This window comes from Phaethon aethereus (assembly GCF_964289735.1).
Source record: "Phaethon aethereus genome assembly, chromosome: 6".
Classification (NCBI taxonomy): domain Eukaryota; kingdom Metazoa; phylum Chordata; class Aves; order Phaethontiformes; family Phaethontidae; genus Phaethon; species Phaethon aethereus.
In genome coordinates this window covers 13,870,177-14,158,534 of record NC_138580.1, presented here as the reverse complement: position 1 = coordinate 14,158,534, position 288,358 = coordinate 13,870,177, and the positions used below count along the sequence as shown (strand labels likewise).

At 45.8% G+C, this 288,358-nt stretch overlaps 1 protein-coding gene across 2 annotated transcripts; it reads left to right on the top strand.

The window, feature by feature from the left end:
• Window positions 1–53,764: 53,764 nt before the first annotated feature.
• GLI2 (GLI family zinc finger 2) lies at window positions 53,765–197,268 on the top strand (the record flags this gene model as incomplete). 2 transcript variants are annotated; one of them, XM_082001859.1, is made up of 13 exons in its annotated part: window positions 53,765–53,810; window positions 130,996–131,101; window positions 157,665–157,867; window positions 159,535–159,726; window positions 169,963–170,164; window positions 172,492–172,705; window positions 174,338–174,451; window positions 177,878–178,009; window positions 181,668–181,817; window positions 185,515–185,679; window positions 190,116–190,397; window positions 193,518–193,854; window positions 194,912–197,268. In XM_082001859.1, 13 exons carry the CDS (start codon window positions 53,765–53,767, stop codon window positions 197,266–197,268), a joined length of 4,500 nt encoding a protein of 1,499 aa, XP_081857985.1. The 2 variants fall into 2 exon arrangements, with proteins under 2 accessions (XP_081857985.1, XP_081857984.1); XM_082001858.1 differs by having other exon boundaries at window positions 53,765–53,897.
• Window positions 197,269–288,358: the final 91,090 nt, after the last annotated feature.

The window sequence follows — 288,358 nt, the reverse complement described above, 5'->3', positions numbered from 1 at the left end:
TTTTAGGCCTCTATCTCCTAGTGATCATCCCACATGTAATTATGTTCTTCATTCTAAAAGAGAAGCATATTTAAATGTGAATTTTTTCTGGTAGCTTCTACCCGTGAGTATCCTTTGGAATACTCAAATGAGCCTTTCAATTTATCTTGAGGTTCAATAAAGATTTATAGAAATAAATCCTATAGACACTAACAGAACAGAATGGAGCATCCCCCCTTGGTTTCTCAACCATTTTCTTTAAACATCGTCTTTAATAAAAAATTCCAGTCCCCTTTCAGAACTATATCAAACATTTTAACAGCCACATTTGTGCCTTTTGAGGCTACTCTAACTTCCTCTGTGGCTAATCAGATTTGTTCCGTTGACCTAACGGAAGTGGGACAGATCCCAGATTAGCAATCCTGGACCTGGTGATATGTCAATCTTTTATTGTTGTGAGAGTTCTTTTAAAAATTGTGATTAACTGACTTCCCTTAGTCCAGAACATTTTTTAATATATCTTCTCTATCTACACACTCATGCTACAGCAAGGTATAGTAAGTGTACATTGTCATATATCTTTATATCCCTACTTGGTTTCATCCCCATCGAGTTGTATCAGAGCAGGAGGGAAGACCAGAGGGAAGAGCTGCACTTTGACCCCTTGTTCATATTTTGGTTCTTTTATGTATACCAAATGTCAGTCATTCTGTCGCCTATTTAATCTCGGACACCTATGGAAGATTAAGAGAGGGCAGTTCAATGAGCAGAGCAGGAGAGGGAAGGATGGATGAGCTACAGCAGTCAGATAATGTAAAAACTGACTCAAAGTTCTCAAAAAACCTCCAGCCGTCGCCAGCCATCATCCTTCTGACAAAAACGAGGAGTTTCCGTTCAGGCTAAAAAATCACCATCTTCTAAAGGATGGACATGTATGAATTCTAGAAAGGAAAACTGTCCTTCTTAACTGCATAACTGCTCTGAATGAATCCTTTAATTCCTCCTTTTGATTATGAAAAATGTTGTTGGCCAACAGTCTGGATGCACACACGTTTGTAACTGTGCAGCAAGAGTTTAGAACATATCTAATGTTATTTTTTTGCCAGCTTCCCTTTTTTGGCCCATCCAAAAACCTCTTACTCTGACCCACCTCCCAAGCTGCCAGGTCATCTTTCCCCAGTAAAGTAACCTGGCAATACAACTGGGCTTTGTTTTCTGGAGATCAAAGACTTGGTTTGTTCCTACTATTGATAACCAAAGCCCCTCTCTCCATCGTGGAGTGCTCTTCAGTAGTGGATGCAGTGAAACTCCTCTCAGCCCAAAATTCTCCATCTGCATGGGGTGAGGTTGCACTGCTGTACCAGCATGGACTGCATGCGCAGCACGGCGAGAGGAGGGAATTTCTTTGGATGAGATAGAGGGTGCATGCTAGTTCTAGCCTTTGACAAAAAAAAAAGTTGCAGTGTTGGTGGTTGGCAAAAAACCTTTTTACCTCTGCTGTCCTCCCCAAGCTATCTGAATGGAATAAATGAGATTTGGGGGTGCATGGGGAGCCAGTTGTCTGTGCTCAAACATCGGCCTTCTAATGCCATCCAAAAAAAAAAATAAAAAAGAGGTGTGCAAACTTTCAGGCAGAAGGCACCCAAATTAGTAGCAAGTTTTTAGAATTAAAATTGTGGTATCGAGCCTGGGGTCCAGCCAGGTTGCTCTGCACAGGCTAGAAGAGGAAGGTTTCTGAATGGCATAAAGCTCATTCTCCACTTGCCCGGACCTGGGCTGCGTGTCGGGCAAATCCGTTGGCAAATGTTAACACTGCCCAAGGGACTGAAAGTGAAGCCGGGGGCTGATGTGGCATGCGGTTGCCATGGTACTGGCCATAATCCCGCCGGAGTCAGATACCCTGATGATACGGCGAGTTTCAGCTTGCTCTGGAGTACAGCACGGTGACCCTCCCCAGCAGCATCTGGTTGTGTTTTAAACTTTTGATAAATTCCATAGCCAAAGAAATCAAAACAAATCAAGTAACAAGCCCAGTCTGGCCAAAGTCCAAGGGAAAAACTGCTGCATTCCTCATCGGTATTACAGCTAACGCACCAGATCAGTGCAAAAGGGAAGGTATTTGGGGAGGGAACGGGGCACTTTTCGGAGGCTCTTCTTCCTCTTTTCGCGGTCTCGGTCCCAAAACACGAGGGTGAAAATAGATGGGCATGCTCCGGTTATGTTGGCCCCCGCGTTTAGGGGAACAGGCTTCAACGAACGCTTCTCTCAGCGAAGACGCTACCGACGGCTGCAGCCGCCGGCGCTGGCCCCGCCGGGCCGGCCGCGGAGATGCTCCGCGGGGCTTTGCTGCCTCCAACCCCGGCGGGGCGGGGGCTTGAAAAGCAGCGCAAACTCCCGCGGGGAACAACAAAACAAAACAAAAGAAACAAAAAACCTCCAAAAAACCTCCAAAAAACCACCAAATTTGGAGGACCACCACTCCCGCCACCCCCGCTCCACCCCCGCCTCTGCGCGAGTCAATCTGCACAAGGCCAAACTTTCGGTGTTTAGGGGAGGAGGGGGGCTACTTTCCCCGAAGAAGGGGGATTTTTGCGGTTTGGGCGCGGATGCCTCCAGCTGAGCCGGGTCGGGGGGGGCTGCGGCGGCCCCGCGGGGCCAGGCCGGGGGAGCGGGTCCCACCCCGGCTGCGAGGCAGCCCCGCACCCAAAATGGTGCGGATCTCTGAGGGAAAGGGTAATCCAGGATGAAAGGGGACGGGGGGAAGGAGCGAGAGGAGCCGGAGCGGCCCGCTGCTCCCGCGCCGAAGGGAGGGGAAGGTTCTGATTTCCTCCCCCTTTTTCTTTTCTTTTTTTTTTTTTTTTAAGAGAGGAGAAGGAAAGAGAAAACGGAGCCTGCAGCCAGCTTTCCTCTTGTGTCAGGGTTTGAAAGCGCTCCAGCGTCTTCCCTGCAGGCTGCTCAACTTCAGCCTCTGTGTATGTCTATGTGTGTGTGTATACATATATACACACATATAAAAGTATGTATATGCCCGTGCGCGCCGTGTCCCGCCGCCAGCCCGGGCTGGTGGGCAGCAGGAGCCGCGGCATCCCGCACCTCTCCAAATTGCCCCCGGCCCTCCCAGCTCTCCAGCCCTCCCTCCCTTCTCCAGCCCTCCCTCCCTCCCTCCCTCCCCGCCCGCCTCCGCGGAGCGGCTCCGCGGCAGCAGCCGGGGAAAAGGCCGCGCCGCCGCCGGGGTTCGCGGCAGCTTTTGGCGAGGAGCGGAGGGGAGGGGGGGAGAGGCACAAAAGGGAAGGACGGAGGGAAAGTCCCTCCCACGCCCCCCTCCCCCAAGTTTATGATGGGGGTCCGGAGGAGCAGCTCTGCTCCGCAGCAACCGCTCGCCTGCTGAAAACTTGCTGCTCCGCTTTTTGGGTAAAGTTGATGCTTATTGTGTCTTTTCATTATCCTTTTTATTATTTTTTTTTCCTTCTCTTCTCCTGCTTTTGTCGGAGATGCCCTGCGTCGGGGTGGGATGGGAGGGGGGTAGAAATCTTGGAGGGGCTCTCCTCCCAGCGGGTGCCCGGGGGGTCCCGTCCCGTGTGCGCCCCCCTCCCCCCCCAGGTGAGCGGGGCGGATGCGGCCACGCGTGTGCGTGTGTGTGCGTGTGTGTGCCCCCTCGTCCGGACCGGGCTTTGGGCCGTGCTTCCACGGCCATTGTTTTCCCGGGGGCTGCGGTGACAGTCCCAGCCTCGGGCCGCTGCCGGGACCGCCTTGCCCCGGGTCCCGGAGGACAGCCGGGCTCCTCAAAGCCAGCAGTTGAGTTTGCCTTTTAAAAAAAAAAAAAAAAACAGTTTGCCCCCCCCCGCTCCTTGTCACCCCTCCCGGGACGGACAATCTTTCGACAAGTATATTTGCTGAGGAATTTAAAAAATTCCCTGCTGCAACTTGATCCCTGTGTGATGAGGAGCGGCTTGGAGAGACCCGGACTCCAATCCTATTAAGGACTTAGAGAGTTGAGAGTTTTTCCCCCGGACTCAGTGGCTTTAAAACAATCAAAGAGGCGGGGAGGGAGATGGGCTCATCTAGATGCCTTTTCTGCCTGGAGTGATTGCCATCATTTCCTGGGAAACCTGACTTTTCCAGCGCGGGGGCTTGGGGTGGTTTATCAGCGGTCCTGCCGCTGGCCCTGCTGCCGGCTTTTCCGACGCTTACGGGATTAAAAAAAAAAAAAAAATTAAAAAAAAAATTTATTTATTTTGCCAACCTGCAGCCTGGGCTTCAAAACTTCCCGGGACGGGGCTGCGCCTGTGCCGCGGGTGCGGTGCGCGGTGCGCGCAAAGCCGCGCCCCCTCGGCGGGGCCGGGGTGAGCGGGGCCGGGTGAGCCGGGGCAGGGGCCAGGCTTGGCCTCCCGGTACGTGTGGGCGAGAGAGCAAACCCCCCGGCGGGGGTTACGGCGGCTGAGCCGGCGAAGCTTGTGCCTTGCCGGAGCTGCCCTCGTATTTCACCCAGCTCCAGGTGCTGGAAACCTGTGTGCCCACCTTTGTGCCTGTAGGAATTATCATTTTATTGGCGTATCGTGTTTATATTTTTACAGCCGTAGATTAAAGAGACTAGTTGTAAAACTCTGTCCACCCCCTGCCAATCCCTTTCACTTTCTTTTTTTCTTTTTTTTTTTTTTAAATTTTATCTTTTTTTTTTGCGACTGAGGCTCTTGGGATGCACAAGAATTTGAAAGTAAACGTTTGACTAGCGTGCTGCATAAAACAGCATTTAAACAAATATTGTATTGGCATGCACTGTGGAGTTGGTGCCAAAAAAGTAAAGTAAATAAACCATGAAATTCAAAATATACAGAAGTGGAATAGACTGATTTGTTATAAGACTTGCTGATTTAATCTGTTTGTTCTAGCTACCTTGCTTTAAAAAAAAAAAAAGTTTGGGTTTTTTCTAGTTCTAAACCTACTTCACTTAACTTCACTAGAAAAGTTACTACATTCACCTGGAAAAGAGGATACTGCTAAACAATTTTTATGCTCCTGGGATGTTTGAAATGCATGGTAAATTACCTCATATAGCAACTGCAGTTGGTGAATTGGTTTGGTTCAACTTTTCTGATGGGCGGATATGGTAATTCGTATTTTGGCTGGAACTTCAGGAAATGTTGACACCTGTCAAACTTTGAATTGCAATAAAAACGTCATGTTGAACGTTATTGCAAAACTGACAACTTTTAAGAAGTGAATGAAATTCATTATGGCTTTTCCACTGTAAACAATTCTTGGAAATTTGTCATTTGATTGAAAACATGACCTATCCGTAGCACTGAAAAGTGCCTGATCCACTGAAGATGAACCATTAATCTATGGGCATGTATATATCCAAGCCTCTGGTGTATGTTTGTAAAAAAGAGCTAATCTTTAAAGCAAGGTGAGGTAAGATTCACTTGATCTTGAACGTTGTTATTGCTTAAAGTATGTGACTTTGAAGTGCCCAGAAGTGCAACTGCTGTTCTTCAAAGAAAAACAGATCTCGATGACTGTTTCCAACTTCCTTTCAATGTCTTTTTTTCAGTGTGTCAAAGGGGATGTATACAGATGGACAAATACTGTTTGTGTTAGGTCATTGATTTAGAGAAAAATTAGAGCCATAGAAGAATTTGAGCTAGATGCATATGCCAGTATAAATCTAGTATAATTTCATTGAAGCTACTCCAGTTTATACTTGTAGAAAAGAAAACAGAACTTGACCTCAGATATCCAATACACAGCAGGCTGCATTCCCTGAAGTCACACTGAAGTCACATTTCAAAAAGACAGCCTTTTTGCAGCATATATATATAATGACCAGGATTTTTGGCATTGTTTTGAATACCAGTTTAAACTTTTATGGCAAAGAACCATTTTTGACTATGGTTTCTGTGATTCTAATGACCTTAAAGGTTTACACCACAACTTCCCTTTCAGTGGCACGTTTGTGTAGAAGCTGTGAAGGCTCTGGAGCTACGTGATCAGCTCCATTGGGGAAGGGCTATGTGATCACTACAACACTGTATAGCTTGAAAATAGGCTTTTTATGGTCCTGATACTTTACTTCTTTTGAGAGAGTCTGACTTTTTCTGATGAGTTTTCCAGTCCTTTGGCCCCCATCTTTTTTGTGTAAGGATGTGGTAGAGCATCTGACCTAATAGCAAGCGCATTATCCTCAGTCTGTGCTTGTAAGTACGGAGGACGCTCGGTTAACTGCCTGCCCCTGGTTTTGGTGGCCTACTGTAAGCCCGTTGTTTGCCCTGTAGTCTGAAAGGTACACAGATACTTCATGCTTTTGTACTCTGAGAAGTGCTCTGTTCATAGTGAAGTTTCCAGTGCAGATTAGCGAAGGCAGCAGATTCAGTAAGCGGTCACCAAAATCTGTACGTATTTGTGCAGCAAACACCTATCTATTGCTCCATCACAAAGCCGCCACTTAATAATCTGGGCAAGGATTTCAAGGCTGCGAGTTTTTTCAAAGAAGCTACTTAGGAACATTGGATGTGACTATAGCATCAAACTAATTAGTTGCCACTCCATTTCTATGAAGCTTCCAGGGCCTTACAGAAATGCGATATTTGCACTTCTTGCTTGCTGCTGAGGCATAGAGGTTAATCAGTCTCTGCTTTTTGTCTGCTTTTTTCACTGATGGGAAAGATTCCAGGGCATTGTTCGAGAGCTGCGCAACCCCCTTATATACCTGGGTAAATATTTTAAACAGTTGCGCATTTGGACAACTTGCCACAAAGCATTAAGTGGTATTTAGGGTTTGCTTTAGCTCTGTTCCCAGGGCCCTTTTAAAGAAAACCAAAACAACACTAGGTATTTGGGAATTAATTAAATCAACACTAAATAAAATAATAGCAAAGAATGAATCTTGGTATGAATGACACCGAGAAGGCACTGTGTTAGGAGGTAAATAACACGCGTGCCAGTGCGTCTCTAAGTACACGTACACACACGCATATGTGCGGATGCGTGTAATACATAAAATTCTTGACCCATGTATGCAGCAGATCCCATACGTGTGCATCTTCTAAAAATTCACTGGTATTTGGCGTAGAAGTAATTGTAATTGGAATGGAAATACTGGGTAATCAGGTCTAATTTTCTGCAGGCCAATTCCAGTTAGAAGCAAATACATGTTAGATGTGTATAGCCCAGGAGAAGCCACAGAACTTTTCTTCATTCACGCTTGCCTACTGTAAAACCGCACACCATAGCCTTTAACTTCTTGTAAACAAAACCAAACCAAATACACAAAAGCTAAAATGCTCTGCGTGAGGTGAACAGGAAAGCTGCTGTCCTGTAATTCAAAAGTTCAGAGCCATAAAAGTTATTTGGGATTTGTGAATACTCAGTACCACTGAAAAAGAGGCCTTGGTGCCTGGAAGTGGTCACCCAAATTGGAAAACACATTTGAAAATAGATTCCTTTGGGCCCCTGTTGTGATGAGTGGAAGTGTGTCTGGTACTGTCATGGGCATGACTGCCCAAATACATTAGTCACTGGTGAATCTTTTCTCATTGTTTCACAATTATTTGTGATTGGCTGTCACCTTTCTGCAATTATAAATATTCCAAGAGGAAACAATACAAATTAGAACTGTAGGTACCAGGATCTTTGTACTGGATGTATTTCTTTTTACTTTCTAAGTGTTCTTTTTCATATGAAAAGAGTTTAGCAGCTTTATCCTTATTCAAGTCTTTTCTTTGTGTATCTGCTGGGGAGAAAACCATTAATTTTGAGGAATGGTGAGAGTAAGCCTTAAGCTGTCTTTGACATTTTAGTTTAACTTGAATAGGTTAATTTTTTTTTTTTTTTAAGAAAACAAGTTGGTGGGAAGTGTGTTTTAACTGTGAGCGCCTGATTTCGACCATTAGCATAAGAAAAAAAGTTTTAGTGCATTTACTATTGTATTGAATGAAGAGTTCCAACAGTCAGGGAAAAGAAAGTAAAAGGCTGTAAAGAAATGATGGTCTATTCAGATTATTCAGCAGCCCAAAGCTCTGGTCATCTGCCTCTGAAATCTGTGATCGGGATATCACTTTTATCTTCCTGTGCCTTTCTCTCGCCTTTTTCACATGTTCACTTTTGTCAAGGTTTATTGATCACGTTTTCTTCTCTGCAAATCTGTGGAAAATTTAATGAACCAAAAACAACAGAGAAATAAAAGGAACTTTTTATTCATTAGCACTAGATTGAATTTGGTTCTATAGTCACTACCCTCTTGCCTCCCATGTGCGTCATTGTGTCACTCCTGCAGCACTTACAGTACATACAGTGGGGACGGCTGCATTATTAGTTCTCTTCCAGGGAAAAGTTTGTTTAATGTTGTGATCTCATGGCAGATCCAGCCCTGCTTCTCGCCTCTTCTTCTCTGCCCTCCTGACATTGAGATTCCTGACGGCGGTGCTTTCTGCCGCTAAATACCTTGAAGTGTGTATTCCGCAGAGCATTTACCTCTGCAAGAATGAAATGTATTTGCTGCCTAGCAATTAAAGCCAAATTTGAATGATTGCAGATTAGTAGTAGTTATTTACAATCCTGATTGTTTTGGTGCTATGATCCTGGTTCATTACACATCTGCTTTGCCATGGTGCTGCCCCAGAGCGCTTTGTGATGCAAATGCTTTTGTTAACTTACAAATAGTTTCAGTATCTAGATCATCTCAGGTGACATACTTAAGTTTCTTCTTTTTTCCCAGATGGACTTAAAAAGCTGTAATTAAATGTGGCTTCCAGTATGATTAAGCTTTGTTAACATTTTTCATGGAACGATTTACTTGAACTCTGGCACATTCTGATCGTGTCACTGGAAGATTTTTCAATAAAGGCCCTTTTTAACATTAATTTCATTTCATTTAGTGCAGCTTGTAAGTGTAGGGAAATGAGTTAAAACGGAGCAGGTATCTGCCTGAGAGATTTCTTGTGTGTTTCTTGATTCCAAAGAACTTCACTGCTACTCTGTGTTAAATGTTGAGGTGTAAACCCCGAGGGAAGGAAAACCACAGTTCTGCAGAATAGTCCCAAATACTCCCGTAATGAGTAGTACCATCAATGCTGATTCTTTTATGGGATGAGCGAAACGCGAGGAAAGGGCATCCTTACTTGTGCTTGTAATTTCAGCTACAGTGATGGCACATCTGTGACTGCATCTGTTTTTCTGTGCACTGAGTGACTCTCCGTCCTGTAGGCATACACACCTGCAATCTTAAACTGCGTCTAAATCTAGAGAAAGGACTTTGTGCCCAGCAGATTGAACCCTGCTGGGAAAATCTGGTCTCCTGTTTAAAAAAAAAAAAAAAAAAGTAATAAAAAAGTCTTCTATCCCCTGTGAAACGGGAGGTTTTACTGTAGATGATTCATTTAAATGAAACTGATGAAATCTCCCCAGAGGAACATGCCTTCTCTGGGATGCTCTGTTGCACAGAGGAAGCCAACGTGGGTCCAGCCCCTCGGTGATGAGCGCCCTGCGGTCCCCCCTGCCCTGAGGTGCCAGGTTCGCCCCGCCCGGCGCGGGGACCGGCTGGTCCTGCCCAGGGTCTGCACGGGAGGGTCTGCACGGGAGGGTCCGCACGGCTTTATTTCTGCAGTAGCCGTGGAAAAACTTCCAGTGTTACAAATGCAATTCAGATGAGTAGGAGACGCTGTAATATCGCAGCTCTGTGGTTTATAGTCATCATTGGGAGATTTATATATCCACTCTCTGAAAGTTAAATCCTCTTTTTCTTTAAATGTCCTATATATTTAGTGATTATATTCTCTTGGAGCAAGTGGATCACCTGGAAGTTGTCTAGCACTGTTTTAAGCGGTTTGGTTCAGTGACTAAAATTCATTGAAAACCCTTGAAAATATCCCACCAATTTTTTTTTCAGCTTGGAACACGGCATCCCTAGCTAAAGTCCATGTACTTCCCTCCACACTGACCTGGGGAGTCCTATTAGAGCCGCTTTTATCGCGCCTTCTTTAAAAGCAAGGTCTGTTGATTGCGGCGGTGTTAAAAGAGCATCAGTTCCCCACACCAAGATAGCTCCTTTTCAGAGCGATCCTCAGCAATGCCTCTTTGTGCAGTGGACAATTCAATAAGTCAGACAGGACTTTCTGAGCCACCTCTATAAGGAACTGTAAGGGCTGCTGAAGTACACTTGTGTTAAGTTGAATTGATTGAAATTTAATGACTGTTAGTAGCTATGAATGGTAATGATTTTCTAGAGTATCTTCACCATGCTTGACATTAATAACTGGAGAGTGTGTATGTGTGACGCTAGTGTGTTATTCATTTTTAAAGATGCTTTCTCCCAGCCCTCTTTCCCATAATTTAGTTGTTTTGGTGCTTCAGAAGAAAAAATCTTGGGCTTCGAAGAGCACGTACATCTTGTCAACATAATTTTGTGCTCATGATTTTTATTTTTTCCATTTCCAACATAAATCAGACTACAATATAGTGAGAGTGATGAATTTGTTTTACATGCCACCATGAATTAATGTTATGCAAATAGAAGCTTTGCAGGTGCCATGATTTACTTAATAATTTCAAGTTCTAATATTTAAGCTCATTCATTATGTTTGAGTAAAAAAAACCCACAGCACGTTCATATTTTTAAACGCGAAATGTGAGATTTGTGTGCATTTGCTGTGTGTAGTTGCTGTGTAAGCACATTTGATGGCTAAGAAAGAATCAATCAGTGTTTGCATTCGGCAACTTATTCCTGTAGATGTTACAGAGACATTTCAAAGAGAATAATCAAATATTTGTGTGTAAGGGTAGGAAGATGCTGGTAAAAGAGTCTTCAAGGATATAAAGAATCGGAAAACTGCCAAAGTAAAGTTTTTCAGCCTTTAAAAATTGAGCAGAGCGGCGCGGTTTTACTATGTAAAAAGTGGCCTTTATTTCATCCTGAACAGCTCACTGAGCTGCTCCCAGGCCTGCCGTCTTCGCCGTACAGTGAGGACTAGCCGAGGAGCTGGTGAGAGCTATAGGCATCCTGGGTCAAAGGTGAATGCGAATGTGATCGCAGGGTTTTCAGGCTTTGATATCGTTTTTAGTGTGCTTCCCAAAGGCTAAGGACAAGGGGGAGAAAGTTTGACACATAAATACATCTTGAATCTCTGAAGATATGAATAGATTTTGACTTTATTTCTCAAAAAATTGAGGTCACTGTGGTCTGATGACAGGCTGAAAGCCCATCACTCAATTTTTTTCTTTCTTTTTTTTTTTTTCCTCCAAATGAGGAAAACTCCTGAAGACAGGAGCTTATTTTTGATACATTGTACATGTTGAGTTAGTGACAGCATATTCAGGTTTTTTTGAAGTTTGTGGCCCCAAAGTCAAGGTTTAGCATCAACGTCTGGGCCTCGCTGCCCAGGTTGTAAGAATTTTACTGATTAAGCCACAAAAGACCCAAACATCCTAAATTTGGTAACATAGATGAATTGAAAGTGAAGCTTTACAAAATGCTTTTGCTCCACACAACAGGACTGTGTGTTTCCATGATTGCCACAGCCAGTAGTCTTGGGAACAGGCTCAAGTCTTGCTCCTTGACCTCTTCAAGCCCGGGAGACTATTGGCCAGGGAGCAGAGTGGTACTTGGCTTTTAGTAATTTTGACAACTTCTTCTTTTGCTGTGTGTGTTCTTGAAGAACTCAGAGGAGAAATTCATCCTGATGTGCCATTCAAGCCAAGGATTTAGTTGGGTGTTAAAGGGCCATTGGGGAAGTGGTGCATAGCGTATGTACCGTGATCAAGTTAATTATGTTGCTTTGGCAACCACAGCTTTGGTATTTCCTGACTAGGGCTTGTTGATGGAGTCATATTCCAATATCTGCCATCATCAACTCTAAAACCTCTTGCAAAATCAGATCAATTTTGTCAAAAAGTGGCAGAAAAAGAGAGACAGGAGATTTTTCTGGCAGTGTTAAAAAAACTTTATTTTCCAGGTTTTGTATTGAAGTAAGTTTCTATTTAAAATTTTAAAATATAACTCCATTGTAGGAAATACAGTAGCAATACAACTGATTTTCCTGTAGGGTCTGAGTGATTGTTTTAAGATTCCTTCTGCAGCCAATTTGAGCATTTTGGGGTTTTGTTCCAATTCATAAGAAGTAAGATTTGGAAATCTTAAATCCCTTTGTAAACTGCAGTAACTATATTCCTAACATTGCTCTTCCCTTCTCCGAACTGTAAGAGAATACAGAGTTAAGCATAGTACCTGTGTTACTGAACCATGCCCATGGCTAATATTTTTGCCTTTGATTTATTATGTGTGTTGTTGGGGTCTTTCCACACTTTTTTTTAAAGTAAAGGGCGGGAAACCATTGCACATACCTGGGTTGTGTTGTCTCAGCAAAGCCTGCATCTAATGACTGACCATGCTGCAGCACTCTCTATTTTCTATGCAAGAAAATGTTCTTACTTCTGCATTTTACTCCAAGGCCTCTGGCAGGGCTTCCTAAAATTTAAACTATGCATTGGACTTACCCTGAGAAACTCACTGGTGCTGGAGGTGAGTTCATCCCTCTGGGACAAAGCACACAGGGGGAGGTGGGCGGCAAAAGGCAGGTCTGGATCTGCATGGAGGGGACGGGGATGAAAAGGGGCAGCGCCAGCAGCCGCTGGAGGTTGCACCATTCTCCCAGGAGCATGCAAGGTGAGGGAGCCTCCTCCTTTACTTTCCAGAGGGCATTTCCAGCAGTGCAGATGGCAGGGGGATCTTTGCCAAGGCTTTCGTTTCCTTTAATCTCTTCTCAGGGCAGAGATACCCAAGAGCGAGACATCATCCAAGCTGTTGAAGGTGGGAGATGAGCAGGGCTTGCTTTCTTGATGAGGGGAACTTGCTGACAGTGACCTGGCATCGCTGCCTGCTGCCTGTTCCGGGCTGGGTCGTTTCAGGTCACCTTGGGTACCTCCACACCGCCTGATAGTTTGCCGGGGAAGGCACTGCCTCAGACTAGGCTGGAAATTTTTAGTGCGTCGGGTGCAGTCGGATGACAATGTGTTCCAGCTGTCAGGCTGAAGGAAGGGGGCACAAAATAACTTGGGAGCCCTAGACATGGTCATTTTGGTGTCTTCCCTCCTTTGCTGTTGAAGATGCAACTTTGTGGTGGAAGGAGACCTCCTGGCTTCACCGCAGTTCTCCCTCCTGTCGCTGCATGTGGAATAATCAGGATGCTCATGGGGTTTACGAGGAACAGATCTTCTCAGTGCAGTGTAGGACCCTCTGGTGCAGGTGAAGGCGGCAACCACTCAGGACATCCTCTTCAAAGCGGCTTTTCCCTCTTTTCCTCGGCTGCTCTCTTCTCCTGGCATGGTGTGGTTGAGGGGCTGCCACCCTGGGGCTGGCTGCATGTTGGTCCTCCTGTAGCGAAGGGAGAGCAGTTGAATTTTTGCTGTTTTGGGGTTTTTTTTCCCCTCTTGCTATGTGTTGTTAGTTGCTAGGATGAGGTCTGTGCTCCTTGCGTGCCAAACAGCGTGCCTTCTGGGTGTACGAAATCACGCATCCCCATGAACCTCCCGTGCAGGCTGGACCGTGGAGCTGTTGGTGCAGCAGTTCAAAGAAAGTGCAGTGCTGCAGGTGCTCTTCCACTGGCTGATCCCTTCAAATGTCACACCTCTCCTCCACTTAACCTCTACGCTATTTCAACATCCCATGTGAGCTAATGGAGTTTAAGCGTCACCCGTTTCTCCCTCTCTCCCTGGAGGTTACAGACTTCTGGACACCCTTGAGATGGAGTTTTGAGGTCATTGGTGGCATTTTTAGGTCACAGAACTGCAGCACCCTGTCACCTCATCAGTTAATCTAATGACTAATTAGTTCTTATATCGCCGCCGTTATCTTTTTCTCTAGCTTTGGTTCAGCTTTGCAGGATGAAGCCTGCTAGGACATGACATCTGACAACTGTTTGATTGGAAAGTTAGAGGCAGATGTGGTCAGGAGACTCCATACAAGCAATCATTTTTGCCTGTGTTCGCCCATGTACCTCAATTCATCCACGTATCCCTCAAAACATTTAGAAACAGCCTTCCTGTAAGGCTTTCGGTGATTATGGCAGTGAAGATACCAAGTACGCACCAGTTCTAATTCCATTGCAATTTGGGTTATTTCTGCACGTCTTTTTTTTTTTTTTTTTAAGAAAGGCAGCTGTTTACGTATATTTTAGCTTATTTTATTGTACGTGCAATTTTGCATAAGGGTACTTTATCATGCACCTTCTAAAATGTTCAGACGTAGGGACTTGGGCAGTGCAAGCCTTTGTGTGTATCACAGCTACATTAATGCACTTTATTTCCCACTTTTCTCAGGTGTTGATGGCATCTGGTTGCGACAGATGCTTTCTGATAAAGCCTTCAGATCAACAGGCCTTTGGAGACATCAGTGCTCTGTGTTGGTACTTGCAGACTGCTGTATCCAAATACTCTTCTTTAATTGTCTTATTAAGTAGAGAATTAAGCTCTGTGCTTTGACTGTTTTGGTGCCAGTGATTCTTATTGCAGGCTTTGGCACGGCACGGTGTTGTGCTTTAAAGAGACAGCATCCCTTTAACGATGTGGGAATTGAGTTGGAGGATAAAAATCCACTGAGAACAATGGCTGACTGAGAGTACGGTACGTAAAATCTGATTTTATGTTCTTCCCTTCAGACTATTAGGTGGGGGGTTTAGTTCAAATGCCTGCCATGATTTAAGAAATAAAAAGCAGAAATTTTCACTGCTGCCAGACCACAGGCTCCTCAGCGCCAGACTTGCAGACGAATGTCACATGTTGCTGTATGTTTTGAAAGCATACCATGTGTTATTCTTTAGCTCGGTCCTCCCCCCAGCTATATCATCTTCTCCCTAGCCAATCTCACAGAAAAACTTTTAATGAAATAAACTTTCCTCTTGCTCCCCTCCTGCACAGACCCTGGGGTACGTGCCCCCCATTCCACGTGAAGGTCTCTGCCCGCGAACTTGCAGAAGTGATTTTTAACTTGACTTCACGTACCTCTGCCTCTCATGCTTTAAATCAGGCACTTTTGACACTGATATTGCAGCTTATGTTGTGTGTTAGGATCAAGAGCTCACAAATGACTAAACATATGGTTAAAACTTTTTTTTTTTTTGCATGGAATATGTTTCAGTTTAACTCGGCTGTGGGTCTAGATAAAGAACGTTTGCCATTAGAATCATTGCGTTTCCAGAAACAATTTTTTACTCCTTCTTTTCTACTGTCTTGGATTAATGTTTCCTCCAGCTAATGACAGGACCGGACATGCAAACTAGATTAGAGCATAGTGTGAATAGTATGAGCTGAAAATGCTGGCATCTTGCTTTATTGCCTACAAGGTTAAGCAGTTTACTGCAAGGCTGCAAGAAGTAAACTGAAAGCAAGCAGGGAAATTAATCCAGATCTCTTGGGTCCCTCCCATGGTAAGAGCGGATCCCAGGGGATCTGCCTCTAAAACGTTCTTTGAACCCCCTCCTTGCCCATCCCCCTGACCCGCAGCACCGCAGAGCTTTCCCGCTGATGGCCGAATTGCGTACAGACGGGAGGCCAGAGCCCGGCCACCCATCAGCTACCCGGGTGTCCCTCCGGCAGCGCGGCAACGGGGTGCTGCTCCTCCTCCTCCGGGTCTGCGGTGCCAGGACGGATGTGGCAGAAGAAGAGGTGGCAACGGCAGCCCGGCGCTGCGGCTGCTACGGGTGGTAAAGGCTGCTTCGCGTGAGAGGTGCTCCCCCGGGCTGCCGTCCGCAGGAGGTCTGCTCCTCCCTCCTGCAGGGGCAGGCGGCAGCCGGAGCTTTCGCTCAACATCTCTATTAAGTTTGCCGCACCAAAAAAACCGTGGCTTGGGAAAGCCTGCTGCTTGGTTTCCGCAGAAAAGAGGGTTTGAGCTGGTCTGGGGGTAGGACTTCAGATCCCGCCTCTGATAGGCAAGAAACAGTTGGGAAGTTATATTAAAAGAAAGGAGAGGTGGTGAGGGCTGGGAAGACCAGAGCAGCCAGTATGAGGGATCATACATGCATACCTACATGTGCTAGCCACAGGTACATCCCAGACCTCTGCTAAAAATTCATCATGTTTCTTTTGTATTCCTTCAATTTTTCCTTTTTTGGGGTTTTTTGGGGGTTTTGTTTTGTTTCAACACTGCCATGAGTGGGATTTATACAAGCGCCTACACCCAGCTGTACCTTGTAACTGTAGGTGGTGCTCCCATCAGCCTGGGACCTTAGGTGCTGGGTGTGCCAACTGGTGTCCCAGTTTGCAACCATACTGGCCATACTGGGGACCGAATGTGTCTGCATATTTACTCTACTCGAAAGCTCAGATTTGAATCCACGTTGAAAGGCTGGATCCCAGCCTGCGTCTGGGTTGTTGGGCTTGGAGTTCTCTCTCCAGTAGGAATGAATGATTTATTGGTTTTCTATGAAAACCAGACAATAATAGAAAGTTTATGTTTCACGTTTAGGTGCAATCATGTATGCGATGCTTGAATGATGAGGTGTACAGTGCTCAGAAAAAAGCTGGCACGGTCCCATGCGAGTGCTGGGTTTCCACCAGGCCGTGTCTCTGACGGATCAGTCTGACAAGTCCCACTGTGACTGGGATCTCCTTCCTCACCAGTTCCTCATGTTTACTGGGGACATGCAGTGCTCAAACTGGCCACAGCAACCAGCTGTGTTGTAGTGGCAGCAATACTGCTGGGACACAGCAAGTGCCCGTGCTGGGCTCACCAGCCTAAGGGAGAGCAAGTGCTGTGTCCTGCCCAGCCGAAATACATATAGCTTGTGTTTATGGGGAGGAAGAGGAAGATCCTCATCTCCCACCAGGTGTGTCACAGAGGAGACTGATGGAGAACAGGGGACAGGTTGGGCTACAGAGGGGTGGGACCACATGGCATTGAGGTAAAAAGGCAACAGAAAACCATGAGAATGCAGGCGTAATGATGCTTCTGCTCACAAAACCACTTGTTAATTTTTAAGTGGTGTTTTTTTTTTTTCTGTTCAGGACTGGGTTGTGTTGATTGCAGCAAGGCTCTAACACTGCTTGATCTTAGGCTAGTGCTGCTCACTGAGACAAAGTAGGGGGGAATTTGGGCCATACTTGGAGCTGGGCCAGGTTTTGTCCCAGTACATGAAAGATGTATCTAAGGAGACATTTTAGCCTCTGTCAGGGTACAGTTTTCCAAATGAAAAGATTCCTGTCTGCTGCCATCCAGATGCATTCTTCCTCCTTTGGGAGAGCTTGCGGTGGAAGGCGGAGGGTACAATTCCCAGGCACCCAGAGTCCTCAGAGACGCAGTTTTGAGATGAGGAGTTGGAGCAGAAAAATCCGCTGCTCATAAGGATAGGTTACCTACACCTGGCAGCAGTTGGATGAGGAGTCAGTGCAGCTGCTGTTAATGATAATGTACTTTTAGCATCTCACAGGATGGTTTTGAGCTCTCTGGTGTCATTAACAGTGCTGGCTCTGACTCATCTTCTGGAGGAATCCCGGAGATGCAGTTTCCCAAACATTTCTGCTCCCTGAAGAGGCTCCAAGATGCAATGCTGTGGGTTGCCCTCTCCTCCCTGCTTCCCTGGGCTGCTGTGGGTAAGGGAGCTGCATAGGGCCATTTGGAGCACCTTTGCAACGCCAAAGGCGTGAAGCCCTCAATCAGTATCTAACGTGTCTTTCTAGAGGCAGGAGAATGGGTGACCAAGTGTTTTCACGTGATAGGCATATGTAAGAGGGTAGCTTGACTCAGTCCCTTGGAAATACTGGTAAATTTGCGCCCTTATGAAGGGAGTATGGCTGTTCTTTATAACACAGGTTCATAATAAAAAGCCCGTGAGTGATACCTGCTTTGTGACATTCAGTGTGACCAAGAGGGCTTCCTTCTAGCCTCATGTGTTACTGTTTCCCTCTCATGCGGACCCCTGTCACCTGCTTGTGCTGGGCATGGAGCTATGCCTTGAAACCATCCAGAGCTTGTGCTGGAGCAGAATGGACTCTTACCCTGCAGCCCACCACAGACAACAAGCGATACACGTGTTCTGCAGTGTGCCTTGTCTGCCTACAGGTATATGGGGGCTGTTCAAGATAGCTGCTGTAAACTAGAAATCTCCGCCAGGTTTGAGACTTGCATTGCTGTGACAGACCTTTCCTTTGTAATGTTGTCACAGTGGCGCATGAGAAGCTGCCCGAACTCTATTGCCTTGATTTATGAAAGAGGTGGTTGTAAGTTTGGTTATTTCCCATGGGGCTGCTCAGAAAGCAACGCTTTCCCTGCCCTTTTCCTATCTGAGAGAGCTTTTCAAGTGGCCTGCAAAGATCATCATCTCTTCGGGGCACTTGTGGGACATATATGTGTTATGGCTCCGGTTGGTAATGATGCCTGTGTGGATTATCACAGAAGGCAGAAGAACTATTGCATTATTATATGGGAAGTTTATAGACCTTTTACAGTCTGTTCTTCTTTTTTTAAAGGGAGATATTTGCCTTAAACTCATTGATCTGCAGTGGAAGAGCCAGTGTCCTACAGAGGAGAAGGCTGGAATGTGAAATTAGTAGCTCTCTGTTCTGCAAGACCTGCAGGCTAGTGCAAAAACACATTTGGCTCACAGCCAGCCATGGCATGTGCTGCCTCTTGGCTCACATGTACTTGAGGGATATGAAGGAGACCTGAAAAGACAGGTTCTCAGATAACCTGCCGGCAGCCGGGGTAAATACTACTGGGGAAAGAAGGGTTGTAAGACACCAAACCTGTAGGAAACTAGTCTTCATTAGTTCTGCAACCCGTCGGACAACTTGCGTTCTTTTATTAACTTTTTATTACGGCAAAAGTGACTAGAATAAAAATAGTCTAGGTGCCAAGGGGATAAACAGTGAATTAAAAGGATTAAGGTCTGAACGTTATATTGCTTTTAGAAAGATGTTATTAGATTTGCTAGCTTAACTTAAATTTACATGGCTGAATTACTTCTTAACTTAATAATGAGTTTTGTGGGGAAAAAAACATCTGCTTAGGTGTTTTAGAAGGACTTAATCCAGAATACATCGTAACTCTTTAGACCATTATGGAAGAGTAGAGCAGCTATCCTTTCTGCCATAAGCTAAACAGATGTTGACTGGGCATTTGAGTCTTTTTCTGGAAGTCAGCGTGACCCTTTGTGTAGGAATTGATAGCAACTCCAGCGGGTAAGATAGCAAGGGAACTATTCCCAATGCTAGGTTAGTTATGTTGCCAACCGTGGTATTTTAGATTATTTCAGTTTTCAAAAACTGTTGCGACACTTTAAGATAACTTGTGTTTTTTTGGGGGTTTTTTGAACATGTAAAAGCCTTTGTTTTCTGAAGATAGCTCATGACAAACTGATGACTGACAATGGCAATTCTGTTTGAGGCCACCTGCAACAAAGGTCTCTCTCAATACCTGGAGACATAGTCAAGTCCAGTAAATAACCGACATGCTCCTGCCCTCTGGAGGTTCAGGGCTGCTGGAGCTGTGTGTGTTGGCTTCCTCCGAATCCACACTGCTTGCGTGTGGCTCTTTTTCCCCCCACAGCTCCTCACGCAGCACACTTGCAGGTTGGACAGAGTCCAAATTTCCTCGCTCCTGGGGATTCCTTTGCTGTTAATTTAAGTGATGGCAAATGCAAACTTCTTGCCAGAGCTTGCTGTGTGTTTTTGGATGCTTTTTTTGGCTGTTCCCTGAGGGGTCAGCTTTTGTCCTTCCCCACTGTACTTTCTGCTGTAGGGAGAGAGGCCTTGAGCTGGAGCTGATAGGTCCCACCTGGCTTTGAATGCGTCCTTGACGTGACTTCAGTACCTAAGTGTCTGTTTTCGAAGATTTTTGCTTTGCTGTTGTCTGTACAAAGCTGGGCTTATAACAACATGAGTGTATATGTAATCTTTTTCTTAACAGCAGAATGAATCATTCATGCCTACAGTAGAGTGTGCCTAAGTTCCTGTTAGATGGTTGTCTGCAGCACTGTGACTTGATGACTTTAGATGTTGAATGGAAATTAAAATTAAAGGGGGAAAATGACTATTTTTAATACGTACGCAAAGTACCTTTTCTCTTCAAAACTCATGTGGTGAAGACATGGTGTTAATATGAGACAGAGTGAATGTGTTGAAGATAAGTGAGTGCCCATTTGCTGCAAGTCCAAACTGAAGTTTTACAGGGTATCTTCTCAAATTGGGGATGTGCAGATAGATCAGACCATGGTCTGGAAAAGTGCCCAGTGGCCACAAGCTCCTTCTAGGTAGACCAGCAGTAGCCAGGAGTGTGTGCTAGCCGGGAAAGCTGGAGGACAGCTCTTCTGTTTGAAGTCATCTGTGACTTTGCTCACCTCCCTTTGAGGGGTCTGCCTTTGTCACTGGGGGGGTCCTTCGATCCCTGCCCCAGTGCTGAGCCCTGCTGCCCAGGATTATTCTCCAGGGCCTTTGTCCTGCTGCGAGCCTTGTGCTTGCACAGCGCAGAGCCGGTTCAGTTGCGTGTCAGCTATATTCAGCAGTACTCTGCTTATTTGTCCATCCAGTTTCGCTGGAGGAACTGTGCAGCGGGACATGTTCACAGGATGGGGAAGAACAGCACTGGCTTTATGAAGACGCAGGTGTTGGAGGAATGTCATCTGTTTATGCTTCGTTTTGCACTGGGCTTCCGTGAGGCGCTGTGTTTTCTGTGACCATCCAGGCTGTTTTTAAAAGCAAGGTATTTGGCTTAGCACAGAGGTATGTAATCCAGGTCAGTGCATAGGTGGGAGGGCCCTGGTGTGGTCTCCCCTTTCCTGGTGGGTTGAAAGTCTCTGGTGGAAGTAGTGGATAGAAACGCTCTGTGACAGCATCTGGTAGGGAAGTGGAAATGATGGGGAGGGAGTGCTCCAGCATGGTCTCCTGGATGGAGGGATAAACCATTGTGTGAGGCTGGGAACAGCCTGGCAGGCAGACTCGGCATTTGGTGAAGTTACCAGGTGACTTGTGGAGACCATGCAAGCAGCAGCACAGCACTTCAAAATGGGATTCAAGTAAGAAAAACACCTAGACTATCTGGGGGAAAAAACAGAGGACTAGACGTCTACAGAGAAGCATCTACTGGGATAGCAGGGTCTTCGGGAATCAATGGCTGAATATGAGGAGGATGCAAATTTGCTGCTTTTGGTAACCTAAAAAGGCGCAAAGAGGGTTTGGGTGGCCGTCCGGCAGTGAGGAGGCAGCCGGGACTGAGGATGTAGCGCTGGTAACCACAGGAAGCGTAATGCATTCAGGTCTGCTTCACTCCATTACAACAGAGATTGACAAATTGGAGAGAGTTCAGGAGGGGGGAAAAAAAAGTAACAAGAGAGCTTGAGGGATTGACTTATGAGAGAAGACCAAAAGAGCTGAATATGGATAACTTGGCTAAAGGATGACAAATGGGGTGGTTGAGATATAAATCTACAAATATCTGAAGGGTGTAAACACCAAGGCTATGAAGAATTATTTAGAGTGGTACAATGGGGTGTAACTAGAAGTAATGGGATGAAATTTAAGAGAAGGCAAATTTCAGTTGAATAATGGGAGAAGCTTTTTGACAGTGTGATGTATTAGGCCATGGGATGCTGTTCCAGCAGTAGTCCGATTGCTCAGTACTTAGGGCACAACCCTGTTTATTAAGAAGCCATAGTTTTCCAGGGTTTTTATTAAGGACTGTTTCAAATCATGCCTTTTGGTTTTTGTGTATTTGATGTGGAGGCATGGAAGCCGTGCACCAAAACTGCCGTGTCCCTCAACACGTGCACCACCTCTGGGTGTGACGTAGTGGCTCTTGGTATTGCGGTGGTGGAGGAGAGGGCAAGGGTTCGAGCAGCCCCTCGAGCCGTAGCTCAGCCCAGACAGCCCCACAGGCATGGAAAGTTTGGCTGGGTTGGCAGTGTCCACTCTTTGATCAGGACCTCCTTCTACCTCCTGCACTTCTCTCCGTCCAGGCGTTGTGCTGTTACCGTTTGGGGTTAGTTCAGTTATGTTCTCTGGAATAGACGTCAAAGTTATACTGCAGCTCTGTGTAAAAACCAAGAAATCTCCCACTTTGCCTTAAAGAAATGAGGACAAACAAGATCCCATTGATGCACATGGTCTATGGTCTTTCATAAATCTACAACACTGTACCTTAACTTTTTCTTTAGAAACTCTCATTTCTTCTCCTGCTTTTCACTTCACTTGAAATGCAAACTAAGGTCAAAGGATCACTTTCCTACTGGCAGAACACACTGCATTGTCTGTCATTTTAAAACATCCTCCACAGTAACTGAGGAAAGGTTCATTTCTCTACTCCTTATGCCTAAGAGTGACTCTCTTGAATGCATTTTGCTTTTCCTTATCTTGAAGGGCTAAATTAGAAAATTAGGTAAACTAGCTGTGTAAATCAAGTTAGAGCATCTCAACTAAAATGGTAGTTTATCTTCTGCAGGGGGAAGATGGCAGTTTCATGTAATTAGAGAAACAAATGCAGCTGTAGCACTTAGCATACACTGGCAACTCAGCTATTCTGTTGAAGAGAGGGAGGACAGAAAACTTTAAAGCATTGGCATGCTCAGAGCATAAATGAGACAAGAGCTGAAAGTGTCTTTTATAATTGTTCTTAAATGTGTTTTGTATTGCTCATGCTGTCCCTGAAGAGGTCTGTGTCTGTATGCTTCAGGGAAATTTCTGAATTATATCCCTTCTCAGTCTGTGGGAAGAAAGAACTGCTGAAGGGTTGCATTCTCCTCTGGATGGAGATGAATATTTTCTTTGCTGAAAAATGCAGGTTTGGTCTCCTCAGAACTGGATTAATTTGGTGAATGCCTTTCATAAGGAACTTTGTATGTGGGGAAATGTCAAAACCATTGTGTCTTCACTGCAGCCCTTCCTGTCACTGAGGGCTGTGGTGAGAGCACACTTCTGGATAGGAGAGCTTTGCTTTGAACCACTTTTCATATCCAGATCAAGGGTGGATGTGTGCTCAGGCCCCCTCGTCTCAGGAGAGCAGCATAACCACTAAGCTACCTCAAGTTTGCCACCTTAATCTAAGTGGTTTCCATTCGGTAGAGATAAATAACTTCTGTCAGTATGATTCCGGAATTATTTTTAAAAAACTGTTGGTTTCACTACTGCGTGGGAGTCAATTATTCTCCCTACCTTACTTCTGAGGCCACTTTAAAAAAGAATTCTGATTATGCAGCATTTGCAGGAGACATAGTTGTTTTTTTTTTTCCTGGAGCTTGATTCATGATACTTTTGCACATCTGTTAGTAGACTGGGGCCCGACCCATTTACAAGGCAGACTTTCCAGCCATGCACAACTCACAAAGAGGAAGGGGCAAATGTGGTCAGGTTTCTTTCCGCTGCTGTTGCAAATTCCCCCAAATCCCATTAGTAAAGTACATCTTATAAAACCATGGCCTGGAGCACACCAAAGGAAATGTTTGGTGGTCGTGAAAGGAGGCCTGTGGGAAAAGGCACCTCAGAATGAACTGTAGAAAGTTTTGGGGACACCATAGAGGTCCAGGCCACTTTCTTTGGTGATGGAAGTCTTGGAACATCCCTGCAAAATGTTGATGTGTGCCTGCAGCTTCCTGTCCTTCCTCTACCCCCTTGCAGGTGTGTCTGTACCACCGGTTCCCAGGCTGGTATTTTAGAGCTAATCCTTCACAGCAGGCCTGGGTTATGACCTAGGGCATTTGGAGTATTTCCACCTTGTTGGGCAGGGTTGATAAGCTGCAGCTGAAGGGCTAGGGAGATGGGTGGGAGCCATGAAGTCCCAGCAGGAGCTGCAGAATTTCATCTCCCAGAGACCTGCCTTGCAAGAGCCAACCCATGCAGTGTGGCAGACAACAAGGCGCAGTAAGTATACTTTTATCAGTGTAAGAAAGGAAAAAAAGTTGCCCTCCATCCTTATCTGTTGAGGGCAATGAAAAATCTTGAGGCAGCTTGTGCAGTGAAAGGATTAATTTGCTAGCGGTGTTGGACCTGTGTGGATGTTTGATTAGTAAGTGGTAGTTTATCTTTTTACATTTCCCCATAGCAACTGCAAAAGGGTTTTGGATGTGCATGGCCTTTTCTGCTTGCCTTCTACTGTGAAACAGATGTTTTGCTGACTGCCTCTCAAAAGAACAGACCAGCACCCAAACCTGCCTCCTGGCAGGACATAAAGAGAAGCCCAAACTGAGGGAGTCAGCCTGAGTACGAGGAACACACCTTTCGCTCCCTTCTACTGTATGGGGAAACGGTGTGCATGAAAGCCTTCCTATGGAATCGGATTATTTTGACTCAAAATACCCTATTTGCTTTCTTTAGCAGTATGTAAAGGCTGGAGAGGTTTTAGCTAATTGTACTGGAGGGTTGTACAGTGTCTCTGCTGCCTTATGTCTTTTTTCTGTACTTTTATCCTCCATTTCTCCCATACTAGTGCCCTGCCTTTATCTCCTGCAATTCCTGCTCCTTGGCACAGCACTGAGGGCCTCTGAGAGTAAATGTTTATAATGTTCATTTAGCTTTCGGTGAAATCTCTTCCAGCTTTCAAAGAAAGCTCTTTAGTTTGGTCTGCACAGATGTAAACTTTCAATAGGAGAAATTCCCTGGATTCAATTAATGGCTTCAGGATTCCAAGTGTTGCTGATGTGCTATGGTTCAGAGTCCTTGTAACTGCATAAAAACTGTGTGCTACCTCTGATTTTGAGTTTAAGCACTCCACAAGAGTGGATTTAGGCCTTCTATACTCTCAGCATATACTAACAGTACCTATTTTTGTTTATGTATAAATAAGATGTCTCTCCACAAGCTCTGTCAGGGGCCAAGCTTGGGGTTTAAAAAGAAATAAATAAGCACTGGAAGAGTTATTCTGTTATAAGGTGCATTGTGTCAACAGAAGTTTATTTTATTTACCTGTTAGAGTAGGAAGTGCTCTGACTTGTTACAGTTTGTTATTGCTTTCTGTTTTCTTGGGTGCTAACATGGCTCCCGGTCACTTTTGTGTTCTTTTTTCCCAGGAAAAAAAATTATATCAGCTTCTTTTTGCAGTTTTTTTTCCTTGGCAAAAGTTAGTATTTTATTTATTGTTAGCTGCGATAGGCTGCAGACGATCTAGCTCATCCTTGGAGGTACATAATTCACTCATTTACTTTGCATGTTAATTAAAAAAAATTGAGGAGGTAGCACCAGCCATAGGTGATGGAAGTTTTTCCCTTGTTGCATTCTCATTTCACAGCAAATCCGGATCAGTAGTGGCTGAAGGATGTGATAGCTAAGGGCTGTTTGCTCTGCCCATCAATGTCCACACAAGTACTTTCCACCCACACCTCAAAGTGCTTTAAAAACATGCCTGAGCATTATTATGCCAGATGCACATGTTAAGAAGCTGAATCATGGATGGACAGTCAAGGGGATCAGGACACCTGATAATAGTGTCTGGGAATGGGGATCCTTGGCTCCCTGTTCTGGGAATTGGACCACTGCTTCATGGTGCTGTGTGCATTGAGTTTCCTTTGAGGACGGATTCTTGGTGAGTGATGGTCCCCACCTGTGTCCCACCACATCCTGCAGAACTTGGAGGCACATGTCTCTTAAGGTCTCGGCCACCTGCCAGCATCGCAGGATACTGTGTTCTAATGCAGAACAAATTTCCCAGGATTTATTGAGATGTCCAGAGAAATCAGCTGTCTTTGCAGCACGTCCACCCTGGATGAATAATTTCTTGTCACTTTTCTCCAACAAGATGGGAAACGGAACGGTCATGACTCTCAGCTGTGTCTTCAGCATCTCCTGTGAGGGCCAGGAGGAAAGGGCAGCGCTGGAGCTGGGCTCTGTCGGTCTCTGCTGCGTGGTGAAGTGCAACTCCAGCACCTCTAAGTTAGCATCGGATAAGTGAAGTGATAAAGCAGGTTTAGCCATGTCCTGGCAGCTCACTAAGGAGGTCGTGCTGCCTGGGGCTGGGGAGCCCCAGCCTGGGGGTGTCTAACACGCTCCATTCACAGCACAGACGTGTCTGCAAATGACTTCCAGAGCTGCCAGGCTGGGGACTTTCACCAGGGTAAACCTCCCTTGGAAATGTAGAAATGAAGGTGAAATAATTGGCAATGAACCAGTGCTCATCCCCTGAACCGGCCTTCCCCTGCGCGCTCTCAGAAGTTCTTCCCTTATATTTTACGCCTATAAATTCTGAAAGCTGTTGTAGGGGCGTGTGTGTATGAGAGCAGGGAGAGGAGGAGAGAACTGCCAGTATTGATCAAACGGGATCTTAAACTCTGGTTTGTGTTGAGCCAGAATGACTTAATCATATATATTTAACACGCGCTGAAAAGCCAGACAGGACTTGGGTAGACTGTGCATCTAAGTGCTGGTTGGGATGATTGAGAGCTGCCGAACCAGCCTTTAGGTTTTGGAGATGCAGTTCAGACACAGAATTGTGCTGGTGTCCCTAAACTTTCCCGGTTTTGAATAATGTTTTTCTAGCTGAGGTTTTGCAAGTATGAAGCTTGAAGCCAGCTTAAGGAAACTTTATGCTGTGAAAATTAAGTTTTCTTTAGTAAGCTGCAGTTTGTCAAAGCAACAGCACACATTCCAGTTGGGCTACAATTTGGCAGGATGCAAAGATTTCATCTCTCCCTTTGAATACCCGAAGAAAATGGAAACCTGGCATCTTAGTGCTGCATGGATTTCTACACATCCCTTTCAACAGCTGGGATAAGCTACTCTGCTTTATCATGCATTTCCGTTGTGTTACGAATCGCCACCTTCTCTCCAGGCAGTTCACATGCAGGATTCTTCAGTCCTTTGGAAGCTCATATGTTTGGCTAAGGGAAGAAAAAAAAAAGTTGTAAAAGGACTTGCCCAAGGATAAGATGGATCTCAAATTTGGTTGTCTGACAAGAAAGGAATTGTCGTATAATTGGAGCTGGTGCTAGCTGATATTTCTCCTTTTGGGGGAAATATTTTGGGAAAAATCACTCTGTTTCCCAACAAAGCTCTTAAAAGTGTCTCACGGAAAGGAAATTCCATACTTTTTTTTTTTTTTGCTCTGGAAGCAAAGAAAAGAACTGGTTTTAGCTGATTATTCCAAAATGAAAGAGAGTAGCTGTCTGCCTTGACTCCCAGAGCAGGGGGCTTGAAGCCCCCCTAAGCTCTGGTGGAGGGCTTGGACTCATGGAGTTCACAAGCTTTCGGCTCCTGCCAGCATGCTGGGATGGGTGTCCGGGCCCCCAGCTGCAGAAGGCAGCCCATGAGGTGGGGCTGCCTGGGAACAGCAGGAGCTGGAGACTTCAACTGTCTGCCCAGACAGCTGGTGAGGAATTAAGCAGTTTTCTGACCCACCCCACCAGCAGTTAGCTCAAACTGATGCACAGTCACAGATATTTCCAGTGTAGACAACCTGATGGTTTCCATTGGAAGCCTCTTGTGACAGGAGGCTCCTGTCCTCCGTTACGTGCGATGCGTAGCGTACTGCTAATAAGGTTGTGTAAAGCCATTAAGATTTGGAGTCTCACTGGAGCAGGTGTCATTTGGGGAAGCTGCTGGGAAGGTCGCCACTTGGATCGGAGCTAAACGGAGGTGCCCAAGCAGTTGTCAGCAGGTAGTCAATAAACCAGAAATGTCTGAGTTATTCCCTTTCTACTTTGTGACGTCAGTATTTTAGAGCTTTTCCGTTTATGAAACTCACTCCTGTGTGAATTTACTCACAGCTGTAAGAACGATTTAGTTCCACTCATTAGTGATGAAGCAAAGGTACATAATAAAAAAGAAAGGATAATACATCACCTAATGTATTTTGTTCCTGGGCTTGTTGCATGCAGGGCACTTTAAAGTATTAGTTGTTTCCAGATATAGTAGACGTACTGTTGTGTGTTTTGGAAAACGTGACTGTCTAAGTAATAGGAGACCTCGGCCATACGCTCCACTATTAAATCCTTGCTGAGAAGTATGGAGAAACTGGTTTGCTCTGTGTGTGTTTGCGTGAGTTATGGGCTGTGCAGATCAGCAAATTAGCAGTCCTCTACTGTTCCGTCATATCTTGACTCACAATAACGGAGTTCAGAAGTTCATTGCTTGGGGGAGGCGCAAAAAAAAAAATTAAGAAAGTTTGCTCTGAGTTACTTGTGCTTTTATGAAGACTGTCTGGAGCTGAATAACCCCTGGTGAACTTGCATCCTTCACCCCAGCTGCAGCCTTTCAGCTCCAACAAAGACCACTCACTAAATCCAGGAAATAGAGCGGCGCGTGGGTGAGCGAGTGACTCCACATTCACACCCTGCCCGCTGTCCGGGGGAAAAGCGGCTCCTCCTCGGCCCTTGCACTCGCAGCCTGCAAGCAAAACCCTCTGCATGTGTGCATGGAAAAAATAATTCTTTACCATCCACAGAAAACTGCATTTCCATTGAGTTTTTCCAGCAGTGCAGTATTTTAGAAACAACAATAAAAACTCCGGGCTGCAGGATTTTTATTCTTTGCATACCTCGCTGCACAAAAAAGGGGGTGCCAAATGTTTTTTCAGGAAGCAGGATTTCCAGCCGTGAGCAATGATTTAGGAGGGTGAGAATACCAGTTTTCAAGAATGTTTAATTTGGAAAACTTTGAGATTTACTTGAGACACCACCGATCTAGTTCCTCCGCTTTGATTACTCCGCTTCCACATACATTTAGCCACTGGCTGTTGTTCTTTTACCCTCCAAAAATCTGTTTTGATGCCCTAAACATCATCATCTTTGTTATGCTAACGCGGGAGATGGAGCGGTGTGCAGAGAGAGAGATAAAAGCAGTGTTGTTTTCTGGATCCTACGCGGTGTACTTTGAAGGAACTTTTAAAATACTTCGCACAGTGCTTCTTAATGGGATAAATGTTCTGTAAAACCATTTACAAAACATGAACAAAAGAATATTCACAAAGATGAGTAAGCACAGATTTCCTCATTTCACAGGTGAAGAAGCAAAGCTCTGTGAACTTGTTTGATGGCACAGGGTCTGGTCAGGAGTAAAAATGATGAGGCTCAACTTGCAGGGCCATTATGTCCATGTGTCACGGTAGGTGGTGGGAGATAGTAGTTTAAAGTGACTAAAGAAAGAGGTAGATATTTAGTCGTTAGACTTTGCTGCTTGTGTGACATGACAGGTTTAGGAGATGTGTTTAGGTGACATGGATTTCTATTATTGGGGTGTAAAAACAACCCAGAACCACAACTGCCCCTGCCAGAAGCTATAGCTTTTTGGATTAGGGAACTTTACCTTATAAACCAAATTTTAAATTTTGTGATTCTTAAAGACCAGAAGTTTCCTTGGGAACTTCCAGCACTACAGCCTGAAATGAAGCAGGTGGGCTGTTGGGCCAAGGGGGAGAAGGTCCCTGAAGGAGCAGCTATCGAGGAGGAGCGCCATACTGGCCCTATGAATATTCCCTGAGCGCGGCTCGGTGTGAGAGTCCCACTGCCTGCTTTGCAGTTTTTGTTAAAACCAGTGATTTAAACAATAATAAAGCTTATGAGGAGGGGTTAATGCAGACCTAAGTTAGTTAGAGCTTTGCACATCTCGTGCTGACTGCGCTGCTCTCCAGCCGCTGCCTGGTGGCCTCTCCTGGGAGGCAGAGGACTTTCAGACTTGCTGCAGTTGGAGATGCTCTTGGTCAGTGGCAGTTTCTCAGGGATGGTGTCAGGAGGGGACCCAGAGCCCACATGCCCTGGCTGGAAGCAATCACAAGTCCCCCAGTGCAAATGCCACCTTTTGAGAGGCTGAGAAGTTGTCCAAGGTGCCTCGTGGAGACACATTCATGGGCTTTTCTGGCCTGTCCTCTTGCTCCAGGATTCCCCAGTCTCTGCTGCTCATGTGAAAGGATGTATTTAGGATTTTTCCTCTGCAAGGTGTTGGTCACAGGCAACTTGAACTGATCCAGCTGTTACAGCCCTGTTTCCGTCTTTACCTCTCTGGCACTCATGTGGTCACACAATATGCACATTCAGATGTTGAAAACTGATCTCTTTTTTTTTTCTTTTTTTTTTTCTTTTTTTTTTCCCCAGAATCAGGTTTTTGGCTGGATCAGTTCCATGGACTGATTGACACTGTAATTGCATTAATGTGAGTGCAAGAGAAAGGGAGAGGAGATGGGAACAGGAGGGATGATGGGATCACAGCATCCCAGGCTCAGTTTTGTGTAAGCTGCCTCCTTGGTTGCTGGGACAGGCTGCATTTGTGATGGCCGGTGGGGCATAAATTTGAAGATAATGTGTGCAGGAGAGTACAGGAAAAAAATCCATTGATTAACCTCCCAGGCCACTGGAGGTAACCCTGTATGTCAGCTACCTTACAGCCTAAATAATACCATCTCTTGGACTTTTTTTTTTCTTTAATCAGTTGGCCTTGCAGTGGTTTCATTCTACGTCATCTGCACTGAGCCTTGCTTCTGCAGAGTGATACCGCTGCTATCAGCGACTGAGATTACGCTGCAGCTGGAGCTGAACCGCTCATCGAGCAGCTCCAGGAGGAGAGCTGGTCCCCAGGGGCTGGTCCAAGCAGATGTACACCAAGAGTTTTGCAGCCTGCAAATGTCAGGCTGATGGTTTTTTCCTCTTCTGACTGGACATTTCTATGTCATGTAACTGTAGGTACAGCTGCCTTTTCTTCAGTTGCCTACAACACCAGGGCACAAACTACTTTGGTCTTCAGTGCTTACAGCTGGGTGATTTTTCTCCCTACCATTTGTACTAGCGCCCAGGGACACAGACTGACTGTCCTGGTCTAGCCTACTTGTGAGCAGCTCCCTGCATGCTTGTAGCTGCGGTTCAAGTCATGTCTCCCAACGGGCTTGCCAGGAAACTGGAATCATCTGTCTTGCAAATGGTCTCATCTTTAATTAGAAAATCTTTAATGTCTGCAAAGTCACATGTGGGTGCCAGAGTTTGCAGCTCTGTAATGTAAGTTCTATTGCCTTGCTAGTTTTAGGTGTAAAGTTTTAAAAAATAATCTCTCAAGCCTCCGGATAACAGTACCCATTGAACCCTGCTAGCAGATGTTCCACAGGTTAACTCTAGCCAAAAAAAACTCTTATTGATAATTTTCCCCTAATAAATAGTGCAATGCTAAAAAAGGTTTTCAATTCACTTTCTCATCTTTATCCCCTATGGCCAGCTGTATGTGCAGGCTCTATTTTTGTTTTCACTCTCTCTGTGCAAGTGCTAATGTTGGGTTTTTTTGTTTTTGTTTTGTCCTGCAGTCCAGTGTCCTGAGCCTGTTTGCCCTGTGTCAAACCTTAGCTTATTTTTCTATTAATCGCATGTTCTTCCTGGCTATAGCTTGGCTGCTGCCACCAAGTTTCATATATATATAGTGTGCTGGGTAGCACTGAGAGAGGAATATGTGACTCTAGATTGCAACCCTATTTCTGATGAGAGTGCTCTACAGGAATGCTGTGACTGCAGCCAGCACAGAAACCATGTAGGCTTCTTGGTGTGCCCTCCAAACCTCCCTTTTCCATGTCAGTCCTGTGTTATGGGAACCTACCCTGCTCCAGACTTAGAAGGAGCCATGTCTAAGGGCAGGACCTTGAGCAAGTTTTTTACAAATAAAACCCTTGAACATTTTTCTGATGTTTGTAGGAACCAGAAAAGCATGACCACGATTCAGCTCACGGGGCTGTGGAGGAGGCAAAGTCTCTCCACTGAGATTAATGGGAGCTGCCCTGGAAGAGACACAGCCCAAGGCTAGATGGACCACAGGTCTCCCGTTTCCTATGACATTCCTGTATGTTGTAGCATCAGGAAAGGATGTTGCTTCTTTCCAAAGACTAAAACCCCCAACTCTGAGAAGTACAAAGATTGTTGAATTGTGCAGAGAAGACTATTAATGAAATAAAACAGCTTCATGCAAAGCAACACTTAGTGCTTTGTCTGTGAAGGAGTCGGTCTTTCATGAAAGACTTTGTGTTCCCCTGATTTATTTATTTATTTTTCCATTGAATGAGAGAGATTGTTTAAAAAGGGTGGTGGGGAAGGTCACTGGGGAAAAACCCCCTCCTCTACTCACTTATCAATTCTTATAACATTAAAAAAATTAATTTAAATTGCCACTTTCCTCAAAATGAAGTGTAAAGCTTTCATAGTTCTGTTGTTTAATTTCCCAACTGGCTATGAAATTAAGGAAATTGTAATTGTTTGACCTCTCGCATCAGGGAGTCTAGGTATTTTTTCTTCTGTTTCACAGGAGCACATCTATATGAGAATAATGGCTTCCCTAGAGGCTCCATTTCGTCTAAAATACCATCTAATGAATTAAAATATATCTCCTCTTGTTGGCGCTTTTGTGCGCTGTGACCTGTCTTGGGTTTGAGTTCGGGGTGGCTCCCGCTGAATTGTCTGAAGGCCCTCAGGACACTTCCTCTTGGTGAATTGTTCTTCCTGAAGCTTGTCCATTGATTACATCCTCTGGATTGGGTCAGTTGTCTTTCTTGCACGGTTCACTAATTTTTCCTCACTAAGCATTGCTAATGTGCCTTCCATAAACTTGCAGCTTTTTGAGCTTTGATCTAGGAACTTTTCCAAATTCAGCAAAAACAACTAAAGAAGCAGAGCCCCCCCTTCTCCCCCCCTTTCTTTGTGTCCTTTGTTACTGAAGTGGGCTGTAACTATCTAATACCATTTAAAGCTAGACAAAAACCCAACTTTCTTTTGGTGATTTCTCCAAAACACCAGTTGATTATTGTTGGCAAGGACATCACAGTGGAAAGGACTAGCTGTTCTGTGTGGTTTTGAGGCCAGAATATTGCTGGGATTGTCCCTGATGGCTGGGTGGAGCTCTCTGGGTACCTGCCCAAGAGCCATGGGGTCCCCATGTAGTAGATGGACCTATCTTTGGGGGGGAAATAGGTTGACACCAAAGAACAAAGCTCCTCTCCACCGAAGGCTGAAAAAAAATAAAATAAAATACATTGACTATTGCTGAGGAAACAGCAAACATTGGTCTTGAGATCTCTGTGCTCTGTATGTCTGATCAGATGTGTATGAGACTTTTCAGGGGATCTAATATACTGTCTTTTAGAGAATAGCTAGGTATATCAGAGTGGGGGGTAAGGATGCATTCACTGAGGGCTCTTGCAGAGAAGTTTTTGTCCTGAAGTCAGCACTTTGAGAGGTTTCCTATGTGGGAGGAATGGAGGCTGAGCTGACTTGCTGCCAAAGTAAAGATATTTTGCTCTTAAAGAGAAAAGGTGAGCAAACATCAACCTCAGTGATATATTTAGCCCTCGGTGATTGTAAGGATGAGTTCAACTGGATCCGTGATCTCTCGCTTAGCCCTTATTTCCCAAACAGGCCACACAAGCGGCCTTATGCATAGCCATAGCAGCTGGTAAAACAGGTCGGCTCGCGCGATGGGAAGAAGTTGGCAGGAGAGAACCGTCGGGAGGGTTTTGCTGGGAGTTCGTGGCAGAGGGAGGTGACTTTGTCAAGGCCAGAAGAGCTGGCGTACAGAAGCAGGGACCCGCTCTGTAGCGTTTTGGGTATTAGAAGTTCTGGTTTATGTAGCATCTGTACCTGGGTTTTCAATATGTAAAAATCCTCATATTCGTTTCCCTCACTCCAATCCCCATTGCTTTAAGAGGAGAGGACCTTCCCAGCTTGCCCCAGATAAGAAAGTGGCAGAAAGCGGAGGGTTCACCCTGCTTCAGGACAACCCCCTCCACCCGGGGCCGGCAGAGGAGGCTCCGCAGAGGCGGGCGCCCGTGGGAGCCGGGGGGAGGCGGCGGGGGCTGCTCCGCGCCGCGCTCCAGGCCGCGTCGGCGCGAGAGGAAGCGCTGCCTGCGGCGGGCAGGCAGCTGCGAGGCAGGCGGCGGCGGCCAGCTCGCTGACAGCACGGCTCTGGCACGGCGAAGAATCGAGCCCTTTGTATTTAACCATCCAGACCTAACGTACTGACATGGTCGTCATCAGATACAGTTGACACATGTTTAAATGGTGTATCTCGCCGCTTTGAACAAGTGGGAATGTGTTCTTGGACTGCTTTGCTCTCCGCATTTCTAGGGAGTTTCCCACTGTCCATTTTCCATAGTTACTTACAGCAATTAACTGGAATCCCGGGCTGCAGCGGCTGCACGCATAGTCTCTCAAACCACACCTGTGGCTTTTTTGTGTCGCGTATAATTCATTACTGAGTGACGCTTCCTGCCTTGTCATCTTTAGTCCTAGATGAATGAATGGTGTCGCTAAATCCGCTTAGCGCCTAGCTAAAGCGGTGGTTCACGTTTAGCTGCGGCTCTTGCACAAGTCGTGCAGAAACTTATTTGTGTTGGTATGGCTGGGTGTTCACGGGAGGCTCCAGCTCTTTTGATATCGGATCCACTCACAGCTTGCACGTCCTGCCTCAGCTTTATTTTCCCTTCCAGAGGCATAGATACCGCATGAATCACTGTGTCTTTGCAGAGGCTCCAACGGGCGAAGGTATTTGTGCTGAAACCTCAACAGGCTGTAATTAATCTGTAGACGAAAGGAAATGGTTTTGTGACAGCTAAATGAAGACCAAATAATGCAATGTGATGAAAGGTATGCTCAGCAGTCTGATTCAGGATCTGAAGTTTATATGCGTTTAGCTTTACGGTGAGCTGAAAAACGTTTGAAACAAGAATTGCCTCAAGCCCCAGTTAGCAGCAGACAAAAATAGACGGAGGAAAACTTGCGCATAATGATATATTAATATGCAGAAAACCGAACAGATTTAAAAAATTACACCCTGCTATTCCGTGTATTTGAAAACATTCAGGAAGCTTACATATAAATTGTGTGCGACTGCTGTACGCAGACGGGCACGTGCTTTATGCATTAGACCGTGAGATCAGGGTACGTTCCAGTGAACAGGCTGTCTCTTCTTTAGGGTTTAGTTATGCTGAGATAGAAAACATCTGATAACCTTTAAGAAAAATATTGCAAACTTTTGTAAATTAGGCTGAATCTTTTTCCAGGTTTGGATTGTTTTGTAGAAGGACAGAAGTTGCTGATTATTTTGTTTGAAAGTTAAACATTTCTCCAGTGAAATGTTTTGGTTTGGTTTTTTTGGGTTTTTTTGTTTTCTTTTTAAAGAAAGAAGTAATATTTTGAATTCATGTTTCAGCTTGTTCATCATCAGTTGCACCTTTGATGCAGGTTCTCTCAAGTTACTTCGTGTGCAGCCGAGATTTGTTTTTAGCGAAAAGACTTGGTGGTGAGTGTAGCAGCTTCCCTGTAGTTTGGTGACAGTGGCCTTTGGAATAGGCAATCTGTTTGATACTGAACATTTCCAGCAGCAACAGCAGTGGATCCTTAGCTACTGGATGATCTTTCAGAGTGTTGAGATTTCTGAACTCTACTTGTGTAGAATCACAGACTCTTAGAAATTTCAGGGTGTCGGAGACCTGCGGGGGACTCTAGTCTAGCCTCCAGCCCCAGTGGGGACTGTCATCGACACCAAGATCAAGTTAGCCATGGCTCATCTAGCAGAGTCTTGGAAACTTCCAAGGACAGAGGTGACAGAGCGTCTTGGTGTGTTATTATCAGAGTTATAACTGCAGACTCTCATATTAAATCACGTGTGCATGCCCATTTTTGCTTTTAATCTAGGCCTTTGATAACCACACAGCAGGTAGATTTCCTATGTTTAAGCTAAAACCAGATCAGGTATATACATTTTTTTTTAAAAATGAAATTTCTTAATTTCATTGTGGCTATATCATACCTATACCTTAGTAACGTTGTAAGACTGTACAGTAGTGTTGTTATTACTACTATTGTTATCATCATCACTATCTCTATACATAATATGAACATATCATTTCAGGTTGCTATCCCTATTTTTGACAGCAGAAAACAACCCCTTTTTTTTTTTAAATGGCTGGGCAGAGTCACATGCAGGTAGGAGAATGAGTTGGATTCTGTTATGACTTTAGCATCATCAACAAAATGATCAAGTGCTGTAAATTTACATTATAATTATGATGTCAGTCAGAAACAATATAACTTGATTTTCAGGTTGACAGAGAATGTGCCCTGGGAATTTGGAGGGAATATATTCATCTCATTTGGAAGCTGAATAAGTCCTAACAGAAGTATTTCAGGAATATATATGTAGCTCAGTGATGTTATATTCAGCAAGTATTTTCTAATTAGCCCAAGTTTTAAGGCCAGAACACTTCCTTTCTGGTTCCTGTTTTATTTACTTGTCATAAAGGAACTCAGGATTCTACACCTTTTTTGTCCCCCAGTATAAATTTCACCCTACACACCTACAGAATTACTTGATTTTTTTTTTTCCTTTTTGTCTGAGATGTGAATTATTCATTCAAGTAAGCAGGTTATAGATAACTTGCATCTTGAGAAATGAATGCTGGAGGAAAAGCTTTGTTTTCAGTACTTTGGTTAAGACATAGGTCTGTATTTTCAAAAGAGTGCAGTGAAGTGCAGAAGTCCTGCTGGACTTCTTAGGGACACTCTTGAACACCTCACATGTGCAGAGATGGGCTGGGTACCTAGCTCCTCCTGGCTGAATAATTTCTTTAAAAGATCTTGTCATGGATATCCAAAACCCTCCACATGTGAATGACGGCGATACCCACACCACACTTTGCCTCTGTTAGGGAAGGTACCCAAAGAAGGACCCCGGCTGCTTCTCAAAGTCACCTGGAGACTTTTCCTCTTAAAAACAAATCTTTGTACCACTAGCGACTTAGTGCTTCAGAGGAATTTCTCTTCAATATCTTTCTGCTTCTTCCTTAAGGAAAGCCCCTCTCGGTCCTGCTCAGGGCTTTAGGAGTTCTGCAGGATGACTTCAAGGAGGTGGTTAAAGCAAAGGGCGCAGTAAGGTGGGAGATGATGCTGTCTCTCACACCACAGCGGGTATGTGAGCCCATCCGCCGCCATATGAAGCGATAGCACTTCCAACAGCAGCTAGCTTTACTTCTGTTTGTGCTGGTGTCTGATACCAGTCAGCTGCTTTGTAAACAAACAGCACCCACTGGAGCTGAGCACCCTGGCTGCCAGCAGCATGGTTCTGGAATTTGTTTTCTTACCTTCCCGCCTCTCTCCTCCCGTTCCCCCCAGGTCTCTACTACGCTTTCTCTTGCAGACGGCAATATAGGATCAGGCTGCTTTTCATTTCCATCACTTTTCCCTGCTGTGACTGAATCTGTTGCAATTAAATTTTAATTGAGATGCACACTGCTTAAATAGACACAAGACAGCTACAGCTATTGCTAATTAATTTTCTTCCAAAATGACAACATTTAATAATTATATTCCATGTCACTTACATTATTTATACAACTTTAACTCTGGGAATTTTTTTTAAAGACATGTCAGCTGTGAAAGTGCTTTATGGTGTTAATCTCCTGTAAGGCAATTGTGATTAACTTAAGAAGTGAAAATATGTTTATGGTGCATTTAGTAAAATAGCATGTAGCTCTGCAACTTGCAAGAAAGCTTGAGATGTTTCTATGAAAAGGTAATAGCACTTCTGGTTACAGCATTCAAATCTAGAGAAGCTCCGATGATAATAATTTGTGCTTCTGTATTGTCTTTGATCTGAGGATCTCAAAGCACTTTCTGCCTACGAATGAACAAGCTCACGCCTTATGACAGCGATTCCTCCCCAGTTTCTCACTTCACCTTGCATAGCACAAAGAGATCATCTGCTGCCGCAGCTTGCAAAATTCCTTACCCTCTGCTACCTTGCTCTAATACCAGGCAATGAAAATGACCTTTTCGTATTTTAGTCTGAAGAATCCATCACTGGTTGCTGTCAGACAGGGTGTTGGATGAGCAGGGCCATTTGTCTGTTGCAGTGTGACAGTCCTTAGGCTGCACGGTGACAGTGCGGGGAGTTTGTCTGTGCGAGAATACACAATTGCTGCATCATGGCGTGACTTGGTGTTTGCAGAGAGGCGCGTTGTCAACCTCTGAACTTCAAATGTTCACCAAACAGGTAGAAACTTCTCGGGACAGCTGTGAGGGGAATTCTTCCAGCCTCTCTTGTGGGAGTGCACAATGGTGATGCTCCCTCCGCAGAACAAAGGAGCCAGCTATCGCAGGTGAGATGCATCAGCCTTGGGGATTTACTGACAGATCTGGAAGCTTTGGGAAGGACTGGAGAATCAGAGGGCATTTTTTTTTTTTCCTCAGCGAGGGTCCCCTCTAAGGTGAAAGTTAAAGCTGGAAGCTACAGTAGAGGGATTTTGTGGGTCAGTGAAATAAATGTGGGAGGGAGGGACAGGTAAGACTTCTTGATCCCTCTGAGGACCCAAGACCAGTAAAAGTCAAAACTAGGTGAGAAAGGTGACTGCAAGTACCTGGTTGTGCATATTTCCTCTGCTAGCAAAGAGTAACTCTTTAGAAATTTCCATACCTTTCTGGTTGTTGCTATCATGTACCAGTGCAAAGTTAAGCTGCTCTGGGAACAGAGCTCTGGAAAAGTGTGTGTTTGCATTTATTAAGGATGTTGGGGATTAGTGCTGATATTGCAGAGCAGAACTAGTTGGATGGTGCAACCCCTTTCCTAGAAGGCACAATAGAGAAATCTTCTGAGGATGGTGCGAAAGGAAATTGTGCTGTGATCAGTGGAGGTTAAGATGATGTGGATCTAGAGAGCTGATCAACAGGGCAATTGGAGTGTCTCAGCTGAAGGAAATTTGATTAAATGGGTGTATAGTGAAACTCTCTGATTGGATATATGGGACTATCATATACTATTCACCTCACATAAATTTCAGCGTCTTCTTGAAGCTAGTCATTTTGGTTCCTTTTGTAGTGAACATACAGCAAAAAAGTACCTCCAGAACCATTTCACTCTGTGTTAAGATGGATTTGAATGAAAGGCTGTCTGACTGGTCATCTGTCTGTCCTCACGTACTGTCATGGAAGCAAAATTGCATTTAAAAAAACCCTTTTCATTGTTACTTCACTTTATTTACCCTTCAACTTTGACAACAGCAAAACAAAATAGAACTAATTATTGCCCAGCCTGGTGTCTATTTGGTGTCTTGTGCGCTGTTGCAAAGTGGCAGGGTTAGGTACTTCAGGAAACTGCATCTTGGGTTTTTCAGAAATAATGGAAACATTTTGTGCCTTTATTGCTTCTCTCAGTAGGTTATAGCTTATTCTACTCTCCTCCTAAGCAGGTAGTTCAGTTAATTGTATACAGATTTTTGTGCTTATTAGTAATACAGTCACGATTCTTGGCAAAGACACAGTCCCTTGGTAGCACAGCAGGGTGGGACAGTGGTGCGTGCAGCCCCCTTTCTCCCCAGTGGCCCTGTCCTGGGAGCCAAAAGCTGCTCCAATGCACCTGATGAGACAGGAATCATTTATTCCTCTGACAAATAGACCTCTTCCTCCGTGTGTTTTCCCCGAAGTTATTTACACATGATGATGTTTGCTTTGAGGTCTAGCACGCACTGTAATTTGCATATGGTGCTGGAGTTACTGGCGGTTTGTTCCTTTGATTTGCTGATTCTCACGGTCCTGAAATATGCCTTTGGCTGCCAGTGCAGTTGTGTAGCTGTAGGGGCTGTAAGCCAAAAGGCCACAGCTCTGGTAAAAGCTGGAAGAATTTTCTCCAGGACGCACGGTATGAGTGGTCATGTCCAGGTCCCAACCAAAAGACAGGGCAGGAGCCATGTGGCTTCGGGTCTGTTTTGTATCATTACACTGACCAGCAAAAGGGAAGGCTTAAACATTAATGACTGTTCGCAGCTACCAGTTCTCTGCTCTAAAAATCTCAGTGGGGTGCAGTGATGAAAAGCCAACCCTGCGCGTCCTTCAGGTCCGTTTCTCTGAAGGCGCTTGCCTGGATATATTCACATAAACAAAAACTGACCTTCAGTTACAAGAGTGCTAAGGGAAGACATCTAATGTTTTCTCAGTATGCCACTAACGATTTGGGGATGAACAACAATTTTTGTTTTAAAAAGATACATTTTCTCTAACTGTTTTCTAATAAACATTTCATAAGTTAGCAATCAATCTGTCAAAATTTGAGTTTGCAGTGGAGATACGGGCTCCAAAACAGAAAGTGTGTTGAGCCCTCTTGCTTGTAATGCATGAAAGGCTGGGAAAAGCCCAAGGGGACAAAGCGGTACCAAATGTAGGGTAGCTGTGGACATGGTTTAAAGACAAGAAATTGTGCGGGCGTCTATAACTGGTGACATGTCCCCCATCCCTGTGCCTTCAGTTCTGTGAAAGTTTGGGCTCGAATGGATGGCTATAGAGATAGCATATGCTTAATATCTTCAGTAAAAAATATCCTAACTTTCAGCAAATCCTTACTTCTCACTCAAGTGCTAGGTTATGACAGCAATTAGGATGAATACTTGAAGAGGCGTTTCAGTATTTCTGGTGTATAATTTGAATGTTAGGTGCCCTGACACTGTGTTATGCAGAGAGCAAGGGGATATAAGAAGTCTGCTCTTTCTTTTAGTGAGGGACAAGCGAGTTATGATGAGTTAAGCAAAGATTTTTCCCTTACTTGAGGAAAAATACAGTGCAAAGACAGTTAACTGAAGAATCCTAGTATTTCTCCTAAAATCAGAACAATGGATCCTAACAGATATGTTCACTGGTTCCTGGTTTTCTAAGGGGATCTGATTCTCATCTTGGATACCTGTAATAGAAGAGAAGGCACTCCAAGTCGATAGTTTCATTGGTGAAAACTAGTTATGAATGAGACCGGGAGTGGACAGATCCCTCTGGTCTGTATGACCAAACCGACTCAAAGAACACATATTTAGGCCCTGATTGAAGAAAGTGCATATGCATTTACTGAAGTCTCCCTGAAGCCAATGAGTTTGAAAGCATAGTGTGGTAGGCTTTGAACAGCTTTGAAAGAGGAGACAATGGTTGAGGCAAAACAAAAAAGCATGCCATCAAAGGATGTAAAGCAAAGTGACAGGAACAAAGTGACAAGCTAGGAAAATGCTCTTTGCTCCCACATTCTGAATGGCTGTGAAATCAGCTTTGTACTCATTAGAGCCAACGTAAAGGAACTTGTTGTAAATGAAAATGAATGGCTTAGAGGCTGGTGTTTTGAGTTCAGATGTATAGGTGAGTGGCAGGAAGCCTAAGGAAGCGCCAAGCTCTGAGATATTGTGCGGAAGGAAGAAGCAGGAGTCAGAGGTGGCCTGGAGGCAAAATCTTAGAGTGAGGTTAGAGGAACCTGAGGACCACCCCAGGTTTCAGACTTGAGTAACAAACAAAATGCTTTCCACCTCTTCAGTATTTGGCATCCCTTGCCACCTTCTAACTACGGCCAGACTGCTGTGAGAAGATATTTGAGAGGCAAACTGAGGTTTCTATGTGGTTGGAGGGAATCAGGTCTGAACTAGGTCAATCTGTGAGTAAAATGAATGAAAGATTTAGTGGAGAGAAATCCCAGAGGCAACTGGGTACAGAAGATTGCATACAGCTTAGCTGTGAATGAGGAGGACGATGGAATGACAGTTACAGGCACAAGTGGGATTTTGTTTTTAGAGAGAGGCAGACCAAAGCAGTCTGGGTTTGTGAGGAAAAAGAGCAGAAAAAAGAGAGAAAGGGCCAGGAGAACAAGAAAAGTGGCTGTGACATGGTTTAGAAGATGGTTGTGGAGGAATGAGGAGATTAAAGGAGAAGAGCAGATGAAACTTTAGGAGCAGGGAGGGAGCTGTAGATGGTAGGTAAAAGGCCTACCTTGTTTTGGCTGTTTTTTCTAGAAGAACTGAACAAGCTTGTGTGCAGAAAACAGATACAGAAATAGAATAATATTATTGTATGCATTAATATACAATAGAAGTAATGTACAATAACGATGAGGTAAATAAGTAATAACTATTACTAGCAGTACTAAAGCAATATAAATGTGTCTCCATATGTGTATACATACACGCTCCTATAAAAGGATTCTGAAGAATTTGTATCAATCCTTTGCATTTTGTCTTAAATTAGATAGTATCAAGGAACAAAGAGGGAGTATTTACAGGGTCTTTTCAGGCTAGCCTTTAATGAATTGAGTCTTATGTAATGAAATAGTAAAAACATCTTTTTTTTGAGTTGTCTCAAAACTCAAGTTTTGAGTTTTTGTTGTCTGGTGGCCACAGCAGTCACTGTGGCCCAAAGTCTGGTATAGGCTCTCAATAGCTGTGGGGACCCAAAAGTGAATGCAGTTTCCAGTGCTCAGCCCCTGTCCTGGTTACCACCAAACACTTCTCTCGCTTCGCTTGCTTCAACTGCCCAGCTGCATGCACACAACGTGGTTCCTAAACCATTCCTCTGAGCCATAGCAACCTGCCGCATTTGCTGGAAGTTTGCTGCTAGCCTGGGTTTTGTTCCAGTAGGTTTTGTGGACATCAGATGTGCTGGCATGTCAGCCCAGCTTGTTTTGTATGTGAAACAGATACTGCAGGGCAGCGGAGGATCAGACGTCCTCATATTCCCAGTCTTCTGTAGGCTCTGGAGACACCACTGTTGGGGTTGAGAAGGGAGGTTTTTCCCTTAGCTTTTGTAACAAGAGAATGAAATAAATTACTGTTATTTCTTTTCTTTTTGATGTTGGCAGCTACTTGCCAGACCAAGAAACCAAGTCAGTTCTTGTAGGCTACCAACTAAAAACTGCATGATGCTCTGTTGGTGAACAGTTTTCTATCTGTCTCAGTCATCAAATACTTCTAGCACAGTAGACATAACTGCATAGTAAAGGAATGTATACTCGGCAACATTGCCATTGGCAGGACATAAACACCTTAGAGTTTATCAGTGTTCTGGGAGATGTTTATTACTTGAGTCTTACCAAGTCTTTATCACAAAAGAAAAAAGTAGAGAAGTTGGAAGGTAGAAGTCAGTTTTGCTTATCAGCAGAGACAGGCATGGTAAGATTCAATCATTATAAATGCAGATGTTTTGATCTGTGAAGGTGCTCATCTAGTCTGACCTTCTCTATAACAACATCAAAGGACTTTTCTGTACTTAAACCCATCCATGTCCAATGATGAGTCTTAGACTGAAGCAGATCACGTGGAAAAACAACTGAACAAAATGTTAGCTCTGCAGTGCTAGAGAGTCTGTCACCAGCCTGAATCCAGTGCTGTTCTATGAAACTGGGAGCCTTGTTTCTAATCTGAATTTCTCTAAGTTTAACTTCTAGCTCTTAGTCTTTGTAATTGGTATCAGGTAACTGTAATTGGTTTAGCCATAGGTTCTTGTAATGTCCCTTGCCTCTGGGTCAAAAAGCTTCTGTTATCAAATTTTTGTTGATTATATATGTATTACTATTACTGATCAAGTCATCCTGCAAGGACCTCTCTTGAGCTCTCTTTCATTTTTCTCATGGACAGCACTGGAGCCTTTGCAATTTTCATCTTTCTGTTTGAATTGCGGAATGTGTTCCGCACCAGAGCTGGGCATAGTGTTCCGTTAACAGTCAATCCAGGGTTAGGCAGACAGGTATTATAACCCCCCAAATTCTGCGTAGATAAACACATTTTGCTTTAGTTGTTTGGATACCAGCAGCCTCCATAGAGCTTGTCAGATGCTGTTTGCTCACCATAAACTTCAAGTTGTCTCCAGTCAGTGTTTCTCCGAACAGTCTTCATTTTAATCAATTGCTTTTGGGATATGTGACCTTGTATGTGGCTGCTTTAAAATAAATAATCTTTATATCTAGCCCATCTAGGGATAGAGAGCAGGTCACTGGTACAAAACAATCATCGTTATTTACCATGTCTGCAGTCATTTGTCACTGACAAACTTCATGACTCTGTATTTGTTTCCAGTCACTGATATGCAAAATGATTATACTTCTCCAATCATATGAATGTTTCCACTAGTTTCAGTAAAACTGGTCAGGACTAATTTGTGTATTAAATGAGCTATTCCACTTCTTGTTTATTACTCAGGTTCACAGCATTAGAGTCTACACAATTAAGGAAGCTCTTCTCTTTGAGTCCCTTGGTACCTTGATTAATTTTAATCTTGACATCTTGATTTCTGGCTAAATGAGCGCTCATTTTCACCCTTGTCTTTTGTCATTAGCTTAATACCCTCCTGAATACTTTAGCCTGTCTCCTGAAAGACTTATTCCCTTCCACTGAAATGACAGCTAGCCACACTGTGCAGTCTCTTGTCTCTGCAGAAGATGGACCTTCGCTGATGAAAACTGAGGGGCTCTGCCTTTTACCGCTTACTTAACCATTAATTTTTGGAATCATATATAGCCCTGTAACTTGAGTCACAGCTTGCAGAAATGAGCACTGCTCAGGCTGTTAATTTCGTCTTCCCTCATATAAAGTTCCTTCCTAAGGACTCGTGGTCGTTCTTGAGTCTTTCTTTACCGGTGTGCTTGGTGTCCTTGCAGACTAGGCTGCGTTGTAGTTCATGGGTATGTCCCATATAGCTCTGTCATCTCCTACTACATCGACTGATATTTCAACGGTTTTGGGACTTGCAAATGCTGGTGATTGACTCCTTGTTGCTTGTGAGCATGAGGCTGGACTCAATGACCTCCACAGGTCCCTTCCAACCCTGAATAGTTTATGATCCTGTCAGAAACTCTTCTTCCATTCCCATCTGGAGGAATTTTTCTCCATTCTCCGGTTTATGAACTGCCAACCATTTTATGTGGTCTGCATCCTGCCTTTAGCTGGCAACTGCAGTCTTATAAAGATAATATGTGTTTCTACCCAGTGTGGAATAGCAGCTTGTGTGGTGGATGTGTTCAGCAGAGGAAAACGAGCCAATTGAAGTGTTGCTTTTTTGTTTTTAATTACATTCTTGTTTCCTTCCCAGGCTTCTCTCTCCTACATACTTACACGTGTGCCTCCAGAGGGACGATTCAATAGGCTGATGAAGTGAATTGGAATGTTTAAAAATAAACCAAAATTTTGTAATGAAACATGATCTGAAAGAACCCAGTTGCTATAGGGATTTTTGCAAGGATGCAGTCCTTCATCTTTCATTGCTCAAAATAAAGGTTTTCCTTCCTTGAGCCACATGAGGATTTTCTTCTCCAAGCTTTGGAGCCTGTTCAATGTCATCTGGATGGACTAGTCACTACAAGACAATATTACTCATCCCACCCCTACATAAAGCAAACCCATTAAACTTCGCTGCATGTGGTTTGTATTTGGGGTTTCATTCATGAGAGTTGAAAGTGCCCGAACTACTGCAGCACGGAAGTGAAATCCTGAGAGGATTCTCCTTCAATCACCACCAGCCAGCAAAACATTAATTTCCACCTTCTCAAAAGCTCTCTCAAATCTGATTTCAAGGCAGCTCTTTTCCTCCTAGACAAATCTCTCTGTTGACCCTCGCCTGCTCCATGAAACCTGCGTGAACATCTCTGTTCAGAATCGAGCGTTTCTACTCCACTTGTAGTATGTGCAATTTACTTTATTAATAAACTTTTCCTCATAAACCTGCTGAAAAGTCAATAGGTTAATTATTACTGATTTGGAATTAGAGTCTAATTTTGCTGTAAACAGTTTAATGGCTGGTCCTCCACCCTGGTCTTAATACTGTATGTGTTTAGCTGTTACCCACCCTGGTATATCTGCCAAGCACCACAGATGTTTCATCTGACATGTTAGTTATTAACAGTTTCTGCTCTTGTTGGAGCACGAAGACTTGATGAAGGGGTTTTTTTGGTTTCTCCCCCCCCGTTCTGGTGTGCAAAGGTTTCCTAAAATGAAAACAATACTTTTTCATTAGATACACAAATATTACCTATATGCATGTGTTTTTTTTTTTTCTTTGTGGAAAAAAACCCAGAAAATTCTGTAACAGGAAATTGAAAACTTCTTTGGATTTACATCAAAAAAACAAACTCAGACAAGTCCTTTGCCAAACTTCTCTCTCCCTTACAACAAAAACAAACAAATAAACAAAAACCAAGTGAAGATTCATGGACAAGTTATTAATGGTGACGCATCACTTTTGAGCAATTTTTGTTTACCTGGTGGCATCCTCCCATATTTTTGTAGCATGTTAATACTAGAGTCTGAATGCAGGAGTGTCTTGATTATCTTCTTTGACGGTTTTTTGCACGTTGGAATTCGCATAGTAAAAATTTTCTCATGATAAGACACGTAGGATTTGCTTTGTAAAAGTACAAGCATGACTTTGTTTTCCTGTTCCACCACAAAAGGCTCTTCCCTCAAGCCCCTACTCCTCCATCTTCTCAGTTCTTCCAAAGTAAGAAACAAAGATAACTTCTGAGAGAGAGGAGGAAAAGTCATGTACCCCAGCCTGCATGTCTCAGCATGGACCAATGCCGAATCTGTGTCTGGCTTTGAGCTTTTATGTCTGCTTGTATGTTTTGATGATGTATTGTAATTGTTTATAACCCAGCATCTGAAAGATTATTTCTGTTCAAGCCTCTAAGGTTGGCAACTTTGAAAATATACTTGAAGTGGGGAAACAATTCAAATTTATCTGATATTTTAGAAAGTGGATTTATTTATAAGGAAGCAGCAACATTAAAGTGACATTAGTGTTCATGAAACACATGAACAACAGCCTAAACACAAAGAACGGGTGAAATGTGAGTTCCTTTGTTCAGTAACTACAGCCCAGAAAGTAAATGGCTTTAGAAAGGGAAAAAAACATTTATGTTTCAATTCAGAGGCCTCAGTGTTGTCACTTGATGTCATGGTGTCCTAGGATAGCCTGGCATCTGGTTGCTATTCCTGAAGGACACATATCTCCCATAGGTCCTGTGTCCCATCTGCCAGACCTGCCCAGGACCAGGAGCCCCAGGGTGGTGGGTGCCTGTGTGCAGACACCAGCATTGCACCCTCACTGTCCAGGGCCTGTTAGTGTCTGGTGCCTGCCGGAAGGTCTCCAAGGAGCATCCAGCTGCTGAATGCTAATTTTGGAGCAGGTAGATGAATACTTAAAGACCTTCAGGACGGTGATTTCTGATCACCGCCACCAACTCCACTGGACTTGTTTGATATAAGTGGGAGGTCAGTGTCAGTGCAAGGAGAGACAGTGCTTGTGACTATTTCTGAGGTGTATCTGATGTTGTTTCCCTTCGTGTGCCTGGAACCACACGAAGCAGTGGATTGCAACCTTGTGCCTAGGTACTCCAACTACAAAGGATGATGGGGCACACTGGAGGGCTGCATTCCTTGGTGCTGTTTGTAGAGCATATTTCTTCCATCAGAGACCCTTACATTTTTCGTTTTTGCTTCACTACAAGTTTCCTGAATGTTTTATACCTCTCTTCCCTCTGTGCCATTCCTCCCTGTCCTGTCCCTACCATGCTAGATGTCATGCTGTGCCCTCATCTGCCCCAGCCAGGGCTATGTGTCTCTATCTACCACGGTACCAGGTCTGTCTGCAGTCTCTTTCTTCCTCTTTCCCATGTCACTCTTTTCTCTCTCCACAGGATTTGCCATTGCCTGCCTTGTGCCTGTACCTCCATTCACTCATATTCTTCAGTAAGGTCTTGTCTACTGTAGTCTGTAAGGTCATCCCTCTTTCCTCTTGTTTCAGCATCTTCTTTGCCTTCCAGGCTCTTCTCTGTCTTCAGGAACCTCCTGCTCTTTTCACGTCCAATCAATCATCCTTGCGAACGTTCCTCCTTTCTCATGTCTCCTTCTCATTAAGCATTTTTCCATACTTTGCCTCCTTGCTTTACCTTTGTGGCAAGAGGTGCTCGTTGGCACCTGGAATATCCCCGGCTCTTCTGGAGCTGGTTGGAGGTGATGTTCTGAAGTTATCACATTACAGAGAAATACTGCCAAGCACCAGGCAGTCTGGGGTGCGCTTTGACCCCTCACAGTAAGGCAAGAGTGTCTTCTTCCTCGTGCTTTTGGTTTGCTGTTGCCATATGGAAATGGCAGATGGTGTTGATCAGGAAGTTAATCTAGAAGTGTATCCGTTTCATGCCTTACGCGAAAGATTTGTTCATTAAACTTAGAACTCTAATTTAAAGCCAATTAACAGAGTGATTTGAAGAGACTTGTTGTTTTTGAAGTTCAAAAGAGATGCTAAGTCTCTGATTTCAGCCTTTGTACATTCCAGAACCTGTATAACTATTGCAGTGTTGCCAACTCGCCCGGTTTTTTTAGTCTCTTCCCCCCCTCCCCCTCCTTTTTTTTTATTCCTCTTCATTTTTTTGAGTGATGCAACTTTGGCCACAGGCTGGAACTGTTTGTTAAAGCTTTATGAATGTCCAGCTTTCTCAGCAATTTTAGCCCTACATTTTGGGGTGGGTGGGCAGAAATTGTGTGTTTTGCTATCCTCTTTGCTGAAAGCCAGCACAGATCCCTCCTCCCTCCCTTTGGCAGCCCGGTATTGCTCTTTGTTAAGCAGGAGTTGGGGAAGGAGGTAGAAAAATGTAAGAAGACCTGACCAGCTCTGTGCCCTCCTAACACCGCTTCTGTCAGCATGGGGTCATCTCTGCTTCCTGTCCTCCCTCCCCATAACATCTCCCAGAAGCTGGTAGGGACCCACCACAGAAGCTTTCTCAAGTTTGGAAGGGGCAGCAGAGGTCTCCAGACAGACAGCTACTGCCCTACACATGAAAGCCCCAGACTACAGCACTGATTTCCATGTGTTATCAACCCTGTAGGATTTGCCCAAGCAGACCATTCCTACGAAATGTCAAGATTGGAAATCTTGTGTCAGGAGGACCCCAAAAGTGTTTAGTTCTGAATTAATATTTATGATGCTTTTACCTGCAATTGATATTCTATAAACACTTGTAGATCCTTCAGCAACAGACAGCGTGTTTGGATAGTCCCAACATTTAGTAGCGGCATGTGTACAGAAAAAACTTTATTTAGTAATTTGAAGCTGTTGCTGATATAAAAGAAAATAGAAGGGTCAAGTTTTGCTGTGGTATAGAGCCTATGACTTCACCGGGTTAACGGCTGCTACTTCCGTGTAATTGAGAACATAATTTGGCTCAAACCCTGGGAGACTGAAAAGGATCACAGCAGCCACTGTATTAACCCAATGTTCAAAACAGTTGGCTCACACTGAATTTCATAAGCAGATCATGTATTCAGAAGGCTTTAGCTGTATGACACAGTCCATTGCAAAAGAAGAGATGGTGGGAGCATCTCTTTTGTTCATCTTAACTAAAACAGCATGCCAGGAAAAGCTATCAAATGTGGTATTGCTGCGACAATTGTGACAAACTGTGACACGGGGGCGATGTGGCAGAATAGATAAAGAATTTCCCTGCGGGTGTGTGAGGACAAACCTGGCGAGAGCTGCGCCAAGGCTGCCCTCTGTTATCCCAGCTCCCATCGGCCACGCCAGGAGCCGGCAGCCGTGGAGCTTCGTCCTGGCCGTGCTGCAGCGGAGGTGGTGCTGGTGTCAGCAGACCTCCCTTGTGTCCCCTTGGGGGTGACGGCACCTTGCTGGTGCTGCCAGGGCCATGCGTGAGGAGCGCGGGTAGAGATGCACTTAAAATGGATAGGTTAGGCGTCGGTCTGAGAAAGCACAAAATATTCACAGAAGCAGAATGGCTGATGGAGGCTGCCGCTGGAAATCCCTTCCTGCTGCCCTGCGGGGCCACCGCGCGTGGAGGCGGCATTCAGTGACCGCGGTGGCTTCGGGAGGATTAGACCCGTGTCACGACGTCACTGCCGGCGCCTGCCCTCTGCCAGAGAAGCTTGCTTCCGCGCTGGTACTTAGTCTTTGAGGAGAGGTGGCCAAAAGTGGTGATTCATGTTTCAGAGAAAAACTTGGGGGGCATAAATCTGTGTTTTCTGCTCTGTCTAGGGGAGGAAAAAGGGGTTTCCTGATGAAAGAAAATTCCCAAAGAAGGAAATAATGCCTTTTCAAGAAAAGGGTGTGCAGGGACTATGGCTGATGAGTATCTGTTTCTTCCCAAGTCTGCTGGCAGTCCCGCTTGGGCTGATGCCCTCCAAAAAAGACAGGCATTTTGGGACAGCACTTTCAGCCGTTCCTCAAGCACTTAGCGGGAGGGATTGTTTTATTAGGAAAGTTTACGGCTTCTTGTTTTCCCTCAAAGGCAAATGTGACTTTGTTGTTTTTTAATTCTGTTGGGATTTCTCCCTTTTAATATACAACACAGCTGTTAAAATAGCTGGGGTTGTCTAGGGCAAATCATATAGCACTTTCCTTGTTCAGATCTCAGATGGCTGCCTTTTTAGTGTCGCTGCAGAATTATATTACAGGGCATATGAATAGTGCTGGTATTAGTGTCAAAATCAATTACCCAACCCTCCTCCTGCAGAGAAAGCTACAGACCTTAGGAACAATCTGAGTAATCCATTCTGGGTTTCTAATTCTGAGTAATGATGGAGGGCAGAGACTTGTGCTTGAATAAGTGCACAGGGTCTTTCTCCATATAGTCACTCCTAAATGCATGCTCTTTACAGGAAAAAGCAGGCTCCCTGTGAAACCCTTTTTCATGCCAAATGGCTCGCTGCTAAGATTAATCTGTCATTGAATTTATAAATTCTGTGTGGCACAGAGCAGCGGAAAAAGTTTAGCACTGAACAGAAAGCAAACTATGTATTGCTTAAAAAATGAGTGTTGTGCTCCTGGATGGTGTGGATTGACTGCCTCCATCAATATATCTTCTTATACTGCTAATAAAAATACTTCTATAGCCTTGTGCCTCTGAGGATCTCAAAGCACTCTGCAAATAGGGCAAAGTACTATTTCCTATTTTATGGCTGTGGAAACCGGTGCTGAGAGAGGTTAAGCTTTTTGCCCAGAGACACAGAGGAGACTGTAGCAGAGCCAAGATGGGAACCTAAATCTCCAGAGCTGTGTCCTGGTCACACACTGCACGAGAGCACAGCGGAGGAGTCTGCTGGTAACCGACCCTCGGCCATCGTCCATGAAACAGCAGAAGGTGGGACACGAAATCAGTGTCAGTGCTCCTTCGCTCCCTGGTCTCTGTCCCTGTCTGTGGGCGGAGGTGCTGAGCAGGGCAGGATGCTTGTGTCCTCCTGGGCTGGGATAGTCAGTGCTGGTTGTGGGTGGCTGTGGAAGGAGAATGACTTTTGATCAGTGCTGAATTGGGGAAAAGCTTGGAGCCTTGCATCCAGCCTGCTCTGCCCTGAGCACCTTTACAAAGCAAAAATAATTACAGACTTATTGCCCTAAATCCGGTAAAAGATTAGAGTAGTTGCATTTTTTTTTTTCTAAACTAGTATTTGAGAAGGATTTACCTGTTTAATACAACCATTTATTAGAAACATTTGAATTTTAAAAAAATTCGTAATTTGTTTGAAAAGAAAGCCTTACAGCTACAAAGGCCAGATTTTCAAATATGGGCCTGACGTCTTGTCGAATTCCTGTTGGATAAATGACACACCTTAAAAACTGGGTCCTGGCTGAGGTTTGTGTGACAGGGATTTGGAGATCTCACTTCAGGCGCCTCTCTAGAAAATAGCGTGACGCTAGCCTGCGCCTTTCACAGGAAAGCGGTTTCTGTTACCAGTTTCTTCCTTCCCCTCCATGGCTGCTGTGCCCTGCAGCCCCCCGAGGAAGGTCCCGCATGCACGAGGCTGGCCCGAGGGGCAGGGTAACCCGGGGAGGGGGCTGGCTGGGGGGAGCGCGAGGGCGAGCGTCTGGTTTCAAACAGAAGGGCAAAGCCTTGAAAGGAGGGACTAAGAAGAAACAGGTGGGGGGCTAGTAATACAGCCTCTGAAGTTTATTTGCTTAACGAACAGAAGCCCAGGCTGTCAGACCTAGGTCAAATACTCCTCCAGTTTGAGTGTATTTATGTCATACGTGGTCTGTAACCCAACCCCATTTCTGGATTGAACCGCTGTAAAGGCCTGGCCCCAGGAACCCATCCCCTGCTTGCCACCGAGCCCAGCCCAGGCCAGGGCAGGACCTGGGGGGCCACCTCGGTATTCACCAGAGCCTTGTGTCACCAGTACAGCCTGTCACTGTGGGTCCTGTCACTTCCAGTACAAGCTTCACTGTTTACGGCTGCAAATCGTGACCACGTGGTCCGTCACGTAGTGGTCCTATTAACGTGAGCCGTGCCTGAAGGCTCCTGGGGTAAACTGCTTGGGCAGCAGCCTGCAGCCGCCCGGTGGGCCGCCATCCTCCTGGAGGCCGGGCAATGGTGGCAATGCCGGAGGACCACATCCACCACGCGCCAGGTCCCTCTGGGGTGCCAGCAAGGGTGGCTTTGTATTTATAGGGAAGATTTAAAGTGGCCGTTGAGCGGAGGGGGAAGGGGTTTGGGACAGCCTGCCTTGAACAGCGAGCGGTGCAGCACAGAGGGTCTCCGAAGGCGGACGCGAGGGAGTCCGGGAGCATGGGGCTGTGTGCTAAGCTGCGGAGCCCATCACATGGCGGGGAAGGAGGGACTTCGCTTTCCTGCTTGTCTGACCCGAAGTTACAGCACAAAAACTGCTTGAAAACCAGCAAAATAGCGAGAGGGAAAACCACTGCAACACAAAGCGCTATGCCACGGTCACAAACAAGTAAGGGGTAAAAGTTACAGAATCCACATGGCAGTTCTTGAAATCTTCATGTGCTTTAAAGGTTTTAGGAGTGTTAATTTTTTAATCCAAGGTGCTCAGGAGTTGGTTAATCCCTCCAGAGGGAAGTTTGAGCTGGCACAGTGGCAGTAAAACTACCTGTACACAAAAAAGTTTTCTGGTTTCCCAGATGTTTTTTAGCTGATCGCATTAATTCCACGGAGGTAAACGACCAGTGTGCTTCAGAGTATCTCAGGAGCTGAAAAATTTGCATCTGAAAATTTGCATGTGAAAAATTGTAGATCTGCATTAAAATTAGAAGGAAAGGAGGAATTAGCAGTGGGTTTTCCCAAGACCAGCCTGAGGCTGGTAGGGCCAGGTAACTGTGTGGGTTCGGTGAAAACAGGAGTCATGTGGAAACATTTGAAATAAAATGAATTAAAATGGGATGAACAAAAGTATTTGCAGTCAGAAATGAAGCATGCCTCCCCATTTAAGAGAAACCCCATCTTTACATTAAATTTGGGATACGCATGTTTGCTTTTGGGAGACAAGATAAGTTTGAGTCACAGAACAAATGATCAAGCTAACAAAAAGCTCAGGAGCTGTTATTTTTCATGGACCTAAGTTTAAAAAAACAAGTTATTTGTTGTTTGGTATATTCTTGTTTTGTGGAACTTTGACTAGCGCTTAATTCACCATTTGTAATGGGCTTAAAGCTGTAGCTGATTTTCAGATGCGCCCAGTCAGACTAGAAGGACTCGCTTGGAAGAGTCTGGAGTTGGTGGATGTTAGTCCTCACCAGTGAGAGCTGGGTGGGCTCTGGCAGACGTGCCATGGCTTATCCATAATCGCCGTTGAAATGTTCTGGTCAGGGCACTGGTTCCGAATAAACACCAGCTGGGGAAAAAAAATCCCCACCTTAAATGTATTTCTATCTGTATTTTTATTGAAAGTTTTTATCACGCTCAGTTTTTTTGTTATGACCAGCTAGGTCATATATAGGATAGACAAGTTGGCTTTATATATGCTAAATCTTTGTGTCTCACCTGTGCTTTAATCCTGGAAAGCTCTTTGGACCCGTCAGCATTATTATACAGCCCAAGTTTAAGTGGGGAAAAAAATGTATTTTGGTCCTGATCTTTTTAGGTCTTCAACTGCCTGAAGCCAGGGGGGTGTGAGGATGCCCATCCCTTTGCAGGGCTGTGCCCTTTCTGCCTGTAACTGCTGTACTGGCTGTGCCGCTAGAGTTAGAAACCCGGGAAACCTTTGCTGCTCGACGTTTACTTTTGAGCTCTGCCGAACTGTCGGCTGCTTCCTCGTGGAGTTGCTTTCGCCTGTTTTGTGAGTGGTGACCAGAATCTGGTTTTGTTTTATGTCCTGTAGGGTTGCTGAGCTGGAAGATGCACATCTAAGATGGAAACTTCTGCTTCAACTGCTGCTGGGAAAAAAGAAGGGAAAGGTGCAGTTCTGGAGGGGAATGGCTTTACAGAGACGGGGAAGAAACCCACTCCTTTAGCAGCTGCAGGAGCAGCAGTGGCACAAGGAGGTACTTTATGTTTTCCACACTTTGAAAGCAGCAGGGGTGTTTTTCATTAGACTGTAAGAATTTAATAAGTACAGTGGCATCTGTCCTCCTGTGAACACGCTGAGTTTATTGGGGTTCTTGGCCGTCGGAGGTCACGGGACCGGGAAGCTGTGTCACCGTGCAGTCTCCAAACGTCACTGCACGGTGACGAGTCACCGCGGCTCCCTGGGCCAGGGTGAGGGAGAGGACGGGTGGTGAGAGCCGGCTGTCGCAAAGTTGAGGCATCCTATCTCTGCTTGCTGCCAGCGCTGCGTGGCATGGGCAGCGTGGTGCCTGCTGCTCCTCCACGGAGGAGTTAAAGGGCTCCTGCGGGAGCTGGGGGGACACCCTGTTATCGTGGTCGGGGAGGGGTGTTGTGTGCCGGCTGTGATCCCACTAACGAGCTAAACAGACTGCACTGTCTTCAGGCGTTGCTGCTGGGATTTCACGGTTAGGGAGAAATTTGGGGTTGTCCAGCCCCCACCAAGAAGGTCGTGAAAGAAACCCCCGCAATTTGCACCATTCCTGTTACGTCAGAAACAGCTCAGATCCTGATTTCTTCTTCTGTCTCTGTTTTCAGCAAGATTTTGGTCCTGCTGGTGTTGAACTCAATTAGGAAGCTCTTGTGGTCGCCTGAGGGTGCGGGGTCATTTTTGGTGGGTGTAACACCAGTGTGCAGGGGGACGTGCAAGTGCGTTGTTCCTGCTTCCTCCTGCCGCTGTGGAAAATGACCCTGGATGGAGCAGGCCAAATACAGCCCCAGAAAACACATCCCTCCCTGGCACATGCATGCTGGTGGATCTCCACGTTGGTGCCAGGGCCCTTCATGGTGGCTCCAGCTGTGGGCAAGGCTGTGCCCACCAGGGAGGCACAACACTGCCTTTCTGGGGGCCAGGACAGGGTGTAAGGAGACAAACTTAGAAGGGGCTGCACTGGCTTAGATGTGACAAGACATCCCAGCTGTGTAAACTTTGCAGGCAGCTTTTTTTTTTCTTCCTATTTAAAATATATCTTATTGCTAGCCAGAGTCTACCTCAAAATGAACCCTTCCCCTCCCCTTCCTTCACTGCAAGGCGGTTTCTCATTGCCCCAGGAGAGCAGCACGACTCCTCTGCGGGCTCCTCTGTTTCCTACACAGCTCGGCTGGAGAGTTTGTGTTTTCTGTTGGCTCAGTTTTGAAGACAGTTCCCAGCCCAAATTGCTTAAATCTGCTTTGTCTATCCTTCCTTTTCAACACATTTGTTACCCAGTTTTCATTTCCACATTGACCTAGGAAGATTCAGACGTACAGAATAAAGTAGCAGCTGCTAGGTTATAACCTGCCAGATTAGTTTATGTGTTTGATAAACTTTGTTAGCCTTTGTTACACAAAGGGAAGTTTTTTTTCTTAAAAAGAACTAGAAAATCTTTTACACGGAGTTGTTTAGAAAGAAACACAATTTCACACTGCTGAATGGGTTGGAGTCACCTTCCTTGTGGGCACTATGTAAAGTGGCAGAAAGGAAGGCTTGGTGGGCGGCAGAAATAAGGGGAAGACAGAGACAGCAACATGCAGAAATTTGCTGTCCCCCAGCAGATTTTGATCCCTGTTGAAGCAGCACAAGCTGTAGGAACCACGAGGCAGCCCACTTGAGGCATCATCTCAGTGACTGGCAGATCCAAAGGGCTGATTGGTGCCAACAAAGTCCAAGCGTGTGCTAAAATTCAAAACCCGCAGATGTGCTGTTGTGAATAAACACCTTCTCACTGCTTGGCACTTGCCTTGGGAGTGCCTCCACCAAGGAAGCAGTCACCGTGTTTCCAGAGATGTGATGGAAATGAGTACGCCCCTGAGGTGGAGTGTGCATTGGCCCATTTGGCACCTCCAGAGACTTGACTAGTTTTTAAGCATCCAGTATTACGTGTCCCGTTAGCAGCGTGCCCTCACCTTTGGAAAGAATGATTTACAGGCTCAGTATTTCTCCTTTTATTAAGAGGACGTGAAGAAGTAAGTGGAGGATTGTTTGAAGATGTCAGGAGAATCATGATGAAAGCATTGTGTAATGAGATGTAAAGAGTGAAATCTACGTCATGCTGTGAGGAGAAGTGCTCATAAATGACCTAAAATGACTAGCAGTAAAGCAGCGTGCGATCGGATGCCAGCCCCGGGACTCTGCAGGTGATGCACATGCTCTTGTGGTTCAGAGGGGCTTTCCTTTGAATTCTGGCTAGACATAATACGTGCTCCTGAAAAGGAGCAGCGCAGTGCGTGTGTTTATAAGTAGAAAAATTAATACAAAGTCGTCTTATAACGTCAGTTAATTGCAAGGTGTGATTTAGCAGATAACAAAAAGGCTGGGTAGCGAAGAGACTGTACTTACATGGTATTCATGCTTGTATAACATACATATTTGTTTCACTAAACTAGTGTAATTACTCATAACAGGCCAGAAATATACATATTTATGCTCATATTCTTACAGAAGAAAGCAAACGAGGCACAGAGATTAATTACGTTGTTCAGCTTGAGGAGGGGAACAGCTTGAAAGGGAGGGCCTCCGAGCTCCCCACCCTGCTTTGGGGCCATACGAACAAGTCTTTATTCTCATCCAAGACAAACTCTTGATTTTATTTATTGTAGAGGCTTTACTCTTTGTACTAGCATGTGAGAAAGTGGCAGCAAGGCTCAGCTAATGCTGCAGATCACCAAGCTGCTCTCCAGAGCCAAACAAATGTAATTTGCAACACATTTCTTCTCCTTTATTCTACCGAGTCACACAGATGGAGTGCCAACATAGCATGTTTCTCTGATCATAAGGTTTTCTTTTTCCCTTGTAGAAATGAATAGATTCATAAATTTTTATTTATAATTAAGGTAATTGAAGCAATAAACTGAATATTAGTTAAATAATTGAAGAATAGCTATTTTATTATAATATTATTTAGACTATTATAAGGTAATAACATCTCCAGTCTCCATTTCTAGTTCCCTTGCTTTGGCTATTTGTCCCACATGTTTGCAGCCTTGAACAAATTAAGTTATGGCTGTAGGCAAAGAGATTGGTATTGTTGATGCTGCAAGTGGAGAAGAGTCCTTTCATACTAACAATCTGCATCTCATATTTTTAGTCTACTGAAGCTGCCATTTTAGAGATCTTCTGTGACATTTTTTTACAGTAACTCATTGATCAGACGTTCAGAAATTGGCCTCACAGAAATGACATCAGGGAAGTCTCTCCTCATTTTCTATTTTTCCATAAATCATGCCAGCCAAGGAGTCAAAGCTCCTCTCTTCTGTTGCAATAGGCGCTCGTGTGTATGTGTGACAGAGATGGAAGCTGGTTTTAATGACAGTATGTAGGAGCTATAGACAAGTCAAACCTGCAGAAGAACCGCTCATTTTTGGTGCCTCCACTTCTGGAAGGGCAACTCATAATACTTTGTGTTTAGAAAACTCTTTTGCTGAGTGCAAAAGTGCATATTGCTGTGTAGGGTAAGACTTCGGAGCAGAGCACCATGTGAGTGAGAGTGGGTTGTGTCCTCCAGGCTAGCACTGCAGCATCCTCCTCCGTGCCAGCATGCACAAGGAAGCCCAGGCGTGTGGCTGGAGGAGAAATTTAAATGAGCCACTCTTGCAGAGGCAAAGATATTTAGGAAGATGGGTTTCTCATCTTGTAATAAAATTTAAATACAAATTCTCCTAAATGCTAACTGCCTGACTTTAACAAGGCCCAGAATGCACCTTTCCCTCTCCACCCCACCCTCGGCATGACACACACACCAAGTTCCCAAATTGATGGTGTTTATGTTTGAAACATTTTTCTGATGTCTGGCTCTGTCAAGACTAATTTTAGCATTTCTAAAGCTGGGTAAAAATACAGCCTCATTACTTTGATGTCAGAGCATAGTTTACTATTAGTATATTCTGGGGTTTATCATTTTAGTCATGTTTAACACGGCTGCAGCAGGCATGCACTATTAAATCTGGCTTATTTTACATTCCTGTCCGAGATTATTTATTTGGAACAATTTCCTCTCTATCAAAAGACACGGCTAATGCTGAGTTTTAATGTGTTATTTACACACAAAATAACCTATTTACAACTCAGTATCTGCCGCAGGGAGAATGAATGGGGCAGTGCTCCCTTCATCCTGTTGTATCTGAGTTTAACAATCTGGATTGCTAATAGAACCATTTATCATGGGGTGGTAATTTATTTTATGTTAGCTGCACAGGTCTCCCTGCCTCTGATCTATGGAAATACTTTGTATATAATGAAGTTCAACAAGTCATTTGGTGTAAACATGGGGAAACCAGGGTGCAGAACCAGTAAGATTCTGCCTACACTTTTTTTTCCAGGAGGTAACGACTCTCCTCTGATATTAAGGTTTCTGTTGATGAAATACAGCTCTTCGCTGCGTGTGTGCTGTAAGGGCAGAGCGTGGGGCTTTTCTGCAGTGGATCAGATATTGGGATGGAGTTTGGTCACTTGATTTATGGGCTGGCGGGAATGCTCAGTGCTGCAGAAGTAGCACACTCAGCCCTTTCATAGGCAGAGAAGGGCAGGGAGCACCTCCCATTGCTCTCCAGAGGTCTTCTGTAAGCAAGCCTCGAGTGGTGTTGGCAGGGAGTCCTTGTGCAGATCAGCTTGTCTCAGTGCTGGATTATGGGAAGACCATGTAAATGAGGAGGTGTAAATGCCAGCATCCCAGCAGACCTCAGCACTCTGAAAAAATATATAGTTTGTGTGGCCTGAGACTCAGACAAATTAGACAGAGAACAGGCCCAGTGAAGTCATCTCCTCTGTCTACCCTGGAGGGGCAGGGATCTTCTCCAAAGAATGTTTTTCATTCAGTTCTTCACATTTTCCAGGAAAAGAAATATAACCAGAACAAGCATGCTCTTAGCTTCTCAGCCCTGTATTGATTTGTTGTATACAACTTAAAATTTTGAGATATGCAGTTAACAAAAAAGTCTGGGTTCGCTGTGGGAGGGAAGGGGGCAAGTGGTTAAAACAGAATGATGGGACATTCGAACCGTTAAATTCTCCTGACAGTCACTGTGTGTCTACCACCTTGGGTAGGGCTTCAGTGTAACACCGCTGTAAGTGATAGCAATTAAGAATTGTATTTCTTCCCTGAACATTCCCATCAGTCTTCTATAAAAGTAATTCTGTTGGGTCTTAAAGTGGGTTTCTTTGTCACCATAGACCTTCTGGCTGGCCAGATTGCCTACAGGTGTCTCTTGTGTACCCACTCGTGTCCCTTTGAGCAGCTGGAGGTCTCGGATGCTCAGACTGGTGCAATGCTGAGACTGTTCCTCGGTCACAGGATATCAAGGCCTGTAAATAGCTGACAGCTTTGAGTCATGCTGGTTGCCTGGAACCTGCTCTTTGGGATAGTTTAGAGGAATTCATGGAGAGATGGATGAAGTTAAAGCCATGCTGTACCATTTTTATGTTCAATGAGCAGTATCTGGTATGCGGGCATGGTGGAGAGCACTCTGGGAACAGCAAGCTTATTTCTTCAGCTACATGCAACAGAGTTTTAGTAGCTAAAATTGCCACAAACTGTGCCACAAAAAGCACATCTTTTCTCCTGCCTGCCCTCTTTCCTTTATCCAGGGCTTGCAATGCTGAGTCTCTCTTGTATCTTCTTTAAAATAGTCAGCAATACATCTTTGTTGGGTGACCCTTTGCATTGCTTAATCAAGTGATTAGAGTCCTACTTTTTGGCCGCTTGTTTTTTTTTTTTTTCCTCTTGGGGGAAGCCTTCTTCCCCAGCCCTTATACCAGGTTTCTTGTGTGGTAGCCAGCCCTGTGGGCAAAGGTGCAACCTCAGAGTGGATAACTATTAATGTTTACAGTCTTCTTGGTTCACATTTGCATAGCCCTTGCAGATGATTCTAGAGTTCATATCACCAAAGCATTTGATGATGCAGCAACTTTATAATATCAGCCAGCATTCACTGATTGTATACAGCTCGCCCAAATTGTCATACCAAAAGTTCCTACGATTTCAGTCCGTTACAGATGCTGAGGTACTTTGAAGACAGAGTAATTTAATCTCATCCCTAACCCCATTGCAGGATTGCACACCAAAGGTATTCTTCACAGGCTGGTTCTGGCACTGGTGATCTAAGTACTGCCTGAAAGACCTTTGTATTCTGTGAGTGTATCATTATTATTACTATCATTGATAATAGTCAAAACAATAACAACTTCCACTTTTCCATGATTTTGTGAATTCCAAATGCTTATTCTGGCAAGTACCTATTTTCTTTCCTGTAGATCCAGTTTAGACTTCAGTAAAGTACCTCTCAGATGGTACCTAAATATAACCTTTCTGACTGACACTAAACTTACCTATTTGTTGGTTGGTTATTTATAGTCAAGTACGAAAATCCAATGGTGTTAACGGATTATATTTATCATGATGCTTTCCTGCACTGTCTCCTCTGTGCTGCCAGCATGTCCCTATAGTTTGAGTTTTTAGTCTCTTTGTCAGTTTTTTGCCTGAGCATCTGTGAATTTGCACTGGTTTTGTAAATTCATTCTCCCACCATCATCCATTAACTGTGGCATTTGAGCCACAGTTATGGATGGGAATTGTTTTGTCTGAGGTCAGCTGCCTATATGTTAGGTGTCTAGTTTGGGATCCTTTTGCATTAGAGTGGAGTGAATCACATTGTGGAGATGCAACGTTTGTTCTGTTTTGTTCCCTTGAGGGCTTCATGCCCAATTTAAGATGGCTAATGTGAGGTGGGCAAATCCCAGTATTCCTGATTCGGCCAAAATTACAGAGTGGGGTTAAAGCAAGGAACCAAGGTGCGAGCAGATTAATGCTTTAAAGCCCGTCATTCACGTTCATCAGCCTGTGGTCTGAGGAGCAGAGATCCCTGACAGCCAGCTCGGAACTGAAATCTCACCCCAAAGCTTCTCAAGTCAGAGGCAAACGTGACACCCAAGTGTCAACACAGGTGGGGTAGCTGCTTCCCAGAGCTGCTCCAGCTTTACACCAGCATTGACAAAACTAGTGTTTTAACAGCCCATTCAGAGAGATGGGCAATATAAAATCCCCACTAAAAAGACAAGGAAAAAAAAATAGTAAATTCCAAAAGCTACAAAAGGCTCCTAAAAATAACTGAAGTGAAGGAAGGCTATTAATGCAAAAGTAAATAATTACATTAAGGGCAGCAACTAGAGAGGCCAGTTGTGTAAATCACTTTAAGGGGAACAAGCGTTAGATAAAATCCATTCTTTTATCACACAGATTAAGTCTTCCTTTTGACGCTGAATAATTGATAGGGTTTGGCAGAGCGCTCCACGGCTGCCTGCATGGAGCAGTGGGACTGCTCCCAGGGTCAGACGAGTGGCAGAGAAAAATGTTCTTAGAAATGCTGTGCATCCAATACCAGCACCAAGAAATGGGGCTTGTATTCCCAGCACTTCCTAAAGAACTTCTGTGTGGCCTTGAGAAGACAGCCATGCCCCTTGGAGCAGGAGGAGGACTTGGCATTACTCATCTCCTCCTTAAACTGCCCTCCATTAAACCAGGCAGTCTGTTTTCATGGTTTCATGTGGTGAACAGTAAGGTGCAGAGGAGTGGGCTGTGTACTCTCTGCATTTTAGAGATAAGGAATTGTGCTGTCTGGTGGCTTCTGGGAGCCCAGGTCCTGGCGGGGGTGGTTCTCTTACTTTGATCAGCTCTGATAGTGCCTGAATAATTCAGCTACTTGCACTACTCTTCACACAAGAACATCCTGGTGAAACAGGGAGATGTCATTGCTCCCATTCTGCAGACACGGGATTTTCCAAGGCTAAAGTGACCGTAATGGGTTTGGCTGTTTCAGAGAGATGTCAAGAACTGGTTATCTCTGTGACTTTGGAAGTTCATAGGTGGTGTACATGGGACATATGGTGGTACAGAGGACTTAGGCAGATCCCTTGGGTCACCATATCCGCTAGCAAGTCTCTCCTCTTTCAGTGATATACCATGTAATCATGGTCAAATGACTTAAATTCTCGAGCCCATCTGCCAAATGGAGAAGTTGTTTCTTTCCCTTCAGGAGAGTTGAACACAAGTTGTCTAGGCATCGCATAGTGCCTTTGAGAACGTCGTGTTGCAGCAGTCGGTAACATTCCTTTTGGTTGCATAAGGGTATGAAAACGTTCAGTAGCACTAATAGGATTTTACTGAATTTAGATCCATTTTTAGCGGTGCCTTTGTCCAGTATGTAGCACAGTGGGCTCATAACAAGAGGGCTAAATTTTTTTCCAGAACCAAGTGGGACATAATTTACAGAAACCTTAAATTCTGAAATAAACCAATATCCCATGAATTTTGTGTAGATTCTATGTTTGGCAGGATGACTTCTCTGATCTTAATGGTAACAATGGAGACTAAACCTCAGCCAAAGTTGTAAGTCTAGCTCTTGAAGTAAAGAAGTGGATATAGTCTCCTCATGCTAACTGGTTTATGATTATGTTAAACTCGTGAGTTTGGAAGTGACCTGCACTGGCTGTTCTGCGAGTCCTGTAGTGGTGTTGGGCTGAAATCAGGCAAACCTCGGTGGAAAGAACTGAGCAAAAGTTTGGGCACATAGGCTGACTGAGTCCAAAATGAAAATAAATGAAAAAAACATGGAGTGTGATCCCACATAAACACAAATTAAAAAGATTTCACCCAAACTTGTCTGAAATCAATTCTGCCTTTTCTACAGTTTGTTAGAGAGCTCCAGGGGGTTTTTCTCCTTTTCTTTTTTATACCTCTTTCCTTCTTCTGGAATGCCAGATATTTTTAAGACTATTCCATTGAAAAATGCTTCCAATCGTACGTAAACTGTAAATAAGAACAGGAGTATTGCAAGCAAAATATTTATATTTACTGCCACTAATATCCGATTTTTAAAATACAGCGATATTTGCAGGAATTGAGTGGTGCCTTTTTGGCCAGAAAGCTGTTCCATTCCCTTCTCTTACATGGATCAGCTCCTGACTATGACAGATTTTCAAAAAAATCACAGCTTGCAACAGATGCATCCTTAAGTAAACAGTTAAAGTAGATGTTTTGATGACTTCAGTTGTATTGATATAAAAGATCAGTGTCTGAGCATTCCTGAAAACCATCCAATAGAGGAGGTATCTTCCTGTAAGCCCCTGGCCCCGTGTGCCCTGCTTCAACAATAGTTTAATCATTTAAACAAAATGGAGATAGTTCTGCACTTAGCAAGATGCTCTGAGCCTAAAGAGAGTGGTAAGAGCTCAGCACTTTTGACCCTGGGTACAAAGCGTCGGGAAATGTTTAGATTTTTCCCAAGTGAAATTTTTTGCTATGTTTGGCGGGGGCCAGGGGTGGGGGAAAGGATCTTTCTCTGCTCTGTTTTTCTATCTGGGGTTCACCTTGGTTTATGGCTGCTCTTTGTGGGGTGTGGGTCAGCAGTGATGGTGGGAACTAAGCAGCATCCTCTTCTGTATGCTAGCTTGTGAGAATACCAGTGTCCTGTGGGAATGCATGCAAGTGCTGCCTGCGTGAGGCTCGAGGTTAAGCTACATCTGTTCACATCAGTTTGCAGGTAGGCTGGTGATGTTCTTTCTGAGGCATTTACAACCACAGTTTAAAGTAAAAACAGAGAAATACAAAGGTGAGGACTTTAGGCATTGGTTCGCACGTCCCATTTTAACGAGAGGAATTATTATGTGTTGTGGGAAGCTGACCCGACTCCCAGAGGCTGCTTGCGTGAAGATACCCAATTTTTTGGTGGCTCCCTATGGTGAGGGCACAGAACTGAGCCTGGAGAAAATTAGTTTCAGTTCCTGATTTAGCCCCAAACTTCCTTCATGATTTTGGGAAAGCTGCTTGATTTCCCTTTGCTCCTGTGTTTATATAATGAACTTGTGTCGTTCTTTGGGCCTCCAGGCCCGTCTATCAGCATCCAGTTAGCATGTTTATGGCATTGGTCATACTGAAGCACTTAACAGGTCAGACTGCATGGAAGTTGCTGTTCCCCGCTCTCCGCTGCCTGCAAGAGGGTGCTGCTGCCCCGGGCACTGTGTTACGAGGGTGACCTTGTTCACATGGCTGAGGTGTCAACCTGCTGCTGTCAAACGGGTCCAGTAAAACAGATTTTCAGGGTTAGGGAAGCTAAGGCTAAGTTCTTATAGCAAAGATATTTTCCATATCTATAGTGGGGAGACTGTTTGGGGATGCATGGAGATTGACTGTATTCTGAGAGGTCACGTTGTGCTCTGGAGTAAGAAGGTTTTTCAGGCAATCTCACCTGGCAGGCTCAGTTGGAGAACATCAAGTTGTTAATAGTTGTGTAAATCTTTTGTCTTGAAACAAGAAAAAAAAAAATTTCCCAGTTTAAGAGGGTTTCCTTACCTACATAACCTATGGGTGAGGTTCATCAAATGGTTTGCTTGAGGTTCAAGCACCTGGACAGAGTTCTGGACAGACCTGGATGAATTTACAGAAAAGATGCAGAGCTTTGGGGTTTTACCCTGACCCAAAAAATAGACAGTTGTTTTTAGCAAAGCCTTTTGTTATTAGACCATTAGGAAAGGTGGTGTTCTGGGGACCAGGTGATGGAATGAGAAGAAAATCACTGACATGGGATGACAGCTTCAGAGAAAACCTTAGTTTCATCTTTGTTTCCTGTTAGCCTTCTGTGCATGTGCACACTCTAATACTGTAATCAGCTGCAGAGGAGCTGGCAATACTATTGTTTGGTGCAATTTTTTCCCTTTGGAAAACTCCAGAGGGACCTTTGCATACTGTTATAAAGATGTCCTTAAAACATCTTTACTGCAGGGTCCTGTATTTCAACTGCTGGAGCAGTGACTTTTAAAATAGATATGAGATGGCTGAATGTGTGAGAAACATTTGCATCTCTATCTGAGCTCTGTGCATGCTATATCATTTCTGTAAGCAAGCTAAAAGGGGTTGGGAGGAGAAAAAGTTTTGCAAATTTCTGTGCTGTTTTTAATTCCACTCGAAACAGTGTCTTAGCAGCTGAAGTAAGATCCAAGGCTATCTTTTGGCCACATACAGTCATTGACACTTGAAACAGGCTGGATTTATATGTAGTTACTAAAAAATATATAGCAAAATGAAAGTCTCAGACACTGCGTTCATGTGCATTGCCCATTGCAAAGATAAGTAACAGCTGTTATAAGATCACTTAAATGGTTACCTTTGGGACATAAAAGGGATCTTTGAAGACAGTAAGTCTTAATACAGAAATGTTTACTCATAAAAAATACATTTGGAATGGGGGAGTGGAACACATTTGCTATTAATGTGGTTTTTGCCTTTTATGGCAGGTTGTAGCAGGTCTTTAACCTCTGTGGCACTTGAGCCGGGATAGAAATGAGCTTCTCTAAGTATCAGCCCAAAGGGCCTTTCCTCACTGCCCATATCTGCAATGTTCCTTGTAAAGATGGTTTTAGTTTATTCTTCCTTTCTGTGACCCAAATGAAAAACAGTTCTTTTCCAACTTCAAAACCTTCCAGTAGTTCAGTCCTGAGGGCAGAATAGAAATGTCCTTCTGAATTTGGTTCACTTAACCTTGTGTTTTTTCAGGTATGGGGCTGGTGGCCTAAACCATGCTTAGACACAGTGGGTATTTGAAGGCTATGTCAGCTGACTAAGGCACAAGAACAGAAGAGGGAGTAGGCCCTTGAATGCCATGGTTGTGGATACCACTAAGGACGGATGATGTTTCTCTAGATGCTCGCAAAAGGTGCAGATGTGCAAGCCCAGCATTTCTGATTTGCACATGAAGTGGGTGGTGGCTCACGTTGCTTGTGAGTTTTCTGGTAACGGTTCTGCAGGTAATTTTGAAATACTTTTTCTAGACAATTGTTATCACAGAATCATTAAGGTTGGAAAAGACCTTTAAGATCATCACATCCAACCATCAACCCAACACTACCATGCCCTCTAAACCATGTCCTGAAGTGCCACGTCTACACTTTTTTTAATACTTGCAGTGATGGTGACTCCACCACCTCCCTGGGCAGCCTGTTCCAATGTTTTACCACTCTCTCAGTAAACAAATTTTTCGTAATATATAGTGTAAACGTCCCCTGGTTTGAGGACATTTCTTCTTGTCCTATCGCTAGTTACCTGGGAGGAGAGACCAACACCCACCTCACCACAACCCCTTTTCAGGTAGTTGTAGAGAGCGATGAGGTCTCCCCTCAGCCTCCTCTTCTCCAGACTAAACCACCCCAGTTCCCTCAGCCAGTCTTCATCAGACTAGTGCTCCAGACCTCTCACCAGCTTCATTGCCCTTCTCTGGACATGCTCCCACACCTCAATGCCCTTCTTGTAGTGAGGGGCCCAAAACTGAACACAGTATTCAAGGTGCGGCCTCACCAGTGCCAAGTACAGGGGCACAATCACTTCCCTATTCCTACTGGCCACACTATTTCTGATATAGGCCAGGACGCTGTTGGCCTTCTTGGCCACCTGGGCACACTGCTGGCTCATATCCAGCTGGCTGTCAACCAGCACCCCCAGGTCCTTTTCCCCTGGGCAGCTCTCCAGCCACTCCTCCCCAAGCCTGTAGCGTTGCATGGGGTGGTTGTGACCGAAGTGCAGGACCCGGCACTTGGCCTTGTTAAATCTCATACAGTTTCCCTCAGCCCATCGATCCAGCCTGTCCAGATCCTTCTGCAGAGCCTTATGCTCCTAGGCGAGGCAAAAGGTGGTGTCAGCAGGAGTTGATCAGTGCTGTGTGAACTCGTAGCTAGGGAAGACATGATTTCTGCTTTAAAGTTTTGCAGAATTATTACTAGATGGGGTAAGACACAAGGTGCTAGCAGTCTCAGAGTGGCAGGCAGAAGTTGAGAGTCCTTTATGGAAACCATGGCAGATTATGATCAAAGGTCTTTAATAGGATAAGATTTTTTTACAGAGCAGCAAAGGTAACCTGGACCAGAGGTGCAGGAGGAAGGCTGAGTTGTGGAGAGGTATTGGAAATCCTTTGACCAGCTGTTGTCTAGAGATGCGAGGAGCAAGACTGTAACAGCAGGGTTTGAGCAAAAAGACACCATTTTGTGGGATCTTCAAGAGGACAACTTGGTAGCAAAGGGAAAAGTTATGAAATATTTGAGCGGAAGAGTTACTCATAGAAGCGTAAGAAGGAATGGGATGGGTGCAGAAAAATACAAAAGGTAGAGAAGCTAGAAAAAAGTCCATGTTTGTTGTGAAGATGAGGTTACCAAGCTGAGACAACTGGATTTCTGATGAACCTTTTCTCTAAGCCCACAGTCCAGTGCAAAATTAGCTCTCTATATGCCAGGGACAGGGTAGGAGCATTGGTGGACTTTGCTATTGTTATTCCAAAACATGATGCTCATCCAGGCAGTAATCCTTTAGGTAAGTAACAGAAATTAGGTTTTGAGTCACATACTGACCTGTCTTTGTAGTTAGTACAGCATGTTCTGGTCTTGTAATGAGACAGAGGATAGATTAAACGAAAGACAGACAGGTTTTTCATTCAGGAAATTGGTATGGTAATGACAGATATGGGGTCTTGGCATGTTTCAGATAGGCTTCATCTAGCCTCTTCAGGTAGCAGATACAAGCACGGCTCTCACTTATATTGACCCAGTCAGGCATGAGGAGGTAACAAGTTCTCCAGGGAGGCTGGTATTTAATATCTGCCAGATGCCTGCTAGAGAATACTAATACAGATCCCCGGTTTAGTGTGCCCTGGGAATGCAGATGGTTGGTAGTAACATGCCTGGCCCAACAGTCACATCTCCCGTAGCTCCATGGCAGAGCTGCCTGGATTTTCATCCCCTGCTATTTGGATAGTAAAAGCAATGGCTTGGTCAAAGAAGCTTTTTGCTGACTTTCCTGGGAGATTTTCTGGAGGGTTAGTAGGCAAGAGAGGGAGGGACGTTGAGGTTTCCATCAAGGTATCTCACTGGTGGGTAAGGGGAACGGCAACCTTGCCCCTGATGACACTCTCAGGCAGGACAAGCCAAGTGCTGTGACATAGTGAAGGCCACGGGGAGGGTTTGTGCTTGAGGAGAAGCTTCAGCCAGCTCCTGCAGTGTGTGCATCCCTCTCCAAGACCACAGCCAGGGGAGAGGGAGGGTGGCATCCAAGCCTGCCGCAGCCCTTGTGGGAAGCCCTGGAGATCCCACAGCTTGTCCTCAGGCTGGAGCAGGGAAAGGACTTTTATGAATCTCACTTTCTTACCAAAAAAAAGGGAAGGGGGGGGGGGGGGGAAAAGCACCCCTGCAAGGCTCCATATAAATCAGGGCAATAAAACTGCCTGTGGTTGCCATCAAATTATACGGTCTAAATCTATATAAAAGAACTGGAGCAAGTTCAGTCCAGCACTAATGTCCTCATTGCTGTAAGCAGCGGACGGGGTGGTGAGGAGGAGGAGGGAGGGTAGGCAGGCACTGGGCTCCCGGCACCAATGCACCGGGGAAACAATTTGCTGAGGTGGTTGAAGTACATTTTCAAAATGTGTTTGTGTCCATAAGGGTTTAAGCAGAGGATGTCGCCTGCTTGCTCGGTAACGTGTGTGGCCTGCGAGTGGTTTCAGATGCTTAGCCAAAACCAAATAATCTCTCCTTTTAGGAAATTTGAAAAGTATGCGTGCATCCCAAAAAAGAACGGAGGTTTGCAGTGACGGCCCGTGCTCCTGCCGTGACGTGTTGTGTAATCGTGGCACTGTGTGTTGGCAAGGTGGGGAGAGAGGGATTGCTGAGCCCTCTCTGCAAGAAACAGAGACCAGGTAATATGATTTGGGCTTTCATGAGACTCCGAGTTAACAGATTGTTTTTAATTGGAGAAAAGACTACCAGGGTATGTCGTATATCTTCAGAATTCATCTGAATGCTGCAAAAATGTCCAAATTAGGACATGGTACTTACTGGAGGTGAAATAACAGAACTAGTGAACTTTCATAGTGAGAAGAACTTGCAGATAAAGTTTAAATTTATGATGGTGGAGGAGATTTTTTAAACTGAAGGTTTTGGCTTCTTTTCTGAGTACCCTGGCCACACTGACAAGTTTATAAATCTCTGGTGTTTGGCTAATATCCTGAGGATCCGCACTGTCCTACTCGGAAATGGTAGCTGCCTTCAGGATTAATTAAGGGCTGTATTAGGGAGAGCGGTGGGAGCAAGAGGGGTCTTTCAAGTCCGGCAGCCGCCGCTTTCAGAGGAAATGAGCGGGGAGGCTGCACACGCGCAGCGCGAGAGCCGGCAGGACTCCCCGCGTCTGCGCAGCAGCTGTGCGGGGCCAGCCAGAAGGTGTGAAAGACTCATCAGCTTGAAGGGGGAAATGTCAAATCTCCTGGGGCAAGGGGAAAAAAAAAAAGCCAGGAAGCTAAAAGCAGTAGCAGGTTTAGGCACAATCCATCGAAGACCACTGTAGACTTAGATGAAGGAAATGGCACCAAGAAATTCAATAACCTGTTATATTTATGTAGCACATTTCATCCTCAAAGCATTTTACGAACTTAATGGTGTGCAAACTATGCATGCACGTATCCTTTCATCTGCCAACAACTCTAGCTGCCTTTGGTAGGAAGCCTGATGATGGCTGCTTTGCAGCATCACAACAGCAAGTGGAAAATGCCTCAACTGACTGCACTGGGAGCAGAAAACTTTAGGGAGGCAAAACTTAACCTTTGTGTGAAACAGAGGGATTGAGAACAACTGTGTTGTCAAAGGGCACGTATGGCAATATCTTCTGCAACTACAATCAATCAGTGATAAATCTGTTAGAGATCCCACCAGATCCAGCTTTCCCTAAAGAAAGCTCTAAAGTTAACCTTAGCTGGCTAGAAATCTTGTATGAGATTTCTTCAGTGCCACTTGGCCACCCCCCACCTCAGAAAGTACTTGCTGACTCCAACTTGCATGAGCTGCTTTTCCACCTGAGGAATCAATAACAAGGTCCTATGAATGGTGGTGTGGTGATGTCCATTTCTTAAATTTTCCCACTTAATGGCATTCTTTTTCAAAGGAAGGGTGTTTATTTTTAAAAGGGTCAATTAGCAAGCATCAGAAATCCTAGGAGATGTACAAGTTGACAGCATTTCAAAGTTGTCAGGAAAGGGAGAAAAAAAAAAAGCCACACCAGCAACTTTCCGCTCTTCTCTTCCCAAGGAAGTTCTGCATTTTCAGGCATGATGGTTTTCAATGTCACCTGCCCTGTATGAGTTTTGGTGTGCTGTCTAATCCCCCAACTTAATGAGTTCTGCAGGGATGCACCATGATAGCTAAAGATCATTTACCTGAATTGCTTTTTAATTTCTGGAATGGGAAGCTGCTTGTGCAGCAGGATAATTACATTATAATTTACAGCAATCCAAAATCAATAAATTTAGTCATATTGGGATAGAGAAGGAGGGTGAAAAATCCCCTCGCCATTAAATTATTTCACACTCTGTACTTGATGTTCCAAGAACTCAACAATAAACTTTGGGGGATGGGAGAGAGGAGTGGAGAACCACTGGCTTCCTGAGACTGGTCAGTAAATCAGCTTTTCCCAGTGATTTCTATAGTGATAATACATGGGTGTGTTTGGAAAAGAGGGCAAATAGAGCAGATAATGCCCTCGTTCTGATTTATTTTAATTCCAGAGTATTAAAGGAAAGAAAATGCTTTGTACTCTCTGGCCCCTTATTCCAGTGGGGAAAGCTGATGAACCATTGCCAGCTGCCAGCTAAACCCAGGTGTCCACTCAGGCTTTGCTCCCTGCCTGGATGTAACAGTAGAATTTGAATAATTATTGGGGTAAACCACAATGGGAGCTGGTGGGTTTTCAAGCTCTTGATGTCTTCATCAAGTTGAGATTGGAAGATTTTCTCCGAGTTAGAATTTTTGCCGTGTACAAGGCTTATTGTAGGGAGAAATTAAGGAAAGCCCATGAAGTGTGTTGTGAGGAGAACAGGCTACGTGGCGTCAGTGTTTCCTGAGTTTCAGAGCCTCTGCTCCTCTCTACCCTGTACCCAGGAGGGACCACACAAGGGGTGGTCTTTATGGAGGGCCATCAAAACCCAGCAGTGCTCTGGCTGCTGGAATCACTAAGGGAGGAGGGGTGACCTTGCAACGAGAGGGTTGGTGTCAGGACCTTTATATCTGCTGCCAGCACCTCTTTGTTGCAAGCCAAGCCCTGGCAACACCAGCACTGATCTGGCTGACCCCTGGGCCACTGGGCCGGCGGCGTCCGCAGTGCTCCATGTTTTCCAGGGTCCACCCAGGAGTCAGGTTTGGTTCCTGCAGGCAGGAGGAAAGGCAAATAGACACAGGTAGCCCAAACACACCCTGCATGATTTAAGAGAAATATTATTTGAGTAGACAGTTCAAAGGGGTTCAGTTGGGCACATGGAGATTGGAGCTGTAGTTTTGGTTTGGGTTTTGGTTTTTGGGGTTTTTTTTTCCTTCTGTTTTCTTTAAAAAAAAAAGCTTCCTGGTTGTATTAAATCTCACCCATGTCTTCACTGAGGTATGGCCTGCTGAATTAATCTCACAGGAAGATGTATTAGGCGTTTCTGGACTTCCCTTACTCCGTCTGACTCGATTTTATTTTTCCTTCGAAACCACAGAAAATTTGTCGATGCTGCACCCAAAAAAGGATGTTGTATGGAAGGAAATCACTTTGTCTCTTGTATTTGAAGAGGATTATGATCTGGCATGACCTCATTATGGGTTAGACAAGGATATTTCTGGAAATACTAATTAAATACTTTTTCCATCCCTTGTGCCCTCGTAGCATGTGTAGACTTTTTAACAAGAAAAAGAGAAAAAAGACTGTCTGCAAGGAATTTTTTTAAGCTCTTTCTCCAGTCAGACGAAGTATGGTTACAGTCATTGCAGCAATATTAGAAGCTATTTCTTAGTTGTGATGAACTAGAGGAAAGTAATTATCTGAAAGAAGAGAATAAAGCTGGGACTCACCAGGTGCTTTTGTCTATGTTTGACTTTAAGAGTATGAATAATTGTTGTAATTTCAGCAAGACCACTCTGGATTGCTGAAAACATCCTTCCTTCTCTGCATTTTTTTTTTCTTTTAATTTGTTTTCACATTCAAGTCCAGTGAGCACAAGCAGTAGCGCATAGCCCCACAAACCATCTCGTTGACAAAAGCTGGTGGTAAGCTGTGGCACGGGGCGGAAATCTGCTACATTGGCACAGCCATGGAAGAAATTACATGGCACAGCATCCTAATATATTTATTAATGAGTATCCGCCTGTTATTTCTTATGGCAGTGTCATCCTTCTAGGCTTACACATTTTGCTCCAAGAGCCGTGTCCTCAACTTGGGGCATTTCAGTGCATTTTAGCAGCTCCGAATCCGGCTCTAACCGTCTGAACTGTTTCCTATTGAGGTCAGTGGGAGTCTTCCAGTTAACTTCAATGGGAGCTGGACTTGGCCGCTGACAAAATGTCTTTAAAAATTGCCTTCAGCAAATAAGCTTGTAAATGTTAGCACTAAAATAGCAATGTGCAAGCCCAAATATGTCTGTATTGAAAACACATGCTGTCAAATAGATAAAAATGCATTCTTACAAAATCTTCAAACATCATCACGTGGAGGTTGTAAAGTTGGTTTTGTTTTTTTTTTTTTTTTCTGGACTGTGAAATGGTTGTGGTTGTATATTTAGCACTTTGGTTCACTACCCTGTTGTGTGGTACTTCACATAGGGTCGAGTTTAATGAGACGAACCCCTGGCTTGTCTGGAAGAGCAGTCAGTGGCTTATGTTTTCAGTTATTGTTCTAAATCCAGGGACATGGTTCTCTTTTCTGTGAATGTGAGATTTTCTTCAAATTGAAATATTCCACTGGTATATAACAATATCCAGTCCTGCATTTTGTTTAAAGTCTCATCATCCCCGTGGATATGAAATGGGACTGCTATATTGGAGCCAAATGAGGGAAATGGATGCTTTCTCATGTTCATTCCCAGAATTGCTTCTTGAATTGCAAGTGGCCAACCTCACATTGTAGTATCGCAAATGGAGAGACGTTGGGGAATTGCTCACGTTTTTAAACCTTTTCTCTCTGCCCTTCCCAATGGTTAAGGGAAATTAAAGCTCTGGTTAGGGTGGCTTGGGGCAGCTGATGAGAGGGCCATAGCTGGTTGCTCGCTTTGCACCATCACCGGAGCAGTTTGTCTGTCATCAGTGTCCTAAGTGCTGCACTTGAGAGAGCAACAGTTAAGGCAAATGGAGCCAGGTGATGGTTTAAATGCCTGTTGTAAATTGTTGAGCCCCAGGAGTGGATTGATAATGGATAACTTGATTCAAGGCAAAGCAGGAGCAGCTGTGCAAGTGGTAACTCCATCAGCCATCCCAAGCTGTGCTGCCTCTGCCTGTCAGTGAGCCAGCAGCACCTGGCCTTCAGCAGAGGGAAATGAAAAGATGTTATCTGCGCTCATCTGAGATGACTTGTGTAACCATCTCTGTCCTCCAGATTCAAGTTGATAATATTTGAATACTCCTCCCAGCCATGTGGGTGATGCAAACCCTGTTGTTGCCTTTGTTTCTGTTTCTCTCATCAGAAGTACTTCTTTGCAGGGGTCAAAATCAAAGCTCTTCGTATGAAGTCTATTAAGATGAGTTGAACCTGACTGCCTGGAAGAGGGAACAGGAAAATCTTTGGCAGAGTAAACCCTCTTGGGGAGCTAATGGAAGCTGGAGCTCAACGGATAAAACATTGAGATGGGCTGGAGTTTGCCAAGACAAACACTTGGACTTTTCCAGACCATGTCCTCATCTCCCATGGGACACACTTACATCAGGGGGTCCTGTGGTCCCTGTGGGTGGTGGCAGAAGGACAGTTTTGGTGCTGTGGCTTGGTGTGACCCCCCCCTTCCTCTCACAGGAGGGCTGCTGAAAGAAAATCTCCTGTTAGTTGGAGCTTGGTATTTGTGTTATCTCAGAGAGGCCTCTCCAGCCTCATCTACATCAACAAACTACTCCAGTGGAGAGCACAGTTCATACCAGAAGGGCTCCTCCTGCAGCTAAAACCCATTCCGCAACACAACACAGACTGCACAGAAAAAATTATGTTTTTCTGTTCTTCTTTTTTAGCTTTTTTTCTTTTTTCTTTTCCTTTTTTTTTTTTTTTTTTGGTTAGTGCTTCTGTCTGTGCTCAGGACTTCAGGAAGGTAGAGCAGGGTGTGAGGGGAATGGTACCAGGACCCATCCCCCTGAAAGAGAGCTGAAGAAACCCGCAGTGCTTTGCAAATTGGATGTTGGGTGACCAGTCCAGTCTGAGCCCATCATCTAGAGGACAAAAACATGCAGAGGCTTCGCACAGATTTATGCATGCCACAACATTTTTGACTTTGCCAAAGAAGGGACCCCATCCTTCCCTTTAGCCAAGGAGGCTTTTGAGAAGCTCAGACCTTCTTCCTCTCTGACTCTAGAGCTGAAATAGGTCTGTACCTTTGTGTAAATGCACTTGTAGGATAAAGGTGCAGATGGTTCAGGTCCTGGTCACAGCCATTGTAACATGCAGTGAGACTACAGCACAGCTCAGCACAGACACAGAGTCCAAGCTGACTATGTGAAAAGTAACATGAGCAAATTCAGGGTGAGGCAGAAGAACAGTATGGGATTTAAAAATCTCAGCCCTGTTATTAATTTCCCTGGAAAAGGTGAACTAATGATTCTGCTTTTAATTCATTAGTATTTAGGCTAAAAATATGTTGGCTCAGAAAGAAAATGATAAAGGGGAAGATGTAATAAAATCTCCCTCCTCATCTTAAAAAAATGTTTTGCACAAAGCAAAGACAATTCACTGATTAGAAATGAAAGTTGTAGTCCCATGGGGCCAGGCTGGAATTACTGCATACCACTTGCCTTTGAAATCAAGGCCTCCAACCTTCTTAATGTCCAGGTGGGGAATTCCGGTGGCTTTACTCTAATCCAGGCAGATCTGAAATCCAACCCTGTTGGGAGGAAACAATGTGGGAAACAGATTCATCTTGATCTCGGCTTTGTGCCTTGGAAAACGATTAAGACCAACTGTTAAGCAGCTCCTGATAGAGTTCACAAACCTGCCGGCCTCTGTGTGACACAGATTTCTCACTTCAGGCTTCACCCCTTAAAATAACAGATGGAAGTGATCCGGTTAAGATACAAAGTAGGTTTCCCTTATTCCCCAGTTGTTAAAATATTATTTCTGTAGTTGCAAATGATTTTTAATCTGACTGCTTTGCTGCAATGATTTTTTTTTTTTTTTACTTTCTATTGTTGCTTTAAAAAAATCAAACCCAAACAATTTAGTGCTGCTGACAGGCAGCCACGCTGACTTCTTTGAGACTGATGCCCTGAGACATTAAATCCCGTGCAGTACTGTGGAGGTCACACACGTGGTCCTATCAAACTCACGCGGTAGGGTTCCTTCTATACCCTTTTTCCTGTCCCGATCTCGGTCAAGATAACTGGTTTTATAGGAGCTTTTGAGGATTTCAAAGTGATTTAGAAAATCAAGTCCTTTGAGGCAGAGAAGTATTCATGTTCTGTACAGAAATAAAAGGAGAAAGCAGAAAAGCAGCTCTTTGTTAAAGCTTATTTTGGCAAATCCATGGAGAAAACCAAGGACTCGCAAGTCCATCTACCTATATAGTTGTTAGAAAAATTTCCTTAAGGGAATGTGCTTTCATGAGATTTCAGACCTGGTGAATGCTGGAAGGACATCCTGACCTTGCAGAAGCTTCCTGAAAATGAGCATTAGAAAGTTTTGAGGTCTTTATGCTCCTACAACACTAGTTAAGGGAGGGGGGTAAGAAAAGAATAACTAAATATTCATGTAATCTTTGTTATTCTTATTTTTCTTCCTTATGTTAATTGCATATGGTTACCATCAACACCCATGGGTAGCAGAACTTTTTGCTGGTTTGATTCTTGGGTAATTTTACAAGTGGTTGCTAGCAGATTTGTGAAGTTTGACACCTGACTATGCTATTTAAGGGTAGGATTTCTAAAGCTTCCAGTGGAATTTGGAGCACAGATCCCTCAACTTCTCCCCTGCAAATAGACATTTTATTCTTTACAGTTGATTTATCATTATTGCAGTTTTGGCAAGGATGTATCAGCAAATTTTGTTTAACATCATGCCTTGGCATTCCAACACTTAAAAGCCATGGGCAGCTTTGTTCTTCTCCCTTCCTTTTTAGATAGCACATCCAATAGGTGATTTCTAAAAGTGTAATTAAATATGCAGTATTGTGCATGTCTCTTGCACTATATCAAGGATAGAGGGATGGATTCTGCTGCTTGCAGGTGGTCCTGCTTCCCCTTGCTTCTCATCTGCAGGGCTTCAAGCGCCTTCTCCACCGAATTGCATCCCTGCCCTGTAAGCATCACAGTGCTCTGCTTCCACATGCACTTTGCTGTTGTCCCTGCTGAGTTCAGTGGTATTTAAGCATGTCCTTAAAGTTGAATTTGAGCACATGATTTGGGCTGAATGGGGATGTCAATGTGAAAAATAAATGCTATAAGATTCTGGATGATTTTGCTCTTCACCTTTCCAGTTTTGTAGAGCTGCTTACAGTTAAGTATGGGTGATTCCATCTTCTTACATGCTGGGAATGTAGTAGATAAGTGGAGACCGTAAAAGGGGACTCTGTTAGCACCAAGCCAGAAATACAGTCAGATAGTCAAGAAGTTGGAAAGAGTTTGAGAAGAAATTCACATCTGTAAATGACTAGGTTTTTACGTAGCAATATACATATTTAAATTTATGCTTGCAGCCACAGCAGTTGCATATGCAGAAGCAGGCATGCAATTACATGTGCACTTCTGCTTGGGATTCCAGGCCTTAAGAAAGAAACTATTATCATCATAGATGGGTTATACTGTAACGGCTCTTCATGTATTATAAGGAGCATCTGTATGCCATATTATGCACATGTGAAACTATTTTTATTCTATTCATTTGATTTCCATGAGAGATTGCATAGTAACAATTTGCATTTAATGGCTGTATAGAAACTTGTTTTGCAAAGAGTTCACCGTTTCTGTATGCAGCTCTTGATACACAGAACGTACCTGGATGGTTGACATTTATACACATACAGTTAGTATTTTTATAATGAAAAATCTGATTGGCTTGCCCCAGAGGAGTTGCCTCATGAGATTTTAATTATAATTGCAAACATACAACTTGCCAATTATTCTATTCAGGTATGTTTCTTAAAGAATAACAAATTCATTTTGATAAGAGTTCACTGATTATGGGAGGAGGATTGAAGGCGGATGACTGTGAAGGAGTTTTTACAGTTGCCAGTGTGAGATCTCTGCTTTTATTTATTTATCTGTTTTGAACAGTGATTTTCTCTTAGGCTTCTCCCCATGATAAAACTCCTCACTTTTCACAGGATGTGATTTCCTCCTTTTCCAAGTTCTTCGAGGGCTTAGGAAAGCATGGTTCTGTAGCTCAACCTGCTCTGTTGAGCTACCTTCTTAAGAAAAGAGATGCACAAGACTTTGCCTCAGTGGCAGTGAGTGTTTAAACTTCTCCTTTTCCCAAGCTCATCCTTTGACATGGTTATTTATTGCTTGTCAATGTTGTTATGCACACAGATGCTCAGGTCTTCATGAATTTTGCTGAATTCTTGTCCACACTAATTTCTTATGGCAAAGGGTTCCCCTGAGGAGCCACATGTCAAAATCTCTTACATTTGCAAGAGGTAGTGAGTTGTGTATTACAGCTGACCATCTTGATCTCCAGTTGAGACTTCAGACAGCATTGCCTTTGAACAGCCGCTTTTGCTCCTGACTGTGCTTTTTCTAAGGCTTACAGTTTCCAATTTTCAAATTGCCTCTGTCACAACCAGGAATTTTTTAACTTGTTTAAAAAACAACTCAGGAGGGAGGATGCATGGATGATCAGCTCTTCATGGTTTTCATTCTTTGCAACACAATAGCAGGATAAAGAAATTACACTGGGAGAGATGGATTCTAAATAATTATGTTGATTCAGTACACAGAGATATGCTGAGCCTTGCCGCAGAGGTACTGCTGCTCTGTTTTATGTGGCTTTTACATGGCATAGAGGGAGCTCTGTGAGCACCACAACAGGCTTTCAAAGTATTTCAAGGGCTGTTGCAGTCCCCTTCCACAAGAAGTGCTCAAGGGGAAGGGGGGCAGACAGGAGGATGCTGAGGACTGCAAAGAAAATTAATGTACATTAACAGAGTGTAAGAATTTTTGGTACAGAGTTTAAGGTTATTTTTGGCACTGGTAAAGTAAATGTTCATCTGTAAGTTTTGTTAACAGAATATTTAAACTGTAGTAGTAGTCTAATGTTGATGTATACCTCCTTGGTGGGGCTTTTCCCATTCTTTTTCAGGCTCTGGCTTTAATAATAGTAATGTTCTTGTCATATATTTTAGATAATGGTCATCATATTTGCCTATCTCCGTAGGGACACTGTGAAAATTAATTAGCTAGTGTTTATAAAGGAGGACACTCAGGTCCCCTTGCTCTGACTAATTACTCTCTGAATACCTGTATTGATTTAGCAGGAGTCTTCCCAGTATGGTATGATGCTTTGCAGGGAGAAGGGCATCCAAGTCTGGCCAGAAGTGCCTTGGGCTTCCCAGCCAGGTCTGGGGAGTACATTGACAAATACCTGATACATGAATGTGTCACCTTCCCTTCTCCAGGCTCTGCAGGATTCATTTATTGCAACTGATTATCTCCACTGTTCGTTAGGCCAAATACTAGATGACTTGAGGAGGAAATCCTCAGGTTTCAGGGTCTGAATATTGGGGAAGGCAGTATCTATTGTAGGCTAATATATGTATGAGTGCGTGTGTTTGGGTGCATGGATAATGTTCGTACATGTTGGATCAGGAGAAATGTATTCCAATATGTATATTTTTTTCCTGATCTGACAAGTACAAACTTCATCTGGTGGTAAAAGCACCAGTTTGTAATTGCATTTAATAAAAGGAGGGCCTGCAGCCAAGCACCCAGAGATCGCAGCATCGCTGGATGTGGGAATGGAGCAGGTCTTGGTCAGAGCTCCATGGTGCAGACACATCCCTTCCCTGGGCTCTGTCCCAGCGAGGGCTCTGGCACCCGCTGTGGGCGACAGATACAACAGCTCCAGATAGATTCCACCCCCACCCCCCACCCCCCTGGAGAAACTGGGGCTGCAGGCAAAAACCGGGCTAGAAGAATATGAGCTGAAAGGAAAAATCTAATAACTAAGCAAACACGAGGTAATACAGAGTTTCCAGAGTTTAACTTTTAAACCTGTTGTTCAGACAGCAACAGCAGTTGAACCTTGGCAGCCCAGATTGCAAAACCCTCTCCAGACCTGTGCACAATTAGCCTGTGCTGAGGCCAAATTACGGCGCTTTAGCTTGCTGCCTCTGAACCAAGGGCAGCTGGCCCTGGCTGCCTCGAGCTATCGCTGCAGAGGAGCAGCTCCGCCGAGCAAAGGATGAAAGCCGTGCGTTTGCACCGAGGGGCTGGAGAGCAAAGAGCAGCTGGGGGTGTAGCCTGGGACATCCCCGCGTCCACGGCTTGCACTGCGCTGGAACCGCGGTGCAGACGGGAGAGGGTGCGGAGCAAGCAGACCAGCTCCTCCGCCCAGCTTCAGAAGTCTCGTATCTCATCCTTTGCCTATCACAAGCCTCTGAACCGAAGGAAAGTTTATCCCAGGCCAGGTACAGAGCGGAGGATAGGCATTTCTGCCTGCTATGACTCAGAGGCAAAGTAGCAGCTTTGGTCTGGCGGAGGTGGAGCTGGGTATATGTTGCAGCCCAAGCATAATAAAGGTCTGGAGGCTGTAAGTGGGGAAAACCATTCACAGTCCTGACTTGGCAAAGCTCTTTTAAAAAAAAAAAAAAAAAAAAAAAAAAAGGCCGCTCTTTGCCCCAAGCCACAGAGCCTCCCAAATCTCGGTTGGTTCCCAGAATTCAGACACCAGTGTTCCTACGAGAAATGAACACACACAGTTCATTTTAATAAGGATCAAATTGGCAGCTGCGTGGAGTATTTGTTACAAGAACATAATAGACATGGTAGAGAGACTCTTTAAGCTGTTAAAAGTGACTACAGGGATGTCCTGTCACTCCTGGAGTCCTTTTCCTTTGGCTTCTTCCAAACAGTTGTGCAGCAGAAATGGATCTTTCAAGAGAGGTGAACACATGAACATCCTTTTGGTGGGATAGAGCTGCTCTTGAGGCTTTCACCGCTTCCTAGATTGCGTTAAGGGTTGCACTTTGCTGCAACTTTCAAAAATACCTTTGCTTTTGCAGACCTTTCCCATAACTGCTCCCCAAGTCCAAATGTATCCTGAGTGTTGTGGCCTGACAACACAGCACGTATTTTTTGTGTGCCTCTTGCGCTGTTGCCTCCTTTAACAGTGATGCGGCATCATCTTGGCTTCGCAGACTCAAGGGTCAGATGGTGCGATGACTCAGTTGTGGCAGGACAGTACTGCTCACTATTATTAACGTTTCTCCCTGCAGAAACTCTGAGTGTGTGCATACATACGTTTTCATGGTTTATTCTTCTTTAAGTAGCCTGAAACCTCTGTGGATCCCTGACTAGATACAGGGAAAGCATAGATGTGACTCTTCTAATTTTCTTTGGGACTTAATGGCTTTGCCTGTTGGAGCAAGATGTATGTTGTGGTGGAAAGCCCTTAGATGAGATAGTATTTCTGTGCAGCTGAGCACAGAAGCTTTACTGAAACCACATAAACTCTGCTGGTGGTAGTGTACAAATGAGCAAACTGAAGGTTTCAGAAGTTAAGGTCATGGCATCAGAGGAAGAACTCAGAAACTGTGAGTTTCAGCCCCTTTGACAACATGGAAAAGAAGAAACCAAAGGTGCTGGGTCTCCGTATTTGGCCACGAAGCATGACAGCTCGTATTGTACTGTGCTGCAGTGAAATGCCTTCATCAGAGGTGGTCCCCTACGTAGCCTGAATAAACCGTTGAGGATTAAACCACAACAAAATATCCTCGTCACTATGTCTGCAGATCTGGAGGGGAAAGAAATGAGGGATAGAAACAATAGATGTTTTTTGCTGGTTGCCAAGATTTATAATGATGATTACGATGATGATGAGTAGCTGAAGGAATGTTGCTCACATTGTAAACCACCGATCTCCTGACGCTCATCAGCAGAATTTCAGCTCTCAGATGTTTTTAGTGCTGGGGTGTTTTCTGTCCTCATCCAAGTGGTTTTTTTAATGCAACTGCAGCCAAAACCCCAGCATGGTGGCTTTCAGCTGCAGAGCCTGCAAGCCCTCTCCCCAGACCCTCCCTCAAGCGGATGCCGTGCTGAGAGCCCAGCACGAGGAGGAGGAGAAGCATCAGATGTCATCATGCGACATATCTTGTTTATCTTTTATTTATTGCAGGTATTTATACAGGGCAGGTCTCTCTGCTCCCAGCTCACAACTTTGCACCAGTGGCGGCTGCCGCTTGCCAGGTAGAAGCAGGAGGAAGGCGAGGGAAGTGGCATGAATAATGCAGCGCAACATATTTATCAACATTGTCAAGTTGAGCCTCAGATCAAGTTTAGTGGGTAAAGAAGGGGCTTTGAATTCCCACTGTGCAAGACATTAAGATTCAGATAACTTGATTTTGTAAAATAAGTGAGTCCAAGAGGCTGAAACCCGGGAATTCTGTGTACAAAATGCAGCTCTGGTTTTTTGCTTGCTTTCTTTTTTCCCCCCCTCCTTGTGTCATTAGTGGGGGATTTGGGGCAGGGGGGGAACTTGCCTGAAAAACTTAGCTGGCCACAAACACACTTCTCTCCTTCCTCTGCTGCAAGCCTCTCCCACGCTGCACGACTGCTGCCCCGCGTGCAGAAGGGTTGTTTCTGTGCCTCCTCAGTCCTCATCCAACTTCTGGCATTTCTTTGATGTGCGCCATCACTTGTAATTTTCAAGGCAAAAGTAATAAACAGCTCCAAGTCAGTAAGCCTGGGCAGCAGGATGGACAGTATTTCAACTACTTAAAGCCTCTGCTGGTCTTTTGTGACCACCAGCCCCGATGGGGCCAGGCAGCGAGCTGCATGCCGTTTCGGTGCTCCCCAGAAACCTCGAAGCTGTGTCTGACAGAGGCATTGGACACTGCCGAGCTCCGTGGCATCCCTCGGACATTGCTTCTACCTCTGCCAGCACCGGAGCTCAGCGGAGATGAGCAATCTTAGAGTAAGTTTCCCTTGGCTGACCCACAGTTACCCCTTTCTCCCCCGGCTTTGTGCGCTCCTTTTGCCGTCACAGGCTGCGGCGCAGCCATCGCTCCTGGTGTCATCTGCATGTTAGTGACTCTCCAACCTGCTGATGGTACAGCATGGCTCCTGGGGATGGCGGTGGAGCAGCCCTGTGTCCTGGTTTTGAGTGGGATAGAGTTCATTTTCTTCCTAATAGCAGGTACAGTGCTGTGTTTTGGATTTAGTATGAGCGCAACACTGATAATACAGTGATGTTCTTAGTTGTTGCTAAGTAGTTGTAGTGGTTATACTAAGCCAAGGACTTTTTAGGTCCCTATGCTCTGCCAGTGGGGAGGTGCAGAAGAAGCTGGGAGGGGACACAGCCAGGACAGCTGACCCAGGCTGGCCAAAGGGATATTCCATACCGTATAATGTCATGCCCAGTATAGAAACTGGAGTTGGCTGGGGGGTGGGAATCACTGCTCGGAGACAGGCTATCCATCGCTGGCTGGTGAGCAATTGCTGCATTGTGCATCACTTGTTTTTGTATATGTCTTTATGAGTAATATTAGTACTAATATTATTATTTCCTCTTTCTTTGCTGTCTTATTAAACTGTTTTTATCTCAACCCATGAGGCTTTTCCCCCTGATTCTCTCCCCCATCCTGCCTGGGGGGGGTTGGTGAGCAAGCGGCTGCGTGGTGCTTCGTTGGGGCTGGGGCTGAACCACGACACCTGGGTCCCTGTGCTTGCAGTGGCGTGGGCTTCCCACACCGCCCCACTCAGCTGCGGACACAGCACGAACTGCTCAGGCTTGGAGGAAAGCAATCGATCCATCCATCTATCTATCTGTTTATTAGAGCCCTGGACTAGGACTCGAGAGATATGATCTGTCACAAACTACTCCCGCTGTTCTGAGCAAGGCATTAGGGCTGGGATTTTCTTAAAGCCTGTGGCAATGGTTCAACTCTTCTGCTATTTGAAAAAACATGATAGTAAGTCCTGAATAACATCAAGGGGCAGGGAAGAAAGCAGCGAAGTGCAAGTTAAATCAGCACTGGGGACTTCAGAAACCCTCACTCTTCGTGTTCCTATTTTCATCCCTGTGCAATGGGAGTGACGTTTCCTTACAGTGCAGAGCGCGCCAAAGCTTAGACTCCTGATAACTGCAGTGACTTTGCAACACTGTGAACATGAATAAGTTATTTCAGCCAAAAATCAGTATATTTTTACATATAAAAGAGTGTATGTAGTCTGCTTTTAATGGGAGTTGTTTGTAACCTAGACAGCCTGTGCAGTTTGGGTCCTGGACACCAATATCCCTATGCCCCATCTCTTTGATGGCAAACATTGGTTTGTCCCCCGCGTTTGGGGGAAACAGGTGCTGGTCCCAAGCTCTGAGGCTAGGAACACATCTGCAGCCGCTTGTCCACAGGTAGTTGTTTATTAAGGCATACTTCAGGGAACATTTATTTACTGATATCACTTTTTGCTGCAAATAGTAATTGCAGATGAAAAATATCTAGTAAAGCTAGGTAGAAGCCAAGGTGGCCCTTGTATGGTGTGCAATGCTGGTTTATAGCCCCTGGTTTTTAAATGTCTGTGCAAGGACACCCTGGTGTGTGTGTGTGAAATTAAAATGGGATTGTTATTCAGCCTGCATTTTATGTGCCTAACCTCTTCATTTTGAAGACATCCTTCTGCTTTGTGGGAAAGCTCTTACTCCTTAAATCGTTTTTTTTATGGGGGGGGGGGGGAAGTCCACGGGGAGTTTCGTGGGCAGTTCACACTGTCAACTCAGCATTTTTGCATACTCAAAAAACATAAGTCTTCACAGTAAAAGAAAAAAAAAAAGCCCCTGAAGAGATGATCTTAATTCTTAGCAATTTTTTTTATTTAAATGTGAAGAGTCTGGGCTTTTTTTTTTTTATTCAAACAAATAAATATTTTCCAGAAAGCAAACATAATTTCACTCTGTCTACAGCACACAAGGGAAAGAGAGAAAAGACTACTTGACCCCAGGACAAGAAGATGCTCTTTTTTTTTCCGTTGTCTGGTTGTGGTGCAGGAATGCGCAATCTGCAATCGGAACTGGCAGACACACAACTTTTGTTTGTAAAACTGACTTCATTATTCCCACTGTAGGGGTGGGCTGGCCAAAGATGTTTGGGATGCTGACAGTTTCTGGCCTTCCTGTTGAATCATCCGTATCTTTGGCCTGGACCAAACGAGTGGTAGCGTTGCTAAGCTCGGATCCAGGGTCTTGGGAATGAGGGAGCAGCTGGCATGTTTTAACTGTAGTTTTTTAGAGCTAGTTCTCATTATCTCAGCATTATCATGATTTTACTCCACCCTGTCCCCTAGTTTTATTTTGTCATCTGCTGTGACTCCTTGGACCGGGGTCATCTCACATCGCATGCAAAGAGTGGGGCAGAGATGGTTTTTACTGGAGCTTTAGATAGCACTATCGCATTACAAATAACTATGATCTAATGTTATATATCACCCTAGAGCTAAAAATCCGAGCCGCCCACCAGTACTTAGCTATATTTTACTTCTGATGGCTTGTGAGGCACTGCACCTCCTGCCTGTATCACTCTAATGACTGTCTTCCCTTATTTACCTTCTCAGATGTCTGTCCTAGTCTGAAGCAATTCCCTGAAGGTTAAGACAAAGGCTCTGGGGACAAAAATGATGTGTGATTTTGTAATCAAAGCCTGTATTAATATATGAGGGATAGTCTGCGCAGCCCAAAATTTTGCATTTCTTTTAGAGCTCTTGAATCGGTCTTCTCATTTGTCTAGCAAGACAAAACATTTTTTTTCCTCATTTTCCAAAGTGAAATTTCTTTGTTTTCTTAATAGAAAACTCCAGTTCCTCTATGCCCAAAAGTGATATTTCTGTTTCCTTTGCAGCCACCCGTGGGGTTTGAACCACAGACCTACAGCACTGTAACAGAGGCCTCCTTCGTGTGCAAATTAAGGGGATTAAAACCAAAGTTAGCCAGAAGGGGAAAGCAGCAGCTCAGGACCGGGTATTAGAAATGGAGGGCTGATGCAGGGACACACTGCATCCTCTCCATGGCAATCCCCGGCTGATCATGCTGTCCCCATGGGTCACCTCTTGTGTCCCCCCATTGACAATCAGACTGCCAACCTTCCCCATTTGTTGCCTGTCCCCTTTCACATCTCAGCTGAAGACTTTCCCTTCCCGATGCTGTGGGACTTGGTCTCTCCTCCTCCCTCCCTCTCTGCTGTTATTTATCCCTTTAATTGTGTAAAACATTTTGGGCTGTAGTTTCCATGAAGGATGCTATGCAGAGTGAAGTTGGTGCTGTGTAGATGAAATTGTGATCTGTAATTTGTATTTCCTCCATTCAAAATTATTAAATAAGGATGTGGCTGGATGCAGTTATTAATATTAAGTAGACAATGGAATTTGTTTTTACTGTTTCCTCTTGGTGATCCCTCTTTATTATTTCTCATCTCACTTGGAAACACAGAACGTTTGTTTCGTGGCTTTGTGAGCATCATAGGAGTGGGTCAGAGCTGTGGGGGACGGAGGGGAGGTTTGGAGGCGTGATCTGAGTGTCTGTGACTCCAAGTGACCAGCAAACTCCCCAAGGAGAGTTTGGTGTCTGCAAATCTCATTAGGTTGTTTATTTTATCTTACCTTCCTAGCATTCGATTTTTGTTTAACACTTGGAAATCTTGTGTTTCTGAATCATGTTGGCTTGGGATCTGATGCACCCAACAGCTCATCACTATGGCAAAGCTCAACTCCTTTGTGTCTTGTGATACTCCTGCAACTCGATGACCTGGGTGGTGGCTCTACCGAGGCCTCTGATCCTACCTTTTTGTTAGTATAGAGGGGAAAAAAAAAAAGAGAAAAAAAGGAAAGGCATTAAAATTAAAGTCTCATGACTGTAACGAAAAGGTTATTTCCCCTTCTCTCGCCAGTTAAGTTCTGTGCAATTGCAACTCACTTTGTCCTGTCCATCTTGTAGTCTCATTAGCTACTGGGCCACAGAGGAATTGAGGAGAGTGAGTTGGGGGTTTTATCTGCATGCCGTTCCAGCATGGAGGATTCAATGAGACGACGGCTTGTCATTTTTTATTAATGAGTTGGAGCCTGCTTCATTATAGATGTGTGGAATGAGCTCTGTGTGGCTGGAGGGGGAGGGGAGGGACTCTGCCAATGAAGAGGTGCCTCCACCATGGGTCTTCTCCTGCTTAGTCTTAAGCAAATCGGCTTTACTGGCGTTGCTTGCCAGTGTGCTGCGGGGCAGCTGAGTTAGCGTACGGCTCATTTCCCACTGCCCAAGCCTGCGTGTTTCAGTGTATGACAAGTAGCCCCAGAGGAGAAACAAGTATTTAGCAATGCTCAACAATTAGACACTACAAAGAGATTTCTAAGGGATCATCCTCTAGCGGCTGGCTGGCTGGCAGGTTGGTGGCTGAGGAAAAGGTTTCCAAAGTTTCTGTTTGAGGGGGTAGATTGGCATGGTGGAGAAAATCATGTTCTTACCAACAGAAGCAAACAGCTGTGAGTCTTTCAGCCCTTCCACTGGTGGCATGAACCATGCATGTCTGTGTATATGTATACATATATATATACATGTAAAAATTATATATATATTGTATATATGAGAGATATATATGCACACACATATAAAAGCCATGTGGTCTGAAAAACCCGTTTATGTTCAGAAGGAGATGTGTCAGGTCCTGGGGGTGCTTGAGGGCAGGTGACCCTCTTGCTCTTGGTGAATCCAAATGTCCTACAGCAGAAGTGAACACTGACACTTCCAGGGTCCCCCAGCCATGCTGCCACAGGACCCCCCTCTTGGCAGCTGCAGGTGGAGGCAGCTTTACCTCTGGCTGGGGCAGCCCCCCGGCAGGCTGTGCCCACAACGTGCCTCTCCCTCGCAGACCACACATGCCTCCTGCCTGACGCTTCCTTGGCGGGAGGAGGAATTTGGATAAGTTATGAGCTGTTGAATGTTAGAAAACAGGATTAAATATTTAAAGAGTATTTAAGGCCAGTTTAAAGAGTATTTAAACCAGCCTAAAAAGCCCAGACCAGGCTCTTCTTGCACAAACCTAATGAATTCTATTTTTGGTGCTTCTGTGTTTCTGCCCTGAAAAGCTGCAAGAGAGACTCCTTTCACGCTTTTTGTGCTGTATCTATGGGCCAAAGAAGTGCAAGTAAATATCCCAGCTTTTGGAAATGTCTGTGACAAGGCCAGTTAGGCTTTTTGGAGAGTCACCAAGTTGTAGCTAGAGGCAGGATGGGCATCATTTAGCTCACCTGTTTTACTGTGTATATTATGTGTTTAAATGTGTAAGCTCTGTGCTCTTTACAGAGATAGATAACCATCTAGCATTAATCTCGGTGCAGACTATCAGAAAGAGACATGCAGTTGGAGTTGTCTCTCCTGTTCTTCCTTAATCTAAAGTGAAGGTCATTCAGACTGAAGTTATCTGGCTGCTTTCTGTGTACCGAAAAGCCTAAATTCTGTGTGTTTGGCAGTGGTCTCCCCCTGGGAAGGTGTGGTATGTACTCCTGTGCCATGCTGGTGCACCAACCGGTGCAAAAGTTTCTTCTCAACATCAAACCAACAACTGGGAGCAATTAAGGAAATATTGTTGAATGTTTTAGAGAATCGTTAATTTAATAGCTCTTGTTGAATAAGGGATTTTTTTCCTGCTTTGCATTTGCTCTTGCCCTTAGATAAATTCTGGCTGAGGTTATGTTCTGGTGAGCTGCAGAGGACAGAACATGCTGTTTTTCAGTATTGTTATTTATAATCGTGCAGTGCGGTTCAAATATTTTAAAGGTAGCTGCACAATTGGATACACAGAGGAATAAAGATTCGCTGCTCCTGCCTCTAGTGAGAGCTTTATTTTCCAACATTTTTTTAGGCCTCCAAGTCTTTTCAAACAATTGGGTGTACAATGTAGAAACTTAAATAAAAACTCAGGATGCTGTTTGTTATTCTCTGCTTGCAAGGAAAATAAAAGATCAAACTGTCCTTGCAGTAAAAGCGCAGGCTTGAAAGAGTTAATGCAACAAACAGACCTAAAGGAATCTTTTCCCCTTGTAAAATATGCAGCCAACGTGACAGCAGTATTCCCAGAGTCAAGTTATCTTTTACATTAGTGAATGTTGTTCCTAAAGCTTTAGCTGGGGTAATAAATGATTCATGGCAACCACACCTTTTGTGCACAGCCGTCCACTTGATGTTCAGTCCATACGTGACTTCAAGAAGCCTTGTACAGGAGCTCTACGGCTCCAGTTCAGCAGTTTTCTCCCAGTAACTATGACAGGGTGAAAGGCATTTGAGTAACAAATGGTAAGTCGAAGGGAAAGATTTCTCTTCTGCCTCTTAAAGTGTAAATTAGCAGTGTGTGTTTGTGCCTTCTGTGCAACCCAAGTTTGATACACACTCCTGAGAGTCTGGATGTGGAAAGGAGGCTAAGGAGGAGGCGGCTGAGTCTATTCTCTTCGGAAAAGAAGAAAATAGGAAGGGAACTTTAAAAGTTGTGTGTGACAGTTTTCCAAGCAGTTCCTTGACATGCAACTAATGAGACCTCTCAGTACATCTGTACTGTGAGGGAGCAAGGGAGACCACCTTGCAGAGGGTCTCCAAGTCAGATGGCATCTGGGGTTGGGCTGGAGAGCAGGTCATGCTGTTAAACGTCCACCAAGAGACTGAGCTCCTCCCAGACCCTTCCATGCCCAAATACAACTGTGGACTTGGGGAAGGCGGCTGGCCCAAGTGGGAGCTCAGCTCTGGATTTTGGAAGGTCAAGGCTCAATCCCTGCCACCTCTGCAGTCTGTCCTGCTGGGTTAGTCATTTGACAGATATGTCACTTGATATGACATGTTAGATATGTTAATTTGACCTGACCTAAAGCACAATATGTGGTCTATGCTAAACCGGCTAAGCCACTGACATAATTAAGGGTGTACATCCAGAGGGTTCTTCATCTGAGCTGGAGCGTGGATTGTAAAATGGTTGGGAAAATTGCATCTGGAAGCCTCTTTTCACAGATGGAGGGGGACTAACAAAATGTTACACATATGAGACATGAACATGATCTTTACTCTCTCTACTTGCATTTACACAGGTGAAGAAATCAGGGCAGGGCATATCCTCTGGCCCTGCAAGCCAGTGGCACAGCATCGCTTGTGTCCACACAGCTACACTACCTTCCTCCCCAAAGTAAAGCAGTCTTGTCCACACCACATACAGGGAACAGCCCCAGGCCAGTGCTCCTTCTCCAAGCTGTGCCTGCTGCTCCCCGGGCACAGCATGGGAAGGAGATTCTTGTCAGTCGAACAAAGCACTCCAGTAGTTGTCTGGTGGGACTCACAGCCCTGGTGGTACTTCTCCAGTGTAGATTACTGAGAGGATAATTGCTAGATTTCGAGACCCTGTGATTACTAAAGATGGATTTGTCCAAGCAGTAGGACTTGTGGAAGATTTAAAAAATCTAGAAAAGAGACTTCTAACTGGGACAAACAAAGTAGGTACAAGGGTTGACCCAATTAGAGAATGGACATTGCTAACAAGCCATGGACTGGCCAGAGCTCTGGACAGTGATTTATTAACCCTCAATGTGTTCAGAGATCCAGTGAGAAGTGAGTAGAGAGAGGATGTCTCTAACTGTAGGCTTGGACTAGCCTGAGAAGTTTCTCAGCAGCTCAGAGAGGAGCGCAGAACTAAGCAGGACAGTAGACATCCAGGAAGGATAAATACTAACAAAGAGAATGTGGCCCAATTTGTTCAGTTCTCTCCACAAAATCATGAGGGAGGTTTTTGGTTTTGATCTTGAGTCAACTTCCGAACATATAGTCCTTATTTCATTCCCCTTATGACTATCCCCCGTGCGAGCGTGAAACGTTATGCCAAGCATCCAGCTGACTTTCCCAGAGTCTGGTTTCAGAGTGCCACAGCTCTCTGGAGCAGCAAGTGTAATGTATTGGAGACCTGTGGTTTATGTATCTCTCTCTCCAGCAGTTCATGAATAGTAAGCACAGGGGGTTTTACAAGGACAGATATGGAATAGTCTCCATTGCACTTGAGTAGAAAGTGCAGCATACAATTGACATAGCTCAGTCTTGGGCGTTTGCTGGTTTAAAAGAAAAAACGATTTCCAACAATTGAGGGTTTTTTCTTACCAGACCAATCACAAACTTTTGAAGCATGAAATGAATTTCACTGGTCCTTGCCAATAAGCTTCCTTCTCTGATATTGGTTTTTATGAAATGGCTATAATCTTTGCAGGTAATGAATGAAAGCTACACTATGAAGTCCCACCTAACATTATTCTTCTTGATTTATGGTGTATTGGTTAAAATAGTAAACTGATAATGATCAAAAAATAGCGATAAATCACTATAGGCTGATGTATCTGAAACAATAGAAAATGTCCTGGAGGAAGAAACTTGGAGCCAGTCAGGGAACAGCTGGGAGTTCTGCAGATATGAAAGATACCTGGGAGTCCACAAAAATACAAATTAAAAGACTCGGTCCCTTTGTTTGTGTCAAGATTGGGCTGTTCCTTGCTTCTGTATCAAATAAACTGGAGACATTTATGATGAATTAAGGTTCTCACACACCCCGGTGTATCAAATCTAATTAGAAAGTGCTGGTGGATATACGTTCAGGCCTAAATCCTGTCTGGATCTGAAGTATAAATCTGGACTTGATCATTCCATTTTGTCCAATGCTGTGGAAGACTGGTATTTAGATCTCACTCCTGCCAAAATATTGCCCTTGTGGATAAATTGATGCATATGAGTAGTTTTCTAAAGGTGAAGAATAATAATGTTGTTACCTTGTATTGCTCCAGCTTCTAGATAAGGCACCTTTTCTCTTTTCTGTCCATCAGGTGTGTTTTCAGACTGTCCATATTTTTTGTTGGGATCATACAATCATAATATATTCTGGCTCAGATGTGCTTTGGGTAATGATATGCCAATAGATAAAAGAAAAAATGGAGTAAAATCACTCCTGCCTAAATGTAGTTTGAAGAGACTGTGATGTCTCCTAAAGTCTCCTGAGAACCAAAAAGTTACCTGATCTTTTGGGGACTTGACCTGCCCCAAATTGATCTTCCTAGAAAGGTTTTGGGTTAAATTCTCCCTCTTGTCTTGTAATGGAAACTTTCTTTGGACTTGGTGCTAATCATACCAATGAGCCAGCTCTGATTGGTACTAGCTTGCAAAAGGCCTCTTTTGTTCTTGTTAGAGTATCTAACCTCTAAATCTATTTAATACCCTTTCCCTGGTTGTCCATCATTATGACACATGATTTTCCAAAGGATTTACTATTAGTTAGCAGTACAGGGCTTTCTCCCTGGGGTAGCAGCTACTTGCAGTGAAGAAAATGCATGTTCAATGTAGCAATTTGTCTTTTTTTATATATTTATTATAAGAGTAAATGAGTTATTGTCGGGGACTTCAATATTATTGCAAATTAGGTGCTACAAGCCAAGCCGTGCACATTTGTTATGTTTCCAGGCATACACAGCATGCATAGCAGTTCAAAAATCAGCAGTCATATTATATCTAGGCCTTTTCCTGGGCAGCTGTTACTTTGCAGGTATTTTGTGGTGTGACTGTTCCATAACTCTGCTTACTTCAAATGAAGGGAGGGGGGAATCTGTCACAAAAGTGATTGCTATAAAAAAGGTTTTGATGAGCATGAAGGCATGAATTATAAAATCTCTCAAGATTTAGTTTCCAAAGTAGGCATGTGCTAATGAATATACAGAGAGCATTGCTTGTCATATATTCCTTCTATAATAATAATTTATGAACTGGGTTTTTTTTTCCACTTGCACTTTTCTGTATGTACTTGCAGGCTGGAAACTTATCGAAATTATAAATTGCTTCTTTATTCAGAAAAGTGTACAGAATCAAGCAAAGCACACAGAACTGAATCCTACCCTACTCTGCTTCAACAAGGGGCTTAAATTAACTGCTGAACTTTAAGTCAGAAGAATTAGTCAAATGTTTTGGTTTCAGCAGCTCACCAAAGCTGGGGTCTCTCAGTGTTGGGGAGGGAGAAAAAGGAGTTCTGTCCCGGGTCAGGCTTCCGAGTTTCTGGGTTTGGTGAAACCAGACTCTCGTCAGAAAAATATCTTTTCACAGAATTTCATCTCACAAGGATGGAGAAATGGACAACTAGGCAAAAGTCCCTTGCTTAGGTCCTCTGCTTCCTAAATTAAGCCCTTTTCTATAGTTCAGCCATCAGCCTAATCCTGGATTTAGAGACTAATCTGAATTCAAACTCTGTTTCTTTTGATGTTCCTGCAGGACAGGTGGTGTCTGGTGGGAGGGGGAAAGCATCCTGTGTACAAAACAGTAAGGGAAAATTTTCTGAAAAGTCTCCTTGCCTCCATCAGCTTTCAGAAGAGAGGAGTAGATAAGAAAGTGGAGCTCTCCTGCATCTCATCTCATCTCTTCTCTTCTACTTTTCCTTTTTTTTTTCCCCCAAGAAGAGAGAGCCCATGTGTCATGTTTCATGTAACACTGGTTTTATTCATCATAGGTGACCTAGATCATTTGTACTTGTGCTTTATAGTCTCTTGACGTGCATTGTTTTCTCTAGCTTGAAATATAGCACATTAATGAGGTATGTATCTGTTCAGATGTACGCAGTCTGCTCATGAAAGATGCTCTTGTAACACTTTGACTAGTTTGTCAACAGCTAGCGTTTTGGCAGATGTAGAGAAAAAACATCCCAAATTTATACAAGGGACTAAGAAAATCTGACATGAAAGTTTTGGGAGCCATGTTTACATACACTGAAGTTCACTCTGTAAATAGGCACGTTGTAACCTCCTTAATCGAACTCTGGTTAAGTAGCCATCAGTTTACAATTAATGTACTTCTGCTGGGGCTATATCTATATTTCTGTTCCCTCTTTGCTGGGAGTGGACTGGAGCCAATGTCGCCGACAGCCTGAGAAGGTACAGCAGTGCTGGAAAATAATACCAGGGTTGCCTGCTCACAGCGATTCATGTGGAAGAGTTAGGATGAGTATGTTTGGTGAGGGGAACCAGGGATGCTGACAGCACGGTGGGGCAGCCCAGGGAGCTGGTTCCTGGGCTGCTGCCGCAGCTGGGCTGGGTTGTGACCTCCAGCATGGGGGACCCACACTAGCCGCAGGCTGTGTGGGGCGGCCCATGCAAGCCATCTGTTCCTCTTGCTCCGTAGAAACCTTCCATTTCACCTGTGCTTTCCTGTTGAGCATGAGCAGCCGGTGCTCGGCAGTGCCCACTTGGGTGCTTTGCTGCAGTGGCTTCCTGTGTGCCAGTTGCTTGCTGTTCCTGATATTCCTGATCACTGCAGTGGTCTCTTTGCCCTTCCTTATTAAAAAAAACAAGGGGTCATTTTTTACTCTTCTCCTACATAAGACCTGGAGTTGCCTGGTGGTGGGAACAGAATGACTGGGAAGTGTTGAGAGTCCTAAATTTAGCTCCTCATTTGGCCACAGGTTACAGCTTTGTGCTTACATGCTTTAGCAATGTCTTGGAAAGCTGTTGGTATATCAGTTTATAGCTGTTGACTTCTGTAAGCATTGGACTAGGACCTCTTTGCAACATGCTATTAGATCTACAGGAGCATTGGGAACAATTTGGATGGTGTTCCCAGTTAACAAGGCAAGCTGGAAAGACCTTAGACAAATTTGGGGAGGAAAATACATTATTGTTATTTCTCCATCAGACAAAGAGAAGAAAAAGAATTTTCATACTGAGAACTTGTGAGGTTTAAGCAATTGAGGCATACAGTCCTATTGCTGCACACGAATGAGACTTTTTGTTATTAACATACAATCACCCAGAAAGCTGTCTCAGTTTGGTAGAAATAACTTTATTTTCATGTTAGTGCTTTCTGTACCAATGGATTACAGGTACCCATCTGGAGTGGCATGCTAAGGACAAAGAGCATGAAAAACTACATCTTGAAATCCATCTAAACTTGAATAGTTCAAGTCTCAAGGGGCAAAACTGTGTTATAAGTATTCCTGTTGAGTAGTAACAAGTAGTCCCATTAAGCCGTAGCTAGAAATCAGCATGTCTCCGAGGCAGCCTAGCAACATTTATTCAGAGACCGATTTGTGGGTGAGATGAGTGGCGGTGTCTTTGTATTTTGCACTGAGATACTTATCCCCTGAACATCCCTCTGAGCTCCTGGGTTTCCAGAGGCCGGGTCTGCCTCTTAATCTTTGTTTGCATTAACTTCTCAGAGATCAGTATTTTCTCATTACAAATTGCTGTGTTTTTTAAATGACAGTAAAGGTAACTTTTAGCCTGGAGATTGAGCCAGTTGTTTGGTTTAATGGAACTGGTGGTGTATATTTAGGGGCTTTCTGATTCATGAGAGTTTGTGTGTATACCTTCTTAGGAGAAATTTGCTGTCAGGGACTTTATTTTCCTTGTAGAGAAACTCTTTATCAGAGCTCATGCAGTACACTTTGTAGGAGCTGAGACCACAAGAAGTTTCTCCCAGCTGTACAGACATCTTTATTGCCTTTAATCGTTTAGTATCCACAGAAATAGTATTGTCATCATCTTTTTTTTTTTTTTCCATGTGCCACTCTGATATAAATGCATCTTTTATGTTCACAGATTTGGCCAAACCACTATGTTATTTCAGCTACTTTTCATTAACAACTTGGGGTATTTTAGCTGCGCAGTAGCTTTTTCATTGTGTTTCTATGCTACTTTACTATTGAATGACATTTAATACATTGCTTATAATTAGCAGTGAGGAATGTTACCCTATCATCAGTTCACTGCTATGAGGCTCGCTTAAAGATGTTAACAAAGAAAATATTCTTTACTCTTGAAATGCTTTGCAGTTCCGCCCAGGCTGCTCAAAATAAACATTGTTTTTGAATCAAACTCCTCCCCTCCCCCATCCCCCTTTCCAAAACAAACAAAATATTTTCAGTGGCCATCAGATAGAAATTTGACCCTAATTACATGCTTTGTCTATTCATGCCATGTAGTAGGGGTCCAGACAGTGATAGTTTGAAGTTGAATGCACTTTGACATAGCATCAGGTGCTGGCAGAAATACACAGCATGTGTGTTGAAAGGTACAATGAGAGTTATGTGCTCTTGTAGGCTACAATTTGCATACGTGAAGTGAGGTGGGATTTTTTTCTATAGTGATTAGTGGTTCTGGGACAAGCCCAGAAATCCTTACTCAGCTGTAAGTCCTGATGCTCAGTCATTGTTCGTATATTCATAACATAGATAGGAGTTCTGCATTAGCTGAGTTTCTAAAGACCATCCCATTTCTTGCACCACCAGGGGTTTCAGTAGTTTCTGGGTCAAATCTCTGGTGTTCAATACCACAGTATTACTTGTGACCTCTTACTCCAGAATCGGGATGCAGAGTTCTGGAGGGAATCCACTGGAGGAGTTGCCCAGCCTTCTTTGCTTGCTAAGTCACCATGTCATTGCTCGCACTCCTGGACGTTTCTCTGGGGAGCCTGGGAAGCCAGATGACTTCTGCTACTCATAGCAAAGTCCCTGTCAGTGGCTGGGTACCTTCAGCCCCCGAAGCCCCAGCAAAGGACCCAGAAAGAGAGCTGCTCAGTCCAGGCTCAGCTGAGTGGGAACCACTGCAGAAATGGCAAAGCATTGAGTGCAGTGGTGGGTCCCTTGAGGTCAACCAAAGGACCATCTTCGGAAATGTGATCATAACTGGTAGCAGTGAGGATATTAATTTGCTTACAGTTTTGTCTATGTGTGTATGCACCCAGGTGGAGTCAGTCAGTGGCTCAGACCTGGAAGATGCTGTAGGTTGGTGCTGGTGTGGAAGTACCCAAGCAGAGAGGTGAATCACTCAGCAGAGGGACTTTTTACTCTTCCCTGTGTTGTTACACCCTTGTTGTACCATCTTAGCACTCATGCCTCAGCTTCTTTTACTAAGCTCTGTATGCCACACTAAGGTCCTGTCCTTCCCGAACTGCATCATGTGAAGCCCAAATTAAAAGTAATATTAATGTTGTTTCATTTCCCTTCGGTGGTTCTTTTTTGTTGTTTGTTTCCTTGTTTTGAATTCAATTTATGACTTTGGTTTCTCTGATGTATAGGAAAATTTTGTGGTAGTTCAGCACAGACAGTACTTCTAGGCAGTAACCTAAAACAAAACAAGAGGGAGAGAGAAAAAGGAGGAGATTGCCTCTTAGTTACAGAACAGCCAGTTTGTTTGTATTGAAAAAGAGACTAACTCTTAAAGAATGCACTGTAATTTGTATTGTAGATCTAATTTATGGGAGTCTTAAGTGTAGCCATGTGTTAGAGTCATTGCAAAAATTAAAACTTTGAGATGTGGGAAGAGATTGAATTTAATTTGTAATTTGTGCAAATATTTTAATCTCCCTCACAGAAGACTTGTGAAGTGTCTTCAAGCCCAGAATGTTTAATTGTTCAGACAGAAGTTTTCCAAGGGGCCCAAAGTAAGCAGGGACAAACTCTCAAATGCAAATCACATCCTTGGCCTCTGTTCCTGGTTTGATCAAACCTGCACATTCCATCTGTGCCACATGAGCTACCAAAGAAAAGCACTATGGTGGGTCCTGCATTGTCCATGAAAAATGTGAGCTGTGGCTTCTGAAGGAGGCATGCACAGGTATCAGATACAGGTATCTCTGCATATCTCAGCACTAAATGAGTTTTAATGAAGTGAAGAAATCGTAAGTACAATCAGTGAGCCAGCATTACCATTGGATCCTAGAACGAGAAGGAAGAGGTGAATTTGTTCAGCAGCCATGTTATAGACTCAATTTTGAGCTGCTTTGATGGTTCTGTGGTTACTTCAGTCAAAAAGAGAAAGGAAAATTAAGTACGAGTTTATTGGATCTCTCCCAGTCCGAAATGGCTGTGCCAGGATGCGGCATCGATGGATGCCCATGGCAGTTCTGCAATAGAGGCTTTTCAGTGACAAACATTGACAAAATGAACAGAACTGTTCATTTGAATATGTTCCTATTATTACCCTTGAGTGGTGTACCTCAAGGGTCCCTACTGGGACCAATACTATTTAAAATCTTCATCAATGCCATAGACAGTGGGATTGAGTGCAACCCCAACAAGTCTGCAGATGACACCAAGCTGAGTGGTGCAGGTGATAAGCTTGAGGGAAGGGATGTCATCCAGGAGGACCTTGACAGGCTTCAGAAGTGGGCCCATGTGAACCTCATGAAGATCAACAAGGCCAAGGTGCAAAGTCCTGCACCTGGGTGTCAGGGCAGCCCCCAGTGTCAATACAGACTGGGGGATGAATTGATTGAGAACAGCCCTGTGGAGGAGGACTTGGGGGTACTGGTGGATGAAAAATCGGACATGAGCTGTCAATGTGCACTTGCAGCTCAGAAAGCCAGTTGCATCCGGGGCTGCAAAACAAGAAATGTAGACAGCAGTCAAGGGCAATGATTCTCCCCTTCCACTCTGCTCTCATGAGACCCTACCTGCAGCACTGCATCCAGCTCTGGGGTCCCCAGCACAAGAGAGACATGGACCTGCTAAAGCAGGTCCAGAGGAGGGCCATGAAAGTGATCAGAGAGCTGGAACATCTCTCCTATCAAGAAATGCTGAAACAGTTGGAGTTCGGCCTGGAGAAGGGAAGGCTCTGGGAAGATCTTGTGGAGGCTGTTCAATGCTTAAAGGGGGCTTATAAGAAAGACGGAGAAAGAGTTTTTACCAAAGACAAGGTGCAGTGTTTTAAACTGAAAGAGGGTAGGTTTAGATTGATTATTAGTAAGAAATTTTTTATGATGAAGGTGATGAGACACTGGAACAAGTCACCCAGAGAAGATGTGGATGCCCCATCCCTGGAAGTGCTCAAGGCCAGGTTGGATGGGGCTTTGAGCAACCTGATCTACTGAAAGATGTCCCTGTTTGTGACAGGGGTTTTGCACCAGCTGACCTTTGAAGGTCCCTTCCAATGCAAACTGTTCTATGATTCTGTGATTATAGGTTGTCTGGTTTGAAGCTGGTAAGCTGAATGTTTCAACAGCATGAGACACAAGCTGTCTGAAAACAGCACAGAGTCTCAAACTGAACTTTCAAAATCTCTTAAAATGCTCTTGAAATATTTCCCTAAGTGCAGTAAGGTTCCGTTATAACCTCTCCAACCTGCTCTGAAGAAGGTACAGATTTGGAGCGTGGCTTGCCTCAAAGGCACTCTCCCAGACAATTTGTATGCTGTGCTCCTAGTAATAGTGAATGCTGTGCCATAAACATGCTATTTTGTATTTCGCACACACCCAGTCATCAATGGCTTCCTGCTTGGGAACTGTGGTATTCAGACACATTAGCAGCAGCAGCAACATGTAAACACATTTACACCCATTAAGTCAAGGCCAGAAAAATGCTGGCCCATTCCCACTAAGTATATAATAACTTGCTCACTAGCGCAGGTCCAGCTCATGTGCTGGGGTGGTTTCTGGAGCAGCCCAGACTGGTGGCCGCATCCCAAGGAAGTTCCATGACGTTGGGGTTGAGTGAAGTATGGGCCAATTGCAAGGCCATCCCTGATCTTTCTTCTACTCTGTTGTGTGTTTGAGGGATGATGGCCATTTTGGTCATAGTTTATTCCTGGTGTAATGTTTGTTTCTCAAAGTCACAAATGGGTTGCCAGTTTCACTATTCATGACAGAAAGACAAGCAGAAATTATGTTGAAACCCACCGTCAGGATCTGCATGAGCAAAGCCCTGTTATTTCATAATTAGCTCTGATGCTTTTGGCCCAGCTACTCAGGAATCAGCTCTAATCCTCATATGAAGCCAAATTTCTGTTTTTTTCTTGGCTCTGGCAGTACTCCTGCAGTAACATTACGATGTCTGGCTCCAGTGATGCTTACAGTGAGTTTGTATGACTGAATGATCAGGATGGAACAATCGTACCTAGACTGTCCTTAAACACTGGTTTCAGTGGAGTACATTGCTGTGTTTTTGTCTGACACTACAGGGTGACAGTTCTGTGGCTGCAGTGTATCAGTCTTGCTCTGTATTGGAGTCGGTATTTTTGTACTTTCATGTGTGTAGGTGCCAGCAGGCATCACTTTATGGGCAACTGAATGTACGGTAGTATCAGTGCTCACCACTGAAGATTTCCAAATTGCTCTAGAATAAGCTCCAAATGGCTGAGGATATGGGGAGTGGAACCAGACTCTGATGTACTTGGTTTTTTGCTTACTAATTGAGCTACTGATCAATTTTTAATGTGTTTTGGGACTATGTGTGGGTTCTTTTTACAAGGGGCAACTTGCTATTGCAGCCCCAGCCTCAGTAACCTTGGAGGACTTCTACACCCATTTTGCAATGGGTCTTTGAAGGCAATGACTCATATGTGGGTTTGGCCTGACTCGAGGGAAAAGTGATTTTGATCCCTTCCAACAAGGGGCACTTCTGCCAGTCTGTGACGGCCAGCACATGCTCTGTTCTCCTTCTGTGTATTCACATTTCCTGTGAACCCGTGACAAATCTGAGTATGTGTGTGGCAGTGTTTTTCTTTTCTAAGCTAAAAAATGCAGTAGCGATGGTCCAAGTCAAGCCAAACCTAAGAACTTAGATACTTTGGGAATGTTCCCATTATAACAGATAGAAAAACTTCCCTTGCATAGAAGGGATTTTGCAAATCCAAGTGAAAAGCAATGAATGGAAAGCTCATTAGAATATAGTCATTAATACTTGAGCTAAATTAATGAGGTTAAATATAATTTAGTGAGTTTCTCAACATAGGTCTGCCCAATTCATTAACAGGAGTTTAAAACAAACCCTTTGTGATAACCACATTTCTTAAGAGCTGCATCAAAAGTACTTTCACAGAAGGTCAGCCCTGGATCTGTGGTACTTCGGGCTACCTCATGCTCTTGGGACCACTGTCAGTGTTTAACATGCAATGAATAAATGAGCACTCCAGAGCCCTTTTTCTCTTTTTCCTTCTTCTTTTTTTCTTCCCCTGAGTGTGAAAGACTCTGAGAGACAATATCGGCAGCAGGAACACCTTGTGCAGATCAGAAGAAAAACCTCTCCTTTGTCTTGAGCTGACTCCTGCTAATTACATGGCTGGAGATGGACCAGCTGCCATCTGCACCAGCTGATAGGGAAGCTGCCCTATGGCATTGTCCTGGACAATCCCCGCCAAATTAAAGCCAGTCAGGCCGAATGCAAAGAGAGAGTGGTGATTACCTAGATTATTTTCTTTTTAAACATGCTCCTTAGCTCTACTTTGCTGGGTGTTGGTTTTCAAAAGGGACTTATAATAAACGTGGGCCATCTATATATAGCCCAACTTTTGTTCGTTTGCACAGTTCAGAAAGCCTACTGTTTGAGGTTAGCCTTGAGTAAACTTGTACCATTTACTTTGGAGCATTTCAAAGGGAACAAAAACACAAATCATGATGAGGCTAATAAGAAGTTTGGGTGTTTAGTTTAAATGTGTACACAGCAATCATTGTAGAGGAAGTCCTTCTCTTTGGGAGTACATTATTATTAAGCAGCATTGCTGTTTGCCTGGTTTTGTCTGGTCCGCAATTTGCATTCACTTGATGGATTGCCAGGGTCGGAGGTGCACTACTTGGGAAACACTGAAGTGCCGTCTCAGCAAACTCTTAAGAGGAGGGGAACACTAATACAAGCATTTGCCCAAACTCCTTGAGTCTTCTTAGGCTTCCTTAGGCTGTGCTAGATCAATATGACAGTTTGCTAAGAAGCTTTGGACATGCATTCACAAACTCTCTCTGTTGGCTTTCTTGGCATGTTATTCAGGAGGTAGCTGCTAGTGAAACATGTCTGCTACCAGCACAGAAGATTTATACATGCATTTTCTTCTCCTGCTAAGTGATTTATTTACTAGCAATAATGCCTTGCAGAGCTGCTTGGTCCAGTTTGCAGAACTCATTATGTCGACCCTCAACAATCTATAGATGAATGGGATTGCTCTCACTCCCTCTCTCTTGATTTGCACACACACCCCGCCCCCCCCCCCCCCCCGTTTTTTTAACTGTGACCACATGGCTCCAATCCTCCTGTTCAGTGAAGTAAGATGATCCCAAGCTGGTGAGCATTTCTTTCCATACTATGCACAGAGGTAAGTGCTCTTGTGCCACCTGGCTCAGAGCAATGAAGGGGTTTGCTTGCTTGCTTGCTTGAATTGTAATCATTTGCTTTCTGACTGTTTACTGTCAGGTGCTTCCAAATGGACAGGCTTATACGGGAGACAATTTATACAGCTGATTTCCCATGATGTACAAGCCCTACAAAGCAGAGCAAAAATCTAATGTTGTGAAAGTTTTTAATGGCAAAAACTTTGCACTGACCTTTGCTCACAGAGCACTCAAATCTCTCCTGTTCTCAGGCCGCCAGAGTCTCACGCTGGTGCCTCTCAACCTTCCCACTCGCTGGCTGGCTTTAACTCCTGCCCCTTCTGAGCGCTTGGTGAGATTCAGCCCTTTTGCTTCCTGCTGGCGGAGGATGGGAAATTGGCTGCTCTGACAGCTCTCGCTGTCGATCCCTCAGCTGGGGAGGTTATGCAAAGGTGAAAGGTGACCAGATTATTCATGTTTTTATCTGTGAAGCACTAGCGGTGCCCTTCATGCCACTCACGGGAGGGATGGAGGCAGCCTGGGCTCAGAGGTGCTGGGGTTTTTGCATTCCCCTCAACGCCCCATGGCCTCCTGTGTCGGGGTGGTGCTGGCCCGGCTGCAGCAGGGCAGAGCTCCTGGCTCCCTCCATGGCTGCGGGCAGGCTGCCTGCAGAGCGGGCAGCGAGACTTCTTCATCCACGATGCACTGAGTTTTCGCATAGTGGTAGAAAGTGCAATTCAAGATTGGGGTCTCACCATCCTTTTGGGGATTGGGGAGCCCCGTCCTGGTCTTCCCACTTCACCCGAGTCTTTCTCTAGGGAGCTCCCCAGAACATTTGGAGTCATCCCCATTCCTGAATGCCTGAATAGACATATGATTCCTTGGACATGTGATTTAAAAAATGTTCCAGGGCATCTTAAACTGTTTCGCATTTTATTAGCCCTGCCAAGTTCTAAGCACACCTTGAATAAATTCATAGTTGGTGGTTGTGGCGTATGTACCTTGGCTATCGTGGGTGGATAAAAAAACGTTTTATACCCCCAAGGAGCAGCAAAAGAGCTAGCTCGCTCCATGCAGCAAGAGGAGTGAAAAAGTTGGATTAAATCATGTCTGTCTGCCTGTGGTTGAACTAGCAATGAGGCATTTTCAATCAGAGGTCAGGGCTGTGGTCAAATTTCTGCTTCAGTTTTTGCTTGCCATAATTTTCCCTCATACCAGATTCTCTGTGAAACTCCAGAAGGACCAAGACACTCTCTGTGTCTGACCTTTTGGGGCAGGATTTTTCAGACAGTCCCGTTTCAATTGAACTCGCTGCCAGAGCATGCAGGAAGGAAGCGACATGTGTTAGTCATACACCCCGGTGTGTGTTTAACATCCAATTTGTGTACAGTCCAGGAATAACCCGGTATAATTCTGCAAAGCTGAACTGACGCTTAGATGTTTTGATGTTTGGGCGAGGAGGGGATTTCTTCATACATGAAACAGGCTTTTAGGGCTCGGGAAGGATCAATACCACCCCCGGGGGAGCTCAGGCAATGAAAATATTTTTGCAATATATGCCAGAGCTCAACCTGTGCATGGGCGTCTTGGGCTGAGCAAGTGCATTTCAAATTTGGGGTTTACCTGAGTTTACCCACCTGAGCCAGACCCACCATGGGTGCACGTGGGTATTGCTGCCCCGGCATTGCTTCATGGTATGTACATGGGTTTAGGGGGGAGCGCGTGCCACAGAAGGCAGATTGCGAGAGGTGTGGGAAGAGCCTGAGCGTGCTCGCCTTACTCACCAGCCTTTGGAAATGGCGCTGGGGGCAGCCACACAAGGCTTGACATCTTGAAACAACATTAATTAAAACTAACTTTTTAATCCTTGAGGGAAGAGAAACCAGAAGTGACAGTCTCCTGGCTACAGCCCTTCAGTTTTAATCCCAGTTTTGACTTTTTGCCTGGGATTGACAAGCCACAGAGAACAAAAACATATTTTTAAAAGTTTCTTTCAAAGCAGATGAATGTTAATCATGAGGGTGGGATTTTTTTGTTGGTTTTTTTTGCCTGCCTGTCTGGAGGAACTGGAACAGCAGCCAGCCTCGCCTGAAATCACTATCCTTCTGCTTTAAATGGGTATCGTTCTGTTCCTATACCTAGGGCAGTATTTTTGCTCTTAGGAAATCATAGTCGGACACTGTGTCTGGCTCTTTTAGGGATATCAGGCTGCTGGGAAGGATGGCTGGTCCTTTGCATCACATGAGTGTGGTGCTGGGATGGTCTCCAAGAAGGGACCTTGACTTTGGTGCTCGGTGGCTGGAGGGACTGGGATGAGCCAGTATCTGGATCCGTGCCATTGCATATCCTTGAAAATGGGTTCTTGGAAACCAAACTGGAAGTGATGCAAGGGAGGCAAGAGATGCCATTTCTCTTCTTGCTGCAAAATCCCACCCTGTTTTTCCTCAGATACAATGTGCTAGTGAGCACATCTGCTCCCTCACAAGGACCTTGTCCTGTTAGCCACTGGGAACACTTCAGCTGACCTTCTCTTCTCAGCTACCTGTTAGAGCAGCAAGTGCCAGATTTCCAAATAATCCATTGATCCAAAAATGTGTGTGTGCCATACCGCAATTAACATTCCTTCTGAGAGCCTTGCATTAAGCGTCTCTATATGTGTCTTGAAGGAAGCCTCTGAGAGATTGTGTTTCATGGAGGAGTTATAAGAGATTTCTTATGGCTGAGTTCACCTATAGAAAATACAGAATTGTTAGTCTATGTAGTTCAAGAAAGAAACTGAATTAGTCAGACCCAGACAAGAATAAGTTAACAGTACTCACTAAGAAGCCTTGAGTGGAATTAGAAAAGAGAAAAATGGCCTGCTGATAAAAACAAAAGCCGAAAAACTTGAAGAAAACGTTCCTTCCCCCCATCCCCATCTAATCAGTGTAGGACGGAGCGGGAGCCAGGGTAGGAGGGAATGCTGGTGGTGTATCTCCTCCTTCCCTTCTTTATTTGACCCTCTTTTAGAGGAATGTTTAGCAAAGCTGTTTATTTTGCATAAACCCAAGTAATAACGTGGCCCCGGGTGACAGGACCTGAATGAAGATGACAGCAGTTTGATTTAACGATTAGCCACCTGACCCGATAGCACCTCTGGAATCTCAACTGCAGAATACATTCCCATTCTTCCCGCATGGGCTGCATGTTAATCACGGGAAGAAAAGCAAAGGGTGGTTGCAATAGGGCCATTGTTCCTGGGGGCGAAGGCTTGAAAAGAAACTGCCCGTCCCTGCCTGCTTTGTGCTGGCTTCACGCTGAGTCTTGGACACTCAAGTTTCTTTTACGGCTTCTGTATTGCGCCGCCCGCCCCACCCCCGCACCCCACCCCCGATGAAATACTGGTTTCCAATGGGGCCGATTCAGTCGGGTTCATTCATTGAGGGGGTCTTGCCTTCTCCCTGAGTTATCACTATATAGTTTCTAATATTTGTTTCAGCTGAAAGTGAGTGCTCGCAGCGCTGGAGCCTCTCTATTTGCCGAGTTAGCAGAGCAAGTCGCTGAGGGATTCCTGCTTTTTCCAAACGTTCCCTAAAGCAGCTTAGCAAAGTGGTAGGGCTTTGTTTTGAGGGAAACCAATTTGGGTAAAATCTTGCTGTGCTTTTTGTTTCCTCCCTCTCCTCCCCCTGCCCTCCCAACTCTTTCAAAGCCCCTGCAGTAAGCGCAGTTGTAATGGTACAACCCTTGCCTTCACCGGCTAATATTCACTTACAGTTCAGCCTTCCAGCTTGGTAGCACAGGGAGAGATGTGGCAAAGGGGAATTAAAAAATGATTGCAAAGTCAATGGTTTAAAGAGTAATTACAGAGTCATTAAAGGTTATTATGGGGAAGTGTTCAGCTGAGCAGCGATTAGCATTCCTGATACCTCAAGTTCACCATGGTTTGAGGGCACAAGTGGGATGAGTTGTAGAGGTCTCTGGCAGGAGGGGATGGAAGCAGCTCCCAGCCCTGCACTCGCTGCCCGCCTCCTGCCTCCCCTGGGACTGCTGGTTCGGCCGTCAGCTGCACCTCGGGGTTGTAACCGGTTCCAAGCTACACACTGCTGTGCTCTGCCCAGAGCAACACTTGCTCGGGTTAGCTTGTGGCTGGTCATCGCAGCCAATCATTCAGAGCCGCCTCAGTCCTGCCCCGCTTTCTGCCCGTGTGAAAACCTTCCGGTGCCGTCAGGATTCAGTGCTCTCACGACATGGGTGGTAGAGGGTTGCGTGCTGCCGTTTGCACCTGCAAATAATTTCAGAGGTTAAAACTCCAAGCAGGCAAATTCTTAAAACCGGCGCCTCAACATTACCCTGGCATGGTCACTGCAGTGTACTTGTGGCCGTGTCACCCAGTGCCCAGATCTGCGGGGATCTGGGGTACTGTCCCTGACACGGATGGACCTTGCTCAGTCCCAGTGGGAAGCTGGGAAAGCCTGGTGTCCCTCCACACTGTAATTGTGCAAACCTTGAAGAGCAGTAGGAGCAAAGGTTGTCGTCTCTTGTGTGTTTGTGTTTGTCCATATGCAGTTAAAAAAAAATGCAAATCAAAGTTGGGTCTGTTGTGTCGGTACAAGAAGCGTGAAACACTGAGGCCCTGATGTTTTATAGTGGTGAAGGCCAACTGAGTATTTAAACAGATAAAACACATAAGTAAATTAAAACTAAGTATTAATGATGGTATTAGCATGTTATAAATATTTAGGTGCAAAGTAGGTATGGTGCTCATTGCTCAGGCAGTTGGCTTCTGGTCCGTGCTGCTGTTTGGATTTCCTTTTGAGCATTGAAAAGGGCATTAACATGTTGCCAGGAAATATTATTTCCAAGGTAAATTAAAAAAAAAAAAGAAGAAACAGGTACAGAAAGCCAGAGGGAGCCCTGGGATGTGCGGGGACAGACCCCACCAGAGCCCGGTGTCGGGGAGCTTGTACCTGAAGAAGGGGAGCAATGGACAGGCGTGTCCGAGGCAGGTCCCTGGGCCAGGGAGGAAGAATCAGCCTTGCTTCTTGGGTGAAATAAAATGGGATTTGTTTTCAGGTTAAAAAGAGGTGTACTTTTAAAAAAAAATCAGGGCTGATAAAAAGCTACATTTTTTCCCCTCTGAGGGAGAAAAGCACTTAGTTTACTTACAGACTGACACCTCGGGAAGAAAACACTGCTGCCTTTTCACCACGCCGCTCCCCACGTCTCCCCCAGATGGATGGTCAAGGCACGTCCCGCCGGCCCAGCCGACTTCCCCGGGGATCGCAGCCCGTCCGAGGACGGAGGCTGTGCTCTGAGTTTGTCCGGCAGCTGGTATTCATTTATGTTTTACAAGAAAGCCTCTCACTGCAAATAGCTTCTGCAGATCTCTAAGATGTCGGAGCGGCGGAGGGAGGGAGGCCGCGTTTTCGGCTGCACGGGGCTCGCTTCCGCAGTGCTGCTCGACACCGGCCTCTGTGCTTCCCGACCCTCAGATCCGTGCTAGTCTGCTGCTGGCGAGGAGAATTTCACGCTGACGTGACCAAAGCTCATCCACATGCATTCATTTAATTCAGTTGATTTAATTATTCTTGTAGGCTGCTTCCACCCTCTCTTCATAAGTCCTGTGACGTCTGAGACGGGGAGCAGTGGGGGCGAGACTTTGTACCCCGGGGTTTCGAGGCCCAGCAGCAGCAGGGAGATAACCAAGTGTCATAGCTGGAGCATGGTGCACAAGCATTTAGCTTTACGTCCGAGCTAGGGGTGCTTCTGAGGCTGTCAGCTTTGGCGAGTACCAAGGGTTGAAGCAGAGCCTCTCGCTCCTGGTGCCGAAGAGCCAGCTCCCACACCCAGAGCTGGTTTGGGCTGAGAGTTGTCAGTTTGCAACGCGCTGAGCAAGCAAGAGGTTACCCTTCAGCAAGCAAAATAGTAAAATAGAAGGACCCCCAGCCAGCTACTGCAGGCATCCAAGAATATTTCTCACCTGTTTTTTTCACCTCACTGATGGAAAGAAGGGTAGCCATGGGGTATCTGTTACGTTTAGCTGAACAAAAGACATTGGAGGTCAGCGAGGTCTAACTCAAGCAGGCATTGCCATTAGCCCAGCTGGCTGCTTACCAGCCTCCCCGCTGCATCCATGTGCCATGTTGGCGAGGAGGGCTCCATGAAACGTCAATGCAGGAGTGGCAGAATCAGCTTAGGTCAAGGTCTGTCTACCCCCAGCTCCAGCTTTGGACCGAGGTGAGTGCCCGATGGCAGGGCAGGTGTGCAAGAAGGGAGCAAGCACCCAGCACCCCTTCCCAGCGGTGTCCTCACAGCATTGCAAACCTTCCAGCTCAAGGACTGTCTGAATTGCAAGTGGCATCAGCGGATTTTTCTTGATGAATTTGAAGTCATTTTCTGAAATGGCGTATCTCTCTAGTGCAAGCACCATCCTGCAGTGAGGAGTGCCACAGCTTAGCTTTCCGCTGCGCAAGGGAACGTCTTTGATCATCTTAGCCTGTATCCCCTCCGTATTACTTGGTAGCTTGCAGGTCTTGCATGGGAAGAGACTGTGAACTAGCAACCTGTAGTGCTCTCTACATCCCAGCCACGGCTTGCTGAACCTCCTTCAGTTGTCCTTTTGCAAACTGGTGAGTTTAGATCTTCTTAGTTTCTGCGTTGAGCCTCATCACAGGAGCAGAGCTCAGTCTGCCAGACCCAAGCGTCTGAAGTAGGAGAAGATTCTTTCCAGGCCTCCTGAATAGGCAAAGGAGAGAAAAAGCCTCTCTCCAGCAGGAGAGCTGGGCCACCCAGTCTGATCACTTTGTCTTTCCGCTTTCTTTCTGCATTGTCTTTATAGGGAGACCCTCTATGTAGATGCCTACAGTGTTCAGGTGGTGTGATTGTCACCCTGTAAGATAAACATCTCCTACCTGTGGCTTTCAAAAGGACTGAGTGACTGTGTGCTGCTTGGCTTGTTGTGGGTTCCTACCCACCAAATATAGGGTGCTGTTGGGTTTTTTGGGTTGGTTGGTTGTTTTGAAGTTTTTTGCTTCTGTTTTTGCATTTTTTTTTTTTCCCAAGGAATGGGTGTAGGACACATCTTAGAAAATAGACCCCTCTGGTTATGTACTGGTGGTCGTTGGTCTCCTCTGAGAATTCAGGCTATACTGTCTTCTGTAGGCTGCTAATGGTATGTAGTCCTGTATTTATAGTGAGCCAAATATATAGCTTCATGGTGGGAGTCCTTTTTGCATGGCTTGGCCTTTCTGTTTGTATTTTGTTTGCAGGGGACTTGCAGTCCCTCCCACAGATGTATTCTCCAAGGAGCAGTATGTTTTGCCTTAGAAACAAGATGCAAACACGGAGATGTGTTCCCTGCGTAGTCTGTAACACTGATGACGCTTAGTGTGCTGTGCAGAATGCCTGGGGCCGTACAGAGGTGCTTTGTGCAGACCTGCGACCTGCTGGCTGTCCTCTTTTTCCCTGAAAATATTTTGTGTGCGTGATGGTGCATGCAGAAAATGGAGGAGTTGGAGGAAGGGTAGGAGCCAGGGTCATTTGGGCAGGCACTCGGCTCACCTCTACCAGCTCAGCCTCTGCCTTCTCTCGCCTTTGCCCGTCCCATCTACCTGGCGGCGGCGGGCTGGGAACGCAGGCGGGCGCCAGTGGGAATCTGCAGCCCCTCTTTGAGTTCCACCCACCCAGGCTCTGAACACGGGTCTCCATGGGTGAATGATCAGTGCCTTAAACAATCGCGCTGTGCTCGCCCGGCATCTAATTACCAGGACAAAGCGGTCTGTAATAATGGATATTGCAGAATAGTTTATTCTCCTGGAGGATTTGATCCAAACCCCAATGAAGTCGGTGGAAAGACTCCCATTGATGTCAATAGACTTTACGTCAGGCTGCTAGCGTGCTGTTGGTTGCTTTGCTGTTGACCACAATATGCTTTTCCAAAACTTTTTCATTTAAGAGACGATCTCAAAATCATAAATTACTTACTTAGAGCAAGCAAGTGCCATCCTTTTCAGAATGACTGTCCCTCAATCTTGTATCAGGATGTTGATTGCTAGGAAAATAGCATAACTTTTGAATATCACCTAATTACCTTTAGTAATGACAATTGATAATTGTTTGCATTTTTTAATTTTCCAGTAAGTAAAGCTGTTCAGGAGTTTCTCCTAACATCATACCATTTCAGGAGCCTGGCAAAATATTTTATTTGCTTCCTCTGCTGAAAGCATACACAAGGGCTGACATATACACTAAAACACTGTTCTCCTGTGCTTTCGCTCCTTGTGGCTACAGTCTCATTAACATTGCTGCATGTAAAAAACTCCTAAGTTGTTTTTTTTTTTTGTAAACTCAAAGTTTCCTCATCTGATATTTTCATGAGTGTCAGGAAAATATTTTGATATAAACTGATGGAAGTACAGTGAAATTTTTTATAGTTTATATGACATATATATTTAAAAAAACATGTAATGCTTTAAAATTCTTATGGTCCCATGGGATTCCCTATCACCACACACTACTCTGGAAAAAAATACTTGTGTTCAGCTAACACAACCATGTCCCTTTAAATGGACCCTTTTTTTAGGAACCTAAAATTTTAAAAGTTGATGACGTTCCTTTGCTGCTTCTTCGTTTGACCCTGGGTAGCAGGTGGATGTGAGATGACTGCCTCGGTGAGGATTTTGGCTGGAGGTTCAAAACCCAGGGGGTGAGCCTCAGAAGTTCTGGGGGAGGCACAGTCTGTACCCGCAGGGGGAAGGAATTGGGACGGATGGTGCATGTCCAGGAGGGGGAATGCTTTGGGGTGGTGGAGATGTGCCCAAGAGCAGTGGTGATGTGCTGAAGAGATGGAGAAGGGGTTTGATGGGGTATCTGGCAAGTGCTGACACCCTCCAGAGCTGGGAATTCCCTAAGGAAGGAGCTGGAGAGGGTCCTGGAGGTGGAAAAATGGGACAGCCATTGTCATGTTTAGGGAGATGATAGAGAGGCCAGAAATGAAGCAAAAGGAGAATATTGAGAGCAGAACATTCAGAGCTGCCCGGAGGAGGGTGCCTGGGAGAGGACAGCCGGTGGGTCAACTTCCTCTCAGCCAGGCACCACCAGCACGGGTCACACAGCCGCTGAACGCTGTCCTGCCCCAAATCCAGAATATCGTGAGCTGCCAAAACCAGAGGAAGAAAGCCAGTACCAGGAGGGAAGGTTTGAAGGTTTTGCTGCCTCTTTATTACCTGCTGGGGCAAGGACAGGGGGTATCAGCACAAGAAGAAATCCTTCTTTATCCCTGCACAGGAGCTGATCCCAGTTCAATGATCCGTATTGGCCTGTGTATAAACTTTAAACTACAAACATCCTTGCACGTGCATTCTGTCTGCCAGGTAAGCGAGCCTGAGGGATGAGCTGCGCCAAGCGCCATGCTCAGCCCAGTGTGCCAATGCACTTTGCCACCAACAAAGCGACAGCTAGATTTGTCTTCAAACTGCAACGATTTGGAGCAGGATCCCTGCAACGGGAAGCTGGTTCGTCACGGTTCAGAAGATTATTCAAAATGCATGAAATTTGCGTGGAATTTCCTTAATCTGCCTTTACAGGAAAATTCCTTTCCCACTTCCTGAGGGCAGGCTCATATTGTTGAAGGCAGCATTCTTTAACTGGGGGATATCATTTATTATAAAGGATCATGGGTCAAAGTATCTTAACCCAGATCAAGGGCAAGGTCTGTGGGGACTGCCTGGAGCCTTTCGTGGTAACTCACAATAAAGGGCCAATTATAGAGTGAGCGGCTGACACCAAACCCATGCCGTGGCTGCAGAGGGCAAATGCACCTACTTGGATTGTGCATCTTGTAAAGGGAGAAATTACTGTAGGTTCAAATTCCTGAAGTGGGTGACAACAGCTAGCAGGCTAATTCAGCCTTTCCAAAGTGAAATCTATGTTGCTTAACACTCCCTGTATTTTTCTTTAGTAGTTTAACCTTGATATCTTTCCTGGGATTAGAGAGTGATGAAAGGTTGAATTATTTGTCTCTGAACTCCCACCGCGAGCGGTCTGACTGCATCTGTTCAAGTTCCTGTCCTGGTTTCTCAACTTTGGTGTTGCATGCGATGCTCTGAGGGTGTTAGGCACTAAGATTGTATCACCCTAAACTACTGTTATTCACTTGGGATGAAGTTTACTGGTTTGAAAGAGAAAGCAGTTCCAGGGAAAAAAAAAAACAAACCAGAAACAGGCAGGTAGGGAATCCCATGTAATTAAAAGAAAATTTAAAAACTAAGAGTTTTACATACATATGCATGCATTTCTGTCCAAGCTTTTTTGAAGCAGTTTGCAAGTAGTGTTACAGTCATTAAAAGATTCTTGTAAAACTAAGGGCAACATAGTCTCCATTTTGCTGCTGGGGAAACTGAGGCATGGCTTGGAAGGGAAACCAGTCAAATGTGCTTAAATACAAAAGCACATCTCTGGTTCAGGACCCAAGGTGAGAAATTGCCTGGGGGGGAGTAGTCTGGAGTATTGTGGCGTGCGTCTTCTGGCCTTGGGACCTGCTCTGGGAGATGGCCGCTGCTGGAGATGGGACACCACAAGCCTTGTCTGTCCTGGTGGGACTGCTTGGAGGTCCTTCAGTATCGCTGGGTATTGCAACTACTGGTCAGGAGGCTGGGAGGAGGAGGAGGACACCAAAGGTATCATCCACCTCTAAGTAGTAAAATCTGCTTATCGCACTGTTTTGGAAAGCCAAACAAAACCGTAGACCCATGTTTCATTCCTGTTTTGCGCGTATGCTTTTGACCTGTCCGGCTCACTGGCCAAGCTGGGCGTTCGCAAACGCAGCGCTGGTGCAGAGCGCGCACTGCAGGGCAGGGGAGCCTGAGGGAGGCTAGCAATGCGTGGGATGCCTGCAGCTGCGCCAAGCGCCCGGCTGTGCCAGGAGGTACTGTAACCTGGGTCATTAAGGCTTATCGTTGCCACAGACAACGATTGGAAAAGGCTTTTTGCAAGGCTGAACTGTAAGCAATAAAACTTGCATTCTGAAACAGGCATAGTGCACTTAGCTAATAAAAATAGCCTTGGTGTCAAAAGGTTTCCATAAATGTGGCTAAAGATATTAGCAGTCGCTGTGTTTGCCTTTCACTTCTCTATAGACCCAGGATGAGGCGAGGTGATAAAAACGGGCTTTTTGTTTCCACTGGGAGCCAAAGTCGCAGAACTTTACTCAGGATGCTGAAGGAGCAGTCCTGACGTTTCCCAATGTATATCACCTCCCTGCTCTTCTCTCCTCTTGGCAGCCCAAATATACTCCCAGCCACAACGGGTTCAGTCTCGGGTGTCTCAGTGTGGGCAGCAGAACTGCTCTTTCCCCCTGCCCCTGGGTGGAGGGCTGGAGCACGGGTGACGTGCCTGACACGGGTGGATGGAGACCTGGCCCTGCCTTTCTCGCCGCCTGTGCGTGACCAGGCTGATGGGTTGCGTTATGTCGCTTAAAAGTTTGGGTTATGAAAAGAGAGGGATAACTGCTCTGTGATGGACACGAGGACGTGCACCATCGCTTTTCTGAATTGAGAGCTGTTTTCCAAAACCCAGATCTGCCATCCAGCCCCAGCTGGAGCTCCATTAATTCAGTGGAACTGCTTGCAAACTACAGTATTACTGGACATAAGTATGTGTAGCAAAACTGGACTTAGAGCTAATAAATTAAGCGTTTCTTGGGATGAAATGCTGATTTAAAAAAAAAATCATGTAGTTGAAGGTTAATGTTGCTTTGACAACAAAGCATTATTTGACAATGGAGCAATAAATGTCCCTTATTTGCCCAACTATTAACAGATTTCTTTCATATGATCACATAGTCATTTGAGTCAGAGGAAACTGTATTAACCAGTCTGCCTGCATTTCCCAGTCGTATGTCAACCCCACGGTGTTTGCCAGGAGAGGTGACAGGGGTGCCTGTGAATTGGATTATACTCCAGAGGTACCTCCTCATCTGGGAGCTGTGGTCACAACAGTTTAGTAATAATAATTATCACTTACTGGCAAAGCTGTGTTTGGTGACTCTTTGGGGCTATGGATGTGGCTTGTATTGTTACTAGATGAGACAAAGTCAGGAAAAGATAATAGAAGAATGCACCCTGAGAAATGGAGAAAACCCAGTAATCGGAAAATAGTTGTGCCCACAAACTCCGTTGCTGGCCAACTGAATAACTGAAAATCTCATAGGGAAGTGTGTGAATAATTAAACGTAGCCATAGCCATTTGTGGCCATTGTGGTTCAATTAATAATTTAGAAAGGTAACCATAATAGCTTGTTTTCCCCTTCCTTCACATCACGGCTTCCCCAGTCCTATTTCTTCCTCCTCTTCTTCTCCCCCATTTTTTAGTACAGCAGAATCTGTGGGGCTGGCTGATTCCTGGACAAATGTGAACAGGGTCCTGTGAACCCACTATCATGGTTAGATGTGCCGTCACCTTGCTCAGTCGTGGCTTTGACAACCAGCATGATTCCAGTGCGGGTTTATCCGGGTCCTTTCTTTCCTTCCTATTCCTTAGCAGCCCCAGCGATGTTTCAAGGTGCGGGTGCCTACCTGGCACTCTTGGTCCCCAAGGTACAAAGTCACTCTTCTTGTAGAGTGGTTTCTTTGCCTCGCCGGTCCCTGACCCAGATCCCTTCTCCTTTTTTAAGTGCATGCAGGCGTGTTTGCCTGCAAATGAAGAATTGTGAAATTGGGGTTGGTAATGGGAAAATGCTCATTCAGGTCTTTAAAGTCATTTGCTGCTGGAGCTTTGCTGCTCAGCCGAGGATGCCAGTGGTGCTCCCCAACCGCAGATGCCCCATCCTAGGGACACATCCAGTTTATACTGATACCTGCCCTTGTGGGGCTGGGTGAAGGAAATCGTCCTTGGACTGGGGGCTGGCACACTGAGACTCCATGAGAGTGCTGACCGCTGCTGGTGAGGTGGCACAGGTAATGTGACATTTAATGACTTGAGTGCAGAGATTAAGGCACTGCAGCTTCCTCAGCTGTCAATACAGCCTCATTCACTTGCATTAAAAAATCACTTGTAATTTTCAGGAGGATACATGGAAAAGTTCCTCTAAAACGACCCTTAACGAGAGTGTCCCTGGCTCAGAGGATGGGCGCTCATGTAGGCCGTATCTGAGTTATCCAACCCAACAGCTAGAGGCAAATGTCAGCTTCTCAAAACTGCTCTGTAAACAGAAATCATCGCATAATCTTTTGTCTCACCCATCACATCCAGGCGACAGCCCAAGAAGCCTATTAGTAAATGCCAACACGCCTACTGCACCAGGGCGAGTTACGTGCCTGGGTTAAACACCACCAGGGGAGTACGGGAGCCTCAGCAGGGTAACAGCAATGAGTCACCTGAAGTCAGAGAAGTGCTAAGTGATTTTCTCATGGGAAAAACTGAGATCTAACATCACTGGGGTTGAAAATCCTTTTTTTTTCCCCTTTAAATTTTCTTATTGAAAATATCATGCATGATAAAAGCGGAGCACAGAAAGAGGGTGCATATACCTGTGCCACTCTGGATGGGCAATATTACAGTCTGAATTTTGCAGTGAGAATTTAAATTATAGAAGTAACCAGAGCCAAATGAATACCAGAGTCAGGCATAAAATTGCAAGAATTACAGTACATACTTCAAAGTAAAGTGCTTGTACTAATAGGCTGATAGCAGTACCTGTTTCAAAGTTAGAAGTGTGTTGTCAGTAGAACACAGTGTTCACAGTTGTTTTGATATGCCACTACTGCCTTTCTGAAGACCTTAATATACCCAATTCTGCTGTTGTCCTGGTTCGGGGGCCCAGTACAGGAGCGGTTATGTAGATCCCATCCTGAAAAGGCACGATGATCCCCGAGCAGCACGTCAAAGCAAATCCGAGGGTCTTCCGCAAGCCTCTCCCAACCAGCATGTCTGGCTGCTTTTCCAATCCCGTGCTGCTCTGCAGGCATTGCTACATTGCAGTTGTTGATTTTATGCCAGAACAACACTGAAAGTGAGAGAAAGGTCCAATATGATGCTATATCCATTGTGCAGTGGCTTTCCAACTCAAAACCAGTGCTATCGTTGCTTTCAACAGACAGTGAATGAATAAATAAAACCCTAAATGATATCTGAAGTGGTTTGTCATAGGAGGTTCCCCATCTTGCAGATCTCCCAGGTTAGCTTGAAACTATTGGCACACATCAGCCAGGCTCTGTTTTGAGAGGGGGTGAATGGCTCCTTTTTCTGCTCACTGAGGACAGATGCTGACAGAGGGACATGCTGCAGAATTGCTCAACTTGGGAGTTACAAGTGGGGAATTTGCTGTCAGTGTTAAACAGAGATAAAAATAAAGGAGCAATGAATTAGCCACAAATTAATAAAACCATGCCAATTTATGTAAAACTTGAGGTTGCAGAGAATGGTTTCAGAGTACCTTGTGTCACTAAAAATATGCCTGCTGTCACAAAACTCTTTTGATTGGTGTAAAATTTTGAAGTCCTTTCTTTCTGTCCATCCTTTAAGATTAGATGTTTTTTGAAGAGACTCTCCCCAAAATTGATTGGGGGGTGGGGGTGCTGTGGTGACCATTAGATCATTTCAGTGCAGGTGTCATTTGGTCTATTCTAGCTTAGTTTAAGACTGTGCTTAACCTTAGTCCCCCAGATTGTCGCTTTTAACCCAAGAGAAAAGGATTTGCACAGGTTGTCTTAAATAATAGAATGTATATAAATGAAACGGGACAGTTTTTGTGGTTTGATCTGGTCAAAGTAATCTGCTTCACTTCCCAAAGTTATGGGATAGATTGACTGGCTGAATTAATATGGGAAGTGATACAGGATATTTGAACTCGTCAGTTATTTCATTCTGCTTTTTCCCAGCAGTAAAATGGATTGTTCTGAAACCTGGAAAAGAAAGAAATAAACTTGGCAGATGCAGCCAGTTTATGATTTATTCTGAGTTTGTAGCCTGATCCAAACGCCACCGAAGTCTACGGAAATCTTTTGGAGGATTTCAAAAGGAATCTCAACAGGCTCTTGATTAATATTCTGGGGAGCTGGGGGGACGCATATTTGGGGCCAAGGGAGTCCTGCAGATCTCATCCTTTATTTTTTGCAGAGTTTGCATTCTCTTGGTCTACATCCTTTCATGCAAGTCTGTCAGTGTTCCCTGAACCATATGTATTTGGATTAAAAGGTAATATGAGAAGTGCTAAGAAAAGCTAGAGCGAAGGTCCATTTTATTGCAGGAAGGCCTCAAAGTGATGTGAGGAGGAACAGCATGTCTGACATCTGGGGCTGCGGAAAGTTTACTCAGTGGTTGCAATAGAGAAAGGGTCTTCTTGTCGGTCATGTTTCCCTCGTGTCCAAACTCTCATGCTCATGTGCCAACTCTGAGCAAAATCAGGGATGGAAAAGAAATGGGGGACGAAGGAGGAGAGGTTTGCATCCTGAGATTCCCTAGCATGAGCCCCACGGCCAGGGATGCTCAGCAGGCAGGCGTCTCGTCTTGGGGTGCCGGTGGAGCGAGGCGGGTCACAAAGCCTTGTGCTCTGGTGCGCTTTGGATCTCAGTTTCATGAGGCAGCCTTTAGTGTGTGACCTTAACCAAGCCGATTAAACTTGCTGAAGCATCTGGAAATAGAGACGGGTAATAATTATAGCAGAATTTAGCATGTGGCATCTTTTAACTTTACAGTTGTCTGCAGTGTTTTCTAGACTGGAAAATTTCCAGATTTTTCTAGGACGGGAAAGGCCACTACGTGATGTATGGAAACAAAACAGGCTTTGCATCTTGATTTATTCCTAATCTTATTATTGTGTGACAGGATCAGTTATCTCTCAAAGGGTGGTATTAATTAATACTTACAAATGATTTTGCAGTTCTTGGGGGAAAATGCACCACAGAACTGTGTTATTACTTAGGCTATTTGTTAGATGGCATCCAATATGTGAAACCTCCTGCTTGTAACTGTCTGCAACTGTGTTTCAGTGCATGTGGTGAGCTTTCAAACTCCTTTTGGAAAAGCTTGTTTTTTAAAATCTTACTATTTTTCTTACACCACCCCCCTTAAAATGGGAGGGAATCACAGATGATCTTTCACATGATTCTTCCAACACCCAGTCATTCATCAGCAGAGACTTAAAGATAATAAACTTTTTGTTTCAGGCAATTACTTAATCGCGACAAACTCCTGTGTTAAGCAGGGCTATTAACTGAGCAGGCCATAAATCAGCATGTTGCCAGGTGGGTGAGTCTCCTGAACTGCAATCACTCTTCAGGACCTTCCAGAGACCCCTTACAGTCTTAGGCACCCTCATTACACAAGCAGCATGCTAACAACCAGCACTTTGCATGAGCTGCCTGGAGAATCCACTGCAAACGGCACTGGACCATTTTTAACACCAGGCAGAAAATTTTCATACCACGGCAGGATGATACATGGCAGTTATTAGCCTGCACCAAAACCACAGCTGGGTAAACCAGATAACTTCCTCACCCCTCTCCTCATCAGACCTTCTGCTTAGTTAAGAGCAGCAGGCTGCCCTGTGCTTGGTTAAAAGCCAGCTCGTGCAGTATCCCCTTAGTCCTTAGGGACTAGGAGTGCTTTGGGGACTGATGTCCTGAAGGATGAAAGCTCCCAAAACTCTACTTTGAAGGCTACTGAGATACCTATCACCTGGCAGTAAGTGCAAGGAAAAAATACCCAGCCCTGCAATTTTATCATGAATCTAGTAGAAAGCAGACATCTTTGCTTCGATTTCCAGAAAGAAGTTTGGTCAAAACACACAGCAGACTCTGCACAGGGTTTTTCCAGACTCAATTTGTTCAATTTTACAAATACTATAAACAGACCTTTCATACGGAGGGGAAATTTTTCAAGCCATTGCCTATAGGAACAGTTTGATTTCAGTTTGTTTTAGTGCCTGGAGGAGCATATACATCAAGAAAGCAAACTCACTCCTGTGGTTTGGATCGGAGAGGCTAGAAATGCCAGCACTGCATTTGAAGCACAGCCTTGTCCTGGAAGATTGAGAAAGTCTTTGTAGCGTGAGGGGGTACGGGTGTCCCCGCGATGGCAGCAGGCAGCCCTGCGGCAGGGGAGACCGTTCAGGTAGGTCTGTACTCAGCGCGGGCTGGCGTGCCCTTTCTTGTTGGCACTGGCACCTGCGCTTTCATGGGTTTTAAGCATCTGCTTGGGAGTTTTTCTTCTGTAAGGCGGCTTTCCAGCTCCTGCCAGTTGTGCCGGCTCCTTTGGCCGGCAGCTCCTGGTGCACTACCTGAAGGATTTGGGGAAATGTATTTAGTTTGCACTGGCCGGTCAGCCCAGCTTCTCTGCACGTGTAGTTTGGCCAACGCTAGAAGAAGCCATGCCCCCGAGGACCAGCACCTGGGAAGCTGGGCTGTGAGCATGAAGCTGAGCACCAGCCCTTGGGAAGGGGTAAGTTATCTTTCAGCGGGATGCGCTCCTCAGTCCAGTCAGCCCTGCAGCCACACAAAAGCGGCCTGGCCATCATAACAGAGCGTGGTGGATGAGACGCGAGGATGAGTGGTAAAGGGAGGTCAGGACTTCTGCTTCCAGTGGCATCCTGGGCTGGAAGTGGTTGCTGAACCACAGCCTAAGAGTTTTCTTTGCTCGTGCGTGCACCAGCGATCTCATGGTAAACTGGTTCAGGGAGTTGATCCAGCCAGAGCACCACGCGATAAAATTTTAGGTGATTAGTTTTCAACTGGATGAACTCCCTGGGCTGGCTCGGTGTGTGATTGCATGAGTGCCACTGCCACCTCCAGGGAGGGGTGTGAATGTGTGGCTGGGGGCGTGAGGCAGGGTCAATTTGAAAGCTAAAAGACATCCCCATCTGTAGATCTGCTCCTGGGGAGGCAGCTTGGGATGACGCTCCTCAATAAGCTTTTACTTGCATGAGTGGAAGGCACGTGGTCAGGGCTCTGCGAGATTTGCTGTCAGATGAGAAGTGTCGTGCAGAGAGCACTGTACGGTAGCTGGTGCGCTCTACTTCTTTTTCATTCATTAGTTTTGCACTTTGGTGTTTAAGCAGCCTTCTTGCCTCCAGCCTGAGGCTGCTGAACTTCCCCATCTCTCCACATCTCTCCAGTGGAGAACCTGGCCTTGGTTGTGTTGGATGCAACTGAGGGCATCGGTGTCCTCTGGTGCTCCTGCTGCCTCCTGGTTATAAATGCCGATTAGTGCTTTCTCTCATAATGCCTCCATCTAATGGCACATTACAATTTAGCCTTGTATTATAGGCGATCTGGAGTGGTTGCACTTTTGAGAGCCAAGGAAGAGTTTGCTCAGATGTAAAATCAAGTCCTGGGAGCAGCTAAGCTGTACAGAGCAGCATGCTCAGCTGTCGGTGGACTCATGCTCCAGTTCTCTGCTCCCCAGGAGGCAGGACCTCTGTCAGGATCTCATGTGCACATGCATTAAATGCATTTCTCTCTCCTTGGGGTACCCAGAAAAAGAAACATCTTGAGGACTTGGGGGGTGTCTCACAGCCAGGTATTGGGGAGCGCAGGAGAAAGGCAGGGGATACTGGGGAATACTCCGAGCACTCAGCAGTCGGCTGAGATTCACACAATCTCTTTTCACTCACCGTTTCAAGCGATGTGGCTCCCAGTGTGAAATAAGCTTTAATGTGAAATACCCGGGGGAATGAAAGAGTTTGCCATTCTCTGGCCTTGCCCCAGAGTAGTCAATGGCAAATCCCTGTGGCCCTTTTTTTTTTTTTTTTTAAATTGCTGCATCAGCTGGAGGTGCAGGCAGTTGCTGAATCCAGGATGCTACTGGCTTCTCAGGAAGGAGGATGATAACTTGGAGAAAACTTCTCCCCTTAAACCTGTAGGCATTTTTTCTTCTGTGAACGTGTCTTTCTTGAGGGACCTGTAAGTTTGCATAGATGTTTTTGATGTATTGATTTTTCTCTTACTTCCTGTCCAGGCAGGCTCAAGCTGAACCACCATCTGGTCTGCCCCCACCTCCCTGCCTGCCCCTCGCGTGCTGGGATTTCTTCCTCGCTGGTTGGGATTTTTTTTCCCCTTTTTTTTTCTTTTTCTTCTTTCCATTCTCTGGCAGCAGCTGTTAGGAGAACGAACCCCAAGATCCATCTGGCCCTTCGAGCTTATTGGGCTGTGTCTTTTCTCGACAAAGCAGCAGTGGCCGCGCTTTCATACAAGAGTTACATTATATAACAGCAACTTGCCCGAAAAGCAAACTGCCTTTTATTCACTTGTGCTGCCTTTCTCCCTTTAGAATTGCAGCCACAGCCGAACCACAATGTAGCCTCAGATCTGAATCAGTCTAGAGGGCTGCTTTTTTCTTTTTCTTTTTTTTTCCTCATTCCTCCTCCTTGCAACCCCCCCTCCCCTTTTTTTTTTCTTTCCCTCCTCTGCTTTCTGGAGGAGTTGGCACAATCCTGTGTTATTAGGACATAAGCCAGCTTGTTCTAGTGGAATTTCCTGTCTGATTTTAATTTCCCCCTCATTTTTTTTTTTCCCCCTCAAAGTGAGACAGAAAAGCTTTTTAATTGCACTGCCGTAGGTTGGCCTTTCGGGATATTATTATTCTTATTAAGTACTTCCTGTTGGGAGGCGGCACATGAGTAGAAGTAACAAGGATCCCAGTGCAGTCGGGGCTTGTGGCCTCTTTGTTTGTTAATAACTGTCAGATTGGCAGCGTCCTCAAAATACGTCTTGGCCTGACAGCCTGGCAATTAAGTGATTTTCAAGACTCTCAACATTTGCAGCTCAAGACCTGTGGAATTAATAAGCTACATTAGGCCTTTTGGGTTTGTTTTCTGCTGATCGGTAGTCACAGCTCCTCGTCCATCTGATAAAAAGCCGGCACCAGTGGGAAAGTCTCGCTGTGGAAATCCTCAGTGTGGAGATAGAAACTCCTGATCAGGTGTGGTAGAGTAGACTGGCACATCCCAGATGGGATTTGCATCTTGTTGTCTATCTCCGTCCCAGCCTTGGTGGCTTACGATTCAGCAGGTTCACTGTGCCTGTATAGAGTCTAGCAATGAGTGCGTTCCCTGAGGGTGCTTCTGGCCATTGAAGCAGAGGGGCCTCACCAGCAACCCGGTGCAGTGCAGCTCAGAGACCAAAGCTTGAGTGACTTCTCCAGCAACGACGTGTGGGTGGAACGGGTTGCCATGTGCCATGTCGCTGCTGATGTTTCAAATTTCATTGTGTCCCAAAGAAAAATTCAATGCTTACTTAGCAGAAAAAGGCAATTTGTTTTTTTTAATTTCCCAGGAAGCAAAAATTCTTAGCAATCTCTTTCAGAAACTTCCCATGTTGGCAGATATTGTTGTAATAAAGTCAAAGCGTTTCAAGTTCATCAATTCCACGGTCTTCTTGTAGTCTAAAATATAATAAATCATAAACCATCTTGATCTCTTCTGTGCTGTTTTTAACAGCAGTTGCAGGTTCCTGGAAAATGTTTTCTGACAGAAAACTGTTCTGCCTTAAACCTTCTGCCAACTCAGGCTATTTAGGGCTGAAGATGACGGCTGGTGACAGCAAGGCTGATCAAGAGACTTTTCTAATTATTGTTTTTTGGAAAGCCATCAGAGCTTCAGTGTTTGGGCACCCCACTGCAGGACTTCCTCGTGCTTGTGGGGTTCCCCCTGGCTACAGGAGAGCTCTGCTTTCATGTTATTTACCCTTCCCAGAGGTATAAAAAAATAATTATTTGTCCCCTTAAGGCTACCACACAGCAGTAACCCAAAGACCCTAGGAATTCTTGTGGAATAATGAATAATACATCATCTTTATTCACAGATGCCCACCTGAATGTCTACAGACATGAATATGTTCATCGTCTCAACACCATTCTGAAGTTTTTGGAAGTTTTGGGTATAACCTGTTTTACAAGAGCAAAGCCAGAACTTCCGCTGTGAGTTGTTTGCAGGCTTCAGAAAATTCCTGTTTTCTCACCAAGAAGTAAAGCGCCCCATTTTTGGTCACACTTGAGGTGTGCTGCAAAGCCAGCTCATGTGTGGGAGGGCATTGCAAGGTTTTCTGCTGTCCTCGTGTCCCTGCTGGCAGCAGCTGGGCTGTCCCCACCGGTATGGCCATCCCCAGCCCTTTGGTGGCTGAGGCAGAAAGCCCCTCATGCAGCGTTTCAGAGACAGTAGATAGCAGCTGAGGTATTTCAGGGTTTGATTTCTTAATGACAATTCTACGTTCTTGTAGAAAATGTCAATGAACTCTTACATTTTTAATCTAAATTGTCCATGTAGAGGGAAAAGCCATTTTTAACCTCACTGTAATTGTTCCAACTCCTTTGCCTAGGAAAAGACTGACAGGTTTAATGCCTTAATGAAGGTCAGGCAGTGCACAGGAGTGAGCTGAGGAGACCTGCCAGGAGCTTCAGGACGGGATAGACATCGAGATGAACAAGAATATCCTATTTCCATTAGGGCCTGAGTTCGTTTAAGTGTGCTGCCTCCTTGGAGTGGGGAGGAAATTTATGGGCACATTCCTTCAGTGTTGCCTCGAGTTGGCCACGGGGCCGCCGGGGGAGCTCACTGATCTAATCTTGCCCCGTCCCAGCTGCAAGAGTCAGCTCGCTCCGCAGACGCCTACCTGCCTGCCCCGCTTTTGGACACAGCCTGCAGCTCAGCGGAGATGCTCAAATGCGAAAACGGTGGCTGGGCTGAAACATGTTCCCTGGGTGCGTGGCCACCAGGACCACGTTTCTGCCTGCTGTGTGCCAGCAGTGTCCACGCCCTAGGTGGGGGCTGCGTAATGGCAGCCATCAACATCGTCAGGCTTTTTCTTTGTTCTCCTGCCTGAGCTGGAGCAGCAGAATAAACTTTACAGGAGGATAAACTCCTCAGGACCATCCCCAGGAGGACCAATGGCTGTTGTGATGGCTCCCAAGGAGGTTTCCTCCAGGATGCTGGAGAGGAGCGGCTTTGCATTTGCAGTGTCTGATGGAGAGGTTTGCTGTGACTCTTGGCTTTTGTAACAGCTTTTATTATGCAGGAAAACCCAGGAATGGGCTTTATTCTGCATAAAGTAAGCACTGCATCCACATGGGCATCCAAAGTCTGTGTCCCCGCAGGGAGCTGAGTGGCCACATGTGTGTGTCTCTGCTGGCTGGCAGGGAAACGAACAGCTCCCAGGTCTTTGCATGGTGGTGGGGTGCTCCAGCAGTACTGCTGGAGAAGAGGCAAGTGTTGTTGATGTTGTCCTCTGCTCCTCACCGTGCCTCAGTTTCTCTGAGTCCAAAGTCATGCTGACTCCATCCCGGAGGTGCTTTGAGGTGTCAGCACTATAATGCTTTCTTTGAGGCTTTTTTTGTGACTTTATAGCTGAAGAAGGGCAATGTATTTTTTATTATTTCTTGTTTGCTCTTCACATATCTGCATCCCAGCTGAGCCCCTTCTGCTTCCAACGTTCCTGCAAAGTATTACCTGAGCCATTTGTCCAACAGAAGTTAGTTGTGTGCTCTTTAGCACTTACCTGAATGGAAAGCTGGGCTGCACCCAACCCATGGTTAAACTAAGCACGATGACTTCCCAGCATCCTGACACGCAGAATGTAAATCAGGCTACCACCATCTTTCTTCATTAAGTATGTTAGAAGAGGAGAAAACAGGTTCTGTGTCCCTCTGGGTGGAAACAATTGCCTGGATGTGTTTCAAAATGGCCTGTAATACACAGGGCGGGAGAAGGGTCTCCCATAGGTGAGCTGGTGGGATTCTGCCTCCCATTTATCCTTGCTGTAATGTTCATAGCGGGCCAGAATGAATATTTACTATTATTTTACCTGGGTAGTTCCTCTTTTACTTTTGTCAAAGCCACTGAACAGGTAATAAAACAACGTAATAATTAACCAATAATAATTGAAGTATGCTGTATGAAAACCAAACCCAATGCTAACAAGCCAAACAAAAGAAAAGCATGCACGGTGCAGCCCTGTTTATAGTGCTGTCTGCTGGAATCATTATACACGTTGATATAATAATACTGAGCACTTAATTACCACATCATTTTTAAAGTGCTGTATAAACATTAACCAAACCTCTGAGGTAGGGAGGTATTATTATCTCCATTTTATAGAGAGGGGAAATTCTGACAAAGCAAGGTTAGTTGGTAATTTAATGTCATGAAGTCAGGCAGCTGGTGAGGCGGGAGGTGGAGATTGCAGCTTCACGGCCGGTCCACCGCGATTTTGGAGACAGAAAAGCACCTGAGATGGCTTTTTGTGAAACGTACGGCGCTGCCGTTCGGGGAGGGCAGATCCTTCCTAAGACGGTGCTCTCTGCTTAGAAAATATGCAGATCATTAGCAACCACATAATTATCCCTTTTTGAGGTAGGAGCGCAGGTGGTGTATTTGACAAAGTATCTAAACAACATTAAAGTTGAGCAACCAGGGCCTTGTGGGGAGCTGCGAGGGCTACTGTAGGCTCGTGTGTCTGCTCCCCCTCCTCCCCGTATCGATCCAAACGGTGGTGCTGGGAATGGCTTTCCCTGCAAAGCCCTTAATATTCTGCGTGGTGGTACATGACTTCATCTGAGGAGAATCCCACAGGCGCACCAGCGTGATCTGCTCTGTCATGTTTCTGTGACCCAATTTTCCCCGTTCTTTGTCTCAGACCTTCCCTGACCCCAGGCCTATTATCTCTTCCAATAATTCACCCGGGCCATTATTAATGGTGCATTAACTTTGGCTGCGCTTTCAGCGAAGATGTTTTTCTTGTGCTCGTTCATTCGCTCAACTCACTTAAACAGCGAGATCATTATTCTGGGGACGTCACGCAAACACAAAAACATCTCCCTTGCCGACACCTACAGCCTCGCAGCACTTTGCCGGAGGGGCGGCCATCCAAATACAACACTGAAACGCCCAGGAGGGACTACCAAAGGGAGTCAAGTAGCCACACATGCACTCAGTCGCCTGGGGCCCGTTTGTCTCCTCTGCTTGCAGGCCGGGCACGCCTGGTTGTCGGGGGATGCTCGGGAGCCCACCGAGCCCAGGGGAGCTCTAACGTGAGGAAAATCATTGCAGGAAGGGTGGGGAGCAAAGCACGAGCCCCTCTTTGCTGCTTCAAAACAAATCTGATGTTTGCCACCACAGTCGTTGGATGCCAAAATGCGTCCCTTTAAAATGTACTCTGTGGGTGACTAAAATTGGGACTTTAAAAAGCCTAACAAGAAAATGAATGCTGCCTCCGTTTTAATTCTCACTTGATGCTTTGGGCTGCTTTGGCTGATGATTGAGTGAAGGACTCTTTGTGTTTGTTGTATCTTTGACCTTGCCTTTGAGAAGAGAGTGAAATTTGGACATCCAGGAGAAAATGTGGGCAGTGAGAAGTGCCTTTGCTCCAGAGGTGGGGAAAATTAGCAAGTGCCTCTCACATCTTAGAGGTTTCCTTGTAGTGTCTAGTGCAGGCAGCTCCTATTTTCCTATTATCCTTTTCAAACAAAAAGCACAAGCTGTTGCAAGCTGCCATGTGACACCAAGCAGCATCCCACCACCCCCAGTAACACGGATGTGGCCCTGACAGCACAACGCTCAGGGACACTCGTGGACACTCACCAGCACCTTCTGGGACATCCCTTTCCCATTTTTTTTTCTGTGTCAGCTGCTTGTGCAAAGCTGCTCATGCCACCGTGGTGACAGGAGTGCGTGAACTGTTGTCTGGAGAAGTTTTTCTCCTGCTAATCTGAATCAATCCAATACCCCAGGGCTCCGAAGCCTTTTTGAGAGAAAGTTGCAGTTTCTGCCCGCTGTTGTTGAGGTTCGCTGCAGAACCTGTTCTTGTTTGACTGTGTAGACTTGGGCAAGTTGTTTTACGTTACCCTGTTTCAGCTCCCCTCAAGAAAGGGCTGTGTTTCAAATGCATGTGTTTGCTTCTCTTGCTAAGGAGAGGTGAAGCTTTGCTAGTCTTTGCAAGGTAGCTTGTGATCCCCTTACGAAAGCTGTGTCCCATGCATCATTAAAACCATAGGAAATCAAGCCAAATGGGATCTCAAGAAGTCAGCATTTGTTTTTCCTCTCTTAGAAAATGTTAATTTTTTAAGGATGTTTTTTCCAAATTTGGTGGAAAAAGCACTACAAGTACTGCATTATCCAGACAGCAATCTTTTATTTTTTTTTTGTTGTGCTCTATTTCTGATGGCAAAGAAGCCTGCTCACAGCTGGAACCACTTGTTCCCACAGAAGACCAGGACTATCTATAGGAAAACCCCATTTTTTTAGCCCACCCAGTGGCCTGCACAGCTCACGCATGTTTTAGATAAAGCAATGGGAGCTCTGTGCATATCAGATGGTACGTAGGATTGGGGAGGGGCTTCTCAGGGTGTCTCCCCAGCCGGTTTCTGTGGCACCCGAGTTGCAAGTGGGACCAGAAGGTATCCTTTAAGTGCTTTCTGAAGGGCTTTCTGAATTATTTTTGTCAAAGTGAACTGCAAATGAAACCTGATTTTGTGGCTTGGGGTATGATTTTTTTGCTTCTGCTACCTTTTTTTTTAAGCTATCACATGCAGAGGCTGAAGTATTTGGAATAGAAGCAGCTTATTTGACCCTTCCTAATTCTCCTTTTTGGGCTTAAAAAGAGGTGCTACTGTGAGTGATGTCAAAACAGCTCCTTTGCTCGCTGTACAAACCCATACATGCAGCGTGTGTTTCTCTTGAAGCGCAGGTTTATCTGCGGAGATAATCAAAAGCCTGCATCATCCTCAAAAAACGCCTGTTTCTGATGCCTCCCTCCCTGATTCCTGGGATTTTCGGCAAAGGGACATCCCCTTTAAACTTGCGTTTCTGCTTCATATCTTTTCTCTTTGAAGCCAGAGGGTTGGCTGGCCTTTGAATAGACAAGGATGAGAATATAGCAGTGGGAGGTCCGTGTCTTGCTCATAAACCTTGGCCAGAAAATCATCTCTGACAAGTGGGGACAGGTAGCAGCGTCTTTCCCCTTATCAAGCGCCGTGGCGGAGCAGACGCATTCCTGCACGAGCAGCGGCTGGGTGGAAGGTGGGGCCTCCCGACTGCACCTCGCTGCTCTGCCGCTGTGCTGCACCCCGGGAGCTGCGTGCCACGGGCTTGATGAAAAGCTGTGCTCTTTCTGCACCAAACACCCTGTTTTCCCATCATCCCTGCCCCTTGGGTGCTGCTTTGATTTGATCTTTGATTTTCTCTTTCTCCCGCGGGAACCAAAGAAAAGGTTTACGGGTTGTTCCAGTGCTAGGGGACTTCTGGAGGTGCCGTGTCGTGCCTTCGTGCTGCAGCATATCATACCACATGGCTTGGCATGGCCCAACTTTTTCCTGGGGGAAAGCTTTCCCCAGGCCTCCTGCTGAAAGCTTCCTCCCTTTGTGTAAAACAATCATCATTAGTGCTAATTGGGCAGGTTTGGGGTTAAATCTGCAAAGATTGCTTGGGTTTGGTAAATCCTCTGCCACCGCAAAGCAGATAATGCTAAACAAAAGATTGCCTTGATTAGATTAAAGTTGGCAAATTCATTGCCCTAATCATCATATTGCCCTTCCTGTGGCTATTCAGGAATACATCACCATGACTTACTTGAAGTAATTGAATATAATTGTCTTTTTAACTCGTATGTGTAAAACATCCATCTTTGTTAACAGCGTGTGTTGCTGTCCTGCTGCCAGCTTGCCGTCCTCTTCGGGAGGGGTGGGAACAAGAAGCAGAGCCAGGCTGACGTTTATGAATCGGTAGTTGATTGCCTATAAAACCATTCATTATTTCTGACCAAGCACCTGGAAAAGAATAAAAAGGAACAGCACCAGCCACCAGAGCCCATAGGCTTGGCTGGTGCTCCCAGGCAGGGGAGTAGAGGGGAAGACCTGAAGTGGGACGTTGCAAAGGGACGTCACCGAAACCAATCTTTCCCCTCGCCCTCAGCGACAGCAAAACGCCGAGTACGTGGTGGAGTTGGAAATGAGAGCGGCAGAGTGAAACAGGCGCCCAAGGCAGGGCCATCGCCAACCCTCCCGCAGTCCAAAGAGGTTGAAATGTTAAAAGCAAAACAACAGTGCCAGTGGGAGGGGGGAAGTTCATGGAAATTTTTCTCCCATTAATAATCAGAGGTGTGCAGAGGGAGAAATTTTCTTCAGATGTCACTTTTATGCTAACAGATAGCTAGGAAAGGAGGCCAGACAGAAAACACCCTGTGTTTTCTTTTCCCCCGGTCTCCTGAGTGACAGGGAAAGACTTTTTTTGCACAAAGATTTCTGATATTACCTCGGCAATCAATCATGTAGAAATGCACAGTTACAAAATAAGACATAAGTGGCCTGGGTTTTAAGAGATTCAGTGTTTGACCTGTTAATAGTTTTATCATTCTTAGTGAATCAAACTGGTCCAGGGAATGGGCCCAAGGATTAGGATATGACTCTCTATGTTGTTAAAACATTGCCACAGTGCCCAGCACGGTTCCAGCCCACGTCAGCTCACACTTTCCTGGAGTTTTGGGGTTAACCCAGCCCTGCCCCTTATGGGCAGACTGGCCACCCTGTTTTGGGAGGTTGTGAAATCTCACCTATAGGGATGCCAGCTGGGCCGTGTAGGTCGTCCCCAGGACCGCAGAAGAGCTGGGTTTATTTGTGTGGTGTAAATAAGGGGGGAGCGCTGGGCAAAGCCCAGCATGGGGGCTCCGGCTGGAGGAGATGCTTGTTTTCTGGCATCAGATCTGTGTGCAGGGATAGTTGGTTTTGTGACCATGCTCGGTGCATGACGATGTAAAACCTTGCTGCCCCACTCTCTCTGGTCCCCACAGCAGCCGTGGGCTGTGGCCATAGCAGTGTCCCCAGGGAGAAGGGCAGCAGTTCTAGGTGTCTGCGAGTCCTGGCAGCGCTTTGGGCTGAGGATGGCTTGGGGAGACCGGAGGCTGTACGGTGCTGCGTGAGCAGGGGACGAGGTGCGACGGCTGAACTCTGCTGCATTTCTGACCTGGAAAAACACTGGCTGCCTCTTAAAATGAAGACTCTTTACAAGTGTCCTTATGTAACAGATCATCCCTACCCAGGACGGTTAAGGGTGAGTCTTCCTTCTGCCAAAGCAAATCCTAAAGGATGCAAGTTTATTCTCTCCCTGAGCTGCTTTTGGGGGAGGAGGGGAGGGGAGCAGAAGGGGGGGAAGGCAGTTAACAGTTACCCTACTGTGTCCTGACATTAGGCGAGCTGCAAAAATGCTCCCAGTGTATCAGGTAGTGTGCGGTGCCAGCCCTCGCTGGAGCACGGAGAGTGAGTCTGCTGCGGAGCCTTAAATACTTTCCACCCTGACTACCTTAGCTTAACGCCTTTCAGCAGAGTTGGCAGGAGGGTTGTTTTTGTGTAGTCTCTCACCTCTCCCAGCAGCCCGGCTGACGCGCCTGTGCCGCGCTGTGCTCAGGGATTGTACGTTGCAATGGGAGTAGGAGCCTCAGATCCTCTCACTGATATGCCAGGAAAGACGTATACGGGGATTTCACGCAGGCTTTGTGCGATGGACCTGAAAGGATCACAGCCTCGCCAGACGGAGTCGGCGTAGTTCCGTTGCAGCTGGAGTCACAGATGCGAAAGGCTGAATTTTAAGTCTTTCATAGAAAAGAGTTTGGCGTTTACTGGAGTTTGCTGAGCATCAGCGAGAGACTTGGCCCAAACCTTGACACTTTGGCTTTGGATGGTGCTTCCCCACTCTACAGAGAGATGCTACCTGTCGCAGAGGCAAGTCACAGTGAAATACCAGTGCAGACTGGGTTTTGAAATGCTCACTTAGGAGGTTGGTTTTGTTTTACTTTTAGTCTCCAGTTAGACAGAAAGGCCAAGAAGCCAGCGAGCGAATAGGAAGACCTGCGACAATGTTAAGTAATCTTTAACGAAGAACTTCTGACTGTTTATAAAGGCAGAGCAAGACCAGCCTTTTATCTTTAAGCCGGTTGCTGGTACAAGTCTAGAAATTGCCGTCATTACATATGTGATGAGCCCTATCAGAGGGTGATTGTACAGTATTGTTATCGAGGCTCTGCTAATTGTATTTCTTTAGCTTCTGTAATTTTAGCAGGAAAGGCCCAGGTGGCCAGGCAGCATTGTCGGGGGTAGTGTGGAGAAATAACCTGATGAATTTTCCATCAGCACGACTCACTCAAATATTCTCGCTGTTAACTTTTGGGGTCAATAATAAATATTAAAACCTGTAGATTTAATAAGTCAATGTAGGTGTTCTCTGCCTTTTGAGACCACTTTATCTTTCCATCAAAGATGAAACAAGCTTCTCAAATGAATAAAAAATAGGGCCTCAAGTGATTACAAGTGAGAGCAATTTGGGCTCCTCTCTCAGAACCTGGCAGTAGGCACTTTTGAGCCTCTTTCTGACTGCCTACACAGTGTGCATGAGCGCTGCTCTCGCTGTTACATTTTTAGGTAAATATTTCCAACCTGTGTATACAGACCTTCAGGAAAGGTGTTTGCTGCCACTCCAGGCATGAGGGACGATGCAGGTCTGGATCCCGCCAGGCTCTGTTGAGTCTGATTTGCGTTGCAAGTCTAGTTTTCCTTGGTGCTTCCTATAATCTCCTCAAGTTCAAAGAGCGCTTAGCTGCTTGTCTTTGTCAAAAACCCTGTTGGAGATCTTTTATGTCGAAGATGTAGGATTTCTCTGTATGACTTTGATTATTTATTCATTCCACTTCTCTGGTGTATGATAGCGCTGATATCATGAAGACCCCTTGTCTTGCACTGCTCTTGCTCTGAAATTCATGGAGATTTAGTGCCTTTGAAATTGTTTTAAAAGGAAAGGAAAAGTTTTTGAAGTTCCTTTTTTTTTTTTTTCTTCTTCTGTTCCCCTCAACAGTGCCGCAGCACATTTTTCCAGCCTTCCATGCTCCTTTGCCAATTGACATGCGCCACCAGGAAGGACGATACCATTACGAACCTCACTCTATCCACGCTATCCACGGGTAAGTCTTGCACCTCCGCTCCCGTGCCTTGCTGAAATGTTGGCCACCCGCGGTACACCGAATCCTGCTGTTAAGGTCTCAGGGACTCGCTGCTCTCCCGGCAGGCTGCCCCTGCTGGCCGCCCTCTGCCCCACTGTCCCTGTCCAGTGGCAATACTGACCTGCCTGGCAGGAGGGCTCTACAGCTCCATTAAACCTATAGAAGTGCATATAGCAGCAGGATGGGAGTGTAGGGCTTCTGTGTCGTTATCCAGCTGAGGTCCTGGGGAAAGGCTTGACTTGCAGTTTTGCATCTGTGGTGTTTCTCATGTCACATCGTGCCTGGGTTGTTTCTGGCACCATCTTGGTGAAGACCCAGTGCTGCTCCCTCTATCTGGAGACCTTGCATATCATTCCTTCCTGCCCGCTGGTTGAGGGGATGGCGGGGAAAGGCTGCTTGGAATACCATAATTCACTTTGATTTCACTGGACCACAGCCTGGACAGGCTGGATGGTGTTTTCTAAAATGCAATAAAGAGGCAGGTCCTCGTCTGGGTGTCTGTGTGTGCTCTGGTGGGGTAGGATCCTGGGTTTTGGTGGTGACCCCCTCGTGAGAGCTCCCCCTCCCCAGGGCAGCTGATGGCCAGTGAGCACAGGCACTGGTCGGGAGCTGTACCCTGAGAGGGGGAATCAAGGTTGATGTCCTTGTCCAGGACATGACAGGACTTGACGCCTTGGAGGACGTGTTTATAGCGAGATCTGGGTTCACCTCCTGTAAGCTTTGATCAGGGCAGGGGAAAAGGAGCCAACGGGGATGTGAACAGAGGCTGTAGTGACCATGTGGCTGGGAGGGTTTTTCCTTGTCCCTGAAATGTACCCCATGGGAGGTGAGGAGCAGCCTGATGGGGTTGGTGGTCCCACAGCCAGCGCAAAATCCCTCAACCCGTGGCTGTAACACAGCGTTTAGCGATCAGCCGAGGGACAGGTCACAGGGCACTTGGTGTAGGGGAACTTGTAAGGGCTGGTAACGTCTTGCAAGAAGAGCAAGGGAGGAACAATGGGGCTCATCCCTTAAAAAACTCTCATTTGATCCCCTGGAGCCCTGTTGTGGCCTTGTCCGGCTGAGGTTAGTGCTCACCCAGCTTTGCAGGGGCTGTTTGTGGAGCTGTGCTTTTTCTAGATAGGTGTGAGTGGGGGAACAGTCCCTGGGAGGCAAATAACACAGATGGCAGCAGCCAGGAGATCTGTGGAGTCCCACAGCTACCAGGGCTTTATTCCACTTCCAAAATGCTGCAGGAAAAAAATGATAGGGCATTCCCCTGGATCCTACCAGAAGACAAGTCGTTGTCTTTTTGGCTGGCAGTCTGTTTGACTGGATGTTTAAAGGGATAGAGCAGCTCCTTCCATGCTGTGTGCAAAGGGGAAAAGTCAGAGCAGGTTGCTAACATGGGAATTGGCGGGGGCAAAGAGGAGCTGAATAAAATAGTTCTGCTCTTGCGTGCAAGTACATGCAAAAATTGTAGAAAAAAGAAAGACAGATTCATAAAAAAACATACTGGGAGATAGTTAATAAGCCAGAGTTCTGACTGATAAAACACATTCTGATTTCTGAAAGGGTCAATATTCAAAACAGTGGTTAGAAGAATATTCAAAACAGTGGTTAGAAGAGAGGATGGCAGATGCTCAGATGTTTGGCACAGGTTATTCGTGTGCCCCACTTGGTGTTCCCCTCCATTCCTCATGAGAAGGATTGAGTACACTGCATCTTTCCTGAGGCTCCACAGCAGTTTCTTTGGTACAGTCACGAAGCAGGGTCTTCCCCAAAACGTAACCGAGAGCTCACCAGCTCGTGCTATGTACCTGTGAATCATATCCCCCAGTGATGGAAGCCAGTTTTTTATCATATTGGGGTTGCCCAGCTGATCAACCCTGGCCAAGTATACAGTGTTGGCAAATCAAGTTTAAGTTCATCTGAGTTAATATTAATAATCCGTTGTTTTAGCAGTGACCACATTTGTCTGTCAGGGGACCAAGTGTGTCCTGCTCAGTATTAGGGTAGAGTTGTTGGCAAATATCTATTGCTCTTCTTCTTCTTTGGGATCCTTAATCTTCCCAGCAGCACTTCTCAGAAAACCAATTTATGAGGTACTAGAGAGAAAACTTGGTTGTTGGTCGTAGAAGAGGAAACACAGTCATCTTTGAAAGTACCCGGGCATTGCACTGTGGCACCACGTTTACCTGGGTGCGTCTGTGGCTGGTGAAGCAGCAAAGCTGAGAAACAATCTGCTTCTTGGCTGTGGGTGTTTTTTAGAGTCAAGGGAATGACACTTCTGTGGCTGTTTTCCAAGTGCCCTGGACTATGACACAACCCCACTGGGAAAATTCTCACCAGCTGTGGAGTTAGGCTGTCAAATATTTTTTCTCTTTCAATTTTATCTGCAAGCTTCTTAACCTCATCTCCTGCCCTTTCCTCTTCTAGCTTTTGTTCTACCTCTCTCCTCCAGTCTCTTCTCTCCTCCAGTCTCTTCTCTGGAGGTGATAACATAGTGCTCACCCTCCTTGCTGGAGGATGTCTGACATGAAAACATCGCGGTGGAGCTGGGCTAGAACATACATAGCAGTTGCGTGGCTCTTGTTCAGTATGCTGGGTGGACTTTGTGGGCACAGCTGAGCCTCTAGAAATTTGTACTCCATCCTGATGGTGCAGAAATCCATCCTTCTGTTTAAAGTAAACAACTAAAAAAAAAAAGTCGTACATATCTTCACTCTAGAAAATTATGGCAAATGTTTGGAAGAAAAATTGTGTCACTGAGTTTTGGCTTTATGATTAATGTGATCAGAGCCTGACAGAGAGCCTCCAATTCATCAAGCCCATATTCTAGCTGTCTGCTGTCTTGCTGGTACCAAATTTATCTAATTACATGAACATTGCGCAGCAAATTAAGTGTGGTCTCATTTGTTGCTAACTATGGGGTCTTATTATCTGCCTGTTGCATTATATCAAATGTTTGTTTCCTGATTGCTCGATGTGACATGACAGTGCATTCCCCTTCATCGCTGTTTGCATTTGGCCTAATGAGAACATACATTATTTTATCCTAACTGGAGGGAACTCATCTGCAAGGCTTTCTTGAGCAGGACCACCTGTGGGACACTTTTCTTGAGAATATGGATGGAAATACGGAAAACTCAAGTAATGAAAGAACCCATGTGCCAAAACGAGGGCCTGAAAGTTTTGCTGCGTTTCTGCTCTGTTGTTGTTTCTGGCTGTTGTCGGGTTCTGACTGCGTTTCTGACTGTTATCAGTCTTTATGTCTCAATGATTTCCTTGTTAAGCAGCATGACAAATAGTTTTCAGGACATGAGCCTCCTTCCATATCACTGAGCATTTATTATATATGTGCAGAAGCAGATCATGTTGGTATTTCCTTGAAGTATACTTCTAGAGGGTTTTTTCAGCATGTTTCAGTGTTTCTGCAGTCATTAGGACAACTCTCTTTTCTGTACAACCTCTGCTCTTTTTATTTATTTGGTGATACGTTTTTTGGGCATCTTTCATTTTTGGTCATCTTTTTTTTGGCATTAAAAACAATTTGGCAGAATCATGGTGCTTGCTCGGCTTCTCTAGAAAAATAAAGTATCTCATTAAGATGATCCTTCAGCTCTCTGCAGTGCAACCCAACAGGAATACTGTGAATTCAAGGCATTGCCCTGGGTTCTGATGCTTGTGAGCTTGTGGTCATGTGGAGGATGGGAGGAGAGGCAGCACTGGAGCCCAGTGGACACTGCAAGAGGATGTAATGCAGAATGGAGTAAAACTGAATATGGGGTGAAATCTCTTCCAGGAGTGTAGAAGTAGAGCAGAATGAATAAATGAAATTATATTGGTACATATAAATTGTATGAGGCACCACTTCCACAAAGCAACATTCATTTAATAGTAAGGTTGAAAACTACAGCACTCAAAAGCTAAGAAATAATAGAAAAATAAATTTGGATACTCTGACTCATTTTGTACTCCATTGCGATAATGCGATAAATTACAGAGCCATATACTGTTTTTCTCTGGGATCCTCGCATTTTCCACAGCATGGGATGGCCCAGGCTCTGTGGAAGAGCCGTGGTGGGTGTTACATGCATTTTCTGCATGCTGCTTTTATTGATTTGTCAGAATTTCCCTCTGCAGTCTTGGTTGTAGGCAGAACGTAGATTGGCATTACTGGAGTGGAAGTCATCAGACAAGGTGCTTCAGCAGGTTCAAAGCTGAATCAAACAAATTCACTTCATAAGTTAGAACAAGTTCTTTTCTAACAAAGGGGATATTTTGTATTTTAGTGAGCTTCTTCACAAAAGCCCACTCCGCTGGGGCCTGGTCTCTGCAGTAACTCCATCCGCTTTAAACCAAGGGGACTCCTAGCATCAGCTTTGCAAGATCAAGCCCTTGACTACAGAGGAAAGCTGCTGGCAGAGACGGCAGGTGATTACTGATAGCTCCCTTCCACTCCCCACTTTTAGGTGTGCTTAGCTACTCTCAACTGTTTTTTTTTAAAGCACAACAAAAATAACTAAAAAATCCTTAGCTCAGCTTAAAAGTCCCTGCCAATGCAAGAGCCTTCAGGGCTAACCCTTGTAAACAGCATGCCTAGGCTTGACTCAGCAAGAAGCTTTTTAACAGTAGCTCTTAAACTGTGGTTAAAACCCATCAGGCATTACGCAGTGTAACAAACAAAAGCAGCCTTCTTGTTCTACCGACATCCTGGTGGTGTTTCAGGATGCAGTTCTGACATTATTTATTAACAAAATATTGTTGTTGCTCTTCGGTCCACATATAAAAATAGTAAAAAAAACCCCTGAGCTGATAGTCACACAAAGACAAATTCCATGGCTTTCATGAGGACTGAATTGTCCCGAGGACTTAAAGATAGAGAAGACTCCATCTCCTTGATAATGTGGAGTTGCCCTTAATTTCCCTCTGGTAGGGATTTTATCTGGTTTAATCATGGATCTTCCTCTACTTCCCTGAGATCTTAATATATTACAGATTTTCCCTGATATTCAGCCTACACTTTTTTTCTTTATCTGATCCTATTACCCCTCCTTGTTGAAGTTTGTTTTCTTTTTACTCTGTTAAAAATTACAGAACACCTTTTCAGGATCGGCTCCAAAGCTCCCGAGCTCTTTAGGCAGGGTAATTCACAGGTAGGCAAGGTGACTGTTAAACTTTTCATCATAAAAAGACTATGTCTCAAGCGTTTACAAATTTAATGTCAAACTCAAGATTTTCCGTGTTGGATATCTATTTCAGGCTGGTTTTCTCTTTCCTTTGTTGTTTTTGTGAGATTCAGCCAAGGGAGGCCAAGTGGGGTTAAGGGAAAATATGTTCTTTAGCCCTACAAAAAATAATCATCATCTTCTAACTGTGCTTTGAGAAACACCAGTGTCTCTTGCTCTAGAGTTGGAATTTGCTATTGTCACAGGTGTGCCTTTTGCTGTTCGTATTTAAAAAAACAAAACAAAACACAAAAAGCCCCTTAATATTGCCAGATAGAAATTATTTGAAAAATCTCACCTCCAACATGCTCGGTGGAGGAGTGTTGGAGCTTTACAGGGAAATTTTCCGAGCACCCACACTCCAGCCGAGCCCTGCCAGGGCTTCCCTGCTAGTGGTCCCCGTTTTCTGCTGGGGCTCTCAGCTGTCCCCTCCGCCTGGGGGGATTCATGACCGCAGCCGACGGCGGAGGGGAGCCGGTTGCACCATGAGCTCGCAGAGCCACCTCTGTGCGTTATTGGTGTACGTAAAGTGCCTTTGGTTGACCTCTGTGGGACATGGCTCCCATGAGGCTGCAGCTTTGATCCCATCACGCAGTTTAGGATAGGACCCCAGGTAATGGTTGATCCTGCAGCAAGGATGCTGCTCGGTTGAGCCACAGAATGTACACGCCAGTAAAACCTGTGTGTTTTCATATTTACTTTGCTACCAGAGTAGAAAATCTTTGGCAGATCGTGATTGATGTTACTGTGCTGCTTTGGAGATAGAGCGAGCTCCCTCCGGAGTCAAAGCAAACAGCTGCTCAGAGAGACCTTCTTATGTGTTTTGCAAAGTTTTATGACTTTCACCAAACAGATACATTGCTCATTTGGGAAACAGGTTTGGGGGCTCCCACATCCCATTTATTCTGTCCCCTTCTTTCCCACATGCTTCTTTTATTTATTTAAGAAAATAAGAATGTGTGAGTAAGTGATGGTTTGCAGAGGCTGGTCCCCTCCAGAAGGGTGGTTCAAACCTCTCCCTGGTCTGTAATTAGCAGGAGTGTGTTGCTTTTAGGTGGCTCTTTGGTAACCTACAGGAGGTGATTTGGGGGACTATCGATACCAATCTCACTGTAAAACTACCAGCATTAATACTTGATGGTCACTTGATCCCTCTCCAAGAGACCACAGATCAAATACTGGGCTGTTGCTGTCCTGCTTTGGGAGCTGGAAAAATTACTTTAATTGCATCTGTGCTTTAGTTTTCCCATGTCTAAAATGCTGCTACAGTAATACTCATCTTCTGATGTTTTGAGAGCTAAGAAAAGTCAGGTGGTCTGTGACTTGTTTGGCTCCCCAGCAGGGGCTTGTGGCATGTTTTCAGGGATCAGGAAAGAAGTACACAGCACTAACCTACCTGTGCAGAAACTGAGAAGGTACACGCTTAACATCTTCTAACCTCAGTGGGAGGACAGGCTGATCAGGTCTTCTAAAAATGGGGCAGACATAATCCAAAACATTCATCAGGGCTAGAATGTTTCTGTAGGTTTTTCTAATCTGATAAACTATTCTACAGAAAAAACCTAAACAAAACAACCAATCAACCAAGCACAAAACCCCACAGCTTTCTCTTTTGAATCTTAGCAATTTTCAAGCATTTTCCATCATGAGAGAGATTTGCACATCTATACTGTTCCTTAAAATGAGGATAGTTTCATCATGTGTATTTAGTTAAATAGCCTTCAGAATACTTTGAAAAACTCAGACCTGAAGTCCAGAGGGACCTGAAGGTGCATGGCTTCAGAGTCACTAAACTATGCAGTAAGACATTGATGGGACTTAGAAACATTTGAGTTGGATCTTCCATTGCTGAATGCCGGCGGCATGACACTGGCATGAGGGGCCTCGGTGAGCTCAGATGGAGTCGTGCCCACTAGCACTTAGTGAAGATCTGGGCCACCAGGTTGCTGGTGCTGTGACACCACAATTTACTAAATGAAAAACTACAGCTCTAATTTAGCTTAATCACCGCCAGAAGTGTAAAAACTGCTAGGAGGTTTTAGTATTGAGAACAAGAGCCTGATCTTTGAGGTCTTTTATGTAAACCTCTGCCATGTGTTCGTTTAATATGATGTCACTCTGTAATCCACCATTGCTTTTAAATGTCATTCTCAGAGCTTCATGTCAGCAAGTCTTAAGTGATAATCCCTTTGCTTACCTCACTTTATAGTAGATTAAAAGTGACTTCATGCTTCCACCTTATCCGCTGTTAAGCTTGTGCTTTAGGAAAAAATTATTTGAACTCTATTCTCCCGCTGCTTTCTAAAGAGTTTCCAAACAGAGAGTGCAGGTCTTTCAGAAACTATCTCAATGCCCATTCTCCATTGCTTTCAGCATCCTGTGAAAATGGATAAATATTCAGGGCCAATCTCCTGCCCTTTTAGACTCTAGTATTATAAATTTGTTTCCCAGGTCTTCTCCCAACTAAATGTGGAGCACTGACCCTCCTGGACTCTCATTTTTCTTAATCCTAAATAAACCCTGCCTAGATGGTGTTTCACCTCTCATCAGCTTCTTACACTCATGAGGACAAGAGGTGATGTGACCTGTTGCAGTGGTTTGCTCCCGTGTGGCACTTTCTCCTGTACAGCACAGGGGTGTGCGGGTTGCCCTTTCTGGTCCCGCACCTCCTGATTGAAGTTTTACTCTATCCTGTAGCAAATCTGTTCTCAGTATAAAAAATTCTCCATGCAGTTCACCTTCCTAGCCCACCCTCCTTTTTTTTCTCTCCCTGAATTTCACCCTTCTGCTCGTAGCACACCTCCTTGTGTAACACATCCCTCCAGATACTTGCTGCATGTTGTCATCTCCTTCCTTCCCGCACTAATGAACTGGCCAGGCTGCAGCCTGCAGCATATACTCGAATATCAATCTGCTCAGCCTCCTCATTTTCACTGTGTTTCTCTGAAATCATTCCAGTGTGTGTGGAGATAAATGGACAAAACCCATCCATCCCATTGGCTTGTGAAATGAAGCCTGAGGCACATCACTTTTCAGGTGCTGGTTAATCTGGGTTCCCAGCTACCAGTGGCCATGGGAAGCAAATAACACAAGGTGCTGAGAGATAAAAACTAATGGCAGGAATGCTGGCTTGTGATACTGGAAGAAAAATGTAGGATTTTTAATGTCCATACAGAGCGGAAATTTTAAAATCTCATCCAAAATTTCCCCCCACGCAATAAAGAGCAGAGAAGTCAATTTACCCTGGAAGGATGAAGGACTGAGTCAACTCTGCTGGGATTAGAACATGTGGTTCGAGGGATCCTAGGTATTTCGGGACTGATTCTCGGACCACCCAGATGGCTGGGGGGAAAGGAAAAAAAAAATAGTCTTAATAAAAAAAGACCCTATTTGGCAGAACTGTGGATCTGGATACCCTGCCTACAGCTAACACCGTGCACACACATCTACAGAAACCAAAGGGCAGAACTGGATGCTGTTACTCTGGCAAATCTCAGATCTGCAGAGCCCTCCTGTGGGAACGGACACATTCAAGTGGCCTTTCTAGATCCCTGGCTTTGACACTAAACCACGTATGTACATTTTTCTTCTGTGTGCCAGATAATTTTGAGAATTTGTGATTTTACACAATTTCTGCCTTGGAGGCTTTTTATGCCTGTTCTTTTATTTCTCACCATTGATATTAAATGGACAACTAACAGAGCTAAAGTTCAGAGCATTACTCAAGGGTCAAATTTTAAAAAGTGCCTGTATGATTTCAGATCGTAAATCCCACTGCATTGAGTCTGGCCAAAAACATTATTTTGAAAGTGGGTGTTGTGGGTTTCAAAATAACGTTGACCCTTATGGCTGGCTTGTCAAGCACTGGTGATGCAAAAGCACAACGGGTTTTTCAAACATTCTGGATCCCAGTTAGTGTCTAACTCCCCCAACATTCATTGAAACTCAGGACCCCAAAGCCAGCCCTAGTGAAGGAGTTAAGTGCCTAAAAATTAAGAAAATGGCTGGTATGGTGTTAAGAAACGCAATCATGTTAATGAGGTGGCTTGTGCATGCCGGTCATACAGCTCCTGTAGGACTGATGGGAATGTTTTCTGCCCTGTTTCCTCTCTGTTGTAGGAGCATGCACATGGCAAATCTCTTGGGAGGATGGCTACAGAAAAAACATATTCAAGGTTTAGTTGATATCAGTTGGCCAGGCTCCACTTCAAGAGCAAGTTTACTGCATTCCCTGCACTCATTGTATTGGCATGTATGGGGTTGGGTTTTGATGTAATTGATTGTGGTAGCTGATAGTGAAACCAGTAGATTGTGAGCCTTTTGATGATTTTTTTTTTTAAGCTGAGACTTGTGAGGGGAACACCTTACAGCATGGCAGGAGCCTGGGAGGTAGGAGCTATCTTTTTTCACCCCCTGAGCAGCAGAAGGACCCGTACCATAGTCTCTCCACTGCTGAGTGCCTGCTGTTAGATTAAATGTGAGAGTTAGGCTCCACCACCACTGCCTGCTCCTTTCTGTGAGTGCAGCAGAGAGTCAGTGTTCCTTTCGTGCAGGTGGGAGCCTCCTCACAGCAGTTTTCCTTCTGCTGCAACTCATTTTCTCTCTCTCTTACACGTCTCCCTACCCCGTACACATGTACGCAAGTCACTTGCAACGGCACCTGGGTGCAGCCAGGCATGCCTGAAAAAATATGCTAGGGCTGTATGAAATGTAGTCACATTGAGCTTTTTGGATTTAAGTCTCTCTGAGAAATAAATGTGTGTTCCTAAACCCTGTAAGGGCCTTTGAAATATTTTCCTTTCGATCCTGTAAAGCATCCTGGAGAAGAATTTGTCTTATTCCTCCTCTTGCCCCTTCATGTGAGGCTTTCCTAGCTTGGTTCTGGAGCTACTTACATGGCTTTCAATTTGGAAATCAGCTGCAGGACATGTTACCTGCTGATTGAATGTTTCATCTGAAAGCCTCTTAAGATCCCACAGAGTAACCACACATCCCAAATTACCACTGGTAGAGGAAAGACTACCAGAGTGTGGTTAATATATTAAAAATAAGAAAGTTTCAAGCTTACAGCTGCATTAGGGTGATGTTCTTACGTGCATATTCTTGTTTGAGACTATTTGTCTTCACTGAGATAAAACACTTGGTTTCATATGCTGTCTTTCATCCCAACTCAAGTGCAGTATGATATTTTACAAGAGAAATCTGCGTTGTAGATTACAAAAAGCAGGGTGTAGAAAGATAGGATCGTGAAGGAATTAACACATTCAGTCATCAAATCAGTAAATGAAAGGAAGATCATTCTAATGGGGATTAGCAAAGAAGAAGAAGAGATGTTTGTAGAAGAGATTTGAAAAGAAATGATGAGCTGATGAGGCAGAGGGACATACAGAAAGTGATCTAGGCTACAGAACTATTTTAAAGTCTCTCCCTATTGAGGAAAACACCTAAGTATATGCTTAAATAGAAATACCTGCTTAGGTCTGTTGACTTCAGAGGAACCTAAATGCATGTTCACATACTGTCCTGGAGAAAGGTGTTCTTCTGAAGATGCCATAAAACAGAAATGTCTGCTAAATCCCACTTGTGTATTCCTGCTGTAAAAATAGTTTATATTAGAGATTTTTCATGTGACAATATGGACTTGACAGTTGACTTCACACCTGTTACAGTAATGGAGTATTTGTTGGTATTTTCACAAAGGGCTTTGCTTCAGTAACGTTTCTTTAGATAATTTTGGAAACATAGAAGTCAAAGCCTAATGAAAAGGGATTACGTCTCTGTGGCTACTTCTACATAACATTGCTGTGAGTCCAGCATCATCACAGAGATCCTGGGGCTGATGTCAAACAGGCTAACTTGGCAAAGCCTAGTCACAACAGTACCATGAGGACATGTCCTGGTGTTTGCTTCCTAGGAACAGCAAATTTTCAAGGAATTAACAGTGTTTGTGGTGCGGCTTCAAGTAACTGATCACCACTCAGATCAGATAGTGTGGTGGTCCTGATTGTTTGAAAAGACCTTCAAGGAGCCAACTATGTTTTCTGTTCCTTGGAAGGAACAAAAATTAGATTTTTGCTGCCATTTTACCCTGATCATGAGGCACCCATTTTGTGATGGCATCTTGTTGGGGGTCAGGGTATGGTTAAGGACTAGGTCAGGGTGCATAACTGTATTATCTGTAGACCAGTGGAAAGGATTTTGCTTTCTGTTCCCAGGTGAGAAATCATATAAAAGTTATTTCTAGCTTCTTCCCTTTCTTCCTAGTCCTCCAGCCCAACTGTTTCTCTGTAAGAAGTAATGCCAAGAACTGATGAAAAGTGAGGTATCTGCAAAGTTTTATCTAGTACATTTGAACTCTTAAATAGTTATGACCTGTTTGTATATTATTTCCAGTAGAAGTCTCTAAAGAGATAAATGAGACCCCAAACCACTTTATTCACTTGAAAAAATAGAAGATTTCCAAACTCCAAATAAACTTCCAGCCATCTTTGAAAAAGAAATTGTACATGCACACATAACCAAACTAATTTTCAGGTTAGGTCAGGAAAGTTCAAGCCCTCCCCTAGGGCATGCAATGAGGTGACCAGAGTATGAGAGACTAAAATGTGATTGAGCCAGGTTAGATATTTTACAACCTATTTTAAGAGTCCCACAGGACCTTAACTGAGGACAAATGCACTGGACATTTGGGCTTTAGTGGATGGAAATGGAGGCTGCTCCATATTCCTCACCAGAGCATTGTCATATGGCATTGCCTAATGAGTCAGAGAGAAAGGCACTCTCCACCAACACCACTTCCTCCGTGTCCTGGGTTTTTCTCTGCAAGTCATCTATTCAAGGCTTGGCTAGGTCTTGACCTCTTTTGGCATGTAAGATCTAAACCCGGTATGACTCCAGACTTCCCTCGACCACGTCTGGTTTGAATCCCGTCAGTGCTGAGATGAGTGTTACCGCAAGAATAAGACGTTCTTCAAAGAGTTGTTTGTTTGTTTGGGTTTTTTAAGAGCTGGCTTCTGCCAAATGTGAAGAAGGTAGGACTGCTGTGAGCTGTAGCTTCCCTCCCTTCAGGTCCTGATGTGCTGATAGACCTCAGGATCCTATTAGCCTGGTTTCTCTACTCTTGATCTCTTTGTGGCAGGGTTTGCATTTCTGGTGAATTATGTGACAGTTTCTGATAAGAACAGATGGTGAGCAGAGACTTGGGCTTTGTTTGCAACATGGATGTCACATTGCTTCAGGTATGTCATACTGGTGCAGCATATTGGGTGAGTGACCTTTCCCAGAGGGACTCAGTGAGTAAATGGCACAAACTGAGGGACAGAAAATTCCTTGAGGTGCCTTTCGCTGGAGAGCAGATCATGCTTCCTCTCAAAATCTTGCACCAGATGCAGTGGTTTCCTATTCCTTCATTTGTTTTTTTGACTACGTTGCCAAACTGGTCTTCATCCAGACTCTGGTTGCTGTGATTGATTTCATTGCTTTGCCATTTATAAACCCAACCCCAACCCTACCAACAATGTGTTCTTTGGTGGCTTTTCTCCCAGGCAGGGCAAATTGCTGCTCTCTATTAAGTCCCAGTGCAGTAAGGATTTGTGTGTACATGTGTTTGTGTGCGTCTAGTCTCCTTCACTTACTAGTGCAAGGTCTCAGTCTAATGTCCTCCTGTTATCATCCTCAGTGAGTGAAGGTTAGACTGAAAGACAATCTCCTTGCCTACAGTGCATCGTGGTCTGTACTCCCCCGATTGCTTTTGAGTTCCAAATGGAAGAGCCTCTGGAGTCCAGGAGCGATTAAAATTAAACTGGAGACTTTTAGAAGCTATTCTTGATAGAGATGGTGGAAGATAGAGATGGTGCCGCCAGGGAATCTCGCATCACTGGGAGTGTCACAAAAGCTTGACAAATATGCCAGTAAAAATCCATGGGTACAATAGCGTGAGCTGCATTTCTTCATAATTTTTGGCTCGTCAAACTTTTGTCCTGCTTCGTTGAACAACAGAATGAGAGCTTTCAAGTGGGACTTGTGTAATTAAAAGTTTATTTCCTACCCACAGGTCCTTACAACTGTTCTTGCACTTGCTCTGTCCCTCAGATACTCTATAACTGAGCTTAGAAAATGGCTTGTGCCTTCTTGTACTTTTTTTTATTGGCTAGAAGCTCTTTTATAGCAGATATGAATGGTTGTATTAATCCTTACAGCATTCATGAGTGCCAAATGTGTACTGCAGTGCTGGGTAAGAGTAATTATTTTGCCATTACATTGTGAATAGCTTTAAAACTTGCACTGTAATGTGACACGCATAAAAGGAATTGTTAATATTAGAAGTTCAGTTCTGGATAGTTGAATTTCCTGGTTACTAATAACACTACAGATTATTTAAACAATAAAATATTTTTTAAATCCTTTTTATTTTCACCTGTTACATCCTTTGCTTATTTTAGCAAATCAAGCAACAGCTACAACTAAAAAAAACCCAAAACATGCAAAGTGCTGGACCTTAAGTCCTATTTCAAAGTAAACTCTGAGCCAAAAGTATTTAGACATCAAAATTCCATCAGAAGCCTGATCTCACAATGAATGCATGTAGGAGCTTACACCCCACCAAAATCAACTTGGGCTGCAAAAGGTACTTGAAGGTGCAAAAAGATGACTGATGGGACTTTCAAAAGCCATTACAACATGGAAAACCTCACTGCTAGGATTTTGGCATAGATTTGATTTCCAGGTTTGGTTGTTCATCGCTGTATTGTCTAAACAGGTAAAATAATCCACTGCACCTGAGCAGTTCTGTTTTCTCATTCCCAGACCACAGTACAATGGTCCTATGTTTGCCTTTTCCAAAAGTGGAGAGAAATGTTTAAATAAAATTTTGTGCTGAATTATTAAAGCCACTGCAAATGTTTTAATTAAATATGAGTATGTTTAATATCCCTTCTCTTGAATTTTAAATAGAACCAATACTTGGTGACTTAATTGTCCAGCAATATCTCTTTTACGTTTTTACCTTATATTAATAAAATGAGTGTGTTTACATAGTTCCAATCTAAGCACATCTCGTTTTATTGACTAAGTGCATCATTTAAAGCGCACACAATGTTAACCCCTTTTGGCTCACCTGAGACTTTACATCATGCTACACACTGAATCCCATAGTGAACTTTATCTTATGCAAAGAATAAATCATTTTCTCTATCCTTCTTGATAAAATATTTTTTAAAAAATCCACAACTCTGGTCATTTTAAACTGTCCCCAAAACATACCTGCTTTCATTGAGGTTCTATTCAGACTAGAGTATCATCTCAAAGAGACTTTGGCTGCTGTTGTGGAAAGCAATGGTTATAATGTGCAAGCTGAGCACCTGCAGTTGGCCATGCAAATACAGCAGCCACCTCTTCCTTGGCTCTGCATGGTTGGAGGCCTTGGCAGAGTGAGTAGAAACAGGGCTGGAGGTCTCATCCTTCTCTTTACTTAGATGTTTTATGGCATAAGCTGGTGTTTGGTGAGATGCAAGAAGGGTGTTCTCTGAGGTTTGTGGAGTGATGAGGAACCTCCTGTTTCCGCTCCTGGTCCAGCAGTATGGACCGTCATCAGAACTGTTAGCATGAGGAGGATGTCTTGGAGCCTTTGCCAGCACAGATGCTGAAAAAAAAAAAACCCAACATTTTTCAGGCAACACCACAAACCCAGCTGAAATTCCCTGGAAAGGGGAAAGTGAAGAGTGACTGTGCCTCTGCTGTTGCTGCATTTAGGAGAGAAACAGCTTCAGTGGCTTGGCGTCAACCCGGTGCTTTTAGGAATTAGATGTGACATCTAAGGTTGGGGTCATTTAAGGCTCAGCTGAGGACTGGAGATACTGAATTTCCTATATTTACCCAGCTGAGCTTAGTGCCCTGTTTTTTACCTGAGCTGAAGGAAGGTTTGGGGCATCTAAAATTGGTGTGGGGCACCAAGCAGGCAGAAAGGCAGGCAAGAGCGGTGGCCAGGGGAAGAGGGGCCACAGCCCAGCCCTGAGGATGGAGGTCAGTGGAGGATGGTGGCATGGTGATGAGCTGTGCTGTGCTCAGCCATACCCTCCTGCCCGGCTAGCGAGTGCCATACCCGCTGGACCCCGACACAAGCACCGCAGATGCTCAAGGACGGGCTCTTCGGCCTCAAAAGGACGTGTGCGTGTGTGCATTGCTCTACAGCTAAGACGACAACGACTCTTTGAAATGTTTTTCTGTATTTGCATTTACAAAAGCTGGATAAGCTTTTTTAAAAAAAAAATCTGATAAGTAGCAGGCAATTGAATTAACCACTGTTGACTGTATTGCTGTCTCTTAACAAACTCCATCTGTATGGTCTCCCTTTGTAGACACAATTTTATAACTTAATTTCCCTACCAAAACATCAGTGTTTACTTAGTAAGAAATCTGTTCTTTGTCAGCTTAAAACAGTGATTTCTTTATTACCACTCTGCGCAAGGAATGACAGCACAGAGTTGGCACTGGAGCAAGTCTGGTTGAGTCTACAACGTTGTAATGGAAACAGGGTGAACCGAGGGTCAAGTATAATGGGATTTGTATACAGAAATGTGTCTGCATAAGGAATAGTTGCATGAGATAAGAGAATGAAAGATGAGGCCCACAGGTCTCCCTTTGCACGGTGGTGGGAGGGAGATGTTGCCATAGGTATACGGCGCTGCTGACATAGGAGATGGGGTTACCTCAGCTCTGGGGTAGCAAAGATGCCTAAATCACGCATGCATGCTCTGGCGCTAGCTGACGTCGGTGGGTGTTGGGTGGGTTGGGGCGGTGCTCGGTGGTTACTCTGAGGACATCTCGTATGTAATTTTTATTGATTTGGGGAACCATAGTGTCAATAAGGGGTTTAAAAGCTATTACAGTCTGTGACCTCCCTAAAAATTTTCCAGCAAGGTTGTGAAGCATGGTATAGTGAATTTAGTCCAAACAGGAGGCTTGTAGGGGTTTTTTTGCTATTTTTCACAACACCTGAAGGAGTTTTCTTGTGATTCCCAAGGGTTTTGCAAACCACAGGTTGAAAAGCACTAGTGTAAACTTTCAGCAATAAACAGCTGGGGAACATCAGATCCCTATTTCTTCCTTGATAAATATGCTATACTTTCCTGCGTCATTAGAAAACTAGAAAATAGGAGATCATCTGTAGAGAAGGACACCAACGGATCTGGGAACAAAAAGGTTTTGTAAGGAAGGCTTCTCGGGTGGTACGTAGATGACGAGATATAAAACACTTCATCCATCAGATGATGATTTGGGGGGTGGGGAGCATCCTGGCTCCTATGAAGTCTGTTGGAGTTGTACAGTTCAGCAAGCAGCGCCAGGGTTTTACCACATGACTGGGCTTCTGTTTATTGCATTTAGTTTCTCCTGCTGTAGGGTCTTTCTCAGTCTCACACTGCAGGCTAGAGCTGGTAGAGAAATGCCAGCTGTTTATCACAGTCAATTGTAGAGAGATTCAGGTTTCTCTGAATTATTTGGGTTCATCTTTTCCCTATGAAAAATTAACTCCTAGCTGAATGTTGTCTAGATCTTACAAACATACGTGTTTCATTCTGGTTCTCTTTCTTTCTAATGATAAAAAAAGGGAAAGGAAAAAAGTGATAGGTTAAAAAGAAGAAATTAAAATGGAAGAGCTAACTTATTGTTAAATCTTTTATTTTGTACAGAAAATTCCAGGCATTTCCAAGAGAAAAGCTTGTTTGGAATAAAAAAGCTTTTCTCCCTGCAGTCATATCAGTGAAAAACTTTTACCTAGTTCTGCTCTTCACCATGTAATTGCTTGCTTTTCAGCTTACTCGTAGCAAAAGAAAGGATGGTTAGATCAGCCAGCCTGCTGGTTCAGATCTTACATTACATCTTGAGCTCTTTGAGTGCCATTAGCATTTCCTTTTAGAAGTGAAGAAATATTGACAGTTTGGTAGGTTATCTCGCATTTTACTGCACGTTAGGGCACTTCAAAGTCTTTATGTAGTGATGGGAACTGTCATGAAGTAGATGTGAAAAGGGCCTTTGGTCCAACTAAACCTGTCAGCAAGAAGATTTAGGGCAGATGGTTATTATTAGAAATCAATGTATTTATTATATATTGTTCAGGAATATTTCCCTTTGGAGGTTACTGTGAGTGCTGTTGCTGTTTAAAATGTGTCAAATGCCAGTAAAATTAATTCCTGCAGAAAACCCAGGGAGCCCCAGCCAAAAGCTTTGCTATTATAGGAGTGAATGTCTTTTACTTCTTTATGCTGTGATGCACCAGAGGCAGGTACACACGCAGCATGCCAGCAGCGTGTCTGTGGTGTGTGCACATGTGTGTGAGATGTGTTTCTGTGTGGCTACCACAGTCGCCTCGACATACAGAGCTCCTCTGACTTCTGTGTCTAGAAAGGCTTTGTAGAGATCTGTGCTGTTCCCGTTCTCGTTTCTTTTTATTCCCCTTTGTTAACCGTGGTTTTCTGGTTGCTTCCAGTTGGTTACAACAGTGTTCTGCTGCTTAGAGCAAGCACATCTTTCTACAGCCTGAACACCAATGGTTTTTCCCTGTGCTTCAGAAAAGAGAAATAGGACATTTCAGGCATTTTATAATTAGTTGGGTGTAGGTTTTTCTTCCTTGGTGTCTTGCTTAGTTATCGGATTTAAGGACCTTGGACTATGGGAAGAGGACATTCCCAATAGAAGAGGAGTGTATTAGCAGCAACATTAAAGCTGGAAGTCGCTGTCCTGGAACAAAGATTCATTTTCCATTCACCCTGTGATTTACAGCGCATTCCAACCAAGTGATTTGGCTGTGGTCTTCTGGCATAACATTGTTTGCCCTTTCCCTGACATTTTGCATATAAAGAAAAGTTATGAGCTTCTTGGGCATTCAAGGTACCAGGAAATGCAGGAGTCTACCTAATTTGTTAACATGAAATTATAGATGTCAAACATAGACTGTGTTAGTTAACATTGGTTAGAGTAATGCTGCAGCCAGTTGATTGTATTACAGTCATGATGAAGAGGAATAGTCCTTTTTTGCTTTTCTGGGATATGACGGGTATAGAGCCAAGGCAGATTTAAAGTGTAATGAACGAATAAGCATTTTCTATGGTTTGCCTGACTCTTCCATGGGCCCCACTCTGGTGGTGTTGCTGCCACTGACTTGCACTCTCCACAACGGGTTAGTGCTGGCATAACATCAAAAGGGACTTTTCAGAAGTACTATAGGAATAGCCTTTTAAATGTTAAACCCCTCTGTAGCACTTGAACGTTATTTTCTTTTAAGGGAGAAAAGCCCCCAACCAGATGTAACATGGCAAGAAGACATTAGGCAGGGGTCAAAAATTTAGATTTCCTCCCCACACACATACACTTCCCATTTGTTTTCCCAAGCCCAGTGTCTTCACAGCTACAAGCAAAGTATTCGCTCGAAAGTGCTAATAACCTCAACATGTGTCCCCAGGGAAATCAGATGCAGAGAAATGGCTGTCGCATCCAACACATCTTTCCAACACCCATTTCCCGCATGCCCTCACCAGCACAGAATCCTCTCCTATCTCCCTCAGCTTCCTACTCACTTCTGCCATCAAGATCTGGTCCATGTCTACACCTTTCCCATCTCATTCCCCACTGCTTCCCGCCTTGCTTGCTCCCCCAGACATCTGCAATACTGCTGCCCAGCCCTCATCCCCTCCCCGCCCTGAGCCACGGTGTTTTGACACCTCAGCTCTCAAATTTTGTGACTACTGGAATCAAGTTGTCGTGCCTGGTGGTTTCAACCTGAAGTTCACACGCTTCCCGGTTTGCATTGTTCCTTCGGTCTGTCACTGAACTACTTCCATTGGCTCTTGCACTTTTATCCATGCTTTCTTTCATGCCTTTTCTCTTACTCTCCTTCCCTCTTGCCCCCTCAGCTACCTTCCTTGAAGTTCCCCTTCTTAAAATGTGCTTCTCCTCTGAAGGCTTTCATCATTAATCTCTCAAGAAACTGTCTTAGAGACTCATCTGCTGCGCTTTGATTTATTCATTGTGGGTTTTTTTTGGTGGGTATCTCACAAGAACTGAGCTGGTCATCCTTCTACCTCCGTTGCTAAAGGAAAGCTTGTGTGAAAAGGTGGGCTCTCAGAACTTAAATTAAAAGATCATGTAAGTAAGATAATTGGATAAAAAAGGATATTAGGATCTGAAACAGAATGTTTACTTGCTTTGATGTGCTTTGGGAACATATGTCTGCACAGTGGGCTGTGTGGCTGATTAAGTATAAAACAACCCAAGAAAAAATCACCACTATTAAGCTTAAATCAAAGATCTCTCCCTCAAGACACTAATTTGATTTGGGTTTGAAGGTCCCATATCAACTCTAATTTCTACCTTTGATGTCTTGCTTCTTTGTATGTTGTATAATGGAGGGCAACCTTACTTACTAAAAATTTGCATTTTTCTTCCATTTTAAAAGCAAATATTGATATTGTTGTTGTTATTGTGTTGCAGTTGTGCCTACAAGTGTCAGCCAAAACTAGGCCTGCATTGTGATAAATGTGACATAAATGCAATAAGAAATCATATGTAGTTAGGAGACTTTCTAATTTGAGGACCTATTCCTGTACTTAGGTTCACAAATTGGCTCCCTCCAAATGATGCTGCCAACAACGTGTGAGCTTAAGAACACTGTTAACTTCTGGTGGACTTCAGATGGAAAAAAAAAATGTCAAGCTCTAAACCAAAAGGCTTTTGATTTCATTGATAAAAAATAATAATATTCATATCAGGTGAAGTTAAATCTTTTGTTCCATTTGTTCTTGGTTTCAGATATTTTAAATTTAGGATTGAAGTCAGGTATATTTGAAAATTGAATATCTTTTTAAAGGAAAAATGAAAGATATTTAGCTTTTTTTTTAATTTGGAAACAAAAAAATCTTTTTTCTTACCTGGGGCAAGTATATTAAGTTGACCTCATACACTAGAAGTTGCATTAAGTCTTGAATATGTTTTTCTAAAGGATGGAAAAAAAATTGTGTTAAGAAATGGCACCCACCTTGGATTATGACACTGTTTCCATGGTGCAGGTGGGAAACAGAGGAATTGAGCAATTGGAGGCTGTTCCCTCAGTGGCAGAGGTTCCTTTGACTTCAGTGGTACAAGATTAGACTTTAAGGCATGATTTTTAAAGGTATTTAGACAACTACCATTGCTGATGGATACATGGTGGGATTTTTCATAATGTCTACCTAAATCCTTCTCAAAGCAATGCCCAAACCACAAATCCACAGATAAAGGATTTTATATTCAGAGATTTGCATCTGTTAAGGAAAGCACAAAGGAATTACTGCAGTTATCTGATCTGACATCTGTGACACTGGCCATAGGATTCCCCCCTTTAATTTCTACAGTGGGAGAAATTACTCTTTCCTACTGTTAAAACTCCACACCTTGCAGTACACTTAGAGCCCATCTTTTAGAAAAACATCTAGTTTTGCCATAAAGTCTTGCAGCAGTGCTGACTTTACCACTTCCCTTCATAAACCCATCTAATGGGAACTTGCCCTTGCTGTTAAAATATCATTTTTTTATTTTGCATGTTTTCCATGCCTCAAAGCCATTTTTGAGGGAAAAGGAGAAAACAGGAACTGCTCGAAGCACGCCCATTAAATTTGTGCAGAAAGCTTTAGCAATTTTTGTCCAGCTTCACAACTTCTCCTGAGTGAGTACATTAATTCCTGAACTAGCAAAGGTAGCTCTGATTTTCTATAACACTCATTTTTGTGGGTATGGAAAAAGAGAGAAGCTATTATTAACCCCATTTTATAGGTGAGAAAACACAGGAAAAATAAATAAAATTAATTGTGCTGAGCATCCCGGCAGGGGATGGCTGGGCGTTAGCGACAATGTCTCCTGGGTCCCCACCCTGATCTCCTCCTAGAGGGACACGTGAACTGACATCTTCGAGTTGATAGCCCTATATCTGAGCATGAGGTCACTTTACTGGATAATTAACAACTCGTTGCAATGCCGAGAGAGCTGGGAAGTGTGAGTGTTTCCCTGTCACTCATCACCAGGCTGCCCCGCGCTCCCTGGCAGGGGCTGGGGAGGAGAGGTGGCTGCGAGGTGGCTCCATGCTGCTCCTCCTGCTGCACCCTCCGCTCTCGGAGCCGAAAAAAATGGGAGGGAGGGAAATCTTTGTGAATGATCAAATACCATGTGAATTCGATAGTTGTGGCCCAGGTTTGACCTCCGAAAGGTACCTTGTTTTGAGGGACCTCGTGGGGTTTAATTCTGAGGGTACTGCACAAGTGTCATGACCTCTCGCCCTTCCTGTTGTAAGGGACTTTAAATCAGAAATAAACAGAGGTGAAGCTGAGGGGCTGGCGAGAGCTGTTTAGACTGAATCATTTAGCATGAATCCTGGGGCATTTTGGGTTTCCTGCTGGGTATAGCTTTGGCATCCCACATGTAGAGTGTCTGCCACGAGCACAGTCCCTTTTTTGGGCATCCTTATGGCTCTCCTCCATCTCGTGCAGACTTTGGGTAGTGTTCTGGGTACACAGGACTTGCAAAAACAAGGCCAGGAAGTTTTATTTCAAATAAAACAAAAGCAAGGATTTTTATGTGGGATTTAGAGGGGACTGTTGGCTTTAAAATCTTTTTTCTTATAGCAAAACTCTACCAGGCTGATACCCCTCCCCGTGAGCAGCTCTGTTCCTAGCTTCCATCTCTGTGTAGCAGCTATGCATTTTTTTAATTATACAGCAAAACAATTGCCTGCAAGTGTCCATATTCCATTAAGCATATGGAAAAGTATTCGGCCTTTTGTTTTGCACTGAATGAATGTATTTGGCAGTAAGCATCAACTTAGACTAGTCATGAGACATTAGTGCTGGTTAATTGTCCCCATTTTTCTGGGTTTTATTTAACTGGTGGAGATTATTTCAGAAATGTGCAACTTCTTTAACTGTTGCATTCATTGCTGGGTGCCCCTTGCAGAGGCTCCAGACCTGCATGCCACAGCAGGGAGACGGTGCCGCATCTCCACCATGCAAGACTTGGGGACTGCTGGTGCATGACCACAGGGGGAGAGCGGGATGAGGAAAAGTCACCCCAAGGCCCTTTTCATAGCAGCCAGCACTGGTTTTGCCAGTCCCTGAGGGGTTTCCCTTCCCAAAAGCCCAGCCCAGTTCCTCAGAGATGATGCTGCTCCTCTGCCGTGGGACCACGAGGATCCTTTCTCAGCGCTGTGTCCAGCTGCGATCCATCGAGTGCAGCACACACACCTCCCGTGAGCAGCGGCGTCGGGAGCAAGTGCCTGCCAGGCTCTGAGGCACACGCAGGGACACACTGGTGTCCAATCCACCTCACTGAAAACCACGAGCTGAATTTTTTTGCCTTGTTTTCCAAAAAAAAAACTACCAGCTTCTTCCCCCAGAATTTGCGATGAGACTGTGGAACTGCAGACAAGCTGGTGCTCCTTTCAGGAAAACCCAGGCAGCAGGAAAGTTAAGCCGATCTCTTTTCCTCAGTGGAGGACAGTCAAGGAGTGACCAGCCCCTGGGAAAACACTGAAAATCTCCTAGTGTCCCACCAGCAGTGTGTGTCACATCTCAGATGCTGTTTGCTTTCCTTGTGCTGATTGTGCTTCTCTGCTGCTGCGTGCACCTGCTGCCCCATGGTCCTGCTCTGCAGGTGGCTGGAGCCAGGTAAATAGGATGTGGATTTCTGCACTCTGAGGATGGTTATCGACTGCACTGGTAAAGACCTGCTCTGTAAAACCTTCAGCAGCGTGCATGCCCCCAACATTGCCGTGAGGTCCCGCAGCCCTTAAATGGGGTCAGGTAGTCTCTCCCTCACCCCAGTATCTCCCTCTTTTAGCGAGTGGGGAAGGAGGAGCCTCTCTTGGGTGGGGGAGGAAATGAATCTGGGCTCGTGTGCTTCGTCAGAGATGCAAATTGCTCTACAAGTCCTGAACATTAATTATAGAACCTGGGCTTCTCATCGGAGCCACAGGGAAAACAGGCCCCTGGCTCCCATTAAATTTAATGGCGTTTGGACACCCAATTCCCTTAGCTTATTTGAAAATCAGAATCCCAGTTTCACCAGAAATATATGTGGTCAGGTGAAATCCCTCGTCCCGCTGAAGACAGTGAGATTGTTACAGCATTGGCTTCAGCAGAGCCGGGAGCTCTCCCCCAGGCACTGGGGTATTTTCCTCATGCCATCCGCAGGATCCAGGGAGGGAGCCAGGAGTGATGTACACACCGCGGGGGTCTGGGCAGGGAGCTCTGCTGACACATGAAGAAACCCAGCTTTGGCACCGTGGCACCATTGCAGGAGCTGGTTCACCGCACCAAGCTGGAGATTGTCCCACTGTGGCGTTTGGGGCATGGGGATGGGGAGCCTCGCTTGCCCGGGGGGGAGCCGGGTGCGGGAGCAGAACTGCCTTCCTCCCGCATCACTTCACGTCTCCCCCTCTAAAAAGCGGCAGCTGGTTGTTGTCCCTTTGCCAGTCTAGGAGCAGACCTGTGAGGCTACGGCTGCCTCTCGCTGTGTATTTGCAGAGTGCCGATGCGATGGCACAGTCTGGGGCTTGAGAATTAGATAAGAAATAATGCCAGTGGCACAACTGGAAAAAAGGGGGGAAAATCAAACTTTTGGGGAGTTAGGAGCAGAAGATCCCTCAGGCCGAGTGAGCCATTGCTGGTAGGCAGCTACTGGAAGCCATGATGTTTTGGGACATACTGCACCATGGGATGGTGCTTTGCTAGAATCATAGGTGCGCAACGGAGAGATGTGATCCCTGCCTGGGAGGGCTTACAGGAGCCAGACCTGGCTGGCAGTATGTTTGTCCTAGTCCACAGGTGGAGAGATGTGTCAGGGAGAGGCTTTAAGCAGAGCCGAAAGGAAAAGCCTGCTCTCCAACCCAGACTTTACACACATGGTCAGCCCCATGTTGAAACACTGCCTGGGTGTCCAGCTGCATGCATTTTGGGTAAATTCTTGATCTTTTTCCCAGTGTTACCTTTTTGGCCAGGGTGGAGTTTTCCTGTTCTGAGGGACTCCAGCATTTCTGCCCAATTTAGCACAGAGAAAATGAACAGCAAACCCTTCATATTGTTATACACATTTTAGATGTCGGCCTCACAGTTTGATCAGCGGAGGCTCCGAAGGCTCATAAACCTGGTAATACATAGTTTGAAGCCTGCATCAAAGAAGTTCACAACCCTTTTGGGAGAAGCTGTGAGTACTGATGAAAGAGGGAACTTATTGTATATGTAAGAAAACTTCTTTCATGGCTTATGTATTAAGGCAGGCTCTGTGGCCCAGGGAAGATTGGGGCTGCTTTTAATTTACATCCCCACTCACTTATATTAAGTCTTCGTCAGAAGAAAAATTAGTCAGATGTTTTCTTAATGACATCATTTTTTTTAATCCTGTTTCATTTTTTCCAGATGAGGCGGTGGAGATTATTAGAAATGAATTGAAACTAAATCTGGAACAGAGACTTTGATTCACTTCTCCCTCCTCCCCGGTAGAAATAAATTGGTCGGCTCCGTGCTCGGCCGCCTTTATTAGCAGCCTCGACAGAAACCAGCCCCGGCGGCCTCGGCTGCAGCTTTCCCGAGCTTGCCGCTGCCGTGGCTGACGTCATGGTGAGAGGCACTGGAGTGACTCGGAGAGGGACTTTGGTCACCCCATAATTTTGGTAACAAAATGCCATATCAGTGCAGGTGGGGAGATTATGAGGTCTGAAATAGCCATGCCATCATAAGTTTGTCTTTCAGTGCCATAAAAGAAAACAGTCTTGATGCTGGTGGGTGTTCCTCTAGTGGAATCCTGGTCTCAGTCCGAAGAGTGTGTGTGTGTGTCGGTGGTAGGGCATCTCTGCAAATCCTTTATATCTGATAGGTTTTCACTGCCTTGTATTTCACACTAGTGAGCCACAGAGAGTATTGCTACAGGAAAGTACTTTGATCTATAAATATTTTTAAAGGCATTTAATTTACTACCCATCAGCAGAAAGTGTTCAAAAAGCCACAAGGTTTACTAATTTATCAGAAAGACAGAGAAACACGTGGAAGATCAAACGAAGACAAACATGCTCGTAAACTGCTGAATAAGACTGCAAAGTTTATATTACATTTCTGTGTGGTTTTGTTGATATGCAAGTATTACAAATAAATTAAAATGCACCTGAACTGTTGATAAGGCAGGTGGGACCGAGATCCTGAGGTGCAGGTGGTATGTCTAAACAGCTCAGACCCTTGTGTTTGTGGTTGCCTGTGCATGGAGAGATGGATCCTACATGTACTTGCTAATGGCATATTTGGATATTCTTAGGAAAGAACCTTTGTAACACTCAGCCCACATCCCAGATCCCTGACCTCTGAAACCCCAAATCCCCATGGTCTCCTGTGCCTGGGGCGCAGCTCCATGGGGTGCACATCCACCTCCCCCATCTTTGCCAAAGCACCCACCCAGGGACAAATGCCGTCCCTTCCCTGACCTGCATCTCCACAGCAGCTCTGCTTCCAGCAGTCTGTGAGTACAGAGAGAGCTAATGCAAAGCAGATTTTGCTCTTTCATTTTGCCTAATGACAGCTCTGCCTCTTTTTGTGTCTAGCTCAGATTTTCAGGTCAGGGTGTGTAACTTTTTCTCCCCTCCTTCCACCCTCTGTGGTTCATCTAAGAGACTGGAGGTTACAGTAGGAGATGTGGCTGGGAGATGTCCATGCACTTTCTATTCCATCTTTGCTCACCCAGAGGAAACTGCTCTAGTGCCGAAACACGCCTGTGACTCTTTTTTTGGTTACCTGCTGAATCCCTCAGCATTTACTGCCTTCTTTCTCAGGTAACATTTGGCCTGAGGAAGATCTGAGGGATTTAACAGAGGTGGCCCCCAGAAAGCATGCCATAAAACCTCTCCTGAACTTTTGCCCTCTGAACCGTGCCGCCGGCCTGTCAAGGAGGTTTGTGCAAGCCGTGATGGACGTGGGCAGGGAGGGCTGCTCCTCTGGCGCTGGCCAAGCAAAGCACGTCACCTCCAGATTGTATAAGTGCCCCTCGCACCTTTTGCGTCCTTTCACAGGCAGCCCTGTCCAGGACTTTGTCTGCATGTGATAGCACTAAACATCTGGATACCCAGGGTCAGCGAGGAGCTTGCGAACCCTGGGTTCGCCTCGAACCTCTTCATCTAGCCAGCCTCCCGTGCAAGGAGACGGGGTGAAATGTCCGGCACGGGGTGTGCTCCGTGCAGCTGGCCTGTGCAGGTGGTGCCAAATGCCCGCTCCGGAGAGGCTGTGAGTGACAGCGTGTCTCTGTTTCCTTCCCAGGCCTCCTCCCCTGAGCGGCAGCCCTGTCATCTCCGACATCTCCCTCATCCGCCTGTCTCCGCACTCTGCCGGGCCCGGTGAGTCGCCCTTCAGCCCACCGCACCCCTACGTGGCACCCCACATGGAGCACTACCTCCGCTCCGTCCACAGCAGCCCCACACTCTCCGTCATCTCTGCTGCCAGGGGCCTCAGCCCTGCCGACGGTAAGACGCTGTGCTACTGGCACTGCAGCGATTTTGTAGCTCACCAGCACCAAAATTCCCTAAAACCCTGGGATTCACAGCTGCAAAGGCTCTGCAGCTGCTCTCTGAAGTGGGAGAGCTGCATCCCCCTTCCCTGCCTTAAACTACACATTTGTTTTGCATCATTGCACTGAGAAAGCAGAGCGTGAGAATAGCTATTACCACTGGATCATATTATAAATATTTTGCTTAAAGTATGTTCCTTTCTGCAGCGCTCTCGGCTCTCTTACGAGCTTCCCCGCTCTTATGTCTCTACCAGGAGCCCTGCTTCCCCCAGAGAGGCTCACAGTGGCTCTGGCTGCCTGGCCTGGCTGGGACTGATGTTGCTGAGATGAGGCAATGCCGGCTGTGTTTTCCTCTGTTGGTTTTGTGTCTCGGGGCAGGATGGCATCCGGGTGAAGGAGAGGAGCCGTACTTTCTTCCTCTTTACTCCTGAGCTGCCCCGCAGCAGCTCTCGGGAGAAGGCGAGGGCGTGCGGGGAGCTGGCGCCGGGTGCACGCGGAGGTGGGGATGCTCTCCAAGCAGACCCTGTGTCAGTTTGCTGGGGTCAAAAATGGCCAAGCAAAGAAAGGGGAAAATGCACAACTTTGTTTTCACTTGGGGAGGTGCAAGTCATGACTTACTTCATCAGAAGTGCTTCATTTACACCATTGCAGGCAGCTGGCTCAGTGCCCAGGGAGCAGCTGGGGTTTGGGGTCCCGGGGTCCCAGGCTCCGCACACCCAGCAAACCCCAGCATCTCTCGGCTCCCCGGCTGCTGCAGGGCAAGCGGCCCTTCTCCACCGCAAAGCAAAGTGCGCCGGAGAACGGCAAGGCACCCAGCTTAGTGTCTGGCAGCATAAAACCATCTTCTATGGCTAAAAAAGTATCACTAGGGTGATGGAGAGATGCATGCACCTTCTTCCCTCCCTCAGAACGTCCTCTGAACTCCCAGCACCCGCCACAAAGAGGTCTGGTGGCTGACGTGCATGTGCTCTGCCCCATGCTCCCCTTCCAAAGCCAGTTTCATTTTTTGCTGTGAAGAAAAGGCATTGTGTTTTGGGTTGCTTTTCTTTTCCTTTTTTTTTTTTTTTTAAAGGCAGTGGTAAATAAGTTAATGGAGCAAGTGGGTGGGGAGGCAGGTTTGAAAAATTACAGCTGGGAGAAAGTGAGCATAATTGGCTTTGGCAGCCAAAATGGTTTTATGCTGCCAGACACTAAACCTAGCTCTATGCATTAGACCTTGGCTTTAATTTCCTCGCACTGCTATCGGGAACTGGGCTGCATTTGTCTTTCCTTTCTAATAGGCAGGGATGTTAATGCTGACAGGGTTACTGCTGCCGGCAGGCTGGGCCCTCTCCCCCCTCCCCGGGGTGCCGGCTGCGTCCAAACGGGAGGATTATTAGAAGGGGGAATGAGAGATTGTTTATAAATTTGCGGAAATGGAGGAATGCAGAGGCCCCAGCTTAGTTTCTTTTGTCCGCGGAAGCACGCCCAAGCGCACGTCACGAAAGCCCTACGCAGAGTCGTGCGGCTGGGGCTGGCGGGGGGTGCGGGGGGGAGACAGGGCCACCAACGTCAGCGCCGAGGTCTAACGTTGCAGTGGGAACCTTCTCCCCATGTTTTTCTCCTCGCCCACGGCTCCGGCAGTGGCTCATGAGCACCTGAAGGAGCGAGGTCTCTTCGGGCTGCCCCCACCACCACCAGGAGCCAACCCCGCCGACTACTACCACCAAATGACGCTAATGGCCGGCCACCCAAACCCCTACGGGGACCTTCTGATGCAGAGTGGGGGAGCAGCCAGCACGGCCCACCTCCATGATTACCTCAGCCCTGTCGACGGTGAGTAGCGAGTGGTCTGGGTCCTCCCCGGCACGACTGAAATTTTGGGACAGATGGATGGGGCTGTGCTCCAGGTGGAGGTTGTTGTATGTGGTCCCTCTGCCCTGCTGAAACCCACCAGACCTGCACTATAATTTTTGGCTGAAAAGGTTGCCTTGTTCCATATATATGTATAAAATATACATAATTTGAAATACATACATTGTGGTCTATTTGGGAGGATGGCATGACTTCTGCACGGGTAGGAGGTGGGTTGGTCCAGCAGGCAGGGTGTTGCTGCCATCCTGCTGCCTTGGCCACGGGGGACCACACCATTCCTGGGGGGTGAGCTCCAGCTCCGCAACCCACCCTGTCTGCCCCCGGGTTTAGCCTGGTTGGTGTCTGGGGCAAAGGCTGGCTGTTTCCATCCTAGCTGTGCTCAGGATGATGGATTCCTCATCTTGATTGAAACCTCTCAGGTCCCCAAGGAGAAAAAATATGTTAATGGGCAGCCACGGTAGAGAGGACATGTTAGTATTTTGTGGAAGAAATTTCAGGAATTTTTCCTGAGAAAATTACAGGAATGTGGTATTTATGCTAGTATCAGGCATTATAAGCCCAGAAAGCTATGGCTACTGGCTAAAGGAAGAAGAAATAAAGTCATGTTAGGCGCTGTGGTGCTGAGTCACCGCTGCGACCTGACCACTGCCCTGGTGAGATGGGTAAAATCCCTGTGGAAACGTACCCGAGGTCCAAGTGATTTTCAGAGCCGTTAGGAATTTCTTTCCTTTCACTTCATGCCATGTCTTGTAAGGCCTGGGTTTGCACATATATTACAGAGGGTGGTTTGGGTATTATTTCTGCTGCAAGAAAGAGAAATCTCGGCTTGACTTTCAGATACTGGTTTCTGTTTCCTGGGCTGCCTTCAGATTTGCCTGTGGACCATTATAATTTTTGGAGTGGAGATCTGCATCATTTCATTACAGCTTCAAAGTTTCTGTTGTTGAGCTTTTAAGATGAAAGACTTTGCGGTCTTGCTGCTTCATAAAGTGACTGGTTTAGAATGATAAAAGCTGCTCTGGCTGTTCAGTGATAGGGGCTTATAGATATTTCTAACAAAAAAACAATTTCTCATCTGCAGCTGCTGCGGAAGTTTTACCTGAATAGTCATTTTCTGCTGCCAATTCCTAGATTGATTGGGAACCTGGTTCCTAGTCTGAAAAGGAGAGCACGTGTTCCTTGGTACCATCCTGTCTCTAGCACCCAAAATATATTCTGAGCTTCTCTGCTACAAAGCAAGTGGTCAGTAAGACTGTTCTGTCTTCCCTCCAAAGAGTTAATGTCTGTGGTTATAGCAGATGGGTGTAAACCAGCCCTGCCAATTCTCCTCAGGCTCATGAGCAAGACTCCTTCCTCCTTGCCTCCTTATTAGTCCATCTCTGACCAGCGGTGCCTCACTGGAGTGCCAGATAAACAGCCAGTAAGGGAAGCAAACACAACTGTTTTCAGCTAGCATAGGCTGACCGTTGGCGCACCAAGACACCCACCCTCTGGTTTGCTGAAGATCAGTCTTTATCTGAGGTCGTCTGAGATACTCCCCTTGGCAGAAGACTCTCTTCCTGCTTGCCTACTCCTGAAAACGGCTCTAGAGTAAATCACGTATCAAAGGTCTCGGTTTCGTGAAGTCAAGCTCATAATCATCGCTCACTGGAAAGCCAGGGCTCGCCAAGCACTTATTTTGATCTTTCGCTAAAACTTTGTTGATGAGTAACTAGAAAGCCCTTTCTGGGCCTTCACATGCTCTAAGTGAGATGAAAACTTCCAAACATCATGAAGATATTACAGGAGACACTGGAAGGCTACTTTTTAAAAATGTGAAAAGGAGCAGCAGCCAGTCTCTTGTCCATGTGTTTGGGTTTATCCATCAGCCAGAGAGGAGAGAGAATTGTGCATTATCAAGGCGGCGGCTAAAATGGATGGCTCTGGAACACTGGCTGAGGAACCAGTCTCCCTCTCTTTTTAGAAAGTTATTTCAAAAATTTAAATCAGCGGGGACTAAGTAAATAGTTGAACAGATAATTTAATAAAGCATCCTCTTATGGTGCTTTTCTGAGACAAGAATATCAGTAACATGCATAAAACCCCAATGAGTCACTACCTCACAGCATCTTTCATTCAGAGCCCTTTTCTTCCCAGAGAGCCCCAGAACACGAGAACTTTACAAGAATTAGTTTGCTGAAAATTCAGGTAGCTCCTGTCAAGCCACATGCAGCACTATCACACATCTGTGATAACACTGGCACCTGCAAAAGAAAAAGAAGCAGATAAACATGTATTAAAACTAACCTATTCAGTGTCACGTCACCTCCAAACATCTGCAGGTCCATAGGAGCCCTAGACACTGAGTGTGGTAGTTCTTCCACAGCCACGTACCTGGGCCCTCCTGGTTGCTGTAATTGCATTTCGAGGAGAATTTCTCAATGCCTCCATGTTTGTCAGTGGTTTTTTGTCCCGTTAGGTAGCTAGCAAGGGTCTATGGCATCAGTGTCGGCTGGAGCTTGTTGGTACTGATCACGTGTCAGGTCTGTTGAGTGTTTCAATGGTGACTGAGCTAGGGTGCTCCAGAGCTGCATCTCTTTAGCAGGGTTTCCACTGTGCAGCTAGAAGTAGCTAAATCACAAAAGTAGACCAAATTTAGGTTTTATGCACCAGACTGTTGGGGTCTTCAGGCCTGTGCCAGTGGAGACTAAATAACCCTGCAGTTAGATGTCCTTTTTCATGCTGTCGCTAAAACAGGGACTCTAAATCCAAGAGTGGAGTTTGAATCCAGCCTTAAATCCATTTTCTGGAAAGCTTACACTTTCAAATCAGAAGTTAACTGCTTTCCAATGTCACAACACTGCTGATGGGACAGTCAATGAGTATGTTTTACGAACACATGCACAGATGAACATGGAGGTGACTACAACTTTCTGAGCATATTTAGTGCATCCGACACTTTTTTTCTTCCTAAGCACAAGGGCTTCTGTGATTGCCCTCAGCCCTTCAGGAGGTGCCATTTGTTCTCAAGAGGAGCATATCCAGATTGGCTTGATATTTGTACTGTTATAGCCCTATACATCAGAAGATCTCAAAGTACTGTACAAAGCAAAGCTATTTCATCACTGGAGACACCAAAGAGAAAGGAGATCAAATGATCAGTGAGCAGAGCAGTGGCAGCTCTGGGAACAAGATGCAGATCTTCAGAATATGGATTCTGATGGCCAGGGTGGGAAGCAGAGTTTGTCTTTAAATCCATCACTTCTATTTGCACGGTGTCAAAAGTGTGAATGGGTTGTCCATACTGAGTCAGGGAATGGGGGAAAAAGGTCTTGAGTTCAACTTAGGTCCAACCGGCACTGCATAGAGGTAGTCACTCAGGTCAGGAGGCCTGCATAGATGTGTTTGTGCAACCTTATAGTTACCAACAGCAGGGATGACCCTGAAGTGCTGTCATGGCATTTTATCCAGTTGTGGAGAAAGAGGGGGGATCCCTGCCCTCTTTCATGCTGCCTGGTGCATGGCAGTCATGAATGTCTTGATCATGACCAGCAGTTTGACTGGGAAAAGGCTTTGTTCAGCCCAGGAGAGCCAACCAGCCAGTGGCTGGCGCAGCTGCCTGGGATGTGGGCAAATCATCAAGCAGGACTTTATTCCCCCAAGTCAAACAGTGATTCAGCTTCACTGGCCATTTTCAGTCAGTGCTGTTGGAGCCTTTCTACTTGAAGTAAATGATTTAATAGCCATCAGGGTAAGGAACATGGCTGGCAGTGCAGCCCTGCGGTTACTGCAGTCAGCAGGCGTGTGTCTGAGAGGTGAGCTCAGGACTCTCCTTCAGCAGGTTTATGCGAAGTGACTGCTCTGTCAGGATGGATGGAGAGAGCCCAGCCTCATGGTGTCCTAGGAAAGAAGTGCCTCTCCTGGGGCTTGAGGGACCCGCGGCTCGGGGTTTGCAGTCTGGATATGCTGGATCGTAGATGACTTCCCAAACAAGCCGGCTGTTGGCTACTCTGGGCAGACGGCGCGCCCTGTAGTCGCTTCCTTAAAAACTCTGAAAGATTTTTTTATTATTATTTTCTTTGTCCCAGCACAGAATGGAAACTTGCTGAAATCTCAGAAAAGGTTCAGAGAATGTGAAAAGGTTTCCCACCCATTTCTAGCCAGCAATGCTGTTTTCCTCCCCAGAAAAATATGTGCAGAAGAGAGAAAAAGTCCCAGAGCATCCCATAAGCACTCTGTCTGGAATCCCGCTGCACTCTGGTTTCTAAAGAATTCAATTTACATATGCAAGTTGGGTCGTCTAAACAGTTACCTTGTGGATTGGGAGTAGAAGAATGTAGCCTTGTCTTTCAGCGAGGATTTGAGGGAAGCATTAGTATTCCTTGAACTGCAAAGTTGATCGGGCCCTGGGGAGGGAAGAAAGAAGGATCCCGGGACGACGTCTGGTGCCAGAACAAATGTCCAGCATCTGCTGCAGTCTAAGGCAGACGTGTGCTGCTGCTGCAGAAGCGGAGAGGGGAATGAGGAACTGGTTATGCAAAGAGTGTTTGTAGTTTATTGCTGCTACTTATTGATTAAGGGTTCATCCTGCGTTTTTATGCTGCCCTTGGATTTAATCTGACGACGGGAGGAGGGGGATATTTCTGTACGCTTTGGGTGGAGTTCTCTTGGTGAGCAGCCAGGAAGAGGGACCACTTTGGTAACGCTGTATTTTTCCAGGGGCTTGGACAGGGGATGCAGGATAAGGTGGCTCTAGCTGTGTGTCAGTGCGGTGGGGGGGTGAGCCAGCTGCAGGCCACGTGCCTCACAGGCTCGGCCGTTTGGAAACAGATTCCCCCGATGTCCTTCTGCAGTCAAGATCATGGCAATGTGTTTGTCCGTAAAGAGATGCCTGAGATTTCCTTGCCCTGAAGGAACTCCCACTGCGTGCCTGGCGTTTCCTTTCAGGATGGCTTTGCTGCCACTACTTCTAATGCAATATGGAGGTCTGAAATCTCCCTCCAGGAAAACCATCTCTTCTAAAGTCCCTCTGATGGACCACAGCCATGGCAAGTGGTTGGAAGCAGGAACCTCTGCTCCCGCCTCCCACATGAACCCCGCGGGGTCTGATCCTGATCTGGCACGACAGCACTGAGAGCAGCCACAGGAGTCAGACCACAAGCTGACACATGTTTAAAAATAAGAGACCGGCCTGTTGTGGATAAATCTAAATTGGGGAAGAAAAACCCAGTTTCTGAGCAACCCATGGATGTAATAATTTGTAGACCCTGTAGGAAACTGCCAAGGAAACTTTTACCTTTTTACCAAGAAATTTGGACTTTCCTCCCAGATCTAGGCTGGCTGCATGACTGGGCTGGGACATTTGGCCAGTGTCACTTAAAAATTCAGCCTTGAGTTCTTGCTAGTTTAGAAATGGGGTATTTAAACCCCTCCAGGAGGGAAATGGTTTTCAAGTTATGAGCTGTGGCATTTATATTTACACTGCAAAGATAATGTGGCTGTAAAGTCAAGCTTTTTCTACTGAAAAGTTATTCCAGGCAGTTGTAAAATATTTTAAAAAATAGGTTGGTTATTTTTATTCTCCTGTGTGTAGAGCTGAGCCTATGACAGCCAATGTATCTGGGTCTGTATATGAAATGGTATGGAAGGGCCAGTGTGCTCCAGTTAAAACACTATAAAATGTATCTGGAATTGACTTTCTCTAATAAGAGGCAGCAAGGGACAAAGGCCGATGGGAAATTTTTTATTGACCTTCATAGACTGCCACCCACTATCACCAATATGCAGAGCTTTGGGCTCAACCTGCACCCTTCTGTTCACCACTTGACATCTTCATTTTAATCTCCTCCAAGCTCTGAGATTGTAGGAAGACAGGGACAGTCTTTTGGCTTAAAATTTCCTGTGTTTTATTTCAGGCCAAAGGATATTTTTATTGGTGCTTGAAATATAAAAAAGTTTTAAATTCTAAGCAGGTATCTTTAGCTTTTGCAAAAACAAAACTGAAAACAAATCGAGTTTCCTCCATTCAGGGCAGATTCTTTTAATATACACTGAATAGATAAAAAACAAGCTGTTGTTAGTATGTCCAGAAAATGAGCACATAAACATAGCATGTTTTCCAAACAGGAAAGAATTAGTTTGAAAGTAAAGATGAGATAGCTCAAACAAGGGTGTCTCTTGGTCAGCTTTTTAAATTCATATTTATTCCATGTTCCAAAGTCCATGGCAGTCAATGGAAAGCAACTGCTGGCTTTCATAGGTGTTATTCAAGATGAGAGGTAGAAGTAGCAGAGCAAATTGGTACGGGAAGATTCACCACCAAAGAACACCCAACCTGGGCATGCTGTAAATGTCCTTGTCTGGAAATATTATTGAACACCAGAGGAGGCAATGATACAGAGTACCTCATGGAGTTGTCTTTTTTTTCTTGTTTTGCTTGTGGGCTTTAGCCTATCGCTTCTTTCTAGATCTGGGTAAGAAAGAGTTTTCTCATCTCTCAAAAGTATTCAAGGGAAAGAAACTGAAGGTGAAAAAGGTCTCCATCTGAGATAGAGAGGCACAGAGAAATTAATTTTAAAAATTGAAACTGACAGATTAGTGGAATTAATTTTAAAATAATTTCCTGATTTTATTTCAATTTATGACTTCTTCAAATTCCTTTTAACCTATGATAACTTTATGTTTCTCAACAAAACATCTTTTAGAACAACAACATTAAAAAACCAGATTTTTTTTCTTTCAAGAGTTCTGAAGGGGTACTCTGACAGTTTGGAAATTCTTCCCCTTACATATTTTCCAAACATCAAAAGTCTTAAAACTAACCCTGTTCATTTTGATAAGTCAGCATTTTTGAAGGGGAGATGAGAGGGGGAATACTGGTGATAAATCCTCCTGAGCCTCTCTGTCTCTGTGTCTAAAAAATGGATCCCGCCTTCATTTACTTCTCTGGGCACAGTCACTGCTGAAGAAGTTTTATGTGGTTTTTCCTTTGAAACACCACCGGACCTCAGGCAACAGAGGATTTTGCTTACTTATCCAAGGGGCTGTCAGTCAGCCTGTATTGCTGACACACCTTGCCTTTGTGTACAGCTATACTAACGCTAATCTTTGCTGCTGCCTGGTATCATTTAACATTCGCGCGCAGTGTCCTCGGATCAGGGGATTAGGTCAGGCCAATTTTATTATTAAGAATGATCCTGGTGCTGTTAATCTGCTTTTGACCAATAATTTTGAAAAGATTCTCTCTTCCTAAATGCACTAGTGATCGCTTCTTCGTGTGGTTAAACTCCTTTTCTGTTTCCCAGCTGCTTTCCTTCCTGGGCACCTTGGGCAGCCTGTCATTGAGAAAAGAGGAACTGTTCATCCATAGCAAGATTTTAGGTCACAGCTTTCCCTGGAAGCCCACAAGACCTAAGGGGCTTTTGTGTAAAGCATCAGCCCAACCTATTGGATCTGCTATCGAACATTTCAGATAGCCCACAGTACTCGCAAGATCTAAATTAGAGCAGACAGTAACGCAACGCATATTACTGCTTTTGGGCTGGAGAAGTCCCAGGCCAGATTGCAAATCTGACAGCTTCCAGCAGAGTTTTACACAGGGAAAAAATTATGTACCTATGTGCAGCAGGGAGGGGTGCCCACATTGGATGCACTGCAAAAACCCAGGTTTCTGTTGGACATCAGGACTTCTTCCCTCTGCAAATTAATGGCAACCAATGGCTGAACCAGCACCATGGACATAAATCATGGGAAGGAACAGTAAGAAATGAGTACAAGGCTTTTCTTTCTATTTAGTAATTTATCAAGGGAAGTGGCACATTAATAAACAGATCTCCCTTGAGGTGTGGGAGTAACAGAGATAAATATGACTGTCAAATCTGGCCTGCTTCCTTCTGTTACAGAAGGAGGAGACTGTGGGAATGCAAATGCAGAAAACAATATCTATATCTGGAAAGATGCATATTATTTGTAGGACAGAAACACTGACAACTCAGCTCAGATGGAGCCCCATCGTCCTAGGTGCAATACATACAGAATAAAACGTAAACCCTATCTAAAGGAGCTCATCTAAATTGACGACAGTGGGATAATTATGATCTAGATCAACGCAACCCCCACGTTGCTCAGTCCAGGGCTCTGGCAGGGCCCAAATTTCATGAACCAGGTGTGAAGTTTGGGAATATTCCACTCCAGCTTTTAGGCAGGGCCAGTCTTTGCTGAGGGGAGTTTCTTTGCTCGTTTTGGTTTTGCATGTATAGTGCCTCTACCAACCAGTTGCTCCTCTTCCAGCTCCCAAGGGAAGTGCCACTCAGCACGGCAGAGCAGGGCTGGAAACTGCCAGCCACAAGAGTTAGGAAAGTTTGAGTCTAGTCCTTCCAAATCATGAGACAGCTTTAACTCTCAGGAGGTGATTTTTACAGACCTGTGTGTTCTTTGTTTGCTACCTGATCCTTAAGTTATGTTTTCAAGCTTCTCCCTGCCCTGTCAGGATGCAAAATGTGGTTATACAAAATGCTATAAGAAGAACGTGTTCAGCAGATGTGTAACAACCTGATTTTTAGGAGAAATTCCCAATATTGTCAGTATTGCACCTAGCAAGTCTTGAAGCTTCTTCGGTATAGGACAAAAGTCACAAGAGTGTTTGTTTCAAGTACCAACTTAGCCTTGGACTTCCAGTGGGACTTTGGGCAAGTAATTTATCTTGTGCAACGAGGGACATTATGGGTAATAAGGGGACGGTGGTACTAAAACCCATCGATTACGCAGCTCCCACGCATGGTAATGACAGACCCACTTAGGTACACGGGTGAGTCATGTGGAGACTGGGAGACTGCAACCCAGCCACTGGTCTCAGGGAAATGTTGACACAAATGTCTGCGAGCCAACACAAATCAAGGAACTATTTGGTCACACTGGCAGGATATATTTTACCTCCTTGTACATCCCATTCACCCTCTCACATACCAGCACTGTCGTCAGGGTGGAAAGTTTATGCTCTTGCAAAGTGCTGGGCTCGTACTTGGTGATACGCAACCAAAATCCATCCCCCCAACCACCTAGAGGAAAACAGCTCATATTGCCTGTCTGGGCAAGATACTGTTTTATTCACAGTGTTTAACAGGATATACCCACAGCAAGCTTTCTGGGGAGACCGCCACTGGAAAAGCCGGATAGTAATACTGTGCTGTGCTCCTTGAGGGAAGGAGCTGGAGAAGCTGAGCCCTCCTGCCCTCCTGGGTGGTTGATGGGGATTACCAGCTGGACCCTATGGCTGAGTCTCATGTTTTACCCTTAGAAATCTCTTTGGTTTTTTTAAATAGGCAACTTAAATGCTGCTCACATTGATTTGGAGGGATAAGATGTTCCAGGCAGGTCTAGGGCTCGGGCAGGTTTTGTATGTGGTACCCTGGTATGGGGGAACGTTGTGGTATCGCCCATCCCCAGCTCCTGTCCATGCCACACCGGAGATTTGCAGGTGGGTCAGGCCCAGGCAGAGTTTCCTCTGGATGAAGTCAGTCGTTCCAGTCAGCAATGCCAAAACACCGGGGGAGGCCAAATGCATACAGTAGTAACTCGCCATGTATTGCAGATCCACAAACGGGACTGGCAGGGTTGGAAATGACTTCATGCCCGAATGATTGACAATCGCTAATAGGGTCCAGGCACTGGCAGGTCTCCTCGGAGGGGGAGAGCTTGAACTTTGTGCCTGAGCTGCCAAATTGGTTTTCTTAAAACTCTTAATTTACTTTCGGGGCTCCTGGAGCCTCGCCTCCGTCGTTAATTGGATGGTCTGCATTGTATTCGCTCTCGTTTGGTTTCCGTTCCCTCTGCACACAAGCGCACGCACCATTTCCGAGGGTCGCCCCGGCTCTGACGCGCTGCTCTTCTGGCTCGCTGCTCCTGCCACCGAGTCAGCAGGGACGGCTGAGCTCACAGAAAGCTTGTGGGGCCTTTTCCCTTTTAATTTTAAGTTAATTTAGTGCCAATGAAAGGGGATGGTGGACAAGCTTCTGTTTATCCCCGGAGGAGGGTGAAGCAAGCGAGCGTTCGCGATGCTGCCTGAAACCTCCCGTCAAAGTGCAGCGGGTCCCTGCACTGCTCCCAGCTCCTGAACATCCCACAGCAGTCACAAGCGCAGCAGGCCTCAGCACCTCCTGCCCCCCCGCTGGAAGGGAGCAGCCCCCTGGTTTTGTCTGACAAAGTCTCTCTTTCCTACAGTGTCTCGGTTTTCAAGCCCACGGGTGACTCCAAGATTAAGCCGAAAAAGAGCCCTGTCTATCTCCCCGCTGTCTGATGCCAGCATTGATCTCCAGACGATGATCAGGACCTCCCCAAACTCTCTCGTGGCGTATATCAACAACTCCAGAAGCAGTTCAGCGGCGAGTGGCTCCTACGGCCATTTATCTGCTGGGACAATCAGGTAAAGCTCTGGGACCGGCTTCATTCAGCTGCATAACCATCCCTGGAAAAGGAGGGCTGATCCTCCAGCAAGGGAGACCTTCCCTTCCTTTCAGCCTCTGCTTTTGTGCATTGGGGCTGTGTAGTGTATTAAATCAAAGACCCCCATCTGATTTTGCATGTGGAAGGGTACTTCATGGCATATGGGGGGAGAGGTAGATTGGGATTATTGGTTACCAGATTTCCAGTAATTACAGTATGATCATGCCTCCCTGCTAGCAGAAATGGAGAATAAATTCACCTAAAATATGCTTATTGAGAGCCGTTGGAATGATTAAGAAACCCTCTGATTTAAGAGATTGCCCCAAAGTAGTCTCCAAATTATTGGTCCACATCCTTAAAAAGAATGTTGCCTGGGCAGATTTAAGAGCCTAATTCTAAAAATATATTTAAAACAAATCTAAGCCCTTGAGTAAAGTTTTGCTCAAACCTTAATTAAAAAGCACTTACACTAGGCAGCTCACTGTTGTCGATTCCTGCCATGATTGCTTCACACAAGTTTCACAATGTTATTATTCTTTTTATTACTTAACTGTTAAAAATGTTAGTTCTAATTAACACTGATGTTGCAAAGCAAGGTTTTATAAAGAACACGCACTCCTAAAATTTGTAGGGGAAAACAGAGACATTGGCATTAGTAACAGTAACATTAATTTTATCAGTTACTTTATCTGGCAGCATCATTTAGAAGCTGGCTGTAAAATCAAACATAATGCTAACTTAAACAAATAGCAACTCCTTGTCTAGTAATCATATTTCTCTAGTCTTGTCACCTGTTGTCTTTAACTGGGCATACCTGTAGCATCTCATCTTATACTCAGATTTTAAGCTTTTCAAGGTAGCATCTGGTATTTTCAATAAATCAGCAGAGTCTGACCCAATGGTCAGTTTTGGCCTCTGGGGGAGTAATCAAGTAATAATACTGAATTTGAAACTCTTCCAAATGTTCTAAAGGTGTATCTTGAATGTCAGGAACTGTATAATGGGTTACATATATAACAGGATAACTGTCAGTAATTTGGGGGGAAAAGACTTTTTTGTTAATATTTTAACAATGTCTTAGTGGCAGGAATGAAATCCTTTCTCACCTGCCCAGACCCAGATCCTAGTAGCACTTCAGAAAGTCATTTTCAGACTTTGCTGTAACATTAACAAAGCTGTGCAGTAGCCTGCTATCACACCTCATTAGCTGCGGCACATATTTAACTCCCTGAGCTCTTTTACACTGTAGTGATTTTTGCCCTTTATTCTTTTGGTCAAGTTGTCATTAACTGGTTTGGAACAGAAATATTAATTGTAAGGTCACCGACAATAAGTATTTTCTCTAAAAGCAAAATTGGAAATGAAGCATGTTGCTAATTATGGCCCCGTTCTCTGAGCACTCACACGGTGGGCAGTTTTGGTGATGCGAGAGAAAATACCATGAAGGTAAAGGTTCAGAGCAGACACCTCTTAAAGGTGGCAAATAATGGATTTTTGGGTTGAGTCTATGGTTCGTGCATCACCTACCTAGAGTACAGGAAGCAGAGCATCTCCCTTGCTTCTCCATCTTTGCCAAAGGGACTCACCCTGGGAGTAAACCTCTTGTTTCCAGAAGCAGCGCTTCATTTTTAATGTTGTCGACTGCTGCATCCTGGCTCGGACCTGTTGCTCCCAGTTAGTGCCCAAGCAGCCAGGAGATGCTGGTGCTTCTGGTCACTGCTGATCTAGGTTGGAGCTGAACCAGTGACCTACGGATGAAGGGTGACATACTTCAGCAGTCCCCTGAGCCAGCACTCCCCTCACCTGAATGCAGAGTAAACTGCATAGTTTTGGACTATGTTAAATGGATAGTTATTCATCCTCACTGTGATCTGTGCCAGGTGAGCCAAGTGATGCTGGTTTTTTGTATTGAGGATAGCAAAGTTGTGAGTCTGCACAATAGGTCTGCCTGGGAAAATCCGGGAGCCTCGGGGGCTGCAAAGCCAGATGTGTCCAAGTCCCATCCTCTTCTGCACTCCTTGCCAAGGGCTTTGGCTGTTTTTAAACATAGGAAGCAAAGAAATTACAGTCAGTCTGACATGTGGGTTGAAATGATTCACAAGTTTGCTGAGGCACACACAAGACAAATCCTGTCTTTGTAGTAAAGCAGGCTGTCAGCCTTATCGTGGCATTGAAGGCATCTAGCTGGGGCATTGCAGCCTGACTTCTGGAGTCTCCAGGAAGCCAAACTTGAATCAGTTGCTAGCCAATGTGATAAATATCATTTAAAATAACTCCTCATCATTTTTCCTCCTCCTATTGCTGCAGCCCAGCGTTCAGCTTCCCCCACCCCATTAACCCCGTGACATACCAGCAGATCCTGACCCAGCAGAGAGGCCTGAGCTCAGCCTTCGGACACACTCCTCCCCTGATCCAGCCGTCCCCAACTTTCCCCCCGCGGCAGCACATGGCAGTCATCTCCGTCAACCCACCGCCGGCACAGATCAACAGCAACAGCAACTGCATCTCTGACTCCAGCCAGGTAGGGACAGCCATCCTGGCTCTCTCCATGCATGGCACATGGGGAAATGGAGGCATGTTCTCCATGGGGTGAGTGCTACCCTTCGTGGTGGCTCTGGGAGTTTTACCCACTCTCTTTTTACTCATGCTCTCCCTTTACATTGCTTTTTCTTCCTCCTGGAAAAGCATTTCTGGACTAGTCACAGCCAAATTTTGTGCCCACCTCCCTTCCTTGCGCACACACGTACCTACCCATGCAGGAACCAAAGGTCTTGAACCACCAAAGTGTTGAACATGATATGCAGGGTCATCTGAGGCTACAAATCTCTTTGAACACATATTATGTGCTATTAAAATTGAGGGAAGTTAGCACATGCTGCAGCGTTTTGCCAGATGAGTACCCAAGCACTGTGAACCAAGCTTGGTTCCTTCACCAATCCCTCCTTTCCTTTTTCTACTGATGTGAACCATGCCAATGTTCCTAAAATACCTTATTCCCTTCTTCTTTAACAAATAAGTGCATCCTACCTAGGACCTCTAGCCATTTTACTTATTGTTCCTTCTTTTTCAGTAGCTTTCTCTCTGGGGTATCCCTGCTGTAGTTTTTTACTGTTAAGGTTTGCAAAACTAGGGGCTAGATTTTGGAAACTAGGAATGCTATGATGCGTATGAAATCCCACACCTCAAACCCGTCCTTGCAAATGCCTGTGAGTTCATACAGGCACATGCATGTGTGCACAAGTCCTCCACATGCACAGGTTTAGTGACTATGTCTAGCACATTTTTAATCATTTTTCCTTCCCATTTTCATTCCTTGGAAGTTTAAATTGCAGTTGCTTTTCTCCCCAAAGACTTATTTCACCTCATTTCACACCCATTTCAATTTGTTGTTTCAGTTGTATCATACTGAACTTTTCAGACTGGTTTATTGTTTTAGGGTTTCTCATGGCTGCTGCGCTGCAAACTCTGCTTGTTATTGAAGGTTATTTGATTGATTGGTTTTGTTTTTTCTCACAAACTGGCTACCAAAATAATGTGGCTGGCAGGAGTTATGCCTCTGTTTAATAACTTGCAGGACCAATTTTGAGCAATTAGCAAGAGTGTATTTAAAATGTTAATGTTCCAATTCTATGCACATACAATGGGATGTTTTTTCTCCTGAAGTTGTTCTCATTTTTTAAGAGCTTAGCAAAATACACACATAGTCTTCCATGCACCCAAGCACGCTGGAGCCCTCACATGTAACCAGAGCCCCCCACTCCCCCCAGGAATTCATTTTCTCAACAAATCATTTCATCGCATTGAGAAATAAATTCATGGCTTAGGCAGGGGTTGCATAAGGTTTTTGATGGCTTTGACAGGGACTGGATCACTCTGAAATGGAGCAGCAGCAGCAAGGTCAAGCTCACTGGTGAGCCTGCAGAAGCTGACACTGTCCTTGACTTCCCTCTCTTCCATCTCTGCCTTGCACAAACCCACACGGGGTAGTTTTCATGTGAAACCCAGGCCAGCAGGCCAATACCCTGTTGTCCCCAGCCACTCCTGAAGTTCAACCTTGACTGATTTTTCAGTTAACTTTTAATGAAGAGGTGGGCTGCAGTCAGTGTCTCGTCCCAAACCCTGGTGCCATATCTTGCCTGGTTTTCTTTCCTAGAGCAAGCAGAACAGCGAGTCGGCCGTGAGCAGCACAGTCAATCCAGTAATTAACAAGCGCAGCAAAGTCAAGACTGAAGTTGAGGGCTTGCCCCCAGCGTCCCCAACCACACAGGTAACCTTGGTGTGAGACGTGTTGTGGGGCTGAGGCAGCAAGCTCCTGGGTCTGGTTGTCCTTGGGAACAATACTCCTGGCACTTCTTGCTGCAGCTAGGAGCGAGGCATCAAAGTCTGCCAGGCAGGCAGGTGTCTCTTGCAGCAGGAAGCCCAGAAAGGTACAGGGCAGAGCTGCAGTGACTGAGTGAAGCATTTGATGGGTGCCTGGGACTCAGCTTGCTGTTGCTGTGCTTGGATAGAAAAGGAGAGAGAGAATATTACGAGCATAATAACTTTAAAAATGAAGTCTGATTTTTCTGGGCTGCAAAGCAAGTAGCATTGGTGTCTTGGAGCAAACATAGATTACGAGGGAATCTTGCATGTAGGTAGAAAGCTTGCAAAAAAAGGACAACCTCTTGATTCAACGAGGAATTGCTCCTAGAAACATCCTTTACACCCATGACACAACATTTGACACCAAGAAGGGCCCAAAGGCCTTTACTTTCTTTCCGGAGCTCTGTGATTGCAAACTGTTTAATGGCTGACAGTATCCGTCTGACCATCCTTTATCACAACTGTAAACTATCAGGAGTGCTCTGGGCACTTCATTTTCATGAAATATTAGGCCGTGTTATTGTCAAGCGAATGGAAGAGTTGATGACAAATTTCTTCTTCTGCCCTGGTTCAGGAGCAGGTCTCAGCATGATGCATGGGGACAGTAACGTGTGCAGTCATCAGAGGGCTGGTAAAATTGATGAAGATAGCATATCAGGGAAAGATAAACATGCTGTAGTCAGCACGATTAGGGCAAAGAGGCATCTCTCTGGAGCTTTGAGTTTAGGAGAGCAGCTACACGCTGCTGCAAAAGCACATGCCCTGAAAAACAAATCTGGCCACCAGCCGGGCTAATAGGGCCGTGCATTTCTCTCTTGTGGCAAATGAAAAAGGATTTGAAAGCCGTCAGCTGCTTTCTCAAAGCATCCGTAGCAGAAGAGCTGTGGATCAGACAGCTGCTTGCTCGATGAGTGTCATCCTCCTTTCTCTGCTCTGATTTGAAGAGATGTGCACCCAACAGCAGGGAGTGCTTGGGTAGCATCAGCCTGGCTCACCCCTGCAGCCCTGCCCCAGAGTTTCATCCACTGAGCCTTATGAGCAATAAGCACTGAAAGAAGGGGGAGAATCATTAAAGTGGTGCAGGAAGTCTTGATTAGAATAGCAAGGTGAAATTAAGAGAAGGAAAATACATGCTGGTCATCTAATAGTTCCTAATGAGGAGATCTGTGAAGTAATACCCCAAGGGAAATGTAGGCTTCACGTCTTGCAGCTTTTCAGTATTGACTGGGAAATTACTGGAAAGTACCTTGTAAGAGACAGCCCATTCTTGGCAAAGAGAACAGGCTGTAAGACTGAACGTAATGGGTGTCTCCTCTTCAGTTGGTCTAAGCAACAAAAACTTGTTCAATTTGGGGATTCCTGTTCTGCAGGAGACTGTGCTGAAAAGTTGAGTTACAGTCAGTTAATTATTTTTCCGAGTGTGAAGTTCAGCCATCCCAAATAAAGCATGCATGTGTGTGTTTTGTTTTGGAAATGCTGTACTGGAAACGCCTCATGTGAGTTGTGGTTTGGGTGTTTAAAATCCTTGGCCAGACAGTATCTCTCATGATGGCTTGTGCTATAAAAAATGCAATCCAGACAAGATTTGTGGGACACAGTGGAGCACCAGGCATGAGGGACCTGAGTTACTGTGCTCTTACAATACCACAATAGCTCCAGTACAGATTCAGATTAACGTTGAACTAGCCAGAAATGAAACAAGTCAATCCTTTTCAACAAATTAAAATGTTTTCAATTGCACTTTTCCAACAGAAAGTATAAAAATTTTGGCAAAACAAGATTTTTAGTAGAAAATTTCACTTTTCCAGAGACCACACTTTGCATGGAGAAAAGTGTTTCAACAAAAATAATGTTCACAGTTCAACCAAATAGGAATTGCAAGAAAAAAACTTTCTCAGACTATTGCTCTGGGCTCTGATATAGTTTGAATCTCCAGAAGTCCTTGTGTAAATTACTACAGTTTCCTCTCCCAAGAGCCACCTTACAGTTTTTATTTTTTTTTAAATTAAAAACTAATTAAGACAAATCACTTCCTCTTCATATCTAAACTTGTGAATTGAAAAGTCATAGCTGGCATGTATGTCATGAGCTAGTTAATAAAAATTGTTGAATTTTTGTACAGTACATCTCGCTTTCCAAGCCATATAGTGCCATTAAGTCATTAATCATTGCAGCCCCTCAGTAGGCATTAGGAAGGTGTTGGTGGGGAAGGAGATGGCAGCCAGACAGGTCCTTTTGGGCAGGTCACAGGCAGTTTGAGATGGGTCTGGATGTGTCTACACACTTATGGGGTCAGCTGGAGCATCAGATCATGAGGAACAGTGTGTGATGTGGTCAGTCACCCCAGACGCTCCTGTCTAAAGCTGCCCTGGAGGCAGGGTGCTCTGTGCTGGGCAGTAAGAGTAACTGGGAGGAAAGGGAATGAAGGGGGTCAAAACTTGCAGGGTTTTGTATTGCTAAATTCCCAAGCCAATATTTGCCGCTGATTGTTGTGTCTGTAGTGCGAGTGTCTGACACATGCAGAGCCGACCTCTGAATTTTACTAATTATGTTGTACGGTACACTATTGTGTAGGTGCTGATGCTTTAATCCTCATAGCAGCCATAACAAAAATCTTCTGTGCTTCATTTAGCACTGAGGAGCTGGCTAGACAGAGAAGTAAAGGAGAGAGCTCACAGCATGCCCAGCATTAAAGTAACTCATTTATGAGTCCAGAGCCCCTGGTTCTCTGCTCTGCAACCCACTCATCACTGGGTCTTGCTCAAGTTTCCCAAATTTCCCTATCTCAGAGGAGTGCTTTGAGGGCTCACCACTTTGTCACTGTGGAGCACCCTGCAGGTGTAAATCTTTGGGTAAGGATTAGATATAATTGTCTCATCTGTTGAAAGAATACGAAAAAGAAAATGGGACCCACCCTCCCCAACCCATGTCAGATGAGAGTGGTACCACTAGGCTCTGACTGCTCTATGGTTTCTTCATGCCCATATTTCCCCACACCCCCCAGATCAGTAGTTTTGCTCCAGCAAAGAACACAACCAAGGTCAAAAGCCAGCTTTTTCCTTTCTCCAGCCTTTCCTGGGACTGCACACGGCCTGGCTGGAGCCAGGCACCGCTCCGAGCATGGCTTCGGGGTGTTTCATGTCTTGTCATTAACTCTGATCCATTTCTACCAAAACTCTGTAACTCGTTATTTCACAGTCATCAAGTATGTTATGTTGCCACAAGGAGCACGGTTTTGTGATCAGTTGATACCTGCCCTGTAATCTATGAGTGACGGAGGAATTCAGATGAAAGAAGTTCACCTTATACAATGCACCGTTGTGTGTTGCAGGAGCATCTGACAGACCTGAAAGAAGATCTAGATAAGGATGAATGTAAACAGGAGCCTGAGGTTATTTATGAGACGAACTGTCACTGGGAAGGGTGCACAAAGGAATATGACACTCAAGAGCAGCTCGTCCATGTGAGTAATGGTTGGGAGGAAACCCCAGCAATAAATTTGGGTTTCTGTGCACTTGTCCTCATTTTTTATCACTAGCTGCTGTACAGCCAGAGCTCACTCTGGGAGATACTGAAGGTGCAAATCAGAGATACGGTGTGTAAACACTGCCAAAGCAGGTCACTGTTCCCTGAGGAGTTTAGCTGCAAGAAGCCTCTCATAGATTATTTGATGTTGCTCTCTTCTCGGCTGCTGAGGCTGCAGTTTTGGTCTCCCTTGTGCACAACCCAATGACAGGAGGCTCTGTGCAAAGGACCTGATCAGAAAATAGGGAAAGGGGCTGAGCCCTTCCCTCGTTGCTGGCCGTATTCACTGAGCCTCCCCACGCACCTACACCAGCTATGGGTCAGGGATCATCCATACTGTCCTCAGTCCTTGTCCAGGCTGTGAAAGCCTTTTAATGCTACTGTGATGTGACCTGTGGGGCCATATCACTTAGGGGCTGTTGACCTGCTCAGCTCATCCCTCCACTAAAATAGAGCACTTCCAGAGTTTGGAGACATGCACCAGTGTCTCCATCAGGGCCCAAAATATAGAAAGTGGGTTGATTTTTTAAAAATTGGGAAATAGGGCTTCCATAATCAGTGAGGTCCCCAAACCAGCGTCAAAACTGCTCTCTGAAGGATCGCCAAACTAAGTCATTAATCAGATTTTTGGTTCCAGTTAATTCCAAGAACATTTTGTGTGCTTTCCTTCTCCTGGGAATCCACCATTTGGTTTCCTTTCGCTTCTGAGGTCAACAAATTCCTCAAACTCAGAGTGAGTGCCTGTAAAATCAGACATGATCTGTGTCAGAGCCCCATCCTGCCCCCAGCCCAGCACCCTCCCAGTCCTCATTTTGGGTCTGTGGTGTGAGCCCCATTTGTCTGAAGCCATCCCAGAGCTTCTGGGAATTCAGCAGCCCCAGCAACCCTGCTGCTTGCAGAAAAATGTTGGATTCAGCAAATTTCACAACAGGACCCTCTATCTTCTCCTTTCCTTTCAGCCTTTTGCTGCTTGCCTCACTAGGGCTCCAAGCCTGCCAAAGGCCATCCATGTGTACTACTCACGTGTAGTCCTCTTCCTGAAGGCTCATGTCTGCTCTTACCCTTTTTTATGTATCTTCATTTTAGTCATGTTTAGATGTCACCAAGTAGGCATCAGTCTCTGTTTCCCCAAGCTCTGCACACAGACATTATCTTAGCCCAGAGGGGCCACACTTTAAATGACAATTTTGGACATGTGCCCTTCTTCCATCTCAGGCTAGCACCTGCCCGCCTTTTCCAGAAGTCACTGGTCAGCGCAACAAGTCCTTGAGTACGGACAGATTTGGAAATGGTTTTCATGGCCCAATGAGTGATAAGGTGCCCAATGGGTTGCACACTGCATGCCACAGGGTGTTGCTTTTCTGGGGTTAAACCACAACAGCCCTGTCAGATGGGCTGGGCTCACATTGGTCCAGCAGTATTTGTACACTTCCCTCTCAGACATAAGAAAAACTCTTTAGCTCTGTCCAAAGCAAAGTGCAGGGCAGATCCAGGCAGCTCAGCACAATTTATTTCCAGAGAAAACCCAAAGAAAAATATTTGGCAGAAAGTCCAAGATTTTCCAAAATTTGGAAGGTCATAAAAACAGAGGCTTCTGTACTATGATTGCTAGCAACATAGGGTTGTGGATTTGGGATGCCCAAGATACACATGCAAATGAAATACAGATGTCGTGGGCCAACTTCTGAGGAGGTGGCATCACACCATGCATGGAAAAGCTCTAGTTTGTGTGCGAAGAACCTCAGTGTGCAGGGTCCATTCTCCATACACAGGGAGCAATGTGCTTGTGGGAGAAGTGCATGTCAACAGGGAGCAGCAGGAGTGAGGTCATATTTTTGCAAGCACTTCTGCTGCTCCCAGCCTCAAAGGTCACACTTAATTTGAGAGAAGCCCAAGCAAAGTCTCTGGACAGGTGGGGGTTTGATGGAGGCTACAGAGCCATAGCCGAAGTGTGGTGAGTTGTGCAACTGCTCCTCCACTGCGTGATGGGAAGAAGATGTTGCCCAGACGGGGTTAATAAGCCTGAAGGGGGGCTACAATTCCCTCCCACAAATGTGTCTTCCTCTGGCCGAAGCAGGACCAAACGGGCAAGCCTGTGCACTCCCCCACTCCTAGCACTGCCATGTGTAGTCTTAGTTGCAAGTCAGACTCCCATGCAAACAGAGCCAGGAGATGTATCTTTCCAGTCTGGTCTGGACATGGTTTAGCGTATCTGTGGTCTCCTGGGGGGTTTACCAGATTTCTAAAATCTGAGGCTAAAATCTCCCACCGATGCCATGTTATAAAACCAGAACCATAGGCAGCTAAGCTCCAAACCCATACAAAGCCTCTCCACAACCCAGCCTCCCCCAGCCCGCCTGGCACACAGTATTTTTTCTTGGTGTTTACCCGTGGTGCCTGCAGGACCAGATGAATGCCATGCACCTCCTCTTGCCCCTGGGGAGACCTGGTGCCCCAGGATTGGGCCATGGCACACAAAAGGCAGGGGCTGGATTCGTCTGGGATTGTGAAGGTCGGTGACTCTGTTTTAATGTGTTTTTGTGTCCTCATGCTGCCTTACCACCCCGAGAAAGTCTCATCCCAAGCCACAACATGTGTGCCTGGCCTTGGCTGGGGGGGATGAAGGCGGGGGCTGGAAAAAATTCTCACCGTAAAAAAAAAAAATAAAACCCAAACCCAAAGTGGTTTATTTTAGGATTTCCTGTCAGTGAATGTCTGCTGAAAACACAGGAGCAAGGACAGGCATTATTTTTGGCAGTGAGACCCCATTCAGACAGACAAGGCCGCCGCGGGAATGGCGCTGCTGATGGGCTGGTCTCCGGCTCTGTTTATTTTCGGCAGTGCTTCATCTGCCCTGGGCTGTGAAAAAGAGACCCTCGTCTTCCTCCCAGGGTGGATGAAGGCACCATTCTGGGTCTGGCTTTTCAACAGCCCGGCACAGGATTTCATGGACCCAAATAATTAGCAGTAATTGAGGCCACCGAGCTTTCCTTGGCACATAGCTCGCAGATGCTGTCATTTCCTGCCAGCCGCCAGCACTGGACAGCAGGTGGATGTCTTAGGGCCGGCGTATGGGCTGGCACACAGGCTGTCCGAGAGTCATAGAATCACTTAGGTTGGAAAAGTCCTCTAAGATCATCGAGTCCAACTGAGGTTTGTCTCCTCTTCTCCCCCATCCTCCAGGAGCCGCCCAGGAAAGGGTCCCAGCTGCGTAAATGTGGCACAGGAGGATTCGACAGAGACAAAAATGACTCTGTCATCCTCCCCAAAAGTGGCATGGGGCAGCCCAGGGGACACTGAGAGGGCTTCTTTTTCCCTGGCACCATGGGTCCCCATTGCTTTTGCAAGCCTCCCAGTACATAGCTGCTTTGAAACCAGCGCCCGGTGTGCTGGGTGCTGTGCGCCTTCTCCTGCAGGACACACCAGACTGCAGAGCTGGCTCCCATGTCCCTGGTGCTATCTGTGCACCTGGGACCCAGGTGCAATGCCTGACCACCAGCACTGGGGAAGGAACTGCTGACTTTCAGAGCACCCCGCATGCTTCGCTGGTGTCAGCTGTTCCAGGAGTGACCTGCTTGTCCCTTCTCTCCTACCAGCACATCAACAACGATCACATCCACGGGGAGAAGAAGGAGTTTGTCTGCCGCTGGCAGGACTGCACGCGGGAGCAGAAGCCCTTCAAGGCTCAGTACATGTTGGTGGTGCACATGCGAAGGCACACTGGAGAGAAGCCCCACAAGTGCACGGTGAGCTGGTGGGGACACATGGTGCAGCTCAGCTTGGCAAGTGGGACACTGGACTTTGGTGGTCACAGAAATGTGTGTGTGGACACAGGCATGGCTTCAAGCAGGGCTCTCCTAGAGTTCCTGCTAGCACCCAGCTCAGGGCCAGTCCAGCCCTCTGTGTCCAGATTATAGCTACTCTCAAGCTACACCCTGGGGATGGGGCAAGTGGTCAAGGAGGGTGGTCGAGGTGTTAGTGGGCAAAATGGTATTTCCTTGGGGAAAATAGGCTCAGGTCTACCACAGAGATCCAGAGTGACTCAGAAGAAGTCACTTAAGGTGGAGAACCAGCCAATTCAGTTGCTTGCATCCAAGAAGGAAATCCGGTAACCCCACACTATGGGCAACCACCTAAGCTGCTCATGTCTCAGCATTACCCACTACTGCTGCTGGTGCTGCAAGTTTCCCTCACCCCCATACCCAAGTGTGCCACAATCCTCCTTCCAGCCTGGGGAGCTGGACCAACACCTCCTGCCTCTGCTCTCTTAATTCAGAGGTGAGGTCAACCCCTGGGTGCTTGAAGCCCAAGAGGAGCTCAATCCGCAGACCTTCTGCATGCAAGCAGCACAGTGTCTAGTGTTAAACAGTGCCTGAGGAAGAGCATGGGGTGTTATATCATACCTCAGCCCTGTGGGTACAGGCTCATCTAGCATATGGGAGAGCTGGGCTCACCTCCTCCTCAACCTCAAGATATCAAAGCGCATATCTGCCCTCACACATGGAGGCCTCCACTGCACTGCTGGCTGACATGAGGCAGCAAAAGATGCCTGGTGGGGGGCACAAGACAGAAGCAAGCTGTGGGCTTTATTGGCTGTGGCCAACTGGTAGGAGAGTCAGAGAACTGGTAGAGAGAGGTGTTCACCATCACTTTCCACATATGCTTCAGCTCTTTTTCCTTCTGAAGGTCCACCCCTGTCTTTTGATAGCCTCTGCTCCCTGCCTTCTCCTGCCAGTTTTTCATAACTCCTCTGCTGTCAGCATTACACTTTTCCTTTCCTCAGAGTCTCAGGGATGAGTCTCTCTTTCTGCTCAGCAGATGTCTGAGCCCTCCTCCCATATCTTCTTCCTCTTCTGCTCCATTAGTCACTTCCAGCCATGCTCCCTCCCTGGCTCTGCCTCAGCTCCTGCTTACAAATATTAGGATATGTATGATTTGCTTGCTGCATGAATCCTTTATTAATCTTCCAGCCCTGCGTTCATTTAATTTAGAGCATAAGCTCCCCAGGGCACAGGGCCATGTCCTTTGTTTTAATCTTCTAAAACACTTTGCCCAGTTCTAGTGCTTTACCAATCTTCCTTAAAAGTATCAAGGAGTATTGATCATCGGTGTACTACAAAGTGAGCAGTGAGGGAAAATTTAGCCCTGCCCTTGCAGGTAGAGGGACTCAGAAGACAAAAAGCAGCAGTGCTGTAATGGAGCAGGAAACAGCACCTCTGCACAATCCTGCCTCTTTCAAGCCTCAGTTGTGTCACACTGGAGCAATGGCAAGGCTGTGGGTGTTTGAGTCTCAAGTCTTCCTCTGCCTCCTGAAGAACTGCAGTCCCTCCATGTGGGATATGTCACAGCAACTGTCCCTGAACTGGAGTACCATCAGTTTCCAATTGCCTGGGATACATGGCAGCTCTGCAGATGGTGCCCTTCTGTGGCAGACCATTCCTTGTCCAAGTCTGGCAGTGATTTTTCAAAGTGCCATTTGTTTCAGACAAGAAGTTTGTGGTGTACATAAAGCTACAGATGAGCCCAATTGCAGCCTGGGATTTGGTCAAGGATTATTTCAACACATGACAGCCAGAACTCCCACTGATATAATCAAATCCACGCATAAGAGTGGGAACAACTGCTTTGAACATGCACAGGCTGCTTTGCTGAGAAATTCTTATTTGAAAATATGTGCTCAGTTCTTTTGCTCTTAAAACTGCATTTTTGTGTCAGTATCCAGCAAAACCAGAATGGACACATGAGTTGCGTCATGCTGAGCTCCCTTTGTTTTCCAGCAAGTGGAATGATGTATTTCAATAATCATAAGCGACTTGAGTTGCAAAGGACTCTTTGCACAGGGCAAGAGAAGAGAGGGATATACTGTGCTATGCCAAAGTTGCAGCATGTTCTATGGGCCAAATGGGCTAACGAAAGTTGTCTGAGGAAGGGGAACTGGATCCATCATGCCCTGACAAAGTTGTGGAAGGAATCAGCTCTTGCAGGATGCTTCTACCATCCTTGAAGAGATCTGGGTATCTCAAGAGAGAGGAACAGTTTGTCTTATGTCCATCATCTTTATGCTAAACCTTAAAAGGAAGCTTAAGAAGCCCTACTTCTTTTCCAGCACAACAAAATTATATGGGATCAACTTGTGCCTACGTGCTTCATGGGTTTCATGGGCTGCATGTTTGCCTCACTCCTTAGCAGTGCAGGCCAGTCCTATCCCCATGGAGCACAAGAAGACAGGTACCGTTGCTACTGCATGCAGCTGCCTTTGACCTCTGCCCAAAAGGGCCAGATCTCTGGACTACTCAGCTGCCTACAGGGAAATCAGACACTGAGCTGTGGCATGACCTGCTGTGACAACCAATTTCTTCACTGGCCAAGACTCAAACATAGCAATGTGAAGTCCTGTCACATCTGAACTGAACTTGTAGACACGTTTAACTGATCTGACTAAAATACAACACTTTGTAGCTTGTGTGCATTATAACAGGAGGGGCTGCTTGTTGAAATTTAAAGTGTGTTTTAAGGTGCTTGCATAATGGGCTTTTCAATGCTCCCAGCTGAACAGTGAGTGCAGCATTTAGCTAGAATTTGGAAGGGAGCCTTGCATTTCTTAAAACCTCTTCCAGTGTTTGCAAGCTCCCACTTCTTTTCATCAAAGAGCTTTTAAGACAGCCTCCTTGGTTTGAGGCAAAATCCTCCCATGCTGCAGACAGGGCAGGTGCAGGGAGAAGTCTCCAGCCCTGACAGAGTGGAGGGTGGCAGGACTACATCACCCGAAGCCTCACCATGTCTCCCAAGCTGCTCCTTCTCGTTGTGTGGGCAGCTGGTTTCCTTCCAGAAGGAAGGTTCCTGGCCTGTTTTATCATCCACAAGTCCATCTGTCTTCAAGATTGAGAGTCTTGTTTTTTAAACTGGTAATGTCAGACGGTCTGACCACAGCATCCTCCGAGAGTAGACCCAAGCTGTAATTTGGGAAACTTCAAAGCTTGCTAGATTTCTGCTTGTGTGTTAGAGAATGGTCTGGCCTTTCCAGTGCTGGTGTTAGCAAAGTGGCAAGGCTGGTCAAACTGTCAAGAAGCCGTCAGTTCTCTGAGTGGGAAGGAGAGGGCTTCCGTTCCTGAGTGTGTTAGCTGCAGAGGGAGCAGAGCTGCTAAAAGAGCCCTTGGAGGAGTGGAAGGCTGTTCAACCCTGCTGGAAAAAGAGTCTCTTGTTGAAAAGTCAGGTGCGTACCCAACAAGGAGCAGCACCTTAAACATGACTCACTGCTGAAACTCTCAGCCTGCCTAGCGAAGCAAATTCTCCCAACAAAGTGGATGTTGTTCCCTAAAACACAAGCCGTTTAAAGGGAAGAAAAAAAAGAAAGAATGAGAAACAGATGAGAAGGGTTTAGGCAGGGGGAAAATCAAATTTTTCTGGTTAATTAATCACTCCTCTTGTGTTTTTTTATTTTAGTTTGAGGGTTGCTCCAAAGCCTATTCCCGCCTGGAGAACTTAAAGACACACCTGAGGTCCCACACTGGAGAAAAACCCTATGTCTGTGAACACGAAGGCTGCAATAAAGCCTTTTCCAATGCCTCGGACAGAGCCAAGCACCAGAACAGGACACATTCCAATGAGGTAAGCCTGGGCTCACCGCAGCTCAATGGAGGGCTTTTTTTTAAATTTTGCTGACAATAAACATACATTTTACACGCTGGACTCATGTAAGAAGAAACCTACTATAATAAGAGGTTTTTCTTATTTTTTAATAGGATTTATTTTGCTGGAGAGCCAGACCACATTAGCTTTATATTTATGAAAGCCATGTTTGAAATCATGAACAGATGTTAAAGTATGCAAACTTTTTAATCAGCTTTGGAAATTAAAGCAAGCATTTTCCAAATTTATAATTTTTAATAGTGCAAATAGGATTGTACAGTTGTGCATGTGGTGTTTAATGTTACTGTGGAGCAGACTCGTAGTAGTATAACAGCTACCCTGGATCCTGACGTTCTGGAAATAATACTCCCTCCATCGTTTGATGTACAATGATAGAGCACAATGCAATGCTTTGTTAACCTTAGCTAATTAAGACCCACTATTAGTAGTTGGGGAGCAGAGGAAATTGCTTTTATTGTAACGCTTGTGATGGTCTGTTGCAATCAACCACGGACGACAATTGAAATTTGTATTACCACTAATTAGCTGACAGGGGAAGAAAAACCAACACTCCAAAGTTGTGATAGTGTTTGCAGCCATGAAGAATTCAGTCTGTAGCCTAATTTTCAACAGTTAAATATAGACTATTGGAGAATAGAACACAATTGCCACGGATGACAGCTTTTTAAAGCAGTGCAGTGTCTACAAAGGGTTTGTTGGGAGTATTTCTATTGCTGGCATAATATCAGTCAGTGATAACCAAAGCTCTGTAGGTTTCAGAGATTCTATTGGAGTCAGAATAAGGACTTAAAGTCTAGGATGCTCTTCTGTGCTGTGTGATGCTGAGATGGACCCAATGGATGACCTGGATCCCAGTGTTATTTGAGTTGGTTTGGGTATGAACCCAAACGTCAGGATTGTCCTTCACCAGTGAGCCACTTCCCCAGCAGGACACAGGTTAAAATTAACCTGTATTAGCACTGGCACTGGGTAGTTTGCAGTTGGTTTAAGGTTACACTAACCTTAAGGCCAGGAGGGACCAACAACACATGCAACCTCTTGTCTGCTCAGCAACCTGCATTCCCAATAACTGGTGTTTGACTGAGCTTCTTCTCCTGAAAGGTAGACAGTTGTGATTTAATCTCACATTTCAGGTAGTAGAAATCGCTTGTTTTCCAGCCCTGGATGCTTCCTCTGCCTTCCTCCAGTGCTGGATCCTTTCATTGTTGCAATTTCCACCTCATAACACTACAGTGTTAAGTCATTCTCCATCTTCTTTCTCATAAGATAAATAAGTCAATTAAGCCACCGAAGATTCTCATTACTGCAGCATTTTTTTCCTGTCCTTAAATCAGTTTTGCATCTCTCGTCCATTCCTAAATATTCTCATGTGGGTGGATCAAGACTGCTGGTACAACTCTCAGTGCTGCACACAGACTCACTTTGCCCAGTTTGTGCACACTGAAGCAGTATGTGAGCTATTTTTTGCCCATAAATCACCTGAGCTTGGATTCCTAGAGATTTTCCAGGATCCTTCCTAGCCAGCCCAGAGTTTTCCTTCTGTTGGGCCAGCTGGTGTCCCATGTTCCTACATGTGGAATTTTGGTATTTGCTGTATTATTAAATGTCATTTCTTTGATGGGTTCAGTTTCCCAAGTCATCCAAATCAGGAGCTGCACTGGATCTGGGATGAGTCCTCACTTCCCCTGAGCAGAGCTTGGACACACTTGAAGGTCTGCTTCTTTGGGTTCCCATCATGCAAGAAGGTGAGGCTGTAGGGAAGGAGCATCCAACTCCTTGTCTATGGTGGACCCTGATCTAATATGGTGACACTTGGCACAGGCTGCATCCAACAACCCAAAGACAGATAATAGATAGGGATTTTACCCTTGGCTGTTGCTTCCCCTGGAGGGCACCAAAGCCTTCTCAGGTGCAGAAACAGCATAGCCACTAGTGGAGGATTTGTACCAGACCAGCTGAGCCTTACCACGGGAACTACATGGCATTGCATGATCTTACATTTTGCCATCGTGCTCACTCCTGAACTGCTGTTCAACCCTTCTTGATGCAACACAGGCATGCCCTGAGACTTGTGGGAGATCTGTAGGCTGCATATAATGGGTCTCTGGGCTGTATATTTGACACCCTCTTTTTGGGGAACATTAACACAATTCTTTGCAACAGATGACATCCCTCATGGCAAAGCTCATTGCATTGGGCAGCAGGCCCAGGTGAGGGTCCAGCAACCAGCTGTGGCCATGACCAGTGGGTTAGCAAACTGCACTGAGACCTTGGCTCACAAAACCACATGGATGCAAAGCAGGAGTTTGTGGCTGGGAATATTTCTCTTTACCCATTGGTAACTCTACTGTGGCTCCTACCTACTAAATGTTTTCCTCTGCTTGCAGTGTTTACTTGGGATACACCACAGTTTCAGAGTCAGTCATCCAAGTCTTCTTTAAGAGGGATGTTCCAGGTTCCTTGTATTTGTCTCTGTCATTGTGTGACAGATGTAGGTGTATGGTCCATATATGCCGAAATTCAAGGATGGGGATATATTATCACACTGGTTTTTGTCTGATTGTTGAAATGTCACATGCACTATTTCATTTTAAACTTTCAGTGACTATTTGAATCCCTTCAGGAGATACCTTCAAAGTTACTCCTGGAAAAAGGGCTTTCATCCCATGACCGCTCTCCCATGCATACACAAAAGAGCGGCATGAGTTCACGGCCAGCCAAAGGCTTGGAGTGTCCTTTTCTCCAATTCAAGCTAAACAAGGGTAAAATACAGACATTCAGTTCTGCTGCGTGCCTGGGGAGTTCTCCAGTTCTCCCACCCTAAGGCATATCATCCTGTATGTGTATGGGAGTAGGAGGGAGGCATCTGAGATATCTAAATTGTTGACTTCACTAGGGCATGCACTGCATTAGATATCAGAATCTGGATAACTGAGGGGATATATGAAGGCATGCCAACAAAACAGCAGTTGTGCTCGGTTCAGTTGCAGAAGGTATGGCCTCATGAAGAGGATGGTTGTACCCCATTAGGTGGAGTGTCTGCTGTCCAAGCAAGAGCGATCGTGTTACCCTAACTACTGGTGTCTGAAAAATCAGAACTATTGGACCTAAAGGATCTTTATAAAAAAATTCTTGAACTGTTTTATGTAGGGTTTTTTAGCATGTGTGTTGGGGGTTCTCTTCTTTAAGAATGGGTTTTAAGAGCAGCAATATTTCTATAATGCCTCATCCAAAAGGTTGCATGAGATTTATAAACAAGCTGTTTTACTTTTTGTGTTTTGGTTTACCCAGCTTTAAAATATATTAAATATTTACCTCAGTGGGGTGTTAGGAGGATTTAGTTTGTTCAAATGATGTGCCAAGATCGGTCAGTAAGCATGCTTTTGAATAAAAACCAGAATTTCAGTGTTTTTCATGTGATAATGATGGCTTTCTGCAAAGAATATATACTGTTTTGTATTTTTTCACTCTAGACTTCTGGACAAAATTGCAACACAGATGAAAAAAAGCATAGGGATGGTCATTTTGGGTAGCCTTCAAACAACATATATCTGTTTTTTTCATGGATCTATCCTAGTGCATTGGCAGAAAAATACTTAGAGTAGCTGTGAGGCTGAAAGCGGAACTTGTGATGAATTCAGAGCTTCCAGCGCAGCAGCACCAGCTCAAACAACTGCAGCGCTAATACACTTTGGAATTGGAAACTCAATTAAAAAAAAAAAGTTAAAAGAAGAAAAGTATCTGTTTGCTGATTTCTGTTTTCAGAAGCATGGCTTCAACCTTGTTTTCCTGTGGCAATCAATGATTCATGAATTCGGGACTAGAGTGCTATCGTCTGAAAAAAAACATTGCATGCCTGTGGTTTGTTTTGCACAATAACAGATTTCGAGGTGACAGGTGCTGGAGTGATGTGATAGATTGGGCAGGGTGAATCCAGTCTGGTTTGGTTTCACTGGAATTCCATCATCCAGAAGGTCTCAGACATTTTCTTGGTGTAGACCCCACCTTAGCAGAGAGAATGTGTTATGGCCAGTCCCCTACATCACCTCCCTCCCATCCGTAATCAGGAAACATTCCTGTGGCCACCCGAGCAAATACATACATGGGAAAGTAATATTAGGAAAGTATTTCATGAATTCTTAGCTGTCTTTTAATCCAGAAACTGAAAACAAGGAGTTTAGCCAACATCAAATGACTGGCCAGGTCTGTGTAGATCAGCAGCAGCCCATATATCACATCTTAGAGATCTCAGTGTTACAGAATTCTGTGGAATAAATGCTCCACATTTTGCTACTGCCAGCCGCTATGCTCATTGTATTTTCTTGGCACATACATTGTACCTGGAATATTTGGGCTTGTTCTAAATATAACCCAAGATTTGCTTGTATTGACAGAAACCCTACGTCTGTAAAATCCCTGGCTGCACGAAGCGGTACACAGACCCCAGTTCCCTCAGGAAACATGTCAAAACTGTACATGGGCCTGATGCCCACGTCACGAAGAAGCAGCGCAACGATGTTCACCCGAGGCCACCTCCACTCAAGGAAAATGGGGACAATGAGGCAAGCGCCAAGCAGAGCAGCAAGGTTTCAGAGGAGAGCCCCGAGGCCAACAGCACCACAAGGGGCATGGAGGATTGCTTACAAGTCAAAACGATAAAAACAGAGAATTCTGTGGTAAGAGCAGTTGCTCTTGGCAGAAATGACGCAGCCCCTAATTTCTCCAATGCAATGGGGGCGTGAAGCATTTGCATGCCATTTGCCTCACCAGCCAGTTGCCCTTCACCTGCCAACACCCTAGAGTTCAAGTCCAGAGATGAAACTACAGGCCAGGGCACAGTCCAGTACATTTTGCACCTTCCTACCCAGCATCACAAATTCCCACCCTTGTAGTCATAGGGGTCACATGATGCCCAGTGTTGAGCTTGGCCTCCCTGTGCTGTGAAAGTGGGTAAAACTCAGTGTTGTGGTCAAATGAGCTTTACCTACCTCACTAATTTAAATTGAGCAATGACCATAGGGCACAGATTGATGAGCGCTTCTTGAAGCAGAAGTCCTGGCTTAAGCAGTCCCTTTTCTCTTCCTCCCTGCACCCTGCACTGTTTTTCTTTCCAGGCTGCTGCTATGCAGCAGTTTTGCTGGCACAACTCTGTTGTGGGCTGTCTGATGAAGCCAGTGGGGATAATAGTAGTTGTTTTATTTTTGTTGAGTATCTTAAAGCAAATTCAATTCCTTGGTCCTGTCCACCGTACATAGAAGCACAGAATCTCTGGGGTTGGCAGGGACCTCTTGAAATCATCTAATCCAACCTCCCTGCTCAAGCAAGGTCAGCTAGAGCAGGTTGCTCAGGAGTACACAAGTTCAATACACGACTCCCAGCTGCCACAAAAATTGTAGTGGGACAATGGGGGAGCAAAACCAGGAATAAACATGGGAGCAATGCTGTGGCCCACACAGCTTGCAGTCAACCGTGATCATACTTTACAGCCTCATGAGTAGCCACCAGCTGAAGCAAAGACCATTTTATCAGCCTTCTGGCCATTAGAGCAGCTTCACAGTAGGTAGTGGTGTGGTTGATGGTGCTAACAAGGTATGTACGGTGATGGGTCCAAACACATTCAAGCCTCTTTCACCCCATGCAGGGAGTCCACCTACTCCTCAGCTTACCACTGCTGGTGGAGGAGATGGAGCATTGCAACACATGGGTCACTTCTGCCTTTTGATGTTTCTCTTCACCTTTGTACCCAAAGTTCTGGTCTGCTGCACCAGCTCAGAGTGTGGCAGGGTATGGTCTGGATACAGCAGAAAAGACCTTCACCTGCAAAGGAGAGTGTTCTTATATTCCCCAGATTTCTCACTAGAGCTGAAAGGACTTTGAGCTCCAAAATATATATTTTCTTGATTTGAATCCAGGCTAAAAGATCGTTATTCCTATGAAACAACATGCCCTGGAGCTACAAAGATTTTTCTAGAAAAGGTTAAGGGATGTGTTGTTGGACAAATTACTAATGAGCAGCATGTTTCAATTGGGAAGGAATTGAGTTTTTTCACATCCAAAGTGTCTCTAATTGACTAACGGAACAGTTTTACTGTGATGAGGCTCTGTATTGGGTTACATAAACTGAGTGTGAGAACCACTGGACAGAATGACCTCTCTCCAACACTCTTCCTCTGTATGTTTTGGGGTTTTTTCTATGAAAACACGGACACAACCACAGCTCCCCACCCTGTTTCTCCCGAAGGTGTAGGGTTGTTTTCCTAGGGCTCTGCACTCCCAGGGTTGCAGCCAAGCCGTCTTGCTGGCGGCAGGGCCATGGGTTGGAAGTTTCTCTCCGCTCTCCCTGTCCAACGCTGCGTACTTCACTCATGCACATCTAACGGGCAGCATCTGACCTGGCAGGCCCACATCCAACTCCTGTTTCCTGGTTAAGGTCAGGGTGGTGGGAGGGGTGAAATGCTTCACTGGTTCCCATCATTCTGAGGCCCCTTGTTTTGACCCACCTTTGGGTCTTATCCCAAACCTGTGGAGATGGGTGGGAAGTCTTTCCTAGGGGTTTTTATCTGGGCCCTCAAAGAGAGAAGGCAGGGAAGATGGGGTATGGCAGAGGGGGAGATGTTGGCAATATGTGTTGTATTCTGCGCTCCCCTCTTCCTCCTTTTACTAACATGGTCCTTTCTGTTAATGCTGTCTTTGTCCTAACAACCTGTTCTTTATTCCCTCTTACCCTCCTTACTCTACCTTCCTAAGGACAGTCGGTACTAAGGTGAGCAAAGAAGTCCTTTGTGTTAAAATAACTGTATAAAGCATGGTCTCCTGCAGACCTCCTGTCTCCGGCTAACCCCCGCAGGGTAGAGGCGGAGGCGTTTGGAGCGATGGGGAGGGACATGGGATATTTAACTTGAGTGCAGAAAGGGGGAAGACACAGTGCCCGAGGATTCCCTTTGCCACCTTTCTCCCGGCATCACAACTTGCCATTTAATCCTGGGATTGCAATGTCTATCATCCCGATTGAAGGGCAATGAGGGCATCAGAGCCAGGTAGCCCTGCCCATGAGGGCTGCTACCGAGCAAAGCCCTGCATCACCCTGCACTCCCACCTTGGCCTGAAGCAAAGTACGTTGCTTTTTCAGCACTCCCATTTTCTGACGGTTGCTGGAGCATGGGACTGGAGCAAAGACAGGCATCCTGTCTGGTATCAGCAACAGCTACCTCAGAGCAAGTTCAGACCATTTAGTGCTGCAAATAAACTACTCAATGTGCAATTCCTCATGTAAATAAAATAAATATTTATGGTGCTTATCTGCCTTATCTGCAAATGGGAGTTTGCAAAGAGTGAACCAAGTTTTTATCTGTCTGGGAAGTTTGTCAGCTAACCTAATTATATGTTAGGGTATTTTAAAGACAGAAATACGTTGTGTCTGAAATACTTAGGCCATGATCCTATGTTAGATAAGCCAGTGCTTGCTGCAATATACCCTGCACAACCAGGTAACGTGCTGCTTTTCGAGAAGCATCTGCCCTTAATCTTTCGGAGGAACAACATTTGTTCCCTCTTCATCCTCCAGTTGAACCCACCATAGTTTTTCCAGCTCTGGGGTGCTGCCCTGCCCTCCCCCCCCCAGGGAAAGTACCTCTGCCCTCTGGTAGAGCTGAGATCCTGCAGCAGGGAAGGGTAACAAGAGAGGGGAGAGCCTGGTACAGGGCTAAATATGTGGAACCTGCTGGGGATCTTGGACTCGTCGTTTCTTTCCATCCATGTTTCCAGCTGCCCAATTCCTTCTCTTTTCCTTCCCCAAGATGTGTCAGTCCAGTCCTGGTGGCCAGTCATCATGCAGCAGTGAGCCGTCACCCCTTGGCAGCACCAACAACAATGACAGTGGAGTAGAAATGAACATGCATAGTGGGGGAAGTCTGGGAGATCTGACGGCGTTGGATGACAACGCTCCTGTTGTGGACTCAACGGTCTCATCTGGTAATTCGACAGTCAGCCTGCAGCTAAGGAAACACATGACGACGATGCAACGACTTGAACAGCTCAAGAAAGAAAAACTCAAGACAGTTAAGGATTCCTGTTCATGGGTGAGCCCAGCTCCACAAGCCAGAAACACCAAGCTGCCTCCCATCTCAGGAAACGGTAAGCCCTAGGCCTGGGCCATGTCCTGTAGGGACCCTCCAGAGTTTGACTCTGGTTTCATAACCAAGAGTCTGTTCTGGAGGAGGATCATTTCTTATTGCCTCTGAGTCAGCCCTTTGCTGGCTAGAGATGTCAGGTAAAATGGAGAGCTTGGGTATAAACACAGATGTCTGATGATGTGCAACGGAAACCCAGATGCTCAGTGCTGCACAGCTAGAAAGGAGGCAGAGGTGTTAGTGTCCTTGTTCCTGGGCTTGCCCAGGACCCAGCTACAGCTGTCCTCGCTGTCCCAGTGGCATTCGCAAGACTGCTTGGGTTTGTTCCAGCAGTGACAATTCCCCAAGGGCTGATGTGCCTCCAGGGAGATTGCTGGAGCACAGCAGCAGTCCAGACAGGATGTTTGTCCTCGATCTTGCTCTTGACAGGCCTTTTGTCAATTCGAGAGCTCCTGACTGTTGCCTACAGCTTTATATGCTAGTTTTCCACTGTCTGGGGATTCCTGAGAAAGGCATCTTCATGATCCTTTCAGTGCTCCTCTAACTTTGCCAAGAAGTCCCAAGGCATAGGGCCTGGGTTATACTAAACCTCAGGGCTTAGTATATTCGAGTTTCTTGGTTTACTCTGGGAAGAGCCTTTGAGTGTCAACTTTTGGGCTCTTGGCCTCCTATCCCTGACTCCTGTGCATCTGTCCCAGTGAGCAGCTGTAGTAGCTCCATGCTGTCCCCATGGCACTGTTCACACCAGTCCTACTTTGTTCCTACTAAGAGAAGCCCATATGGAGGCACTCCCTCAGCAGCTGAGAATCAGTGGGGTACACATTGCAAAGACTCTGCAGCAGGGACTTCTTGTCTTCTCTCCCCAGCCTTCTTGCTCTTTGTGCATGGACACAGAGCTGGAGATGAAGCTTTGTATTCACTGGCAGCAAATGAAATTCACTATTGTTCCCATGAAATGTTTGGGGGTGGCTTTATCTGTCTGTATTCCGGCACCAAGAACACTTCCAAGTGGAATTTCTCAGCTAACTAAATCTTTTCCTTCCCTGCAACCTTTCTCTCAGGCTCTATTCTAGAAAATAGTGGTGGTTCTTCTGCTACACTGCCTAATCCCAGAATAATGGAGCTGTCTGTCAATGAGGTTACAATGCTGAACCAACTCAACGAGCGCCGTGATAGTACGACAAGCACCATCAGCTCCGCCTACACTGTCAGCCGCAGATCATCGGGGATCTCCCCGTACTTCTCCAGCCGCCGTTCCAGTGAGGCTTCACAGCTTGGGCACCGTCCCAATAATACAAGCTCTGCCGACTCCTACGACCCAATTTCAACAGATGCCTCCCGTCGGTCAAGCGAGGCGAGCCAGTGCAGTGGGATGCCGGGTCTGCTGAACCTCACACCAGCTCAGCACTACAGGCTGAAAGCCAAGTATGCTGCTGCCACAGGGGGGCCTCCTCCAACTCCCCTACCAAACATGGAGAGGATGACCCTGAAGAACAGGATCTCACTTATGGATGGACCAGACCCCACCTTGCCCTCTATCCGCCTCCCGCCAGGCCCCAGACGTTGCAGTGATGGTAACACCTATGGCCACCCATCAGCTGCAGCGTTTCCCCATGAGGTTCCAGGCAACTGCACAAGGCGGGCGAGTGACCCAGTGAGGAGACCTGCCGGAGATCCTCAGGCCCTCCCGCGAGTTCACCGCTTCAACAGCACCAACAGCATGAACCCCTTCCACCCTCCACACCCTGCGGACAGGAGGAATTTTGGCCTCCAGAGCTACGGTCGCTCAGACGGGAGCCTCGCTCGGCACACCTACTCACCCCGGCCGCTGAGCATCAGTGAAAACATCACCATGGAAGCCATGTCCGGGGAGGCAGAGGCACCCGTTGGAGATGATGACATTATGCTGCCGGATGATGTGGTGCAGTACATCAAATCGCAGAACAATGGGACGGCAGCCGAGAGCACTTCCATGGGGTACAGCAATGAGATGCAGAGCTTCCAGGGAAGTGGGAAGCTGCAGCCTCCAGCCTTGCCTGGCCAGCGCAGGATGGCATTGGCCGAGGCGAGCATGAACCACTTGGGACCCATGATGTCAGAGTGTCCCATGAGCTTCGATGCTTCCTCAGACATGAATAAAAATAACATGCCTGTCCAGTGGAACGAAGTCAGCTCGGGTACAGTTGATATCATGTCCAACCAGTCGAAGCAGCAGTTTTCACAAGGAAACTTAGCAGTGGTGCAGCAGAAGCAAAACTTTGGCCAGTACCAGAACTACAACCCGCCGCAGCTGCAGCTGCCAGAGAACAGTATGAACGTAACACAGCAGAGCTTTATGCAAAGAAACGTGGGCATGGATGGGCAGAGGCTAAACTGTATGCAGCTGCGGCAGCAGCCGATGAGCCTGGGCCCGGGTATGAACCCCGATCTGGGCTTGCACACAGGGTATAACCAGCCTCATCAGATGCTGAGCCCCAGTGCAATCAGTGGCAACCCAAATCAGATCTCTCCTTCCTGTAGCAGCATGGCAGCAAAGTCCGGACCGCACCTTCACCCTCAGCAAATGGACGTGGCAACCGACCCTTCTTTAATGGTCGGCAGCAACAGTGAGCGCATGATGCTGGGCCAGGTCATGCATGAACCAAGTCAGCAGAACTACTCATCTCAGCCGACCCACCTGAACTTCCCCATGGCTCAGGAGGCCTTTCATCAGCCCATCATGACCTCCAACCAGCCCAGCTTTGAGCCTCAGCAGAGCATGATGGGCTCAGCTGCGCCGGCATATCCGCCCGGCATGGTCCAGCCTCGTCCTCCACCCGAGCCAAGCCCAGCGAGCAGACCACGAGGCCTCCGCACTGTGCAGCAGCTGGGCTACATGAGAACTCCCCACACCACAAACACTATCAGCCCGGGCCAGGAGGCGGCGGAGGCTGTGCATAAAAGAACCAGCGACATATTGCCGGCGCAAGCTCAGCAGTGCACGGATGGCACCAGGGAAAACAATTTGATGTACTATTACGGTCAAATCCATATGTACGAACAAAACAGCAGCTTCGATAACCACGCGGACTGCCGGGTCAGACAGCAGCAGTGTGCGCTGAACAGCAAGCCGGCCGCTCTGCCTTCCCCGGGCGTGAACCAGGTGTCCAGCACAGTGGACTCGCAAGGTCTTGAGCCCCCCCAGATAGATTTTGATGCCATCATGGACGATGGGGATCATTCGAGCCTGATGTCGGGAACCCTGAGCCCCAGCATCCTGCAGAACCTCTCCCAGAATTCCTCTCGCCTGACGACTCCACGAAACTCTCTGACACTGCCCACCATACCCGCGGGAATAAGCAATATGGCAATAGGCGATATGAGCTCCATGCTAACCACGCTGGCGGAAGAGAGTAAATTTCTAAACATGATGTCATAACAGTAAAGCACAAGGCCTTAGCGCTATCCAAGGGGCTGTGTATGAAGCAGTTTTATGAATGTGCTTTTCAAAAATAATCTGTTTCGATAGAGTAGATTTTTTTATAAGTATTAAAAACATTAAAGGGATTCAAAATGAAAATTTTAAAAAGTCTCTGTACAGAATTATGTAAACTATATCCAGGCAGTTCAGCACCACAGGGGTGCACCTTTAGTATTATTTTTTGGCTTGGTTTCCCAGAGCACTGAACGGTATCACCACCAAGCTTGGAGACTGCATGAGTGTGGTTGATGAGATGAAACCCTCCCTCCCCAGCAGCCCTGTAAATAGTATTCCCTATCATTTTCCGTTAGTTACATTTGCAAAAAATTCCATTTTCAACCTGCCCCAGAAAGAAATGGGAGGATGCGGTTTTGATCAGAATAAAAGCCATACTATATATTCTGCTCTGATGAGAGTAGGGTTTAGTTACGTCTCCAAACAAGCCCTCTGCCAGCAGTATTGTTTTATACCGTAAATACCTTTGTACCTTGCAAAGAGCATTGATTCCAAACAGCTTCTCAGCAAAGTGCCTTACCATGCTTTCGTGTTAAGTAGCCAAGGCCTCTCTTCCTTTAAAAATCAAATGTAGTGTATTGCCAGAAGCATATATAAAATGTACATTTATAAAAACATAGTGGTGTTTCTGAGAAAACATTGGAAAGACACATTGATGAGACACATAAAAGGTGAATGCACACTTTGATCAGATGTGTTTACAACGTGGTTTATATCATGTGCAGAGTGGAGCAGAGGCCCGGGAACAGCAATCACTGGGAAATAATCCCCCGTGGCAAGAAGGCTTCGGCATGCAGACTGACACACACACAGTAACTTTGCACCCTCTGAGCGCAGTGACTTTCTGCGGGGGCCCCGCATATGTCTTTAATGTCAGATTTGTGAAGATTTCGCATTACCATATCCCTGCGCAGCTTTGCAATGGCTTCGCTTTCTGTTGGGTTTTCCGTGCTAAGGTGCTCACATACAAAAGTGGTGATGATGGAGAGAGTTTTATGATCGTTTCAGCCTGGTCTGGACTGTGGCAGCATTGTGGGAGCTGGTTTATCTATCTGGCCAGGGTTCGCCTGTGTAATATACTCCATGCAGAGCTCTGCCTGGGCTCTACGCACACACCAGGCGCGTGGCTGCAGTGATGCGAAGCCAAGCATGAGCTAATACACCCTGCCCTGCAAGGAGGCTTGTTGGCATGTACCCAGCGCTGCATTAATGTGTCCCACAGCTTTGGTCAGCTTGAAAAGAGCTGCTGTATCCAAAAAATATACCATGGAAGACCCGGGACGTTAGTTGGGCTAGTGCTTTGTGCTACAATACATAACTGCTCTTTGTACCCAGCCTGGTTCAGTTCAGCATTGCACCTGCAGTCTACAGCATTGGCAAACATCTGGAGAGTCTCAAAACAGGTATTTGAATCAAAAGAGTAGCTTGGTCAGTGAGAATCTCTTGGAAACATCCTTGAGGAAAGAGATGGGAGGAGCAGGGCCTCCCAAAGCCAAATCCTCCACCAAAATATAACTGCTTGTAATAATGATCAGCTGTTTCCAGGCCAGTCCCACCTGGCACTGAGTCAATCTTAGTTGCACTATTTATTTTCACTGTCGTTAGAAAAAAGTGTGGAAGTGGTGGGGTGCATGTCTTTGGGCAGGATGCCTTGCTTAACTTCTGACTGCGTTGGACAAGGACAACTCTCCTCATCCTTCCTCATAGCATTAGATACTTTGTGCCCCATATGTTGAAGGGCAGGGGACAAGTCTGACATGCCCCTCAGGTTCTCACAATTTGACCAAACAAGCATCTGCAGAGCTTCACTCCCTTCCTTCCTGTCTCCCCGCTCCCCCTCATACTAATGTGATGTTCTCACCTGCATCTAACTCCATCCCCTGCACAGGACAGGGACAACTAAAGGTGTTTTCTGGTGCCCTTGCTTTCCTTTTGCAATCAATATTCATGGCGTGACCAGGGGATGGCATGAAAATGCCACGTGTTACCTTCAGGCAACTTTTGTGATAGCAGATACGCCAGCAGCTGTTCTTGGCCATGGTGGATTGGGACATTCCTGCTGCCAGGTAGCCCTGGATATGGCTGGTGCAGGTACATGCTGCTCGGCCTCCTGAGATCTCATCTGTCCTCATCCCAAATGCAGAGGGTGCACACAGGATGCTTTCACCCCCACTCTTCACCTCTTCAGGCCCCCGTGACTCCTGCTGATGCCCAGGGTGCACAAGGACAGGAAAGCGAAGCAAGGTGCCTGGCTGTTTATTTGTGTCTCCCATGAAAGTTGTGTTTAAAGGGATCGTTTTATAGTCCGCTGTATATATTCCTCTGCAATTACTGACCTTGCCCTTGCCTTTGCATTTACGAAAAGAGGGCAGTACATATTTTAGGACATTGTATGTTGTCCTGGACGCTTGGAGTACAACTGGGCATCCTTTGTGCTGAGATGGATCAGGCTTTCGTGTGTCCTTCAACTGCTAATCTTTTTCAACAGCTGCACAGGGCAACGATGGCTACTGAGTCCCTCTTCATATCTCATTAGCAAAAGATCAAATACAAAGCAAAACCAAATCTCCAATGACTTGAGATTTCTCAGACTTTCCAGTGGCTGTCTTCCTTCATTTACTGAAAAAGTATTATAATAACCATTCCAGCACTGTATATATTATGTATAGAAGACATCATTACTAAAAGTACTGTAGGTGAATTGTTCTGTCAAATTTATATCTTAAGAACATTTTTAGCTGTTTTCTACATCATAAAAACGGAAGTAACATGCTGAACCTGTATATAAACCTTTTGTACATTAAAAAGTAATTTTTTTCATAATTCCTTGTGCCTGTTGTTATTGCTTTTTATTGTTAATTGTGTTTGGTCTTGGTCTGTCATTGCCACATCAACACAGTTGGTTGGACTCTGGTGGTGCTTAGGAAAAGCTGGTGAGAAGCTGCATAGACCTGGTGTGTGAATCACTGCTGAATGTGCAGTGGTCTTGCCTTGAAGTGCTTCCAGTCAATAACGGGATGGAGGTGGCAGAAAGAGAAGCAGCGAGGCCGGGGTGCTGCTGCAAGCACAGCCATGCTGCTCAGGTGTCTTTCATTGGCCTCTTAATGGAGGTGGTTTGAAGGAGGATGACAGTGCAGCAGGGACAGCACAGGAGAAGAGCTCAAATCAAGGGCTGGCAACCAGAAGATTTGTGGCAAAAATGGCTTGTTGACTATCAGTGTCCAAAAGGAGACAGGAATAGGACAGATCAGCAGAGCTGTGATGGGCCATGACAGTGACTAGTTGAATATTGAGTTTGAAGAAAGAAATTAATCTGTCCCCTATGTACATGGTGGGAAGCAATGGTACGGTGAGCAACAGATACATCGGTCGTGATCCAGTTAGAGGGTAGTCCAGCCCATTGATGAGAAAGATTTCATTTGACTGCAGCAAGAGTACTCAAGAGACTGATTTTCAACTTGGTTTCGTAGAGGTGGATTGGTGTGGACAGGGCTAGAGCTTTAAGGGAGGGTGGGGAGGCTGTTCATAAATGATCTTTGTGGGCACAGCGATCAGTTTGGAATAAAGTCAGCTATTGCGCAAAGGAGTTGGCCAGTGAATCAGCCATGGCACTTGGTGCAAATGAACTAGCAGTTTCATGCAGAAGCAACTGAAGGGAATGTCCTCAATTTCCACTATGCAGGATCCCTGCTGAGTTGATTGGTAGAATCAGGTACGTTTGAGTCAAATCCTCACCATACTATGTGGGTTCCCTCATAGCCTGTAGCAAGAGATTGGCATGTCCCAAGACAGAATTAATCTTTCCTGGTTTATACACATAGGATGGAGTGGATTTTCCTCTGGAAGACATCTGTCACTCTCCTCATTGATTATAGAGAGACACCATGTAGCCAGCTTAGATAGATACCTTCTCCGGTAGGGTGAGATGAATCCCATGCTTCTGTAAATCTCTTGTACCGATCTAGTCACCCTCAGCACAGTCTGAGGTTGAGCCAGTGAACAAGATGTTGATTAACGTGTTAATGATCCTGTTAGTCTGCAAATCCATTGGATAAATATTACACCCTTCTGTACTGTCCAAGAACTACAGATCTCATGTTAAAAAAAATGCAGTAATATTATTAAAAGGAAATTGTTCAGAGCTTTTCTATTGACAAAAGGCTTTGGAGACTCAGATCAGCTCCTACTGCTTTTCTACTTCAAACACTTAAAGTGGGTTTCTAATCTAGATCAAATGATGCTTTTAGCTGGTATTTCACTTTAGAGTTCGATCGGGGCACACCTCTGCCTGTGTAAGAACATATTTATTACTTAAGCTGGGCTAACATTTCCTAGGAGCCCACCTGAGGTCATGTACCAGCATGTGCATTTTTACTGCTCAGCCATCCTGGAATAAATAGGGATCGAAAGGCTCATTGCTCCAATTGGAAGCAGGTAATAAACCTTCTGCAACAAATGTTGTTTATAAGCCAGAGCTTGGAGTTTTTATTACTGTGGCAGCTTCATAATATTCAATTAACCTTCTTTTTAATCAATCATATCCCATGTGAAAATGAACCATCTTAACAGGGCTGATTCTGACCCTCTTTGTTGAGTTAACTCACTCCACTCCCAAAACCAGTAGGAGCATAGGAGGAGTAAGATCCCACTCTGGGTAAAACCATTACAGCTCTTTAATAGTACACTAATATCTCAGGTTTTCCTGGAGGGGAGAAAAAGCCCATAAAAGCTACTGTTGCCGGATCTGATTGCACTTACTGAGTACGGAGTCATTCCAACAGCTCTTTATTGCAGTGGTCTCAGTAGGGATGACATAGGAGCTCTTGTTCTTTATGAGCTGTTGGATCTACTTGGAAGAGCATACGTGTTGTAAATAAATGGTGTGTTTTATATTATTGGAAGGACAATTTATGACCAACCAAGACTGTTTGCAGACAGCTATTTAACTTGTAAGTAAAATGACCTAACACTTAAGAAATTTAGAAGCTACAAAACAACAAATGTTGTGGCCAATATACTTATTTCTCCTTGATTTATGCTTCATGTAAAATTTGAAATGACTATATTAAATACATTTGCTGTAAAAATAAAAATAACATTAAAAAAAGAACAAAATTATGCTTTCACAAATGCTGAAGGTTTGTGATTACTGTAGCTTCCTCCAATTGCACTAGCACCTCTGATTCATTGCACAGGTTCCATCCCTTCCCTTCCCTTCCCTTCCCTTCCCTTCCCTTCCCTTCCCTTCCCTTCCCTTCCCTTCCCTTCCCTTCCCTTCCCTTCCCTTCCCTTCCCTTCCCTTCCCTTCCCTTCCCCACACTGGCCGGTCAGGCAGGTATGTAGGAGGCATGGTGGCCTGCCTGCTGTCAACTTTGAAAGAGCTGCTGCACTCAACTACAGTGCACTTGCTGCTGCACTCAACTACTTACTCTAAGTATCAATGGCTTACCGAAAAGCATGCTCTGCGCCTGCTACGTCTGTCCATCAGAGGCTATTTTTGCCATCACACCTTTACCATCACTTGTAGGGTGTTATCAGCAGGGAGCAGCAGGCATGGCAACACACCCTGAAAGGCAGCTTCTGCACCATGAAACAGGGTATGGGGCTACAGAAATCTTTGGTCTGGGTTGTGCTGTCTAGTCTTAACTCTTTTTAAGTATAGCCCAAGCTAGTCTCCATAGCGGAAGGATATTTAAGGAAGGACTCACAGCAGAAGCTTTGTCGGATGCTCTGAATTCCTTCTAAAGGAGTCCCTTTCCCTTTCTCCCTTTCTCTCTCCATTCACTATACAGAAAGTCTACAGATAAAGACAAGCTTCACAAATACCCTCTCTCCCTGCCTTTTCTGTTCCTCTTTGGGAAGGACCCCAGAGTGCTCTGCCCATACAAACATCCAACATCCCCTCTGCCAGGGTTTGACAGACAGGCGGTTGCATTGTTTGACTCAGGAGCATGAGGAACAGCTTTCCTGACACCTGCAGAGGGAATCACGCAGATGAAGAGCGTGCATTTCACAGCTGGATGTTGGCCAAAGCACCAAGGTTCACGCTACAGTGCGGTGCTAGTGGTTAAAATAGATCAAACAAAATGAGGAGAGCAGCAGGGAAGGAAGCAAAACTCTGGTCAAAGCAGGGCTAATTTTCTTCAGGGCTTTGTGTCTCCTAGTGTGTCTATCTCCCACTTGCAAAATTTCAGGGGCCATGAGGAGTTACTGGCCAGGATGAGAGTGGTGCTTATGTAGGTATGAGGGAGATCTGTTTTTGAAGAGTTTAGATCAGTAGAGTGTCACATAAAGTGCTTTTGGGAACAAAAGCACCTTTTTAGCTCTGTTACCTCTGTTGCCCACTACTCGGTTGACCAGTTGGGCAAGCAGCCATCACCTGAAAAGGCAGTGGGACCAGTGGCACAGCTGCCGCAGGGTGCTTGGAGGGCTTCAGCCACCTGTTTGGGTGGAGACAACCGCAGCAACGGCAGCCGAGGAACACAGCTGGGACTGATTCACAGCAAGCTTGGAAAGGCGAAGCAGCCCCAGGCCTGCAGTCTGTAGGTGGGCTGCCCCACCCTTTGGCAACACCAGCATCCTGCCCTTGGCTGCAGACCTCAGAGCAAAGGCGCTCCCAGCCTCTGCGGCTCAAGCCAAGCTGCAGGAAACAAATGTGCTTCTCCCTTTCTGCCCACTGTTATTGTATAGCAAGAACCTGGTAATCTCCAGGTGGCTTTATTGGCCCCATTTCCCAGCTGGCACAGCAGCCCTCTGAGAAGGTACCTGCCTGCTGCACTTACCCATCTGACTGACATCTGAGCAAAGTGTCTCAACTGACTGAAAAGTGATGTATTAATTTTTTTTGGAGCAAAACCTCTTGATGCAAATCGTTTAACCTCTGTGTCACTCATCAATAATGACGATAAGTGAAATTCAATAGCGCTACATGAAATGCACAGGGGATTAAACATCACTCCAGGCACACAGAATGTGGGTGGTGTTTCCATATCTGGGAGATCTTAAGGAGGGGTGAGAAAATGGGTTTTGCTCTGCAGTCCAAGAGGCTGCACCCCTGTAACACCAGCACCAGTTGAGGAGGGTGCTCCAAATGGTGATCCTAATCGCTTCCTGCAGGCCAGTGAATTTCCCTCGTTAGCAGCCGTCCAAGAACTGAACAGGTCTCACCTTGCTTGAGGAGCTCTCAGGAAATGATCACTTGTCTTAGCAATGTCAGGAGATTTGTCAGTGAGTATGAAAAATGTTTTCAGGGTATAGAAACTGGGGCTGAGCCAGGTGAAAGTTTCTACTTAATTGGGGAAAAAAAAAATATAGATCCTAGCATTTCCATCACTAACTGGAAGTAAGTGGGAGCACTTTGAACAGGTCGGCAGTGCTCTAGGTGTCGAAAACACCAATGGCACCACAGTAGTTGAGAAGGCTTTTCTTAGAGACGAGCGCCAACTTTCTGGCCACTGAGCACTTCCACAAAATGGCCTGTAATTGCCCAAATTAGAAGGGAAATTTAAAATCTCATCCCATTCAAAAAGCCTTCCTAAAATTTAACACATACTAATAGTCCATTAACAAGTTCAGCTTAAAATCCAAATCTAAACCTTGAATTTAGAAGAGCATGGGGCTGAGACATGACTTCCCAAGTAGTCTTGCAAAAGTGACATCAAAAGGATTTTCAACTAAAATATTATCAGTACATTTTTTCATTAATGTTTTAACTGTCATTTACGTTTTAAAAAAAAAAAATTAGTATGCAGAGAGCTGGGCTGGCTTCATCATGGGTGAATCAGTACCAGAAAAAGTCATGTCTCCAAGGGGCCCATGAGGAGCTGTTTTCCACCCCTACTCTTCCTACGAAGTTCTTCCACTTGTGAGAAGTTGGGATCGAGCAGATCTCAAAAAAATGAAGGTGTAAAATATATTGAGGGGCTGAGGGACTTTTAGGTTAGCATAATCTCTCCTTATAACAGGAAAATCCACATTGTTTGTGTTTAAAATTATCCCGACTAACACACAAAGTATTGTACTGTGTTGCAATTAGATTAGCTGAGGTAAAACATCTTTCCCAGCCCTCCTTTCAGTGCTGACACAAGGTACTTCAGGCAAAGCGCTGGTCCACAGATGTTTCAGCAGATTCAGCAGAGCTCAGAAATGGTTCATTTGGGAACACAACTGGTGAACAAAGGGGATCTTTTCTCCCTTCAGAATAAACCCCATAGGTGGAGGGGAGGACGTTTATTTATTTTAAGATATTTCAAACGCCTTCACTACCACTAAAAAAAGACATTGCCGTTTCTTGGATAAAAATAACTGCAGAACCATCAGGGGGTTGCAGTTGTAAACTTGCTCTTGTGTACATGCATCAGTGCTCTCTATTAGATTGAATGAAAACCACTCAAATTAGAAAAAAAAATCCTCAAATGAACCAAACCGGGTATCATGCCAAAAACCGAAGAAGATTCTCCTCTAGCATGAACAGTGCAAGTGAGGCAGCATAATTTGTCTTATTAGCTACATTACCACAGAGCTGTCTTGTCACATGTGAGGACCCAAGGAGAGCGCTTTGGCTGTGTGAAGAATGGGAAAATAGGTGAAATGTGGAAGGACCATATTTTAACAGCGGTATGAAGGAGGAAGGTGGGTATGAGGATGGGGGGAGAGGTCCAACCGCTGAGACACTCTGCCAGTGGGACTGTTAACCCTGAGGTCCCCACTCCCTTGGCAAGTGGTCGCCCCTTACCATCTTCTCTACGGTGGCCACTGGCCCGTGGCAGGTTGAGCTGCTCCTGCACTTTGTAGCTACATTTCCGAGGGCTGCTGCTCGCTCTCCCTGCGCCTTTCGGGATCTGCTCCTCACGCTGCTGCAGCCCTTCCATCTGAGAAAACTTCTCTCCTGTTAGGAAGTCCAGACCCCCTCCAGGGGTCCTGTCACCACACTGTGTCAGCTCTGGAAGCATTTTTTACATCCAGCCCATATGATTAAGCCAGAAAAGGTCTTCAGGCTGGGCCTGAGCTGTATGTTTCTTTTGGTGGTGGTGGTTAGTTTTTTCTTAAGACATCAAATTTTGAGCCTACCATTGCTCACAGCTAAAGAAAGCACAGAGAGACAGCACTCACGGGCAAAACTAGCCTGAAGGCTGAAGCCTTGGCCAAGAAATATCTCACTGAACTCAAGGATTTACCTAATCCTGTCCTCAGAGGGATTTTTGCTGGAGGCAGGTGAACGTAGCAGCTTGGTAGAGATGCAAGACGAGGCTGTGCTGTGCTTTGCCTGGGTGTGGCCAGCAGTATAGGAACCAGAATGCTCCTGTAGAAAAGCAGTAGGGATGGGGAAGGCATAGAGATACTGATCCAGCATTGCGAGAGGAGGGCAAAACAGGGGTCCCCTCTGGTCACCATTGTCCCACGATCGTGGAGCTTCAGGGTGTTTCCTCTGGGCAAGACATGCCACCTTTTAAAAGAAACTTGCCCCGGACCAGTGCCGCTGCTGTGGCAATATGTGGGCTGCTTTCACTGGCCCGGTCGCTGCCAATACGTACAACTCCCAGCTGCAAGGCAAGAGTGAGATTGCTCCTTATGGGCCAGTGCTGAAAGGTGTGGGTCTGATCTGGTCAAAGCAACATGAACATGCTGGTCTCTCTTGAAAATAGTTTCTCCAATGCTCAGGGCTGAAAATTTGCTATTTGAAATGATCTATTTGCTCTTAAAAGCAACTTAGTTCAACTTCTGTCTCATAGAGAAACTTGCTCTTTCATTGAAGAGCGGGTTGGAGTTTTTTGAGTTTTCCTACTGTATATTGGAGCTGTAGTTTTGTTGTTGTTTTTTATAAATTGCTTTGCTTTCAGCTACAAAGGAAATAGCCTTTGTCAAAGCTGATCAATAGCAATGGGAAAAGCCCAAACCAACTTAGTTTAGGTTCAAACAACGCCAGTCGGAGGTGCCTTCAGTGGAGAAGTCAGAGCTTTACTTCCATCTGTGCAAACTGAGAAAATCCAGCTCGACAGCTCAGAACGTGAAATTTCTGTGAAGAACAATTGGGCACCTATTGAGAAAAGTCTTTTTTTTTTTTTTCACTGAAAGTCATGATGGGAGACACACTCACAAGCATCACATAAAGTGTAGCAGAAAGTAGACAAAGAAGCGTGTGTAGGTCTGAAGTTAGTGACTCAGAAATTACAAGCTGTGTCACCAGGTAGGACGGACAACTGAAAGATCACTAAGAGGTACAGCACAACACATGACAGCAAGCTCCAACCACCTGCAGCCTTCACAGTGTGCTCAAGGTGACATGCAACGAAGGACAGCTCGGTACGTGCTCCGTGTGTCCAGAAGCAGGAGATGGAGCGAGTCAGGATATAAGCCAGTTGTGTGGGACATTCAAAAGACAATATGAAAATATTGGAGGCACAATGACCCTTTGGATAGGGTTTTCTGGCAGCCATGCAAGCTTCTTTTTTTGTTTTGCAATGTACAGGATGAGACAATGCTGGTACCATCATTGCTTCAACCAAGAGGCAAATATCTCATTTAAAAGTTTATTTTAATGAAGTCACAATAAGGCCTCCAGCTGGAAGGGTTATTTATTAACCTCTTATTTACAAATTGAGCCCTGATTTGAAAATTAAGGCATTGTAATTTAATATTAACCCTCATGTCAGAAAATAATGAGACAAACTACAGGGAAAATTGCGTTCCATATTGCAAAAGACCCATTTTATTTATAATGACCAGGATTACAAGTTATGCCAACACTGATGGATCATACTTTAAAAATCTTGATAGCTCATTCATTTCTATAATTATATTTATTACAAATTAAATAAGTTGTGGACACCCTTGATATACAAAGAGACAAAATTAATTTGTGAATCAGTATTAATCTGTCATCAAACTAAATGAACTCTCTTTCTGGCAGCTTACTGAATGTTATGTACTGTACCCGGCTTTCTGTGATCCTCAGGACATTGAAAGCAGTGGAAGTGCAAGTCCAAGCTGTTGAAGGAACATCACTTGGATGCATGTCATTTCTCAATATGGCTTTTAAAATCAAGAGATGAGATCACGATAGAAAACTTTTTTGACCAATTTCTGGAAATCGAAACACATTCTAACATTTCCATGAGTCTGCAAGGGCTCCGTACCCAGGTGCCTCAACGCAGTCAATTGGTGGTGCTCCATGGACCTCAACGCAACCAAGCCCTGCAGCCTGGCCATCCCTCAGCCAGCCAACCAACCCAGCAGTCGTGGCTGCTACAGCATGTGACAGCAAAATGCGATGTGCAGCTTTTTTGCACATTTCATGTGACTCCCCCACACCTAGATCACGTTGTGGAAGCTGAAAAGGTTCGTACGTCGCTGCTGTCCTTTCCTGACAACGCAGGTCCTGAGTCCTTGGGGCAAAACCCTGCTGTGCGCTGCGGCAGCAGTGCGATGTCACCTGTGGTCGACATCAGCCCCAGCAGTGTGGGCGATGCTTGCTCCCCTTGGCCGAGGCAGAAGCACAGGCGGCTGCCCGGACGTGCCTGGATGAGATTACAGACCCTAATGCTCAACAACTGCCACTGCGGTTAGCCGAAATGTGTGCCCATCTGCTCTGGGGCTTTGTGCCTGTAGGCAAGGAGCTCTGCCAGCTTCAGGACTCAGGGCTTTTCTCCAAATCAGTAAATTTGAAGGGGAAAAAAAAAAAAAAAGGCTCGATGCTACAGGTTAGAGCACATCTTCCCAGTGGATACAAGCAAAGTTCAGAAAGAGGGGTGGAGGCTGCGTGGTAGCCTGTCCCCTTGCCTCCAGCCTTCCCATGCCAGCTCCATCCCCAGGGTCAGTGCTGACGGGGCAATGGACGGTCCGCGCCTCTTCTAAACAGGACAGACTCGTCTCAGGCAACAGAAGTGCTTGCTTGTGTCTTCGGGGAGCAGGGAATCACCCCTGTGTTTACAGTCATCTTTTTTTTAATTTTTTCACCATCTCCTCTTACTTTCTTGTTTCTTCTTCCACCCCCACCCGTGCCCCGCCCCGAGCTCCCCCCCAGGGGAGGTGCGCAAGATCATCAAATTTTCAACTCCAGAAGGTTGGACCCCGTCCAAAATTGGCCAAAACACACTGAACTCCCCTTCCATAGTGTGCTGATCTCTCCATGTCATTTAGCAGCTAGGATCAACTAATAAAGTGCGAGATGTAGAAATGTCATTTAGAGTTACCTACCCGTAACCAAATAACTTTGTAATGAACGGAGGGCCGTTTTGAGCTGATGCCTTAAAGACTAACTTCATCTCCATAAAGAAAGAAATACGACTCGAACAGAGACAGCCTGCATGTGGCATTAACAAACCCTCTTTGTGTTTTTGTAGGAAAGACTGACACCAAGTGAGTTGTGTGCTTGCATCATCTTCACCTTATTTTGCTTTAATAATGATGACTCCACTTCAAAATATTCCTGCGGCTTTAGGTCTGCTTGCGGGGAGCTGGAGTGCCCCTTCTCTAGGAAACAGAGAGCTGGAAAGGTGTTTCTGAGCCAAAAATTTTGTCTTAGGTTAACTTCAGTTATAGAACAAGAACACTACCTGTTTTTGTAATATAACAGTAATTAGTTCTGACTGTTCATAAAGGAGAACTCAGTATGCCAGAAGAAATGATTTACACATCTCTATATGACAATGTTTTTCCATTCACCTTTTTTGGAGCGTTTCCTTCAAAAGACGTTAAGCCCATACATTACTATTTAAAGAGTCTAATTCAACCCAGGCAATAATGATGCATAAATATTCATGATTTTGTTTTAACATTAAAATAACATCTGTTTCAAAACATCTGCAATCTGTTTTCAATGCTTCGGTAACATTTAAATTAACTGTAACTAATACAATAAACCACTATTAGGGATAATGATAATGAAAGATGCCCTATTAAGAGACACGAACAACATGGACCTGAATGAAAAACAAAAGGGGGGGTGGAGGGGACGAACCCAACAGTCAGATACCAAAACTCCTTGGAACTTAAGTCCACCATTAGGGGAGAGTTTCCTCTGTGTAGGACCATTGTTTAACCACCTCAGCTGCTGCCTCTCGGCTCTGCTTGGGTCTCGTCCAAATTTCCACCGCGAGAGCAGTAATTTACGGCACAGGCGGGGTGACTGCTCTTAGCGCGGGGCGGGGGAAGGCTCACGCTCTCCAGTGAAGGGGCCCGCAAAGTATTTCTGAGCTGGAAGAGCCAGCCGCAGCCCGCGCAGGGCTCTCCCAGCCAGATGTGGCTAACGAGCCCGTTAACCTCCCCACCGGCCCGCCAGACGTCCCTGGCGAGCAGCGGTGCCCGGTGGCCGCGCTCGCGGGGGCTGCCCTGCTCCAGGGCGTGGTGTTAACCAAAACGGATCGCTTCCCCCCAAAAAGGACTATTGTTTTCCGCTCTGATTTCTCCTCTTTTTCTCCCCATAGCCAGGAGAGATGACATCATGCACATCTGCGTATCGTTGCAAGGGGAAGAGGAAGGTCGGGCGTGTGACGGTGCCGGGGAGGAAGGTTCCCAACCTTTGCCGGCAGCTGCCGGTGGGCTGACACTTGGCACCCACCTCTGCGAGACCCACACGCACCTCGCGCCTGCGGCCCCCGGCAGGAAAGTTTTGCTTTCATGGAATGTCTTGGTGGGTCAGCTCATCAACCATAAATCAATTTGTCTAAAAATTATACTTAGGGTTTTTGTGGTTTGTTTGGGGTTTTTTTAAGCCAGCACTCCCTTTCTGCTTCTCCCACTCCCCGACAAAAATCCAGGAGGTGTTTTTAATCTCCTGGACCAAATGCAAAAGGCTGGAGAAGCAAAAAAGCAAGCATTGCAGCAGCTGGGTTTGCTCTTTTCTGACGATTTCTTTAAAAACAAAATCCTATGTTAAAATACATTTTTTCAGCCAAAACAAAGCCAGGACTTGCCACACATCTGTGCAGCCTCAACACAATAAGAGCAGCTGTTTACGCTGCCAGTGACACCTTTTTACCCCAAATCCTCTGGCAACCCAAAGAGGCCCTTGCAGAGCTACAGACAGCTCCAGGAATAACCCCGTGGCCGTTCCTCCCCGCTGGCCCGAGCACTGCAGCCCCGGCACAAGCCCTGGACCAGGTTCTGGCGGGCCACCACGGAGCCGAGCCTCCGCGTCTTCCCAGCAGTGACAGGAGCCCGGGGAAAGCAGAGCATAAATCCAAACCATTTAAAGTGTGATTAAGACTTCCCCTGATTACTGCTCTGCAGATATTGAATGCTTCGGCTGTCGGTGATTTATTGAAGTAATATATAATATGCTGCATTCAGTTAACAGTCCCCATCAAGCACAATCTAGCTGAATAAAAAAAAAAAAAAAAGAGACAGAGAGAGAGCACGCTGTAAGAGGAAATCTCCCTGGATTTAAGGGAAATTGAAATATGCGCATGGTAATCTCTGTCCAAAGCTTTTAGCACTTCAAAAAGTGCCAGTTGCTGATACCGTCGGCTAAAATCAGCATTGCTCCGATGGCTAATGGTCTCAGTGCCGTCCTCACCCACCCCTTCCCTCCACCACTGACGACTGGCTCCTTCACCCAGGCTACTTTGAGGCAGACACTTGGCTTTTTGGTTTTTTCAGCCTTTGAGTGGGTTTTTTCAGTTTTATTCCGGAGCGAAGCTTCAGTTTCAGGTTCTTTGGCAAAGTTGTTTTGTGCACCGCCACCAGCACCAAACCAGAGCAGAGGAGGTTAAACTGGTGGCAGCTATAACCTGAAAGTGAATAAACTGGCCCTGACATTCAAAAAGAAAGGAGAAAATAGCGATATAAGCACCCAGTACAGTTCCAGTGCTTTTAATGCTTTAGTTTTAATAGCAGAAGTAGCTGTTAGTTATGCAGGGAGGAGGTTTATTTATTTTCATATATGATATTTGATGTATTATCGCTCCTTTAGGATCTGATTCAATGAGATACCTCCACAGTGGGCTAATTTTAAGGCGTCATCTTCAATTAACGCTGATCTCAATCACAAGCCTTCCAAAATAAGGTGGCTGGCTTAGAAATGATAAGATTATAAATCAAATGTTTTATTTGACATTTGATTTTAAGGATCCGTGCCTCCAAGTTGCTGGATGTTTTTTTTCCCCCTGAAGACATAAACATTGGAAAGAACTTTTTAAAACCAGTAACAATGAAAGCAAATACTCTCACACAAGTACCTCTACTTGGGCTTCCACAAAACCCAGATGCGATGTCCAGAAAACAGAAGCATTTTCAGTGCAGTACTCAAACTTCTCCAGCTCACCAAAAACGACGCCTGAAAATACACATGGGGTTTGGTTTCATTTCCTCAGTTTTTAAAACGGGTGAAACTAGACCCAATACCAAACCTGGTACTGCTGAGAAAGACTTTTCTTCAGCTCTGACGTTCTTGCATGGAAGTTGCAGAGTTGTTTTTCTGCGGCATGGCAGGCAGCTGACTGAGTGACAGCCGTTGTGTGATGGGCATCGGTGCCCATGTGCGTTTCTCTCCCAGCGAACGCACAGTTCAACATACAAGGGGACGTTGTTGGCACTGTCCCGGCTCAACTGGCAAAAAGCAAGACTTCAGCTTGTGTCTTTAGTTATTCCTCATCCTTCTGGATGCTGGGCAGATGCCCTCCATGTTGACTGCGAGGACACTCGAGCCCCAGAACAGGGTCCCTGCTGTCAGCTGCGACCCCAGACACGCAGTCGCCAGCAGAATTGCAAGAAAAGTCCTACTGACGCCTGCAGCCCGGGGACGCAGGCCGGGGAGGTGGCACATGCACACTGGGTGGGGGCTGGAGCACCCACTGAGCTCATGGAGATGCAGAGTTCGGCTGCTCTAACATCGCTGAAGTACACGCTGACTGAAAGCAGCACCTTGGCCCCATGTGGGTGCATTTTGATGGGAGCAGCAAAAGGCATAGCCCTGACCTGAGGGTAGGCACATGCCAACTTTTGAGGTCTTGCTCCAAGGTCCAGGAGGCCTAGAGCTTCCCTGGAAATTGTCCGTAAGAATATTTTAGCCTGAGCATCATGTTTTCCCCTAATCTCACACTCAGAAATGACGGCACCATTTTAGCTGAAACTTTCCAAATCCAATTCAGCCCGGGGCACGGACCGTTAAAAGTCTGGCAAAGCTGTAGACTGCTGGGTCTTCGAATGGGAAGCCTCAGGCAGCCTCGCAGAGAGGTGGAAGTCCCAGCTCTGCCGACAAGCTGCGACACCACGCGCCTCCTGAAACCCAGAGCGGCGTCACCAGACCAGAGCCTGGACATTACGAATCTCAGTATTGCGGCAGCAAAACTATTGCTATTTCTCAGCCCAATAAAGCAAAAAATGCATATGCAATAAATTGCCTTTTTTTTGTTGTTTTTTCACAGTTTGATTATCCGTCATGATAAGACATTACTTAAAGCAGTGGTGACACTGTCTAATCATTCTTGTGAAATATAGACTTCTCTCTCCACTTCAGACAGAGCCGACATTAATACACATTTATGCAAAGCAGAGCTGGAGCTGTCAGGGGCTAATCTTTACAAGTATGATAAATGATGTTTATTTTCAGTGATGGAACGAAACACCCGGGCTGACAATAATTGTAATAAAAAGGACAGATCAACTTCTATAAAGCGATTGAATTACCAGTCTATTGCATTAATGCCTGATCTTGGCTCTGTCATAAACCTGCTTTAGGTTACCAACGACCGCGCATTAGGAAACATCCACCTTCAAATAGACACCCTGCCCTTGACCTGTGGGAATGCGGGGGAGTCACTGCTGGATGCAGGTTTCGGCCATTCTTACTTTCGTTCGTTTACGGTAAGGTAACGCTTCCTCTCCTCAGGCTGGCAAAGCAGCACCCGTGTCTCCTGAGCCGTGCAGGAAAGTTGCAAAAGCTCAGCAGCTGCACGTGCCTCCTCCACGCACGCACGATGCCCAAGCTCCCACGCGCCGAGACGTCGGTACCGAGTTTGCTGCTCGTGCCTGCAACGCAGGTCAGGTCCACCAACACCAAGGACCAACAGGAGGACTGCGGGTCGCCAAAGCCCTCCTTGAAGCAAAAAGTGGAAAGAGGATTAACCTTCCCCACCTACCCAGGCGAACGGCAGCGTCCTGCACTGGACAGGGCATGATGCAGCCCAGAGCTGTGGAGAAACAGAGGAGAGGTGTGTCAGACCACTGGATCAAACTCCCACCTCCCTTGTGTGGCCGGACCAGCCTCCAGCCTAGACGTGGGCAGGAGACACCCTCCTCGTCTCCAGCAGAGACAGATGTCTAAGCGCTAGACTTGGAGGACAGAATTCTCTTTACCTCGGTCTCTAGTTTCGCAAAGAAGGACATCTTGATAACATGGGGTCTCCAGAAAGTCCATAATATGTCTTAGCTTTATCAGTGTTTTTTGCGGAGTGGGTGCTACCATTAGACTTTCTGTGGTTGCCCGGGCTGGGACATGAAGGAAAAAAAAAAGGGCACTTGAAGCCCTTGCCAGACATCCCAGTGTGTGTGGGTGCTCACAGGTAGCGTGGAGACACACATGTCAAACAAACCCAGCTAAGAGTGGGGATTCTGCAGCTTTTCCAGGCTGCAGAGTGATTTACTCCAGATTCAAGACTCAGCCGCAGCCCACCGAAAAATGGGCCAGACTAGGAGATGCGCTGCCTTGCCTGTCCTGCCCTACAGCTCACCTTAGCACCCGTGGTATGGCCAAAAATGCTCCTAAATGACTGGGTCAGTTGATTGATTGTTTTGTAAGTAACCTGTCATAGAAAGTAAAAACATTTTCAGTTTTCAGAATGGGAAAAAGAAGGAAAGACAAACAGAACAAAAGATTATGCAGTTATACCTGTGTATGTTCATGCAAATCTTCGTGCATCTATTGCCTTGAGTTTCTCTCCAACCAGGAATTCTGACATAAGACTAAAAACTGAATTGGAAAGGTAAAAATGAGGTTCATCAACAATCCCTCATGAAACAATATTCTGAAAGCTCTTCGCTTCAGGTCAATTGAAACATTTGTTTGCATTTTTGGATTATTTCTTTTATATGTTTTCCTTTTCATTATGTTTATATTTAGTGTCTATTTCATATTTCAAGTATTCCATGTTTCTATTCCAGTCCAGATTTGTATAGTATAATTCTGTTTCATAATTCATTTTGCATTATTTCATGTAAGAATTTGTACTGTGGTATACATTAATGCACAGTCGTGCCAAAGAGAAGTCATTTCAGACCGAAAACTTGAAATGTCCCGTTCTGACAGCTGACTGCTGGCAGCTTAGTTTATTGAAATGATTTATTTTGATTTTTTTCCCCTAGACTTATGTTTGTCCGAGTTGACACACTCCCATGGGATAGTTCGATTTTAGCAGAGCAGCGTTTTCTGACAGCAGACATCAAGCAGGAAATTTTCAACCATTCTCAGTCGTGTGTATTTGTCTGCACATGAGCACGCGTGTGCGGTGCCACAGGGCAGGACCCCACAGGGACTGGGAGCTGATGACCACAGCACGGGCTGGGCAGCGGGAGCTCCGGTCACAGCCCACGTGACGGTTTCCAAAAGCCCTGGCTGCTGCCCAGCTGATGCTGGAAGGGTGATGGTACTCCTGAAGGTCCTAACAGAGAGGATTGGTATTTTGCAAACACTTTCAAGCAAGTCAATACGGTTGATGTCACCATGAGAGTTGGCTCACATTATTGAAGACCCTCCCCACCATCCGTTCCTTCATGAGACAAACCATATTTCTGCTGGACCTGTCTGCTCCCAGCGCTGCTGCCACAGGGTTTCATCCTCCGCAGACCTGCCCGCAGTCAGAAATGCGACAGACCACCTGCAGCGTGGCTCCTGTGTGCAGACCTGGGACCATCGTGTGAAGCCAACAGACGTGGCAGGTCCCTGGGATGGTCCTTCAGCCTCTGGGGGCGTGGGGCGAGAGGAGGAAGATGAGCGGCAGGACCCGCTCGTTCAGCTGGGGCTGTGCAGGGGGGCTCAGGGTTGGAGGCACTTCTGACCGACGAAGAGAGATACCCGAGTGCAGATATCCCCTGTCCTACCACCGCAAAGGGCCATGAAAGCTGCTCCCCTCAAGCCCCTTTCTCTCCCTCCCATTTCCTGCTCTGAGCACTGAGATTTTCTAAAGACTCTGCTGTTTAAAAGGGGCGTGTATGCATAGTATGTGCATCCCATGAAGAGGGCAGAAACCTCTAAATTACATCATACCCTAATTTTACACATCACATAAAGCTATATATTCTCCAGGGTGAACTACTGTCAGAGTGAAAATCAACCTCATTGGCAGCAAAAGACTTTTTACCCCAGATAGCAGTGAGAAAAGATCCAGCACAAACTCCTGATCATCCCGAGTTGCTTGTGTCCACACTTCGATGGCAGAAGTGCTTCAGGGCTGAGTCAGAACAGCTATAAATGCTTCTGTCACATCTCATGTGTCAAAGAGAGAGACCAGCAGGGTCCCATCATCCAATAACGCCAGCAAGACACCAGCATCCTCCAAGCATTGCCACCCCCAACGTGCCGGACTGTTAAGCCGGCCATGCAAAGTGCAGGCGTTCAGCTAAAAGAAAGAAAGAGCGGAGAAAAAAAAGATTGCCTCTTGCCCTTGCTCTGGGGCAGCCGTCACCAGCATGGCTGCACCTCCCTGCCCTGCTCACAGGCTGCCAGGATGCAAAACACACGCAGAGTGGTGAGGAAACGTGGTATTTTCAGAGAAAATGCTCGGCTTGTTTTCTTTGGGTACCAAAGCAGCCAGCCTGCATCCCGCTGCCGCTCTGGGCGAGGTGAGGGCTGGGGCCAGCGTTACAAGCCTCCCTGGCACTTCCCAGGAGGAGGACAGGGAAGCCTGAATACTTTTAATTTTTAAAATAACTTGTTTCCTGCCATACCACTCAGCTGCTTACTTCTCTCTATCTTCTTTATACCAATCAACCCGTCATAAGGAAAACTAGAAGCACCTCCTTGCTTAGCAAGAGCAAAGACATCCCTCGCACCCAGACGTGTGCAGAGAGAAGAACAGAGCAAAAATCCAAGTAAAGCCGCTGGGTGGCGGGGGGAGAAGCCCAGGACGGCAGCGGGGATGAGCTGGGGGCTGTGGCGTGCAGCACCCAGAAGTACCTGGCCGTAGTGTGGAGCAACGATTGCCACCATCATCCCGGGGACACTGATCTCCAAAGTGGGGCACCTATCTCCAAAGTACTTGTCTCTAAAGAGGTGTCAATCCCAAACAGAGCCTCCATGGGGTGGTGAGCTCCCGGCATGAGCCCCATGAGGAAGCACTTGAAGAATGATGGGGCTCAGGGTGACCAGTGGGAAGAGGTAATGTGATAGTAGAGGCTGTTGGTCTGGTCCCCTCAAACCACAAGACTAAATCCCCAAACACAGAGCGGGGCACATTTCAACACCAGGTATTGGTGAAACGGGTCATGGTCCCACCTCTCACTTTGACCCCTCCAGCAGGAGCTACTGGTCTCACAGCTCTGCCCAAAACAGCCTGACCCACTCGCGCTCTGTATGTTACTGGTCTGAACAGACTTGAGTGGGTTTTGCCTGGGGAGGAGGGGACACGCGCGTGACCTGCGCCCCCCGCAGTGATGCAATGACCCTGGAAAATGGAAAAGCAGGATGAGGCAGAGCATAGAGACCTCACCCACTGTCACAGACCTCGACCCGGGCATCTCGCCACGGCAAAGAGCAGCAGCGTGAGGCCAGGGGAGAGCAAAGCCAAGGCATCTGGCACTGCACAGTGGAGGGGTTGCACATGGGGCTTTTGATGGGCCTGCCAGAGCAGGAAAAGAGGTTTCTGATGCTTGAGAGCATCAAAAGGCAGCACCATGATAAAAATTGTGCAAACAGCAGGAACATTTCTTTACTAAGTCTCCAGACAGATAAATCACAGCTTAAGGAGAGATTGCGGTGCTATTTATTAGTCATTCGTGCATGATTTGCTCACACCATTGGTAGTGGAATTTCTTTTTCGGGTATTTAATTTTCATCAGAAATGATTTGTGTGCTGCACAGCAGCTCCCACTGACACCACCGCCCTGCAGTGCACAGGCACCTGTAACCAAGGACCTACAGATAGCCCCAGCCTCGAAGAAAAATGCTGACGGTGACCTCCTAAAGGAGATGCCCCCATGGTTAAAGGCATCAGCTTTCACATGTATCTTTCTTATTTTTCAGAGCTCTTAGATTTCCTTGCATGGCTGAGCAATACCCACCAGGTAGCACATGGTCCTTTAAGCCTTCCTTATTTCCAGCCGTTTCCACGTGCCAGCTTCACGCCGGGTAACAACAGGCTGGGTGGTGATGGGTGACAAGGCACAGAATGAGGGAGTTAAAAGACTGGTGCAAAGGAAAACAAACAGAAATCATTAAACACACACAAATGACTTTTTAGAAGACGGAGTTAAATGCCACCCCAATTTGTACCTGCTGTTAATCCAAGGGGTTAAGTCAAAACTGAATTTTCCTTCTGTGTGTAACATCCACCAATACAACAGTGCTAGGACTAAAGTGACATTGCAGAAGCTCTATAGCAATTACTGCTCTACAGGGGAGATCTTACTATTTGATGCTTCTCCAGATCAAATATTCCCAGCTTTTGGAGAACTAATTAGCTGTCTTTCAGAGGTCTTCGCTGTGGGGCCTAATAGCTGGTTTATATTAATTGTTGGGCAATTTTTACATTTCCACTTGCAAGAGGTAGCAAAGCAAGACCTTGCGTGGTAGCCAGAAGCTTTCAAGATCTCCAGGACTAGCAACAACAAAGGCTACCTACCTGGAATACTTTAATGTACTTTTACAAATTAAAAATGATCCCCATCTCTTATTCTTCTGATAGTTCAAGATACATTCACTTCTTCACTCGAAGTCCGACTTACCAGAAGAAGCTGTAACCCAAAGGGTTTCGACTTTGGAAGCCATTATCTGAGAAGCATGAGAAACCCCAGACTAAGGCTCTGCCATCATGTAAAATCCATTTTTAACGTTATTCAGGCACACATAGAAATTCAGTCCCTAGTCTACTCCCTGCCCAAGCACTTGAACTTGCAAGAAACACTAGCTGATGTTCATTGGTAACAAGAGAATTGGAGGCACTTCTCGACTCTGTATGTGATGAGTAAGTGTTGGAATATTTCTGCTGGGGAACAGCACTTTTGGTTTGGGCCAACTGGACACACTCAAAAAAGTGTGTGAGGGGAGTTATGGCCAGCAGTTCCACTTTGTTGTTCCTATTATTATTAATTTTAATTATAAGCCTGAGCTGCCAAAAACCTGAGGGTATTTACCCCCTACCTAAACATAACAAATAATAGCAAATACTTGGGTGAGTTTTATGATTTTTTTAGGTTTAATAAAGATTTGGCTGTGTGTGGGTATGTGTATGATGCCCTCCTGCTCCCTGGCACCATAAGAGCCTGGACATCACAGTTATTTCACACACCAAGAGCAGAGCTGGCACAGCAGTACTGCAAGCACCAACATCACTTGAGGTCACAGCACACCTCCCAAACTCATCTTCAGGTTTGCACTTACCTGGCGAGCTCAGGTTTTCCTTCCCTGCAAATACCCTCTCAGAGCCTGAGTCCACCACCAACCTCTCCAAAATGCAGCAAACAGTCTCCTGCCCCGTGGGTACCTGTCTCTCACACCAGCTAGCCTCCTTGAAAAGGAAGGAGGTACTTGCCTCAATATTAAACTAAGCTGCGTGTTTCCCAGGTTGGCCTGGGACTTCAAGCAAAGTAACACTGCAAAGAAAACTCCTCAACTGCGCAAGAGAACAAAAACCGCACATGGCTTGGTGGTGGAGAAATTGCTTCACTTTGAAAAACTGGAATGTTTAAGCACTTCTGCTTGTTAAAATAATTCAAATATGCAACACTGGCCCAACAGGAGAAAAGCCCATGCTTCTCCCAAGGCAGCTGTCTGGGCCAGAGCTCTCTCTGAATGTGGGAGTGAGCAGCTCCGTTCGGTCTGTTCGCAGAAAAATAACAGAAAGTGATCTGTTGGAAGCTGTCTCCACACACAGGCATGCAGACACACAGACACACAGACACACACACGCAGAGCTTTGATATGTGGGTCTGACTTAATTATAGCTGGCAAAAGCAAAGGTTAGATATGCTTGAGAATGATGCTTGACAAAACTATACTCTGCAAAGGAGAGCTTGGTTTCCCAGAGAAAAATAAAGCAGATAGTGGCCACATCTGGATTTTTTCTTGCTCTCACATCACTCTACATTTCCTGGTTAGAGCTGGGATCTCCCCAAGAGAGGCTTTTCTTGTGGTATTTCTAGCTGGGACTGGATGCACCACAAATCTCATGAGAAGGTCTTTCCTTCCAAGATTCATGAGCTGGAGGCTCATGAAGCACAGATAGTTCAGGGAAGTGACTGACTGCGCGGATGTTTTCCAAACTCTCAGCCTTTTGGGGGGTCCAGTAGCACTCACAATGATATAGGGTCCCATCCCGCCCCCTTCCCACCAGCACGGACATTTGATGTTAAAACTGTCTGGAAAGCTCCTTACTTCAAAAAATTAAAAAGGGAAAAGAGAAGTCCCACTGTGTCAGAGTGGAGCAGCAGGGCTTGGAGGTCTGCCTGACTGCTTCAAGGTCGTAAAGCAGCCATCTCCCCAAAACCGTTGCTTTAGTTGGTAACACACCGAGAGGACAGGGACACCCTGAAATCACCCAGCTGCAGATTTCCATTTTCAGGGGACACCAGCTTTCCTCCATGCTGAGAGGTGAACAATGTCCAGCAGAAGCCTCAGACCTTCTCTCGCAGGAGAAAAAAAAAACCCTCAGCTGAACCCAAACCTTCCACTCACTCAACTCTAGGTCTCATCCATCCCCATAGCACCCAGCAAGAAATCGTCCTAGAAAAACAACACACACTGCACCGCTTCAGAACCCTCTTCACCCTGGCTCGTGCCCCTCTGTGCTCAGTCTCTGGGTCTTCTGAAAAGGTGCAAAACAAGCACTTTGGAAAGCATTTAGCTGCCTGTGGGACACCTAGGATCTCGGTCCTGCCTTGCCACAGGTTTGTTGCCTGCCTCCGGGTAACACACTTAACTGATCTATGCCTTGGTTCCCTATCCATAAAAACAAGAGGGAGACAAAAGTAACAGCATTTCCTGGCATCCCTGGGATGTTGTGAAGATTAATGCATTAAACAACAAAGTGTGTCAAGATTCTCCAAAGGAAAAACAAGTTGGAAGGTCAATATAGCACTGAGGAGGAGTGTGTTTCGACACAAGTTTTGTTTGTTCCATATTGTTCCTGTCCAAGGGAGATTTGAAGGTTAAAATTTAAGCTGAATAAATGCATCTCTTTCTGTGCTCCAGGGGGGACTACTCAGTGTGTGGGCACATAGGAACGCTCTCAGGAATAGGAGCTTTGGAAACAGTTGTGAAAACTGTGGTCAAGAAGAAGTGAAACCTACTGAATCCCCCAACGAGCCTTTACTGCCAACCTTTCAGCGATCCCCTCATGGGCAGAGGGTTGTGGACACAGACTTCCCTCCTCTGTGACCCAAATGCAAAGCTTGGAGCTGCATAGTCTGAAGGGGCTCAGCCACCAGGTGCCGAAGATGTCCCTCCTCTGCCTGGCTGTATTGTGGCTTCAGGGTAGCTCATGTTGAGCCCCCAAAGCCCACCAGGCACCTCTGAAAAACCTTGGCACAAACCTCCTGCAGGATTAGGGTTAGAGAAGTCTTTGCAACATAATCCTGCTCCTGAAGCACACAACCCTCCTTCCTCTCACTTTATCACCATTCAAACCTGAAGGCTTGTAGCTCTGCCTCTCCTGGAGGAAATCTCACTCTAACAGTGTGTTTTGGCACAGTATGTGTTAGCTGGAGTCACACCACATGGGGACTGTGGTATCGTATTTTAGCACAGGACAATGGGGCTTCCAGGACCTTTCCTTTTCACACGAGACAGCCGCTGTTTGAGAAACGTGGAGCCAGCTGGGAGCTGAACGCCCTCCAGTTCAGTCTGCAGCCTCATAGCACCACAAAGTTTATTTTCCTTCTGGACCCATGAGACACATATTCCTGAGAGGCGACCTTTCTCTCTGGGGAAGTTAATACTACGTATTCAGGCCTCCTTCAAACTGACAAAAAAAGATTGAAATTCAGGTCCACCATCTCCTGGGTTCTATTAGGAAATGTCTACTGTTCCCAAGAGCCTATATGAAGAAAACCAAGCTACTTCCATTTAATCACTCATCCTGGACATCTAAGTGCAGGACGTATTGCCTCTGAATCCTCATGCCATGAAAACAACCACCTCAGGGCTGCAGGGACCTTCCAAAGTAATTGGAGGTACCTACAGATTCAAACACATCACTCGTACATCCTCTCGGCTGGATTAAACCTTCGTCACACCCCATCCCAGACAAGGCTATCATACTTAGGAAATTCACTGCATGGGAAACGTAGGCTTCTGAGAGAGCATTATGCATCCCAGCCCAGCACTGGGATCATGAGCTCTCCAGGACGAGACCAGCCCTGACTGCTCAGCTGCACAGCTCTCATTCATCCAGTTTGCCCAGAGGAGCCTGAGAGAGTCCCTGCTTTTGTGCCGTCACATGCAGCCCGGCCTTTCAGGCTTCAGATAATTCAAAGAAAGAGAGCCAGCGCTTCCACTCTTCTCTGAATTACAGAGGTGTGCAAAAATAAATCCAAGCATGACATTTGAGTGATGGGCTCCTGACATACCCCCAGTCCGCAGCACCTGTCACTCTTCCCCCTTTGAACTACTGTTTTAAATAGTGCAAACATTCCTAAGGCGAAATGCGATACACTAGAGCCGGGGGAGAGTGTGGGATGCTGAGGCTGGTGCCTCACTCCCTGCCTGAGCCTCTCACGGGGGGTCCAGCTCTGAACCCCCACAAAGGAGACTGTCAAGCTCAAACTGAAGTAAGCAGGGACTGAAAATTCCATCTGGTCTTTGGTCTAGTAGGAGTCAAGGGTCTTAGGTGCTGACCCATGATTGCATCTCCCACTTTGCCCAGCCCCACTTGCAAACTGAGCCTGAACTTCAAGGAAGATCTGGATGACGGGGAAGGGCACACGGAGGATGAGTGCGAGGGATACAGGATAGATCAGGAAACACTGATTTCTGAGTGCAGGTGTGGTAGTGGGCTTCAGATATGCAATACACTCCAGTGAAAAGGGAAAATACTGCTTTCCTGCCCAGGGTATATTGCACAAGAAGTTGTGGGCACCAAGTGCAGCAAAAAAGATCCAGGTTAGACAGCAGGAAAATCTCTCTAACCATAAGGGTAATGCAGACTGTGAGGAAGCTGCAGAATTTCCCCCATTAGAGATCTTTAAGAACCAGTCAGATGAATAAATGTGTGTCTGGCAGGAGATGGGTGTATTTGATCCTGCCTTCGGGCCGAAGGACCTCTGCAGGTCTCTGCCACTCCTCTGCCCTTCCAGGGCGCATTGAAGCAGCACAGGCACACCAGTCACCTGGGGCCACTGCGAATCCCAGCTCCGGGATGTCACTGGGAGCACTGGAGATCTCAACTGGAAATGTCACCTCCTTGAGGTGGCAGGGCTTGTCCCGACAACCTGCTTGTCTCTTCATCCAGGCTGGGTGTGAATCCTACCTTGGAATAACTCACATGGACCTGGCTAAAATTGCTACCAATGCAGATGCGTGTGACTTCCGGGCGGGGAAAGAGGGAAGATTCAGGGAGTTAACATCAGTGGCGAAAACTGAACGTGCGGTGTGGACATCAGGCAAAGCTCACCAGCTCCTTGACGGGCTGTGGCAATGCTAGACTGCCTTGCTTTCTTTCTAGTAGATACAGTCCATTTCAAACCACTTTCATAAGACCAGTCAGTAAAGCGTCGTAAAACACCCGCAGGAGTCGAAACAGAAGTGCCGCCTGTGCCTGGCGCAGCAGGGACGGCGGCTGGCGGCGAGCGGGACCCAGCGCTCGCTGGCACCCGCGCCCGGCTCGGTCCCCGGCCCGCTCCCTGCCTCCCCCCCCGCCCTCCGGTTTGCCTGAGCCTGCTGGAGCCTCGGCCAAATCCTCTGGTTTGATACGCCTCCCCTTCCCCGCTGCTCGGCTGTGAGCGCCGCGGGATTTTCAGCCAAGCTCTTCTCTACCACCTAGTGGGAAACCAGCCCTTTCCCGCCGCGGCGCGCGCGGCGCTGGGCGGGATCGCTCGCCTGACGCCCGGGCAAGCCCTTTGCAGCCCGTCTGCCCGTACCCACCGCGGCCGTCCCAGCGGGCCCGGCGGCCAGAGCAGCACTGGGGCCGTGGGTCCCTTCCTGCCCCTTCGCAGCACCCCGGCTTCGGGGCCAGCAAGGCGTGGCTGGGAGAAGTTTCCCCCACCGATATTCGCTATTTCTAGTGCAAATAGGGACTACCCAAGCCTATTTTCCAGTCGCTCACCAAGCAAACAGGCACCTGAATTGGCAGCATCTCAATGCAGCAGCCCCCACCCTCCTGAAAAAGCTGAATTTCCCACTTGTGCATAAATTCTCCATGTTTTCCTGCCTCCAACCACCCCAGCCAAGGTTTGGGCATGACCCATGCGGTCCCAGGCTGCCCGCAGACTCAGGAGCCATGATGACCCCGCAACACCAGCGCTGGCCACTGGCCTCCGGCCCCGCAGCGGCTCTCGGAGGAGCGGGGCTCTGGCCAAACTCCGGCACAGGTAATTGCAGTCTGCGTACTTAAATTCCCCCTGCAGATACAGCCGCCTTAATTTCCTGTCCTAAACTGTAGGGTAGTGTTGCAGCGCGTTGTTAAACAGCTGCCATACACTACCCAGAGGGGCTTGTATTTCGGCGGTGGGTGGGTTCGGGACGCCTCACGTACGGTCAGAAAGCAGGAAGGAGGGCGCAGGGTTAGGCTGCCACTTGCCTCCCCGCTTCCCCGGCATGGTTTCGGCATCGCCAGCTCTCTACGCTCTTTCTCACAGGGCCAAAATCTGGACACCCCCTTCCCCTTGTCTGGTCAGCAAGCACCGACGAGGAAAGCCGGTCTTTCCTCCAACTGCTGCCAAAATGGAGGATGCAAAGGGTTAATGGTGCGGCTGCCGAGGGGGGGGTCGTTCTCCTTGCAAACTGGAGACCCCTTCGAGTTTTATGGGGAGGGCTGGTGGGGGTGGAGGGACTGGGTGGGGGAAGAGAATTTGCTTTATGGCTTTGACAGGAACTCCCATCATGGTATAATTATGGAAGTGAGAAGTCTGCGTGTAATGAAGACCATATGCCGTGTTAAAACACACACGCACAAATATTAGGCCCCCGTGAGGCCTGCAGGGATGCTGGGGGGGGGATCAGGAAGGGGTGGTGGACCCAGCCCTCCCCACAAAGCTCCTCTCAGATTTTCTAGCCCGGCCACGGACAGGGCAATGGGGATGCGGGGCAGCTGGGGAGCTCAGCACAGCCAAGCAGGGCCAGACTGGGGTGAAAAACATCCGGTTCAAACAATATATTGAGTGGAACGAAGCCGAAAAAAGGGCTTTCACCCTGCATTGCTGCAGACAGCCCCCGGGAGCAGGGTCTCCTTCAGCAGCAGCTTTTTTCCAGGTCCCGCTACAATCTTTCCCTTTCCTTTCAAACTACGCCCTCGCTGCTCTTCCCTGGCTGGAAAACATCTGCACACAGCTGCCTGTGGAGGCGACCAGCCCTCCTCCTCACCCGATCCAGCTGCGCTGGCGGGAGCAGCGGGAGCCACGCGACGTCCCTGAGCAGCTCCTGGGCTGGGGAAGATGGCTTCGGCAAGCGCCAGGGCCACCCAGCTGGTGTTTGAAGTCCCCATGCCATCCTCTCCATCACCCCGCCTGCTCCTTAGAATGCGAAGCTTTCTTGGCTACGGCATATTCATCTCCCCGCTCCGGATCTCACGTCTTCTGCTTCACATCTCCCACGCACTCTCTTTATGGGTCCTTTTGGCTTTTGAGGCTGTTTCTTCCTTTGCAGGTCACACGCTTGCAGGACTATCTTCTTCCCAGCACGCTTTCTGGCTCTGTCACCCTGCAAGTCCCTGTGGCACCCACGGTCCCTCGCCCAGTGTCCACTCTGCCAGCCCACTAGCACACGCCCACCATGGCACACTCAACTACCCACCACGTCTCTTAGGGAGACCTTCTCCATACTGACCTTCATAAGGATGGACGTGAGCTGTCCTTCACCAGTCTTAAATCCACTTACAGTGTCCACCCCCCAGCTTTGTCCGTTCTTTTCCCTCCTGACAGGACAGACTCTGACCTGGAGCAGATGACCCTGTTTATCTCCACTCTGGACCATTTTCTCCCAGCTGACGGTGCCTTACCTGGGAGTCCCAGCTGCAGCTGCATGACATGGGACCATTTTGCTCTTCCAGCTATTTTGCCAGTAAAAAGGGAGCTGCTGCTGTGGTGTACCAGGGCTGGAGGTGAGAGTGGTGCAGCAGTCGCTGCGGGCAGCGATGCTGCTCTCCTTGCCGAGCAGCACCAAGGGCATCCAGCTGCAGGTCTGGCCAGGGTCAGCAGGGGAACACAAGGGTATGGGAAAGCAAAACTGATGAGCTCAACATAAGCTCTCCTTGATTCTAAGGAGGGAAAAACGCACCCCTGTGCCTCTCAGGTGGAAAAAGAGAGGTGAGAGGAAAAATCCCATTCCCTGGGGAAGAAATATCAATTGCAACAGTGGATTATTCCAACTAGTTTCACTGGGACTGGCAATGTGCAGGAGAGGAGAGCCCATAAATCGTATTTGACTTATCTTTCATACAACCTCCATATAAAATACTCTTTTCATTCATTTATACATACACCATTGTCTGTCCTCACACATGAAAGTAGCTGCTCTCCACCACCCAAAGCTGCTCCTATAGTTTCATTGCAGACCCAACATTTGGGATCACGACTCCCACAGTGCTGCAGGACAGTATTAGCAAAGGGTCACCCACTCCAGAGGAGAAGCACCCACATTTCCCAGGCATGCAAAGGGGATCCACCAGGAGTACAGCATGTAAAGGGCCTGGATGAAAGCTGTTGCCAAGTGCACACTCATTTTAGGATTTATCTGCCCTCTTCACTCTATCAGTGTAAGTTCCTCCTGTACGTTTCCCATCTGCATCTACTCTCAGGCAAAGCAATGAGCATTCAGTGTTGGGTTTTATTGTCTACTACACGCAAAATTGTTGCTCCAGTTAAAAGCATCCCTCACCATAGCGGCTAAAAGAGGCTAGCAGTCAGGGCTCATCCTCCCCGGCACTCACTACCCGCAAGCTGCAAACCCTCCCCACCGCCGCCTCCACACCTGATGGGAACAGAGGCATCCCCAGACAGGCCCTTCCAGCCCAGCTGCAACACGGGGAATTTTCCAGGGCTCCTCCAAATTTTTGCAGCTGATTTTGCAGGGGAGAGCTGTCACACGGAGGTGAACCGCAGGTGCGGTGCAAGTGGCCTTGCTCTGCCGGGGACCGTGCGGCGAGGAGCGACCTCTTTCTTTCCCAATGTCTGCTGCGATCCGCGATTCCCGTCATGCACAGTGTGTCATTTCCCATGAGTACCTGCCTGTTTCTGCCATCTGCCATGATTTATAGAAAATGGGCAGTGATTAATAGCCTAGTCAATGCCAAGTGAAGCCATTTTCTTTCATTTACCTGCTCCCTGACCTCCCCGCGCAGTCCCAGACAGGGGCTGGGAAAGTGTATTAATCATGCACTTAAAAAATATTTAAAAGGGGAGATTGGCCGGGAGCTCGGCTGTATTTACGGAGTCATTTTCTACAGAGGGTGCAAGCTAATTGCCAGATAAAACAAATGAGTTCTTTGAAATGGAAATGAGTCACTTGGAGGTACTCAGTTATTTGGTCTTTGGGTGATGCCCCAAACCCACGCTCCTCCTGGGGCTCCCCGTCACCTACCCGGGACCAAGCCCAGCGGCGGCTGCAGCTCTCAGACACGAAGGATGGGGTATGGCACACCAGCTCAAAGGGCACTCACAGTGCTAAGAGGTCTCTGTCTCCGGAGGGGGCTGTGCTCCCGCCGTACCATGGTGGTGGCACCGGGGCAGGGTGCTGCGGGGGGACAGAGGGCTCGTGCTGGGCCGGAGTCCACCCAAAGAAATCCTGCAACAGGGGAAAAGACCTTGCTTACCTGACATGAGCTGTATTCCTGGAGCATCTGAGGGTGCTTGGTCCCTGTCTGGACCCACAAGTTGAACAGTCAGTAGAAGTGCACCAGCCCATCTGCCCAGGTACAAAGGATGCTCTCCACACCTCTCAGGACTGGCCCTGGGCTCCTCATCCCGCAGGAGGACCAGAGAACTCTATGGGGATAAGCACCAGTATCTCTTGCTTCCCCCGTCCCGGGACGGGACCCCCCCGTTCGCCTCTGCCTTCTGTGGCACAGAGCCGCAGAGTGGCACCCGCTTTGCTTCGGCTCAAATCCGACGTTCCTTGTCCTTGTGCTACGGTCCCGGGTGGCACCACACGCACCGCGTCCTGTGCGGCTCCGCGCAGCCGCCCGGGAAATGCCGCTCTGCCACGGGCCCCTAAGGACAGCCGGGGTTGATAGCAATAAAACGAAAATCCCCTCTCAAGCCAAACAAAATTATTGAGTTATTCTCACTTGCCAGAGACTAAAGCTTTGTTGACAACTTAATTAACTGTGTTTGTAATGAATTTTTGGCTACATGCAACAGACTAATTATCAAAGCAAACTGTAATCTCTTTCTAGGCACATCAAAGTATTGAGAGCACAAAATATTTACATGAGCCTCAGATAAAATTCTTTGCACTAATTCTAACATAATTAAAATGATGTTGGGGCTAAGGTAATTATGCAAGGTGCTTATGTGGCATAACAATGTAATACAAGCCTGTGTGTTTCTTTCACCTGTAGTCAACCAGCAAAGTCCTCAAATGTGTGTAACTTCTATTAAGTGCACTTTCGAACAAGAGAAAACAGTGCCACTTTTAAGCTCAGTTAAAGCATTTAAAACTGCCTGCTAAGGCCAGATTTGAGATCAGCACCTCCATTACTTGCATTATCTGAGCTTTTCCCAGAAATAACTAGACATGAGTAAAATTGGTGAGTATTAAATGGCCGTTGCAGCATTTCCAACTGCTTCTGTGCAACCAGTGATGGTTTTCTTTTTCTTTCCTTCAAAACATTGATGTGAATTTGATGACTGAGAGGTGGAGAGGACTGTGTCAACCCATCCTTTCCTAAGGGATGCCCCTCCCAAGAATGGAGCCCATGACACAGAGAGAGAGAAGAGCAGGAGAGGAGAAAGGGACCCACTTTCTTCCCGGGGTGAGCCGTGGCAAGACGTCTGTTTGCTCTGGAAGCAGGGACACCGTGACACAAGGCTGGCACCTCTACCATGGGAGGTGGCCACGCCTGAACACATCCCAAATGCCCCAGGGAGCAAAAGGGGTCACAGACCATCCCTATTATTTCCATCTCCTCTGCCCTGACCTGCACAAGTGGTTGTCCCAGCCGTCCCCATGGCTGTAGGGACGGCCTGGCCACAGCTAGCTCTGTCCAGGCTGCATATGTCACCAAGGAACTGCTTGCGGTGCAGTCCCCAGCTCAGCCTGGAAATGAGAAAATGACCAAAAGGCAAGGTCATTCCCAGGTCCCACCTGCCATCTGTGCCCGGAGTCGCTTCTGCTTTCACAGGAGGTGACCTAGTTGCAGGGAACAGGTCCCAGATATGTCACCTTGCATCCCCCACTGTATCCTCCTGTCCCGGGGACCAGCACACCTGCGACGCTGTGACCCAGGGCCTCGTGGTGCAGGCCATGCAGAGAGTCCGTGACGACCCAGAAAATCCTTCAACTGATGAGCTGAGAAGGCAAGTTGTCTGGGTGCAAAAAAAAAATAATAAAATGCTGCCTTAGGTCTGCATCACCAGACTGCAGAGACATGGCTCCAGAGGTCCCCAGCTTGCTCTATCCCTAATGTAGGACCAAATATACTTGTGCATGTCTGCCTGATGGTCTGACCTGATGATGAGTCTCCTGGAGACGACACTTTGTCCCTCCATGCTGACAGTTCCGTTAGAAAGTTTTTAACTCTTTCTCCCTGGTGTTTCAGCTTTGTGTCCTGCCCACTGGTGATGGGCAGAGCTGGAAACCTCCATGGGCGCAGCAGCCTTGTCCCTGCCGGGATGCCCATCTGGTGCCTGACCCCCAACCCAATCCACAGTGAGGAGGGTCCCCTCCATGTGGGTTGTACTAGGCTGGAGACTTCAGCAGCTGTTAAAACTGCCCCTTCTTGCCAAAACACAGAGCTCGGCTCCCTGCTTGCCCACCACGGTGGGTAAATCAGCAGCAAGGCCATGGGGGCTCGTGCTACACCACCGTACAGTGGCTGCAGCTGTGAGGAGCACCCCGGTCCCAACACCGTCCCTGCCGCAGATGTCAGGGCATATGTTCCTGTTTTCCCAGCTACTAAAATCAGCTCCTTTTCATGGCCTTTGGAGACGTTTTCTGGCGGAAAGGCTGCCTTTGAACAGATTTCTGCCTAGGTTTGACTTCATTAATCAAATCATTTCTTGACACAAACGCCGAGGACTTGCTGTGAGGCTGGAGAGTGGGGCCATAGCGAGTGGCTCTGAGGGGCTGCCTAGAGGTGCTCACACGCACACGCATGTTCAAGGCAACTGTTGAGCTTTCAGCTTGATCTGCAGAGCTTAAAAAATTAACAGGTGAGTGTGGAGCAACAACAGCAACTCCTCCCAGTCCTGTTTTCCCCACTATTGCTATAGTGGGGCTGCAGTGATGAACCCAGCCCTGACTGGTGGGTTTGCCTCCATCTCTGCAGTCAGGGTCACCCCAGAAAAGCACAGGCCTGAGGCAGGAGTTGGTGGAAACCCAGGCACATGCCAACACATCCACCCCAAGCACCCCCAGCTCCTCTAACCTTTCAGTTGGACTGAAACCACCTAAACCCACCCCAAACAGCTTGTTCCCTGTGGCTCATGAAGGTTGGGGCACAGCCAGGAGCTCTCCTGCTTTTCAGGCTTTTACATCAACCACAAAACACGCTGGAGCCAGACCAGAGTTTCATTTTCTGACTGGACCAGACCTCTGATTTCATATTTTCTAGGTTTCCTGCCTCTATAAAGCACACAGCATCAGACTGAATGGAGACACAGACTAAAAGGCAGATGAATGAGCAGACAAGAGGCTTTCAGGGGCTAATGGTTTACTACTCCTCAGTCTCAGCAGGCGGGCTGCTGAGAAGACTCTTTGCTCAGCTTCCCATAAAGAGAGACGAGGAACTCCTTATGAGTAAAAAGAGCTCTAGAAACAGCTCTCTTACTGGTACCAGTATCAGCTGGTATTACTACCCACAAGACAACTAACTTTATGCCAACAAAAAAGAGCAATATCACATCTCAAGGTCCTCAAACGGTGAATGAGCTATAAAGAGACTTGTGGGTTTCTTCCACAACAGTGGGTGTTAGCCTGGAGTTAGTCAGAAGACAAGTCCTACTGTTTGGCCACATGAGTAACCAACCAGCTAATTGCCCCAATTCATCTGAGGGATGGGATGGAAGGAAGCCTGGTCATTAAATCTGTGTGCAGGGGAGGGCCTACCTCTGGCCAAACTGTTCTGGCATTTGTTCAGCATTTGAGTAGATGAAGTCGAGTCCGAACGCACAGCAGGCTTCTGTGCAGTGCTGCTCCCTAATGCTTGATTGCCTAAAAGACAAATCCCATGTTCCTCAAGTTTCTCAGCAGCTTGATTTTTTTTTTTTTTTTAAAAAAAAAACCCCTCCAAAGCTCCTGCAGGATTAAGGCTCTGTTTAACCTCTGGCAGAGCTGGCAGATGTTTTAGGAGCAGGAAGGATTTTAGGGCTCTTTATCCTTCGCCTCTTGGCAGAGGCTAGGACCTTTACGTTGTGCATACCTTCCAGCCAGAGGAGAGGTGCTGGGGGTGCTCTCTAGTGGCAGCCTATAGAGAGAGGAGAGGAGCACCATGCAGATGTTACCCACAACATCTGGAGCAGTCGAGATAAAAAGCAGCTGGAGAGGCAGGCAAGATTTGCAGGGAAAAAGAGCAAACACTAGCTAGGAGGGTGGCAGGCTACAGACGGGTATGAATGCACTCTGCCCAGGTTGCTCTCGATTGAAAGGCATAGTATTTTCCATTATTGTCCAAAGGAATTTGTGATATCTGTCAATGCACTAATTTTTTGCTGTTTGCAAAGGGAATGCTCTGGGTGACCTTATTGTGGTACCTGAGCAGCTCCACATCTTTGGGGTTTTTTTATCCTGACAAAACCCTTTGGGAATTAAGGAATATTAGCCCTATTTTAGTAATGGGAAACAGAGAAAGGGCTAACTTTGAAGGTATTTTCACACTTCCATAGAGGAAACTATTCAGCATCAGTGGAAAAGGTGCATGGAGCACATCTCTGCATTTTAAGAAGTTAAAATATTTTCAAAATCTGGATCAGAGCACGGAGAAGGTTAATTTTAAAAGGTATGTTTGTAACATTTTCATTATTACTTTTTCAAAAATAATAAAGATAGGAATTAAACAGACTATTGAAATTTTCCTACTATCTGGCAGGGAAGCAATCTGAACAGCTGGGGGGAGAGGGGCTTGTGAGAAAATGAAATTAAAAAAAAAAACCTATGAGCATTTTCTAGTTCATACATACGAATACTTTTGGCCTTTTCTCAGAGGAAAATAATAACCCCACATTATTCCCAAATTATCACTCTCATCATCCTGAAAGTGATGGGATTTGTCTATTTGACTACAAACTATAAGACTGCACTTTGGGGGAGAGGGAGGTCTGATTGCAGCCCCTCCAGCAGCTGCCCCTTTTGAGGCCATGCACAGAGAAAAGAGGTTGCTGTGGGCTTCCCTACCAGGATGAGCCAGCCACCGCACCCCTGGGTCCAGGCGAATTCCCAGGGCAGCATCCAGCCATCTGAGGGCTCTGAGGGTGCCCTGGACCTCTTTACCCCAGGGCCACCAAACCGCTGCCGCGAGAACTTGGTTGGTGGGAGCAAGAGCTGGGCTTTTCCTTCCAGCTGAATAAGGACTTAATTTTTTTTTTTTTTCCTGGTGCAGAACAAAAACACGAATCTTCTCAAATCCTTAAGCCCCTCGTGGTGGGCAAGTAAATCTAAGCCCGACCCTTATTCCAGGGAGGAAAAGGCACCCGCCCCGCGCCCTGCAGTCCCACTTTGGGATGAGCACAGCAACAGCAGGTGGAGCTGCGAGATCGGGAGTGAGGGCTGGCGTGCCTGGTACGGGGTGGGAACATTTGCTGTTGGAGGGGAGCTGGAAAGTCTCAGCTCGATGTGGTCGTTTGAAGCTCCCCCTCCCTGCCACAAATTGAGAAAAGGAAATGTTTGTTTCAAATCCAGGAGGAAAGGCTGGGAGGCGGCAAAGCCTGCTGGTTTTTGCAGCGGAGCGGGATGCCCTGAGGTTGGGACATTCACCTCCCAGCCCCGCTGCCACCGCAGGCTTTGTGTGCAGCCTTGCCCATATCACTCAGGGAGACACCTGGAACGGTCTTTCACCATTTTCCAGGGAACTTACTTAGGCAAGTGCCAAGCAAATGGAGTTTGGAGCATGCTGTCCCTGTCCCCCTCTTCCCCTGGCAGTTCCCCCGAGGTAGCCTGATCCTAAATTCTCCTACAAAAGCTTTCAAGACTGGTTAATATTCTGCTTCTGCTCATATCCAGAAGGCAGAACAGCAGCTTACCTTGTGCTTTTTGGGATTCCCAGGGTCACCTTCCAGGGTAAAGCTGGGGTTTGCCAGCCCTGAGCCACGGGCGCGCAGGGCTCTGGTGCCGGCCCCGGCGGCCACAGAGGTGGTGCTTTACGCATGTGGCTTCGGTAGGTTACGTAACTCCCTTGTGAAGTCCGTGATTACAATTAACCTAAGTTTTATGGATGTGGAGTGTTCTTTGATGGTGTTTGGGTCGCGGGAAGGAATAAGAAGAGAGAGACTGATGCAAGGGTGCGCGGGCCAGCGAGCCCAGGCTGACCCTGCGACAGATGGGGGGCTCATCCGTCTCCCCGCCAAATGCTCAACGTACCAATGCCCCAGGCTACAAGAGATTTTATAGAAGAAATAAAGCAATAACTTCAGTGTAATAAGCTCACACACAGCCTTCCTTAGCTTAATTTTTAACTGTGAGGGTGACAAGCAACCAGCAGAACAACTTCCATAGGGAGCACATGGATTTGTCATCTTCGACAGATCAGATCCGCATCCTCCTGCGAGGGTTTTCAGGGGTGGCAAACGCACTTTCTGGGGCAGGCCCAGCTGACAGCCCGGCACCTGACATGGCCATACTCAGAATTCTGAGTTTTAAAAGAAACACCTTTAAAGATAAGCTGTGTTCATGCCGTTAGATTTAACTTAGTGCCTCTGCAAGAACTGCAATGCAGTCAAATGTACACTATGCTGAGCTATTATATCATCCTAAGAGTCTGCACTGGTGCTCAGTGCGGGGCTGGATCCCACTCTGAACTATCAGCGGCCCTACAGACCCTGAGAAGTTTGGATAAAGTGGTTCTGCAGGCCAGGTCCCTGCTATCCCAACTCATTGATGGGCTCAGGGCAGCTGAAACAGGAAGAGTTTTTGGCTCAGGGCATATGGGAACCAACATACAACTGCAATGGCTTTCACATCTCTGAAGTGCTTCTGCCACATGGTAACAGTAGGGAATGAGCTATTTGCTCCACAAGCATAACCACAGCCTAGCATTGCACGAAACACGTAGGAACAAAAATAAAAGCATGTTCTAACCATGTTGCAGCTATTGTTCTTCAGCAGGATTTTCATCTCACGGCAATTTCTGAGGGAGTTGAAGTCTTTGTGGTTTCTTGCATTTGGGGGGAAGAAAAGAAAAGATCAAAGCACAACACCCTCTGAGATCTGGCCTGGGTGACACTGTCCCCAGATCACTCAGTGGCATGTGACATCGTAGCCTGCAAAACAGGCTTTAACAAGGCGAGATGCAGGAGCGGCTCAGTGCCGGCTGCCCCACCATGGGGCTGAGCAGGCAGGACGAGGTGGGTAGTGGCACCCGAGCCAACCACATCGCATGGTGGATGGGGTGGCTGTGTCCTGGTTAAGGCCAACACAGTGTCCCATGAAGCCCGTCCCTCAAGACTTCTCCCCCTTTGCATGCCAGTACCGCCTGCCCTGGGACATGCAGCCGCTTCGCACCCCAGCTCAGGTCATGCTTGTCAAGAAAGAGACATCACAAAATTTCCTTGAAGGAAAACAACCCAGGAGCTCGTGGCTGGCAGAGCGGACGCCCCGCCATGCCCTGCCCACCTCTGCAGCCTGCGCAAGTGGCAGGCATCCAGCACCAGTACTTCCAGCACAGGGCAGGAGTGCGCGGTGACCAAGGAGCCCCTCAGCCTTGCGAGGCAGGGAGCACGCTGCATGGGGCCGGCAGAGGAGCTACTCCCAGCAAACCCACCTTCCCACCCAGCTGCTCTGTGCTCACCTACAAACCTTACAAACCCTGCAAGGCCCCAGGCCACTGGACCTAAGATCAAAGTGAGCCCTGACTAGAGCAGGAAATTGGACCACAGACTTCCTGAGGTCCTTCCAGACTGATTTATTCCATGGTGCTACCTTTGTGCACCACGGGAGGTCATCCTGGGCCACCACCATCTCTTCCTATGCACCTCCCACAGAGGCTAAACCACCCAGTGCTCCAAGCCCTGACACAGAGGCTCTGCAGCCAGATTTCTCCTGGTATTTAGCTTATCCCTTCTGCCGACCCAGCTGGTACAGATCATTGCCTAAGCTGGCACAGGACCTAGAAGAGCCCATCCATCACAGCTGACTCGAGCCCAGCCTTCTCAGGATTTCTTCTCCCGTTTGTGCCACACCAGCAGAACAAACCCACATCTCCCAGCAGGGAGTTGCTACAATTGACCAAGCTGATGCAGAAAGGCCAGGGCTTAGCTCCTGAACCCCTGTTAAGTTTGCAAGGCTGAAGCCTGAGGGAACAGACATCAAAACCCTTCACATGGCAGCCTCGAGAGACAAAGCAGAACTTTGAGCCTGGGAACTTTGATCACTTTGGTAAATAACCAGGCAGGGATTGGGAGACTGGAGAAAGACTCCTCTAACATCCTGGTCTGCCCATAAAATGAAAGAATAGGCTGTACATTTAACAAATTTGCATGTTTTATGACATTATTGTCTATAAACCTTCTTAGTTTCCTTAGTAATCAGAAGACTGACTCCTTTAATAGAAAACGCAGTGTACTTGCCATTAGAGGGGAGGATGAAAATTGGTCTGCTATGCAAATAGTTCAATTATAATCAAATACAAACACTGAAAAAGGTCAGGTTCCCAAAAGGATGTATGTTTACATTATAAATAAGGAATGGGGAAACAGGAACAATATGACAGTTTTACTACTTGGGAGCCATGACTCGCTAAGCTAAACGGCAATTTCATGAGGGAGCTCTAGGTGCAGCAAACTCCCAGTGATGGCACTACGCTTTTTTTTTTTTTTTTTGGGGGGGGGGGGACTGTAAAAAGGCTTACTTTTTTTCACAAAACCATGAGGCTGACCCCAGATAAGTTGGCAGGGTTTCCTATTTGGTGTTTGGCCTGGGTGTTTGCTTAGTTGACCTGAAATCAGCACAAACTCTGAAGAAAGCAGAATTTATCACTTAAACTCTTGACTGAAGATAAAATAGTAGCTAAGTCCAAAACCTCATGGATGAAGAGGAAACAGCTCCTTTTAATTATTTTTTAACTTCTTTTGGTTCCCAGTCATGGATTGTTGGTACAGTCTGGCTTTAAGACATTGGAGCTTTTTTGAAGTAGCAAAACATAAACCACTAAATATTTTACTATTTATAAGTAATCTGTTAATGGAAAATAATGGAGTTCTACTATAGCTTTGAATTAATGTATAACTTAAATAATGGCTAGTCTTGTGCTGTTGTGTTGGTTTACATCCGGGAAGGCTTTAGGCAAAAGCAGGGCCTGATATGGGTAGTTGAATAATACAATATAAAGAAAGAGAGCCTAACACAAGAAGGAAAGCAAACCCCGTATAGGGAAATATAAACACAAGACAGGAAAGATATATGGAAACGTAAATGTAAGAAAGCTTGCTATAAGGAAAGACAAAAATTTCTCTGTCACCTCCCAGGACACATGCCTCAAGTTTTAGGGCTGCAGGCTGAGCCCACAATGTGGCTCCCAACTCCTATCTGCAGGAAGAGATCAAGGCTGGAGATATCTGCCACAAATATCATCTAGGTGTGAAACATTCAGCTCAAGAAACATTAAAATGAGGCCAAGAGTGCCCAGCAATGAGCCATGACTGCTACAGCACTCTGAACGCAAGAATGGCATTGCCCCATAACCATCCACATTTCCTCCAACAGACCCACTTGGAAAGGATATTCCCAGACAGAAAGCAGTACCCGTATTCCCCCTGGACCATCAGCTGTGCACAGCTCCTCAAAAAACACTGTTGGAGAGATCTTTCAGGAATTTCTTGCCTTCTCCATTTTAAGTTGGAAAATTGGAAGCTCGAAACCTCAGTTTGTTCTTCTCAATACCTATATTATCACACCTTGAGACTTACAATTAATAATTTCAAAGTCATTCAGCTACACACTCAACAGAGTAAAAAGTCACATCCATACACTTTTGGTAGAGTTAATTTTGAGACTGGGCATACGCCTACACTCCAGCCACATACTGAGTACTGAAGGCCAGGTAGCAATCGCCCACATTTTCAGAGGTGCAGAACAGTTTCAGTTCCCACTGAGATGCCAAGGATAGTTGGGGGCGGGGGGAAACTACCTTTATAACAAGACAAACCCGAAGACAGCATACCAGATTCCCCAAAACTTTGTTGTGTGAGAGGTCCCAACTCCTCCGTGGAGTTGCATGGAGCTTCAGCCAAGGTTCAGCAGAGTTTAGTTTGGGTTTTCCCTAGTTATAAAAGAAAACTTTGTGTTGATCTCAAAATGATGGATAATTTTTCTGAGAAGACAGTCAAAGCTATTGAATGCAGGATTTCACTACTTTTTGCCTTTCTACATCAGTCAAAATATTGATCATTTTTGTGTCTGCAGGTGAGGATCTCAGCTACTTCCCTAGCAAAGATAACCATAAACCCCAAATAAATATATTGTTGAATTCATCTAAACTGATGAGATGTAATTGGAAAGGCAAGAACCTTGAGTACTGTTAACACCAAACCACTCTCAATCGTTAGTTAGTGACCATTTCCACAGAAAGAGCATCACGCTAGCAAAATCAGAACAAAGAGGAGGTGCACCTTTGCTTTTTAAGAGAGATGTTAACAAATGATCATTGCACACAAGTCAAGAAAGCTGCCCTTTTGCTCTAAATAGGACTGTCGACAAGAAAAGGTGGAATGAGCTGCAGATGCTAACAGAGTAATGCCAATCACTTCTTGGGCAGGGAGGAGGGCACAAAGTATTCTGAAAATCACTACAAACCTCTAAAAGAGGATCTGGAAGTCTCTGAGCTTACACTGCAAGAAGAGAATTGACCAACACTACCAGAGACAAGTTGTACTTCTGATGCCTTGCCCTGAGGAGGGCAGAGCGAGCTGCTGCTGCCCTCCCACGGGCCCCCACCTCCACGGACACTGGGAAATGCGCAGCAAAATACCTCCCAGGGGACACGGAGGTGACCTGCCTAGCCTGCCCCTGGCCACCAGGTGGTAGGTTGACAGCTCTTTCTGGGTCAATATGTATTGAAAACCGTAACACATAGGCATTATGCATGATTTATTTTATCAGCGTATGCCAAAGTATTTTCCAAGCACCCTTGCAACAATTTTAGGGATGGAAAAACTGAGAGACAGAGAAACCAAGAACCTTCACTCCACTTCTGATATACTAAATTGGAAATATTCACTGATTGCAGTATTTCTCTGGGAAAAACCCATGCGGGGAAAAACTCTCGTACAAATATAACCAGTACTAAGTGACAGAAGAAGCCCACATGAGTCAGTGTCTCTAACTCCTGAAACAACTCTCCCACACCCATTTAACCAGCATAATCAGCAGATTTCCAGTTCACTAAAATCGCATTAACTACTGCAAACTTTCCCGAGCACTCCCACAGCTGAACGTTACGTCCACTTCCAAGCAAGTACAAGACATACTGCGCCTCCAGCCCCAGACCAAGCTTCTGATCGTATTGTTCTTTTACCTGTCCCAAATAGTCAGGGTATTTTGGGCTGGAGAAGAAGTTCGGCCCAGATCTGTCTCTGCTCCCAAACGTGCGTTCAGCTTGTAGCTTGGAGCGCCTGCAAAGGGAGGACAGCGAGCCGTACGCCAGCGAGACCCTGCGCCTGCCCCCTCCCCTGCTACCGCACACGCCGCTGAGATGGCGGCTCTCCCGTCAGCTGCGTCGGGCACATCGGTGCTTTGCCCAGATGCAAACGTCGGGAAGGGAGGGAGCACACGCCGGCCAAAACTGACCTAGTGGAAATGTGAGGTGGAGAGAGGGACCTGTGAATGCAGGAAAACCCAGGCCCTGAAAATACCCAGAGGAAGAAAAAAGATGGCTTGAGGGGCTGAGTAGTGAAGTGTCTTTTCTCCAAAGAGTCTAAAGCAGAACAGTCAGACAGAGACGAACAACCCTGCTCCAGCCAAAAGAGGGATTAGGGGCCACTTCCAAGAGGAAGGACCCACCAGTAAATTCCAAGTGAGATGCAGCAAGAATCACAGAGCAGGATCCAGGTGACAGCAGTTATTTACTGTGTGCTCGCACATACTTCAGCAGGACTCTGTTTTCTTCTCCTCCTCTTCTACATGTTACCTATTGCTGCTGTGCAGCATTTAACAGCTGCAACCCCAGCTCGCTGGACGCGACTGCACACCAGCAGGGTGAACGTCTGCATACAGCACATTAAATACACACGTCTCCAAAACCAGTCTCTGTCTATACATTAACCACTGATCGGGGCTCGCTGCAGGGCGGCATCTGGGTAACACTCAGTGTCAGCGCTGCACAACCATTTTAGAAGCTTGAGTGAAGGAATGCACAGATGTTTTCCAAAATCCAGAACATTTTCACTGTTACCCACAGCTGGGCAGGCTTTCGCATGGTAACATCACAGCAGACAGTAACGCAGAAGAAAAGGAAGAGCTGGGGCCTGAGCCGAGCTGCCAGCATTCCAGCAAGAAATGTTATTTCAATAAGGAGCACAAATGCAGATGCTATTTCTGGGCAGAGCAGAATCATCCCACCCCCAGCCCCCAATTCTTCATATGCCGCTTGAGTTTTCTACCATCTGTCCCATAATAAATGAAGTTATTTGTCCATGTGATTTTTGCTACTGTCACAATATTCTCAGCCTTGAGGTTTCAGGAAAAAAGGAATTGCAGGTTTCGGTGCCTCCCGCACCCAGGCCTCCCTGTCTGATTGCAGGCACTCGGTCTCCGCGTGTAGTGGGATGTCCGTAGCCCGTGGTGGTCCCTCTGCCACCCAGAGCAGTGGAGGTGCTGGAGTGAGGATCCAGCTGGGAAGCCCAGGAAGGGGAACCTGTTGCACGTGTGTTGCAGTCACAGGTGCTCGCAAGCAGCAGTGCTGTTCTGCAAATGCTAATGTTGTTTTCGCACACTCTGCCTCTCTCCATCACAAAGACAAATGCTTGCCAAGACCAACCTGTTCGCTGAAACGAGCCAAGACCTGAAAATCGTCCCTCCAGCTACGCAATACCAGCAGAACCAAAGTGACCGCTCTCGACCAGGCCTTCAACATTCAGAGCAACATGCACCGTTTTGCCACATCATTTGAACAAGTTTGTTTAAAGAGGTGTGCAAGGGAGCGAGGGGCAGTTACTAATGGGTTTAGCCCATTCCATAAAGAGCTGTAATTAAAGAGTGAAAAACAAAGTATATCTCAGTGCCACACATTAACATTTTTGAATGCTCTGCAATTGTACCCATGGAAAAACATTACAAGAGGAAGAAATGTGCCATGAGCAGTGGAAACAAATATTGTCACATTACCACAGCTTCTTTCCACCTGAGAAAAAATACATCCTAGCAAGTCAGTGTGGAAGAAAACCTTTTGTTTGTTTCTTTTTTGTAATTAAGTCTGTCTTGCAAACAGACAACAAAAACTGAAGATTGGCCAGATCTGTGGGAGAGTGACGTAAGGAACCTGGAGCTACACAGTGCACCCAGAAATCAGTCGCTCGCTCTGCGCTTTTCTTTCCTCCTCTTCCTCAGCTGCTCTCCATCAGGCCCTATACACAGCATCTTAATGCAAATATTCATGGTTTTAGTCTACATATTGTGCTAGAATCTAGGAGTCCTCCATCACAGGCAGGGTCCTCACTGGGATCAGTGCTGTGGAAACATGGAAGCACAAACTAGTTCCTGACCACTTTTGAGATAAAAACTATCCAACATGAAAAGTTCAACCCACTTCCTATGGAGCACAGTCCAAATACTCTGTGTTCCTTATCTCTAATCCATGAGGGACCATCCATAGCCAGAGCATATAGGTCCAGCTTTTCTGGCCACGCCACGTCTTTCTGAGTTATGGCCCACTGTCCAAAGTGCTTCTACTCTCTGTTTTAATTGAGGAAAATGCAGAGAGCGCCTCAGGCTCCGTTTGTACCAACTTGCAAAGCAATTTAGTTATAGTTTAACTCCTACTTGAAAACGAGGTCAAGAGGTGAAGCCTACAAGCCAAGGAGAAGTCCTCCAGCAGGCATGTTGTTATTGGGTGCACCACATAAAATCAGCTACACCATCTCTAAGTATAACCTTATGATTCATCACGCGCAGAAGCCTTTGGAAACAGTTGAGGACAACTATTGTCCCTGGAAATACCAGCTAACTTGGGTAAGAATGTGAAGACTTTTGTTCTATTCATTAAGTGCTTTCTCCCACCAGATGTGGTACTGGGCAGCTCAAATTTTGCCCCAAAAGAAGCTGAACTAGCAACTCAAATCTTGCAAGAATCCGTATGCCCCCAGCTCAAAGACACCACATGTTTTCACTCTGCCAGGGCTTCTGGCACCCGAGATACAACATTACAGAACGTGACATCCCCCTCCCTGTTTTCTACAAGCAGGGAAAGCCCTGTTGCTTCACACAGAATGTGTTATTCACCTTGAAATGCACAGAAGACATGGGACAAATGAGGGCTTAAGCAGTGAGGCACCTGCTGTTGCGAATCTTGTCTCATTAAAGCAGAAAGGCACCACAAGCGACATTTCCTAAAGCAGAGGACAGTGCAGAGAAAAGCACAGTACCACTACAATGCAGATGACTTGGGTAAAAGGAGGGCGAGCAGATGTGGTGGTACTTCTGCAGGACGCCTTCCAGCAAGGGACATTGCACTGCGCTCCTTCAGCTATAGCTAACGATGGGACATTGGAATTCCTGTAGTTGTGAGGGTAGAGGCTTCATCTTTTATCTGATCTCACACTCCTGTCACTTTGGTATCTTAGCACAATCTCAAGCTCTTCTAAGCAAACATTTCCACAGAGCAGCGATGGTATGTGCTAACTCCATTTGCCCTTTGTATTTCCCAGGGCTGCAGGTGATTTCCCATTCAGCGAGGCTAAGGAGGCTTTGCCACAGAGCTGAGGGGAAGCTCCATGGAGAATATGACCAAGCGTAGCATATTTTTCTCTCTCTCTCCTTTTTCCTGCAATGATGGTTCTGCCCTGCCCTTACCTCAGCCCAGTTAGACAAGTCAGACAGTCTCTCGTCTGACCTTGCTCTGCCTCCCCTCCCCCCTGCATATTACCTTCCAGCATTTACCATGGCACAACAAAAATGCATGTCTCCAGAAAAAACTCTGTGCCTGACCCACAGTTGCCCATGTGTCCTTCTCAGATCCTGTTTTCAGTGTCGGATGTAGATATCTCGGTAGGCTTACAGAGTTCGTTGTGGCCTTCACCCATGTCTGCCACCCATGTGGCAGAATGAGTCTACAATCCTTTCTGCTTCCTAGGATCCATGGAGAATAATGGGCATTTGACATTTATATCTGGATGGCTTACAAGATAATTCTGCATCTCTGAAGAACTTTTGAGCTTGGGAAGGAATTGTCAATCTAAATTACATATAACTGGATAATTTCTCCATCCACCCTTCTCTGAACATCTGGGCAGATCTGCTGTGCTCAGTTACTCCAGCTGAGAATCTGGCACATATGTCTTATAGCTCTTCCAATATTAAAAACACACATTCTCTTTTTATGTGAGCTCAAATACTTTTATGATGTTCTTTGTACAATTTTACTTTTTTTAGTGCAGGTTAGTCTTCCCCCAAAGATGATGGGTAAAGTAGTAGAAGTGAAATGATTGCAGAGTGTCCTGGCTTCAGCTGGGATAGAGCTTATTTTCTTCCTGATGGCTGGTACAGTGTTTTGGATTTAGTATGAGAGCAACACTGATAATGCACTGATGTTTTTGGTTGTTGCTAAGTAGTTGTAGTGGTTATACTAAGCCAAGGACTTTTCAGTTCCCCATGCTCTGCCAGTGGGGAGGTGCAGAAGAAGCTGGGAGGCGGCACAGCCAGGACAGCTGACCCAGACTGCCCAAAGGGATATTCCATACCATACAATGTCATGCCCAGTATAGAAACTGGAGTTGGCTGGGGGGTGGGAATCACTGCTGGGGGACTGGCTATCGATCACTGGGTGATGAGCAGTTGCTGCATTGTGCATCACTTGTTTTTGTACGTGCCTTTATCAGTAATGTTATTATTATTATTTCCTATTCCTTTGCTATCCTATTAAACTGGTTTTATCTCAACCCATGAGGTTTTTTCCGATGCTCTCCCCTGTCCTGACTGGGGAGGGGGAGGCAAGCAAGCAGCTGCGTGGTGCTTAGTTGCCAGCTGGGGCTAAACCAGGGCACAACGTTTGGGCTTTAATCAGTCCCTGGTTTCTGTGTTTCTTGATTGTTGTTTGCATAACTGTTTTAATGATGTGAAGTGTACATGAAAAAAAATCCGTGTATGGGAAAGGAACTGATGGAGTACCAAAAGCTGTTTACAGATGAAATGCAAAGTACTTAATGGGGTTAATGCCAGTAGAGCCAAATAAAGCTAGTTGAGTTACATGGGTGTCATTCTAGAGTTGAAGAGCAGCATTTTTATATTCCTAAATCTTATGTGCCAGGTCACTGCATTGGAATATGTCCATTACCATCGAGACAATGGATCTATGCTCACGTACATCAGAGGACGAGCTGGCTGCTTATCTACACATGGAAATGTATTCATCTCTCTGAGGTTACCCCACAAACTTATCTTTAGTCTTAGGCCACACGAAATTGAATCTAAAAGCTCTGTTTCAGCACGATAGCCCAGTTCTTCTAAGAATAAGACCCAAGCTCTGATGGTCTTCTTCTGCGGCAACCCTGTTCCCATAGCCATGCAGGAGTCTGGGGAATCTTCTTTTCCCCAGCTGTGAACTTCTGCATCAGAAGATTTTTTCTCCTGACTTTCACTGTTGTTTATATTATTTGATGGCCATCTCTTGAGTGCTAGGGCAGACTTGCTTGATGGCTTCTGAATGTTGACTGCAGTTTATCACTGTTTTTCACAATGGTTGCTGAAACAGCTCCATGTTAACTACTACATAAATCTCGTATTTCCCTGAATGCAGACAGTTTGGAATCCTCTGCTGTGTGACTATAGAGTTTTTCCTTCCCATCAGTCACACTAGAAAAGTTATTAAAAACACTGTTTTTAATAAACCCCAGAAAGCTATGTATTTCCTGTACATGCCTGGCTAGCAAGGGAGGCTCCTTTCCATAAGTGCCGTATGCAAAGCTTATATCATCTGCCAAGGAAACTATACCTATACTCAAAACAGCAGAAGTGAGTGAGGTAAAAGAAGAACCTGTGCATATTTCCTTTACCAACCAACCTCCAGCTGGTTCAGAAAAATTACTAGGAATTAGATTTCTACGCATTTTTAAAGCCCACAGGATTCCTCTGTCAGCACTAGAAAAATCCTATTGCAAAACCTCTCTCCATCTTGTCTTGTCTGCCTACAAGAGCTGGCTAAGAAACGCCGTTTACTTGGTTTGTCACAACATCTGGAAGTCATATTGACACATCCAAGCAAATGAGAGCTGGAGACCAGTGAGTTATGTAAAGAATGAATACGTCTGGCCGACCCTCTCCTGGTCACCACATTATCATGAGGGGAGATAAATAGAGCCCAACGGGGAAATGCAGGTGCAAGAAAAGGTTGACATTGGTGCAGTCACCTTCATCACATCAAAGGTCCTGCCTTTGTGTTCAGGACAGCTCAAAGTTCATATTAATCAAATACGTACATTCCCCTGCAGGAAGTCAAGGGACATACACAGAAATGCTGTTAAAAAAAATGGTGGAGTAATAACCCCTAAGCTTTATTTTTAGCTCATCAGTTGAGATAAAGAATGGTCCACTCCACAGAGATGTTTTATCACCCTAATAGTTGTGGCTGCACTGAAGCTGCTGGTGACAGCATCATGCCTTGCAAATAAAGCCCTGTCTGGAAATGGCACTTCTTCCACGATGGCTACTGACTGGCAGAATTTCTGTGTTTTCGTACTGCCTCTTTTTCCAGCTCAGCATCACACTGCAAACTGAGACACTCCAGCTTGAACTGTCTGGCATCAGCATGAACTGCTTGTTATCGCCAGTTCTTACTTGGTGGTGTCAATTTTGCATCTTTTAGGTCACCAAAGAAGTGTTGCTGGGCTTGTCCCATTGTCTGCCTTTGGAGGCCACCAGAGCAGTGCTAATCACCGCTGCCAGGCCTGGGACTCTGGCATGCTCCGAAACATCTTATAAATTCTACCCTACCATCTGATGCGGAGTTTGATGCACAGATGGCATTGGTGAAATATCTCCTGAATGCACCAAATATTTGTCAATAGCAAGTCCATGCCTTAGAGCCATCCAACAAATTGGAATACGCTATTGTTTTGTCGACCTTTAATTGGTGTGAAGTTTAATGCCACATTGTTCCCAGACTCCGTGTGATAACCGCTGAAAGACACGCTGGGTCTGTCGCTGCAGTTTTGCAGCTTTTCACTGAATGTGCCGTTTGCCACGGCCCTGTCACCCAGCAGTGTCCGAGTGACATCTCCAGGGGGTGGGTGGCTGCTCCAGGCAAGGACAGTTGGCACGGCGAAGGCAGGAGACACTGATTTGGTTACATATGTCCCATCCCCACTGGCATGAAGAAAGTGAAGACCCCAAGAGTTTCTGCAGCAGGTAGCAGTATCACTTAGAGTAAATACATTTCCAGGAAAGCGATCGCCGGTGGTTAGGCAGTGCACGGAATTATCACCTGGCAGAGGTCAAAACCTGCATCTACAACTGGAAGTCTCTGCCTGACACCCTTGTCTCCAAATCAGCCCGCCCAACAGATCTAGTTGAAGATGTCCCTGCTCACTGCAGGGGGGTTGGACTAGATGGCCTTTAAAAGTCCCTTCCTACCCAAACCATTCTATGATTCTGCGGTTCTACAACCTTATGGGAGGTAGTGCAGAGCCAAAACCTGAGACTACAGCCAGGTTTAATATAAATTGCATCCACCGTGGTTCACCGTGCTTATGCCCTGTTACCTGCCCTCCCTTGATCCCGAGGAGTCTCCCAGGAACACAAACTGCTCTCGTAGCAGCAGATTGCTCCCAGCTAGTTCTTTCTTGGTGCAAGACAGGAAGGGGCCAGGACCTACGTGGGGAAGCCACACATTTCCCCCAGGAAGGATCACATCACTATAGTGAGCATCGGGTTGATTGTAGGGCATTTGTCTTCTGGCTAAAAGTAGTTTGGGGTTCAAGTTATCTATCAATGACTTTTAGGGTATTGGAGACATAAATCTGACTGAAATAACATGCAAATTTGGGATTAGGGACCAGACCCTGCCCCAGAAATACCATCCCTGAATCAGAACCGAGAGCAGCATTTGGACAGGGGAGCAGCCAACCCCCGTGCAGGCTTTCCTTGGAAAATGCACAACATTAAATTGGTTGACTTACAGTGCAAAGTTATTTTGCCATACAACTGCAGTCACAGAATGGGAAAGTACCTCGTTCCTGTCGGCATGGCAGAGAGCTTATTGCTGTTTGTGAAGAGCCCGTACACATCAGCTGCTAAGACGGGCAGCAGGCAGGGCAGCCCGGCTGCGGTGCGGGCAAGGGGCACTGCCCCTCTGTACGTTGGCTGCTCCCACATTCAGCCGAGACCGCTATGTTCTAGTAGGGAGTAACTTAAATTTTTCGTATCTGGAGGAAGCAAGCAAGTACTTTAAAGGCAAATCTGGGCCTCCAGTACATATCCCAAGATGCAAATTGCAAAGATTTTACAGGCATCACTCCGTGGCAGTTACCCCTGTCTAGTTATTGCACTGGATTCTGTTCAGGTCCCATTTCAGGAGCCCACCTAAAGGTGGATGAGGGCCAGAAATTCAGCCAATACCCTGAAGATCAGACATCAAAGAGCAAGCGCTGCATAAAATACAATAATACAATAAATTCCTTCGGTCAGATGAGGGATGGGCTGGTCTTGATCTGACACAAGCAGTTGAAGGGCTTTGTTGCAAACTACAACCATGCAGGTATTTCATTTGTTTTTACCCTTGGCTGTTATCATCTCTCTGGAGCTGGCTTAGGCAGAACCAGGTCAGTTGGTTCCAGTCTAACCTTTCAGGGGAGGGGAGAAAGGAGGGACCACTTATTTGCACTGCTAAGCAAAGCCAATCTTTCTATCACCATCTGCCCTGCTCTTTTGCTAGGTGGCTTTAAAAAAAAGCATAGCTAGGAAGAACAAAAAAAACAAAACCAAAAAACCCACCCAGCCTGCCTCCACTACATAGCTGCTCTAACCAAAGGTTAAAAATGAACTTGGGCCAATGAGATGGAAATAGAGAATAAACATGCAGAAGCATCTGAGATTTACTACTCAGATAGGACTATTTTCCATAGGATTTGACTAAGAATTCCTGGCAGAGGAATGGAAGGCAAATCTCTCTCTGTCCTTTGAATGGAATGGGGATTTTCAGGTCTTTCTCTGGCTGAGTAAGTGCAGGCATGTGCAGCTTTCTGTGGATGTGAGCAGATGTAAATACCACGTTCAGCAGTCAAAGGTTCAGCGTCACCTTGCTGCTTTCAGAGGATCTGAGGTTTAAACAAAGCCCGTAAAGACAGCAGGAGCCTTCTTTGACTCAAACGCCTGATCCAAAAGCCCAGTGGAGCAGCAGGTCATCCGAGTATGGACGATTTGCTCAGTCCGAGTATGAGAGTTTTCACTGAAATTTATTATGAAGTTTGCAAAGAATGCTGCAATAATTGGAGACAAAAGGCGCAAATTTCCCTTCTTCCCCTTCATTTCAGCTTAACAACTCCAGGCCTTAGCAAATTCTAGCTCTGCAGCCCAAACATACAGGAGACCACTCTCAGCAGCCATAAATGCATAAAGCTCTCAGTATATGCCAAACCTACTTTTACTCAGGAACTCTTGCCTTAGAGCAATAAGCCTTTCCCAGTCTGGGAACACCACACATTCCTAACTGACCTGTCACATGGACAGGGCATCCCTAATTAAACCCCATATAATTAACGGTGCTTCTCATGCCACTCTAGGCACTGAGCTTGTATCTCTGCAAGATGCTCTTCTGAGAGACATGGATGTAGCCCCCTGCTCCAGGCTAGCTTGGGTACCTCCAAAAACCCTGCACAGCACAGACTGACCTCGTTCCCACACACCTTTGAAGAGGAGAGACATTCCATTGACTCAACCAACCACATGCAGTACAAAAGCCCTTATGTTTTCTAAGCTCACATGAATACACCAATCAATTTATTTAAAAGGTGAACAGAGGGACAAGAGGAGGATGGCTTTGGACTCAACATAAATTTTGTGTTAGTGTAGGGTAGAAAAGTGCTTTTTTTCCCCACTACGATCCCCACAAGGAACAACCCATAACATTGTCGGTGAGGACCTGCTGGCACTGTACTGCCCTGTGTATTGAAGTCAATCTTACAAGCGTACTTGCCATTTTATCCCATGTATGTGGGCTCCCGCTCCAGAAGTCCTGATTGCTAATTGCAGTCCACTGAACGGTGTCTCCAAAACAATCACCCCATACTAAGCCCTGCAGCAGGCATGGCACAAATGCAGAGTAGGAGACAACCTCTGTCGATCTAAACAGCCCCCACAGCCTACATAAACTAACCAGGGGTAGAGCCTGTCCATTGCTGGGCACTGCTCTGTCCCCAGCTGGCGAATCATTCAGTGCTGGCCTTCACTTAACCATGTGTTCCAGCACTGACGTTGCTGGAGGAGTACTGGCAGGGAGACATCCTTCAGTGTCCCTTCTTCCCCTAAAATACTGCTTCTAGAGCATCCCTTCTCCTTTCCCTGTGCCTTTCCAGACCCTTAAGGTGGCTTCTGTGGAGGACAGGGATGCAGGTATTGAGGGCGTGCTGCTGATGGGGCAATGTCCCTAGCTCATGGGCCAAGGATGGGCGCTGACAATCCCCTGATTCCCTCATCCCTCCTGGTTTTGCAACTCTGCAAACAATACAGGTTACTTTGCCATGCTGGGGGGACTGAGGAGAATCACTCCCTCCAGTGAAGCCTGGGGACAGGAAAGTCATCTTGCAGTGTACGTTTGTTTACCCCACAAGGTATTACAAGAAGTATCCGGTGTTGGAGGGAAACCTGTGAAAAGCCAGGAAAACACTAACTTGCCAAGGGAAGGCTCTGCATTCTAGGCTGACTGCATTCTCCTTAAAGCACAGAGACCCCAGTCCTCAACTGGTGTTAACTGGTGAGGTCCAGTTACATCATCCATTTATCTAACCAAATTCAGTATATTCCTTGGGACTGCATCGTGCTTGGCAATAGCCTCCTTGTTCTATATGTGCTCTCAACTAGCACAGCCCACGTTCGAAGGATGAGACTTCCAGCCAGAGCATTTTTTGAAGTTTGGGATTTGGAGGTGGCTCAGCAAGTGAAACAGCCCGCATGACTTCAGATCACAGCAGTGGTCAGAAGCAGAGCTGTACACACTGGCTGTGCCTGAGGAAATCCAGAGCAAACAGAGCAAGCAAGCCAGACCTTGCTGAGATCAGCAAAGGAAGGCTGTGGCTCAGTCTTCCACAGTGCACTTACTACGTGGCCATCTGGGTACATCAACGAAAGAAAAGGTGGGAGGGAGAGAGAGACTGCTTGGATGGTTTTGCTTGAGCCATGAGCAATCTTCCACTATGTTAACTCCTTCCCATGATTTATTTAAATTCTTAATATGGCTGGTCCTATCAAACTGCCTGTTGAGTTGAAGAAACCTTTTATTTTCAAGACACAGTCGCATCACAGATTCACAGTGTGGTCTTGCAACTGTTCAAGGTCCTAATTCTTATGAGTGCACCCAAATTCCTATTTAGGAACCTAAATAGCATTGTGAAATTTAATTCAAAATAACTACTTATTTTCAGACCTGCTGAGCCAAACATAGAACTAAATATCCCTTTGAGCCTACATGCAGATGGCTTACCCCTCGATTGTGGTGGACCCATCTAGCTACAATGAGGCGTGGAGGGAAATCCAGGCAGCAGGTCTCATGTTCCCACACCTGGAATTCTTGTGCAAAGAGAAGTCCTCACCTGCAGAAAGCTCAGTTTGGGTTTCCCCTGAAAGCATAATGCCATCCAGGTGCCACGCAAACTGAGCTGAGGAACAAGCCTGCCGCACCTCCCCTGCCCGTCTGCCACCTTAAGCAGACGACAAATCCATGGCTCGCACCTGGCATTCTGCATTCAGCGAAGGTGGGGACGATGGCAGTGTGCAGTAGACCTTTGCACGTGTACTGCAAACACAGCAAGTGCCCTGCACGCACAGCTGCCTCCTCCCGTCTCCACGAGGTGCTCAAGTTCATGGACCTGACCCTCCAGGCAGGGTTTGATCTGAGGGCAACCGAAATTCAACTCGAGGGACATTTCGGGACAACATCCGCTTTCCACGACCCTTAGCAGGAACCATTCCTCAGCTCTCATGTGAGAGACAGCTCTGACTCACTCCAGGGAGCTGACAGCCTGATTCTGCTCCCTCTCTTCCCCAACACTAGCACATCCAGCGGCAGTTCACACCCTGCCTCAAACCAGTCCCATTCTGGACCATGGTCACCTCTTCCAGTTTAACTCACGTTGATGTTTTGTCACCTACAGCTCTCCCTGGTGATGCAGTTTCCTCACATTTAGCTCCAGCTTCCTGGAAATGTCCCGTCTTTTTCCCACCTTATTCCTATACTACAGTGAACAGAGAACATTTTCTCGGTTCTCTTGTAAATAAAAAGCTAACCCAGGTTCTGCAGTGCCTTCCCCCGATTTAAAGTGTCAGCCAATGAAAAGCTGAACTAAGGAAGCAAATACAAAATTCAGGAACCAGTTCATTACGTAAAGCTGCTAGAATGTTTTGACAGAATTTTGGAAATTGTTTTAAACACAAGATAACTAGATGAACTTAATATCAATGAGCGCAACTAAGGATTATTTAACATCAGCATGGGCATGAGACAGCTACAACACAAGCACCAGCCCTTCGTTGATCCTGTTGGCATCCAGCTTCTGTTCAGGTCTGTGTCCTCAGGGACACCTTTGTGTTGCTCTGTAGCATGTTTGCCCTGAAGTTGGGAGCTTTTGTCCTTATCAGTCTGCTGCGCCCGATAATAATCTTCTTGCAGCACTGCTTTCTTTGTAATGTTTGTAACAGAAATTCAGTATTAGTGGATATTATGAAAACAAATGTGAGTGAAAACATAAACATGCAGGAAGCACTAAGGTTACAGCTACTGTAAGCTACTGCAATGTCCTGAAGAATCTCTTTTTCAATTTTAACGTAGAGTAGATCTTTAAGTTTGCATGAACATGATTGCACATCCTGATTGACAGATGGGAAAAGCTGAGAAAGAGAGGTCATGCCTATCCTGGTTTGAAAGAGCAGGTTTGAGCAGCACAGGCTCCCACTTGCTTGCCCGTGCAAGCAATCTGTAGAAAGCCCAGAAGGCTTTGCCTGGGGGCACAATAAGCTGCTGTGTGTGCCTGGGTGGGTGAGAACATGCATGCCCTGGGTGATGCCTCAGGCATGGGTCACTGGCTGGCTGCACAGCAAATGGGGATGGCCTTGAGCCACACGTTGCCAAGCAGATAGTTCAAAGACATCCAACGGGCCAGTTCTCAGAGCTGAGATGATGGACTTCAGACTCCTGGTCCTGTTCTGTCTGTATCCTTCTGTCTTCCAGTCCACAGGCAATTAAAATATCCCCCAGCTAATCTAGAGAGGTTGCATTTTCAAGATACTGATATTCAATCTGTGGATAATGGTTCTTTATCAGCAAAAAAGTGGATCAGAGCATCCAGTGCCTGTGATAGTGACATTTTCATCAATACACTGAGTGACATACAGAATGCAAAGCAGGGATGGGTGCCAAGAGGGTAAGTGTACCTTGCAGAGGGTCTCATTCTCTGTAAAACCAACCCTCAAGGTATGTGTATTGTGGAACAATGTGATTTAGAGGAACAACTAGGATTTACGAGAAAGCTCTTTTTTTTCCCCCCTTGTTTTCCAATGATATCATACCTAACATTGTGGTATGTGCTACAGCACGTGGTGGCAAAAACTGGGCCATAGTATAAGACAGCAAGCTCCAAGTGCTAAAAGGAACAAGGACATCTGCAAAAGGTAAAGTCTGATGTTTAAACAGCAGAAGCTATCATTTAGATATTCTGACAAGAATTCTACTCATGGCGAAGCCAGTCAAATAAAAGTACTTGCTTCAAGTCCAAGTCATGCTCTTTACACAAGCCCCTGCTGGATATGCTACAGGGAATTGCTCTAATCATAGTGACTATGGGGTTGCTGTGGATGTTTTGAAGGCACGTAAGAAATCAGACTTTGTCAGACTTCAGTCCTGCCTGTGCTAGCACATGCAACTAAGACACAGTGCTACTAAGAAACTAATGCTATTGTGAAAAAGACATTTCATGCAGGTTGCCAGTCCTATTTCCTCGATATAAAGTGCTAGAAATGTTTGTACAACACAGATGTCAAATGTGTTGCAGGGTCTGAAAGTTCATCTGGTGTGAACAACTCCCATTCCTTGGATGGGTTCTCTCCTTGGATGAATCACTCTGGACAAAAAGTCCTAATCATCCTCCCCAAATCAGATAATGTCCTTCACCTGGCTGTAACCACATGATAGCTCCTTCCCACACTGAATTCATCAAATTACCAGTGATTCACCCACTACTGTAACTGGTACAAGTCCAAGTTTAGAGGTTACCCCAAATTAATTCAATATCCAAGAAAATTAAAGAAAACTGTTCCCAAGTTGGAAGGACAGTTATCAGGACAGTATTCTCTTGCAGTTTACTGCAATAAATTAGTTCTCTTGTTCCTTCACCAGTGTGTCCTTCACTATTTCATCCGTGAAAATGCCAGCTTTTTTATATAACTTTGGGTGACTCACAAAGGGTTAGGTTAAACAATCCAAAACTTGGAAAGCTTGTCCAAGCTATTTGACCTTCTTAAGTCTGCACAGTCTGGTACCAAATACTTAGTCATTTACATCTCCATCCAAAAGCAAAAGCACAAAGACCTACACAGATGAAAAACAAGGTGGAGGAGGGCATGCAATGGTCACAGGAATCGATTACCACAGAAATCAACAGCCACCATTACTTTTCTTGTGACAATCAAAGTGAGATTTGCACACTAGAAGACATGGGTGTGACTGCTACCAAAGTCAAAGGGCTTTTCCAATTGGTTTCTGCCCCAGCTTTGTTTTCCAAGCCAACTCCATCTTTTTCGGAAATTGCTCACAACTTTCTTTAAGGATTCCTTTGGGAGATGAAGTTTTCTAGGCTAAGATTCAACCCAAAAGGTTTTAATTTTAGCCAAATTGATTTGACCATTTTTGAGTGGTGAAGGAATGGAAGAAAATACTTTTCCCATATGTTCCAGTCAGAGAAGTATGTTTGCCGAGAAGAAAGAATCCTTGAGGAGACAGAGGGGGAGAGGGGCTAAATATCTCTAAAGGATAAAAATATTCCCAGACACAACACCACCATGAGCTAAGCCCTAACCTTGCGTCAAAGAACACAGCAGCAATGGCATTTGCGTTTACACCAGCTGAGTATCTGGCCCATAGGAATAGAGAAGAAAGCTTTCTATTAAAATTTTGGACAGGACGCATCAGAATCTAAACAACATGGAAAAAGCCTCGTATGTTAACCTCCTCCTTGTTCTTTCTCAAGACTAAAAGACAGCATATTCCAATGCATGGAGAAGACGATCTGTTACAAGCCCTGCCCGGATGCCATAAGTCCCCGCAGTAAGACCAGGTCTCTGCCCAGACCTTCACCAAGACTCAGGGCCCCCCAAGGATCTGGGCTCATTAACCACAAGGTATCACTAACGGCTGTGTGCTTCTAACAGCTCAACTGCTCAATCTCTCTGGGTCAGATCTACCCTCCCATATATCCACCCGTTGCCTCTTAGCTAAAGTGAGAAACTACAAAGTCCAGGAAGAAAATGAACAAAGTCAGTGGTGAACGGTACTCAAAATTAGAGCTGCCCAATTCTTAGCAGTTCCAGTACAAGGCAAAGACAAACCTTAAAACTGACAACTTCCAGTCCTGACCATGGAAGCCCAAGGATCTATACTGCAAGACAACCCACACTGCAGTGTTACTTTAGGCAGAATTCATAATGCTTGAGGCACCCCATGTGAAACAAGAGAGCCAGGTCTCACAAGAACCCAGCTGCACAGCACAAAGACCAAAAATTTAAAAACATAATTTATTTCTTAACTTACTCTCAATAAACCCTCCAAGGTCTTCCAGATTCTTGGTGTCACACACGAAGCCCAATACACTCCAGTTTCTTCAGCTTCCAAGGAGGTTTTCAGCATGAAATTGCCATGGAGCTGTGGATAAAAGAGGTCCTGGAGTCATGAGCAGTGCATTCATTTTTATTTAATAACACCATCATCATTAAATACTTGTGTCATAGGTACCTCATCAAGATTGCTACGTGTTATGTAAAAGTGTGAATTCTCTGCCTTAAAGACTTTACAACCTATAAATATGAACAGCAAATAAAGAAGGAACTAGGCAAGGATATAAGCATAGATATATAATTCAATGTCAATTTGCAGTGTGAAAATCTATAGGTATACTGACTAGTACCTATGAATTAACTCATTCAGTTCCTCCCCTTAGCTGTTGCTAGACTAGTGGTTCTTTACATCAGTATTTATTACAGATGTAGACCTTAGAGAGAAAATAACTGCTTTTGTACTATGTTTCTTACAATCTCCCTTGAAGACCTGCTATCAATTTCTGCTTGACACCGGCTCCTTATAAGTGCATGAGCACAGCTGGAGGACAATGAGAATGCTTGTAAGTGCTTGATAGGACACAGGTGAGTAGGGGCAGAGGACTAGGTAATGAAGAAGAAAAAAAGCAAACAAGGCCTGACAGGCAAGCCTGAGACCCTCACACTTGGTATAGCTAGACAGAGAGAAGCAATAATGGAAAAGAAGTGCAAATGGCTGTAACACCAACATCATAAATCAGCAGATCTTCCTGGTGATGAACCAGCTTCCATACCTTTAGCAGTAGTAATCTGTGGGAGGTTAGATGAGAAAAGGAAAGCTAGCAGGAGGATGAGAGGGAAGAGAAAGATGGGGAAAAGGAGGAGGGAGAACACTTTGAACATAATAAAAATAATAAAAATGTTGATATAGGTTATATGTACGTAGCAGAACAGACAAAAGAGTCACATAAGCTGAGCAGTAGCCATTTAGTAGCCAGGAAGATGGTAGAAAATAGGTTGACATTTTAATTCCCAGCAAAGTTTAACTGTAGATGGTCAATGGTGATGAATAACCCATTGTATATTCCATGCCATGGATACCCAGAGACATCAATGTCTGTAGGGAGGTAAGACTAGTCTATTCTAAAAATTTCTCTGAGGTAATTATATCAGCATGAAGAAATAAGTGCAGACAGTTTACAAAACAGCCGTCTTGCTAGGACAGTTTATCCTGAGTGATATAACCCATCCAAACAAAGGGCTTTTTTGCCATCTTGCTTTTTACATAGGAACATTTGCCAGCGCAGGTCCACTGGATGTGAACATATCTAACTATTCCTGGTCCGTAGCATAGGTAGGTTCTTGCAATATACGCCTATCTCAGGTCCCAACCCTGCAACAGGGCCAGCGAAGTGACATTCTAGGAAAGGTTTCCTGTATTTCAACCTGCTAATTTGCCTGTTGTTGTCAAATCTCAATGATTAAAGACATGAGTCACACCCCCTAGAAGCTGTATGTTTAGGTTAAACATGATGGGGTTTTAAAAAAAAAAAAGAGTTAGGTAATAAACATTAGGCTTCTTTTTAACTGCCTTTTGTTTAGGGTTGTCAGTTGTGCAGGTTAGAACTTTGATTATGAATAAAGCTGATTTTTTTTCACCATGGGAACTGCAGCCAGAGCCAGGTGTGTAGGATTAGCCCAGTGTATCCCCAGAGCAGAGCAGCACTGCAGTGTGCACCCATGGCAGCACCTACAGTTTGCTCAGCCAGCCACTCCTCCAGGTCCAGCCACCAGTGGGGACAGTGGCATTGGCCACACGAGAGAGAATCTGAATGTGGTACAGCCCTCTTTCCCAAACAGTTAAAGGATTCTTGTGCCTGGGCCACAGGGTCATAACTCTAGAGTTGACCTAGAGCTCCCTATGTGGCCCTATATGAGCTTGGTGTTGTGTCTTTGTGTCCAAGTTCCCTATCCATCGAAGGAGATAATAATCCTACACAATGAATTCCTAACGGTCTCTTTCAACTATTCAGAGCAGCTGAATAGTATCTAAAACAGGGTAAGACCTTCACCTGCAAACACAATTCATTCATGGTTATAAATGCTTTTTCATTTAATTCAACAGTATATTTAATTTTGGTCCAGAATAAGCACACTGACTTGCAGACAAGCAGCCAGGTACTGAGGTGCCATGAAGAGTACTTTATTGCTTCAAAAGTTCTTGATTCTTTCAAGACATAACCTGTCTCTATACCAAATTCAGGTACACTGTTGAAAAACAGGACAGTTCTGTGTCTTTACTGCTAGGTCTGAGCTGTTGGGTTAGTGGGGAAGTCCCTGAGTTTAAACATTAGGAATAGAGTAACAAGGCAAAGGAAGTGTCATGAAAATCCAGCCTCAAGCAGGGAATAAGAATAAACTGATAAGGTGTTACAGCACTGCAATGACTGTGACCCTTTAGCATGTATTAAAAGTCTCTAGATGACACTGGCTACCATGAGTTATGAGTTCTCCCCTGAAAAGGAAGGAGAAATGGAACCCATGAATGGTTCCACTTACTTGATGATGGGGCATACTCACCCCCACCCTCCATTTCCTATACCCCCATGCATCAAGGGTTGTATTGACCATAGTGCTTCTGAGAGCAATCCTGATATCAAATTGAGATGTGGAGAAAATCTTCTCTGGTTTGGATTTCAAGACTTCACCAGAAGGGAGCAGGAGAGACCTGCAGAAGAGCTCAAAGTAATGCATGTGCTGTGGACAGTGTTGTCCTGGCTTTGCTGTAGGTGCATCGCAGTCAGGCTCCCAATAGATATGACAACTTCAAGATTAAGAAATCTCACCAACATAATCGTGTAGCCTGGGAAACTGTAGCTTTGCAGTTTTCTCTACATGTGCAAGCTGTATTCCTATAATCATGCCATTCCACTGAAGACAGTACAAGTTGTCCCTTCCCTTCCCCACTGCTGATATACTTAGAGTTTATAAATACATGTACACCAGAAGAGTTCAACCTTATGTAAAAGGAACATAAACTAAGTCCAGTTTCACATACTTTTTGAAAAATGTAACTGTACCTATGCTTACCAGTAAGACAGGTTAAGACCAAAATAGAAATTTCTTCTTCCCTACTGACATGGATATATTGGTCCCCGTATCAAATTTGCAGCCAAGAATTGAGAAATCAACTGTTAACTGAGCACCATGAAAAGAATAGCAAGAAGGAATCTAGTTTAAATCATGTCTAGTTAGGAACAATATTTCAGAGTATGTTTTGTAATAAAACAGGACAGTAAGTGCAGAAAACCAAGCTTTTGCTTGGTACAGAAGAGTTTCCTAGACAGCAGTTCATGAACCTCTGTCCTGGACACAAGGCTTCAGTTGCTGTCTGGCACAGAGTTGCAGAAGCAGCCCTGCAGCAAGTGTTACAACTGGTTTCTTGGAAGATCGACATTAGCAGAACATTCAATGTAAATATGCCAATCTAACTGCTTGGAGAGCTGCTCTTACCTACCTTCATCTGACAGCAGCTCTCCCCAGAGCACAGGTCAGGGCTCTCTACATCGCTGCTGCAGAGTCAGTGCCTTGCACATGACCTTGACAAACTTGTACCAGAGGAAAGAAAGGTTCGTGATTTCACATCTGGCCCAAATTCAGCATCACAGTCTTTGGGAAGTCTTAGGACTATGGACTTTTCTCAAAATTATCTTATCATCTATGCTAGTCACTTGAGGATGTAGTAGCTGAGAAGCCTTGGACACCCAATGCAAGCAGTTTGGTTGCACAGAGTCCACCTGCACCTGCAGGAAGCCCGACACAATGGACATGAAGAGTGCACTAGTCCCTCTTCTCCATGAGTGAGCTATCACGAATTATTAGATTCAAAACCTGGGTTTGAATGACATTTACCCATTAACTGCAAGCTGATTAAAGAGTTAAGTAGGAAAAGTGGCTAACCTGCATGCAGATCCCCTCTTAAGTCCAAGGGCATCCACCTCTGTTGGGTCTAGCAGCAGCAGCAGCCATGGACATTTACTGTCCATCTGCCTGTCTTTTCTCTCTGGCTGTTAGTGCTGCCAAGGTTTACCTGGGGCATGTGGGCACTCCCTAAGCTGTTCCAGTGCAAGACCAGTCAGCTCAGGGCACGTCATTTCCACCAATTAAACAGACAGATGATCGTTTAAGAGAGGAGCAGTAGACACTTCCAGGTGCACATAACTGTCCATCTGCCAAAGAGCACTGTGACCACTCACTTGGATTAAACAGTTTCAGTGATGTCTCTGAGTTATCCCAACTGATTTTGCCCAACATGAAAGAGGGCAGAATCACATCTGCTGCCAAGGTGGAAGAAAACAGTAACTCAACAGATGGTGGTAGGCTGGTGGTCACCAGAGGAGGCAGATATCTGTTCCCAGCTGAGAGTGCCAACTTTGCATGGAAGCGGCCAAGGAGTGTCCATGAGGTCTGGGGTCTGGTGGGGTGATAGAGTCCACTCCTAGCAGACTAATGCCCATAACCTGCCTGGATATCTTCAGAAGCATGGAGAAGAACCCTGTGGTTCCCCAGGAACCATGCTGAGAAATTGATCCTATTTATCCCCTAAACTCAAAGCAGAGCTAAAATTCATCAAGCTTTCCTAGCAGCTGGGTTATATACACAGAAAACTGGGTGTTGATGTTTACAAGACCCAAAGCTCATTTATCTTTGTTTCTATGCACAAAGAACAAAACATTTAGGTACTTTCCATCTAAAATAATTTCGCTCTTGTCCTTTTGCCTCAACTGTCCAAGAATGAGGGCTGTGTGTGACTAGGAGTAGGGAAATGCTTAGAAATCCTTCTCGTTCGACTGCTGCTGTTCCTTGCTGACATTTAGCCCAGACAATATGAGCACCACCCTCAGTTACACCCAGCTGGGCTCAGTGACTTCACTGGGAAGCCATGGTGTGGCATGGCTGTAACCAACAGCAGAAACAGCCAAATATTTCTTGTGTGGAGCATGAGAATGTTTGCTAGGCTGAATTTTTCTTTGCTCAGTATATTTTGGGTGCAACATAAGTTGCTTTAACCTTGCTGCACTGTTCCTGGTCCCGGGGTGACAGCACGGGGCAGAAGAGATGGGAACCCAGATTGCCCCTCCCGTCTCTGCCCCAGGGACAGCTCTCACCTCTGCCTCTACGTTCTTGTTAGGGGGAAGGAGCGATCCCCACACTGCTTTGCAGGGCCCTGCAAGCTAGAGCTGAAAGTGCAGGCTGAAAACTGCCTGGTTTAATTGCTAGCACTCAAACCTTTCAAAATACCCACTACAAAGGGTGATGGTGGTCACAGACGAGCACTTAAGAGAGATGTGGTCAGTCCCATGTGATGGGAGCAGGGACTCAGACTGCCACTCTGATGATCAGTCCACCTCATTTCAAGGTGCAAATCTGCAAGTCTCTGAAATTAGTCTGTGTGGCTGAAATACCGACCCAAACCAAGACATGCCCCGGATGAATAGTGAGACACAGCCATAAGCGGAGGATGAAGGCATAGCAGGGGTCATCTCCCCACCAGCCACCTCCAGCTAAGAGTGAGCTGGGACCAGCTCAGCACCTGCCTAAAAGAGAGCTCTGAGCCTCAGCGCAAGAGCTGCACACCTGCATGTCAGGGAAAACCCCATCCACATTGCTAGCCCTGTGACTATACACCTCCCACACCACCCCAGCCCCGGTGTTTCTCCAGAGGTCCTCACACCATGATGGGGGTTTGGGTCTTGCTGTGACTCTCCACATGCAGATGCCTAAGTCCTGGCTCCAGCTGTGGGTCACCCTCCTTGCCTTTGCTTTGCCCATTGCGAGGGCACGTTCTTCATGCCAACCCAACATGCTGCCGCGTGCAACACAGAATCACAAAATCACTAAGGTTGGAAAGGACCTTCAAGATCATCAAGTCCAACCGTTAATCCAGTGTCACCATGTCCCCTAAACCATGTCCTGAAGTGCCACGTCTGCACATTTTTTTGAACACTTCCAGTGATGGTGACTCCACCACCTCCCTGGGCAGCCTGTTCCAATGCTTGACCACTCTCTCGGTGAAGAAATTTTTCCTAATATCCAATCTAAACCTCCCCTGGCGCAACTTGAGGCCATTTCCTCTCATCCTATCACTAGTTAGTTGGGAGAAGAGACCAACACCCACGTTGCCACAACCCCCTTTCAGGTAGTTGTAGAGAGTGATAAGGTCTCCCCTCAGCCTCCTCTTCTCCAGACTGAACAACCCCAGTTCCCTCAGCCGCTTTTCATAAGACTTGTGCTCCAGACCCCTCACCAGCTTCGTTGCCCTTCTCTGGACACGCTCCAGCACCTCAGCATCCTTCTTGTAAGGGGCCCAAGCATGGAGCAGCTCTGAGCCAGGACCTTCAGACAGCAGAGCCAGAACTCCTCACGAGTAACAGCCGGTTTTGCTCACTTGGTCACTGGAAACCCGGCTTTCAATTCTGGCTTGCCTTGCACCACTCAGCTTCACATACACAGGGCAGCTTGCATCGTGAGCAGAAGGCAAGGATTAGACTGCAGTGACTTTACACATGAGCACCAGATCTCTGTGTGCATTTCAGCCCACCCTGTCCAACAAGTGCCTCCCCTCACAAAATACAGAAATAAATAAAAAAATAATTTTAAAAAAATCACATCCAGAATGTCCCAGTTAATGATTAAGCAGGGACATTACACAACTTCCCCTGGAATGTCTATGTCGATGGCTGCGGTACACTGACAGGCAGGAATGGCAAAAACAGTCCAACGGCGAGGAGATGATGGGGCCCGGGCTCGCAGCAAGACTTGGCAGGAGATGGGCTGTCCTTCTACAGCAGAAGGCTGGTCCCACCTTTAGCATGTCTCAGCTCCAGGCTTCAGAGGTTTGGGGTGCAGGGCTGGTGACAGCCATCGTCAGCGGGGTGTGGGAGTCCTACCATCATCGTGAGCAGGAAAATACAACATCGCTGTGTGTTTTATGCAACTGGTTCACTTGCAGGCATAGGTCAGTGCAAAGCAAACGTAAACCTCATGCCTCAGTGTCCTTATATATGTGTTTAAAAGCACACTGTATGCTCATAAAAGAGCTGAGTCTCCAGGGCTAACCTACAAGTGCCAGACAAAAATCCATCAAGATTGATGAGTCTTTTTTACGGCGTTCGGCACGTCTGACATTATACTGGACTTTGAAAAGCCCTGCAGGAACAAGGGCCATTAAATATCTAGAATAAATAGAGTCAAATAGAAGTTCAGACACCCAACTGTTTGTTTGCATGGGCATGTCCTATACTTGGAAATGTGGTAAGCTTTCAAGTCAAATTCCTGGAAAGATCAGCCTGATGCACAACTCCCAGGTCCCACAGCTCATTAGGAAGAGAATCTAATGCAACACCTTCCGAGCAGTCCATATGCATGCCAGCAAGGCAGCTTCTTGCACACAGTTGTTGGAGACAAAACTCTGTTTGGGTGGTCACTGGGTCATTTTGGCTTCAGAGACAACACCCAGCCACAGACAGCATCCACCTGGTGCTTCAGGGTGACAAGGAACAGGGAAAACCAATGCTGCGTCTCAAAAATGGGTCAACTAATTCATTCATCTGTGGGAACAACGTGCTTCATGAAACACCTTTTACAGGGTCCAACAGAGGGCACACGCATAACAGCCAACACAGCACATGGGCTATTTAATCATATGTCCTGCAAAGAAAACCCTCCATTGCCAACTTACTTCATTATTTTCAAAAAATAAATGAAATTTTCTGACCTGCATGAAGTCATCTGGAGGTGAACCAGGTCATTTCCAGTATTAACAATTTGTTCCTCTAAAAGATTTCAGGAGAAGGAACTCTGTGGAAGCTACTGAAAAGGAGGCTTACAGACGAGGCAGAGTGAAGGAGGGAGATGGTCCCGCTGGGAATGGTCAAGAAGGACCATTTTCAGGCAGGCTCCAACCTGTGAGCTCAGAAACGACCCCGTTTCTCTCCTGTTGAGGAAAACCCAGGTCTATGGACTGACATTTGTTGCACATAACCCATCTGCACCACACAGATGCCTGACTCACCTTTAGATGAGCAAACTTCTCAGTCCTGCCACTCAGCCATGCCTTGGCCACCCAGTGGCCCCTGCCTGGTTGAGACTGCAGAAGTGCTTCATAACTATCACCAATTAGCAATGCAATCAACTAGCAATTATCATCCTGGTTTCATCATTGCTTTTCCAAATGGCTTCTGCCTCTGCTGTTTGGAAACAATGCTCAAGGCTACCAGAACCAGATCAGTAACTTATATGGCAACAAAAAACTGATATAAAGGAAGATGGCCAAGGAAGGACCGTTTTGCTGAGGGAACGTTTTCCACCTCATGATAAGAACCAGAAACAGTTGTGGGAACTTGGCCACAGAGAGCAGAGCATCAAGAGGGGATGCCAGACACAGTGCAAAGGGACACCAAGCGCTGGAGAGCATTGCCACAGTTTGCTGACATTAATGCTCCTCACTGACTTGTGCTGCTGTCAGCTGAGAAGAGAGATCCTTGTAGCCATATTTATCGCAGTCCTAAAGATGGCAGAGGAGCTGGGGTTCCCTACAGCTTGTCACAGGGAGAGAGGGGTGCTGTATGCATGCAGCAATTGCTGGGAGGGAGGGAGCCAAGATGCCACCCCATGTTCAGGCACAGACGGTATTAGAGGTGTGCACGTGCCTCCCTGTGTTTCCCAGCCCTGCGCTCTCACTGCCTTCCCAGCAGCACGGCTATATTCATCTATGGTTGTGGCCTGCATACACAGCACTGGCAGTGGTGTGAGCACTCCCAACGCTCTGGGCATGCCTGCCCTCTTTCCATGGGTTTTACCTAGCAATATAAATGAACCTTTCATTTACTCTATAAAAATGCTTCTCAAGATACTGTTCATAAAGTATTTAACTTTCTGATTTTCTGAGCCTGATCCTTTGACACTCTTTTAAGCCTTCACATCAATTCCTTCTTACAGTGAAACTCTTTCTCCTACCCAAGTGTCCAGTAAAGGGTTTCAGAAATCAGAGAAGCAGGATCTTGGGAAAACACACCATTGCAGATGCATCAGTTTTGCATGCACTACCTGCCTTTAAATACGGGAGAGCACTGCTTTTAACGGCAGCACAGCTGCCCGTGCCAGGAGCCCCAGCTATTAGCCACTTGCAGAGGGCAGAGCCAGCCTGCAACACTACACACCTCGTCTGTCCCCATGTGTATTCACAGGGACGAAATCGGTGCTAACCCTGCAAGGGCTGGTAGGTGTTGATGTCCACCAAGAGCACCGGTAGCACACATTCCCTATATTCCACCGCAGGACTGAGCTCTTTCACTTCCTCAAGTTCAGTTTCAGACAATCTTGCTTGGCACATGTGGGAAGGTGAGCAGCATGCATCATTTGTATATAACAAAAAGTTAGCTCTTCATCTCAGGAATACCCGAGAATGATCAAAAGGCCAGCCATATCCTGGGCTGCATCCAAAGCAGCGTGGCCAGCAGGTCAAGGGAGGGGATTCTGCCTCTCTGCTCTGGTGAGACCCCACCTGCAGTGCTGTGTCCAGCTCTGGAGCCCTCAGCACAGGAGAGACATGGACCTGTTGGAGAGGGTCCAGAGAAGGACCACAAAAATGATCAGAGGGATGGAACACCTCTCCTATGAGGACAGGCTGAGACAGTTGGGGTTGTTCAGCCTGGAGAGGAGAAGGCTCCGGGGAGACCTTATTTCAACCTGCCAGTGCTTAAAGGAGGCTTACAAGAAAGATGGGGACAGACTGTTTAGCGGGCCCTGTAGTGATAGGACAAGGGGTAACGGTTTTAAACTAAAAGAGGGGAGATTTTGACTAAAGATAAAGAAGAAATTTTTCACAATGAGGGTGGTGAACCACTAGCACATGTTACCCAGAGAGGTGGTAGATGCCCCATCCCTGGAAGCATTCAAGGTCAGGTTGGATGGGGCTCTGAGCAACCTGCTCTAGTTGAAGATGTCTCTGCTCATGGCAGGGCAGTTGGACTAGATGATCTTTAAAAGTTCCTTCCAACCCAAAGATTCTATGATTCTATGAAAGCTAGGATTTTGTTTACATTCTTGTGAGTTTAGGGTTTACAGTACCTTGTAATAATGTAAACTTGTACATTATCATGAATTAAGATACACTCATACACTACTCATCCAAATGTTTGCAAAGTACTTTTCACATGTTCTTGTTTCTTTCCTATGGTTTGAGCATTAAGCAAAAGGTTTTCCCTTGTCTTTTTTTCCTACCAGCACATGTAGGTATTTTTTACCAAATGGAGGAATAATGAGTGTTTGCCAAGAGGTGGAGTACAAATTTCTGTACATCTGTAACACTATTTCCCAGAGACTCAGCTTTTGACAAATATTTATCCCAGTATTTGCACTGGGCTGACGCCTCATAGGAAGCTCAGGATGAGCTTTTCCGCCACATACCCCCATCCTCAGTGCAAGGCACTCCCCCTCTACAAAAGAGGGGAAAGCAACAAAGCAAAACACAAATAGGTACCTGCCCCCTCAGAAAAGATCATAAGGTACCATCATGGAGAGAAACGCTTAGATATTATGAAGAATATAACGGCATAAAACCTGCTGAATACAGCAGAGGAGAATAAACATCAAGCATCAAGCTTCAAGCATCTGGCCCAGGACGTGCTTGGGTCTTTTCCCACGACTGAACACTGGGAAAGGTATACTGAACTTCATAAAAGGCATGGCTGAAAAAAACACTAACATCCTGATAATTCATAGAAGTTAAAGACAAAAGGAACCATCTTACTTGTCAGTTCTCTTTCTATTTACTCAAACAGCTTTTTCTGCTTAAAATGGTACCTTGGTATGACTAAAACACACCTTTCAGCAAGGACCGCATTCAGTAGTTACCAAGAGACATACAATCAATCACATCCCATACCAGTTTGGTTAATCACCTTCCCATTAAAAAGTATGCTTTATTTTTAAGCCCCAGTGTCTCTTTCTAGCTGGCTGAAAACACTTCATGTTATTGCTCTTTCCAGAAGAAATGGCATGCTGTTCTCACTTCTGCTAGTACTTAGAGTGATAAATTCAGCCTGCCCTGCCGTAAGTTAAAAAGACAGAGGGAGTTTCTTACATCTCTTACTGTAAAAAGAGGCTTTCTACAATTCCAGTGCCCTTTCTGGGGCACTTTCCTGTGCACCATTCATTTTTTATCTCTTTAAAAAGCTCTAGAGGTGAAGGTACTATGCCAGTATCAATCTCTCCAATACCCAATGAAAGCAGCATAATCCACCTGAACAGACAAATGAACAAGGGAATAAAAGCTACAGATCTACTGAAATTTCAGTCACACACTTGGCATTTCACCACCACTGAAATGCAGCCGATTTCTAAAAGCACTATTGGTGCTTTAAAACTGCACTTCAAATACACACTGGTTGCTTTGGCCAGGATGAAAAGAGCACTATGAAGGGTATAAAATAATATAATTATATTATATAATGTAATTCTTAGAATTGCAGAGATTAATACCCCCACGTTTAGAAGAAGTGCCCTTTTCAACCTTTGAGGGCCATCTCTTAAATCCTTTAACAACCGCTTAACTTTATGGTAGTGCCACTATGTCTATGCTGCTGCACGTGATTTAGTCTCTCATACGGCCAGGTACCAGAGATTATGTTTTAGTTATATTTTAACTGAAGTAAAAATACAAGTTATGCAGCTGTTTCATACATGGTAGTATCTCATTTGTATAATGTAATCGAAGCATCCTCTGAAAGTTCATATACATATTAAAGATGTCTTTGGTGAATAGAATTGGACTACCGGTAATGAATCAGTTATTAAAATCATTGTGGATGTCTATAGCGCAAGGCACATTAGATGACAAAATCCCAAGAACAATCTTTTCTAGGTTGCGGATAAATATACTTGAAACGACGGTTGGTTCTACCCTCAAAAATCTTTGCAAATTCCTTAAGTATCTCAAAATTTGTATTTCTAAGACTACTCTGGCAGGGATTTCAAGTTTGCACTTCATATCATCACTGAGGAGTTCATAAAAAGCATGCTTCCAAACTACGCATGCTTTTTCACTCTCAACCACACAGTATATGATCCTAAATGCACTGCAGTTTTTCCATGCATCTGCTGTAAGAATGAAACCAAACAACTCAGAGCTTGTAGCTAGATTAGAATTTAAAGAACGAGCAGGAGCAACAACCTGACTGACAACATGCTAATCCAAACAAGATGATCTGATTATATTATGGGGAAGGCTTCTCTGAAAGCTCCTGCAAGGAATAAGGGAGTTCTATTTCAGAAACTCTCTGCAAAATCAACAGCCTTTGGCTTGGTTTGTAATTGTCCCTACATCTAAAAATTGCTGTCAGCACGCATAAGTGATGGGGCAAAGCTGCAAACTCAAACTGCAGACCACCTTATACAGCCCGTGTAAGGGGGAGCCTGTATGAGCGTGAGCATCTGCGTGCGCACCACCGAGCTGTCTGAAAACACGGCTGGTCAGCTCCGTAACCGTCGTTCATAGTTTCCTGGAAAAATAACTTGGAGTCTTTTCAAATGTGGCACATACGAAATTCTGTTCGTGGGTGCTTAAAAACTTAAAACTAGGACAGAGGAAATTTGTCTTTCCTAGAGGAAGTCAATGCCCTGAGTAGACTTAGACTACTGGTAATGAATCAGTTATTAAAATCACTGTGGATGTCTATAGCACAAGGCACATTAGATCACAAAATCCCAAGAACAATCTTTTCTAGGTCACGGATAAATATACTTGAAATGATGGTTGGTTCTGCCCTCAAAAATCTTTGCAAATTCCTTTGCAAATGCTGAATATATTGATTTTCAAATATAGATACTCTGAAATTTTTCAAAAATGAGTGGCAGTCCATTGTACAACAGGCACTGCGATAAAGGAAAGAAGGTAATATTTTCCAGTCAATGTCAGCATCTGCACACTGGCTTATCCTGACTCTAAAAATAAAACAAAAGAATTACAGCCATAAACTTCTGATTACCATATCTCTGTGTGAATAATTTCCACCTTGTCATTGAAAGAGCAAAAACGGATATAATACTGATCAAATTATCAAAATAGCATTAAAATATGATATTCCTGTAGGTATTTGTTTGACTCGCGATAATGAGTCAAGATTACAGAGAGCTATGTAAATGGAAGTACTACCTATATGTGCGCACACAGACGTATACAAGCACTATGTTCGTTATACAAAAACGTACCCAGAATTTCTTCAGCCACGTTGGTTTGCACGTATACCATTCCCTTCTCACCATCCCTTCTAAAGAGCATTCCTTGGTTTCAAAACAGTAATGCGTTTTATGGAACACCGGCTACAACCAGTTCCAACAGGCTGAAATTTATGTCCTTTCTATCAGCAATCAGTCTCTTGCAAGGAAAGCTAAAGGGAAATGATCCTTGAAACACCACTCTAGGTGGCTATGGAAATCCTTTTAATTGTACACTACTGCCAACAGTGACAATAAGCAGATACTGTTTGCCAGTAACGTTGATTGCCATCAGTCTGGGGTTACCATACCTTCGCACGTGTAAACTGCGTCTCAGAGAGCCCCTATATAAAAGTACGAGTGGGTGTAAACGTGTCCTCAGTTCACCTCCGCATCAGCTACCTGCCACACAGCCGGGGGGGAGGCAGGTGCCAGCCACGGTGGGACAGGTAGGTGGGGTTCGGGCGGTGCGGCGTCCCCTCGTACCGCTCTTAGGTGGCTGTGGTCCCTCCTACTGCTAAGTCACAGGGACTTCTCTGCCGGTGACATGTGGATCGATACGTTGCTACTTTAAAATACTGGCGGGAGAAGAATGGGGGTGCCCGATGGAGTAGCTCAAACTGGTCACACAAAATCCTCAGCCACTTGCCGGTTCAGGCAGTCTCAGACACGTGGCCGCACCCCAGCGAGGGCGAGGGAGATGCCGAAGTGACAGCGGTGCCCTCCCGTCGCTGCCTGGCACGGCGCGGCGGGCAGGGACTACAGCAAGCGGCAGTGGCACGCCGAAACGTCCTGCCAGGCGTTTCCAGCAAACCCTAATCTCCACAGACTAGTCCAAAGCCTGGCAGAAACCATACTAGTGCTACCAGGACTTTTTCCGAAGGAGAATCCTATATGCACGCACCTTCACAAGTTAGAAGTTAGGGACCTGCTACGTCATTCAGTCCAGCCCCCCGCGATTTCTGGCAACTGTCGGAAAGTTTCTTTCGGGAATGAAACGAAGGGGAGAGCCAGTCATGTCCACTCCCATCCTTTGCCGATTTGCTTTGTTTAATACCGAAACAATGTACAAACAAGCCACGTTCCTTCACCTTCCTTGTGCAAGACAGCACTTCGTGATTCTGATTGTCCTGGGCGTGCTCCTCTGCCTCTCTTCTGCTTTTAGTTCACTTGCCCTGATCAGAAGTCACCAGAGATGTGAACCAGCACTACAGAGGAATCGCTCCATGCTAGCTGAGCATAGCAGCAGCCCGGGAGGGGGTGTGGATATTCAGCATTGACACCCCAGGAAAAGGAAGGGAACCCTAACTCTGCCCTGGTTATGAAGCGCAGGAACATGCTGGGAGCCGTCACTACCTGACAGTGCCCCAAAGACCTCCTGCCTTCTGCAAATGGCTGCTGCGTTTGCCCAGAGGCCAGTGCCCACAGCCCACACAGCTGCGGCCAAGGGTCCTACAGCACTGAGATAAACCACAGAGGGCCAGTCGTAACGAGCCACAGATGTAGCTCACAGCCAGCTGCCTCTTGAATTAAACTGATACTAGATTTTGGATTCCATAGGGTACTCTCCACAGATAACATATTTTGGTGTAATGCCTTGTTAACATGCTTTTGAATGGCGGCACGGGGACACGCTCTGTACCTGCGTGTTAATCCTCGCCGTAAACATCTAACTAGGGGTTTTACTGCAGAGCGCTTCTGTTTACAAGGCAATAACCATCTTCTGGCCCAAGTAGATTCGATAGCTGCAGGCGGCGGAGACTAATGGAAAATGCTATTCCTGAGCAAACAGACAGCACCTCGAGTCCTCGTGGCTACAGCTGGCTACTACAAATATCTTTTGTTGTGGCCTCAAACCATCCATGTGCATGTGTTAAGGGGGAAAAAAGCCCCAAGAAATAAAAGAGCCACTGACACCTCCAGGTATCAAGAACCTGTAAGTGTTTTCTCTTCCCAAGTGCCGGAGCAGGGGGGAGGCACGCAGTACGACCACACGTTCTGTTCAGTGCAGGCGTTACTCCAGCATCTGCCCCAACATCCGTGCAGCCATCGCCAATGTTTTTCCATCGCTGATAACTCTGCTTCCCAGACGAGGATGTGTGTGGACATGGCTCGCTGGGGTGTAGGCAGTTGCTTGGCTCATGCTCCTCATTTGATGTGCTTCACCAGAAGCCACAAAATCATGTTTATAGGGAGTTTCTTTTGCTTCTAGCTTGATTTAAAGAAAAGCCATCAGAGTTTGGAGGATATGGGGAATTTTGCAAAGAATACCCATGGCCAAAGCAAAGCTTGCAGAAAGGAATTAGAGCGGCACAATAATTTCAAGGTAAACCCCAGGGAGAGGGAACTTACTGTGGGATGGGACACAGTTTGATTGCAACCAAGATAACCTGCATGATATCATCTGCATGACATGTCCACTTCAACAGGTAGAGAGGCATGTGAGGAGTCCTGAAGGTGACAATGATGCAGGGAAATTGTGTACCCAGAAAGGATACTGAAATCTATTTCACAAAAGTGTCCGGCAGCCTAAGTAGGCAAATCTTGAGGAAGAGTCAGAAACAATTCACAAGGCACCAGCCCTGCAGTAGTACACAGGAACATGAAATTAAGAAGTTTCCAGGCACGCAAAAGTGAGACACTGGTTCAGTCCCCTTAGAGCAGCAGCAAAAGCAGAGACAAGTGGCTTGTGTAGTCACACTAATAACAGCAGTGCCAACGTGCTGAAACAGGGAAAGCAGCTTTGGCTTAGGGGTAAAAGCTATTGCATCCTCATGTACCATACAATCCCCTATTGATGTATATTGCCAAATATTGCCCCCAGTTCAGAACTATAGAGATTACGTGCTCTGCAAATTGAAGACAAATGTGGGATAGAGCAAGGGACTGAAGAAAGGGTTTGACAAAGGCAGAGAAGAGCAGAGACCACAGAGACTCTATAAAAGTTATATGAAGAAAAAACCTGTCTGATCTCAGAACAAATGGTGACCACAATTGCCAGAGTTACTGCTGACAGTAATTAAAACACAGTTGGGTCAGAATAGCATTTTCCCATCAGTTCAAGGTAGAGGTTCAGTAACAGGCAGGGTTTTGTTGAAAAGCACCAACAAGGTGCTCAGTAACACACTACAGAAAAATGTTGGTGGAAGAATCCACAAAGGTTACTTGAGAATTAGAAATTAAAGACAAAGTCCCAAGCCATTTTTATTGGCCTTAAATGAGCAGTGACGTGGAGGACATGGGCAAAGGCCTCATGCCGGTGGAATAAGAAAAAGTATCCTTCCAAGGGCAACGCATGTGCAGTTCTTCAAATTGAATGAGAAAAATCATCTATATTTTTATTCTCTCTTCCTTGAACTGGAGATAACGCAGCCAAAACAATGACTTCACATCAGATTTGGTTTTGCTGGACACAGTTCATCTGACACAGGATGGCAGTCACATAGGCTATAGTTCTATTTGGTTTAAAGACCTTAAGGTGTTGTTTAGGCAAGTAACTGCTTGGCATCACTGCTAGCAATCCAACAAGCCACTTGAAACCATTTTTAAAATAATAGAATAACTCCTAAAAGGATTTTGAAGTTTGACTGATGCATATTTAACCCTGTTACGGTACACAGCTGTCCCATTAAAAACTGCAGACATTTTGTGTAACAGAAAACTGAAAATAAATATGTCTGAAATGGCAGAAACTGAGATTAGAGGAAGTCAAGATTTGTAAGCATATTAAGAAACAGATAACATCAAGCTAAACAAGAAGGCTGTCTGAAACGGGGCCACAGGAATGCTCCCACTTCACCGACATCACACCGAACCATCCATGCAGCAAGCACAACAAGAGACACCCACAGCCTTTGCACAGAGAGACTTAGAGAAAAGATGATCAGGGCCAATTATCCACCTTCCAGAAAAGAGAAGGATACACTTAGGGAGGACTAGACTCAACTAATTCAATCTCCAGCGTTTGAAAGTTAGTCACCAGTGTAAGCTAGTCACTTAGGCTCCTTCTGCCTATCAATGAGCAGAGAGGATTCACCCCAAATTGATGTGGAGACCTGAAGCAGGCTGGAGGAATTGCTCCATGCTAGCTGACCATAGCAGGATATGATACCTCTAGCTTAGACCAGATGACATTATAGTGGTGGTCTGCTACAGGCCACCTGACCAGGAGGACCGAGCTGATGAGGTCCTCTATAGACAGATAGGAGCAGCTTCACATTCACAAGCCCCGATCCTCATGGGGGACTTCAACCACCCTGATATCTGTCAGAGGGACAACACAGCAGGGCATAAGCAATCCAGGAGGTTCCTGGAATACATTGATGACAACTTCCTTTTCCAAGTGATAGAGAAGTCAATGAAGAGAGATGCTATGCTGGACCTTGTTCTCACCAACAAGGAGGGGCTGGGGGGGAATGTGAGGCTCAAGAGTGGCCTTGGCTGCAGTGACCATGAAACTGTGCTAAGGCACATGGAAAATAAGGAGGTGATTGGTGACAGCCAACATGGCTTCAGTAAGGACAAATCACGCCTGACAAGTTTCATGGCTGCCTACAATGGAGTTACAGCATTGGTGGATGAGGGAAGAGCAACTGACTTCATCTACCTGGACTTGTGTAAAGTATTTGTCACTGTCCCACACGACATCCTTGTCTCTAAATTGGAAAGACATGGATCTGATGAGTGGACCACTCAGTGGATAAGGAATTGGCTGGATGGTCCTATTCAAAGTGTTGCAATCAACAGCTCAATATCCAAGTGGAGACCAGTGACGAGTGGCATTCCTCAGGGGTCCATATCGGGGTCAGTGCTGCTTAACATCTTTGTCAGCAACATGGACAGTGGGATTGCACGCACTCTCAGCGAGTTTGCCAATGACACCAAGCTGTGTGGTGTGATCAATATGCTAGAGGGAAGGTATGCCATCCAGAGATACCTTGACAGGCTTGAGAGGTGGGCCCATGCAAACCTCATGAAGTTCAACAAGGCCAGGTGCACAAGGTCCTGCACATGGGCCAGGGCAGTCCCAAGCACAAATACAGGCTGGGCAGAGCGTGGATTAAAAGCAGCCCTGAGGAGGAAGACTTAGATGATCTTTAAGGTCCCTTCCAACCCAAACCATTCTACGATTTTATGAAATATACTGACTTTTGGATGGTTAAAAATGACTCCTAAGCATGGTTTGCCATTTTACCTCTCAGTGCCAGGTCTCAGTGCCAGGCAACAGGCAACACAGAGCAGCTGCAGGACCTATCACTGCCTGATCTACTGAGTTTATTTCCCCCAGAGAGTAGCAGAACTGAAGGAGACCTTCAAATCCAAGCTGCCACAGAGAAAGTCGAGCATTGCTAATGCACAGTTCTGAGTCCAGGCATGCCAGATTTCCTTGATTCTTTCATACAAACAAGAGCCATGAGACTCATTTGGGGTCCTGGCCCCAAGGTTGGTGAATAAGACAGGCCACATGGCTCTGCTGGCCTTGTGCCCCTGCAGCTAAACCCTCTGTCCCAGCATGGTGGGACTGGGGGCAGACTGTCTCCTGGGAGCAGTCCTCAGTAGAGGAGAGCATGCAAACTGCCCCTGGCCCTTGCCTGGAAGGGTGGCAATAGGTGTGACCCGAGGCCATGCCAGGGAGTGTGCTCAACATTAAACAGCATAGAGAGCAGTGAGTCAGAGCCCAAGACCAGGCTTTGGTGCTGTTTGATTTACCAGGTCTCATTTTTCTTTACTGGATAATGCCATAGCTCCCTATCAATGCATCCAGGTCTTATTCTTGTGGAAACCAAGCCCATGCATGTCAAGATCTTACCTTGGAACTTGCCCAGGCGTTGGGACACAACAGGATCAGGCGCTGGGTCTGGCAGTCACCGTCAAAATACTTTTGGTCCCATGCTGTTTCAGAGCCACTGTCTATTTTAAGCATTTCAGTTTACCAGGCAATGGAGGTAGCATTATTCTGGAAGGCAGAGCGCTGTGTGGAGCTGCATTACTGAATACAGAGGGTTTCTTTCAATCACTTCTGCCCAGAGTGACTCCTGAGCCCCATTCAACTTACCTAAGTTATCATCTGATTATGTCCAAAATATCTTAAGTTCTCCCTCAAGGAAAGATTTGTTCTGACCGCTAACAGTCTCCGTCTGATAAATGTCTTCTAGAAAAGGCAGAGCATAGTAAATTATCTCATAAAAACAGGAGTTATGGACATTTAACAAGCCTGGATCTTGAGAAAAATACCCAGTTAAATCAGCATGCTTGGTAACAGCATTACACTGTCACACCCCAGCAGATATTGTTATCCACCAAAAGCCATGTCTGTATTCTTGAGTCAAACGATTGGCATGTACTGCTCTCTGAAGGCATGAGTCTAGTGTCTTATTCCTCCCGCCAACCACTAATGTCTTCCCTAATGTTAGAAAGCATCTTATTCCCTTTGCGCACATAAAGTTATTCCCCCTTATTCTCCCCTCAGGAAGGCTTTGCTTCTTCTGCCTGTTGAGCTACTTCCCCTCCTTGATTTTCATTGATGACAAAAATCACATCACATAGATACTCTCACACTAACAACCCAGATCATTGTTTTGCCTGATTATACATTGCTACAATATTTAGTTTCAGTGCTCAGGTCTTATGATCAGCTTCACTATTGGTAGACTTTCCTTCCCCCTTGTATCTTTATGACCTCTAAGTTCATTGCTCTCTGGGTCAATAATTTTCCATTTTTGGAACCTCTCCAACTAATATTTTGCTATTTCTTGTGGCATCCTTGTCACTATGTTGAGCTGCTATTCCTAAAACAGTTTTGGACTATTTTATTCTTCCTCTCCTGGGATGAGAACACACACTCCTAGTTCACATTGTCTTGAATTCAGCCTTCACAGGACTACACACATTTTTCAGCAGTTTCCTTCATTGTAGCTCATTTGCATTGTCCAAGGATACATCCCATAACACAATGCATTTCCCCTGCCTTTGTCCGTGGCTGCAGTTAACCCACAAGATGAGAATTGGCATGGTAACTCTTGCTTATCATACAGTTTATTACCCTAACGGATTTAACATTCTGCAGCAGAAGATTTACATCTTCTGCCATTCCTGGTGTGCTGGGGCTGCAGCTCAGATGACATACCCAATATGAATGGCGCAGAATATTCTCAGTTCTAAACAAAGACCTTCTCTAAGGACCCCAAAAAGGAGCTGTCAGACGACATAAATTGTCATGGCTCATGGAAGTCAGTGGTATAGTTTTACCAGCTGGAGTTCAAGCTAACTTCATCAATTGATGAGGTAATTAATCCATGCAGTCATCTCTCTCTCTGAAGTAGTTCAATCACTTTTTTTTATTTCAGTCTACACTTCTAGTCTTAATGTCAATCTTCGAGCTGTCAGCTGAACTGTTCTCACTTGTTTCAATATCACTGACAAACCATTTTTGGTAACACTAATGATTGTCTGCTGGTCTAGGTACTTGGCTTATGCCCTTTCACTATTACCAAATTTAGCTTTGCTGTTATGTTGCAATTGGTGTTTAATGCCATATGTTAACATTCTTTTCCAATTAGCTTCTCCTCCAAGCACATGTGACAAGGAGAAACCTTTTCTTTTCTAAGTGCATACTGCCAGGCAAAATTAACATACAGCATGGTCTTTGTGTCTCGAGTGAGAGTGGTATGTTAATGGACAAAACGCCAAAGTTAAGACAACACAATCCATGAGATTACAATATGAAAGCCTCCTGGTGATGCCACAGGATGTAATTTTTTTTGGCTTAGAATTCGCTCCCCACCTCCCCCAAACCCAGGCAAAACAAAATGCAGAGAGAAAAACAACAATAAAGGCAAAGACTAGAGAAAAAGCACAAGAAAGGAGGGTGTTCTGCTACAACCTAGCACAGGTAAAGCCACTGATCTTGCCCATTCTCCTTCTTTGTTTAGAAATATAATGAGATTGAAGGCCAAGGATCTTCTTTCCAACAGCCAGACTGGATAAGCCAGCATCAGATATGCCAGCAAGAACTATACTCAAGATGGCTCACACATGTTGCTAAAGCCCAAGTTGCACCCAGCTCCCTGGCCTCATCTGACCCAACGCAGCAGCAGATGAGAAAAGACACAGCATCATAAAGAAAACTTCCTTACCCACCCTCTCCTCAGGTCTGGAGTCCTGCAAGTTTACATTGGCTTTTTATAGTAGAAAAGCCTTAAACAAAAACAGAAATAAAAGTTTTTCCTCAAGAATGTCAGGGCTTTCATGTAACTACAAGATGTTTACTTTTGTGCATCTTTGAGTTGGAGCCCTCTCTTCCAGAATAAGTCATGGCTGACCACAACTCTTTTCATGGATATAAGATCTTGCAAATGAGGAAATTGTTCAGAGACCCTCAAGATAACAAGTTATAATACACCCAAGTACGTTGCACATGTATGCTTCCCGAAACAGAGCTGCATACGTAAGAGTTGAGCACCACCATGACTGCTTTTAATCAAACTCAGTGTTCAAAAGAATTAGACATGGTTTGAGCATATACAGCAACCAGTACACCTTTGAGATGCATACCCCTTTTTCTCTACCCCAAACAGCATGAGACAGGAGAAAGGCATTTGAGCAGGTGACTCAGCCAGGTCAGGGAGCTCCTTCAAAGGCTGAGAGGTTTTGGCATCATGGAAAATATTTTCCTCAGGGTTTGGGAGCCTAGGGCATCTTGCACAATTACAGAAATAAAATAAGACATTATGATTTGCCATCATGAAAAACCTGACCTGCTAAATCCCACTCAAACTACATTGAAGACATCTGTAGGCTTTATCAATTGCTTTCCTAGGTCTCCTGTCCCCTAACACAATGACACTTCACAGAGACAAGAGTTGAGGTTTCAGACTGCAGAACTGGATTTTAGAAACAGCCATACACATAACTCATGGGGCAACAAGTCGATGCCTCTCAGGCAAATTTTTTTAATTTGCTCTGTGGAACCTCATGCATAAGTAGCTGTTCATGACAACAAGAATTTAAATTTCGAATTGCAATAAAATTGAAGGAATGGATTTGCAGAATGAATAAAGTTCTCCCCGTTGCAGCTGAAGTAGAGGAGACATCTTGATTCTTTGTGTGCAGTTGCCAAATGTCAGAAGGTACTCAGTACAAACATGGGTTTTTTTGCTACATGATCCTGTAGCTGTCAGTGAGAAAGAGGCAGCTGACCTTCTCTCTGAATTTCAGAGTTCAGCTTCATTCTGACGACAGTAAGGTTGCTCAAGTTATCTGCTGTGCTTTGTCACATCTGTAAGCCTTAGGACTCCCAGGAACCAGGCAGGATTCAGTCTGGGTGGAGATGGACTGGAGCCATGAAATCTGGATACAGTCAATGCAGTAAATGTCTCTCATGGATATATATGTCTTTTATTAAGTTACATAAGGCGGCTAGATGAGACAGTCTGATTCCCACTTTTTGCATAGCTTCTTTAAGGCCTTGTCACTGTTGTCTCTTGCACAACCCACGCTTTACTTGCTTCTTTTCCACATACAGGTCCAGGTGGTCCTTACACAGCGCTCTTCACGCTCTGCCGCGGCTCCCAGTTCGCGCGCAACGCCTCACCCACTGCCGCCCCGGCGCAGACCTGCGGGAGGAAGCTGCGGAAGCGGTGGACACTGGGCTCTGACTGCCGCATTAGTCCTGGCAGCGTGGCCGGGCCAGGGCAATGTAGCAGCCCCATCACCCCAACCCACCTTGTGGCTCCGAGCCCCACCAGACAGCAGAGGGTCTGGAGCATGGCAGCTGGGAGAAGTGATGTCCCCCACATGGGGAACAGGCAGCCGCCATACTCACTCCAAGTCATCCCCGAGATGCCGCATTGAGGAGAATGCGATGACCAAGTCAGAGAAGGAAGGGAAAACCACCAGTTCCATGCACAGGGCAAAAGTCTGCAACACCAGCACTGGTGCATGAACCAGAGACCATTGGAAGCCTGAATAGAAGCTTGCAGGAAGGCAAACAAGCACTTTAACACCCCTGCTAATAAAGGGTGAAGCAGAGGCAGGGAGGTTAAGTAGTTTACTTAAGCTATGGAGCAGAGTTAGGCATCCTGGAGCTGGGCTCAAGCCACTGTTAGACCAGCAGATTTCAAATAATCATTCCCACAAACTTCTGTGGTGATATTTCTGAACAATACCAGGGAACATTCCATCATAAATTGTGCTGTGTTCCAGTTTCCACATTATAGCTATGATGTAACTCAGTAACACTTTGTCCCATCAAGCCCAACAACAATAGATTTAATCAGAACATTTGTCTCAGAGAGACAATGGGGAGTTCTGATTAATCTGGCACCAAAGTCTGGCAGTTGCCTATGAGGGATTTTTTTTTTTTTCCTAAATGTTTGCCCTTGGCGGCTCTTCAGTATGCAACACGCCAAGCCTGCAGCTTGCCAGGAGAGCTGTGAAAATGTCCTATGTCATTTGACATGCAAAGAACATACTCCATTTCAGAAATGTGACATTTCTGCAGAAGCACAAGGAGGAAGACACTGTTCCCCAGACATCCCACCAGCCAACCACATGAGCATCAAGGACATCAGACCAGAGTCAGATGTGAAGGGTCAGTCCTGAAAGACCTTGCTGGTGGAAACCGAACTGCAGCCAAAAGAGGGGAGTGGACAAGGGTAGCACTGCATCACTTCTCCACAATGGCTTGGTTGGTTCCTTTTGCACCTCTGCTACTTTTCAAGCAGCTCAGACCACAAAAACCCTGTAGATTGCTGCAGAAGACCCTTCACACAGAGTAAGTGCCATTGGGAATCCAGGTGAGACAAAACACAGGCTTACTTGAATATGATGATTGACAGACATGACAGTCAGTCACCAAAAGGTACAGGAGCACAGCTACAGCCCAGCATGATCACAAAGGCAGGACTCGATTCTGCTTCCGTGCATATTTCTGCAAAGGTTGGAGTTGTGAGAGGACAGCGTCACCAAGGCGATAGGCAGCCCTAAACTTGCATGGCTCTTGATAATGCTGGCAATAAGCTGCACCCAAGGAGCAGGCGGCACCAAGCAGTCCCCTCAGGCCTGCAGGGTGGGATAAAGGATTTTTCCATTTGGGCTTAGGGGATATCCTGTACTGTCCCCTCCCGCAGCCCTCGCTGCTCACAGCCCACCCCAGACAGCTTCCCCCCCCAGCTCGCATGGGGACAGCCTCCCTACATCACCCTTCCATCCACCTGTCCCACACACAGTGCTTACCACCAGTCCTGCTCACATCCCATGGCCGGGCTGGTTCCCTGCATGCAGCTGCCTCCCTCCCCAGCACTGCAGTCCCAAGAAACCTTCCCATGAAGGGCCAGGATATATCAAGGCCAAGGCTCAGACTTGCTCCTGAGGTGGATTGCTGCTGGGCAGTGGTGCTTAGGAGCTGAAAATTTAATGGGAGTGTTTATCTCAAACTAGCCCTTGGCATGTGCAATCTAAGAAAGCTTGACGTAGGTTGCGGGGGTATAAAAAAAGAAAACAATGAATAAGAAAGAAGAAATGTAGTAACTAAAGCCTGCAACAAGGTCCCAAAGCAACTATCAGCCTCCGGGTCTTGCTCCATCCTTCTTCCTCCTGCTCAGCTTTGCTGTCACTGATTTCCCTGCAGTAGCACAAAGGAAAGGGGCCAGTTCTGCTAGAAGATATTTGGGTCCAGAGAAAGGAAGGGGGCTTCCCCAGTGCTATGCATCAGAGGAACTATAAAACACACATTAGCATGGCATCTTCTGCAAATCCTTCTTCCCCCACCCCCCCCCCAAAAAAAAAATCAAAGCAGCTTCTCTGATGTTTGAGACTTGACAAAATTAGATTGCCTTGTTTTGACCAACACCCTCTTCCACTCTCATCCTTTTGCCTTTTTCACTCAGCACGAGAGGTACTTCTGCAGTTACAAAAGCTTTTCTGTGTGTTGATGCTGGAGTTGAAGAAGCTTTCTCTGGATGGATCTAGTCAGCCAGAGAAGAAGCTTGAGGCTTCTTACAAGCATATTACTCATCTTGGCCAGCCCCCGCCCCCCATTCATTTCAATAAAATAAGTTTGTTTTGTTATAAATCTTGATTTGATTTTTGGGAAGTGAAATGCCCACCCCTGCCAAGAAGAAATGGTACATTCTACATGTCACCACTATGTCCTCGTCTTCTTAAAAGCTAGATGTTGTGAAATAAAAAGATGCATTTGCATTAAGGCCAGATTTTTATCAGGTCAAGGCTTGTAATGGAAGGAATCTGTGTATGGAAAATATATTAAAAATTATTGAGTCTTACTAAAAAAAGCCACTGCTTAGAGCATGTAAGCCACTACCTTGTTTTTCTATAATTTATCCAAAAATCCCTAACATTCGCATGACAGTTATATTATTGTTTCACCCACCACGGAAATACCATCCTGACTGAGAATCCATTTCAATAGCTCTCAAATCATACAGGCATATCACTAAGTATACAGCCACATTCCTAATTCATGGCATTTCAAGGAGACTGTAACGTCATGCTTAGCCTCTTCATTACTAACCATATGGATATTTTAAAACTATCTCTTCAGTTGCTCAGTATCTTCGTTAGAGATGGCTTCAAATTGAATTTCTAATGCCCCAGCTTTGGGGTCATTCACTCTGTAGCCCCTGGGTCTATCTCATTTAATGAATAAGACCTACAGAAATGATGTTCAAGTTAGAGCAGCCTTTAATGCAGGGGCTCTTTACACCTACAAGTTTGATTCAGGCCTGAGCATAATTTCTCTATGCCGTTGAGCAAGGCACATTTACCACAAGTAAACCATGCAGTGAAAACAACATTTGCAGTTGTAAGGAACCAAGCCCCCCTCAATAGATTGGGCACAAACCTGGGAAGAGGAACAAAATGGTATAGCCTAAAACACAGTCCCGTTGACCAGTCAAGAAGGGTTTACATGGTGCTTCTCTAAGCAGATATTGCTCCCATAAACTTCACATCAGCAGCCATATCCACAGTTACGCAGTGCTCATCAGAAGCTTGCAAACAGGCATCAGCTACAGAAAACCAGGGCCCAAAGCCAGTGATCCCCAGGTTATTTCATCTCAAAATGTTATTTATTCACTCCTCACTCTTTAATATAAGATATTTGAAGTTCAACCTCTAGATTTTTCCTTTCCATATGCACTTCTTTTGGAGTCTAGTAAGTTTAATTATTTCCAGAACTTGCAGCAAAAAGCAGAATGCTGAAATAAACCTAAAACATACGATTAGAACATTTTTTCTCTTAAAACATGATGAATAATCCATTACAATTATTTATGTCTTTGGATTGAGTCAAAGAAAGAAAACAAATATGTCATAAATGACATCTTGATATATTTTCATATACCACTGAACTGCGTCAATGAAATTACTTTTAACTCTCTTGGTTTAGGTTCCTGAGAAATCTTATCAGGATTATTGCTGAACACAAGCCAAAGTTGATATTGTTTGTATTTTGAGTTGCAAACTGAGGGAAACACAAGTGTTTTGGGTAACTCTTGAAGACAACTAAAAGAACAAATGTTTTGAGAAAACAGCAGCGGTTGTGATGGTCTAAGGGCACAGGGAAGGCCATATCTGTAAGGAGAAGATAGATTTTTTCAGGCACAAAAGAACAAATTCAGAAATACTACCTACTTTTTCCAACTATAATAGCTATTTTAGCAAAAGGTGTGGTCTCTACCCACAAACTTTGCCCAGACTACTTCTGCCCTACCCTCTGCCTACAAACCTTGCCCCGATTACCTCTACCCTACCCTCTGCCTGCAAACCTTCCCATCCTTTCAGGGAATCCAGTTGCTTTAGGCCAAGTGGGATATGAGTGAAATTCAAGTGATGACCTATTGTGAATTAAGATGCACAGTCTAACAATAGTCACAGCATATATAAACACCTTCAGATGTGTGATGCTGAACGACATCACATATAGCATGTGCCTGCTATGATATGCCTTTCATATCCAGAAATCATTGAATTGACTTGTCCCATTTTCAACTTTGAATTTGCCATCATAGGATAAAATCCACTCTTGTTTTCTTTACCAGAAAGCTTTATGATATAGCACACTCTTCTAGCAAAAAACTGGTTCCTAATCGATTCTCATTCATTACTCCTCCAGGAGAATATTGATTACATTCAGTAAGCAATACTCCTATGCTAAAAAAAAGATCAGGATAAATTTTTCAGCTCTGAAAGGCAATTTCTCAAATCTGGTGTGATTAGCAGTTTTCTCCTTCACTCCTGAAAAATCTATAGTTTCCCTATCACTGCCCTTATTTTGTTTAGAATTTACAAGGATGAACTTCCCATCCCTGCAATCAGCATTTGGGTTTCAAAAGGCCTGTGAGCAAGCTAAAGCAAGCTAGTTCGTTCACCCATCAGAAATGGTCAGCATACTAAGGAAAACTTGCACCGCATTGAGTTCAAAGCAATTAAGTGGCTCTATTTTCCCACGCATCAGCCACCTCTCCCAAAGGAAGCAGTAGGCTGATGGCTTCTCATTTTGCTGCACAAAACAGACAGTAAGTGGGAACGCAGAAGTCAGGATTAAATAAAAATAACGATCCGTGCTGCCTTGCAGAATGACAGGCACTCTGGGTTTGGGTTTTTTCCAGTTAATAACTCAAAAAAATATTGCAGTGCAAGGATTTGGTCTATGCACCAATTTTTTCACTTTTGCCAGCTCACCACATCTCCCAGTTTGTATTTGCATGCTGCCAAATCCCATGTGAAAGTAGTTTTGCCACAGCAGGGCTACCTGTGATGATTAACAAGCACATGCACCCAGTCTCCTCTGCGGTCATGCTGTCTTGCTAGGACTTCATGCAGCCATAACTCATCTTGAAAGAGCAGTTCTGATTCAAACCTTATGGAAGAAGTCACACATAAGTAGTCAAGCAAAACTGTGGGGCTGGCATTTATGTGTCATTGCAGGTAGAAAGATCTTAAGACTTCTACGCACTCTATGAACTTTGCTGAAATGACACATCTTGAATTCTTTAACACATTGCTTTTGGTTAAAAGAAAAACCCACATCAAGCTGTTTTGCAGCTTTATTCTTAAGAACCAATGACACAATGTCTGTTGCAGATAAAAATGAGAGCTCTTGTATGAGGTTTCCTGGTTTAAGCAATCCTAAAGCTTTACATAGTATGACGTTTCAAGGGCTCTCAGTCATCAAGAGACACTGAGGGCTGTGGTTGTTTTCCAGCTCTCTCTCAAGGGCAAACAAAAGAAAAGGAGAGCATGGATTTGTTTGTCTTTTAAGGAGCTATATTTAGTGGAAGCGTGAAAACAGGGGGAGCTCCACTGCGCTATTAAATAGTTCATAGCAAGTAGCAACGCTGCTCAGACTCCGTTTTAAACTCAGCGCAAGAGGTGAGGAGCTGGGGCTGCGCCTGCTCACCGCGCGTGCTGCACCGTGCTTGCAGCGGGAAGCCAGCAGGCAGCTCTGCACCCACACTGCTGCCCGCTCCCTCAATAGACTTTTGTTCTGTTTGTCTACGGGTCTGAGGTTTAGGCTACCCTGATTAGTTAATTGCTTCATTCCCAGCTGAGGACCTCAGTCAGATCCACAAGCGGCTGCCAGAGCCCGTGCTCGGATTCCCTACAGGGAAGCAAAGAGTCAGGGTGAAGGGAGCAGCAGACAGCAAGGGCAGTCATGGCCTCTTGTCCCCCTTGGCCACGAATGCCTGCAACAGCACAGCAAAGAGCAAAAGGACCACCCCACCCTTGCAGCTCTGCTGTTCGGGAGGTCAGGCACCTCAGTCCGGGGATCCTTTTGACACAGTCACTCTCAGACACAGCCTGTCCCTGTCCCCAGCACCTCCCTGCCCCGCTGGTGGCAGCTTCTGTCATGAGCAGCCTTGGCCTTTGCAGGGCCACAACCAAGCCATACACCCCAATCCTTCCTGGTGATGGGCTTCAGCAGCCCAGGGGGGAGGCATTAAGAATCAGAGCAGGCAACTGACCTTGCTTAAAATAATAAAAAGACACTTTTAAGTGCTCAGTTCACCACCTCTTTCACAATGTAGCTTCACCACCACTTCTGCCAGAGATACCTGGACGATGAGAAAAGATGAGGGGACTGAGGGGGCTGCCGCAGCCTTGTAGGAAGGGGGTGAAGTTAAACCGCCAGAGGAGTTACTGCTGGAGGCTGGGGAGATGCTGATATGTGGAAATCCGGCCTCTGATTTAAACTCCGCTGGAAAAAGAAACCAGCTCCCCAGGGTGTAGCACAATTTTGTTGCTGACCCCACTAGTATTGTCTTCAGGAGGACAAGACACATTTTTCATTCAAGGCTGCTACCGTTAAACTTGAATATGCATTTCTCTCCACAGCCACCTCATGCTGTCTTGAGCCAATATAACCATTTTTGTAGCTATGGGGTGGATCGGATCGGGGAATTCTCCCAAGTCAAAACCAGTCATTTGTTTCTAACCTAGAGCAGTCAGTGTGCATGCGCTGGCACACAGCCCAGACAGGAGTGGGATGAAGGGCAGGAATACCCCTTGGGTCAATGTGGCAGCCAAACACCTCCTGTAGCGAGAACCCATCCCCAGGCAACCCACAGGCATCTCATCCTGAGGCAAACAGGGCAGGATTGTCAGTAGGAGCAAGGAAAAAAATCATAAGTATGAATGCTGAAAGGAGAAGAAAATGGGGGGGGGGAAATACTGTGGAAGAGAGTCACATGGCAAGATTTCTCTGGTCTTACCTACAAGTGAGCAGTGAGCTGTTGCATCAGTGGCAGATGTCAGACAATACAAAAGCTTGGTCATTAACACGCACATCAGTCCCTGGGACTGTCCAGCCTGACCACACCCTAACCCAGGCAGTGTTCAAGACCACAGAGGAGGAAGGGTTTACTTCGAACTGCTAAGCAGTGAGGAGTAGGCTCATTGTAATGTCCACATGGGGATTTTACCTCTCGGTAGTTCACAAGCTCACAAAGTCTCTGAAGACATGGGAGACAGCGGCTGGAAATGTCACCAGCAGGTGCTCCGATTGCCCATGACTCCTACCTTACTTGTGCAGCAAGGTGAAATATTGCTCCTGCCTGCACAGGGCAGGTAGTCCCACCTCTGAGCCCTAAATCTGCCACGACAGTGGGAACTGGTGCAGCCATGGCTCCCTGCCCTTTGTCCCCGGGCTCTCCCTGGCTACGTTTTCCCATGTGGAGGGCCCAGTAGCTATGGTGTGATATGCTATAACTGCTTGGTGCTGATCCAGCACTTGTATGGCTTCTCTTAGAGGGCACTAACCTCCATGCATGACCGTCATCCAAATACAGTCTTTCCACCACACTTTATCTCCCTAGTTGGTAATTGCACCAAGGAAGGCTCTTGGATAAATATCAGTAGTAACACTTTCTCCCTCGCTTGTCATTGTTCTTCTATGATTCAAACAGCTTCAAATGACAGGTTTGAAAAATGACCAGGGCTTGTAAAGTGTGGGAATGGAAAGTTTCTGAATGCTGGCAAGTGCTTATCAATGCCTGTATTGTAGTATCAGCAACCAAGTGGCAATAGAGCTGTGCCAAATTAGGTGGAAAAGGAGTGTACACAAAGAAAGATCAATAGATTTAAAGGCAGAATTGCTATCAGCATGAGTACTCCTGAATAATTTCACCCACTATTTGCCGCAGAAGGAGTTTCTCTTCAGTAACATCTCTAAGTGTTGTTCCAGTGACCCTCAAGGGAGCTGACAGAAACATCCAAGTTTTCCAGCTGCAGGACAACATATACCTCACTCAATTTTGCAGCTTTTAAGCAAAGTCAATCCAATAAGTCAGTCAGTTACCTGGGGAAAACATTTTATTAACCCATGAACTGTTTGTATCTGCTTAAGAACATCAAAGTACTCAGGCAGCCCTTCAAAGAAAAATGTTACTGGATATCAAGTGCTACATGACACTGCAGAAAAGTCCTTGCTCAAAAATATATTGTGAATGTGTTGTTCTGTGTGGTGGGAATGCAGTCCCTGACCAGTTCTGTAATAGGTAGTGTTATTTCACTGACCACCATTGAAGTGATGCTCTTGGTTACAGTACGTGGGGACCTCAAACACAAAGCAGTCACACACTGCACATCTTCTCCCTGTGGTAAAGAGAGCTTAGCCACTCTTCACTAGTGGGCGTATTGTCACAGGATTCTGACAAAGCAAAGCTATTTTGACACTATAGAATTTCTTTTCTCAGAAAGTTTCTGTGGGGAAAAAAAAGATACCGTCACTCTAACCAAATATTACAGAAGTGTGAAAAAATTTCCTGCCCTTTCTCCAGCACCTTTTGCAAGAACTAGAGCATCTTCACTAAGCATGGCTGCCACTCACACACTGAGAACACTCACCCTTGACAATGTTAAATTCCCCCCACACCAGACACCATGTTCTCCTAAGCTCTCTCAAAGGCACCACATTAAAAATATATAAAGAAACAAAACATGTCAGACTAGTTAGTAAAGGTTGGTCTTAAACCTAATGCTAAGTTCCTATTAACCCTACAGATCTCAACTGAGCTGTTGCCCAGGGAGCTGCAGCCATAGCCTGGAGGCATTCAGATTTATCAATGTAATGCCTTCTTCCATGGGTCTTGTCAGTGCCCCTGCCCCATGCCAGGCCCAGCTACAGCCAAGTCCAGGTTACACAGGCAGTCCTGCATGCTTGTCTCATTCCTCCTGAAACAGAAGTGCTTAAAAACTGGATCCCAGACTGGGTTTTAAAAAGTCCTCTCTACTTATGCCATATCTATAATATCCATATCTTATGCTACTGACTTCTGTTGTGTATTTAAAGAAGACGACTTGTGACTATTGCCATGAAAATCAGGAATTGCTGACCCCGGTAGACAGACCTATCCTGAAGCATGAGCAATTGCTGGGACTCAAGGGACTATGGACCAAATCTCTATTCTGCCACAGTCTTCAGCCCACAGGTAAGCAATTTCTCCTCAAGTCCACAACAGCATCCAGGCACCAGATGGTGTGGAGGTGAATCAGGTGCCCAAGTAATTTAGAAGCTCTAAGTCTAAACCTCTTTTAGTTCCCCCTCACTGAATGAGGGGGAAAAGCACCTCCCAGCCTCCTGAGAAGAACCTGGGAGATGGGCAGAGGCCACACAGCAGTCCATCGTCAGAGCAGTTAATAAGTTATTTAGCCATGAGGGACATGTGAGGAGCCAAAGGACAGGAAGAGCTAGACAAGCCAGTTTGGGCAAAATTCAAGTAGTAAAATTAGTGATGCGCTTTAGGGTTTTTTGTACTCTTTCTTAGCTGAAGGCACAAGGGACTTCACACTCATGCTGTCCAGAAAAACATCCTTCCTAAGCCAGGACTGTGCAGCATACACAACTGCACTATGACAGGAGGTGCTTCAGCCAAGCCACTAGGTCACGTACCTTTTCAGAAGACAGTCTGCGTACTTGAAGCAGCGAGAACAAAGCATACAGGCTAAATGACTTAACAAAAATGTACCTTAGGCAATAGGTGTTCTACCCTGCTCTGCTGCCCTTCATTTACTGAGGTGAACAATGAATTAAATTATGCTTTGCCAAGGAATAAAGAAAGTCTGTTGAATTGTGTCAGAACATCCCATTTTGGAAGAGAGGCAGTAGTATTTTCGCATGGCAAAACCTAAATTTACCATTTGTTGAGTCACAGTTTTGAAGTGGTATTTTCACCCTAAATATAGGCTACTGAAAAAAAAAACTACCAGCTGCAAAACAGAAAGAAGTCTTCTCTTTCTCAAAAGCCATATCAGACATGGGTGGACTGTTTGAGGGAGGTTTAGAATGCAAGTCCACAGATGCATTTAATACCGAAGTAGTGAAGTTAACACAAGAAAAAGTTAACTATACAACACTTATTTACATGTTTTGGAAAACAAGCCTTTCACTCAGACTTTCAGAAAAAA